This window comes from Antechinus flavipes, chromosome 3, assembly GCF_016432865.1.
Source record: "Antechinus flavipes isolate AdamAnt ecotype Samford, QLD, Australia chromosome 3, AdamAnt_v2, whole genome shotgun sequence".
Taxonomy (NCBI): Eukaryota; Metazoa; Chordata; class Mammalia; order Dasyuromorphia; family Dasyuridae; genus Antechinus; species Antechinus flavipes.
Genome location: NC_067400.1, coordinates 473,650,363 through 473,922,662, shown reverse-complemented (window position 1 = coordinate 473,922,662; position 272,300 = coordinate 473,650,363). Strand labels below are relative to the sequence as shown.

At 37.7% G+C, this 272,300-nt stretch overlaps 3 protein-coding genes and 1 long non-coding RNA gene across 8 annotated transcripts; 2 read left to right on the top strand and 2 right to left on the bottom strand.

Annotated features, from left to right (window-relative positions):
• Positions 1 to 33,803: 33,803 nt before the first annotated feature.
• ST14 (ST14 transmembrane serine protease matriptase) lies at positions 33,804 to 106,240 on the top strand. The gene is made up of 19 exons (XM_051986671.1): positions 33,804 to 34,445; positions 83,128 to 83,287; positions 83,938 to 84,065; positions 84,318 to 84,388; positions 86,230 to 86,387; positions 86,707 to 86,742; positions 93,397 to 93,637; positions 94,366 to 94,505; positions 95,858 to 95,955; positions 96,737 to 96,846; positions 97,149 to 97,279; positions 97,834 to 97,938; positions 98,818 to 98,928; positions 99,317 to 99,430; positions 100,367 to 100,489; positions 101,120 to 101,306; positions 102,817 to 103,091; positions 103,357 to 103,493; positions 104,461 to 106,240. The coding sequence occupies exons 1-19, from the start codon at positions 34,365 to 34,367 to the stop codon at positions 104,620 to 104,622; spliced, it is 2,568 nt and encodes an 855-aa protein (XP_051842631.1). The 5' UTR covers positions 33,804 to 34,364; the 3' UTR covers positions 104,623 to 106,240.
• Positions 106,241 to 124,626: 18,386 nt separating this feature from the next.
• On the bottom strand, positions 124,627 to 180,817 carry ZBTB44 (zinc finger and BTB domain containing 44). 5 transcript variants are annotated; one of them, XM_051986667.1, is made up of 6 exons: positions 180,259 to 180,814; positions 146,555 to 147,628; positions 138,545 to 138,626; positions 137,438 to 137,547; positions 135,770 to 136,070; positions 124,627 to 132,629 (listed from the first exon to the last, which is right to left on the bottom strand). In XM_051986667.1, exons 2-6 carry the CDS (start codon positions 147,570 to 147,572, stop codon positions 132,350 to 132,352), a joined length of 1,791 nt encoding a protein of 596 aa, XP_051842627.1. In that variant the 5' UTR covers positions 147,573 to 147,628; positions 180,259 to 180,814; the 3' UTR covers positions 124,627 to 132,349. The 5 variants fall into 5 exon arrangements, with proteins under 5 accessions (XP_051842627.1, XP_051842625.1, XP_051842626.1 ...); XM_051986665.1 differs by having other exon boundaries at positions 137,438 to 137,601; positions 180,259 to 180,331; XM_051986666.1 differs by having other exon boundaries at positions 137,438 to 137,550; positions 180,259 to 180,331.
• Positions 180,818 to 180,955: 138 nt separating this feature from the next.
• Positions 180,956 to 217,228, top strand: LOC127554802 (uncharacterized). The gene is made up of 2 exons (XR_007952073.1): positions 180,956 to 181,106; positions 216,291 to 217,228. It is a non-coding gene; the product is annotated as an uncharacterized LOC127554802 (long non-coding RNA).
• Positions 217,229 to 237,829: 20,601 nt separating this feature from the next.
• On the bottom strand, positions 237,830 to 267,691 carry ADAMTS8 (ADAM metallopeptidase with thrombospondin type 1 motif 8). Its single transcript, XM_051986664.1, has 9 exons — positions 266,275 to 267,691; positions 256,447 to 256,686; positions 251,816 to 251,948; positions 249,205 to 249,372; positions 247,535 to 247,836; positions 245,350 to 245,533; positions 241,780 to 241,952; positions 241,494 to 241,669; positions 237,830 to 239,000 (listed from the first exon to the last, which is right to left on the bottom strand). Exons 1-9 carry the CDS (start codon positions 267,040 to 267,042, stop codon positions 238,433 to 238,435), a joined length of 2,712 nt encoding a protein of 903 aa, XP_051842624.1. The 5' UTR covers positions 267,043 to 267,691; the 3' UTR covers positions 237,830 to 238,432.
• Positions 267,692 to 272,300: the final 4,609 nt, after the last annotated feature.

Genomic DNA, 272,300 nt, shown 5'->3' with positions numbered 1-272,300 from the left:
CATAAGAGTTTCCAGAGGAAGTTTAGGAAATTGAAATGATAGGTTTTATGGAGAAATGGGTTGAGTCCTATCATTGAAGGATCGTATTACACAAATCATACTTGATTTCAATCAATTGATCATTTTCTTGTTTTAGGGCATAAATAGATATGGGGATAAAAAAAATTGCAAAGCCAGATTTATTTTTACTTTGAAAAATTGGATTGTCATGTATTCAGAGAAGAAAAATTTAGTTAATGTACAACAAAAGTAGGAATAAAAGATTCTTTCTCCTTGCACCTGCAGGTCCCACCCTTCCCACTTGCTTTCAGTCTTTATGTTCTTCACTAGATCTACTTTTGCTTTGAAATCTTTCAAATCCTTTCTAAGCTGCCCTAACCTGTTGTAGATATAATTACAGTACAGCAATAATTCACTTTCGTGTTTCCATTCCTTCTATTCTGTATTGTTAGAGTAGCATTTCTTTTTTTAAAAAGTTCCTTTGGATTCCTCTTTATGAATGTGCTTCAAATTACCAAATGCTTTCCCCCTCAGCTATCAGTGTAGCTGAGAAGACTATAGTAAAAAAGGCTAATCTCATGGGTAGGATGGTACAACCAGGATGGGAGCATAGTTTGAGAGCTAGAAGGGGATGTGGAGATTAGGTAGTCAGACCCCTTTTGTTTTACAGATGAGTAATACAGAATGAGTAAATCCGCAAAGAATGTAAGTAACTGCTTAAGTCTCAGATATAGGGAGCATCAGAAGCAGTCTCTGCCCTTAAGGAACTTGCACTCTACTGGGGCTAGAACAGGTACACAGATATGTAAATATAAGATACTTTGAAGAAAAAATACTAACAAGTAAATCTCAGAGGCTTTGCATGGGAGGCAGCATCTGAGTTGAGCCTTGGAGGAATCTAAAGATCATACATAGGAAAAGATTACATTCCAGGCATATGAGATAGTTGTACATAGTAAGAAACAGAAGATGGAATTTCTCTTTTTTTAAGGTAGTCAGGGTTAAGTGACTTGCTCAGGGTCATATAGCTAGTAAGTGTCTGAACTCAGATCTTCCTCACTGCAGGGCCAGTGCTCCATCCGTTGCACCACCTCGCTGACACAGAAGAGGGAACTGCCAACTTCAGAGAGTAGCATAAGCCAATTTAGCTGTAACGTCAAGTATTGGAAAGAGGTTCAAATGAGATATCCAGAGAGAGCTGCTGACACCAAATTGTGAAGAACTTTACGTGCAAACATCTAAGGAATTGTATCCTAGTGGTGACAATAAGCTACAGAATAATTTTGAACAGGAGAATTACAAACAGGGTCAAATATAAAATATGGGATGAAGTGTAGTGAAAGGATCAGATTTGTGCTTTAAGAAGATTGTCTTGATAGGTGTGTAAAAGATGAAATAGAGACAGGAGAGATTTGGAAGAAAGAACAATTAAAAAGCTGTTAAAAAAATCCAGGTGAGAGTGATGGGGAGGTGGGGGGTAGGTATGTTAGTAGAGAATAGGGGATAGATAGAAGAGAGTTAAAGTAATAAAGTCCTGCATTGAGGTTCAACAAAGCAGCTTGCAAGTACCAGATGGGGAAATATGCCTAGATAAAAGTTCATATGAAAATGATCTGCAAGTCAGAGTGTACTTGCAAACTCAACATCAGTCAGTACTGTGGTGAGAGATGTTGGGAAAGTTCATGCAATCTTTAGCTCTGTTTGTAGATGTATATAAATTGAAGGGTGAATATTTGGTTGGTTTTTATACTAGTTCTAGTCAGACCATACTTGCAGTATTGTGTTCAGTTCTGTGGTCACATTTTAGGAGTGACAAATTGGAATTGGTAATGTTGGAGAATGTGTAAAGGACTGCACTCAGGTGTTAGGAAAACTTTTGTTCCCAGGGTGATCCTGAGTAAGTCACAACTTCTCAGTATTTCAGTCAGCTTTTATAGGTATGTTTGCCAGATTGCATTAATAATAGGTAGCATATATATAACATTTCAAAGTTTGCAGTGTGCTTTATGAATATTTTCTCATCCTCACAATAAAACCGAGAGATACTATTATAATTTACCTCCTTTTATAGATGAGGAAACTAAGCAGACAGATTAAGTCACACAACTCTGAGGCTCTGGGCTTCTTGACTTAAGTTCCAGGTGCTATCCATCTAATTACCTAGTAAATTTCCAAATCTATTCCAAAAAATGGTTAAAAGGCATTCGGAAAAAGTTTGCACGAATGGAGAGGGAATATGATAAAATGAGGATACAAAACTTGACACATTCAAAATTTTTTGTTTTTTTTTTTCATAACAAATACTTAAAAACAGAATTGGGTACCCATCGATTGGAAAAGGGCTAACAAAAATTACATGAAAGTGTAATATTGCTGCACCATTAGAAATAACAATTATGAGGAATTCAGGAGACATGGAAAAACTATGAACTGATGTGAAGCAAAAAAAAAAGAGTAACAGGGTAAGAATAGGTAATATTTATATAACACTATGTGTGCAGTACTCTGCTAAGCCTTGACAATTTTTGATTTCCATTTGATCCTCAAAACAACCCTGGCGTGCAGATGATGTTATTTCCCTTATTTTGCCAAGGCAAATGAGGACTCCCACAGCTGGCAAGTGCCTGAAACCAACTCAGTGTTCTAGGCAGTATAATGCCATCTAGCTGCAATAATAGAATAGAATAACTATAAAACAAATGAGAAGAATAAAAGGTAGTTAGTTGTATATTAACTGAATTGATCAAATCAAGATCTTGGAGGACAAGTGATATAATACCCTTCTCTCCACTCAGTAGAAAGGCAGGGATCTGTGGATATAAAAAGAGACAGCTTTGTTGTTGGTTAGTTTTATTTTGGTTTTTCTTTGTTATAAGAAAAGGTTTTATGCAGTGGGGGTATATTGGGAAATGGAGTATAGCTCTCTTTCCCCCCTCCCTCTCAGGAAAAAAAAAAAAGTTAAAACTTATCATGTTCAAAACAGGATTCCTTTTTTTTGCTCTCTTAAATCAACCTTACTACCCTTCCTTTTTACTGTAAAAGACTGCACTATCCTCCCAATCCCTCAGGTTCAATTTAGGAGGCATCCTGGATTCTTCATTATCTCTCTCATCCATTCTGTTGCCAAGACTTAATATGCTCCCTCTCTACACTGCCACTGCCACCACATCTCCTCACACAAAAACCTAGTGGTGGGCCAGTCTGCCTCAAGTCTCCCTGCTCTACTTCACCTTCCATTCAGCCACCAAAGTGATATTTTTTTATTTTTTTGATTTTCTCTTTTTTATTTTATTTCTTTGTTTTTTATTAAAGCTTTTTATTTTCAAAACCATTCATGGGTAATTTTTCAACATTCACCCTTGCAAATCCTTGTGTTCCAAATTCCCCCCCCCCTTTCCTCCACTGCTTCTCCTCCAGCCCCTTCCTTAGATGGCAAGTAGTTCAATATATGTTAAACATGTTAAAAAGTATATGTTCAATATATGCAAACATTTACACAATTATCTTGCTGCACAAGAAAAATCAGATCAAAAAGGAAAAAATAAGAAAACAATGTAAGCAAACAACAGAAAGAGAATGTCATGTTGTGGTCCATCGGTTCCCATAATCCTCTCTCTAAGTGGAGATGGCTCTCTTCATCACAAGATTATTGGAACTGGTCTGAATTAACTCATTGTTGAAAAAAGCCACTTCCATCAGAATTGATCATCATTTAGTCTTGCTGTTTCAGTGTACAATAATCTGGTTCTTCTCACTTCACTCAGCATCAGTTTATGTAAGTCTGCAGATTTTTTTGAAATCATCCTGCTGATCATTTCTCATAGAACATAATATTCCATAACATTCATATACCACAATTTATCCACCCATTCCCCAACTGATGGGCATCCACTCAATTTTCACTTTCTTGTCACTACAAAAAGGGCTGCCACAAACATTTGCACATGTGGGTCCTTTTCCCTCCTTAATGATCCCTTTGGTATACAGGCCCAGTAGAAACACTGCTGGATCAAAAGGTATTTGAGCACAGTTCAAAATTGTTCTCCACAATGGTTGGATCCATTTGCACTTCCACCAACAATGCACCAGTGTCCCAGTTTTTCCATGTCCCCTCCAATATTCATCATTATCTTTTCCTGTCATCTTAGCCAATCTGAGATGTGTGTAGTGGTATCTCACAGTTCTCTTAATTTACATTTTTGTGATCAATAGTGATTTAAAGCATCTTTTCATATGGATAGAAATGGTTCCAATTTCTTTATCTGAAAAGTGTCTGTTCATATCCTTTGACCATTTATCAATTGGAGAATGGCTTCAATTCTTATAAATTTGAGTCAATTCTCTATATATAATTTTAGAATTGAGGCCTTTATCAGAACCCAGGAATGTAAAAATGTTTTCTCAGTTTATTGCTTCCCTTCTAATCTTGTCTGCATTAGTTTTGTTTTTACAAAACTTTTTAACTTAATATAATCAAAATTATCTATTTGTATTCTTGTATTTCAGTTCTTCTTTGGCCACAAATTCCTTCCTTATTCACAAATCTGTTAGGTAAACTATCCGTTGTTCCTCTAATTTGTTTATAAAGTCACTCTGTGTCTAAATCATGAACTCATTTCGACCTTATCTTGGTATACGGTGCTAGGTGTATGTCTATGTCTAGTTTCTGCCATATTTGTTTCCAATTTTCCCAGCAGTTTTTGTGAAATAGTGAATTCTTATCCCAAAAGCTGGGATCTTTGGGTTTGTCAAACACTAGATTGCTATAGTTAATGACTATTTTCTCCTGTGAACCTAACCTATTCCACTGATTGACTATTCTATTTCTTAGCCAGTACCAAATGGTTTTGATGACCGCTGCTTTATAATATAGTTTTAGGTCTGGCACAGCTGGGCCACCTTCATTGGCATTTTTTTTTCATTAATTCTCTTGAGATTCTTGACCTTTTGTTCTTCCAGATGAACTTTGTTATTATATTTTCTAGATCTGTAAAATAATTTCTTGGCAGTTTGATATATAGCACTAAATAAGTAGATTAATTTATTGTAATTTTTATTATATTCCTTCAGCCTACCCATGCACACTTGATATTTTTCCAATTGATTAGAGCACAGTGATATTCCTTTTTTTTTCCCATTTTTTTTATAAGTTTTTATTGACAGAACCCATGCCAGGGTAATTTTTTACAACATTATCCCTTGCACTCACTTCTGTTCCGATTTTTCCCCTCCCTCCCTCCACCCCCTCCCCCAGATGGCAAGCAGTCCTTTACATGTTGAATAGGTTACAGTATATCCTAGATACAATATATGTGTGCAGAACTGAACAGTTTTCTTGTTGTACAGGGAGAATTGGATTCAGAAGGTATAAATAACCCAGGAAGAAAAACAAAAATGCAAGCAGTTTATATTCATTTCTCGGTGTTCTTTCTTTGGATGTAGCTGCTTCTGTCCATCCTTGATCAATTGAAACTGAATTAGCTCTCTTTATTGAAGAGATCCATTTCCATCAGAATCACAGTGATATTCCTACAGCACAGTTCAACCCTACTCAACAAATTCCAGTGGTTACCTATTGCCTCCAAGAACAAATCACCAAATATAGTCCAAAGACCTTCATGACCTAACTATGTTTCCAGTTGTCTTAACTTATTTCCTTAACCTTACTTCTTATTCTTAATACATACCCTTTAATTTAGTAATATTGATCTCCTAGCTGTTTAAAAGACACGACACTTTATTTCTTAGCTCAGACTGTCCCCAATGCCTGGAATGCTCTCCCTCTTCTACTGACCTCCTTGGCTTCCTTTTGTCCCATTTTAAAGTCCCACATTTCACAGGAAGTCTTTCCTAACTCTTTTTAACTACAGTGCCTTCCCTCTTTAACTTATTTCCCATTTATCATATATATAGCTTGCTTTGTACATATTTGACATTATCTTTGTTTCTTCCATTAATTTGTGAGTTCCTTGTCTTTTGCCTCTTTTTGTATCTCTAGTGTTTAGCAAAGTGCTAGACATATAAGTACTTAATAAATTAGTTTTGATTGATACCTTTATTAAGTACCCTTATCTCCAAGAAGAAAGGTATAGAAATGATTAAGATATAGTCCTTCCTCTTAGAGCAGGGCTTCTTAAACATTTTTCCCACTCTTGATCCTTTTTTGCCCAAGAAATTTTTATATGACTCTGGATAGATAGATAAGTATACAAAATAGATAAACAAATCAAACAATTATTGATGATAAATCATAAATTTATTTTAAAAAATTCTTTGGTATAGGTTTAATTTTATAATTTATTAAAAATGAAAGGAAATGTGCATATTAATGAAATGGATATTCTTGTTTATATTTACATAAAGAATTAAATTTTGGTTAATTTTTGACAACTTTTACTGTTGCTGAGCTTTTCATGACTCCCTACAGGGTTACACAAACCCTATTTGGGGCTGAGATCCACAGTTGAAGAAACTATGTTCTAGAGAAAAGAGCTTACAATAAAATACATAAAGACATTAGTGAAACCAGCAGGAAGGAAGTCAGGAGTGATGAAGCATAAGTACTAGAGGGCAAGGCCAAAAACAACAACAACAGAAACCAGGAAATCCAACTGGACAAGACAGGGAAACGGGTAAGGCAACCAGTATAAGGTACCAATCCCATGGAGACCTTTGAAACTGAGGCAGCTTGTGGTTAAGGAGTGTGTATATGTGTGTGTGGAGTGGGAGGGGTGGAGAATCACTTTTATTCTCCTTGGCCCCAAGGGCAGAAGCAGGAGCAAAGTGTGCATGTTATAAGGAAGTAAACTTAAGTTCCATGTAAAGAATCCCCTAATAATTATAGCTGTTCAATTGGCCCTGACTCCCACCCGTCCCTGAGTAATTTAGGTACTGGAACAAAATGAGACACTCCAATTGTTCAGCAGTTAAGAAAGGGAGATTTACTTAGCTGTGGGAGAAGATGGATACTTAACAAGGATAGATATTGAATACATTTCTGATTGATTTGACTGAGCATATCTCCCTTGTCTATGAATTACTTATTATTTTACAACATTCAAGCATTAGAGAACTCTTGGAGTGTTTTTGTGAATGCTTTAATATTCAAGTGACCAGGAAACTATGTCAATAGCTGAAGGCCAATCAAGTTTCTAGGATGGTCTCAATATATTTTTAAAGAAAAACTAGCCTCATTTGCATGGACAAGAATTTGAATATTTTTAGTGGTATAGTAGTAAATATTTAGTAACAGGTTCTGTTTTTTAAAAAAAAGTGTTAAGGGACTCACATGTGCAAAAATGTTTGTAATAGTTTGTAGGGCAAGGAACTGGAAACTGAGTGAATGCCCATCAATTGAGAAATGGCTAAATAAGTTATGGTATATGATTGTAAGGGAATATTATTATTCTATAAGAAATGATCAGCAGGATAATTTTAGAGAGGCCTGGAGAGATTTACATGAACTGATGTGAAGTGAAATGAGTAGGACCAGGAGATCATTATACATGGCAACAACAAGATTACATGATGATCAATTCTAATGGACAAGAGTCTTTTCAATAGTGAGATAATTCAAGCCAGTTCTGATAGACTTGTGTTGGAGAGAGACATCGACACCCAGAGAAAGGACTGTGGGAACTGAGTGTGGATCACAACATAGTATTTTCAGATATTTTGTTGTTTACTTGCTTTTTTTCTTTCTTTCATTTTTTTCCCTTTTTGATCTGATTTTTCTTGCACAGCATGATAAATGTGAAATATGCATAGAAGAATTATACATGTTTAACATATATTGGCTTATTTGCTATCTAGGGGAGGGGAATGGAGGAAGGGAGAGAGAAAAATTTGAAATACAAGGTTTTACAAGGGTAAATGTTGAAAACTATCTTTGCATGTATTTTAAAGGTAAAAAGCTAATTTTAAAAATATGTTGACGCATTTTAAAGTTATATCTGCATTACTTGCATTTTCTCTATCACTTTCTTAAGTCTAGCTGATGAATAGCACAATAAATCAAGTTCCAAATTAAGGTATTTACCAATTTCTAAGGTGTGAATACTCCCAGTTTAAAATTTAACAAAGGGTTTTTGAAGCTGATATGAACGGATTCTAATATTCCACTGCTGAAATTTCTATCACAAATGGATAGGATTTGGATAGGTGGAAAGAAGGGAAATGTTCCATAGAAATTTGAAGTTGCCATTAAGAACTTTTCCACCTATCTTTGGCAATGAGAAGATCCAACTCAGTTCCAATTGATCAATGATGAGCAGAACCAGCTACACCCAGAGATAGAACACTGGGAAATGAATGTGGACTACTTACATTTTTGTTTTTCTTCCCAGATTATTTTTACCTTCTGAATCCGATTTTTCTTGTTCAACAACTGTACAAATATGTACACATATGTTGTATTTAAGATATACTTTAACATGTTTAACATGTATGAGACTGCCTGCCATCTAGGGGAGGAGAGGGGGGTAGAAGGAAGGAAGGGAAAAGTTAGAACAGAAGTAAGTGCAAGGGACAATGTTGAAAAATTATCCGTGTATATGTTCTGTCAATAAAAAGCTGTAATTTTAAAAAAGAATCTTTCCACTTAATATTCTACAATTCTATGAAATATAATAAACACAAGGCAGAGCCAAAATTGTCTTAACCTGTTGTTCAAGACTCCTCACAGTCTATCCCCAACTTGTATTTTCAGTTTTATCTTGTACTTGTCCTTCATGTAACACCTCCCTTTGACCAAATTGCTTTGATTGCTGGGTCTCCCCTCTAATTTCACTCAAGTCATTCCCTTTCCTATGATATCCTTCTTTCCAACACCTCAAAATTTTGCCCCTCCTTTTAAGACCCACTCCTTGTGATATCTCCCACCTTTGAACTCACAACACTCTTTATCTAGAGTAGTTATTTGGGAATTAATCCCATATAATTTTGTGGCACCCCTTTTATTATTTGTATTCTTAACAATTCTTTCCTTGCTTATGTATTTTATATTAGATGTTAAGATTCTTCAAGTCAGTGAAGTGACCTCCCCTCACAGGGACCCATGTTTCATCTTTTGCTTTACATACTCCCTTGCTACAATTGCCCTCCCATATTTTCTAGCGGGTTGTCCCCATTTTCATCTCTACCCTCTATTCTAATTTAAAAAAAAATTAGTTCTGATATTCTTTCTTCCCCTTCTCACTCCCTTTCTTTGTCCTTTTCTTTCTTTTTTTTCCCTTAACATTTTTTTCCAATTGTATGTAAAGATAGCTTTCAACATTTCATTTTTGTAAGATTGTGAATTCCCAAAGGAATTCTTAACTACCCTTTTCCTCTCAACACAGCAAGAAATCTGATATGTTATATATGTATTATCATTTTGAACACATTTCCATATTAATCATATTATGAATGAAAAATCAGAACAAAAGGGGGAAAACCACAAGAAAGAAAAAGCTAACAACAACAACAAAAAAAAAAGGTAGGGGGGAATAGTATGTTTCTATCAGTTGCTATAGTTTTCCTTCTGGATGTGGATGGTATTTTCCATCCCAAGAATATTGGAATTGGCTTGTATTGCTAAAAAGAACTAAGGCTATCGTAGTTGACTATACAATCTTGCTGTTGCTGTGTACAGTGTTTTCTTGCTTCTGCTCACTTCACTCAGCATCTGCTCATATAAGTCTTTCCAGGCTATTCTGAAATCAACCTATAGAACAATAATTACATTCATGTACTATAACTTACTCAGCCATTTCCCAATTGATGGGCAAACAGAACAAGACCAAAACAGAAAATGCCATTCCCCTATATCTGTTCCTTTCCTAAACTTTCTGTCTCACCATTGTGGGTATCACCATCTATCCAGTCTCCTAGATTCTCAAGATAAAAGTTTTATTCAGCTCTTCACTTTGTTTTACATATAGAGCCAATCAGTGGCCAGGCTACATCACTTTTACTTCTACCCCATTTCCCATTTCCCACTCCAACCAGCCTCCCAATCCCAGCCTCACACCTATCATCCTAGTTCAGGTGCTGAGCACCTCTCACCTGGACTATAACAGGCTTCTAATTACTCTTCCTGCCTCAGGTTTCTCCTCCAATCCATTCTCGATGGGTTTTTGTTTTTTTGTTTTTTTCTAAAGCATAAGGTTGATTATATCACAGACTTTCCCCCCAACTTAATAAACTCCAAAAGCTTAATATTAGCTCCAGCATCAAATATAATTTTATTTGACATTTAAAATTGAGGGGGTTTTTTTAAAGTGGTTCTTTTCTACCTTTCCAGTCTTCTTAAACATTATTCCCCTTCCTCTATTTATAGTTCAGCCATTCCAGCTTAATTGTCATACATCATATATGACCTTCCATTCCTATTTCTATACCTTTGTCCTCCATCTTTGAATTGTTCTCTCTCCTACTTTTTAGACTCCCTGGTTTCCTTCAAATCTCTGTTTAAATGCAACATTCTGAAGGAAGCCGTTCCAGATTCCCCTAGTAGCCAAAGTGTTCTCTATGCTTACATTGTCTATTCTACTTATTCATGTATATAACAACCCATTTGGGGCTATTCCCCCAATTTGTGAACTCTAGTTGAGTCTCTAGGGTCGAATTCATCAAACTATATGCCAATGAAACTGACAATATAAATAATAAATGAATATTTATAAAAATATTAATTTCCCAGGAAATAGAGTCATTAAACAGTTTTACTGTAGAAAAAGAAATTGAACAAATCATAAATAAACTGCCAAAGGGAAAAAACTCAGACCTAGATGTTTTTACAATTGAATTCCATCAAACATTTAAATAAAAATTTATTTCCATGCTTTGTAAACTGTTTGGAGGGTAAATAGGTAAAGAAAGGCTAAATTCCTTCTAAAATTTTTGATATTTAAACCAGAGTGAGTCCAAAGAAAAGGAAGATGTGGACCAATTTCCCTAATATACATCACTGCATGAACAAGGAGACTGTAGCAATGTATCACAAAGATCATACAAGATGACCAGGCTAGATGTGTACCAGACCTATTGAAGACCTTAGCCTAGAAAGGCCAAGGTCTTCCATTGTGTTCAGGGCCATTTACAGCTGTTTGATCTCTATCTGGCCCCTGGACCCTGATGGCTGTGGATGGGAAAGTGAGGCGGGTGACCTTGCAGAGAGCCTCCCTCACTGAAATCCAGTTCTTTTGCACATTAGTTCCCTGATGAAATAGTCCTTTTTGAAAACGAGGACAAACAACAATAAAAAGCAAATGAGCACACTAACCTGGTTTTTGATAACTCTAAAGATCCCAGCTACTGGGACAAAGAACTCACTATTCAACAAACCCTGTCAGAAAACTGGACAAAGTAGTATGGCCAAAACTATGTATAGAACATCTGATACCATATATCAATATAAGCTCAAAATGAGTACATGATTTAAACATAAAGAGTGATATCATAAACAGATTTAGTGGTGGGGAAATTCAGATCTGTGGGGGAAGACTTCATGACCAAATGAGAATGCAGGAGGTAAAAATGGATAATTCTAATTACATAAAATTGAAAAAAAATTATATATATAAAACCAAACGCAGCTAAAAATTAAAGGAAAGCTAGGAAATATCTGCTATAACTTTCTCTGATAAAGGTCTCACTTCTCCTATATATAGGGAATTGAGTCATATTTACAAGAAGAGATTCTCTAGTTGATAAAACAGTCAAAGAATATTAATAGGTAGTTTGCAGAGAAAGAAATCCAAGTTATTAATAGCCATATAAAAATGTTTAAAACCACTAGTGAAAGTGAAAGTGAAAATTAAAACAACTCTGAGAATACCATTTCACATTCATTATATTGTCTAAGATGACAAAAAAGGAAAATAACAAATGATGAAGAGGATGTGGGAAAATAGGTACACTGATGCTTTGTTAATGGAGCTGTGAACTAGTTTAACCAGTCCAAACAATTTGGAACTCTGATCAAAAAAAGTTAAACTGTTCAAATTCTTTGACTCAGCAATAGATGGTAGGTGTTTTATCTCAAAGAGGAAATGGACTCATATGGACAAAAATATTTATAGCAATTCTTTTGGTGTGATAAAGAATTGGAAACAAGGGATGCCCCTCAATTGGAGAATAGCTGTAGAAGTTACGGCATCTGAATGCTATTGAATACTATAGTTTTTTAAATGATATAGGAGATGGTTTCAGAAAAATCTAGGAAGATTAGTATGATTTGATGGCAAAGTAAAGTAATACCAGGATAATAGCAATACTGTCACAATAGTCAGTTTCAAAAGATTAGTAACTTTGATCAATATGATGACCAATCACAGTTCCAAAAAACTAATCTTGAAATATACCATTCACCCTAAAATAGCGAACTGATTGAATTAGAGTGGAGATTGAAGCATATTTTTTCTTTTGGACATGGTTAATGTGGGAATTTGTTTTTGTTGATTTTATATACATGCATACATATATAAATATGTAATTTTTTACCTTCTCAATGAGTGATGAACAGTGAAGGAGAGAATTTGAAACTGCAAATAAAATTGATTTAGTATTTTATTTTTCCCACAGTTAGTAAAAAGAAATTTTAACATTTGTTTTTAAAGCTCTGCATTCCAAATTCTCTCCCTCCCTCCCCACCCCCTTTCATTGAGAAGGTAAGCAATTTAATACAGGTTATATGTGTGTAGTAATTGCAAAACATTTCCATAACAGTAATATTGTGAAAGAAACAGACGTACAAAAAAAAAAGCCTCAAGAAAAAAGAAAAAAAATTTTTTAAAGTATGCTTCAATCTATATTCAGACCATCAGTTCTTTCTTTGGTTGTGGATAGCATTTTTCATCATGAGTCCTTCAGAGTTGTCTTTGATCATCACTATATTGCTGAAAATAGATACCTGAGTCATTCATGGCTGATCATCTTATAATATGCTGTTACTTTGTACATAGTACATTTGACTTCATCAACTTGTGGAAGTTTTCCCAATTTTTTTTTTTAAGCGCATCCTGCTCATTATTTCTTATATAGCACAATATCATAACTACATACCATAGTTTGTTCAACCATTACCCAATTGATGGGCATCCTCTCAATTTCCAGTTCTTTGTCCCCAGAAAAGAGCTGCTGTCAATATTTTTGTACATATAGATTCTTTTTCTTCTTGGTTTTTTGTGTCTTTAGGGATACAGACTTAGTAGTGATGTTGCTAGGTCAAAGAGTATGCCTGGTTTTATAGTCTTTTGGGTATAGTTCCAAATGGTTGAATTAATTCACAACTACACCAACAATGCATGAATGTCTCATTTTTCCTGAATCTCTTCTGCCATTTATCATTTTCTTTTTCTGTCCTATTAGCCAATCTAAGAAGTTTAAGAAAGTACCTCAGGATTGTTTTAATTTGTATATATTTGGTAAAGATTATCAATAGTGTGAGGGATCTAGAAGACCCTTACCCAAAATGACTACTCAGAGATCATTCAATAGAAAGCAGAAAGGTTGTTTATTAAAACCTCCGGGAAATGAACAGTCCCATCACAAGATAAGAAAGAGAAAGCTCATGGTAGGAGGACTAAAGAAACAGTAAAGATACACAGCTTTTTATACAAGAGATTACCTCACAAGTAAAAGAGCCTTGAGAAGGGGAGGAGAGACATCTAATTGATTGTTGCTATCTGGAGAGATTGGAATGGAAGGTTTCCGTTTCCCCGAAATCACCTGATTTCTAGGAAACAGAAAATCAGGTCTTCAGGCGTAAGCAAGCAGATAGTGGTCAAACTAATAGACTAAATATCGATAAATGTCAAATACTGATAATGTCATCAACTCAGGTTAAGTAAATATGTTTATAGATGGCCAAGGCTCAAGTAAATATGAACCTGCACATATTATACAAGTCATAGGGGAAACACAGAAATAATGAAAATAAAATACAGAAAAAGAAGTCATACATTCCTGTAAGTTCTTCACCTTATCTCTCTATTCCACACAATAGTGAGGTAGAGCATTTTTTCATATGGCTATAGCTAGCTTTGTTTCATATTCATATCTTTTGATCATTTATCAGTTGTGAAATGGCTCTTATTTTTATAAATTTCATTCAGTTTTCCATATGTTTGAGAAATTAAGCCTTTATCAGATAAACTTGCTTCAAAATTTGTTCTCAGTTACTATTGCTAACTGCATTTCCCACAATCCTATTCCTCCCACCCTATTTTATTCTCTCTTTCCTTTTAGCCTGCTCTTCCTCAAAAGTATTTTGCTTCTGACTACCCCTTCCCTCAATCTGCCCTCCCTTCTCTCATCTCCTCCTTTTTCTTTTATTTCCTTCCCTTCTTGCTTTCTTATAGGATAAGATAAATTTTTATTCCTAATTGAATGTATGTATGTTATTCCTTCTTTGAGCCAATTCTGATGAGAATAAGTTTCACTCAATTCCCCCTGACTTCCCTTCTCTTCCTCTCCACTGTAAAAGGTTTTTCTTGTCTTTTTTATGTGAGGTAAATTACCCTATTGCATCTCTCCCTTTCCCTTTCCCATAGTCCATTTCCCTCTCACCTCTCAATTTTATTTTTTTAAATATAGCATACTATCATATTCATACCTGTGCCCTCTATCTATACTCCTAACTATCTTAATAATAAGAAAATTCTTATGAGTTGCAAGTATTGCCTTCTGGGATAGGAATGTAAACATTTAATCTTTTTAAGTCTTTTATGTTTTCTCTTTCCTTTCAACCTTTTTATGCTTGTCTTGAGTCTCATATTTGAAAGTCAGTTTTTCTTTCCAGCTCTAGTCTGTTTGTCAAGAATACTTGAAAATGCTCTATTTTATTGAATATCCATTTTTTCCCCTGAATGATTGCGTTCAGTTTTGCCGAATAGGTGATTTTGGTTGTAATTCTTCCTCCTTGAAAGTCATATTCCAAGCCTTCTGATTCTTTAATGTGGAAGCCACTAAATCTTATGTTATACTGGCTGAGGTTCTATGATACTATAATACTTTTATGATAATTGTTTCTTTCTGTTTGCTTGCAATATTTTCTCCTTGACCTGGGAGTTCTTGAATTTGGCTATAGAATTCTTGGGACTTTTCATTTTTGGATTTCTTTCAAGAGATAATGATTGGTGGATTCTTTCCCTTTATTTTTTAAATTGTTTTTATTTTATTTTATTTTTAATAATTATAACTTTTTATTGACAGAACCCATGCCTGGGTAATGTTTTTACATTATCCCTTGCATTCACTTCTGTTCCGACTATTCCCCTCCCTCCCTCCACTCCCTCCCCAAGATGGCAGGCAGTCCTATACATGTTAAATATGTTACAGTATTTCCTAGATACAATATATGTGTGCAGAACTGAGCAGTTCTCTTGTTGCACAGGGAGAATTAGATTCAGAAGGTAAAAATAACTCAGGAAGAAAAACAAAAATGCAAGCAGTTTACGTTCATTTCCCAGTGTTCTTTCTTTGGGTGTAGCTACTTCTGTCCATTGTTGATCAATTGAAACTGAGTTAGATTTTCTCTTTGTCAAAGAAATACACTTCCATCAGAATACATCCTCATACAGTATTGTTGTTGAAGTATATAATGACCTCCTCCCCTTATTTCTATTTTTCCCTCTAGTTCTAGAATATCAGGGCAGTTTTCCTTGATAATTTCTTTTTTCTTTTTTAATATTTTAAAAGGGTTATTCTTTTTTTTCTGATTTATTTATTTAACATTTCCCCTAGTTACATTCACAACAAATTTTAAATAAGTTTTTGTTTTTAAGATTGAGTTCTTGGTTCTCTTCCTTATCCCCACCCACAAATAATAAATCATATGTGAGGTTATACAAAATATTTCCACAAAAATAAAGTTGTGAAAGAAAACATAAATCTCATCCTAATGAAAATAAAAACTCTCAAGAAAAATTAAGTTATGCCATCTGGGGGAGGGGGTGGAGGGAGGGAGGGGAAAAATAGGAATAGATGTAAATGCAAGGGATAATGTTGTAAAAAATTACCCTGGCATGAGTTCTATCAATAAAAAGTTATTAAAAAAAAAAGAAAAATTAAGTTAAAAATAGAGAAATGGAGGGTGCTTCAATCTATATTCAGACACAATCAGTTCCTTTTCTGAGTATGGATAACATTTTTCATCATATGATTGTACTACTGAGAATAACTGTGATTTCAGCTGGTCATCCCAGAACTTTGCTATTACTTTGTATATAGTACATTTCACTTTGTTCATAAAGGACTTTCCAGGTTGTTTTTTTTTTTTTTCCTCAGAGCATCCTGTTCATCATTTCCCAGAGAATAATAATTTTACATCAGGGAAACTTGCTTTGAAAATTTTTTTTTTTATAATTACTATTGCTAAGTGTATTTTTTCCCATTCATTCTCTCTCCTTTCATCTTGTCCTTTTTTAAAAGTGTTTTGCTACCAATCATTCCCTCCCCTAATATGCCCTCTCTTTTATCACCCTCCCCCCTTCCTATATCCCATTCCTCTCCTATTTTCCTGCAGGAAAATTTCTATATCCCTATTGAGTATGTATGCTATTTCCTATTTGAGCCAATTCTGAGACAAAGGTTCACTCACTATTTCTCCAGAGTCCTGTATTGAAAATTAAATTTTCCATTCAGCTCTGATCTTTTCATCATGGATGCTTGAAAATCTTCTGTTTCTTTGAATGACCACCTTTTCCTCTGAAGGATTATACTCAGTTTAGTTGGATAAGTTATTCTTAGTTGCAATCCTAGCTCCATCGCTCTTCAGAATATCACATTCCAAGCCCTTTAGTCCTTTAATGTAGAAGCTGCTAAATCTTGTGTTATCTTGATGGTGGCTCTACTATACTTGAATTGTTTCTTTCTGGATGCTTGCAATATTTTCTTGACCTAGGAGTTCCAGAATTTGGTTATAACATTTCTGGAAGTTTTTATTTTGAGATCTCTTTCAGTAGGTGATCAATTTCTATTTTAACTTCTGGTTCTAGAATTTCTTGAATATCAAGAATTTCTTGAAAGATGATGTCCAGGTTCTTCTTCTTTTTTTTTTTTTTAACATGACTTTGAGGTAGACCAATAATTTTAAAATCATCTCTCTTGGATCTATTTTCCAGCTCAATTGTTTTTCCATTGAGATCTTTCACATTGTTTTCTATTTTTTTATTCTTTTTGTTTTGTTTTAATGTTTCTTGACTTCATTAGTTTTGATTTTCTCAATCTTAATTTTTAAGGAATTATTTTTTTTCTGGGGGCTTTTATACTTCCTTTTCCGTTTGGCCAATTGTACTTTTTAGGGATTTTTTTCTTTCAGTAAATTTTTATTCTTCTCTTTCCATTTGGCTAATTCTGCTTTTTTTCTTCAATGGCTTTTTGTACATCCTTTACCATATGGGCCTAGTCTGATATTTAAGCTATTATTTTTCAGTATTTTTTTTTTGTGTGTGTGTGTCTCCTTTATGAACTGTTGACTTGTTTTTTGTAATTTTATTGAATCACTCTTATTTCTCTTCTCATTTTTTCCTCTGTCACTCTTTCGTGATTTTCAAAATCCTTTTTGAGGTCTTCTGTGGCCTAAGACCCATTCATATTATTCTTGAAGACTTTGAATATATGAGCTTTTGACTTTTTTATCTTCTTTTGAATGTGTGTTTTGATCTTCCTTGTTACCATACTAAATTTCTATGGTCAGAATTTTTTTCTGTTGTTTGCTCATTTTCCCAGCTTATTATTTTTAACTCTTTGTTAAAGTAGGGCTCTGTTTTCAGAGTAGAGGATGCACTGTCCCAAGTCCAGGATTTTGTGCATTTGTTTTCAGGGATGTTTCTAGAGTGTGTTTACCACCGTGAGTGACCAAAAGCTCTCTTTTTCTGCCCTGGAACTGTGAGGAAGGTTCCTGCTCCAATGTGGCTGCAGACTCTGTGGTGTTAATGCTCTTCCTCACCCTGGGAGTGTCACCCATGACTGTGACCTGGATCTAAGCGTGGGCAAAGCAACCTCAGCACTAGTAAAAAGACGCCTTGTAATCCCCTCCTGACTAGCTGTTGAACTGTTTTACTATCTGTGGGGTGAGACCTCTGGAAGGAGGTCTGCTGCTGCTGATGCAGTGGCTCCTAAGGCTTACTCCTCATTTGCTGGACTGGAAAATTGTTTTAATCCATCTTTTTGTGGGTTTTGCGGATCTAGCATTTCTTTAGATTTATTATTTAATATATGTGAATGGAATTTGGGGGAGAGTTCAGGCAAGTCCTTGCCTTTACTCCACCATCTTGACCCAACAAAATTGAATTTTAAAAAATGTGAATAGTGGGGAAGTTTGAAGATGGTGCAAGAGAAGATAAGGAAAAGAGGAAGGGAGATAAGATCCTCTCCCTTGTGAGAGTAAGATCCTATCTTCAGCTCTCCAAATGAAATTTTCCACTGCTGCACTGCCCCACTGTGGAAGTATTTTCAGCTTTTTAGTTTCCAGAAATATGGTTAGCTTATTTGGTTATCTAATCAGCTGTTCCTTTCCCGACCCAATAAAAAAAATTCAAAAGACTTTGACTCCTCTTGTATATATATATATTTAAAACTTCATGTATGTTACTATATTTTGTGAATACATTAACTGATCTGAAGGAAAATCATATCCTCATTCCTTCCATACATGATTTCTTCATTAGAATGTGAGTTCCTCGAGTCAGGGTCTATTTTTGTTTTTGTATCCTCAATTCTTAGAGCAGTGCCTTACAATGTTTCATTTAATGCAATGCTTACTGATTGATCAAATATTCCACATGAGGTTTATAATGGTCTCTAATCTCTGCTAAGTCTGATATTGATCATTTTCCTACTTTTTGAAATTCCTGAAGTGTTTTAAAGTTTTTATTTCTCTATTTGGTCCTCATTTTTTCTAACTGGTCTTTTTTTTTTTTTTTTTTAATTCTCCTATTTCCTCTGTGGATATTTCTCCTGCTGCATTCATTCCTTCAGAAGATTTATCCACTCACTTCTACTTTCCCCCATATACTATTCATTCCTAAATCTACATGTCTAGATTCCTACTTTCCATCCTTAAATCATCTTGCCTAGATGAGCCAAAGAGTCTGAACTGGTTATTGTCTTTAATATTTTCCTTATCCCCACTTCCAAATCTGAATTATATGTTGTTGCCATATTAATCTTCCTAAGAGAATGCTATAGTATTTTATTTCCATTACTATTAAAATATAACATAAAACATGTAACCTCCTCTTGCACATTGGTTTTGTCAAGGAATCATAGGATTAAGAGCTGGAAAGTTCCAAGACTAGTAATGAAAAGTCCTCCAAAAAGTGAAACCACTGTATACATTTTGTTATCTTCCACTATACCATGATTTTTTCCATTAGATAGGTTTCCAGTCTGTGCCCCTGCCAAACATTCAACACACACACACACACACACACACACACACACACACACACACACAGAGTTCATTCCTCTGTGTCTTTGTGCAAGCTATTCTCCATCTAGAGTTCTCTCCCCTCTACCTTTCCTCTCTTCTCTGTCAATCATAGAATTGTAGATTTAATGCTGGTTAGTCTAATCCCCTCATTAATCTGAGGCTCAGTAATACCTTTTTTTTTTTTTTATTAAAGCTTTTTATCTTCAAAATATATGCATGGAGAGTTTTTAACATTGACCTTTACAAAACTATGTGTTCCAATTTCCCCTCCCTTCCTCCCATCCTCTCCCCCAGACTGCAAGTAAAATCCAGTATATGTTAAACATGGTAAAAAATATATATTAAATCCAATATATGCATACTTACTTTATCATCTATCTTGAGTCTTACCTATTTCCCTGAGAAACCCACAAGAAAGAAAACTATATTGTCCCTGCAGAATTCCTGTACTTTAGATGATAAGATTAGATAAGACATTTATTAAGGCTTTAACTATGGCGGGGAGGTGGGGGGGAGGGGGAGATGGGCAGGGAGAGACAGACAGAGATTCAAGAGGAGAGAATACATGTTGTTCTTCCTACATTTTTGAAGAGGAATGTTTGGGTCAAGGTACAGTGTGTTTGGTTGTGGCTGATCAGGCCAATACAGATTCAGAAGGCTCTACCACAAGTAGTAGTCCATCAGAACAATCAGCTCAGCTTGAGAGAGAACCTCAGTGTCCATCCAGTATCGCATTCTGCCAGGTGATCTTCAGAATCTTCCTTAGACACTTCATTTGGAAGTGCTTCAGTTTCCTATCACGGTGCTGGTAGTAAACTGCCCAGGTTTCAGGCACACAAAATTGAAGTCAGCACAAAGGCTCTGAGGGCCTTCCGTTTGATAAGTGACCAATACCCCGCTGCTTTCTCACCCTTTTCTTTTGGAGCCTCTCAAACAGTGAGCTAGGGCTAGCACTGTGAGTCAACTTCATTATTTGTACAACCCTGCCGCCAAGTAAATAACTTATCCATCATTTACTGAGGCCGATGGCTCCGCATCTGGACAGTGGTACTGGCTGGTGGGGATGCTGGCTGGTGGGGATGCCGGCTGGTGGAGATGCTGGTTGGTGGGGATGCTGGCTGGTGGAGAACATCTGAACTCCTGAAGTTGTCAGGCCAAAACCAGCACCACCAACAGAGAATCAGTCCAGGGGGTGGGCAGCATCTCAGCTTCAGAGGCTGCATCGGGTGCACAGTCCTCTGCCAACAATAAATCCAGCTCCTCTCCACTTCAGTCCTGGCCTGCAGCCTGTCACTCACCTCTCACCTAGGACTCCAAGAAAGGATGGCATGGGCTGGGCGCCACTCCTCAGTAACACATCTTGGCAAAAAGGCTCAGTTAGACTGAGGTAACTGTTGGTGAGTTAGGGAGACATCATATAAAAGGGAGATGAAAAGGGAAGGCACCTGCCCACAGGTAAGGTAGAAAAGTCATGTCATGATCCGCTCTCCCTGACCCCATTTGGGATTTTCTTGGCAAAGACACTAGAGCGCTTTGCCATTTCCTTCTTCTGGCTCATCTTCACAAACATGGAAACTGGAAAAAAGAGTTAAGGGTCATATAACTAGTAAGTGAATGAAGCTTTATTTTAGTTAGTGAGGTAGAGTCTTTCCTGATTAAAAGCCCAGGGCTGTCTCCTGCACCACCTTGCTGTCTCTTAGAAAAGTAGTTCAGAGAATAAGCTGCGGGGCTAGCAAGGGGGCTCCCCCAAACTGAAGTTCAGACAAGGACCTCACCCACCAGTGGGAGGAGCTGCAGGAGCTTACCCAAGAAAAGAAGGCAGCAGGTTTGTGCTTCACAATCTGTATTTTTGATTATGACTTTGGGTCATTCTTTGTTTTTTTTTTCCCCACTGTGTCTTTTTGATCCTCTAGGATTATAAAGTCCCAGAGCATGGATTTTATCTTCTACATCTTGTGCTTTCCCAAGACTTTTGAATATATTAGACTCTGAGGGGGTTCTTAATAGACATGCATTTACTTATGGAATTTACAAATTGATAAGATTTTAGAGGATGTGTCAAATTGATTAGTTAATCTATGAAGAAACTTATTGAGCCTCCCTGTGGACATGTCACTGTGCTTCCTTCTTTTAGGCATTTCTTCCAACAACATAGATTATAGATGTCCCCTCTGCCCCTGCTTCCAACTATGCCTTCTTATCTTGTGTGAGTCTTTCCCAAATATACCTAAGTGTCTCACTTCAGTCTAAATTTGCAAAGTTAATAATGGAGTCTAAATTTAACAAAGTTCAAAGCCAAGAAATAGGCTGAAAAAAAAAAAATAAGCAAACAACAAAAAAAACCTGATCGTAAAAAATGTCTGTGGTGATAGGGAATATCAAGACACCTTCTCAGAAGAATTTGTCAGGCTCCCCACCCCTCTCTTTTTACTATTTTACTACTGGGGTATTATTAGGAGATACCTGTTTTTCAGAGCTAAGACTGCAAGAAAGCTTAGCATAACAACAGCCTTTTGCACTCACTATCTGGAGGAGCTCTGCTGCAGCAGTATCACAAAATTGTTTCCTGCCCAGCCCAGGTGGTCCCTGAGCTTGGACAAGGAACTACATTTCAGTTGTGAAGCCCTGCTATGAATCAAAACGGTCTCCTAGTTGCTGTTCAGCAGGGCAGCATTTCAGCGTGTGTTTGTGCAGTCACTAATATGTGTATCAAAGTGGCTTCCCTCAGTGGGAGAGCCCACCTCACAGCATGTGTGTTTGCTCTCCCTCCTCCAATGGAATAAAGAATGCCTTTTGCTCATTTGTTAGCTCTTTGGTTTAGTTTGGTTTCATTTTGCATAGTTAACAGTTAGGGTATTAACTCTGGGGGATCTTTGGTATTTTTCAGAGTTCTGTGGTCATATATTGTCAGGGTTTGACGAAGACAGTGATTCCGAAATAGCTACAAGCAAAGCTTCAAATAAAACAAAAAAACAAAAACAAAAACAAAAAAAAAACTGAATTGGACACAAGTCAAACAAGTCCTGGAAGAGGTAAAAAAAAAAATGATTAAAAAAATCAAATAAGAGTGGAAATAAGAGGAAAGATTGAAAAAAATCAGAGCAATAAAAGAAAATTTGAAAAGGCATAAGGCTATAGCAGAGAACAAAAGAATAACCTGCAAGGGAGCAAAGAAAAATGGATAATCGTGAATATATAATCATTTCTATTACTATATGTGCTTCTTTGAAATAGAAATTTATTGTTACATATTTTGAATCCTCCCTGATGTTCTCCTAAGCACATGGAAATGGTTTGTTTTGGTTTTATTTTCCTTTTCTCTTTTGTTTTATTTTGGACTTAATTTTAAATATTTTTTTAAAAAGAAAGAAAAGTCATGACACCAAATTCACCCATAAATTCTACATAGCATATTTGCCCAAAGTTTTTTTGTTTTTTTGTTTTGGAGAGTGAGAGAAGGAATTGATGAGGTCTTTCTTCAGATATCTTGATTTTATGTGGTTATAAATGGGAATGTTTCAGCTTAGCCATCAATAATCTTTCAAGGCAACCAGATAATACAGTGGATAAAAGCATTGTGTCATGAGTTAGGAAGATCTAGGTCAGAATATTTCTTCAGACCCTCACTAGTTGTGTGACCCCAAGCAAGTCATTTAGCTGTTGGCTACTTCAGTGTCCTCACCTGTTAAATGGATTTAATAATAATACCTACCTCCTAGGGCTTTTGTGAAGATCAAATGAGATATTTGTAAAGCATTTAGCACAGTGCCTGACAGGTTTTAGCTGCTCATTAAATGCTTTTTCCTTCCTTCATTCTTCTTCTTACACTATGTGATCAGCCTACTGTTTTTTTCTTCTGGTCATATCTGATTATACTCTTTACTTCTCCTGTGCAATGACTATTTGGCATTATGCTTCATCCTACAATTATGCCATCAGGCAACTTATTCTTTTAAGAATGTAGCATTCTTCCTCCCCTCCAATTTTTAAAACATTTTTAATTTAAAGTTTTGAATTCCAAATTCTATTCTTTCCTCCCTCCTCCCTGAGATGGTAAGCAAACATATATATGTTATACAAATGCAATTATGTAAAACATTTCCATGTTAGTCATTTTGTACAAGAAAACTAGATTAAAAAAAAATAAAAGAAGTTGAAAAGATAACATGATTCATCCTGTACTCAGTATCAGTTCTTTCTCTGGAGGTAGATAGTATGTGCTTTATCAGGAATCTTTTGAAATTGTCTTGAATCATTTTATTGCATATATATTACAAGGAAGTAAAGATGGACACTCATGAATATAATTTGTTCTAACTACTATATTTGTGTATGTATGTATACACACACACATACACTCTCTCACACACACACATATATACTTTCTTGAACTGGTAATTAGTATATATTTTGAATCCTCTCTGATGTTCTGCCAGGCATATGACAATGTCCTCTTTTGTTTTGTATTCCTTTTCTGTTTTTCTTTTTTTTTTTTTCTTATTTTGTTTTTTAAAATAAAATAAAACTAAATAAATTTGACTCCGTTCTCTATATATTTGAGAAATGAAGTCTTTATCAGAATCATATTACTATGACTTTATAGCTAAGTCATCATTCATAGTTCTTTATTGAACAACAGTGCTATTTCTGTATATAATGTTCTCCTGTTTCTGTTCACTTCACTATCAACTTTAATGTAAATCTTTCCAGGTTTTTCTGAAATCATCCTACTTGTCATTTCTTCTAGCACAATAATATTCTATTAGAACCATATAATACAGCTTCTTTAGCTATTCCCCAATTAATAAGCATCCCTTTGATTTCCAACTCTTAGCCACTACCAAAAAAAATTGCTATTAATATTTTTGTACAAAAAGATCCTTTCCTCCTTTTTTTGGATGCCTTTGGAATATAGACCTAGGATAGTATTGCTGGATCAAAGGGTATGCAGTTTATAGCTAGCTTTTAGGTCACAGTTCCAAATTGCTCTCCAGAAAGGCTGGATCATTTTACCATTCCATCATCAGTGCAATATTAATGTTTGCAGTTTTCCCACATCCCTCCAACATCCAACATTTCCCTTTTTTTTTTTTTTTTTTTGGTATTAGCCACTTTCGATAGGTGTGAGGTAGAACCTCAGAGATGTATTAATTTGCATTTCTCTTATCAATAGTAATTTAGAGCATTTTTTTTTATCTAACTAAAGATAATTTTGATTTCTTTGTCTCAAAACTGCCTGTTCAACATCCAGCCATTCTGGAGAGCAATTTGGAACTATGCTCAAAAAGTTATCAAACTGTGCATACCCTTTGATCCAGCAGTGTTTCTACTGGGCTTATATCCCAAAGAGATACTAAAGAAGGGAAAGGGACCTGTATGTGCCAAAATGTTTGTGGCAGCTCTGTTTGTAGTGGCTAGAAACTGGAAATTGAAAGGATGCCCATCAATTGGAGAATGGCTGGGTAAATTGTGGTATATGAACGTTATGGAATATTATTGTTCTGTAAGGAATGACCAGCGGGATGAATACAGAGAGGACTGGCGAGACTTACATGAACTGATGCTAAGTGAAATGAGCAGAACCAGGAGATCATTATATACCTCAATAATGATACTGTTTGAGGATGTATTCTGATGGAAGTGGATCTCTTCGATAAAGAGAGCTTTAATTGATCAAAGATGGACAGAAGCAGCTACACCCAAAGAAAGAACACTGGGAAATGACTATAAACTGCTTGCATTTTTGTTTTTCTTCCCGGGTTATTTATACTTTCTGAATTCAATTCTCCCTGTGCAACAAGAAAACTGTTCGGTTCTGCACACATATATTGTATCTAGTATATACTGCCTATTCAACATGTAAAGGACTGCTTGCCATCTGGGGGAAGGGGTGGAGGGAGGGAGGGGAAAAATCGGAACAGAAGTGAATGCAAGGGATAATGCTGTAAAAAATTACCCTGGCATGGGTTCTATCAATAAAAAGTTATTAAAAAAAAATCAGAAGAAAAGAAAACAAAACTGCCTGTTCATATCCTTTGACCTTGTATTTTTTTACAACTTTGACTCTGTGGAGGAAGATTCTGGGAAGATTTTATAATAGGTTGGTAAATTTCAAGATCTCCACATTTCCCCCAAAATAGAACAAATTTGTATCTCAAGGTGAACATAAATTACTAAAAAATCAAGAAGACTTGGGGTGCAGAACAGGTCTCTTTCAAGTTCCATTGGGGATCTGAAGAAAGTCCCTAGGCCAGGGATTAACCAGTATGAAATGCATATACCTCCAGGCTATCTCCAAGTGGCACTCCTGGGACTACCTGGGTTTGACCGGAGCCTCAGCAAGAACCACAGAAACTTTCACATACAGACTGGGTTCCGAGTGGGAGATGTAAGTCAGGGAAGCTGGGTGAACCTCGGCTGACTAGCAGCTGTGCTGCAGAGATGTACAAAGGCAGTAGGGCAGGGACTCTGCTGCTGCAGGCACTTGCAGGAGGCGATTTGGGGTTTCAGATCAGAGGAGAGAACTGAAGTGAAGCTAGAGACACCATCTCCCACCTCCCCAGTTAGAGGTGTGTACACTAATACCTCTTATTTAAAAACAATAAACCAAGCAAAGAAGAAAGAACTCCACCACAGAAACTTACTATGGCAACAGGGAAGATTGGGGTTCATCTTCAGAGAAAGACACTGAAGTAAAAAAAAGCTTCTACCTCAAAGAGTAACATGAAATGTCTCCCTGCCCAGAGAGAATTTATGGAAGAACTCAAAAAAGAATTAAAAAATCAAATGAAAGACATTGAGGAAAAACTAAAAAAAAAAAAAAAAAAAAAAAAACAAGACCCCAAGAAAAACAAGATTATGAAAAAAAAGAAAACTAGAAAAGGAGATTTAGAGATTCAAAGATGAAAGTAAGTCTTTGAAAATTAGAATTGGACAAGGGGAAGCCAGTGAAGCTATAAGAGACCATGAAATAACAAAACAGATTCTAAAGAATGAAAAAATAGAATGTGAAACATCTTATAAGAAAAAACAACAGATCAGGAGAACAGATCAAGAAGAGAAAATATAAAAGAAAATTGTTCTGGAGTGATAGAATATGAGGGGAAAGTAGAAATAGAAAAAATCCATCAATCACCACCTCAATAAGAAGCCTTATGGAAAACACACAAGAATATTATTGCCAAATTTTGAAACCTGCAGATCAAAGAGAAAATTTTGCAAGAAACAAGAAAAAAACTATTCAAATATGCTGAAGCTATAATTATAATTGCATAGGAGTTATCAGCAGCCACAATAAAAGACCACAGGTCCTGGAATCATATCAATCAACAATCAAAAGAACTAGGCCTACAGCCAAAAATATAATATCTGGCAAAATTATCCATAATATTGATTGACAAAAAATGGACATTTAATGAACTTATAGATTTTTTTCAGGACTTTCTTTGAAACAAACCTGAACTCAAAAGAAAATTTAACATGTAAGAGCCAATATCAAGGATCAATTTCAAGGAACTTAGCATGGACAAATTGCTTATGTTTTTTTACATGGGAAAAGTATAACCATATATTTATATTTATATATAGATATAGATAGATATATAGATATAGATATAGATAAATATAGATAGATATTGATATATCTATATCTATAATTTTTTGCTGCTAAGTTGACTTAACGAGTTACACAGGTAGGAACTATTAAGTGTCTGAGGCCAGATTTAAACTCAGGTCCTCTGGCTTCAGGGCTGGTGCTCTATCCACTGTACCACCTAGCTGCCCCATATACCATATATTTAAGATTGACATCAGTAATAGGTTAGCTCATAAAAAAGATTGGGGTGAGGTTTTAGATAAAAATATGTTATACAAATGAGGTACAGGGGAAGAGTAGACACAGAGGCAATAGAGGGAAAACCTAACCCACGTTGGGTTTGGGTTAAATAGGCAACACTACATATATAACATAAAGGAATATAACACCCTCAAAAATCTATAAAGCAATGGGGGAGAGGTATGGGTAGATAGGGAAGCAAAGGATTCAAGAAGAAAACAAGGGAAGGATCTGGGTTAGAGGAAGTAAAGTAATAGCAAGGTAAGTTAAGGAGTAGAATTAAAGCAAAGAGTCAGCAGGGATAGGAGATATTTGTGTGTATATGTGTGTGGGGGGTGTCAGTGTGTATGTTTTTATCTACATATGTGTACATAAATATATCCTTTTTTAATTATAGTCTGCTTGGGGAAGGTGGAAGATAGCAGCAGAGAACAAAAGAACAATTTACAAGGAAGTAAAGAATGGACACTCATGAATATAATTTCTTCTACTACTATATATTTTTTGTATATATATCTATATATCTGTATATCTATATTTATACTTTCTTGAACTGGTAATTAGTAGTTATATATTTTGAATCCTCCCTGATATTCTGCTGGGCACATGACAATGTTCTCTTTTGTATTCCTTTTCTATTTTTTTTCTTATTCTGTTTTTTAAAATAAAATAAAAAAACTAAATAAATTTGACTCCGTTCTCTATATATTTGAGAAATGAGGTCTTATCAGAGACACTTGTTGCAAATTCTCTCCCCTTCATTTTCTTCTTTCCTTATAATTTTGGTTGCATTAGGTTTTTTTAAAAATTATTATTATTATTTTATATTTTATTTTATTTTATTTAATAATAACTTTATATTGACAGAACCCATGCTAGGGTAATTTTTTTTACAACATTATCCCTTGCACTCATTTCTGTTCCGATTTTTCCCCTTCCTCCCTCCACCCCCTCCCCTAGATGGCAAGCAGTTTTATATATGTTAGATGTGTTGCAGTATATCCTAGATACAATATATGTTTGCAGAACCGAACAGTTCTCTTGTTGCACAGGGAGAATTGGATTCAGAAGGTAAAAATAACCCGGGAAGAAAAACAAAGATGCAGATAGTTCACATTCGTTTCCCACTGTTCTTTCTTTGGATGTAGCTGCTTCTGTCCATCATTTATCAATTGAAACTCAGGTCTCTTTGTCAAAGAAATCCACTTCCATCAGAATACATCCTCATACAATATCATTGTCGAAGTATATAATGATCTCCTGGTTCTGCTCATTTCACTTAGCATCAGTTCATGTAAGTTTCTCCAGGCCTTTCTGAAATCATCCTGCTGGTCATTCCTTACAGAACAATAATATTCTATAACATTCATATACCACAATTTACTCAACCATTCTCCAATTGATGGGCATCCATTCATTTTCCAGCTTCTAGCCACTACAAATAGGGCTGCCACAAACATTTTGACACATACAGGTCCCTTTCCCTTCTTTAGTATCTCTTTGGGGTATAAGCCCAGTAGTAGCACTGCTGGATCAAAGAGTATTGGTTGCATTAGTTTTATTTGTACAAAACCTTTTTAATTTTATATAAACAAAATGATCTACTTTACATTTTATAGTGTTCTCTATATCATCTTTGATCCTAAATTCTTCCTTCACCTATAAATTTGATAAGTAAACTCTCCATGCTCTTTTAATTGCATTATATCATCCTTTATGTGTAAATCACATACTCATTTTGGCCTTCTCTTGGTATATGATAATGAAATGTTGATCTATGTATGGTTTCTGCCATATTGTTTCCCAGGAATGCAGCATTCTATGACTAACGATAATACATTATACTTGGAAGAATATTGATGCTGAAAAGGTGGAACTTGGTTCCAGGGAGAAATTTAGAGACTGAAAAATATTGCGCAACATCCCAGAGGCAATTCAACTTGCTTTCCTCTTCCTCCTCTCCAGTTCTTACCCAAGAGGACATTGTCCACACCCACTGGACTGGGTCAAGAAGCATAAGCAATGTGTAGTGATCACACCCTAGTAAAACCGTCTCAGCAGATTCTCTAAAGCAGCTTGAAGGTAACCAACAGACCTGAAACCTGAAGACCCCTCCTCCCCAAAGGTGAAGACTTTCCCAGGCAAAATGGGTGGATGAGAACAATCTGTTCCAAGGGCCACAGCTGAAGCAGGTGCTGTGCAATTTGGTGAGTGTGCTGAGATAAAAACACTTAATGTCATCCCTGCAGCCCAGGATGTGGCCAGTCATGCTGACCTTTGTCTTGCTACTGGACTTCAGTGACTCTGGAAGAGACTGATGATATTGTGCAAATCTGCTTTACTTCAATCTAATTTGTGAGCAACAATGTTGTCATTGGTCCTTTCAAGAGTAAGGACAAACAAGATCTCAGATCCATTTGAGTATTGTGAGCATGTATCTTCTTTGAGTAAATCCATGAAAATAGATTTATAGTATAAAGGGACCTGGTCCAGTGCTCTGATTTTAATTCCATTAAAATGTAAGCACCTTTAAGGTAGGGTTTTGTTTGTTTTTTGCTTTTTAAAAAAATTTCAGCTTTTATTACAATGACAATGATAGTTGACTGATTTGGAATACCATTTTCAAACCAGTGACAACTACATTGTGATGATATTATTTGGATGGTATTATCACACTATCTGAATGTCCCTGGACACTCTCAGGAGCTTAGAGTGATTGATGTGGTGAGTGATAGGGGTTAGTTGACTGTGGTCCCAGAAAGATAGTCCTAGTTTTTGAGCTTACAGTTCTTCACAGTTCTTAATTTTTAAAGAAAATAACCTCACACCTAGTCTTCTATTCAAACATAATCTAGCACTTCTATTCAAGAGGCCAGAGGTGTGAAAGGTTTGGGAGTACTAAGGAAACAGAGGAGGGTCAGGAACAGACTAGTTTATGAAACATCATTGCTGAAGGTCAGTGTCACAAATCTTGGGTTCAAATTCTCCTGCCACTGGGTGATTTTGAGCAAAGCATTCTTTACCTCCTATCTCTAAAAAAAGGGATTACATTTTTCCCCCTATGGATCAACATCCATTAAAAGTCTAACATAAAGGGCAGCTAGGTGGTGCAGTGGATAGAGCACCAGCCCTGAAGTGAGGAGAACCTGAATTCAAATCTGGTCTCAGACACTTAACACTTCCTAGCTATGTGACCCTGGGGAAGTCACTTAACCCCAGTTGCCTCAGGGGAAAAAAAGTCTAATATATTCAGAAAGAATAAGTTCAATGGGGAGGCAATGTGACACATAGGGGAAAACACTGATGAATCAGGAGAGTGTTATTCCAATCTTGATCTAGCATTAACATTTGTGATTTTGGTTAAATCACTATATCCATCCTTGATTTCATTTTCCTTATATTGGACTTGGTGGTTCAGTTTTAGATCTTTGATCCTAAAAACTTGAACTTTCATTAAACACTGTCATCTCATCATGTACCTCTTTCTTTAAAAAAAGTTTTTTTTTTTTTAAATTATTTTTTCCAGTTCCATGTAAAAGCAATATTTTTTTGGTTATAGGTGTACATTCTTTTTTCTTTTCTCTTTACATATTTCTTTATGAATCATGATGAGAGAGAAGAATTCAAACAAAAGGGAAAAGCCACAAGAGAGAGACAAAAACAAGAAAAAGGAAAAAATATGGACATAGCATGTCTTGATTTACATTCTGTCTCCATAGTTCTTTCTCTAGATAAGGATTGTCTTTTTCATCCAAAATTTATTGTCTTCGGTCACTGAACCTCTGAGAAGAACCTCTGAGAAGTACTTATTACTTGGATCACTTTAACTCTATAGACCTTATTCTTCTCATTTGTAAAATACAGTTTTGGATGCCAGAATGTTAGGACCCAGCTTTAAATTCTGTAATTTCACCTATATATATTTCAGATTGGTTACTTCCTCCATAATAGACTTAAGTGCAAGGCTGTTCTGGTGAATGTTAATCTACATGTACAACCAAAAATGTCCTGGGTATACTACTGCTGACACAGGGCATAAATAACCTCCAACTAAGTAGGCTGAATTGTTGGAACAAGCCAGGATGCTCTTGCTACGTATAATCCACAGTGCATAAATGAGAATCATTTAATAGGTAATTCACTTCTGAACCAAGAGTTTAAAAAAAAAAGTTCTCTATTTGTAAAGTTCTCATTCTAAGATATAGAAGGAACTGACAAAATTATAAGAATAAAAACCATTCCCTAACTGATAAATGGGTGAATTATATAAAATTATTCTCAAAGGAAAAAATAGAAGCTATTAATTACCATAAGAAAAAATGTTCCAGGTCACTAATAATTAGAGAAATGAAAATTAAAGCAATTCTCAGAGTCTACTTCCCTCACCAGATTGATGAAGTTAAAGGAAAATAAGAAACATGATAAATGTTAGAGGGGCTATGGGAAAACAGGTGCATTGATGAATTGTTAATGGAGGTGCAAATTTTGGTTTAGTTTTCTGGAAAGCTATTGTGTCCCTAAAGTTATTAAACTAGGCCTACCCTTTAACCTAGCTATAACACAATAAACATATCCCAATCAGAGAAAAAGGACCTATTTATACAAAAATATTTAGAACTGCTTATATTTGTGGTGCAATTTAAGGTTGCCCATCAATTGAGGAATGATTAAATACCTTATAGTAGATAGATAAAATAGAGAGTCCTAGACAGGACTATCTTCCAGACAGAGTCAGGAAGATCTTAGTTCAAATCTAACCACAGACTTGATTCACTAGTTGTGTGACCTGGGCAAGTCACACACATTCTGTTTGCCAATCTACTGGAGAAAGAAAAGGTAAACTGCTCCAGGATTTTTGCCAAGAAAATCCCTATAACAGGATCACAAAGAATTGGCTGTGACTGAACAGCAAGAAGAAGCAATGTATGGATTATTTGTTGTCTAGGGGAAGGAAGAGAGAAAAATTTGGAATACAAGGTTGTGCAGGGGTTAATGTTAAAAACTATCTTTGCATATATTTTGAAAATAAAAAAGTTATTTAAAAAGAAGCAATTTAATTCATTTTCTTAACAGCATGTACAACATGTATAGTTGTTTGGCAAACATTTTCAACCTAGTGGAGCAAACACCAGAAGATCCAATTTTTTTCTTTTTCAAAGGAAATAATTTTGCAGAGAGCCTATAAGAAAAACCCTAAATAAAACTATTTAAAAGTTTAAAAGAGTTTCATTCTTATTATGAAGGATGATTTTGAACATCTTTTTTTTTTTTTTTTTAAAGAAGCAATCTTGTAAAAACAATTTTGAAAGATTTAATTCCGGTCAATGCAGTGATCAATCATCATTTCTGAGGATTAGTGATGAATGCTACTACTTCTTGACCGAGATGATAGAGAATGAAACACAGTTCCTTACATGGCCAATGTGGGAAAATGTGTTGCTTAACTACATGTATTTGTTACAAGCTTTTTCTTTTTTCTTTATTATTTTTCCCTTTGGGAGAGGGAAAAGTAGGAGAAAGAAAATAGTCAATTTTTTTTTTTTTTTTAAGTAGGTATGGAGTCTGCTCCAATTGCTAGGATAGCACTGGCAAAATTTTTCTTTGGTTATTACTAAAAGAGGATCTGCTCAGTGTTAAGAGTTATTAATTATATAAAATAATGCAATGTGACATTAAAGGATAAAACTGAATCAAATAATTGATTGGCAGGTTCCTAGTTTAGTCTATAATCTTCCTAGCTTCTTAATCAGGAAATTCTGGGTATATAGCCTATCTCTTGTACTTTTTAGTCCTATTGCCCAGATAAGTCACCTGGCCATTCTGGGAGTCCATTTTCCTCATCTATAAGATGGAAATAATAATAATAATGATAATGTATATTATTATCCACTTAACCAATCATGTTATCGTTTAGGTCTTCTAATTGGCTCTAAAAGCTTCAAGGCTTTCACGTTCCCAAACCATCTTCGACTCAGCTAATAAATCGATTTTCCTAAAGCCTCAGGTCTGACCATGTGAGCCCTCACTCCTGGAATTATCCCTTCATCTCCGTCTGCCTTCAGTCCGTTCCTTCTAGATGCAGGTCAAATCTTATCTCCCCAGGAGGCGTGTCCCAATTCTTTCAGAGTTATGTTTTGTGTAGTCTCCCCCCAAGGAATTTTGCATATTGTTTCCCCTTTCTTGAGGCCAGGGGCTGTGTCTTTGCCTTTGTCTCCTCGGCACTTAAACTCGGTTCCCGGAACGGAGTAAAGGCTTAACAAAAGCTTGTTGACTTGTTAGCTGACCTGTTGCATTTAGAGGGTTGTTGAGAAAATTAAATTAGGCTATGGAATGTAAAGTACTTTCAGAAACTGAAATCTCTATACAAATGTTGCTCCTTATTAGCACTTCTGCCATCTAAGTCACAAATCACCATCGGCTCCCAGTGACAAAATGCTTCGTTTATAACGCTGACATTCATAACTTGAGAGATGGGTGACTGAAATCTCTGAGACTGAGAAAGGACTTGCAGCTCCAAGTCGCCCTCCTGGTTAGTTAGCAGCGGCGTTGCGGTTCGGATCTTTCGCATCCCAAGTCCTGGTTCTTTCCACGGGATCAGTCCCCAGGCTCGAGATCCAGTCCTGGCTTCAGGTCTCGCTCTGGTCCTCGGGGGACAGGCCACGGGAGGCCGGACTGGGGGCGCGGCTCAGCCGGGCAAAGTTTGCCAGTGAGCAGCCCGGAGGAGGCGGAGCCGGCCAAGCCCGGGCCAAAGAGGAGGCCACACCCTGAAACTACCTGAGTCCTGGAGGAAGAGTAAGAGTGAGACCGAGAGCGAGAGTGAGAGAGGACTCCCAGCCGGATTTAGGATTTGGAGCGGGTCCCGCGCAGCACAGTGCCGGCGTCCGGGCAGGAGAGCTGAGCCGAGTGGGACCACGAACCCACCAAGCGGAGAAGGAAGCCTCGGAGCGTCCCTTTCCCTCCTTTTCTCCGTCCCCGGTTCGGTTCGCGTGGTTTCTGCAAAGCCGCAGCTGCGGCTGCGATGGGAACCGGCTACCTGCCAGGAGCGCGCTGCTGAGACCCGGGCCCGGTTCCATTGGTGCGACGACTGTTCCTTATAACTTTCCATCTGGAACTATGAAGAGCAACCGAGCCCAGAAGGGCGGAGGCGGCAAAAAGGACCTCAGCGCCGGGCTTAAGTACAGCCACCAATCTCAGGTGAGAGCGGGCCTAGAATCCGGTCCCCGGGCAGTTCCGAGCCGTCGGGAGCATCTCCGGGATCCCTCGGGACGGTGGGAACTTGAACAAATTGGTGGCGAGGCTGCTGCTTTTTCCGATTTCTGGGAGCTGCAGGTTTTTTTTTTTTTCTTTTTCGATTTCTGGGGGCTGCTTCCTGCTTAAGTTGAAAACCCCCTTTTAGCAGGTCTGGATAACAATAGCTCCCCTCCCCCAGGCCGACACCGCTTTAACCTTGCACCGCCTTCCCTCCCTGGCTCTCCAAACCACAGGGGAACGAGTCTAGCACTGTTTTCCTAGCTTCCCCTTTAAGGATCCGAAAGTGCTCCCCGCCCCTCCGTCCTCTCCATCCCACTCCTGCCCACTGGAGGCTACCGAAACCGAGGCGGGAGGAGTTGTGGAAGTTTCTTGTTACTTTGTCCTTGTCCCTTCCTGGCCTGGGCTGAGACCAACTCATCTTGTCCCCGTCCCGGGCCTCGCCAACTCAGGATGGGGGTCTTCGGAAAGGGATCCCCGCTGCCTCTTCCCCCTTTTGTTAGCGGCGGGCCCTTGCCGGACAGGTGGAATTTCCGGTTTGGCAGGTGCCTGGCCTCTTACCTGAAGGAGGGCTAGGAGGAAGGACTGAGGCTGTGGGATTGTGGATCCACGCCAGATCTCTGAGGAGCAAAACCCAGCTTTCGGAGGTCAGCGGAAAGAAAGCTGGGGCGTTTCGTGCCCTATGTAGGATTGCGAATAAATGAGAAATGGTTAAAAATCTCCGGGCTGCCTGGTGAAAGGACCTTTCGATCTGTACCCACTTTACGGGCTTTGCATCTTCCCCCCATCCTAGCCTCCCAACTATTCAGCCAGGCTGCCTGAAGCTCCATTAGCATCCCTGAGCCACGCTTTAGTATCTGGATAATGGAAGCCCTGATCTTTAAACTAAACCCAGATTGGGTTTGGATGGGAGGGAAAAAGGAAGGTAGAGAGAACACTTTTATTTCGCATCTTACCCTGGGGGCTTTGCTTTTTTGCTGTTGAGAGGAAGTAGAATTGATTAGTGCAGCTTGGAGGCCTAGGATTGGGCCTTTGTAGGATTTCTCTCTTGGTGCAGATGATCCCAGAACGGTCTTATTGGGTTTTCTGGTCAGGTTGTTTTAGTGCAACTTAAGTATCGATTCCCACAGCTAATCTCCATCCCGGAACCTACAAACCCGTGTAAAAATTGATACAGGTCCCAGTACTGAGAGTTTAGGAGACCAGCTACTGTTTGTCAAAGGAAGAATTCCCCTTAAAGCTGAATACCTACTACATCATGAAGGCAAAATAAAGATCGAAGGCAAAAAGTTTAAGCAAAGTTGATTATGAAAAGATAAATGTCTCTTTCACAGGTCTCTAAACAATCATAGAATTTCAGAATTTCAGCAACCCTCTCATTTAACCTATATAATAAAGCCTATCTAGCATATCCAGCTCTGCTGGAAGGCCACTTTATGAGGGGCAAATCAGCTTTTACAAAGCAGCCCATTCCTTGTTTGGGCATGCCTAATAGTTAAGGACATTTTCCTGCCGCCAAACCAAAATTTATTTCTTTACAGCCTCACAGGGACATTTGATAAATATTTGATATGTATACATGTACTTCTCCAGAATATCCAGGCAGATTTGACAAAGATAAACGTATATACTCTCTTTCCCAACTATTAGTTTAATTGTGACCTGCAAGTAGTTAAGAAAAAATAATCACCTTATTAAATCTATTATGTTTTTATTTATTTTATTTATTATTATATCTATATGTGTTATTTTTTATTTTTTATTAAAAGCTTTTAAGGTTGCTTCTGCTTCTTCCCTCTAGGATCAATAGTTCTATATAACTACCTTTTAAATAACTGATATTTGATATTTACATGTCTCTCTCGCTCTCCCCTCCTCCTTCTCCAAGCTAAACATGCTCAGTTCCTTCAGCCAATCCTCATATATATTTTTTGTCTTCCTGGTAGGGGACATGTAGCAGTTTCTATTCTGCTTCTCCCTCTCTCCCCCAAACTTTGCCCTGATTTGTACTTCAGTATATAGTTCTCCTGGCAGGAAAAAATTCTTTAGAAATTCAGGTAGGCATTTATTCTGCAATAAATGCTTTGATGTTTGGGACCCGAAAGAAAAAGCAGCTTCTCTGTGGTCATAAAACCTACATGTGGCTGGACTTGAATGTAAGTCTTCCTGATGTCAGCTTTTTACCCATTATTCCATGATACCTTTCTAATGCAATAGAAAGGGAGGAAAACTGTTTTACATTATCCTGTATTCTCAGTGTAGACACAGCACTTTCTTTTCCACAGTTCTTACTCATCATCTTAGGAAGAAAAAGAAATGTTAGCTTCTGTTACCTGGCTATCACTCGGCACTGGGAATGAAACATTCTTCAATAGTATTTTATTTTTCCAAATACATGCAAAGATAGTTTTTTAACATTAATCTTTGCAGAACTTTATGTTCCAAGCTCTTCTCCTTTCCTTCCTCCTCTCCAAGACAGCAAGTAATCTGATATCAGTTAAACATGTGCATGGATTGCACATGTTTAATCCTTCTAAATATATTTCCTTATATAACATGCTGCACAAGAAAAATAAGATCAAAAAGGGGAAAAAACCACAAGAAAGAAAAAAGCAAAATGGTAAAAATACTATGCTTTGAGTCTTCAGTCTCCATAGTTCTCTCTCTCTGGATATGATTGGCATTTTCCAGCCAAGTCTATTGGAATTGCCTTGAATTATCCCATATTGTTGAGAAGAGCCAAGTTCATCACAGCTGATCATCACATAATCTTACTGTTCCTGTGCACAATATTCTGCTTCTGCTCATTTTGTTCAAAATCAGTCCATGTGAGTCTTTCCAGGATTTTTTTAAATCAGCCTGCTCATCAGTTCTTATAGAACACTTATGTTCTATTACTTTCAAATACCATAATTTATTTAGCCATTCCTCAACTGATAGGCATTTACTCCATTTTTAGTTCTTTGCCGCTACAAAAAGAGCTGCTACAAACATTTTTGTACATATGTGTCTTTTCCCCTTTTTATGATCTCTTTATGATAATAGCTTTTTATTTTTCAAAATACATGCAAAGATAGTTTTCATTATTCGTCCTTGCAAAACCATGTGTTCCAAAAATTTTTCCCTCCTTCCCTCCCCATCTCCTCCCCTAGATCTCAAGTAATTCAGTATAGGTTAAACATGTGCAATTTGGGGCAACTAGCTGATGCAGTGGATAGAGCACCAGCCCTGATGTCAGGAGGACCTCAGTTCAAATCTGGTCTCAGACACTTAACACTTCCTAGCTCTGTGACCCTGGGAAAGTCACTTAACCCCAATTGCCCCAGCAATAATAATAATAAAAATAAACATGTGCAATTCTTCTAAACATATTTTCACATTTATCATATTGCACAAGAAAAATATCAAAAGGGGAAAAAATGAGAAAGAAAAAAAACAAGCAACTGAACAACAAAAAAGATAAAAGTGATATATATTGTGCTTCACATTCAATCCCCATAACCCTCTCTCTGGATGCAGATGGCTCTCTCCATTACAAGTCTATTGGAATTAGCCTGGAATCCATCTTTTATAATCTCTTTGGGATACAGACCCAGTAGAGACACTGCTAGATCAAAGAGTATACATAGTTTGATAGCCTTTTGGGCATAGTTCCAAATTGGGGAAAGAAATATTTTAGGCACTGATAGATTGGGAGCCTTTACTACAGTATAAGGGATGGGAGAGTAACACCGTCAAACAATTTTTCCTTTGCTTTCTTGGAATATGTTTTCTCTCTGTGGTGGAGAATACACGTGCTGTTCTGAGCTGCAGATTTCTGTGGCAGATTTCTGGAACATTTCTGATCTTTTTTCCTTTTTTCCCTTCCTTATATCCTAAGGCATGAGCATATGGATGGGTATGTTACCTTAACTACACAATTTTTAAGGGATAATTGAAATCTTGAGTTCTGTGGTTTTCTTTCCTTTCTCATTCATTGAGAAAGGAAGTGTGATTAAAGCAGATGTCCTGAGAGACTTAGCCTGTCTGTTTTGTCTGATTTTCCACCCTTGCAATGGGACACAAATACTCTTTTATCTTTTCTTTTTCTTTATGGTAATTGTGTTTATGATTTTCTGGTAATTGCTTACTTGGGGCTTAACCCTCCTGCTTCCCAGCAGAGGCCCAGTTATTTATTATTTTAAAGTTGTTTTTCTCCTGTGCCTATAAGTCACCTGTCTTCCCCTCTGGGCATGGTTTCCTGCTGACTGTGGAAACCTTGGTCTCATTTATTCTTTCCTCACCCCCAATCTTTTATTTATTTGTTTGTTTTTTTCATATAACCAAGTACCTTTTGTTGTAGTTAATATTTTTCCCCGGTTACTTTCAAAACAAGATTTTTTTACATTTGTTTTCAAAATTTTTGAGTTCTAGGTTCTCTCCCTCATCCCTACCCACAGTTAAGAAATTATATGTGAAGTTAAAAACATTTCCATAAAAATCAAATTCTCATTTATTCTTTATAATCTCTCAGTTCAATTCTCTTTCTTGTTATTGGGGCTAAGTGACTTGTCCAGAGTCACACTGTCACCTAGCTGGCCCCAGTTCAATTCAAAATACACTTTCCAAGGAACTTTTCTTAGTGCTGAGGGATATGTAACATTCTATAATCAAACAAAGCATACAATAAATAAAATATAAAAACAAAAGAAATTAAATATATAAGAGATACAGCATAAGAGCAAAAAAAATACCATTATGTATTATGGTAGGTGAGGTAGGGGTAGAGAGGTGGAGGGGGGGAAGTTCTCAGAAAGAATTCATGTAGAAGGTAATATTTGAAATGGGACTTGAAAAAGTGGGAATTCCTTGGAGGGTGGGGTTTACAACTGAAAGTTTTAAACTATATTTAAAGAACATTTTTTGTTTTTATTTTTATATGATCTACCTTTGTCAGCATATCTTTGTACATACTTTACACTGTATTATCGTCGGAAACACATAAGATAATAGATGTAAAACACTCCAGAGAGCTGTGATACAAAGAATCAAAAAAAGAAAAAAGATGTTTAACATAACTAATACTTCCAAAAGTATTGTAGCATTTGTACTGTTCCATACCCATAGTCCCCAATTTCTAACCTCATTCAGACATGTCAAAAAAGTATGAGACACCTTTTCACATACCTTCTTTGGGATCAAATTTGGTCATAATTTAAGACCATTTGTTTTCAATTGCTTTGTTCTTTCTATTTACATTGTTGTGTCATTGTGTACATTTACATTGCTTCCTGGTTTTCCTTCTACTTCTCTGTATTGTCATAGTGGGTTTTTTTTTTCCCCATTTGTTTTACAGCATACTGATAACATTCATTACATCCATGTACTACAACTGCTTTAGCTGTTGAGAAGTAGGATTTCAGTAGGTGGAGACAGGTATATTGGGGATGATATTTCAGGTGTAAGAATAACTATGAGCAAAAGTTTATTTAGCCGGAATATGCATGCCATGCATGTAGGAAAGAGTGAAATGAGATTGGAAAAGGATTGTGGCACCAGACTGTATAAAGCCTGGAAAGTCAGGCTACAAGGTTTATCCTTTGTTAGGCAACAAAAAGTGACTAAAAAATGTTGAGAAGAGGAATGGCATGAGAAGTATCTGAACAAGTCATTTCTCCTCTGTTTCTCATGTCTAAAATGGGAATAATGATATGTTCCCCCTTTCCCCCCCCTTCTTTCCCTCAGGGTTGTTGTGAGAATCAAATGATATGACATTTTAAAGCACTTTGCAAGCCTTAAAGTGTTATGTGTTAATTATGTAGCTATTATTGATGCATTTCCCCTTTCTGAGCCTTAGTTTCTTCCTCTGTAAACTGGAGATAATAATACATCTAGTGTCTGATTGTTGTAAGGATCAAATGAAATAATGTATATAAGGCATTTTGTAAACCTTGAAGTGATATATAAAAGCTAATGCTTATTATTGTTATATTCATCATCAGGTTTGTGCATAACAAAGACTAATCTGCCTTTGTATGAAGGCTGGATTGGAATGGGATGAAAACTGGTTTGGAGGATATTCTAATAGTTTAAGTGGGGGAGGTAGTGAAGGTCTGAATTAGGGTGATGGCAGGGAGAATAGAAAGGAAGCAGCCATCATAGAGGAGTAGTGGGGAATATTGCATTTGGAGCTAGAAGACAGCTTGAAATCTAAGCTCTGCTAATTATTGTTGTCTGTGTTTGCTCATTGAGTTTTTTTCTTCGTTTGTGAAAATAAGGCCATTGGACTAGATTCAAAATATATCTACATATATGTGTTTTGTATGTGCATATATGTGTGTGTCATACATACATATATGTACACATACATTTACTCCTAAAGGCTATCTATGAAGGGACGGATTCAAGAGATATTGGGGGTGCAGAATGAATATAACTTGTCAACTGATAATTGTAATAGCTCCTAAAATTTTTATTTTTTTATAATAAATGTATAGGCCTTCAAGTTGTACAAAAGTATTTTTTGCTCGTTATCTTATTTGTTTCTTACAATCCTGGGAAGACTGAGGAAACTGAGATTGCAAGGTCAAGTGACTTATCTATGGTTACATGGCTAGGAAATGTCAAATCAGGAATTCTGAAAAACGAGAAAGTTGAGTATTGGTTCCAAATCTCTGTCCCTGATCACCACCACCACCACCATCTTCATCATATTTGTGGATAACAGAGACTAATCCACCATTTTCATGGAGGTTGAAATCATGTTTCTCTCTGTCACTAACTTTCCCCTTAGTTCCCTTTTCTCAAATAGTATATTAGCATGGAAGCTTGTATTTGTCATCCAAGGTCATCATTAAACTGCATTAGATTACCGAACCTCTTTAATTATGCTTAGCTTTTCTTACCTGCTGGTGCATCTTGTCTCATCTTGTCCATTCCACAGAAGTTGAGTCCATTTATTTAGTTCCTCAGCCAACACTGTTGGTTGAGCACCTACTGGTCCAAAGATATTGTGAGAAATAAAAAGAAAGAAGCTCTGTTTTACATAATAGATTTGAAATTTTGTGTGCAACCACTTTTTCTTTTTCTGTCTTGCTATGTTATGGAAATGCTTGTTTTATTTTTTAAGTTAGAAAATTTTTTTTAAAAAAAGAATTCTTTTCTCTTCCACTTCTTATTATCTAGAAGTGATATAGTTGAAAAGGCACTAATTAGCTGTGGCAAGTGATTTTTGTAACTTGGTTTCCCCATTTGTAAAGTGGGAATAATAATATACTAGCTAATTTATAGGTTTGTTTCTGAATAAAATGTTTCGAAATTGAAGATTTTTTAAATGTGAGAATTAGTGGTAGAGGGAGATGGTTCTAATGCATATGAAAATCTAAAATTGGAATTAGAATATTAGAAACTTATATAGACCTCTATCTCATACCCCATAACAAAATAAGGTCAAAATGATACGTGATTTGGGCATAAAGGGAGATACCATAACTAAATTAGGAGGGCAAGGGATAGTTTATTAGATCTTTGAAGAAGGAAGGAATTTATGATAAAAGAAGAACTAAACATTATGAAATGCAAAATGGGCAACTTTGATTACATTAAATTAAAAAGGTTTTGTACAAACAAGATTAAAAGGGAAGCACAAAGGTGGGAAAAAATTTTATAGCCAATGTTTATGATAAAGATCTTATCCCAAAAATGTGTAAAGAACTGTGTCAAATTTATAAGAATATAAGTCATTCTCCAATTGATAGTCAAAGGATATGAACAATTTTCAGATGAAGAAATTAAAGCCATTTATAGTCATATGAAAAAATGCTCTAAATCACTATTAATTTGAGAAATGCAAATTAAAACAACTCTGAGGTATTACCTCACACATCTCATATTGGCTAAGATGGTAGGAAAAGATAATGATAAATATTGGAGGGGATGTAGGAAAACTGGGACACTAATGCATTGTTGGTAGAGTTATGAAATGATCCAACCATTCTGGAGAACAATATGGAATACCTTTTCACTCAGCATTGTCTCTCCTGGGTCTATATCCCAAAGAAATCATAAAAGAAGGGAAAAGTCCCACATGTGCAAAAATGTCTGTGGTAGCCCTTTTTGGTAGTGGCAAGGAATTAGAAACCAAGTGGATGCCCATCACTTGGGGAATGGCTGAATAAGTCAAGGTATGTGAATGTTATGGAATATTATTGTCCTATAAAAATGATGACAAGCTGATTTTATAAAGACCTGGAAGGATTTATACGAACTGATGCTGAGTGAAACAGGAATACCTTTTACACAGTAACAGCGAGATTGTGCATTGCTCAATTATGAAAGACTTGGTTCTTCTCAGTAGTTCAGTGATCCAAGGCACTCCCAATAAATTTTGAATGGAAAATGCCATCTGCAACCAGAGAGAAAAATATGGAGATTGACTGTAAATTAACACATGCTGTGTTCACTTTTTTTCCTTTTTCTTCTGTTTTTTTTCTCATGCTTTTTCTCTTTTGTTCTGATTTTTCTGTCAACATTATTCTTAAGGAAATGTTTTTTTTAAAAAAAGTGAATGTGCATGTATAACCCAAAAAATTAAAATAAAAAAATTGTAATTAAATAGGTACAAAGTACTGAGGGAGTTTCTTCTATCTTGGGTAAAGAAGAGTCTGCTTTATTGAGAGGAGACACTTGAGTTGGATAGGCTTTGGAGGATGGATAAGTATTAGATGGAGCTGGAGAGAAAGTTATTTCAGGTAAAAGGAATAACATGAACAAAAGTACAAAAGTGGAAACGCTTTGAGCATATATTGGGATGATCCCATTTGACTATAGTTTGAAGTATGTGGAAGAAAGTATTGGGAGTTAAAAAGTAGAATTAGGACCATCAAAGGGCCTAAATATCAGATGAAAGAGTTTAGACTTTTTCCTGTACACAAAGATAAACTGTTGAACATTGTTCAATGACGCAAACTTCTGATTAAAAGTCTTTTGAAATTCTCTTCCTTATCCATCCATTTATCCATTTAAAATCTACTCATAATGTGCCATCTTTGTGAAACTATTCCTGCTTTTCTAATAGCCTTTTCAACTCTACTTCTTAGCTTCCCTGGCTTTCTTCAAGTCCTAGTGACAATCCCATCTTCTTTTGGAAAGTTTTCTTGTTTTCCCTTAATGCTAGTACCTTCCCTCTGTAGGTTTTCTCCACTTTTCCTGTGTAACTTGTTTGTATGTTGTTACTATATTAAATTGCATTAAACTGTGAGCATCTTAGGAGCAGGGACTGCCTTTTGCCTTTCTTTTTATTTCCAGTGCTTAGCACAGTGCCTGACACATAGTAGACACAATAAATAGTAGGCACTGATTGTGATCTCTACCTCTTCTAGACTCTCAAAACATAACCCTTTTATGACGGCACATTCTGACTCCCCCCCCCCCCTTTTTTTTTTAATACTTGTCCTGTCTTCCACTCCTACCTTCTGAGGGAAGATAGGCATAGAACCCAGTTTTACTTCTCTTTCCTCTTTTGCATCTCCCACAGTGCCTTGCGTGTAGTGTGGTACTTGGAAATATTTGTTAAAATGATTTGAATATCATTATCTTAGGCATTGTGAGAAGGGAATAGCAAATAAAGAATTATTATAGATTTGGATAATGTTGAATACTTCAGGTCATCTCAGCTAACATGTTTACAGATGAGGAAATAAATCTAGAGGGGTTAAGGAACTTGCCTAGCTGTTACTAAATAAGAGAGCTGGAATTTGAACCACAGCCTCTGATTCCTAATACATCTTTCTATACTGTATTGACCATTTTGTCTAACCCATAACAAAGTGAATAAATGATAATTCAGAGGATGGTCCCAAATACTTTTCACAGGATCACACATAATTGAAAAACTTAAAGTTTGTAAATTACTTGATAAAGGATTAGATGCTTAAAACAACATAGTCGATAGCAAAATATTTGCATGCAATAATCAGTAGTTATAATTAGTACTGGTGGGGAGAGTGAATCTTTGATTTTATTAGGTATAATGAACACCCATTGTGGAAAATTGGCACACTTCAATTTATCTTAAAAGTTAAATATCTTAATGCGGAATGTTGGAGGGGATATGGGAAAACAGGAACACTGATACATTGTTGGTGGAATTGTGAACATCCAACCATTCTGGAGAGCAATCTGGAATTATGCTCAAAAAGTTATCAAACTGTGCATACCCTTTGACCCAGCAGTGTTTCTATTGGCCTTATATCCCAAAGAGATACTAAAGAAGGGAAAGGGACCTGTATATGCCAAAATGTTTGTGGCAGCCCTGTTTGTAGTGGCTAGAAGCTGGAAAATGAATGGATACCCATCAATTGGAGAATGGCTGAGTAAATTGTGGTATATGAATGTTATGGAATATTACTGTTCTGTAAGAAATGACTGACAGGATGATTTCAGAAAGGCCTAAAGAGACTTACACAAACTGATGCTGAGTGAAATGAGCAGGGCCAGGGCATCATTATATACTTCAACAACAATACTATATGATGATCAGTTCTAATGGATGTGGCCATCTTCAGCAATGAGATGAATCAAATCAGTTCCAATGGAGCAGTAATGAATTGAACCAGCTACGCCCAGTGAAAGAACTCTGGGAGATGGCTAAAAACCATTACATTGAATTCCCAATCCCTGTATTTTTGCCTTCTGGCACTTTGGATTTCCTTCACAGGATAATTGTACAATATTTAAGAGTCCAATTCTTTTTGTACAGCAAAATAATGGTTTGGTCATGTATACTTATTTTGTATTTAATTTATACTTTAATATATTTAACATCTACTAGTCATCCTGCCATCTAGGGGAGGGGAGTGAGGGGAAGGAGGGGAAAATTTGAAACAAAAGGTTTGGCAATTGTCAATGCTGTAAAATTACCCATGCATATAACTTGTAAATAAAAAGCTATTAAAAAAAAAAGTTAAACATCTTGCCTATGCTATGTATGATCCATATAGTATGCTTCTACAATAAGTATAATGGGAGAGCATAAAAGTTCTTATCAAAAAATCTGTCTTCAAATCTGCTTTTTGGAGTGATTTGAAGACATATCCACCCCCACCTTTTTTCTTGAAAATTGATTGAGTCATTAGTCCCACTTTTCTGTTTCTATATTATAACAAACAAAAAGCCCCCACACAAAATTAATGCTTACACATATTATGGACTCTTTAACCTTATGTACTCACCTGTTCTGATGATGACCCAGCTGCTCTTGTGTCATGGGTGTGGTTTTTTGCATTTAGTACTACCTGCAAACATTTACATGATTGTCACTGGATCACATCTACTTGCTACAGAATTCTTTGAATTCTGCTTTGCCCAGAGTTGTTCTAACCTTCTAGGAGCATATGACTTAAAAATCACAGAATTTTAGGGCTACAAGAAACTCAGTAACTATTTAAGCCAACTCAGTATGAAAAAGAACCCTCCCCCCTCCCCCATTTCAGTGTAGTTGATAAATGATTGTCCAAACTTAGGAGGCAGGGACCCTACCACATTCCGAGGCAGCCCATCCCACTTTGGGGCAGTGCTTAGTGTTAGGAGGCTTTTTCTAACATCAAATCCAAATATGACTCTTTTTAACCCAGCTGAATAGCTGAACAATAAATGAAATAGAATACAGTGGCACCCTGGGTACTCATTAATTCCAAAAGGCGTGATGAGTGTCAAAAATAAGGAGTAGGAATTTCCCCCACTAGGAGTACCTCTCCAGTCCACAGTCCTCTTCACCCAGTTCTCCAAAGAGGCAAATGGAGTTTCCAGCTTTGGAGAGAAAAGCCTGCCCAACCTAGCAGAGCTGGACTCCTCCCTTTTTGACCTAACTCACTTTCTGAAAGTAACCGGGACCTTTATTACCTCCCGCCCCAACCCCTATACACATTCCAGGCTTGGAGGGGGTGGGGGCTAGATGTCAAGCTGTCTGTGCCTTCTGCTGCCTAGGGCTCTGGCTGCCCTCTGGAGCTTGGGGCTGGCAGGAGCCCTGGGTCCTCTGCCACTGCTTCTGTGGGCTGCTGCTTCTGCTCCTGCTGAACACCCTGGCTGCTCTGTGCCCCTTAGTGGGCTCCAGCCTCACAGTCCTGGCCATAGCAGAGGACAAAAGCAGCAGCAGTGGGAGGGACTGGGCAGTATATCACGCCAACCTCATGTCCCTACTGCTCAACCCAGACTGATGAGTGAAGAGAAATGTGGAAAGACTCGCATGAACTGATACATAGTGAAGTAAGCAAAGCCAAAGAAACAACATACATCATGACTTCAATGTCATAAATGGAAAGAACCACCCACATAATAATCCAAAATGAGAATTGCAAGATTTCACAGAGCAAACATGTTCTCAAAGTTGATCTATGAGAAAACACCTTCTTTTACTTCCTTGTGGAGATGGGAGAGTCTGTGAATGTTAATTAGATTTCTTTTTCAAAGTTTTAATCAATGTATTGATCATTTTCCCTCCTGTTCCTCTTTTTTTTCCTCTTCAAAAAAAATGATTTGCTACCAATTATATAGGTTTTTACCAAATGCTTTTCAGAAAGGTTGGAACACTTCCCATTTTCAAAGAAAGCAATTTTAAAATTATGCTTAAAATGATTAAAATGGCTTACTAGGAAGAAGGGGAAGATAAAGAGAAAGGGATGCAGGGAGAAATCTGGGTGATGTAATAAAAATAAGAGACTAATAAATGATTTTAAAAAAGATATCTACATCCTATAACTGATCCATAAATGGGATGGATGACTATAATTCTGAAGTTCCCAGAAGAACCAGTGGATGTCCCTATGCAAAAAACAATCTGAAATGTGTCCTAAAGTAAATATAGGGCAATCCTTTTGTCATGTGCATGTATAAATTTCTCTCCCCCATTTAATAGTATTTTATTCCCCCCCCATTACTGTAAAGATAGCTTTCAATATTCATTTTTCTAAGAATTTGAATTCTAAATTTTTCTCCCTCTTTCTCTTTTCTTCTCCCTCCCCAAGACATATATAGGTTATATATGTACAATCACGTTAAATATATTTCCACCTTAATCATGTTGTGAAAGAAGACATAAAGGAAAAACCATGAGAAAGAAAAAGCAAAATGAAAATAGTATGCTTCGATCTGCATTCAGACTTTTCTAGATATGGTTAACATTTTCCATCACATGTATAGATTTCTATTGAAGGTCCAGGAATCAAGCTACCTTAGGCTCCTTGTCTTCTTCCTTTGACCTCATTTGGAATATTGGTCCTTTTTCATTTGTCCTGTGTCTTGAGTTTCCTCAGCCATTTAACTTTTTCAAGATAACTTTAGTACTCTTATTTCCAGTCTTTCTTTTTCCTAGCCCTTAAAAAGCAGTTAAGAAATCCTTATTCAAAAATTTTAGATTTGTAGCCTTTTAGAGTTAGAAACTAAGAGACTACATTGAGTGGCAAGAGGACCAGACTTGGAGGTCAAGAGAGCTAGATTTGAGTCTTTAGGTTGGCCACTTCCTAGCTATGTAGACTCGGGTGATTCACCTCATCCTTTGTGCTTCAGTTTTCTCATTTGTAAAACGGAATGTAGTGATACATTCACTATTTAACTCTTTGAGGTAGGTAGTGAGAAAAGCATTTGGTGTGGATTTTTTGTAATTTGTTTACAAAATTTTTATTGATATTGTTTTTGTTTTTATATTACCTTAATGTCCAAACATATCCTCCATCACCCAGAGAACCTTATAACAAAGAATAAAAAAGAAAACGGGAAAGGGAAAAAGTAACAATGTGAGTATATGTAATGTTCCACATTCATAATCCTTTACCTAATGAAGGGAAGGAGTTGTATTTTTTCCCATCTGTTCTATAGGAACAAATTTGGCCATAATGAGACAGTTTCCTTCCTTTATTCATTCCTTTGTTCCTCTCCCATCTTCTCTTTTCCCTTCCATCCTTTCCTCCCTGCCACTTATACTTTAGTAGTCATTGTCTGTTTCTTTTTTGGTTCTCCTTTGACTTTGCATAAATCTACCCAAGTTTTCTTTGTAGTCTTCATATTCATATTCATTGTTTCTTATGGTAAAGTAATATTTTATTACATTTCTATACCACAGTTTGCATATTATTTCTGCACTATATGGACATATACATTGTTTCCATCTCTTTGATTTAAAAGGAGCTGCTGAGAATATTCTGGTGAATATGGGACTCTTCTATCATTGATTTTCTACAGCACTATATATGGCAGTATATGTCTGGTACTAGGGTCTCTGACTAGAGGTTGAAGATATTTTAGTTACTTATAATTCCAAATTGTTTTGGTTGAAATTAAAATTTTTTCAACTTTTCTGAAAAACACTTGATAAAACCTACATAAATGAGAATTGTTATCTTTTACAGACTCATTTAATCTGTACTTACATCACCTCATTAAGCCTCAGTTTTCTCATCTGTAAAATGAGTACAATAACACTTGCCCCATCTGTTTTTCAGAAAGTTGTGAGCTTCAAATGTCAGAACTTAATAAATACTTCTAAATCTTCAAATACCTTCTCCCTCTCCCCCTCCTTTAAATACCTTTTTGCCTCCTTCCTGAAGTGCTTCCTCATACCTAAGCTATCAAATCCTGGACTTACCCTCTCTTCCCATCTTCACACAGATACTAAAAGACTTGACTACCCTGGGGCTTGACTCATACTGAGTGTTGTATAGTAGATATATACATGTCAATCAATACACTTTTTAAGGAGACATATATGTATATTAAGAAGCCTTATAAAACAACCTGGAATCCTATGAGTCACTTGATTATAGAGACAAGTTTTCTTTCCATTTCCCTTGAATCTTTCCCAAACCAGAGACCTGGATTCTATTTTTCTCCATGAAAATTTGCTGCAAGTCTTAGGCTCAGAGCTTAAATGAAATATTACTAGATATGGAAATAGGCGTCAGTAATCAGAGTTTTAATGTAGGAGTAAGAGGAGAAGCAGTTAACTCCACAAATAAAAACACAAATCTGAGCTCTGAGATAGAGGAGGTCATTTTATTAAGACCTTCTCTGTAGAGAAGTTGAAGACCAAATATATTGACTGCTTTAGAATAAGCTAGAGAGAGTATCCTGATGATCAGGCTGGGGGTGGCCTATACTGGGCTCACATCTTATTAAAATTTTGCTCTTTTTTGGAGCCCACTAGGAAAACATCTCTCCTTAGAAATCTTGCTTGAAGATTTCCTCTTGAAGGGAAACCTACTACGCCTCAAGACAATCCATTCCACTTTTGCATACTTCTGTCAGGAATTTTTCCATATATCAGAACTAACACTACTTTGTACCTTCTGCCCACTATTTTCCCCCCCTCTTCTTGGGAGCATGCAGAACAAATTTAATTCCACTTTTATATGAATAATCCTTGAAGAATTCGAAGGTAACTATATTTCCTCATTTTTCTCTGGCATGAGCTGAAGGTTCTTTAGCTTTCTCGCTTATCACTGAATGATTTTCTTAAAAATGGCACTTAAGACAGAGCCCGGTACTCCAGCTGTGATCTAATAGAGGCAGTCACTCTGACAGCAGAACTGCCAGCTGATTATCCTTGAAAAGAGTGAGGCTTGGGAACTGGTTGTTGTGATGGAGGAGACATGAATATTTATTTTTGTGGCTGGATCCAACAATCAGGACTGTTACTCAACGCACATTGGGTTTAGATTGGTTCTTTGCTTTCTCTGGAAGCCATTTAGACTTTCTCCCCTTCATTTCATAGCAGGAATAACAATAACAATAATAGCTAATGTTTAGATAGCACTTTAAGGTTTATAAAACATTTTATAAATATTATGTCTTTTGATTCTTACAACTGCCCTGAGAGGCACTGTGGGTATCCCCGTTTTACAGATGATAAATCTGAGAGAGACAAAGCGTAAGTGACTTGACCTGGATCTGAGACTGGATTTGAACTCAGATCTTGATTCCAGCTCTAGCACTCTACTATACTTGCTGATGAGGAGTAAGGAGAAAAAGGATTATCATACCTATATCAGGAAAACCTGAGAAGAGAAGGAACAAACTTATTGGATTCCAGGAATTTTGATTTTCAGCTCACTACCCCATAGACTGCAGCTGCTTCTGCCATGGCACCCAAACTCCATGGAAGCTATGTTGTATGATTGTGATAGAATGCCATTGTGTTATAAGAAACGATGAGCTTTTGGCTTCACTCATCAGTGACCACAACTTCTGTTGTGGGCACTGTACTTGTGGCTGTCTGTGAGTCAGGATGTTGTGGTCTCTGTTTGTCTGTCTTAGGTTTGTGGTTCCGCCTAAACAGCAGGCTCGCCTCTTGCCTAAGGAAGCTATCAGAGTAAGACATGTCTGCTTCTTCTTACATGCCATGGAACCTGGGATCTTTGTCTTTCAGTGACTTCCAAGGGTTCTGTACACGTTCACTTGAAGATCTCAAGTATTAGCAAGGGAAAAGCTTACTGAATCATAGATTGAGGTCTAGAAAGGATTGTAGAAGTCAATCCAATACTCTTTTACAGTAAAGGAAAATTAAGCCCACGAAATTGATATGGACTGCCTAAGGTCATGCAGATAGTTCCTGGGGATGCCAGATTCGAACCCTTTGTCCTCTCCATCTTTCCCCATCCCCCAACCATCTCTCACAATTGACTTAAATCATCACCATCAAGGAGAGAGGAATGTATTACCAAGCCTTGAGATTTTGAGGAGATTCCAGAGAACTGTATTTATTTTGTCGACATGTTTCTATGAAGAGATTAACAGAAAACAGTACTGTTTGATAATATGTGAACTCTTGTTCTTCTCAGTATTTCCCAGATAGCACTAATGTGCAAATTACACTCTGGGTCAATTGGGAGTTGTCCCAATAGACCATAGGATAATCTGCTCATTTTATATTTTATTGAAAGTTTTGGGTAGGAGTTTCAAAATACTCTGAAAGACTTTGTGATTGTCTAGTGGAATGGAATTAAAAGGAACTGACTAGGTGGAGGATTTCCCCTTTGCTATTCAACATTGTCTTCTTTGTCTCTTCTTTGACTCTAGATACTTAAGGGACACTTTATTTTATTTTATGTTTTTGTGTTTTTCTTTTTATTAATTTAGTATCTTGTTTTTCCCAACTGAAAAACATGTAAAAACAATTTTCAACTCTTGTTTTTAAAATTGAGTTCCAAATTCTCTCCCTTCTTCCACACTCCCCTCGAGAAGACAAACAATTTGATATAGGTTATACATGTGTAGTCATGCAAAACATGTTTCCATATTGGTTGTGTTGTAAAAGAAAACATAGATCAAAATTAAAACCCAAGAAAAATAAAGTTTAAAAAAGTATGCTTTTTTAAAAAAAGTAACTCATCAGTTCTTTCCCTGGGGATGGGTAGAATTTTTCATTATAAGTCCTTCAGATTTGTCTTAAATTATTATATTGCTGAGAATAGCCAAGTCATTTATAGTTAATCATTATATGATATTGCTATTACTGTGTACAATGTTCTCCTGGTTCTACTCATTTTGTATCAGTTCATGTAAGTCTCTCCAGTTTTTTCTAAGAGCATCTAGCTCATCATTTCTTATAGTACAATAGCATTCCATCACAATCATGTACCACAAATTGTTCAGCCATACCCCCACTGATGGACAGTTCAATTTCCAATTCCTTGCCATCAGAAAATAACTGCTATAATTATTTGGGCACAGTTCCAAATTACTCTACATAATGGTTGAATCAATTTAACAATTCATTAGTATCTTAATTTTCTCACATCTCCAACTTCATTTTCTGTCCTATTAACCAATCGAATAGGTGTGAATTAGTAACTCAAAATTGTTTTAATTTACATCTCTCCAATCAATAGTGATTTAGAGCACCTTTTCATATGAGTATAGATAGCTTTGGTTACTTCATCTGAAAACTGACTTCATATTTTTTGATCATTTCTCAATTGGGAAATGGCTCTTATAAATTTGACTCATTTCTCCACATATTTGATAGATATGCAGCCTTTATTAGAGAAACTTATTTCAAAAATTTTCAATTATGATTGCTAAATGTATTTTCCTCAATCTTATTTTTCTTCTGTTTATTCTACTCTTTATCTCCTTTTACCTTTTCCTTCTTCAAAAGTGTTTTGCTTCCTACTTTCCTGTAGGATAAGAGAATCAAGTGTGTATTTTTTCCTTTTTGAACCAATTCTGATGAGAGTAAGATTTAAGCATTGCTTACAAGTTACCCCATCTTCCCCAACTTCCCCTTTCCTGTAAGAACTCTTTTTTGTCTTTTATATGACATAATTTCTCCATCTACCTCTCCTTTATGGATACTTTACAAAACTGCATGTTGAAGGCTCGGGCAAGGCTTGACTAAAGTACCAGTCAAGTACAAGGCTGAATCAGGCTTAATATTGATCATTGGAAAAGTCTTAGAATAGTTTATTAAGCAGATGAATTATGAAAACTTAAAAAGGGATGTCTAAGAGCTAACAAACCATGCCTAACTTCATTCCTCGTTGATAAGAGTTATTATATTGGTAGAACACCATAGATGTTTATTTTGATTTTAGCAAAAGTTTTATAATACTCTTCATTTGGGCAAGAGGAAAAAAATGGAATTATCCCTTCCAGATTGAGGGAGTTATGGGTCTGGTAGCCCTGCAACTTGGGAAATCCATGTAAAATTTTTTTTGGCTCTTCCTTAGTACCAGAGAAAAAATCTAATTTTTTTTTCTTTTATGGGGTGTTTATAGTACCTTATTGTAAAATCTGGGGTAAATATTTGATCATAGACTATATGTAGGTCAATGTTAAGTAAAAATATTGTGTGAAAAGGAACTTTTTGTGTGTTGTTTGCTGGCCTTCATGTGTTGGCTGTGGCTTCTGCAAAACTCCCTCAAAATTCCCATTTAATCTTTTATACTGACCTGTGATATGTTGGAACTGCAATAAGTTTGCAATGTGGAAGGAAAACTATATAATTTGGTGAATTCTTAGTTGATTCATGGATCTCCCACCTCTGCAAAAAGAAATGGCACATCGGAACACCTCTTCCTAGGGAAAAAGTACAGGAACTACTCCCCTTGTCCCTGTATACACCTGGTATTAGTACCCTGGGACAAAGCCTTGTTGGTCCCATGTTAGTTATAGCCCTGGAGAGAGAACTGAGAGATCTCACTTCAGAAAACCTCAGTCGTCTGAGGGAAGTAGGAGACTAGGTCATTTGCTCTGACTCTTGGAGTAGAGTTACTTGAGAGGAGAGAAGAAAAGGATTGGAATGATAGCGCTGGGGAACCAGATAGGTAGTCGGAAAGGAAAAAGCAGAAGGATTGTCAAGAAGCAGGAAGAACCCAGCTAAAGTTATGTAGCATGAATATGTAGTGGGTGAAGTCAGCTCAGTTCTGTGACTTTCTCTTGGGATATTCTCCAGCCCTGGAAAAAGAGCAAAGGAATGATGATGGGGTTACTTGGGGATAAAGATTTACTGATCAGCAGTGGCAGAAGATTAGGGGAACAGGGATTCTAGACTAGTACCCTGCAATTAAAAGGGTTCCAGACCTAGGGGGAGCAGGTTGAGGTTGATTAAGAAAAGGAGAGTTAGATGGAGAATTGGGAGAGTATTGGGAAAAATACAAATGACTTGAAGAGCCAGGAGTCATAGTTTCTAATCAGGGCAGAACATAGATTGGTGTCTATAACTGTCTAATTATAACAGATTATAGATGGCAAGTATGATTTCAAAATTCTGGATATTGGAAGTGATAGAATTAATGAATTAGAATGATGGTAGTTAGAGGAGGGCTGATTTTAGAATCAGAATTGTGAGACAGACAGACACAGACAGGTGCATGGGCACCTCCCTCCCCCCAACTCACATGTAACTATGGAGAAATCAACCTCTCATTCATTCATTCATTCATTTACTTACTTACTTTCTCAGGGTCACACAGCTACTAAGTGTTAAGTGTCTGAGTTCACATTTGATTCCAGGTCCTCCTGACTCACCCAGCTGCTTCTAAGACAAACTTCCAAATAATTACAGCTCTATCTTGGTAGAAGTTTTCCTTATGCAGAATTCAACATCAGTCTTAGATCCAGATTAAAAAAAAATTCCTGGCCAAAAAAGTGAATCCCCAAATGCGTCTGTACTGGTATGCATCCTTTAGATGGAGGAAGGCACTGGCATTCAGTTTGTGAAATTGTATGGTCAATGAGTTAGAACATGAGTCCTGGCACCTCCAAGCTTTTTGGTAAGGGATCATAATCTGGTGCCATCCTGGTTTTTTTTTAGCCTTTATTCATATCGTTCTCACTTTGTAATCAGCTACAGCTAACTAGAGTGCTCTCTCCCCCCAGAAATAATATTTTTAAAGTACTTAGCACATAGTAGATACTTACTAAATGCTTATTTCCTTCCCTACACTGACTATTGTGTATTATAGCCATCTGTATTAATGTCTCATCTTTCTACTAAACTATGAGCTCCATGGAGAGAGCAACCCTTCCTCATGCAAAGTTTTTTTCTCCTATAATACCTTCATAGTACTCTGCACACAGTAGATCTTAACAAATGCTTTTTTAAAAAATTAATTTTTTACTCAATAATATTTATTTTTCCAATTATATGTAAAGATAGCTTTTAGTTAAAAGCTTTTTATTTTCAAAATATATGCATAGATAATTTTTAACATTCACCCCTGCAAAATATTGTGTTTCAAAGTTTTTCTCCCTCCCTTCCCCCTCCTTCCTCCTGCCCTAGATGGCAAGTAATCCAATTTATGTTTGCAGTTCTTTTATACATATTTCTACAATTCCCATGCTGCACAAGAAAAATCAGATCAAAAAGAAAAAAAATATGAAAAAGAAAACAAAAATCAAACAACAAAAAAAGTGAAACTATTATGTTGTGATCCACATTCAGTCCCCACAGTCTCTTTGGGTACAGATAGGTCTATCACAAGACTATTGGAGCTGAATCACCTCATTGTTGAAAAGAGCCATGTGATCAGAATTGATCATCACATAATCTTGCTGTTGCTGGGTACACTGTTCTCCTGGTTCTATTTACTTCACGTAGCACCAGTTCATGTAAACCTTTCTGAAATCAGCCTGCTAATTTCAACGTTCATTTTTGTAAGATTTTGATTTCCGAATTTTTTTTCTCTCTCTCTCCCTCACCTCCCCCTTCCCCAAGATAGCAAGCAATTTGACATAAGTTTTATTTATTTAAAGTGGAAGCTTATTTAATATTGCTCCACCATCATCCTGAAAGATATAATAATTTGTGTTACATATCTGAACTGGTTGGAGTTAAAAAGTATATCTCCTATTTACATTTAACAATATATACAATATCAAATAAATAACATTTACATAAATGGACATCTGTTGGTGCACACATTATGATACACATCACAAAAATATGCAATTGATTTCTTTACAGATATGAAGTCCACCTACAGCTATAGACATGGTTTTTATGTTTCATTTTGTTTTTTAACCACTGGTTATTATGCAACTCCTAGATTATTATAAGCAGTTTAAATTTTTGTCTTTTTATGATTTTTGCAAATAAGACTATCACAAAATGTTATCTCAGGTAAAGATGCTTAAATAATTAAAATATAATCATGAACATCCATTATATAGTCATTTTAAAGATATTTCCATATTACATTTCTTTTTGAAAGAATAAGTAAACAATGATATTTATAGAATAGTGATGTCATCTTAAAGGAAAGGCCTTAGAGTAGTACCTGGTCTTTCCTGTTTCAACATTTTTTTTTTTTTAACAATTTCAGGAAAATCAGAGATGATATAATATCCTTATTAGATTTGCTAAGGATACAAAACTGGGAGGTATCATTTGTAGATTTGATTTTAGAATTGTAAAAGACATGAGAGATGATCTAGTTAAAATTCCTCTTTTTTATGGGCAAGATTGAGGTTGGGGGAGGTTAAATGACTTGTTCAGATTCATACAAGTAATAATGTTATGCCTCAGTTTCACCAGCATTACAATTTGGAGGTCCTGCCGAGATAATAGAAACTGAGAACTGGATTAGAGATTAGAGACCTCTCGGTCTCCACCTAGGCCTGAGGGGGGCTCAGGACCTGGGTCTGTTCCTTGGCAGGACCTCCAAATTGTAATGCTGGTGAAACTGAGGCATAACAATAAGTTATCAAAGATTTAGGGATTTTAACTCACATCTTTTGACTTTATAACCACTGTTGTTTCCAAAGTACTACATTTAGTTTTTATTTAAGTCAAATAAACAAGTTTTTATTAAAGGCCTACTATGCGTCAAGTACTGCTTTAAGCAATGGAAATACAAAGAAAGGTAAAAGGCAAGGAGCTTACTATGAAATATTTTAGAGATCAGAATCAATATTCTAAAATATCTCTTCCTTAACCTTGCGTTCAAAGCCCCTTCACTGTCTAAATTTACAGACTCACGTAAAACTTATGACCCTTCAAATATTATGTTTTTTTAATTAAGTTTTTTATTTTCAAAACATATGCACGGATAATTTGACAACATTGACCTTTTCTCCTCTTTCCCCCACCTTTCCCCTAGATGGCAAGCAAACTAGTATATGTTAAAAATGTTAAAATAAAATATTATATGTCTTAGTCAACTGAACTACTTGCTGTTTTCAGAATATAATCTTGGACTCTATGGCCTCTGACTCACACAATCCTTTATATATTTATGATACATGTCTCTCTCTCCCTCCAGTCCTGATTCAGCCCAGCTCCATTGTTTCCTCTTTCTTTAAACTTCCCTACCCATGCTAGCTAAGAGTCTCCTCTGAACTCTCATTATACCTTCCTTCTACCTTTCCTGTGCACTTCACTTATCCCATTTTGTTTTGTTTTTTAGTTGTATGTTTTCCTTCTGTACTAGACTTCTAGTTAAGTTCTTCAAAGACATTTGCCTTTTGCTCCCTCAGTGCCTAGGACTATGCTTGTACATAGTTGTCATTCAATAAATAAAAAATTGAATCTTGTAGAATTACAATTTGCTGAGGGTTGATGGGTCAGAATGAAAATGATAAAATTTTATAAGGTGAAATATATATTATATAGAGATTTAAAACAGTCTGCTGTGCAAGTACAATTTATTTCACAATTGTTCATTGGAAAAAGACTGAGACGATGGAGTTGACTGTGAATTTACTCAGCATTAGGTTGACCTAATTTAATCTCATTGCTGGTTAACCTAACCAGCAGTTGGTTAGGATGTGGCTGCCAAAAAAAACTAATGTGGAGGCTGTAAAATATTCAAATGATAACCAGAACAAGGAATCTCAAAGCCCTACTCTACCCTGCCCTTGTGAGAGCTCCCACAGGAACCCGTGTTCAGATCTTAGGCTCTGTCTTTTAGGAGGAACATTGATAAGCTGGAGTCTAGAAGAGGCTGCCCAGAACAGGGAAGGCTCAATATGCTGGCCCATAAAAGCGGTTCTTGAAGAAGCTGGTGATGCTGGACTTAGAAATGACTAAGCATGGATATTTGGAGGGCGGTCACATGGAAGAGAAATTAAAGTAATGCTGTTTAACGCTACAGGACATAAGAAAGGGGGAAGAAAAGGGAAACAAGCTTTCATTAAATGCCTACTATGTCCCAGGGGTGTGTGTGTGTGTGTGTGTGTGTGTGTGTGTGTGTGTGTGTGTGTGTGTAATTTCATTGATCCTCACAGCACCTTGTAAAGCAGGAAATTTTATTAATCTCCCTTTTACAACTGAGGCAGATAGTGGTTAAGTGACTTGTATTAAGTTACATTGCTAGTAAGTGTCTGAGGCTAGATTTGAACTTAAGGTTTCCTGATTCTAGATCCAGGATTCTGTCAACTGTGTCCCATAGCCACTCCAGTGGTTAAAAATTTTAGGGAGACAAATTTCAGTTCCAAATAAGCAGGAACTTTTCAGCAATAAAAGCTATTTTGATCCAGCCATTCTAAAGAATAATTTGGGACTATACTCAAAAAGTTATCAAACTTGCATCAAAGGGTATGCATCCCATACCCTATATATCTCAAAGAGATACTAAAGAAGGGAAAGGGACCCACATGTGCAAAAATGTTTGTGGCAGCCCTGTTTGTAGTGGCTAGAAACTGGAAATTGAATGAATGCCCATCAATTGGAGAATGGCTGGATAAATTGTGGTATATGAATATTATGGAATATTATTGTTCTGTAAGAAATGACCAGCAGGATGAATACAGAGAGGCTTGGAGAGACTTACATGAACTGATGCTGAGTGAAGTGAGCAGATCCAAGAGGTCATTATATACTTCAACAACAATATTATATGATGATCAATTCTGATGGACGTGGCTCTCTTCAACAATGAAATGATTGAGGCCAGTTCCAATGATCTCATGATGAAGAGAGCCATCTATACCAGGGGAGAGAGCTGTGGGAAATGAATGTGGATCACAACATGACATTCTCTCTCTTCTCATTGTTGTTCACTTGCATTTTGTTTTCTTACTCATTTTCTTTCCTTCTTGATCTGTTTTTCTTGTTCAGCAAGAGCATTGTATAAATATATTTATACATATTGGATTTAACATATATATTTAACATGTATGACATATATTGAATTGCTTGCCGTCTGAAACATAAGACTATGCAAGGGTCAATGTTGAAAAATTATCTGTGAGTATGTTTTGAAAATAAAAAGCTTTTAAAAAGAAAAAATGAGGGAAAAAACAATAAAGGGAATGTTTTGTTTGTTCAATGGAATTGTATAGTAGGTAGCTTTTCATCACTAAAAGTATTCAAGAAGAAGCTAAGTAGTCACATCGCTTGAGAAGTCGGGTTAAGTGACCTTGAAGGTACCTCATAAACAGAATTCTCTGGCTTTCTAATATAATTCAGCAGTTCTGGCTCTGGCACTAGTCTGTTTACATTCTGAGGCACAGGACTGAAGGCTTCCCAAACTCTGTGCTGAATGAACTAACAAAGGAATGAGTGAGGAATGAATGTTGAGTTGGTTGGTTGCAGGGAGGGATTTCTGTTTAGGTACAGGTAGCTTCTGAGGGCCTTTCACATCTAAGTACTTGTGACTTCCCCACTAACTTGCCCCACTTTTGCATTTTGTGCCTTTGAGGTAGTTGTAAAATAAACATTGGCCCATAATCATGCTGTCTTTCTGTCTGTCTGACTATTTATCTACTTACCTACCTACCTAACAAGCAGATAGAGGAAAGGAAACTGCTGGAAATCCATCATGGTTTTTCCTCCTCTTTTTCTCTTGTGTTTGGTTTCCATGGGAATCCATTGGAATAAGAACCCTGGGCAGTTTCTACTGGCCAGGCTTCTGTTGTGGGTCTGGCAATGGGCCAGCAGGAACTGAGATGAAGGGTGACTTTAGAAAGAGGGGCAGGGCAGAGTATATTTACTAAGATGTTCCTTTGCCCCTACAAAACCAGGCTGGTGAACCTTACGGTCTCCTAGAGCTGGAAGTCAAATTCTAAGACAGTCATCAGCAAAACAAGGTTGAATTCCATGGGATTCTCAGGAATATGCTTCATAGTCTGGGAAATCAGGTGGAGAGAGAAGCCTGCATAGGGGGGCTGCATGGGAGGAAAAGGATGTAGGAAAATAGTCCTAGAGATTGGAGCCTAAAGGAAACTTCTGCCCTGCCTCTAAGGAACAAAGTGGGTTATTACTGCAGAAGAGATGAATCTCAGATAAACCCCTGGGTAGCCAGATTGGGCTGGGTTATGTCTCTGGGGGCAGTGATGGAGGGGCTGGGCAGCATGGGTATGGTGGGACTTCTTCCAAGAGATAGCTGGCAGGAAGGGAGGAAGAAAGGATATACCTTTAATCTGTGTTACTGAAAACTGCCCAGTGACCTTGCAGTATGTGAATTTGTTTGCTTTAGCACATCTAAAGCTATCAGTTAGCAAATCTATACAGAATGCCTCTCACTGTGCTAGGTAGGCACTGTGAGCAATGCAAAGATGTATTAGATTTTGGTCCTACCTTCTAGATATTTGCATTCTGTTCAACAATAAAATATTAAACTCTGGCATTTACTATCCAGGTGACTGTGGGCAGATGATTTAATCTTTTTGTCTTTTAGTAACCCACATATGGAAATTGGGAGTGAAATAAGTGTACTAGGTATAAAATGAGGTGTTGAGTTTAAGGTTCTGTCTAGCTATAAATTTGTTATCAATAGTATTATTGTTGATCAATAAATAAGTGTCAACTGTGTTCCAAGCACTCTACTAGGCACTGAAGATGTAAAGAAAAAGTTGAAATATTCCCTACCCTCAGGGAGCTTATATTTATTTTTAAAATTTTAATATAAATGCCATATTTATATTTAACTATATCAAAATGTTAAAATGAATTTTTTTAAAGATTATCATTTTTTATTAAAACTTTTTATTTTCAAAATATACATGAATGATTTTTAACATTCACCCTTACAAAACCTTGTGTTCTAAATTTTTTCCCTCCCTTCCCCCTACTCCCTCCCCTAGATGGTAAGTTTTCCAATTTATGTTAAATATATGCAACTCTTCTATCCGTTTCCACAAATATCATGCTGCTGCATAAGAAAAATCAGATGAAAAAGGGGAAAAAAAAAAGAATGAAAACAAAATGGCAAGCAAACAACAACAAAAAGAGTGAAAATACTACGTTGTGATCCATATACACTCAGTTCCTGCCGTCTTCTCTCTGAGTGGAGTTTACATTCTTAGGGGATCTTATTATTATATGAAATACTAAATGAATGATGCAGATAATAGTGCTATAGGTCACAAGAGGAGGGAGAGATTGGAAATATCATTGTAAACTTCACTTTTCCAGACTTTTTTTCCCTGGACTAAGCCCCCAGCTGCTCCCTTCCTCATCTGTCTCTCAGCAGAGGCTGTTGCCTCCTTTTTTTTATTGAAACAAGTTGATTTTCTCCACCTTTTAAAAATCTCTTTTCATCTTCATCCATCTAACTCTCCTTTGCGCTAGGCTCAGAGAATATAGATGGAGTTTCTTCATCTTGCCACCTCTTGTGGGCTAGACCAGGCTGATGGTTCATATTTGGGACTGCAATGATGTAGATACTTTTAGACCATCTAACAACGAACCAAAAAGCTTATTTAGCCATAGTATAGAAAAGATTGTCAGCAAGCATATGGCATTAATTCGACTGGGAACCAGTGTGTGTCTAATCTAAGGTAGGAGCCAGTTATATATATATATATATATATATATATTTGTCCTTGGTTTTGTGTTTAGATGACCATAAAACTTCACCAAAGGTTAAGTCTTCTGGGCCAAAAATGTCTCAAGGACTGTTTCACTGTTTTTAGGGGAGAATTAGCATAACCTACATGATAGGAACCTTCGTATATACACTTACCACTCCATCTAATCTATTATGTTTTGTTCTAATACATTCAATTCACGGCTGGATTTGAACTCAGGTCCTGTTGACTCCAAGGCTGGTGCTCTATCCACTGTGCCATCTAGCTGCTCCTCTCTTACATTTCATAATTACTAATATATTCTCATTTCTAATACTCAATTCAGTGGTCTTTTTTTGCTTATCCTTCTTGACATGACTGATCATTCATTCTTTCAGGATACGCTTTTCTTTCCTGAAGTTCTGTGATATGGTAACTTTCTGATTCTTTTCTTATCTGTTTGCCCAGTATTTCTTGGTTTCTTTCACTGATTCATCATCTTCCTACTCTCCTAAGTGTGGGCGTTTTTCAAGGGCTCTCTTTTCTATTTTCTCTCACTTGATGATTTCATCTACTCCCGTGAGTTTAATTATACTTCTGTGTGGATGACTGCCAGATCTGTATATCAAGTTCTAATCTTTCTCCTCAACTTCAGGAAAGCATTTCCAGAGACTTCCTAGGCATCTCCACCCAGATATTCTGTCATGACCTCAGATATGGCGTCTAAAACTTAACTCTTCATCTCTTCCGGTAAACACCCTCAACTCCGTCTTTCCAACTTCCTTGTTTCAGTTAGACAATCAACAACTACCTATTAAGCACATACAGTGTGCCAAGCATTGTGCTAAGGCACTCAAAACTCATTCATATTTTTGACTCTTTTTCAGCTTCTCCCCCACAACATCTAGTAAATGGCTAAGTTCTACTGATTCTACTCCTGACGTCTATTGCATCTCTCCCTCTCTCAGTTCATATTTATCAGTTATGTCTAACCCTTAGCACTTTTTCCCTGAAATATTATAATAGTTATCTAACTGCTCTATCAACAGTTTTCACCCTTTCTAACCCATCCTTTTAACAACTTTAAAAGAAATCTTCCTAATGCAGGTCTGATCATGTTGCTTTCCTGGTAAAACAAGCAAATAAGCAAACTCAGCAAGCTTTCACAACTTTTCATTGCCTATAGGATTAAAAAAAAAACTCATTAAGGTTCTTTTAAAGTCCTTTACAGTTCAGCCCTAACCTATTTTTCTTTTTAATTATTTTAAATTACTTCTCTTCAAAACATCACATTTAGCTACATTTAGACTGGCAAGTATTTTTTGAACTCAACATGCCGTCTCCCGTTATAGAATTTGTACAGACCATACACCACGTCTCCTCTATCTCCCGTTTTCAGAATCCTTCTTTCTTCAAGACTCAACTTGAGTATTGCCACTTTTTCCCATGAAGTCAAGTTGAAAGCAGTTCTTCCATTCTCAATTCTTCCTAAGTCACTTTGTCTGGATTTCTCCCTTATCCTTATTACACTTCACTTCCTATTATACTTATGTATATCCTTGCTAAAATTCCCCTACCAAATGAAAGCTCCAGATTAGTGCCTGTCACTTTTTAATTTTCATTTCTGTAGCACTTAGTTCTGTGCCTTTCTTATAATAGGTTCTTAGTCAATGTTTGTTGAATGGAATTGATTAGTGAAAGCTTTACAAGGGAGTGAGACTTGATATGAGATTTAGAAGATGAGTTGATAAAGGTAGACATAGTAGAAGGGGTATGAATTCTGTAATCTAGAATAGATCTAATCTACCAGTTATTTTCAAGTTTGGGATTAGTAGGTGGACTGGAAGGAGAGATGTTGAGACAATCTCTCAGGGCAGATTGACTAAGTGGCTGAATTCCAGGTGTTATGTTACATAATAAGGCCTTACATCAAATCTAGGCAAAGGCGTTTGTGATTAGAGGAAAGGTTAGTGAGAGATTTTAGTGCTTAGGACTGAGGAAAGATGCTACACTTATGGGATTCAGAAGGAACTTTCCTACCCTCAGTGGACTTTCTGTGATCACAGATTACAAGGGTTTAGAAGAGTTTACCCCTAGGATTCTGGGTTATTTATTTTTATCTCCAGTTTAATTGTGTATTTAGCACATTAGTTTTTGGGGGTGTCAGGACAGGGTGAGCAGGAACTAAACAGAAGGCTCCCTTTTCTTTCCCATTGGTATATACAGTCCATCTTGAATCTTCGTTCTCCAAGGATAGACACAGTTTCTTCCATATAAATGAATTATGATTTACATGAGTTCTGCTGAGAAGGGTGATGTCTTTTCATACATTATTGGTAGTGTCTTTTTTAAGGGAGGGCTAATTTTCCTATTTATGGCCCAGGAATATGGTTGATACTTATTATTGCCCAGTCTGGGTAGAAAAATCATTCTGCACTTATGAGCCTAATAGACTGGGCTATCTTGGGTTTAAGTGAATTCAATAATTATCTGTTAAGATTCTGTGCTAGGTGTTGGAGATACAAAGACCAAAAGTGAAATTTTGCTTTCAGGGAGCTTACATTCTACTCAGGAACATGTTGCAACATGTCAGAGATAATTGAATATTTCTCTCTGGATAGTGTCACAAAGTTAGCTTTTGCTGTGTTAATTTTTTGGGGGGGGAGGGGAAGATTGTTTTAAAAACAGCATTTTTCACTTCTGGCTGTGTCTGCCATTTCCTCTATCCCCCAAAAGAAGATTGGGTCTTAAAAGCAGCTACACCCAAAGAAAGAACACTGGGAAATGAATGTAAACTGTTTGCATTTATGTTTTTCCTCCCGGGTTATTTATACCTTCTGAATCCAATTCTCCCTGTGCAACAAGAAAACTGTTCGGTTCTGCACACATATATTGTATCTAGGATATATTGTAACCTATTTAACATGTAAAAGACTACTTGCCATCTGGGGGAGGGGGTGAAGGGAGGGAGGGGAAAAATCAGAACAAAAGTGAATGCAAGGGATAATGCTGTAAAAAATTACCCTGGCATGGGTTCTGTCAATAAAAAGTTATTTAAAAAAAAAAAGAAGATGATTTGGGTCTTGTTCTAGGTTAGGGGACACAGGAGATGCCATTATTAGTGACAGTAATAAACAACTCCTTTAGAGAACAATTATATAATAAATCTTTGTAGCATCTCTGCAAGGAAGGACATAGGGAATCATTAAGTTCATTTTACAGATGAGATCACGAAAATCCTAGGGAGCTGATAAACATTGACCCTAGCTAGCTCAGAGGTCCCCTCTCTTCTCCCTTGTTACATGCATTCTCTTCTAATTAAGGGGATGAAGAAAATGGATGTGCAATATCCTATCTTTCACACTGTTCTTTGTCTTTCTTTTAATTTTCCTGCTATTGTTCTTCTCTTTCTTTCCTCCCCAGTAGTGCTTAGTTGTGAGTGGTAGGTCCCTGGTTTATGGCTGGCAATGTGATTATGTAAGTATCCCTGGCAATCTATATGGCTAGGACCATCTCTGGGAAGAGAAGGGAGGGGGAAGGTAACTCAAGTTGTAAAAACCTATTGTTTCCCGAAAACAACAGCAGGACTGGAGTGGATGTGTGAAGTGTCCCTGCTTTCTGTGGGCTGACTTAAACAAAGTACTGTTTTTTGCTGAGCCAGGCCTCCTGGGGACCTTCCCTGCTGAGCCAGATGCGTATGTAAGAATGCCTGTATATATTTGTGGTGGTAGTCGTGGTTATTTGCTTCATTAACTGTGAGCCAAAATCCACTTTTAGTTGGCCTGGATGCCCAGTGCCAATAAGCATTTATGGCTCATTGGAATCCACAAATAATAAAGATTTGAGTCCAGTAGCTGTATCTTCTTCCCAGGGCAGGCTTTTGAATGAAGAGTAAAAAATACTTTTCTTCTGTCTCTGTGTCTCCTAACTCATCCTTTGATGGAGGGGCTGAGGAGCAGCCACATAAACAAAGGCTTGGCTGTCAGTAGGAGGTAGGAAAGGACTGTGTTAGTCCACGAATTGGATAATGGAGTGACAAGTAGGGTTAGTTTTGCATGTGTGTATCTCAGGGGATGTATGTGGTATTTGGGAGAGATAGAAAGAGAGACAGAGAAAAAGAGACAGAGACAGAGAGAGAGAGAGAGAGAGAGAGAAACAGAGACAGAGAGAGACAGAGAGAGCAGAGAAGCAAAGAGAAAGAGAGAGAGAGAGCATTTATTGAGGGTTCTAATGGGGGAAGATCAGAGGTAAATAAAGGGAGCAACAAAGAGGTTGAGAGGGAGGGATATTGTATGGAGATAGCTAAGGAAGTCCTTCAGAGGCCTGATTTTGGGCAAGATAAGATATAAGGTTGTCTAACAGAGCTCAGGGTTGGTTGGAGTAGGAGAGATGATGGTTGGAACATGGTGTAGAGATGGCTGGAAAATTTAAATGTTGAATAGATGAATGAATGAATCAGTGTACATCTCCAGGAAAACAGTGAGCCTGAAGAAACCCTTGAGATTGCTGTCTCAAGACTCCTTTATAGCTTACTGAATTGGTAATTTCTCAAACAACCGAAAGCAAATCTGACATCATTTTCCAGTCTTTTATTGCGCCATTGAATGTGAGTGCCTAAAATAGGATGATGGAATCTCCTACATAACCAGTTCTTTTCACAGATGAGAGGACATGGGTCAGACAGGGCACCATCCCTTTGGCACACACACCCAGTGATACCATTCCAAGGGAACCTTAATTTCTCAAGGAACTTCCTGTTACATCCATATAATCACAGCCATAGTCCAAGTCTGCTGATGATATCTGATCATAGAAATGATATTGCCAAATGACTCCTGAAACACAAGGAAGGTACTGAAGTCAGGGAGTTCCTCCCTGAGAGAAGCTTGATTTTTTTTTTTTTTTAAAGAATTAGCAAAAATCAAGTTGAGACTGAAAGAATTGAAACCAAGTAAATCAACTGGAGAATGACTGGACAAATCATGATACATAGATGTAATGTCATGTCATTGTGCTATAAAAAGTGTAGAAAGTTGCAGAAAAAAATTGGGAAGATTTCTTTGTACTGATACAAGAGTGAAGTGAGCAGAACCAAGAGGAAAACTTATATCATTGGACTACTTAACTTTGAGTTATACAATCATCAATCGTGATTCCAGAGTTCTGATGATGAAGAAAGTTACCTAACTCTTGAAAGAGAAAGATGATGGACTAGTATACACAATGTAACACACATTTTGGGACATACTCAATATGGGATTTGATTCCTGTTATTATTTCTTTTTGGCGGGGGTGAGGAGAAAAGAATAAATTCTTGATAATTAAAAAACAATTTAAAAAAGCAATGTAGATCTTTCTGAATTTTTGGTTTGGGGACCTCAAGTGTAAATTTCTCTAGAGATCTTGTGAATACAAGATCAGTGTTTTAACGTCACTCCCTGTTGTTCTCATGTCTCTGACTGTCTTTTGTGATCTCGTGCTCCATTATGTTTCTGGGAACTCAGGAACAGATCCCAAATTCAGAACCCTTGTCAGAATTTTACTAGCAGAAATAGAGAAATGTTCTACCGTCTCCTGCAGTCAGCTTTATCTCCTCTTCTTTGGAAAAGAATAATGATATGTGTCCTAGAAATGTTAGAGATTTGTGTACAATCCAGCCTAGGTTGGGTCCAGGGAATCTTCTCCCTTCCTCCTATACAAGCTCAGCAGATTTGGGGGCATTATGGTATTTGGTGACTGCTGAAAGTGATGATATTTCATCTTTTTAGAGTCCTCTGTTGCATCCCGTTGCATACATACATAAACTCAGTCATTGAAAGGTGAAGTGTATAGAAGCCTCAGTAGGTGAGAGGTAGTGTTAGCAGTGGAGGCTGAGTTGAGGTACTCTTGTCCAAAGTCCCAGGTCTGAGTAAGATAGCCAATCTCTAGAGCAGATGAGATCATTCTGCTTCTCAACCTCTGTCTAAAGCACCAGTTGCAGTGGGATATCAATTAGCACATGATAGTCTTTAATTATCTTTTCTGGGCCATTTTTACAGATCATTTAAGTTAATACCTAACCCAGCCAGCCCTGCAACTTAATGACCAGACCTAAGTTACACAGAGATTTGAATCCATCATTATCAACATCATATCTTCGTCCTCCTCATTCTCTCTTTCTCTATCTCTGTCTTTCTCTCTCTCTGTCTGTCTCTGTTTCTGTCTCTGTCTCTGTCTCTGTATCTGTCTCTGTCTCTGTCTTTCTCTCTCTCTTTTTCTGTCTCTCTCTGTCTCTCTTCTATCTCTCTTTGCCCCCCTCTGTCTCTCTCTCTCTTTGTCTCTCTCTTCCCCCTGTGGCTTTTTCTGTCTCTGTCTCTATCTCTCTCTGTCTCTGTCTTTGTCTCTTTCTCTCTCTCTCTCTCTCTTTTTCTCTTATATCTCTCTTTTTCCCCTCTGTCTCTCTGTCTCTCTCTGTCTCTCTCTTCACCCTTTGTCTCTCTCTCTCTCTCGCTTTGTCTCTCTCTTCCCCCTGTGGCTTTTTCTGTCTCTGTCTCTATCTCTCTCTGTCTCTTGCCTCTTTCTGTGTGTCTCTGTCTCTACTCACCCCTTTCTTCATTTCTTCCATTTCTTCTTTTTTGAATTTTTGGGGGCATCTATGCACAGTAGGATTGTGGGGGATGAAAGGGTGTGAAAATCAGCATAATGTATTGAGAGAAAGGCATTAGCTTTGAAGTCAAGAAGAGCTGGATTCAAATTCTGACTCAGACACTTCCTAGTGAGTGATCACAGATTATTCACTTAACTTTTTGATAACGAGTTTTCTCATCTTCAAAAAGAGGGATCAGACTCAACGATGTCGAAATCTATAATACTATGAATAGTTTAGTTACTTTTTTTGTCACAATTCCAATTGTTTTTTCAGATTACTTATAGAAAGCCCAAGCTCCAATAACAGTGTATTAGTGAGCCAGTCTTCTCAGATAGCCCTTCCAACATCAACTTTCTGTTTTTTGGCCAATTTGTTTTGCCAATTTGTACCTGTGCCAGAGTAGTTTTAATTTGCACTTCTTTTATTAGTAATAACTTGTTTTTTTTTTTTTTTTGCTTTGTTTTGTTTTTTGCAGGTCATTTGGGATTAAATGACTTGTTTAGGATCAACAGCTAGTAACTGTTAAGGATATGATGCTGAATTTGAACTCAGGTTCTCCTGAGGGCTGGTGCTCTATATGCTCTGACATCTCACTATCCCAATAGTGATTTGTTTGGAGTATCTTTTTCTATGATTTGTATTTATTCATAATTGGGGATTGGTTAGCACAGTTACTAGAATACTGAATCAAGAAGCCCTGAGTATGAAGCCTATCTTTGACACTTAGCTGTGTGACTGTGGGCTTCTTTCTGCCTTAGTTTCTTCATTTGTAAAACAGAGCTAATAGTACCTAACACAGGATTGTTATGAGGAGGATCAAATGATATATCTTATCTAAAGTGCTTACAAATTTTAAAGAGCTGTATAAAAAATAGCTATTATTATTATTACTACTCTAATTTATATAAATTCCCTGTTTATCTTTGAAATATCTATAATGATAATATGCATTGATTTTGTTTATGCAAATTCTTTTAAAATTTTGTGTAATTTAAATGACTTATTTTGTCTTTTATGATCATTTCTAACCCTTTTTTTTTTTTTTTTGATACAGAACACTTGACTTAGTCGTAATTATGAAAGGAACCTCCTTCTGTTCTCTATTTTTAAAAATTAAGTGACTTTAAAGAAAAATTCAGGTTGTTTATCCATTGCTGTGTTTTGGTTGATCCACTGTTTTTAATTGCTTCTCATTCTTACTTATCTAGTCTTTTCTACTAAACTGCTTTCCTTTTTTTTATCCAAAATACAAAACAGTACTGATCAGTTTTTATGAATTACAACTTTAGATATATTTTGAGATCTGGTAATGCTATGCTCTTTTTATTCCTACTTTTCCCCCCATTTATTTCCATTGGGGTTCTTAGACCTATTGTTCTCCCAAATGAAGTTTGTTGTTATTTTGTTTAATTCCATAAAGGATCTCATTAGTAGTTTGGTATAGCACTAAGTCTGTGCATTAATTTAGATAATATCATTTGCATCTTATTGACATAGATCAATCATGAGGATTGAATATTTCTGTATTTATCTTTATTTCTGTAGTGTCATTTAATATAGTTTGTGTAATAGTTATATGTCAACAAGCATTTATTATTAATAATTACTATTTGTCAGACACTGTGCCAAGCACTGAGGATACAGATATAAACAAAAAGATAGCTGCTCTCAAAGATCTTATACTCTAATGGGAAAGACAGCACATAAAAGGAAAGCAGGGAGGGAGAGGAGAGAGGTACAGTAAAGGCAACGTGACAGCCTGGATGATGAAGATAATTGGTCTGGGCTTCTCAGAAGGGAGGTTCCAAGAGGAATTTAATATTGGGAGAAGGACACTGCAGAGTTAGAGGGAGCAGGTAGCTAAAACATGGCTGCAGAGTATGAAGAATGAGTGGCTATAAGTACTGTATGTGTCTTGGTGGATCAATATCCAGATATTTTATGTAATTTTTAGTTATTTTTGGTTTCTCTGTTTCACAGATGCCAAGTTTATTTTTTTAAAGCATAGGTCTAACTGTGACCCTCCTTGTTGCCTCCCGAATTAAATATAAGATACTCTGCTTGGCTTTTAAAACCTTTAACTACCTGGCCACAGTCTATCTGTTGGAATGGGTCTTCTTTCTGGTTTTTACACGTAATACTTTATCTCCTATGTAAAGATAGTTAGATGGTGCAATGGATAGACCACTGGACTTGGAGTTAGACACTTACTACCTGTGTGACCTCTGTTTGCCTCAATTTCCTCATCTGTAAAATGGGGATAATGATAGCATCTATCTCATAGTATTGTTGCGAAGATTGAGATAATATTTATAAAATAGCACAGTACCTGGCCCATAGTAGGCATTATATAAACGCAGGATAATTATTATCATCCTGTTTCTGTGACTCTGAACTGCTTATCTTCCATGTTTAGAATTCACTTCTATCTCACATTAACATCTTAGAACTTTTTCCCCTTTTTTTCCATTTTGATCAACTGTCAACCTTCTACATAAAGCCTTTCCTGATTTTTTTCTAACAGCTAGAACCATTCCCTCCAAAAATGACATTATATTTTGTGTCTTTTTTTGTGAGGTCCTAGAAGAGAAGTGATTTTCTTTTTTGTATGTTATCTCTAATCTAGGTGATAACAAGTTCTTGTTTGATTAATTGATGATCATTCCATCTCAGTTGCTTCTCATACTATCAGCCCATACAGTGGTTATATTTGCCTTTCTTTCTTATCTTAATGAATCCTTTAATGAATCTGTTCAACTTTAAGCTGTCCTTTCCCCTTGAGTCCATTTTGCCCTTATCCTATTGCTAATCATGCCTTACCAAATGCCAGACTTGGATGTGCTCTCCTTCCACTGACTTAATTCTTATTTACATGTTGAACAAAGATAGAGAAATTAATGAAACCATGCAGACTAGGTCTACAGCCAGTTTATATTACATAATCTCAACTGGGTTTCCCCATTGCAGCAAAGCAATTGTTTTAAATTTCCCTAATCAATTCATAAACTTACCACATCAGCTATTTAAAAACTTTTCATGTTTTCTCATGTCTCCTATGATACGTCTTTATTTTACTTCTCAGTTGAGGATCTTGCCTCATGCTTCACTGAAAAAAAATGAAGCCATTCACCAAGAACTTCCTCTTTCCCTTTCATATCACTCAGATGTCTTTTCCCAATCTCCTCCTTTGCTCATGTCTCACACAAAGAAATTGCCTTTCTTGCCAAGGACAATAGCCCTCAACATGCACTACTGATTTCCATTCCATCTCATCTTCTCTAGCAGATTGTTCCTCCTTTCATATTCTCTGTCTCTGTCTCTCTGTCTTTCTCTGTGTCTCTCTCTCTTTCCCCTCCTTCCCTCCCTCTTTCTCTCTGTCTCTGTCTCTCTCTCTTCTCACTCTCTCTCATAATCTTCAGTTTCTGCTTCTTTCTACTAGCTGGTTCTTACACCTACTGGCTACTTCTTATAAACACACTTAAGCCCCCTTTATTCTTAAAAAATTCTCACTTGATCTATTCATCTCCACTAGCTATCATCTTCTATCTTTCTTCCCTTTTGATTCTCTAACCTCCTTGAGAAAACTGTCTAGAATTAGTGTTTTAACTTCCCTTCACTCACTCATTTCTCATCAGCCTGATTTTCAATCTCATCACTTAACTGAAACTGCTTTCTCCAAAATTATGGATGATTTCTTATTTGTCAAATATTATGACCTCTTCTCATTTTTCATCCTTCTGAACTTTTTTGTAGCCTTTGACACATTCACCTTCTTCTTCTGGATACTCTGTCCTTTATTTTCATGAGAATTTTTATATTTGGTTCTTCTATCTTCAGACCGTCTCTATCTCCTTTCTGGATTTTCACCCAGATTGTGCTATTAATGGTGGATATCTCCCATCCTGGGCCCTTTTTTCTTTTTTCTATGTCCTATTTTAGCAGAGGTAAATGGGTGTATAAGAGGGTTTGTTGAGATTTATAACTTTCCTTTGGTTAAGGAGACACAAATGGACAAAGAATTCAATATGTTGTCATCCTCATCCAATTTCCTAGAAGTGGACAAAACAGCAATAAAGTGACCAGAAAGTTACGGATTTATCAAATAAAATCAATACATATTTATTAAATGACAGACACTATTCTAAGGCTGGAGATAAAAAGCACAAAGAATGAAATGATCCCTACTTAAACCATGCCATCATAAAACAATAACTATTTATTAAACACCTACTATGTGTCAGGCACTGTGCTAAGTATTGGAAATGTGAAAAAGAAGCAAAGACAGTGCTTCCTTTAAGGAGATTATATTTTAATGGAGGAAAAAAACAAGTACATACGAAAATATATACAGAATAAGTGTAAAGTGTGTGTGTATGTGTGTGTCTGTATATAAAACAAGTACATAGAAAAATATATACAGAATAAGTATAAAGTTTATATATATCTGTATAAATACAAATACTAAATACAGTACAGTCCCTTTGTTCCTTTAGAATGTAGCTTATCCTTATTCCTCAAGCTTTTCTGATCCTCTTCCATCTGATAGGGGTTTCTCCCTCAACAGTGTATATGTATATGTGTGTGTGTGTGTATATATATATATATATGTGTGTGTGTGTGTGTGTGTGTGTGTGTGTGTGTATAAACATTGTAGACTGTATATAGTTGTATATATATTTGTAATGCCAAATAGCATATTAGCCATTGTGAATTTTGTTTGTTTTTTTAATATTTATATCCCTAGCTCCTTGACAACTAAGTAATAGCTGGTTAATTGATTGATTGATTGTTTTACATTGTTTTGTTGATAAATCTAGCCTGACTATGACCCACTTTAGGGTTTTGTTAGCAAAGATACTTGAGTGATTTGTCACTTCCTTCTCCAGTTCATTCTGTAGATGAGGAAATAGACCCAAAAGAGTTAAGTGACTTGCCCAGAGTCACACAATTAGTATGTGCCTGAGGTTGGATTTGAGCTCAGAAAGATATATTCCTGACTCCAGAATTGGCACTCTGTGCACTATGGTACTACCCAGCTGCCCCTAGTTGTTCCACATTCCCTTTCCTCAACTTTCTGATCATTTCCTTCAACTATAGCTATTCTCATCTAATTTGGAAGTTGGATGGCAATGGTAATGTACTGACTTTTCTGCTCATCTGCTTCTCTTTTACTGGTGGAGAATCTTAGACAGACTTGTAAAGAGTCTTCTTAGAGACTCCCTAGCCCCCAGTATTCTTCTGAGTGTTATTTTTGTTTATTTGTGGCAGGTAAATCCTTTCTGTCTATGTGTATATGGGCATATGAGCATGAGTGCAGTATCTCTCCTCTCAGCTTTTGGTAGTGGGTGGAATTGTTCCAAATGAACTATGGAGCAGAATTAAATGAGAAGTACCCAGTCTGTCCCTTCCTCCAGAGGGGCTGTGTGGAGATGGAATGAGTGATGTGCTAAAAAGAGCCGAGTTTGCTTTCTTATCAATAAAAGGAGGAGGTAGAATCTGTAAAGGCCTCTCTGGCTTGTTTCAAGTTAAATTTTAAAAGGGGCTTATGTTGTAGAGGGAGGCAATTTAGTTATTAATTAAACAGATCTTCACAGTCCAGTGCAGATGTAGAAATCAAGTAAATGTACTTTGAAGTCTTGAGCTCAGGCATCAGAGCAGAGAAGCAGTGTCCTAAATCTGAGGGGTTTACAGAGTTCTGTGATGGGGAAAGAGGGAGGGTGATATCTGAAAAATAGCTTTGCTTCCTAGAATCCCAGCCTTTCTCTTGGAGCCTGTTGGGGGAATATGTTTTTCTCCGCTGTGTGCTGTACTATATATATATTTTTTTTATTTAATTTTTTATTTAATAATTACATTATATTGACACTCGTTTCTGTTCCGATTTTTTTCCCCCTCCCTACCTCCACCCCCTCCCCTAGATGGCAAGCAGTCCTTTATATGTTGGATATGTTGCAGTATATCCTAGGTACAATATATGTTTGCAGAACCGAACAGTTCTCTTGTTGCGTAGGGAGAATTGGATTCAGAAGGTATAAATAATCCGGATGTGTGCTGTACTATAAAGAGCACCAAATGAATATCTTGATTTTAGTACTAGCCACACAACTTTATTTTTAAAAAGTTTTTCAATAGTATTTTATTTTTCCCAAATACATGTAAATGTTATTTTCAACATTCATTTTTGTAAGACTTTGTGTTCTAAATTTTTTCTACCCACCTGCCTTACCTCCCTTCTCCCCAAGCAAGTAATCTGATGTAGGTTAAATATGTACAATTCTTTTAAACAAATTTCCATATTTGTCATGTTATGCAAGAAAAATCAGAACAAAAGGGAAAAAGAAAAACATGAGAAAGAAAACAAAAAAAGGTGAAGATGCTATGCTCTAATTTACATCCATTCGCCATAATTCTCTCTCAAATGGGGATGATATCCCAAGTTTATTGGAATTGCCTTGAATCACAACATTGTTGAGAAAGCTCAAGTCCATCACAGTTGATCATCCCATAATCTTGTTCCTGTGTGCAACGTTTTCTTGGGTCTGATCACTTCGTTCAGCATCAGTTCATGCAGGTCTTTCCAGGCTTTTCTGAAATCAGCCTGCTCATCATTACTTATAAAACAATAATATTCCCAGGATGAATACAGAGAGGACTGGCGAGACTTACATGAACTGATGCTGAGTGAAATGAGCAGAACCAGGAGATCATTATATACCTCAACAATGATACTGTTTGAGGATGTATTCTGATGGAAGTGGACCTCTTCGATAAAGAAAGCCTTAATTGATCAAAGATGGACAGAAGCAGCTACACCCAGAGAAAGAACACTGGAAATGAATATAAACTGCTTGCATTTATATTTTTCCTCCCGGGTTATTTATACCTTCTGAATCCAATTCTCCCTGTGCAACAAGAGAGCTGTTTGGTTCTGCACACATATATTGTATCTAGGATATACTGCAACCCATTCAACATGTAAAGGACTCTTGCCATCTCGGGGAAGGGGTGGAGGGAGAGAGGGGTAAAATCAGAACAGAAATGAATGCAAGGGATAATGCTGTAAAAATTACCCTGGCATGCATTCTATCAATAAAAAATTATTTTAAAAAACCCCCCAATAATATTCCATAACATTCATATACCATAACTTATTCAGCCATTCTCCAACTCAATTTCCAGTTCCTTGGTATTATAAAAAAGGCTGCTAGAAACATTTTCACATATGTGGGTCCATTCCCCCATATCCTTGGGATACAAACCAGTAGTGACACTACTGGATCAAAGGGTATGCATAACAAATTTACTTTCTGAGCAAGACAAATTACTGGGTAAATTATTCCTTGAGCCTCATTTTTTCTGTCTGTAAAAATGATGATAATGATCTTCAAATTGAGAAGCATTTGTTAAGGGCTTGCCTGTGTAAGATACTGATGGCACTTGATGCTGGGGGACCACAAAAATCCAGTTAACCTTTGAGAAGCTTAGATGTGCTGCCAAACACATAGGATATCAAATGAGATGGAATAGATGGAAAAATGCTCTATACATATTAGGTCTTTTTGGTAGTAGTAGTTATAGTAGTCATTGTTATGTAGTAGTAGTAGTAGTAGTAATAGTAATCATAATGGTAGCAGAAGTAGTAGTAGTAGCAATAGAAGTAGTAATAGCAGTAGTAGTAGTAGTAGCAGTAGTAATAGTAGCAGTAGTTACAGTAATCATTGTCATGTAGTAGTAGTAATGGTAGTAGTAATAGTAGTAGTAATAATAGCAGTAGTAGAAGTAGTAATAATAGTAGTAGTTATAGTAATCATTGTCATGTAGTAGTAGTAGGAATAATAGCAGTAGTAGAAGTAGTAATAGTAGTAATAGTAGTAGTAGTAGCTATAGTAATCATTGTCATGTAGTAATAGTAGTAGTAGTAGTAATAGAAGTATTAGAAGTAGTAAATAGTAGCAGTGGTAGAAGTAGTAATAGTAGTAGTAATTATTGTTGTGGTAGCAGTATAATTTCTGATACACCATCACCCCATCTAGGTCATACTGCCCTAGTGAGAAGCTGAATATTTATCTAATATTCAGTGAGATAAGACATTATTTTTGCATTTTCCCATGGATTTGAGGGTGTGCAATATCCAGGACCACTAGAATTTGATCCAGTATCTGGTACTCCTGTCTGGGGGATTTGCCCAGACTGCTTTGTCTAGACTACCTGGCGAGACGTGCCAAGTCTGGCCACAAGGTACCTAGCCCTGGTTGTGCCTAAGACATGTAAAGTCTTCAGAGTCTTCTTAGGGCACGGGAGGCAGGGAAGAGCCTGGTATAAGGTAGAGGAACATGGATTTAGGAACTGGAGACTAGAAGGAATCAAGCTTATTAAATCCTCTCTGATAGAGTCAAAAATGAGTCCCTAAGGAAAGTGACTGCTCATGATAGTAAGTGACAGAACCAGGACACAAAACCTAAGTCTCTGATTTCTTCTGATTCTGGCAAGTCTGTCCACCTCACAGGGTTGTTGTGGGCATCAAATGAGATAATATTGTAATGTGCCTAACAGTGCCTGGCCACATAAAGGCACTTATTAAATGCTCCCTTTTCTCCTCTCCAATACAAAATTCTTTCCATTGATTTTCCTTGTAACACATGTGACAATTTGAACATTTTTCAGGCTTCCTGACCTTGGCTTTTGTCTGCATTTGTTCTTGCATTCCAGTTCTGTTTGATTATGCCTTTGCAAGGGTCTGGAGTAGATGCCCACAGTCAATGTTTTTTACATTTTTATATTTTACTACTTCTTAGCATTCTTTCAGATGGGAGCCTGTGGTTATGGATGGCTTGCAAAGAGCTCTGTACTACGTCCCAAGCTAAATTTTATTGGGACAGTGGGGGTTAAAATCAACGGAGGTTGTTCCTAAAGGGAATAATCAGAACAGCCAATCTGTTGCCATAAAACCTTTTTTCTCTTGGCTTGTTAAATGTTGGCTGGGATTCACTTCTCCCTACATGGTTCACCTACAGTGTAAATAGGAGCTGAGAACTTGAATTTCTGAGGGTGAGAAAATTTGTTTCTGAGGATGATACATTTTGTTCTTTTTCTTCTCAGCAGATGGGGACAAAGATGAGAGAAAATTGTCAACTTCAGGGACAAATCTCTTTCTTACTTCTCTTTGTCTAAATGAGTATTCAGATTCATTTTAACAAATATTTATGCATCAGGCATTGTGCTAAGGTGCAGGGGACCACAAAGACAAAAATAAATCACCTCTAATATCAAAGAATTACATTTTTTTCTGGTGCATGACAGGAGACATAGGACAATCCCTATAAGGATCTGATAAAGAATATATATATATAATATACACACATATGTATATGCAGATAGATATATAGATAAGTACAATATAATTTTAAGTAATTTCAAAAGGGAGAAAATCTTAATGCATAGAGCAATCAGCAAAAGTCCTGAGTGGGTGCATCACCCAAGCTGTGCTTTGATGAAGTTACAGATTCTGAGCTCAAGAAAAGGTGTTAATTGTGTTCCAGACATTGGGAATCTGCAGTTAGGATATGAAATTTCATGTGTGGAACTTAGCAAATAGACTATTTTGGCTGTAAAGGAGGATGTGTAAATGGAAGTAATATGAAATTAAATTGCAGAGGTAAGTGGGAACTAGATTGTGAAGGTTTTGTATTTTGCATTCTATCCTATATGAATAGGAATGCATTGGAAATTTTTGAGTTAGGGACTGACATGGTTTAAACATGTTTAGAAAATACCCTTTGTTTTCTTCTCCCCTTCCCCTCATAGAGAATATGTTATTTTTTGCATGTTAAAACAATTTTAAAACTTTTTATATAAAATTTTGAGTTCCAAATTTTCTCCCTTTTTCTTTCCCCTTTCCTTAAGATGATAAGCAATTTTATATAGGTTATATTTGTGTAATAGTGCAAAATATATATTCATATTAATCATTTTATGAAAAAAGAAACAGAACAAAAGGAAAAAATACAAAAAATGAAGTGAAAATAATATGTTTTGATCTGTATTCAGACTCTATCAGTTTTTTCTCTAGATGTGGATAGCATTTTCCTTTTTTTTTTTTTAATAACTTTTTATTGACAGAACCCATGCCAGGGTAATTTTTTACAGCATTATCCCTTGCACTCTCTTCTGTTCCGATTTTTCCCCTCCCTTCCTCCACCCCCGTCCCAGATGGCAAGCAGTTGTTTACATGTTGAATAGGTTACAGTATATCCTAGATACAATATATGTGTGCAGAACCGAACAGTTCTCTTGTTGCACAGGGAGAATTGGATTCAGAAGGTATAAATAACCCGGGAAGAAAAACAAAAATGCAGGCAGTTTATATTCATTTCCCACTGTTCTTTCTTTGGGTGTAGCTGCTTCTGTCCATGCATGCATTTTCCATCATGAGTCTTTTGAACTTGTCTTAGAAAACTTTACTGCTGAGAACTAAGTCTATCACAGTTGATCATTGCACAATGTTGCTGATATTGTGTATTGTGTTTTCCTGAGAGAACAACAATTTTGAACCTGTATGGAGGATGGATTGGAGAGGGTAGAGACTGGTAGCAAGAAGATGAATCAGGAAGCTGTTGTAGTCTATCAGAAAGCCAACAATCACTTATTAAGCACTTACTATGTGGCCATAACACTGAACTAAATTCATGAATACAAAAAAAGGGTCAAAAAACATGGATGATGACTTCAAGGAATTTCTAATGGGGAAGGCATGATACAAGTAATTATGTATATATAAAATTTGTACAGTATAATTGATTTGGTAATATGTAACATATAATAAATAAAAGAAGATAATTTCAGATGGTGACACTAGAGCAGGTTGTAGAGAATGAGAAAGGAATCTTTCAGAAAATGGAATTTGAGTTCATTCTTAAAAGAAGTCAGGAGGTAGAAGTGGGAGGGAAAATATCTGTAGGCATGGAGGACAACCAGTTAAATTTATTGAATAGAGACGAGTGACATGGTCAGAATAGGAAATTGCTTTGGCAATTGAGTAGAATGGAGAAGAGATTTGAGATAGGGAAGTCAATCAGGTGACTATTCCAATAGTCTAGGTAAGGATGAGGGATGTGTAAGTGGAGAGAAGGGAGTATGAACTAGAGATAATGTGCAGGTAGAAATAACAGAACTTGTCAACAGATGGGATTTGTGAGATGAGTCTGAGTGAGAAGTTGAGGATGACATCAAGGTTGTGAGCTTAGGTGATTAGGAAGATGATGATACCTTTGACACTAATAGGGAAATTTGGAGAGTAAGGATTTAAAAAAAAATTATAACTTTTTATTGATAGAACCCATGCCTGGGTAATTTTTTATAACATTATCCCTTGCATTCACTTCTGTTACGATTTTTCCCCTCCCTCCCTCCATCCCTTCCCCTAGATGGCAAGCAGTCCTATACATGTTAAATAGGTTACAGTATATCCTAGATACAATATATGTGTGCAGAACCGAACAGTTCCCAGTTGCACAAGGAAAATTGGATTCAGAAGGTATAAATAACCCAGGAAGAAAAATAAAAATGCAAGCAGTTTATATACATGTTCCAGTGTTCTTTCTTTGGGTGTAGCTGCTTCTGTCCATCATTGATCAATTGAAACTTAGTTAGATCTTCTCTTGGTCGAAAAAATCCACTTCCATCAGAATACATCCTCACACAGTATCGTTGTTGCCGTGTATAATGATCTCCTGGTTCTGCTCATTTCACTTAGCATCAGTTTATGTAAGTAAGGATTTGAAAGGAAAAATGAGTTCTGTTTTGGACATTTTGAGTTTGAGATATCTACCAGACATTGAATTCTATAAGTCCAAAAGGCAGGTGGTGATGTGAGAGTTCAGGAGAGAATCTCAAATAAAGTAGAGAATACAGAGAAGCTGATAGATGTCAGAGATGGGGTAGAACTAGAATCAATAGCGACTGATGGGATAGTTGGGAAGAAGGAAAAGTCAAGTGGAAACCTGGAGGACTGGAAGGATAGAGGTATCCTGAGCAGAAATTGGGAAGTTTAGAGAGAGTTTGGAGGAAAATATAATGAGTTCTACTTTGGACATGCTGATTTTGATTACAGTACATGCAAGTGGAGATGTCTAACATCTACTTCTCTTGTTGCTGAACATTTTTGCATTCTGGCTTCCTGCTGAAATTGCCCTCTCCAAAGTTACCAGTGATTTCTTAATTGCTACATATGTTTTCTCAGACCTAATCCTTCTTAACCCATTAATTAGTTGCATTTCAGAGTATTAATCACCTTCCTCTGGTATCCTTCCTCTCTCTGTTAACTTTTCTTATTCTCTCACCAGTTGTATTGCACCTACTCAGTCTCTTTTCTTTATCCTCATCACACCCTTCTTTAACTGTGGGTATTCTCCAAAGTTCTGACTTAGGCCCTATTTTTCCTTTACATTTTCTTTCTTGGAAAACTTTCTGCTTCTCGTGGAGCTGCTGCCATCCAGTCATTTGCATATCATCTCTCTGTGAATGACTCCCAGGTCTGTATTTATTTCCCCATTCTTTCCTTTGAGTTTCAGTAAGACATCACTAATGTTTGTACATTTCAAACTGAATGTCCCAAAGACATTTTAAATCAATATGTTTACAATGGAGTTTTCTCCCTAAACCCTTCTGTCTACCAAAACATCCTACTGATGGGTAGGTGTGCAATGGCTAAAGGACTGGGCCTGGACTCAGAAAAATCTAAGTTCAAATCTGTCTTTTTGATGCTTATTAACTGAGCAGATTACTTAACTCTGTCTCGGTTTCCTCATCTGTGCAATGAGCTTGGAGAAGTAAATAGCAAATCTCACCAATATCTTTGCCAAGAAAAACCCCAAAGAGGTCACAAAGAGACGTGGCTGAAAAATAACTAAACAATATTATTATAATTTCTTTCTAAGACACTATAATTTTTCATTCTTTCAGGTTTTCATAATTTTGGCATTATCCTAGATTCCTTGTTTTCCCTCATCCTGCATCTGCGATCAATTACCAAATTTTGATTGTTTTGACCTTCACATATCTCAAATATGACTCCTTTCTATTCAAACAAGTTCCACCTTTGTTCAGGAGCTCATTGAACCTCTAGCCCAGAATATTGATTGCAACAGCCTCCTAATTGGTTTTCCTATTTCAAATCTTGCACCACTCAAGTCCATTCCATATGCTGCTGCCAAAGTAATTTTCTTTAAGTGCGAGCTGATTGTCTGCCCTCTTTACTTATTCAACTCTAATGGTTTTTTGTTGTCTATAGAAGAAAAAATAAACTCCCCTATTTAGTTTCTAAGTTTCTAATAACCTGGTCCCAAACTATCTCTCCATCCTCATTGGGTAAACATGCCTCATTGTAAACAAGGCAAACTATGATTTTCTCATATAATATTCTCTTTCTATGCCTTTGCAAGAACTGTTCCCTATGACTGAAATTTCATTCTTACTCTATTCTTTTCAGAGTACTTCTCTTCTTTTAAGAAGGTAGTGAAACACCATATTCTCACCCTTCCATGCCTAACAGCCTTTAATATCTTCTCTCTGTCTCCTCCTTAACAACTTTGTATACATTTTTTAGCTTTATATTTTTACTATAAGTATTTTTCTATTCACTTGTCTTTTCTATTAGAACAAAAGCTCCTTCTGAGTAGGAATTGTTTCAGTCTTTGTACTTATTACTCCCCAATAACTAGCACTGTGTCTGGCACAGAGGCACTAAATAAATATTTGTTGATTGAAAGTAGGGGTGAGAATTCAGAAGAGAGATCAGCATTAGTTATAGCAGTTTGAGAATCATCTGTTTAAAGATGGCAGCTGTACCCACGGGAATTGAGGAGATCCCTGAAAGAGGAGAGCTATATAGAAAATAGGGATTCAGAGCAGAGTCCAGGAGATGCTCAGGGGATGGGACACAAATCAGAAGGAATGGTTGGGCAGGGGGAGAACCAACAGACTAATGTCCCAAGACCAGTGGAGGTCAAACCAGGGGATTGGTCAGCTATGTCACAGGGATCAGAAGGGTCATGACTGATAAAGACTGAGGGGAAAAATTTTTGATTTAGCAGTTAAGAGGTTAAGAGAGCAGTTTTCATTTAGTGCTGACCATGACTTGTGGCCTTTTCTCAGCCTTCATCCTTCTTGATCTCTTCAGCTTTGTACACTTCTGATCATCCTCTTCTCCTTGAAGCTTTCTGTTTAGGTTTTTGTAAGATTATCTCTCCTGCTTCTTTTCTTACCTGTCTGAATTGGGCTTTAGTTCTATTGCTAGATCCAGTCCCACCCACTAATTATGGATGTAATCTGAGGCTCTGTCCTTGACCTCATTGTAAAGTCCTTGAAAGCAAGGACTCTTATCTGGCACATTGTGTCCTTTCAGTCACACTTAATTCTTCATGACCCCATTTGGGGCTTTCTTGACAAAAATGGTTTGTAATTTCCTTCTCCAGCTCATTGTATGATGGGGAAACTGAGGCATACAGGGTTAAGTGACTTGCCTGGTCACATAGCTAGTAAGTGCTTGAGACTGGATTTGAACTCAGGAAGATGGGTCCTCCTAACTTCAGGATATACACTCTATCCACTGTGCCATCTAACTGGCTAGAGTCAGAGGAGCTGGATTCAAATTTTGATGCTGCCACTTATTTCTTGGATAAACTCCCTTTACCCTTCTGGGTCCCAGTTTTGTTATTTGTTAATTTGATGGCCTTGATTTAAAAGATCTTAAATCTTTCAGATTTAAACAGTTGATTCTAAAGTTTTCTTCCTGTCTCCTAGAATATAAATGGCTTTGAAGAAGGGGTGGAATTCTTGCCAGCTAACAATTCAAGGAAGGTGGAAAAAAGAGGACCAAAGCGCTGGATCGTGCTGCTTGCATTGTTGATCTTCTTAATCCTTCTTTCCCTTATGATTGGAATTCTGGTGTGGCATTTTAACTGTGAGTATGAGAAAAAGTGCCATTTATATACTAATAGGTAGGAGAGGTCTCTGGGTGGGGTGAATTGAAAGCCTGAATGGTGATCTGAAGGAAGGATAATGATTGAGATTGAATGGATTACAATTATTTGCATTCTAAAACAGCAATCTCAAACTCAAATAAAGGAGACGCAACTAATTTAAAAGGATCCTTGTGGGTTGTATGTTGACTTAGAAAACCACACATTAAAATTATCTATGTTTAATTGTATTTCCATTTATTTTATTCAAAATTTCCCAAATACATTTTAATTTGGTTTGAGCTTCATTTGGGAATCATGTTTGACACCCCTGGTTGAGGACTCTGCCCTTCTTCATGGATTTTTCTGGACTCTGTAGTCTTAAGTTGAGAGACCCCAGAGAGCTGTTTTGTAATAGGATACAGGATGTGGGCAGAGAAATAGGTGTATTATTTTGCTGCATCTTCTGGCATTGCTTCAGTGGAGGCAGATGGCCTAGGTTTTAGAGCTAAAACTGGAAAGGACTTTAGAATCCATCTTTATTTTATAATGATGTTGGGATATTGACAGAGAGACAGTCTATGACAGTGTCTGGTGGAAAGTGGGCACAGCCCTCATCTTCTCATTTGTTTTACTTTTTGGTTTCTTATAGATCAGAATGTACGAGTGCAGAAGATCTTCAATGGCTACCTGAGGATTACAAATGAGAACTTTATAGATGCCTATGAGAATTCCAACTCCACAGAATTTGCACAGCTGGCTAGCAAGGTTAAGGAAGCGGTAAGCTTTCTTGTAATAAAGTTCTCCAAGCAAGAAAGCATAGCTGCTTTCTGCTCTATTTCCACTTCAATTAATAACACTGGGGTTGAGGATTGGTCTGTCAAAGAACACTTGAGTGGGAAGGTTTCTCAGACTAGAAAGGTTCTTGGGTTTGGTGGGTATGAAATGCAGGACAAGTGCAAGCCAGTTGATAGGATATATTGTGATCTTCTCTTCTTCAATTTTCTATGCCCATCTTGTGCTCCTTGGCAGCTAAAGGTTTTATACAATGGAATCTCAGCCCTTGGACCCTTCTACAAGGAATCTGGAGTAACGGCCTTCAGGTAAGGTAGTGGGATTAGAGGCTAGATAAGATATGGGGCAAGAGGATTAAATGGAAAAAAGCAAAGAACTTTTTTACTTGGGCGTGACCTAGCGCCTTTTGGAAATGGATTGGGATATTGGGAGTTATCTGGAATTCCAGTTTAGGTGACCTGAGGAATATCAGCAGTATAGGTTTTATGGGAGACACTATGGGTCATTGTGAACCTGAATTAGCCCTAGGCTGGGCTCTGGTATGAGCCAGTATCAGATGGCTAGACATTGAGGAACAGGGAAGTAATCTTCCACATGGAAACAAAAGGTATAGTGGAAAGAGTTCCAGATTTGGATTTAGAAGACCAGAGTTCAGTTTTGATCTCTGACCTTTTTCAGTCATGTCATTATGAGAGTCATCGTGACTCTCTTAGAGAGTGTTTTATGAAGATTATTGAAATGCAAACACTTTTAAAAAATTTAGTAGTATTTTATTTTTCTAAATATATGCAAAGATAGTTTTTAACATTCACCTTTGTAAAAGCTTTTGTTCTAAATTTTTCTCCCTTCCTCTCCCCACCCCAACCCTCAAGATAGCGGGCAAGCTGATATAAGTTAAACATGTGTAATTCTTCTAAACATATTTCCATATTTGTTGTGCTATGCAAAAAAAAAATCAAATCAAAAGAAAAAAAAAAAAACATGAGAAAGAAAAAACAAGCAAGCAAATAAACAAACAACAACAAAAGTGAAAATACTATGTTGTGATCCACATTCAGTCCCCATAGTTCTCTCTCTGGATGCGATGACTCTGTCACAAGTCTATTAGAATTGCCTCAAATCCCCTCATTATTGAAAAAAGCCACATCCATCTCAGTTGATCTTCACATAATCTTGTCACAAAAAAGAAGTGGTTCTGCTCACTTCAATTAGTATCAGTTCATGCAGGTTTTTCCAGGCTTTTCTGAAAGCCTTGCTCATTAAAGAAAATACTTAGTAAGCTTAAAAACTCTACGTGAATGCAAGTGGCTGTTATTATTTAATAAAGACTAACAAGAACCTAGAATATTAATAGTAATAATAATAATAGCTGACATTTACTTAGCACCATAAATTTTTTTTTTTTTTTTTTGCTGAAGCAACTCGGGTTAAGTGACTTCCCCAGGGTCACACAGCCAGGAAGTGTTAAGTGTCTGAGGCCACATTTGAACTCAGGTCCTCCTGACTTCAGGGCTGGTGCTCTATCCACTGCACTACCTAGCTGCCCCTACCCTATAAGATTTGCAAAGTGCTATACAAATGTTATCTCATTTGATCTTCACAACAATCCTATGAGGTGGGTACTCCTGTTACCCCCATTTTACTGGTAAGAAAACTGAGGCTGAGAGAAATTAAGTAAAATGTCCATGGTCTCTTACCTAGTCAGTGTTTGAGGCACAATTCAAACTCAGGTACGGGTCTATGTCTGAAGTTCTATCTACTGCTACTCTTTCTTGGGGGCATAAACACTTTTCCCATCTAGAGAGTTGGGAAGAAAAAATAGGAAGTTCTAACTCGGGCCATGAATCTCTAGTTTGTGTGGGTCCAGAGCTCATGTTTGTAAGGAAGGACCTTACCTCCCCTCCCTGCAGATACAGACCTAAATTCTAGTGACTTCCCTCTGTTAATTACCTCCAATTTGTCCTGTATACATCTTGCTGGTACATAGTGGTTCACATGCCATCTCCCCCACCAGACAGTGAGTTCCTTGAGAACAAAGACCGTCCTTGCTTTTCTTTGTGTCCTCAGTGCTTAGCCCAGTGCCTGGCAGAGAGTAGGTGTTTAATCGATTGATTGACAAACCTGATTCCATATCCTTCTTTCTTTTCAGTGAGGGCAGTGTCATTGCCTACTACTGGTCAGAATTCAGTGTCCCCCAGTATAAGGCAGAGGAGGTTGAGCGAGCCATATCAGAAGAATATGTCGTGTCCCTGCCTCCCAGGTCCCGATCTCTGCAGTCCTTCAATATGGCTTCCATTGTGGCTTTCCGTAAGTTCTGGGCTTAGAGGTGAAGGGATGAGCCGGAATGAGTTGGAGCCAAGAAGAGGGAAAGAAGAGCTAGGAGGAGGGATGGGGGAAAATGAGGGCTGAGTCACAGTCTGGCAGGCTTGGAGCTGTCCTTCAAGGATCCCTCAGTAGGATCTTTTTCTTTTTTAAAAAATAGAATAGACAGATCCATCAGTCTTGCATTGGGGATCAGAGTTCTTGGCTTATTGATAGAGCTCCTCCCTTTGGGGTAATAAGGAAGCAGGAGAGAAGGAAATACACAAACCTCATAAATAGTCTGTACTTTCTCTTCCTTTTTTAGCCACTGATGCCAGAACACTACAAACAACACGAGACAGTAAGTAATATTTCCTGGAATGCTTTCCGTCTTCTTCCCCACCTCCTTATTTCCCAGATGCCTTCAGGTCTCAACTAAAATCTCCCCTTCTACAAGAAGTCTTTCCTCAATCCTCCTTAATGCTAGTGCCTTCCCTCTGTTGATTATTTTCATCTTATCCTGTATTTAGCTTATTTGTACATAGTTGTTTCCCTGTTGTCCCCTATTAGATAGTGTGAGCTCCTTGAGAGCAGACATCCTTTTTGTCTATTTTTGTATCTCCAGATAGCACAGAGTAGATGCTGAATAAATGTTTTTCACTTCTGGATTGTATTTACTATTTGGAAATCTTTGCTTCTATCAGTTTTTTTTAAAATGCAAAACATTTTCACTAAAGCCATGCTGCAAAAGAAAGCAGAGAGCTCTCATCTTAATTTAAATAAAAAAAAAAACTATCCAAAAAAAAAAAAAAAAAAGAGGGGGGAGAGAGAGAGAGAGAGAAAAGAGAAGGGAGAGAGGCTGCTTTAATTTGCATTCAAATACAATCAGCCTCCCCTCTGAGGGCAGACAGGAAACCCCCCATCCATTCCTTCTATCAATTTTATTAAAATCTACCTCTGCATATTATACCTGTTGTTTTTGTTAAATTTTTCTTTCATGCAATACCCATTCACATACTTCATGATAGCTACCATATATATCTCACTTCTCTTTCAGACTGAACATTTCTAACTTCTAGTTATTCTTCCTTTAAAAAAAAATAATAGCTTTTTATTTTTCTAAAAACATGTAAAGATAGTTTTTAACATTCACTTTCACAAAACCTTGTGTTCCATTTTTTTTCTCCCACACTCCCCTAGATAGCAAACAGTCCACTACAGGTTAAATATGTGCACTTCTTCTAAACATATTTCCATATTCATTATGCTGTGTGAGAAAAATCAGATCAAAAGGGGGATGAGAGAAAAAAACACACAATCAAACAACTAGTTATTCTTCTGTGGCATGGTCTTTAGTTCTCACTCCACCCTAGTCACACTTGTCTAGACTTGCTCTTGTTGTGTCCATATACTTCCTAAAATGTGGTGCCAAGAAGCAGACCCACAACTTCAGATGTGGTCTGGCCAAGGTGCACAGAATAGCTATGAGGATCATTTATTTCTAGATGGTATATTTTGATGTTTGCAACCTAAGATTGCGTCAGTTTTATTTGGGTTACTTTGTGATTCATAGTGAGCTTGCAATTCAGAAACTTCATAAAACTTTTCCAGTCATATTTCCTCATCTTGTACAGTTGATTGAACTCAAGTGTAGGTCTTGGTGATTATTAAATTTCATCATATTTTATTTGGCTATTCTAGCCTATCATTTTGGATTTCAGTTCTTTTATTCATCATGTAATGGTCCTTTCTACCTTTGTGTCATCTATCAATTTGATAATTCTCTGTTTTTATACAAGGCTCTGATAAAAATCTTAAGAAAGACAGCATCTAAGAGAGATCCTTGTAGGATTTTGTGGGACATCTTTACTTCCCTCCTCACTCCTAAGTAATATAGATTCATTAATAACTAATCTATAGGCATATTCATTTAACCAGTTCTGAATTTATGTAACTTATACCAACATCTAGCACACATCTTTCCATCTTGTCCGCAAAATCAACAAGAGAGATTTTCTTAAATTATTTTCTAAAACACCAGTGAGTTATATTTAGGACTTCCCACTGACCTACTAGTCTACAAACGCCATCAAAAAAGAAAATTAGTTTGGCACAATCTGTTCTTGATGCAGTTATATTGGTACTTTGTGATCATTGCTTCCATTTTTCAGTACTCATATTCCATCTCTCTCTCTTTTTTAAATTATACTATTTTATTTTTCCAAATCCATGTAAAGATAGTTTTCAATTTTTTTTTTTCTGAGAAGTTGAGGTTAAGTTCTTCAGGGTCACATACTAGGAAGTATTAAGTATTTGAGGTCTGATTTGAACTCAGGTTCTCCTGACTTTAGGACTGGTGCTCTATCCACTCTATCCAACATTCATTTTTGTAAGAATTTGTGTTCCAAATTTTTCCCCTCATCTCCTTTCTCTCCAAGACAGTAAGCTATCTGATATAGGTTTAAGATGTGCAATCCTTTTAAGTACATTTCCATATTTGTTATGTGTTTAAAAAAAATCAAACCAAAAGGGAAAAAAACTACAAGAAAGCAAAAAAAGAGGGGAGAAAATGCTATGCTTTCATCCACCTGATACAGTCTTCACAGTTCTCTCTCTGAATGCGGGTGGCACTCTCCATCACAAATCTACTGAGATTGTCTTGAATCAGAAGAGCCAAAGCCATCACAGTTGATCATCACAATCTTCTTGTTACTGTAAATTGTTCTCTTGTTTCTGCTCAGCATCAGTTCATATGTCTTTCCAAGCTTTTCTGAAATCAGCCCGCTCATCATTTCTTATAGAACAATAATATTCCATAACATTCATGTAACATAACTTATTCAAGCATTCCCCAGCTGATGGGCTCAATTTCCAGTTCCTTGTCACTACAAAAAGAGCTGCTACAAACATTTTTATACATGTAGGTCCTTTCCCCTTTTTTATGATCTTTTTGGGATAGTGATCTAGTAAAGATGCCTGTGAATCAAACGGTCTGCACAGTTTGATAGCCCTTTGTGCATAGTTCCAAATTGTTCTCCTGCATGGTTGGATCAATTCACAATTCTACCAATAATGCATTAGTGTCCCAGTTTTCCCCATGTTCCCTCCAATATTTATCATTATCTTTTTCTGTTACCTTAGCCAATCTGATAAATGTGAAGTGTCATCTCAGAGTTGTCTTAATTTGCATTTCTTTAACTAATAGTGATTTGGAGCATTTTTTTTTTTTAATATGACTAGAACTATGCTTTAGTGTCTTCATCTGAAAATTTCTGTTCATATTTAACCATACCCCATCTCTTTTATAATATTTTAGAATTGTAAAAGTAATTGCACTCAAGGTCATTAGCCTTTAGTTTAAAAACGACTTTATTGTGTTTTTGTTTTGAAATTTGGGTGGGGATGTTGAGGGAAATTTTCTGTCTCCAGAACTGCAATACTTCTTTTCTTTTCAGCTTTTAAAATTTTGTTATTAATAGAGACTCAGCATTTGTATTTCCTGGTTCTCTCAGTTCTCTCAGATGTGGCTCATCTGGTGATGAGCTTTAATGAGCTCATCATTTAGTTGCTCTTTTAGAATCTCCTCACTCATCTTTGATTTCAACCCTTTGTTTGTTTTCCACTCTATCCTTCCTAATCCTATTTCTTGGTAGGGAGAAAAAAAAAACTAGAAGTAAGTAAGCAACAAATAATTCTGTTTATTTGCCCATAATCATTAATCTATCTACCAGTCTTAGTTACTTGTTTGTGATTTTTCTCTCATCCTCTGTTTAGCTTTTTTAAAAAGCAACCCTTCTTTACTGTTCTTAATATTTATTTATTGACAACTTCAACTCATTCTTCATATTAACACTCCTTATTCTATTCTTAGAGCACATGTTCTTCTTATGTATTCATCCATGGCTATTTATGATTGCATCATAGGATTACATCCTTGGAAGTGGAAGGGACCTTCCAAGTCAACTACACTAACTGCTTCATTTTACCGATGAGCACTTGGGAGCCAACGAAATTAATCACTTTGAGCACAGGGAGCCTGAGTTCAAATCCAGTATTCTTTTCACTGTCTCACAGTGCTCTTGCTCACTTGTTTTTGATTTTTCTTATGCTCTCTCTCTCTCTCATATTTAATGTTTAAGTGTTTATTTTAATTATTTTCTTTTATGAATATATCCCTTCCCCTACCCAGGGTCATCTCTTATAATAAAAGAGAAAAAGGAAAGAAAACAGTTTAGCAAAACCAGTCAACATATCGTTTGTGCTCCACAGTTTATACTATGTATTCTATACCCATTATATCCCATCCCTGTAAAGGAGAGCATTTTTCCAATAGGATCAGACTTCTTTATTATAATTTATATAGAAACCAGTGTGTTTTTTGTTTTTTCCCTATATATTGTTGTGTTCATTGTGTGTGTTGTTTTTCTGGTTCTGCTTATTACATTCTGTATCAGTGTATATATCTTTCTATGCTTCTGAATTTTTCACATTCATTATTTGTTAGAGAGGTAATGTTCCTTCACATTCATGTGCCACAGTTTGTTCAGCCATTTCCCAGTCAATGTGCAACTACTTTGTATTTAGTTCTTTGTTTCTATGGTATTCAAAGTACTGCTTTGCATATTTTGATGTATTTGGAATGTTGTTCTCCTTTGTATACTTGATTGTTTGTTTTTAAATTAAATTGCTCACTGAGTTCCCTGCAAATCCACATTGATTTCTTTAAAGACTGATACACTTTCTGTTTCTCAATAGAGTTGCCAAATTTTGTCCTTTCTACAAACACTTTTTACGGCTCTCTTTTCTCTACTCATATAGCCACACACTCTACCTCATCCTTAATATGTTTTCTCCTGAGTTGGTACAATGACCTGCTGAATTTTCTCCCTGGCTCAAGTTTGTCCACACTTTAATCCATTCTCCACAAAGTTATTAAAGGTGATTTTCCCATACTACATGTCTGATTATATCTCTCCCTTTCCCAGCAAATGCTAATGACTTTCTGTTTGATCCTACTTTTAGGATCAAAGATGAACTTTTTTTGGCTTTTAAATTCTTTCTTTACCTGCCACTAGTTTACTTTAATTCTCTTCCCTCATATCTTGTTTTGTCTTAAAATTTTATTTCCAATTCCAAATTTTCTCTCACCCCGCTTGGGAGATAAGAGATGTGATACTATCTATAGGAAGTTGTACAAAACATATTTTCACATTAGCCATGTTGCCTGGGGGGAGAGGGAGAGGAAAGGGGGAAGCGAGAAAATAAAGAGAAAAACATATGCTCCAGTCTGCATCTATCTGGAGATAGATAGCATTTTGTTTCTTGTGACCTTTGGAATTGTCATGGATCATTATATTAGTCAGTGTTACTAAGTCTTTCGCAGTTGATTATTGTTACAATATTTCTGTTACTATGTACTTTGTTCTCCTGGTTGGTCTAATTTCATTTTGCAACAATTCCTACAAATCTTCCCAGGTTTTTTTGAAACCATCCCCTTCATCATTTCTTACAGTACAATAGTATTCCTTCATATTCATACATCATAACTTGTTCAGCCATTCCTCAATTTATGGGCATCTTCTCAGTTTCCAATTCTTTGCCACCACAAAAAGAGCTTTTACAAATAATTTTGTATATAATTTATGACTTTAAAAAATTACTTTTTATTACAAAAATAAAAAAAAAATTCAAACATTTCTTTTTTTGAACTTTAATTTTTATTCAATTAGCAAGTATTTACTTTCTCTTTCCACCCCAAGAAAAGTAAATTAAAACAAAAACTTTGTAACAAATATGCATAGTCAAGTAAAACAGATTCCCACATTGACCCAGTATAAAAATGTATCTTTCATCTGTATCTTGAATCCATCTCCTCTCTGTCAGGAGTGAAGAATGACATGGTTCATCCTTAGTCCTCTGGAATTGTGATTGGTCACTTCGCTGATTAGGGCTCTTTTAAAAAAAAAAAAAAAAAACTAAATTTTTTTTTCAATAAACAAAAATTTACTTTCTCTTCCATTTTCTTCCATATCCCTTTAACAGATATGGAGAATTAAGCAAAGCTAATTCCTTCATTGGCCAAGTCTAAAAACATGTCTCTTTCCATACCAGGAGCTCTTATCATCCCTCTGTCAGGAGTTGGTAGGATGCCTCATCATCAGTCTTTTGGAATTGTGGTTGGTTATTAAATTGCAGCGATCAGAGTTCTTATGTCTTTCAAAATAAACACAGATCTTTCACTGTACAAAGAACAAGAAAGAGAATTGTGTTTGGAAATCAAACTTCTTTTTTTGTAAAATATATAAAATTTAATAAAATTGTTTGGTTTATGTCCCCATTTGCACTTTTTATCTTCAGGCTTTTAAAAATGTTTAATTGAAGCTCTTTCTTTTTTTTCCCATGCATGTCACTACCCACTAACTCACCCTCTTCCTCAGATAGAAGTCCTCCCCTATAACAAATTTACATATTCAAGCAAGAAAGTGAGCACATGGTCCATGTCTGAGACTACAAGTCTCTTTCTGTAACTAATTTATGAGCTTTTGACCAGGAGGTGGGCGGTGCATTTCATCTTTTGAAGGTACAATTATTTGGTTGATCCTTTGATCAGAGTACTGAAGTCTTTTAAAGTTGTTTTTCCTCCCATCATTATTGTACCAATCTACCTTTCCAACAATCCATTCATTACTCCCTTTCCCACAGTCAGCTTTTCCACCAGACTTACCTTCTTGCCATTCCTTATGTGAGACCCTCTCTCTCCCAAGCATCTCTCAATGCCCTTTCTCCTCACTGTTGCCTCTTAGAATCATGTTTCTTTCAAAACTCTGCTCAGAGTCTTTTGCCATTAAACTTTTCCTGATTTGTGCCCTACCTACCAGTTGCTAGTATCTTCCCCTCATTATTCTGTGCTTATTTTGTACATATTATATATATTTTCTTTGTATTTGTTCTGCCTGTCTCTCTATTTGTTGTTCCCTCCCTCAAATTCTCTCGTTTTAAATGCTCTTCTGTGCAGACAGCTGCAGCTTTTCCCTACATGCCCGGGCTGATGAGGTGACCAGTTTCACCACCCCAGGATTCCCAGACAGCCCCTACCCAGCACGTGCCCGCTGTCAGTGGGTACTGCGTGGAGATGTTGGCCGGGTACTGAGCCTTACCTTCCACACTTTTGATGTTGCACCGTGTGATGATGTTGGGAGTGATTTGGTCATGGTGTATGACTCCCTGAGCCCTGTGGAACCTCGTGCTGTGGTACAGTGAGTATGCTGGGGCTCAAGCCCCTTGCTACACTTTGATGGAAAGGTAACAAACAGGCGAGGAGAACAGGGCAGCATAAGGAGAATTGGAAGGGAGAGGGTGGGATGTAATGATCACATTAATGAGCATTTATGTGGAATTTTAAGGGCTCCAAAGAACTTTACACAGGTCCTTTCATTTGCTGTGGTGAGATAATATCTGCCGGCTAAGCTTGAGGCACTGATCTTATAGTGCAGAAGGCTGTGTGTTGCTTTTAGTTAAAAGCCGCTCAATAGGGGCAGTTAAGTGGTGCAGTGGGTAGAGCACCAGCCCTGAGGTCAGAAGGACCTGAGTTCAAAGTGTCTCAGACACTTAACACTTCCTAGCTGTGTGACTCTGGGCAAGTCACTTAACCCCAATTGCATCAGCAACAAAACACACAAACAAACAAGAAAAGTCATGTAATAACTTCTAAATTGGGGCTTTTTTTTTTAAACAGTCAGGTTTAGGTGACTTGCTCAGGGTCACATAGCTACTGCTGAAGCTGATGAACTCAGATCCTTCTGACTGCAGAGCTGCTGCTCTGACCAGTGTGCTTTAGGGGGCTTTGCTTGTGGCCACTTTTCAGATCTGACTCCTGAAATATGGGCAGTTGCAGCAGGGTTAAGATCCGGGTCTAAAGTGGGGAGGAGGCCTCGGGGGGCTCGCCTCCCCTTCTTCCCTCAATCTCTCCCTCCTTCCCTCACAGGCTGTGCGGCACTTACCCTCCGTCCTACAACCTGACCTTCCTCTCCTCTCAGAACGTCATGCTCGTCACGCTCATCACCAACACTGTGCGGCGTCATCCCGGTTTTAAGGCCACATTCTTCCAGTTGTCCAAGATGATGGGTAAGGAAAGGGTTCGAGGTGGGGGTGGGGAATGGGACAGGCATCTGGGTGGTACAGTGGATACAGTACTGGCTCTGATTCCGCCTCGGACATTTAATAGTCGTGTGACTGAGCAAGTCGCTTAACCCTGTTTGCCAGAACACAAATGATTTTGTTCAAACTTCTCTGCTCTCTAATCCACTTTGCACATGGCCACCAAACTTTGATATTTCTAAAAAATCATTCCTGCCCACATCCCTCCCCTGCTCAAGAAGCTGCAGTGACTCCTATTGTAGCTAGGATAAAGCACAAACTGCTTTGTGTAGCACTTAAAGCCTTTTGGCTTCCCAGATAGAGATGCAAAATATATCTTCCCTGATTATGGCATCAGATTCACTTCATATAACTTCCTCTCATACACTCATTGGTCCTGCTTAGAAGAGCCTCCTTATTATTTCTTGTTGCTTTTCCCTATAACTTTCCATGAGTTGTCTTCCATGACTAATTTACTTTCTCCTCACTTCAGCCCTTTGGAATATTGAGCTCTTTTTTCAAGGCAGTTTTCATCTTTTATATAAGGCCTTTCCTAATATTCCCAATTGTTTTTACTTCCCTTCCTCAAAATGACTTTTTACTTTGTAGATTTTCTTTTGATCATATATATGTGTATACATTCTCTTTCTTTCTCTTCCCCGTTTCTCTTCCCCCATTAGAATGTGAGCCCTTCAGAGGGAAGAGAATGTTTTTGTGTTTATAACTTGACTCGCAACAGTGCCCAGATCTTAATAAATACTTACTGAATTCAATCGAAATCCTCAGTAGTAAGGATGCTTGGGAAAGTGGAGGCTGGTGTGCCGGCTAAGGGACAGGTTGGATGATTTGAAACATATAATACTGGAGCCTCTATGGCAGGGATCCTTAATTTGGAGTCTGTGAACTTTTTTTTTAAGAAAATATTTTGAAAACTGCATTTTAACATAATTGTGTTTGTAAGCATATGTCTTTTATGCATTTCAAGAACTTTATTCTGAAATGGGCTTTACCAGACTCTCAGAGGGATCCATAGCACACAAAAGTTAACAACTTCAGCCTTTATCTGCTGACTGTGAAGTTGAACCAGCAGCTTGGGTTTTGAGGATTATCTTAAAGGAAACCCGTGAAGGCCTTGGTGAATCCAACCATCACATAATTTTTAGATCCTCGTTACTCTTCCTCCCACCCTAGAAATAAGGGAGAAGTACAGCAGTATCTTTGGCTTCTCACCTAGAAGCTCCCATTGAAAAGAATCCATCTGATCTGTCTTTTCTTATGTCTTTCATCCAAACTCTGTTTATGGATGTCTCATACTGCTTCTCATGTTTTTTGATTTTCAGAATGTGGAGGTCACCTAACGGGAGTGCAGGGGACATTCAGTACTCCCTACTACCCAGGCCACTACCCCCCCAATATTGACTGCACGTGGGATATTGAGGTAGGAGTTAGGTGTGTCTAATTATGTACCTGGTACAGTAAAGTAGGAGACAAGGAAGAAGGGATGGGAAAAGGCTATGTGTTGTTACAACATGACCTTTAAAAAAGGGCTTCAAGAGATGCTAAGAGGCTCCTAGGGCTGATCTCCTGTCGTTCTAGTTTCTTTCTTCTCTAATGACCCTCCAGTGTTGGAAATGCTAATCTTCCCTAGCAACAGTTTCTGGTGTCTCACTTTTGACATTAGAAAATCCTGTTAACTATCTAACCTATGGCCTTTCTGCTGCAATTTAAACCAAATGATGTTAGACTTGGTCACAATCAAAAGCCCTGGACTTCCAAGTCTCTGCCTTGATCTGTGACCATGGGAAAATCACAGCATCTCTTTGACCCTTGGGTTCATCATATGTAAAACAGGAATAATCATTGTCTCTCAGGGTCATTGGGAAGAAAGTACTTTGTGAACTTGAAAGCACTAGACAGGATGACCCTCAATCTTAGTGTAATTCTGAACTGCTTAAGATATTATAGCCAAAATTGCTCTGAAATCTTTGGCCCATCCTTATAAATTTGAATTATCTGTGTTTTCAGTGTCTTTAGTGTCACTAATATTGGGTGAAATGTCAGGGGAAGGAAATGAGAGACAACCAAGAATTTGAAGAAAGGAATAAAACAATTTAAATTCTTTTTTAGGAACAAGAATGGTGAGAGAAGGACTTTCCTTCCCAAGATCTTGGGATAAGGGCTTAGGGGAAAGAGTGGCTGAGTATCACTTCCCTTTGCAGGTCCCTGCTGACCAAAATGTCAAGATTCGTTTCAAAATCTTCTATTTGATGGAGCCTCACAAAACCTTGGGGACCTGCACCAAGGACTATGTGGAAGTCAATGGGGAAAAGTAAGTGTTCGGAGAAATGGAGAGAATTCTCAAAGATGCTTTCTACTAGAATCACCTGTGGTGGAGGAGATGGGGTGACCTTGCCCTCCTCTGGGTGGCTCGCTCCTAACCTCTTATCCCCATCTTTGTCCCCTCCATAGGGGTCTCCATCCACTCTGGCTGACCAGTGGGGATTTTCCCAGCCTGTTTCATGGACTTGATCCCCCCTACTTCCTGACCCCATAATCCCTTCCCTCCCTCTGGCTGGTGTTCAGTAACGGTCACTAGAATGCACATCATCTTTCCTCTCCTATCCCTGTCAGGTTCTGTGGAGAGAAGCAACAGTTTGTTGTGTCCAGCAATAGTAACAAGATCACTGTCCATTTCCACTCAGATGAGTCCTATACTGACACAGGTTTCTTCGCCGAGTACCTCTCCTATGACTCCAGTGATCGTGAGTAAAGAGGGGGTGGCTTTGGAAAGTCAGCCTGTTTGGAAATTGGTCCAAACACAAGGTTTTGCAAGGATCAGCGGTGAAAACTTATCCTTGCATTTATTTTGAAAATAAAAAGCTTCAATTAAAAAAAAAAAAAGCAAATTGGTTCAAGATAAGCTTCGACTTTTTTCATATTAATAAAGCATATAGCCATCAGTTTATTTGATCCTTACAACAATATAGTAAGGCAAGCACATTAACCCCCATTTTGCAGGTGAGAAAACCTCTAGTCCAGAAAGGTTGTGTGCACATGTAGCAAGTGACATAATTAGGATTAAACTAGAATCTCCTCATGCTTAGTCTTTGGCTCTTCCTAATTTAGCATTGAACTTTCCAAAGAGATTTCACTAGAGTTTTCTGATCCACATCCACTGGTGTTTAGGGCTCTCGCTTCTTACAGTCCTTGCCCTTAGGTATTGAGTAGGAGGTTTTCAGATTAACTAAATTAATAAATGAGAACTACAAGCCTAAGAGGGCCCCCCACTTTTCTCCCTCCACCCTTTCCCCCACAGCCTGTCCTGGCATGTTCACCTGCAAAACGGGACGCTGCATCGATAACACTTTGCGCTGTGATGGCTGGGCAGACTGCACAGACTACAGTGATGAGCTTCAGTGTGGTAAGTCGAGGAGTCTGCCGTGGGATAGACTTGGTCTCCCAGATGGTGGCCCTGGGCCCTGTGAGTCCTGCTCAGCTGCCATTCCCTGCCTTTTGCCCTGCCTGTGTGGGCACACGTACCCCTGTGACTCCTTTATCCCACGGATACTTCTGAGGCCTCCCCATTTCCTACCCCCCCAAGCAGCTGTCCTGTGTCTCTCATACAATGAATCCAGAGCTGGTTGGGAACCTCATATTGAAACTGTTATCCCTTCCACACCGTGGTCCCAATATATCATGGGTCGGCATAAGATATGAAATGGTATTTTGAGGGAACTTTGTGGAAGTTGCCGATGACCAGCGGATGACTTTAGTCATTGAGGACTCTGAATTCAGTATATACCTCATACCTTGTGTGCAAGTAAGAAATAAAAAGGGAACACTTTGTGTGGCTCCAGCCTTCGGGAAAATATGCATTTTATGTGGTATATAGGACACATAAGATCTAAGATCAACTTATGTACCATGATCATTCAGAGTTCTTCTCTGGTATGAAGGGAGAACTAAAAAGTTTTACACAGATTTTCCAGGTCACAGGGTCATTATGTTCTTAACCCGCATGATGTGGAAGGGATGACCTAGTCCAGGGTCTCCTCACTCTTGAAGCCCAATTTTAAATCTTTTTTAATCTTTTGCCTGAATTGGACATGAAGTATTTCTGTAGCATTTGCCTTGTAGCCCCTGAACACTCTAGGTATTCCTTTTTCCTTCTAAGTATGGTTTTTGTCTAAGACAGATGAGTTATCTGAGATTCAGGCCCCCTGACTCTTCTGTTTGCAAGTGCCCTCATTTCTCCATCACTTTGCTGCTCACACCTCTTCTCATTTCATCCCTCCAACAGTGTGTAACTCAACCTTCCAGTTCACTTGCAAGAACAAATTTTGTAAGCCCAACTTCTGGGTCTGCGATGGCCTGAATGACTGTGGGGATAACAGTGATGAGCTTCAGTGCAGTGAGTAATTTCCTCAACATTTAGGGTTCCTGGGAAAGGGCCCTGGGGTTTTTTCCTCTGACGCAAAGCTGTTGCCTATTCCATTTACCCCTTTTCAGCATCCTAGAGGAGAGGTATCAAACTTGCATTTGAACCACAAGTGACTTGTCAAATTCTGTACAGCCCAAACTAGATTAAAATAACTGGGAAATGCTTAATTAGATCAGTAAAATTGCAATAAATTAGATGATGTTAATTTGTGGTTTTCCAAGTCAATATGTGACCCACTGCAATCTGTTTCTGTTTGAGTTTGTCCCCTTAGGACAGTGGTGGCTTGTCTTGAGATAGGGGGATGTCATGGGATGGAGAGAAATAATTAACTGTTTGTTGAGGCTGTGTGCTTTCTCAGGTTGCCCAGATGGGAACTTCAGGTGTGGCGATGGAAAATGCATCCCCGAGAGCCAGAAATGTGATAAGCAAAATAACTGTGAAGATGGGAGTGATGAAGCCGAGTGTGATAGTGGTAAGAGCTGAAGAAATAGGTGTCCTGAGACTGCTCATGATTCTAGGTTCATTGCAGAGATTGAGGAGTTCTTGTGGGACTTTGGGGTTCAAGATATCAGAGATTATCCCTAGAACCGACAAAAATTCCTCTGGGGTTGAGCACTAGGAATAATCCGCTCCATTTTTTCCCCCTCGGTCATTGAAGACTCTGAACTGAGTATACACCTCATACTTTGTGTACAAATGAGAAATAAAAAGGGAACTGTGGCTCCAGCCTTTAGGGAAACGTGTATTTTACATGGAATTTAGGACCCATTCAAAGACATTCAGACACAGACAAAGCGATATTTCTACAAATATTCTTTAATAAATGCAGACAGCACTAAATACTATTTGGTGAAAGCACAGTAGAAGGAATGGGAAGTTAGGAAAGACTTCTCAAAATGAAGCATGGTAGAGATGTGAGTTGGTGGTCCTAGGCAGGCTGCAACTGTGTTAGAAGTTAATGGATTGGGCATGGTGGTTCATACTACAGTCCCTGCTATCAGAAAAGCTGAATCTGATGGATAGCCTGAGTTTAGGAGTTCTCAACTGTAGAAGGACCAAAGCCGAATGAGTGATGCAATAATATGGTAAACCTTAGGGGTAGGGGGCCACCAGCCTGCCCAGGGTGACCAGGCCCAAGTCAGAAAAGCAACATCTTAAAACTTCCATGCTGATTAATGGTGCGATTGGGCCTGTGAAGAGCTGCTGCATGTCCGGCCTTAGTGAGATAGGGGGATCCAGTCTTATAAAAAAGGCACAAAAAGTACAAGATGGAGTAATTTTTGTGTGGGTATGGCAAGGATGCTTCAGCGTGGTGCTGACTTCCTAGCCCTGACAACCTGTACTCCAGGAGGAAACTGAGTGTTATTCTCCAACCCCAGCTTTACCTTTTCTCCCCCTTTGCTTTCAGTGTGGACCGTCCCCTGCACCAAATACACATACAAGTGCCTCAATGGATTGTGTCTGAGCAAAAGGAACCCGGAGTGTGATGGGAAGAAAGACTGCAGCGATGGCTCGGATGAGAAGAACTGTGGTATGGACATCAAGGGCAGGACCAGGCGTGGCCCCTTTATTTTGGATTTCTCTTTGTCCCTGGCTTGTAGGAAACAGCTAAGGGAAGTCCCCCTACTACATTAGTCTCTGTGTTGTCCATCAGGAAGGGAGAAAAACAACTCTTAGAGGCCCATTCTCCCTGTTCCTTCCTATCAGCACGGTGGTTGGGAATCTGGGCTGCTTTTCAGCCCTGGATATTTTATGAATTTATCTTTCTTTCTAGAGCTTCTTAAAATGCTACATGTAAATATATGCAAAGGAGGAAACTAAAAAGCAATTAAAAACCAGAAATCCTCCTAGCTTCATGTGAGTCAGAGGAAAAGAGGGCGAAAAGAGATAACTTTAGCTTCAAAAGGGTCTCCTTGGGTAGACATGGGGATGGGAGTTAAAATTCCTTGGGAGAAGTTAAGCTGACCTGGCAGTTGGGAATGTGCTCCAAAGGACCCGATGGATATAGCTTTATTGTAACCTTTAGTCTTTATCAGAGATGGTCATAAAGAAAAGTCTCCATTTTAGTTCTCTGGGGCCAGCAGAATGGATTCTGGGCAGTGGGGAGCCTCCCTTTCCCAGCTCACACACTCCACCTGAGTTCTCTCCCATCATTCAATAGATTGTGGACTTCGGTCCTTCAGTAAACATGCGAGGATTGTTGGAGGCCAGAACTCAGACGAAGGAGAGTGGCCGTGGCAGGTGAGCCTCCATGCAGAGGGTGAGGGTCACCTCTGTGGGGCGTCACTAATCTCCTCCACCTGGCTTGTCTCTGCAGCCCACTGCTTCGTTGATGTGAAGGGAATCAGGTAGGTGTTGTGTCCTCCGAGAGGCTCTACCTGGGATTGGAGGGAACGGGAGAAGGGAAACTTCCTTGGATTATTTGTGAGTTTCCCTCATCCCCTGCAAGATAGGACAGGTATCTCTGCTTTGTGTTTTATGAACTACTTTCCAAAGCATCTTGGTCTTTTCATCTCTGGAGTGATGCTAACTCGGGGGCAGGGCAGGGCTTTTTAGGAGGGCAGAATGGAGAGTCTGGGCTGGTAGATACTCTAACATTATGGAGACCACAGGGAGACTTGCTGATTTAATGTCCAAGATCACATGCAGGCAATGATGATGTAGGACTGAGTCAGGAAGCGACACGGTCAGGTCAGACCTGTACTGTAGGAAGAGTATTTTGGCAAGCATGGATTGGAAAGAGATGCAAGAAGGATGTTGTTTCAGTAATCTAGGCAAAAAGAAAAAGGGCTTTATCATAGACTTAGGGTTGCAAAGGACTTGAGAAATCATATGGTCCAAAGCCCCTCATTTTACAGAGAGGGAAACTGAAGCCCAGATTATTTGTCTGAGGAAATTAGAATTGGAACTTTAACTAAGATTGGTAGCATTTGAGTGGAGACAAGGAGACAGGTAAAAAAGATACTGTAGAGGGAGAACCAGCTGGCTATGGGGAGATGCAAAGGATTTGTAGGCGCCGGGAAATGTTGTAGTTGTTTGTCCGTCCTTTGTTCTCCAAGAGGACCGATGACATCAGGAGAGTGATGTCTTTACTTGAAGATGAATTGGATTTAGTGAGGCAGGGCTGTGTAATGCCATCAGCCCCACTCTCTCCTCTGGAGTGAAGAGGCAGAGACTGAATCTGCAGGAGAGAGGGAGGTCAGGGAAGATGATGGACAGAATGGGGACAGATACAGTCAAGAGGTGAAACTAGTGAGCACGGGGAGATTTTCCTTTTCTGTGATGAGAGGGAAGGCGGGGAGAAGAAGTAGCGAAGCTGAGAAGGTCTGAGGGACGGCAGTCAGGGGGTTGAAGAATTCTGGCTTGTCTCCTTGTGATGTTCACCATAGGAGCCCTGGAGTCTGGGTGGGTGGGGAGATAACAGAAGCTTTTGCCCAAGCTTAGCAGCTTTTCAGCATTGGAGGCAGTATTTATGCCCAGGTATTTCCCGAGTCCAAGCCCAGATTTTCTCCTATAGCAGCACGCTGCCTTTCCATAGCAAGAATTAATATTTGTTGAAACAACATCACCCAGAGAGTGGGGCTGATGGCATTACACAGCCCTGCCTCACTAAATCCAATTCATCTTCAAGTAAAGACATCACCCTCCTGATGTCATCGGTCCTCTTGGAGAACAAAGGATGGATAAACAACCACAACATTTCCCGGGGCCTACAAGTGTCTCCCAGAGGGAGAGAGTGTTGTGTGCCCCCACTGAGAAAGTCAGTGAGAGAATTAAGTCCGGCACTCGGAGCCCCCTTTCCTCATCCCCAGGACGACCGTGCTGTTGAATGTACGGTTCCCTCTTTGTCTTTCCCAGATACTCTGAGCCCACCCAATGGAAAGCCTTCCTGGGGCTGCACGACCAGAGCAAGCGCAGTGTCAAGGGGGTGCAGGAGAGGGGCTTCAAGCAGATCATCCCCCACGCCGCCTTCAACGACCTCACCTTCGACTACGACATTGCTGTCCTGGAGCTGGACAAGCCCGTCAAGTTCAGCTCTGTAATTCGGCCCATCTGCCTGCCTGACTCGTCCCACGTCTTCCCCGCGGGCAAGGCCATCTGGGTGACGGGCTGGGGGCACACGAAGGAGGGAGGTAAGAGGCTCCTGGAGAGCTTTCCCTCTGGGTCCCCCGTTTGTGAAGGCACCTGAGCCCCCCGTTCCCCCGCTCTCATTCCCCTTTGATCTCTTTGGGGCTCGCTTCCTCGGATGTGGAACTCCTGTTCCAGGGGGAGGGGGGCTGATTGATTTCTTCCTCCTTGGGAAGAGCTGGACGGGTTGGGAGGGGGCTGTGTGGGGGGGGGGGGCAGAGCCCGCCGGGCCCTCCTGAGAGCTTTCTGCTGCTTCTTCCCAACCACTAGGCACAGGAACATTGATCCTCCAGAAGGGGGAGATCCGAGTGATTAATCAGACCACATGTGAGTCCTTGCTGCCCAATCAGGTGACCCCCCGCATGATGTGCGTCGGTTTCCTCAATGGGGGTGTTGACTCTTGCCAGGTAGGCAACTACCAGCTTTGGATGGGGAGAGACCAGAGGGACTGATGGGCTGAGGAAGAGGGGAAGGGGAAGGGGAGGGAAGAGAGACAGGGGGAGAGAGGGAGAGAGAGAGAGACACACACACACAGAGACAGAGAGAGAGACAGACAGGTAGAGAGAGAGACAGAGAGAGAGACACAGAGAGAGGAGAGAGAAGAGCAACAGAGAGAGATACAGAGAGAGAGAGACAGAGACACACAGAGAGACAGAGAGACAGACAGTTAGAGAGAGAGACAGGTAGAGAGAGAGACAGAGAGAGAGAGACACAGAGAGAGGAGAGAGAAGAGCAACAGAGAGAGAGAGACAGAGACAGAGGCAGAGACACAGAGAGAGAGAGAGAGGGAGAGGGAGGGAGAGAGACACAGAGAGAGAGAGAGACAGAGAGAAAGAGAGACAGAGAGAAAGAGAGAGAGACAGGAGAGAGGCGAGGAACAGAGAGAGATAGAGACAGAGGTGGAGAGAGAGAGGAGAGAGGTGAGGAACAGAGAGAGACACAGAGAGAGAGAGAAAGAGAGAGAGACGGAGAGACAGAGGTGAAGACAGAGAGAAGAGAGGCGAGGAACAGAGAGACACAGAGAGAGAGACAGAGATAGAGAGAGACAGAGGTGAAGACAGACAGAGAGAGAGGAGAGAGGAGAGGAACAGAGAGACACAGAGAGAGAGAGAGACAGAGAAAGAAGAGAGAGGCAAGGAACAGAGAGAGACACACAGAGAGAGACACACACAGAGAGAGAGAGAGAGGAGAAGAACAGAGAGAGACACAGAGAGTGGGGGGGGGGGGAAGGGTGAGAGACTATGAACATGGATGTGGTTTTGTAAAATGGTGTGATCAGATGGGAGAGGAAGTTTGGGAAGCGAGTCCAGTAATGGCTGGAATCTAGGAGATGGAGTGTGATCTTCACATGGTTTGGGATTTCTTTTCTTTTAGGGTGACTCAGGGGGCCCTCTGTCCAGTGTGGAAAATGACGGACGGATATTCCTGGCTGGGGTGGTGAGCTGGGGTGAGGGCTGCGCTCGGCGGAACAAGCCAGGAGTCTACACGAGAATCCCTATTCTCCGGGACTGGATTAAAGAGCAGACGGGAGTGTAGGACTTGTTCTAAATGTGGTGGCCTCTTCTCTCACATTCATAGGAGTATGGAGGGTGGACCAACGGACTCATCCCTCCCTTGAGATCCCTCCAGGATATGAACTCTATCCTCTTGTCTCCGAGAGTCACAAATCTACCTGGGGAGCCTCAAACTTGCCTCTGGTCCAGCCCAGCCTCACCCCCCAAACTCCCAGGACTATGTCTCAGCTGATGTCCGATCTCCCTCTGACCCCGTCCCTGAGTCTGGACCTGAGAGACGTCTCTCTGCCTTCTCCTTTCTCCCCAAGGAGATGCTCTCTGGACGTCTCTCCTTTTGCTGAGACGGGAATATCCCATGTGAGCAGTGCCCATGGCCGGGGGGCTTTGGGCTGGGGAGCTAGGGTCTTGCCTAGACCTGAAGAAAATGAGTTCCAGGAAGCTGAACGTTTTTCCCGACTCCCAGTTGTTATGTGTCTGTGTGTCTGTGTATAGTTTTTAATACTTTTAAATTAATAATTTTACACCAGAGTTGATTTTCCTCCTCCACTCCAGTTGAGAAATGTTTTTCTTAGACCTATGTACTCTCGGGGGGTGAGGTTGGGGGTGCACAGCAGGGCTGGATTGTGTGATTCACATTGAGAAGATCCCCAGGCTTCCCTTATTCTCCAAGCCCTGTAATCTCTCTTGCGGTGCCTTAGAAGATCAGAAATTCTGTAGGCTTCAGAGAATGAAAGGGTGCTTGGGGGCACCTGCCTGGAGCTTGGTCACACACTCAGAAGTTTCTCTAGGAAGCACCGGGCCATCTGCTTCCTGAAGCTTTTGCTTGAGAAGGGGAGGTCCCTGCTCTGAGAAGGGGTAAATAATGGTACATTTGGGTGCTGGCTGCTGTCCTACACGGGAATGGGCCATTGGTTCCATTCATAGACTAAGTGATGTTCTTGGACCAAAGAGAAGCAACACCTTCTTGTTGGAATTTTGACACCCTCAGCCTCCTTTGTCCCACACTTTGGATTTTCTCTTTGTTTCCTTATTTGAAAACTTTGTTGGCTTTTGTGCTGGGATGGCCCACTGAAGCTGTGTGTTGGCCGGTGCTCCTCAGAGCCAGAGAAGAGTTCAATTCAATTAAAATCAACAGATGTTTTTAAAGGAATTGATGTGTGGAGAACACAGTGCTTGGGACTAGGGGAGGTATATAGTTTAAATTAAACAATCCGTGATCTCCTGGAGCTTACAAATCTAGCAGAGACTGGGTGGCCCTTGTACCCAAGGGCCTGGAAACGATCTCCTATTGCTTTTCCCAGCTCAGTCTGACCCCTTGTTCTTTTTCTGCTGGGTCTGGGGGAAAGGGAGATGGCCATGGTTCTGTCCACACCAGACCCCACAAAGCACCTGGGTTGATAAATGTGTATAAATGGAGCCCAGGATAAGGGAGGGGACTTGCTCTGCGATGGCAGGGAGAGGGGGTGGATAATAGGAAGAATCAGAACATTATTTCCAAAGAAATGACTTAATGTGTACAGTTTATTGTAATTGTTGCTTTGTTCTTGATAAAGGCCCTATTCAAATGTATTTAAGGTACCAGAACCCCAGGGAAGATAATGGGGACAAAATGTACATTAAAGGGGGAAAGTTTTACATGATTCCAGTTCTTGGTGTGGTTGCTAAGTATTCACTAATGAATTCAGTGGCCAGAGCGAATGCACCCCATTCCTAAGCAAAGGAGAGAAGTCTTTGAGCATGGGAGAATGGCACCAGCAATCCCTGGGCAGCCAGGGACTTATGCCCACAGAGAACAGCTTGGGATTGAAAGCCTGGGTCAAGTTGGCAAGTGGAAAGGTTGTAAGGGACAGAGAAGATCCACGTGTGGAGTATTAAAGGGTGAATCTTTTTTTTTAGGTGGTAAAGAGTGGGTAGGGCAGAAAATGGGCAGGGACACATGTACACATACATTTTTATCTCTCTTTCTGTTTGTCTCTCCCTCTGTCCTTCCCTCCCTCCTTTCTTTCTTCCCTCCTTCCCTTACTCCTCTCTCTTTCTGTCTCTATCTCTCTCTGTGTCTGTCTCTGTTTCTTTGTTTGTGTCTCTGTCTCTTGCTCTCTCCTCTTCTCTCATCTCTTTATATCTCTGTATCTCTGCGTCTTACTCACATATGCATACCCAAACACACCCACATACTCATTTTTCACTTTTGTTTTGGAAAGTTACCCCTTTGATTCGATCATGTGAGTTATTTTTGAGTTATATTGCCTGAAAATTTGGTGTATAAAGGAAAGAAAACATATATTGGTACATATATACTCAAAAAACCAGAAATCTACACAGATGTATACAAGTATATCTGGTCAGTTTTCTTAGATGAGAGCTAAGTTTTGGTCACTTTCAGAAAAGTGAGTGTAATACCTATCAAAACCTAGCACTTTTTGTTTTCAGACTAATCGAAAGTTCCCTGTGACTTGAGATGAACAATAGAAAATATCATGTCATATTATCAATAGTTTTTTAGGTACTAATACTCTTAATGAATCCTGCACGCTGGTTTAAGCAAACATCATTTCTAGTTGGACCCTAGTTGACAAATTTGCTAATTATTCTCCTTTGCTGGAGATATTAGCTCTAGAGTAACTATGACACATGAACTAATTATATTGGGAAGGGGGAGAGATTGTTGAAGAGAGGAGAGTGAGGGAGGCTGCATAGGCTTGGAATCAGTAATACTTGTCTGCTTTTCCTTTGCTCTTTACTCCATATCAGAGAAGGGCTGATTGAAAAAAATTTTTTTCAATTTCATATAAAGTCACAATTTAATGTTTGCCTATTTGGCATAAATTTGCATGTTGAATCCAAAAACTTCACTCAAAGCATGTAAACTAAAACAATTCAATTATTGGAGCCTCCTTCAGCTGAAGCCAAATGCAGTATTTAGGGCATGAAATGAATTATGTATTTTAAATCCAATTAATCTCTGAGGTTTTCCTCCCTACCATGCCCACCCCTCAGGCAGTAGTAGACCAGCCTCTATCCTTCCATCTGGCCACTCTATCATCCCCTACCAGCTTACAATGGGTCAGTCCCCTATTAATTGGGGTTGATGAAATGGACTGTGGATAATAAGCACAAAGGATTAAGCCAAGCACAGAGGTGTTTGGGAAGAAAAAGGGCAGAAAGTTAGGGAGGGGAATGACCTTTCCTGCTATTTATGCTAAAACAGCATATCTGCTGGTAGTAACTGCAGAAACAAATTGTAGACAGGGACCCAGGAAGGAACTTTTAGGGGATTGGTGCTCCTTGTTTGCAGGAGGCTCATCTGCACTGATGGTCAGTTATCAGAATCTACACGAATGAATTCCACAGTTGGATGATGGTATTCATTAGGTGGCCCATACCCCAGAAGAAAAACTGGAAAATTGAATCAAAGATACTTACCTGATACTTGGATTATTTCTGATCCTGGAAGTAATCAAAGGAAGCTTCCAAAGGATCCTCTTTCAGGCCTGCTTTGGATCCCAGGAATGTCTCCCAACAGTGAAACTTTAATTAACGACCTACTTATTAATGTCTTAGGTAGACCACACAGGTGAAATCTGCTTTTTTTGCATTTTGCAACCTAATGGACACTGATCCAGAAAATAAACTTGTGTATACTAACGGCGTCAAGGACCAGTATATCAAGTGTGTGGAGGGCAGAAAGCAACAATAAGACATGGTCTGTTTCCTTAAGGAATTTACAGTTAGTGCAGCACAATGCATTGCAAAATGACGACTTTACATACACATTTACACAGGAAAATGTGCTTGTGAACATGGCATTTATGTGTTTAAGCTGAGGGTTAAGTGATTTCTGGGCTACATGGGATTTTAGGAGCTGGGCCCAGCTGGAAGCTTTCAGATATGACTTGTTTCCTTGGATCTCAGCACTCCCACAGCCTCTTTGGCTCCCAGGCAATTTACCTGCCCCCTCCTCAGGATGACTTCTTCAGTCTAGGTTGACACGGTGAGATTACTCTTGGAGAGGAGAATACCTGTTCTCATTTGAGTTTAGAGCTTAACTATCAGAGTTCCTCTCTCCATCTCATCCCCGACCCTTAACTCCAACTGGGAGGTTTCACTATTTTCACAGCCAAGTTTACCCAAGTAAATATGCACAGTTCGGACACTCTTCTCTTTCTAGGAGAGACCATGAGATTTTCAATGTCATGGGTTTACAAATCTAGAGTTGGAAGTGCCCTCAGAAGCCAAGTCATTGAAACTCCCCCTTCAGTTTCTTTCTTTTTTAATGAGGAAGCTGAAGCCCAAGGAGTTTACATTACTTATCTAAAGTCACATAGACCACCCAGAGGATTAGGAGCTCGAGGTATAAAAGTGCAAATGTAAGGAAGATTCCAATATGAAAAATTTTCCAGCTAAAAATTGACCCCCGGCAGGTGTGGTAGAGCCCTTAAGAAGAGCAGGAATGTTTTCAGCTTTCTGGTCATTTTTATTTCTACATTTCCTTAGGGGGAAAGAATCTCAGGATCTATTATTTCAATCAAAACTGCGTACTTGGCCACCTCCGCATGGCTTATTCCACCTTGATTCATAGATATTATAAGTTAGAGGCGAAAGTAGAAAGTCCCAAACTTTGCGTCAGTGTGCAGTGGGAGGAGATTGGATTGGAAATCAGGAAACTTGGCTTTGAATCTTGGCTTAGACACTTACTAGAGCGCACAGCCTGGGAGGGAAGAAAGAGTGGGTAATTTGGCTTCAGAAAGCCTGGGGTAATATCCTAACTCTGTTACTACCTGTGTGATCTTGGGCAAGTCACTTTACATTCTGAAGGCTGAGTGGGTTGGAACCTACGGTCAATTCAATAGACATTTATTGTCTACCTTGTGTCAGATGGTATTAGATAAGTAAAGGTAGTGTCTACCCTTGGAGAGCTCACATTATTCTGGGAAGCTGGACAACACCAAAATGGTACATGTGTAAGTAAATATATGATAGGTACAAAGCAATCACAGAGTGTGATCCAATTCTAAATCATTCCTAGATTGTATGATTATAAGTATTGTAAGATTATAAGAAACCTAAACTATATGTTTCTTAATAAAATGGACATGATAATATACATATATATGTGTATATGTGTATATATATACATATACTTCACTAAGCTGTTATTCAGAAGATAGTTATAGGTTGTTTTGTTTTTTTAAAGCAATTGGAGTTAAGTGACTTGCCTAGGGTCACACAGATAATAAGTGTCTAATGTCTGAGGCTGGATTTGAATTCATCTGGCTGCTCCTCAGAAAATAGGTTGTAAGCCTTAAAGTGCAACATAAATGTGAGTTTCTGGGGGACAATTATTTTCCAATTTTCTGAAGCTTTGAGATGGAGGGAAAGGGGGGTGCTGAGAATAAAGTCCTAAAAACTAGCTGATCTCCTCCCCAGTGGGAATCCTGGAGACATTTTATTATAGCCACAAGTCTAGAGAACTAAATTTGGATATATTTGTTAAGATTCCCTACAACAAGCCAGTTGTTCACTTGTGTCTTCAAATTTGTTTGATTCAGGAGATGCAAACTGTGTTTTTACCTTCTCTCCAACCTCTTTGGGCCCAGGCAGAGGAAGCAAGGAATGCCACCTGATAGGATTATAGGATAATTAATAGTTAATAGGGACCTCAGAGGTTACTTAGTCTAAACCTTATTTTACAAATGAAGAAACTGAGACCTAGACAAGTGAACTGACTTACTCAAGGTAATAACTTACTAAGTGGTAAAATCTGGGATTTGCACCTAAGGGACCTCTCATTCCAAATTCAACACAATAAAAATTGGCAAACTTTGGGGGTTGAAATGGGGATTGGGAATGGCAGGACAGGCAGGCAACACACATTTATTAAGCATTATTTCTTATGGTGAAATAGTTCGAAATTATTTTTTGTCAGACCTCAGGTCCTTGGAAACCAGGATGAGGACATAGCCTCAAAGATCTTTGAATGTCAAACACTCTTCCCTCAGTCCTGGACTAGGAGCATGGAATTCCATAGGTTTAACTAACCACCATCACAACTCCCCCCTTGTTCCTTAAAATAATTGTCAAGTTCTTTCCAAGGGCCAGTGGAAACAATTCCATTGTCTGTCCATTCCATTGTATCAGAATCTTCCAGCAGGGGTGATCTGTGCAGAGTTTTCCTGGGATAAAACCTAACTTTCCTTTTCCCCTTGGCTGACCACACTTTTCTTCCACTACTGTTCTTTTGCCTCCGGTTATAGGCTTTTTCCTTGCTCACACCCCTGAAATTGAAACTGTTCTCAATGGTGGGTCAGACCCATGGTCTTTACACCATCTGGGCCCTAATTAGATTGTGGTTTCTTGACCCGGTGTTGAGCAATTGATGCTGAATTCTGAGTCAGAAAAATAATGTTGAATCCTGTGTTTTTACCACCTATATGACCATAGGCAAGTCACTTATTTGTGCTTCGGTGTTCTTATTTGTAAGACGAAGGGGTTGTCACAGATGATCCTTTTACAAACATCTCCAAAACTCCTGAAGGGGAAGTAGTGTATTACATTTTTGCTAGTTTTACACACTACAGGTTATAGAGGCAGGTACAATCTTAAGTTTTCGATCAAGGTTGGTTCATTATCAAAAGTCCACTTAAAAATTTCTCATATCAGATACTTTATTAGACACTACTTTGAATTTCATAACCAAAGAAAGGCAGATGGCATGGGAGATCATAGATAAGAGACCAACGCATACCTAGATAGAGCACAATGGCTAGAGGACTGAATCTGTGATTTCCATGGCATGGGGAGTTGATTTACAATTTATAATTACAGAGCCACCTAGAAAACTGAGAGATTAAGTGATTTGCCCTCTGTTAAGTGTTCATTTCAGTGAGTGGCTGAGGGAGAAGGGAGCAGGGAGATTAGGGATAAGGAGTAAAAGACTAGTTGATCCAAACTTGAGGCCGCTTAACCACAATAGCTCAAATTCATGTAACTCTTTATAATTACAAAATGTTTTACACATAGTCTATTTGAAGAAGTAGGATTAAGTCAGGAAGCAAGAACCTGCTTTTTAAAAAGGAGCCCCGCTGGCATTGGGGGGGGGGGTTCCCCCTAGGGGGGCCACCTGACCAGACACACGCGCTGAACTACAGAGAACGTTCCGGGGGCTTGCCGCCCCTTTGGCGCGCCTCTTGAGAAAACTGAAGCCCAGAGTTTTGAAAAATGTGCGCAGAGATTTTTTCCTCTTTAGCGACCTCGGAAGAAAAGCATTTCGGAGAGCCGGACTAGGATGAAGGAGAGGGAGAACGCGCTGGGAGAAACCCGACGGCTCGCCGCTCGGGCCGGGTGGGCCGCCCCCTGGGTCAGAGTCGTGCTTTAGGGCCAGCCGAGCCGTCGGAGAAGAATGATTCCTGACACTTCTTCCCCGTGGCTCGGGCTGACAGGCCCCCGCCCCGCGACGGGGCTGCGACCTCCGGCCTTCCCTGCCAGGGTGGCCAGGACATCTGCTTCCTTTTATTGCTCTGCCTGGGCCCGAGCCGCGCGGAGGGAGACGAGGCCAGCGGGACAACGTGTTCTCTCCCCTGATTCACAGGGGCCGGCGTCTGCCCCTTCCTCCTGCTTCCCAGAAAGCTCACCTCCCCAGATGCGATTTCGCCTTGGAGACGGGAGCCCGAGGAGGCGCGCAGAGAACAGATGCGCAGGGGAACCCTCCGGCGGAGCCATGTGTGGGGGAGGGGGGAGCGCTGAGGGGGAGCCAGGGAATAACTCGGCAGAGGCCCCTGAGCACGAGGGGGGCTTCCAGGCTGCCCTCGCTGCTGGGATCCTGGGCCCCTGCCAGGGACTCGGACACTTCCACTGGGACTCAGGACGCCGACGCAGCCCTTCCTCGCCAATGGGACGCCCGGACGTGTTGCGAGGGTGGCGGGAAACAAACTCGGACGAGAACCTGGGGTGATTTGGGGGTTGGGGCCAAAAGGGATGTCGGCCCCTCGATTAAGCGAGCCATATCAGTTTGGATGTGCTTGCTGTTTAAACTCTTTATAAATCATCAGTGTGGGTACCGGTTCAAACCGGCCCGCTCGAGTGTCCACGCGTCCTTCAGAGTCCTTCGAATCTGTTGAAAATGGTCATTCTTCGGTGTGGGACTTTGCAAATGGGATTCCTTGAGGTTTGGCCCCCAAAAGACTTTGTGAGCACAGCAGGGGGCGCTCAAGCACTGTCTGGAAACACTTCCCGGAGAAAAGGGGGACACGGGGGCAGAAAGCTGAAAGGACACCGTCCGTCTGCCTGCCCTCCCCCTCACGAGTCCGGGGCCGGTGACAAGGGTCGCGCCGCAGCGCACACTGCAGTTCGGCTTTGCTGCAAAAGCTGCCACACAAGTTTTCCAGATGTGGCTCAGATGCCGGCGTGTTCAAGGTAAGGCGAAAGGTCCGTCTGGATGACCTCCATCAAGGAGCGGGGCTCGGAGCCACCGCTCCGCCCGCTGCTCCCCCGCACCCCCCGCAGAATCTGGCAGAGGGACAGCTGTTCTCAGTCCAGACATGAGCCTTGGAGAAACTGGGCGGCATTTTCATTTTCAGAAATATTTACTTTTATTTCTGAACCTGATGGCCAACTCCAGTTCCCGGCCTTGGAACTTCAACTCGGAACCTTTATGGGACCCAGAGGGTGTGTTATGGGACAAGGGTAATTTCCTGAGTCCTTGGCAAAACCTATGGGGAAGGTCTAACGGGAGTCAGGGTTGTGGCTGCAAAGTCAGGGCTCAGAATCCTCCCCCCTTTTAAATGGCATAAGCAATCCCTGGAATTGCTCATTTTCTTCTGTCTTCCCAAAGAAAGCCACTAGGACAACCCTCTTCAAAATACCTTTAAAATTTTTTATGCCTTTTTTTTTTTCTTTAAATAGTGCCTTTTGGAGAAAAACACCTCTAAATGCCCCTCAGCAGGCAAGTCTCCCAGGAGTTGATGCACTTATATTTCAACCTTAAAGCTAGTATCTGAGGAGCAGCTAGGTGGCAGTGGATAGAGCCCCAACCCTGAAGTTAGGAGGGCTAGAGTTCAAATCTGAACTCTTAGCACTTCCTAGCTGTGTGACCTTAGGCCAGTGGGAGAGTCACTTAACCCCACTTGCCTCAGCAAAACAACAACAACAACAACAACCAAAAAACCCCTAATATCTGAGGAATACATATATCAAATTTCCTTTCCTAGACCACATTACAAAATGTCTCCATTAACTTGTTCTTTGCCCACTCCCTCTTTTACTTTCAGCCAATTCATGAGAATACATTTAGTAAGATGATGTTACATGGTATATTTTAAATTTGTTTTGGTTTTGTATTTTACCCATAATCTCACAGGAAAGCAGCATGAGAATAAAATTTATGTTTTCTTCCTCTGATCTTAAGATAGTCTATCAAATTCTTCTAGCACAAATTTCAGTGACTTAAGGGGCATCTAATTTTTTCTTTGTAGGAAAATTTCATTATGGCACACTGGTAGCAATGACATTTTTAGCCTGCAGAGGGTAGAGATAAAAGAACCCAGCCTTTCTTTCTACAGTGAACTTGAAATATATAAATGTACTGACAAAAGGGCAAAAGAGAGGTTGTTGTGGACACACTTTTTCCCTCATCCCATCTCCTCCAAGCTACTTAACAGCTTTTTCTTCCCCTTCACATACTCCAAATTTCAAGAAAATGGGCTTCCTTGCTCTGCTTGCCCTACATCCCACTCCTCACATCACAGTTTTTAATTCATATTGTCACCTCTAAATAGAAGGGAATCTTGATGGATTTAGCTGTTAACCCTTATTCTCTCCTTCACAAATCACACATATACGTAAGCTATATACACTCACATACTTTTTCCACATCTTACAAGATATGGAATTTTATATGTTCTATCATACTAGTATTTGTTGTAATGGGATTTTACTTGTCCTTTTCAAAACAGGGTGCTTTTAATAGGTGATTTGTCACAGGATTAAATAGCTCAAAAACAAGTTTTTGGCTATCTCAATTTGTATCACCTCAATAATAGTACTATACTTGAACTTATGTTCAACGTGAGGTCCATTATGACTCTCCCTAGTTATTTTTAGTTGCCCTTGGGTTTGATGAATCATTCCTAATTTTGTATCTCTGGATTATTTGTGGACAGTATAGGATGACCATTGGGGTGCAAGAACAAAATGTTACTTTCCAATGAGAGCATATTACATAGGTTGACCCATTTTCCACATACCTAGAAGTTGCCCTGGAGACCCCCTCTTCTATGGTTCTGGCCACATTGGTGCTAAACACTGTGCAGTGCTGGCCAGGAAACAAAGGCCCAGATGAAGCATCTGGTTCCCATTGGAGTTGGGGGTTGCTGGCCTGAACCAAGCTAGGAGTCACTTTTTCCTTTGCTCTTGGCTCTGTTGCAGCCCCTCCAACTCTCCCACCCCCAACATACACTTTAGAGTGGGAGAGAACTGGAAAATCCACTGACTCATCCAGGAGCTGGAATAAACCAGTATGTAGTGGAGAAAGGATCCAGGTGGAAAAGGGAAAGAGCTGAGAAAGTGGGAACAGTATTTCCTCAATTCCCAATTCTGGACCTAGATCTCTGTTGGACCTTGACTAGTAGAGGCAGTTTTGTAAATAGCCAGTGAAACACAAAAAACACAATATTTTTCTGGGAAAGAGCTGGAAATTGGGAAAGTTAGGCTCAATGACTAGTGAGAAAAAAGTATATTCCCCCCAGCTGGGTACCTGTTGAGTTTGTATGGGATAAAGGAGGAAGGTGATGACATTTGGTTCTTTGCCTTGGAGGGGCAACAAGGAAAATTGGGGCCCTTGTGGGAGCCTCAGTCTCACAGTGGCCTGCAACAGTTCTGAGACTTGGAGCTCATGAGTGTAATAGCCCATTAGAAAAGTCTGGGACTCACTAAAGTCCACTTAATTCCAAAGATGCGTATATTAAGAAGGCAGACGTTTGGAAGAAAGAGAAGCTCACTTAAAAGGACATTCAGAGGCCTTTTAACCTTTATCCAACTAAGATTTCCCTCTACAGCATTCCCAATATGGAAGTTTCTTCTACTACAGTCACTACTAGACCAGGAATGAAAATTTCCCTCCTCTTTTCAATTTACTTGTTGAAGCATAAAAACATAAAGCTTATTTCTCATTGTTATTCTTCCTTGCTATTAGCTCAAAACAAGGGCCACATCCAAATGATTTAGCATTTTTAACACTGCTCTATTTGAATAAAGTATACCCACATACCAATCAAAAACATATAACTGCTGGGTTTTTTATCTTTAAGCTTCCTCAATAAGTGATCAAACTATGCTGATTCATTTCCCTTGTATAACCAAATAGAAGAAACCTGCCCATGTGCTAAGGGTCTGTACCTGTGCAGATGTCTGTGCAGATATTATTTGGAACACATACTTGTATAATATATGGAGGTGATGTTGTCTACATGTGACTAGTATAACGTCCAAATAATCTATAAGCACCTAGATTAGAAAACCGGTCAGGAGAGTGTGTGTGAAGGTAAACTTGTTCTAATTGTCACTCTGCAAATTATTTTTTCATTTCTGGGTCTCTTATCTATAAAATGAGAGGTTTAGTTTAAGATGATCTCTTAAGATCCCGTTAGCTCTAAAAATCTATGATTTATCTTTATTTTATTGAAATTCTAAAATTCAGCTATGTACATTGTTAAGTTCTTTGAGGATAAGGATTTCATCTTGAACTTGCTACAGTAACCCAGCCTCTGCAAGTGAAGTATTACCGACTTTTCATTCACCTCATACAGCCAATCTATTGCCAAAGCCAGGCAATTTATTATGACATACTGACAATACCTGACAAGACTGCCCCGCCACCATACACTTCATTGAAAATATAAATATAATTGCTGATTGGTTCTCTTCTCAAATCTCGACCACAATCCATCCTCCACTCGACTGTGAAACATGACTCCCCTATTCAATCAACTTCAGTGCCCCTTGGATCACTTAAAAATCAAATAGAAAATGCCATTTGGGATTCAAACCTTTCCAGTTTTTTACCCGGCTTTTTCATGTACTCTGTGATCTAGTAATGCTAGCTTTCTTCCTTCTCTCAGACTCGAGGCATCTCACCAGGTATTCTCATGTTCCAAATTCTCTCCTCACCTCCTTGTGGTTACTCTGACTTCCTTCAGATCTCAAGTTACAATCAAAGACCCCTCTTCATGGGCAAAAGTGTCTTCTCTCTGTTGGGTTCTCTCCAATTTATCTTCCATCCATCTTTCTTGAACATATTTGCATGTCAGCTCCCCACTGTGAGCCCTTGGAAGCAAGGTATATCTTTTGCTTTTTTGTATCTGGAGTGCACAGTATGGTAACTGGTGTATAGATAAATGTGCACTGACACACTGAATAATCCTAACAGTAGATCCTTACTGAATACATTCATATATTTGTGTGGTTATAAATCATATGAAGTCCCTGAATGAGGGTCGGATGTGCAGATAATGTCTGCCTGAACTTGTCATGCTGATTAGAGGTGAAGAGCACAACAAATTTAATACCTTTATCCAAAGTCTATAAAAGGTAAAACTTTGGTTGCAGAGAATGAACAACGTTTGCCAAGTTTTTTTCCCTTTCTTTCTTTCTTTTTTTTTTTAAATAAAAAACCCATAGTTGCTGCCAGTATTTGGCCCAAGACTTTCTAAAGGCTCTCAGTGATGGTTTGTCAGGCTGTTTGGCTGGTGCTGGGGAATTTTGCTTCCTACAAACTTATCCAACAGTGAACTCTTATTAGACCTGGAAACATCTGGGTGTTAGATTTCATTGCTAGGTATTTATTTAAAAACTTGTCATGGTCTCTGTTAGACCTTGGCCTCTACTCCAGAGAGCTCTGGGCTAGATCTCCAAAACCCAACCCCTAACATCTACAGCAAGAAACATTTACCTCACCCTGTTGTAGCAGTACCTTGGTAACTAGCTTCCACCAGGTCATTAGTCTGCGGAAGCATAGGAGGGGAACATACCCAAGCCAAAGGAACTCCAGGCTTACCTGGTCCAGCCCCTGCACACCAGCATCCAGCTTCTGCGTGAAGTCCTCCAGAGAGGAGCCACTCCTCCTCCAAGCCAGCTCCTTCCACTCAGGGAGGCCAGCCTCATTCCTGACTCCAAGCAAAAATTCTGCCTTAACTTTCACATGCTTCTCTGTGGGCCAAACAGGCGAAGTCCACTAAGTCTTCCCCATAACAGGCCTTAGCTGTTCCCATACCCTTATCCACCCACCCACCTGATCTTTTCCAGGTTAGTTATTCCCATTCACTTCACTCTCATGATATTAATGGAGTCCCTTCACCATTGTGGCTGCCCTCTTCTCGACCAATATCTTTACTCCTGTCATCGATCACATCAGAGAAGTTAGATTACATTAGATCTGAAATATGCTGTTGGCTTACTTAGACTGCTACCCAATAACATTTTCTTCAAACTAATATGCACACCATCTTGTGCTTGTGAAAATGATCTTAACTTTATATTTATCTATAAAAATATGGAAAGCCCTGTAAACTTTAACCTATTCTTCAGTTATATTGAATTTAAATTTTTCCTGTTAATCCAATAGATTTTTGGATCCTATTCTTCCCAATTTTGTCATATCATCTATGCCAGCCTAGTAAATATGTTAAATAGCATAGTTCTTTGGAATACTGGATGGAAGATCTCTTCCCAAGCTGATTTCAAATCACTAATGGCTAGTCTTTACTCTAGTCATTCAACCAGCTCAGATTTCATATAATCTAGACCTTAACTTTTCATCTTTTTCACAACAATCATTAACTTTTCAAATGCTTTGTTTAGAGTATTGGGTAAACTATTCAGTATTCCAATGATTACTTTAGTAACCCTGTCAAAAAGGAATAGGGCTAGTCTTACATGAATTTTTCTTGGAGCCCACCATGGTTTCTTAAATTACTGCTTCCCTTTCTAAAAGTTCACCAATCACTTGAATAATGCATTTTAAAATTTTCACAGTGATCAAAATCAAACTCACTGGTTTACCACTCATTTTTTGAAAACTGGGGAAATTGTCTTCAATTCTAGGATAATTGATTACCACCTTTTTCAAATATTGATGGTAGTGCAGTAATATCTAAATCTTACCCAAGCAAGGCAACTCATTCATCAAAGGCAACTCAAAGACAACTAGGTGCTATTTTACAATCTCTTTTCTTAATTTTGGTTCTATTCTTTGTTTCTTGGCAACTCATTCATCAAAGGCAACTCAAAGACAACTAGGTGCTATTTTACAATCTCTTTTCTTAATTTTGGTTCTATTCTTTGTTTCTTGACCATTTTATGCAGTCAAATCTGTTTCCTCTCCAAGTTCTATTCCTATCAAGCCATATTGTTTCCCTCTGGAATTTTACGTATCTCCCAATTGGCTTGCATTAGGATCTAATTTTTTGTAGATTTAGTATTGGACATTTGTGGGGGCAGTCCACAGCAGATTTTGCTGGCTCTTTGAAATGTTTCCTGGTAGTTCAATGTCCTTTCACTAGTTACCTATTGGTTAATCGTTTTTCCCTTGTACTTTTCATTCTAATGCTCTTTTGATTAATTTTCTTTCTTTTTTTTTTTAAATTTTATTTTATTTAATAATAACTTTGTATTGACAGAATCCATGCCAGGGTAATTTTTTACAACATTATCCCTTGCACTCGCTTATGTTTCGTTTTTCCCCTCCCTCCCTCCACCCCCCCCCCCCAAGATGGCAAACAGTCCTATATATGTTAAATATGTTGCAGTATATCCTAGATACAATACATATTTGCAGAACTGAACAGTTCTCTTGTTGCACAGGGAGAATTGGATTCAGAAGGTAAAAATAACTCGGGAAGAAAATCAAAAATGCAGATAGTTCACATTCGTTTCCCAGTGTTCCTTCTTTGGGTGTAGCTGTTTGTCCATCATTTATCCATTGAAACTCAGTTAGGTCTCTGTCATAGAAATCCACTTCCATCAGAATACATCCTCATACAATATCGTTGTCGAAGTGTATAATGATCTCCTGGTTCTGCTCATCTCACTTAGCATCAGTCCATGTAGGTCTCTCCAAGCCTCTCTGTATTCATCCTGCTGGTCATTCCTTACAGAGCAATAATATTCCATAACATTCATATACCACAATTTACCCAGCCATTCTCCAATTGATGGGCATCCATTCATTTTCCAGTTTCTAGCCACTACAAACAGGGCTGCCACAAACATTTTGGCACATACAGGTCCCTTTCCCTTTTTTAGTATCTCTTTGGGATATAAGCCCAATAGAAACACTGCTGGATCAAAGGGTATGCACATTTTGATAACTTTTTGGGCATAATTCCAGATTGCTCTCCAGAATGGTTGGATTCGTTCACAACTCCACCAACAATGTATCAGTGTCCCCGTTTTCCCGCATCCCCTCCAACATTCATCATTATTTTTTCCTGTCATCTTAGCCAATCTGACAGGTGTGTAGTGGTATCTCAGAGTTGTCTTAATTTGCATTTCTCTGATCAATAGTGATTTGGAACACTCATGTGAGTGGTAATAGTTTCAATTTCATCATCTGAAAATTGTCTGTTCATATCCTTTGACCATTTATCTTTTGATTAATTTTCAAGACACTAAGCTAATTCGTTACTATCCTTAGGTGTTTACTTCCCAAAACTTTCTTCATCCTTTGCCATCAATAGTAGAGGGCTGGTGAGCTGGAGGTTCATTGACACATTTGTCAGCCCTAGCAGTAGTTCATTCCCCTGGTGATGTTCCCCTGCTAAGTGGGTGTGCCCAAGCTATTATTTCATTACTTCACATCAGATTGACTAAGATGATAGGAAAAGATAATATTGGAAGGGATGTGGGAAAACTGAAATAATGCATTGCTGGGGAAAATGTGAACTGACAGCCATCTGGAGGGCAACTTGAAATTATGCCCAAATGGCTATCACAGCATGCATACATACCCTTTGATCCTGCTGTCACCACCAGTGGATCTGTATCATACAAGAGGGCAAAGAACTGACTTGCAAAAATGTTTGCAGTTTTTTTTTGTGGTGGCAAGGAACTGGAAATTCCTCATCAGTCGGGGAATGGCTAAATAAGTTATGGATATATGAATGTAACGAATTACTGTTCAATAAGAAAAGCAGGCCGATTTCAGAAAACCTTACATGAACAGATGCTAAGTGAAAGAAGCAGAACCAAGAGAACACTGTACACAGTAACAGTAGGATTATGTGATAATCACTTTAGACTTAGCACTTCTCAGCAATAATGATCCAAGATAATTCCAATAGACTTGGGATGGAAATCTGCATCCAGAGAAAACTATGGAGACTGAATGAATATGGATCAAAGTATAGTTTAACTTGTTTGCTTTTTCTCAAATGATTTTCCCTTTTGTTCTGATTTTTCACATGACTAATGTTTAAAATGACAACATATGTAATTTATATCAAATTGCTTCCAGAATTGGGGAGGAAATAGGTATGGGAGAAAAATTTGGAATTAGTAAAAATAAAATATTAAGTGTGTGTGTGAACGAGGAAAAAGGGTCCTTTTAATTTCCTCTTCTGGCCTTGATTCTCTAATATTGTCTCGGGATACTCCACCCTCCACCCCCATTTCTAATAATGATAATAGGGCATTGGTCCGTTAGGACTTGATTTCGATTTTTCTCGAGTATTTATAGTATAGATTTTAGGTAGGTAGAACTTTTTCTTTAATATGACATTTAACAGGCTTAGGAATCTTATCCTCTTAGTGCCCTCTAATTTTGGAGTGAAGTAATTTGGAATCATCTTTTGCCATTTTTGATAAGCAAGCAAAATTTCCTATTTAAATTTGACATGGACATCTTTGTGTATTTTCCTGTTGCTATCCAATTTACTTTCTTTTCTTAGGATTTGTTTCCAAACTCATCAATTTTATGACAATTTTTTCCTTTATTCCTGCCCCATCATTTTTTGTCTAGTTGGGTAAATGCACTGTTTTTTAAAGGCAGCTTACCAAATTTTTTGTGAACCATGCAGCAATTCATTCTTACGAGCAGAAACTTGTAGCTTGGAGTAAATTTTGTTTCAAAGCTGAAAAAGAATCCCCCTTTACAGTATAACAATTAAGACCTCCAGGGAAAAGAAACCCATTATCCTGATATATCCAGTTCTGCTTTTGTGTAGCTATTAGCAAGTTTTTTCTTTATGTCAGATCTAAATGCCTTTTTGCAACTTCTATCCATTGCTATCATACTTGGCCCCAAAGGAAAGAATCTTATTCTCTTCCATGTGACAGTTCTCCAAATATTCAAAGTCAGTTGTTATACTGTGACCATCCCCTCCATTTCTCTCCTCAAAATAGTTTGAAACATTCCTAGTTCCTTTAGCTAATCTTTATGCTATATTTTGGGTTCGTACATTATCCTGGTTGTAATTATGTGATAGTGTTGATTCATAAACATACTCACCCAAACTCCTATAAACTCTTCCAGTTATGTCTTTCTCTTCTCCATCTTGTACTTGGAAAGCTGGTGTTACATTTATCCTTATCTGAACATATTCATTTTGATCAATGTCTCAATGGTCTAAAATAAACTCCAGTAGTTCCTTCTTGCATTCAGGAATACAAAATGCTGTTTTGCATTCACCTAGCCCCCCTTCTATCTTTCTAATCTTTCTATATCATACCCCTACCATATAGTCTGATCTAGTGATACTGGCCTCAACTATTCCACAATGTTCCACCTCTCAGCTCTGGGAATTGTGCGTGTGTAGCACAGTACTTGGAATATATTAGATGCTTAATGTTTACTCACTTAACAGATCTTGATTCTGTCATTCAAGCATTGACTCTTCTAGCTTTTTCTTACAAGCTCTTTACTCTTTACCTAACAAATTGCCTTTCAGAGCTAACATTCTTTTGTTTTTTTTTTTTTAAATCAAGATTAGCTTCAAAATATTTTTATTTGGTTTGATCTTTGAGTTCTAAGATAACTCACTGTAATTTTCTGGACATTTTTACTCTAAGAAGCATTTTTATTTAGGATCTGAACCTGTGTGGGACCAAATTTTATCTCTCACTTGTTTTTTAGGACCTTTTGCAACTGAAACAAGATTAAATTACTTAGCTGTAGCTAAAAAAAAAAAGCAATTAATGTTAAACTATAAATGCTAACTCAGTAAGAATAAGATTTAAACAGCAGGTGGTGTCAGAGGTTAAGTCAGAAATACATATATTATCACTCAACAGGAACCAAAAACTTAATTATCAGTTCTAGCCTTTCAACAGAATCACTTTGCTCATCCTCTGATCCTCTTACTTGTGTCTAGGCCCATTCCCCTTATTCTGCATGAGGAAAATGAGGCTGAGATTAAATGATTTTCTGAAAATTATAGTTGAATAATGATATAGTTGGAGCTCCCAATCCAGATAGAAATCCATGTTGTAAGGTAAAGAATTCATCTGTAAAATGGGTGTGTATTTAATTATATTTGCATGGATTGAAGATGTAGTTAATCAGAATTAAAGAATTGGATATTCTGCAACTTCTTGCTCATTTTAAGGCAAACAAGATGGGCTGGCTAGAATGAATAAAGAACAGAAGAATGTCAGATGAAATGGAAAAATAAAACAGCAAAAGGGCAGATTTCTAAAGCATGAGATATTTTGGGGTAACTTTTCCCCCCCAAAATGAAATTGCTGCTAGGATGGGACAGACGGACACGGACACACACACACACGTTGCAGGGGATTCTGTGGCACAAATTTGCTTATGTATATGTACACATATATGCATGTGTTTCTCTCAATAGACATTACCCTTTGACCCAGCAGTGTTTCTACTGGGCTTGTACCCCAAAAAGATCCTAAAGGAGGGAAAGGGAGACCTCCCCCAGGTGCAAAAATGTTTGTGGCAGTCCTAGTTGTAGTGGCAAGAAACTGGAAACTGAGTGAATGCCCATCAGTTGGAGAATGGCTGAATAAGTTATGGTATAAGAATGATATGGAATATTATTGTTCTGTAAGAAATGACCAGCAGGATGGTTTCAGAAAGGCTTGGAGAGACCTACAGGAACTGATACTGAATGAAAGGAGCAGAACCAGGAGGTCATTGTACATGGCAACAAGACGGCTATATGACGATCAATTCTGATGGACGTGGCATCTCAACAATGAGATGATGCAAACCAGTTCCAATTGTTCAGTGATGAAGAGAGCCATCTACACCCAGAGAGAGGACCGTGGGAGCTGAGTATGGAACGTAACATAGCATTCTCACACTTTCTATTGTTATTTGCTTGCATTTTGTTTTCTTTCTCAGTTTTTTTTTCTTCCTTCTCAGTTTTTTTTCTTCCTTCTTGATCTGATTTTTCTTGTGCAACAAGATAACCGTATAAATATGTATACATATATTGGATCAAACATGCATTTCAACACAACATGTATTGGACTACCTGCCAGCTAAGGGAGGGAGTTGGGGAGGAGAGGAAAATTTGAAACAAAAGGTTATGCAAGGGTCAATGTTGGAAAAATTACTCATGCATATGCTTTGTAAATAAAAAGCTTTAATAATAAAAAATTTTAAAAACTATAGAGGTGTGTGTGTGTGTGTGTGTGTGTGTGTGTGTAGAAAGGGAGAGAGGGAAAGGGAGGGGAAAGAAAAGATGCTACATTCAAATAGATTACTTTAGGTAAGGGAAATCTGATAGTTTCAGGATCAGTTTCCCTCATAGGACTGCTTTCCATTACTGAGGGTATATAAAACACTAGGAAGAATTGTTCAATTCTCTACATTTTTCCAAGAAACTGAGGCACAGCATCTTGCAAAATGCTTTTACATAGAATATGTTCAATAAATGTTTCTTCAAGCAAAGTCCTTCCTTTTTAGAGAGAAAGGTTAGGAACAATGCTTTTATTTCACTATTCACTACTTAACTGTTTAGCCAAAGAGGTGAGAAATATATGGTTAAATAACAATAAAAAAGTTTACTCCATAAAACATTAATAATATATTTTAATGAAAAAATTTTAACCTCATGTTTCTATCCAAAGACACTCAAAACCAGTGTTTCCCTGCCTTTTTTTGCCCAACTGCACCTCAATTTTGGACCTCAATAAGGACCAGTTTGGAGAAATTTTTTTCTTTTTGCATTTTAAAACTTTTTTTTAAAGATTAAACAATCAGGCTAGCAAAAAAGTACTCAATACATAACTCTTCTTATATCAAACAAGCTAGTATTTCGGTACAATGTTACTATACAGAATATATACAGTACATGTAGGATCACAAAGCAAACACTACAGGCTCAGAACAGATTTGAAAAAACATGATATTCACATTGATTACAATAACTCTAAAAATGATTGTAACGTTTAAACGGCACTTAGTTTACAAAAAGTCACAAAAATATATATATATGTATATATACACATATATAGCCACCAAGAACTATGGTTCCTGAAAAATACTAATAGCCAGATACTAGTATATAAAATGTGAATTTTTAAACATTGTACACATTAAAGAAACAAAAGCAAAACAAAAGCCATTTCTGTTGTTAAAAGTTAAACATGCCAAGTAATTTAACTGTGGCCACTGTCACCAAAAGAAGCTATATTTGAATGAGATGACAATCAGATATAAAGCTGGTGATTGGGGACTGGCACAGTTAAAAGTTTTACTGTTGTTATGAGCAGGAGAAGGGGGTAAAAAAGTGGGAGAAAAAACAACAGCCGCCACCCACATAATTTAATTCACATTTTCCCTCCAGCAATATCCTATCTTAAGAGTTTTACAAACTGTCAGTGCCCAGAAAGTCACAAAATGTTGGGGTTAAGAAAATCACCCCTAAATTTCCTTGTTTCCAGAGATATAGGCAAAATATTAAAGCATGCATCAGTTAAACAAAACAGTTAGTATACTGGAAGACAGTGGAGTATAGTTTTCATCTAGTATTTGTTTTTTGTTGTTTTTTTTTTAGTTGTTTGTTTTGGTGGGGCCAGACTTAGAGCTAACAAGTAAAGTTGTTTACTCAGTGTAAAACACTGAGCTATTTACTATGGCAGCAAATATGAAATTATTTAAAAAAAAAAAAGTAGTTTTATAAAAAAATCTAGTTCTTGCATTAAAATGATGTATCATTTCCTTCATGTGTCTCTTTAAGGGTAATTGCTTTTCATAATGTTTTGTATTAACCACCACCATTTTCTTATATGATAGTCGGGTTATGGCCTTTGACCTCAATTTGACTATCTTTTTATGTTGCTATAGAGAAAGACAATTAGGAAGTCTTGGAAAGTTCATTTTATTCTAAAAAAAGAATTTTAAAAAAAAGGGGTCCATTCTAAAAGTATCTTTCACAAATATATATATTTAAATATTAAAATACTAGGACTTTTATAAAATGGCTTTTGAAAAGATGGTATATGTGCAACTGAGACATATACTATCCTCCAAGTTGGATATAAGGTGCCACAAAGATGCCCTAAAAAGAGGCAGGCAATATCTGATGCACCACGAGGCACCAGAAACAAGAGAAATTAAAAGTCTTGGAAACTTAGATCAAAACCAAGTTTTGGGGGTCCTTAGGGTTTTGTTTTGTTTTAAGTTTAAAACAATGTTTTAAAATATCTTGTAATGTAAGCATTGGAAGCCATTACTTGTTAGGAAAAAAAAAGAACAAAGTTCGTGGTTTTAATCCTTCCAAATACCTGATGTGAACCATTCATATCAGACACCTGAAAGTTGAAAAGCAGTGCAATTTTCAAAATCTTGCTATTCTCTCAGTGTGAGAGACTTTAAGATAGCATTTATCAACACGAGAATTAAATTGACAATCAGAACAAGCCGCTTAAGGAAAAATAGCATTTATAATTTAACAAGAGATTTTTTTGCGATAAGTAGTATCTGCTCCTAGGGAGCCTAGAGACAGACTTCTCCTAAAATGAACAAAGTTTTTACTAATGCTAACACAGGAACTTAACGTACATCAAGAGGGAAATGATTAATGCTCCCTCAAAGCAGGGAAGAACCATCTTTCTCTCCCTCAGCAGATGTACTTTGGTATGTGAGCATTCATCCATGACATATTTAATTTGTCCAGAAACTGATTTTCAATTTATTTGGATACCGAAGCATGAAAGGAAAGAGTTTCCTTAAATTGTACCATCAAATTCAGCTATGGTTAGAAATTGGAGTATGTGTGTGTGTATGTGAGAGAGAGAAAGTGTGTGTTTGTAGAACCCAGAAATTTTAACAACCACAAAACTAAAATTTAAATGAACAAAGTGATGGTATATCCAAAGATCAGTTCAAATCAAGACTAAAGGCTTAATCAATAAATGCAATAAATTTAAAAGAGAGTGAGCAACTGAAGAATTTGTTTTAAATCAGGCACTTCAAAATTAAATAACTAAAATAGTATTTTCCTAAAGTTTGAATAAAAAATTACATTTGTAATCAGTTATCTGAAATTCTAAGCTCAAATCTTTAGCTCTCTGTAAACTATTATGTACACCTAGAACTTCATAGAACAATATTTGCTACAGAATAAAATTTGGTATAAAGTAGATCTATTTGCAACCTATAGAGAGGAGCGCTTAGCTATTTAGAGACATGAAATGAACTTTATAATGACAATTTAGAATTGTGTACCTCAGCAACATTATAAGGATAAATGCTAAGTGTCTATTACTACTTTTACAAACATGAAAATCTTATCTCGGGAGAATTTAGTGTGTAAGGTAGTAAAAGTTTTTCTCTTTTAAGACTCTCACTTTCATAAACAATTCTTTTAGTTTTTTCCCTATCACAAAAACTGCATTCATTATGATGTAATAAATTTGTCTAAGAGTTATCAGTTTATTACAAAATAGAAAAATGCAGTGCTTAGTTCAAGTGTAAAAAGGAACTGATAGGCTGAAGGTACAGTTTTCTTTTGAAAAAGAAAATAAGAACTATTAAAATACTCCCACAAACAGCTGAAGGCTCAAGTAAAATTTAGTTGTATTGAATGTAAAATGATACTCTCAACTGTCAGAAATGGTTCTTCAATGGTTCTGACATTGGTCCAATAAAAAGTTAATTCAGAATAATTTGTTTTATCTTGAATCTTTACTGTCTACTAAATATTAAAGGCTGACTAGGGGACTCCCTAAGAAAATAGAAGTAACAGTCATACTGTCCAACAATTCTGAAACCAAGAGAGGGGCAGGTATGGGCTAATAATGGCTCAATTTAATGTTTTTAAATTTGATAACTTAAGAAACCTACAGGACTATTCATTGCTCTATAAACTCCTCAAATTATATATTCAACAGTACCATTTTTGCAAGTGATTCCCAATTTTATTTTATAGTTTAAGGAAAGAAAACTAGTTCTCTTCTTATTCAAATAGCTATCAAAATCTAAAGTTTATATTTGAGTGCTTAAGTCAATAATAGTCATAGTCATTTTGGTACTTTGTTCTTTTTACATATCTACTTTATATTGCTAATATTCTCTCAAATTCATTATAATTATTTGAAAAAGTATTTAACTACACCCACGAGGTAGTCTCTGAAAATAAGCCAGAGATATCAATAACATTAACAACCCCCTAAATTCCTCTCAGTTAAAACACAAAAATTTTCAGTTAAAAGATAACCTTTATGTGCTGAATTATTACTGTGATTAAATTGTAAATGTAAATACTTTGGGGAAGGGGCTGTATTATAAAGACCAAAGTATTATAAAACAATCTTCAAAATGAAAACCAATAAACAAGATCCTTCTTGGTTACTGCACTAACTCTTAGGCCAATCAGATCTTAATATAGGCAAAGAAATAATTTAACCATAGCAGACTGAAAAAAGCTAAAAGAGTTTCTAAGGAGCTCCTCTAGTCAAGAATGCATATACTAGAAGAATTCAGCTCAGGATGTTTAGCTAAGCATTCTATTAAATTTAATCTATTGAAAAAATAATGTAGCAAGACAGCAGATGTTTGTTTGTTTTAAAGAATTAAAGGACACACGTATAACTATATTTACTGTAAACCAGAATTGAATTTGAAATATTTTTGTATAATACAAGTGTAAGACTGAATAAACTTTGGTTAACCACTCAAACATTTAATCTCAAGTCAACTTGCACTTTAGGGAAAAAAATACTGGATTAACCATATATCTTATATAAAATTCAAATTAAGGGCAATCCAACTCAATTTTTTTTTAAATTATGGGTCATCATAATATTTAATAACATTAAGACTCTCCACCTATGACCTATTATTAAAAAATTAAAACATAAAACACAGTAACAAAGGTACCAATTCTACCCTCCCAATATTTAGATGTCACTCTTTCCTGTATGATTTACAACTAAAATACAAGAACATTGGTGATGTTAAATGGCTATGGATAAGGATTAAAAGGATGACTAATACATAATGTTATGCATAATGGCATAGTAAACTTTTACCATTGCTAATGGAATTAAGAGACAATGTAGCTGTGATAGCTGGCACCACAGGGTTAGTTATGAGCACTTCTGCTCATTTCTAAACTATATTAGACTTATTTAGTAGCTGAAAGATTGAAAATAAAGGCTTTTCTTATATAAAATGCTTAGTTTAAAAAAAGGCAGTTTTTGATACATCCCTAAAACTTTAAGCCCTTTAAAACTTAACACTAAGTTCTTGGGGACATAAAAAGATTACTATATTAGATGACCTACATGAAAACATCTGATACTTAAATACTGTGATGGTAATTTCTGGGGGAAAACAAAATAAGTATAGGTATTTTCATCCATTTGTATTCTTTTTTAGAAATTAGTGATAAAGATTATTTTCAGGCCTTTAAAAAAAATTACAAATAAACATAATCAAATATTACCTGCAATAATTCTATAGTTTAATTTCCTAAAAACAAATCTGTAAGCCAAATATCCTTGTACTAAATGTACTTCAGTGAAATAAACTACTTCTTTCCTCAAAAACAAAGCATTTCATTTAATTGTTGTCATATAAAATATATGCTAAATACTTAGAAGAAGTTAGGGTTTTTTGTGGGGGGGATAGGGAAGCAATGAAGTACTAAGGAATTAGAAAAATTTTAAGAAATGGTTCTTAAAAATTTACACAATTTGGAAACCTGGACATCTGAAATTTCCATTTGTAGAAAGTACTCAATGTTGCTTATCTCACATTTAGAATATAGCTAGCCTGCCTTGAGAGCAACTACTGTGTAGAGCTCTTTATTCTTCAGTTCTCAGGACAGGAAGATAGGAGAAACTTGGATGGAATTACTTAATTCTACTTCTTCTTTCTACCCTCAATACTGCTTTTTTCCCTCTGTAGCTGTGGTTAGACATTAAATAAAAGGGAAGAGATACTAAAATGTCAAAAAGAAATGTAGAAAAGAATGTTTCATATTCTCTACAGATACTTTTATCTTGCTTTTTCCCATCCAAAGAAATAAGAACTCTACTAACTCCTTGATTTAAAAATTCTGTTTCATTTGTTATGAAACAGAAAAAACTAGGACAGCTTATTAAAAAGTTTATTTTCTTTACTATGGGTGCAAGCACTATTTCAAAAAGATCACAAACTGTTGCAAAAAATAACCCAGTCAGTAAATAAATGTGACTGGTGATATATACTATTTACTTATCTTCCTAAAAAGTTCACAGGTAAGCCCTATATTTGCAAAGAAAATTGGAAACAGTTTCATGGAAGCAAGGTATAGTGATGGGAGCAAGATTGGAAAGAGGAGGTAAGAACACTTTGAAGAAGGTTGAGTAAGTACCTTTATTCTAAGAAGAATCTGCATGAGTTAACTTTACCTATCTTTGTGTTTGCAAAAATTAGAAAATATGTGATGTTAAAATCCTTCAGAATAAACTAAGTTCTGACTGTTATAAAGGAATATAATTTATAATCTAACCTATAGCATTCTTACCTTCATAAAGAAAGCTATGAAAGAAAAACAACCCAAAATTTGATTAAATTTAGATAATTAAATTAGTCAATTTTTGAAATGGAAAATAGTCCATTGAAATTAGCATATTTGTTAAAAAAATAATTCTACAATTACTGCCCAGCACTTGACAACAATGCAAATATTTTGGGCTTTAATCAGGTATTGTTTTTGCATTTCCTTTTCATATTCCACCCAAGTGCTTTTATAATTTACTTTGGGTAACCATATAGAGAACTAAAGGATTACTTCAAATTCATAACCCATGGAATCAATATATATTTTCTTTGGAGGCTCAAGATCAATGATGCTTTAATGGCACTAGATCACTACAGAAGAACATAATCACTAGCATCACAGACGCTTCAAACTCTGACTCAGGGAGTCGAACACCATAGCAGCATGAGAAATACCCACTAATCTAAGGCTCTAATGTTACCGTTTATCCCTAATGGTACTTGTCAGATCTGTTGCAGATGACTTCATAAATATAAAGACCACCATAGTTCCAACTGAATCTTTTTTAAAGCTGGAAAGATGGAACCATGAACTTCTAACTTTATTGCTTTAACTATTTGTATAAGTTCTAGTAACTGCTGTCTTAAATAAACTTGGCAATAGTTTAAATTATTTTGGAAAAAGACAATTTATCACTGTCACATAGGCATTTTGTAAACAATCTCCTGTTGGGTTAAGAACTTGCCTCTACAGAGAATTCCTTATTTTATCCCAAACAAGAATAATGAAAATACCCCAACAGTACACATACATATATATAAACATAAAAGACTCCAATAGTTTTTCTTCAGTAAATTTGTTACTAGACGAATATTTGAAAAGTAAAATACAATGAAGATGGGGGCAAGAAGAAAACAGATTTGGACAATAAACCACCTATCTGAACATCAACAGTCATTGCTCAAGGTAAACATTTTCATCCAAAAAAATTATGGCATGAAGATGTATAGACTAGTTTCTGTAAGGACAGAATGTATAGTATTTTTCTTCCTTATATTCTCAATTTCTAAATGCACAGATGGACTAAAAAAAACAAAACAAAAAAACACAACACAACATTGTTTCTTGTATACCTCCACATATGCAAGAAATATATATTTGGAGGAGTGTTTCTATAATGTTGAAACATTGGATGAAGTACCATAAAAAAGGACACAGCTTCAAAAAAGGCAATTTTGTTAATTATCAGAAATATTTACCATAATAATTTGACAACAAAAACTTTACTGTAAACACTTCAAGAAAACAGTAGGCTTTACAAAATATTCTTCAAAGTCCTGAGTAGAGGGATAAATATCTACTTAGGACATTGGTATGTATGGTAATTTATTTCTGGCATCTTTTTTTTTGCATTTCAGTCAGATTAAAAATCTTCTGATTTCTTCTTTACTCAATGGCTTGCAGGTAAGAGACAACCACCATTATGCTAATGGTGGAAGAAGAAATTAGTTAAATGTTTCAGTTTTCCTTAAGTGTATCACAGCTTCTATTATGATTTCACATGATCTTATTGTACACTCAATATTAAGAGTGATCTGTTATGAAAAATGTGACACTTGTTGCAGTTTTCTGTTTAAAGCATAGCTAACAAAAGTAAAAAGGATTCCCTCCCCCCGCCACACACGCACACATACATACTTATACCCTCTGCTTTAAAAAATTAAATTAAAAATGTACAGGACCAAGCACAGGCACTTTCTAAAACAAAAAACAAAAACAAAAAAATGATGCCAAGCCATGAAATTATTCAATAGTAATAGAAGACAGCTCCAATTTTGGGGGGTCATCTCTAATTGTCTCAGTACTGGCACTGGTCTTTGGCTGCTCTGGCATTTCTTCCTCCTTTTCTGTCAGACCAAGAGACCCCAAGGGAAAAGTGCTTTCACAATTCTGAGTTGATGAGACCTGTGAAATGACAGGCATTTGGACAGATGAACTGCTTTCAAAATTGTGTTCTTCAAGCTCGTACTGAACAAGGGTCTCTTCCTGCTCCTGGTTTAAGTAGTCCGGTACTAGGAAATCACTAAATTAGGGGGTAAAGGACAAAACACAAAGTTACTTTTTAAAAGAAATAAAATACACTAAATATTGTAAAGTCCTTGCCCTAACAAATTAATTCTAACATTTCAAGGGAAGAAAATTTGACTTGTATGTAACATAGGTATTTAGGATTGCTTCTGAGTTAAATTAAAACACATCTTGGTTTATCATTTTCTCTAAAGTTTCTTATCACAATCACATCATACTTTTTGTCAGCTAAAAAAATGATCTTTAGGGTATTTCCACACTCAAGTAAAAGTTCATGAATATGTTAAGCTGGGAATATGAATTGCTATGTGAATTAAAAATAAAAAGTAAATGCTAGTAGGCATGCACATTGTGTAGAGATAATGAAAATATTATTGATGTTTTTGAGGGGAAGAGAGAGATGTTATATAAGTGGATATAAACACACCTGTAAATATTTAAAGGGGCTAAAGAATACTTTCAAAACTATGTTCACTTATTGGAAAAATAAAATCTACATAATTGGTATTTGTTATAATTACCACAGCCTTTTATTTTAGATGTAACTGGTAAAACCCAAGAGCACTACACCAACATATTCAATATCAAGATACCTAAATTATTTTCTTAAAAAAAAAAAAAAAATCGGCACAATTACTAAAGGCGAGTAAATCCTAATCACTATCTAACTAAAAGTGCTTAAGAATAGAATAGGCTTGCCATCTTTTAGCTAAATATCTGTATCTGAAAAAATACTATCCAAAATCCATTGAGAGATAGAAAAATATTTGCCTGATGGCAAATTAAGGGAGGAATGCCTAACTACATGAACACAAGATGAAGAATCAACCACTCTCTAAATGTTGATTTTTAAATTATCTGCAGAATATAGGGATTTTGGACATTGTTACTTAACAAAGAAGGCTTATAAAAAAGGTTTCTTCTGGTTATTAGTACTCAAATAGAAAATTAAGGAAACTGTTAAAAAAAAAAAAGTGAACACTACATTTTTAGTTTTTTTTTTTATTATTATTTTTTAAAAAGTGTCAATCATAAAAGACACTTATTCTAGTGAAGGATATGAAAACTTTCTAAATACTAACAGAGAAGTCAGTAAATATACTCTCATACTAAACAAAAGCAATGATGCTTTTATGCATGAATGATAAATTATTTTAAAGGAAGGTGTTATTTTCCAATTTATACAGATACCTAGCCTGGCAATTTAAAAACATTGTATTTATGGGAGTGTTTTAAAAATATTAACAGAGAAAGTCTATAGCTACCTTTTATCAAAATACAAAACTGATCCTATCACTACATCCATTTAAACAAATGTGTTCTTTTGAATGAAATGTCAATATCTATCTCAGTTTCTTACTTTTATGTAAAATACACACAAATCCAACTTCAAAGAGATACTAGACAATAAACTTAGGGGGCTAAATCTTTGTGTACACTTGAATTTAGGGTATTTTACTTACTAGAAAAATAAATAAATTGGACATCTTCAGATACTGAGATGAAAATATGAAAAAGGCAAATTCTCAAAAAAAAAAAAAAAAAAAAAGATTTTTCAATCAGATTCCAAGGCCAATTTTAAGCAATAATAATAGCAATAGTAATAATGGTAGTAACAGCAGCTAGCATTTGTATAGTGCTTTAAGGTTCACAAAGTACTTCACAAATATTATCCAATTTTATCCTCGTAACAATTAACCTTGGGAGGAAGATGCCATTTTACAGACGAAGTTGAGTCAAACAAAAGTTAAAAGACTTGGCTAGTCACAGTTGCTAAGTTACTAAGACAGGATTTGAACTTTGCTCTAATGCTCTATGTGCAGCACCATCTAACTTTTTGTATGCAAATTATCACATAAGGGATATATATATATATATATATATATATATATATAGTTTGCTTCAAAATCTTTAATTGCTTCAAATATATTATCAACTTTAGTTAACTAAGTCTATCATCAGGACCAAGTTAAGAAAAGTTCATTGTTAGTAAGCGTTAACTTTTTTCATGACTAGACATTTTTACATCAGATTATTGAGCAGTAATCAAAGAAAATACAATAGCCCAAACATTTATCCAATGTATAAATGATATCAAAAAGGAGGTTAGGTTTATAAAAAAGAAGCAGCATATTCATTTATTCTTTGAAATATGCCTAAATAGGCCTAATTGGTTCACATAATCAATTAGAATTTTCTAGCTTACAGAAAATTGTATACATAGTTAAAAATTCTGTAGCATAACAAAAATCAAGATATTTTAAAAACTCTTTAGTTTACCAATGAAAGGATAGTTAAAACCAGGCTTCTGTGCATTTTAAAAATAAAGAATGAGAAACATCTTTAAATAGCAAAAAGAGACCAATAATATTTGGGAAACAGGAACTTAAAATATACTAAGCAAATTTTACAGAGTATTTTGCTTTCAGGAAAAAAAGCAGCTTTGATAACATATAGAATACTATCAAGAAACAAAATACTTGTATAAATGTTAATGTGAAAGTTAAGAATGTTACAGTATTTATGAGCTCAGGACACAGGAATTTCAATAAGTACTTTAAAAAAGGGGGGGGCGGGGAGGGAGAGAGGAGAGAAAATTGTTCTTTCTAATAGGAGACCTAAGCAGAAAGATAAAAGAGGGGATTTTCACTGAAGTTGTTCAAATGAGTAAGAAAGGAAAAAAATGCCATTGATTTACTACAGTTTGCTTTAAACTTCCTCTAAAACAGACTCCACTTGATAAAAATATTCTCATAGAGCTTAAAACAAAAAAGAGATGGTATCCAAAGTACTTGAAATTATTCATTGTAGTTAAATATTTTATATGATTATATTTTAGTTCACTATGCAAGTAACATTATTATAAAATTACTGTTTTGTTAGCGTTATTTACTTTAACATTTTAAAGTGTTCTGATTGCTGTAAAAAAAATCTTAATAGTGAACATATAAAATGTATACAATTCAGAACAATTCAGAAGTGATCAGAGTATGGATAGTGGAGTGGGGGTTAAAGGTGAATGTGATTGTCGTTAGTTGGCAACCTGTTAAAAAGCACAGCAGGATGCCCTGAAAGTAGGAAGAGAGAGTTTAAGAAAAGCAGTTTCCCTAGTTAGATTTTTGTTGTGCACCTCACCTGCTCTGGAAGTAGTTTGCTAGCTCTGACGCTTCATGGTTCAGACTCCTCAGGTGAACGATTAAATTTCCAGAGTTGGTGAACATGGCGCCACAAGTTTTGCACTCGTAAATCCGAGGCTTGCGGATAATGTGCCGGGAAACCCGCATGTGGTGTTTATATTCCCCGAAGGAAGTGAAAGTGGCACTACATATCTGGCACCGGAAACAGCGTTTACCTTCATGCTTTAGGCGATGCATCTTTAGCGAGTAAGCCCGGGTGAACTTTTTCCCACAGCGATCACACTGAAATGGTTTAATGCCTGTAGAGAAGAAAGAATATATTGTTTTCCATGAAAGAAGAATCTTGAGAGGCCTAAATCAAAAAGATTTTAGTTTTATTGAAATGGACTTTTAAAACGCAATTTTGTTGCCATATGTAACTTGAAAACTTAATTGTGATTTATTATCAGTTAATATTTGATTTGTAAACCTGTTTTATATTAACAGTACATCCAGAGTCGCAAAAAAATTTCCTGGGTGAAAAGGAGACAGAATACTGATGCATGCCAGTTATTTCTGGTCGTGGTAAATAAAACCAAATGATTATTGCTGTAAGACTTTTAACAAGGTTAGATATGGTATATCATATAGTCATGTTCAAATTTTAAATTAATGACTTAAGGGATAAATGGCAAACTTTTTAAATTTGCAGGTAATACAAAGCTGGTAGGTAACTAATATAAAAGATTTTTAGAAACAAAATCCAAAAGTATTTTTCCAATACAGTATTGAGTCATATCTGTAAGATGACCTAAGATAAATGTAAAGTCCCCAATTTGATTTAAAAATTTCAATTATAGAATCACAGAGGAGGAAACTACCCAATAGTTCATGTAAAACAAAAAACAAGACTTGAGGGTCAATAATATATAACACACTTATGAAAATCCCTAGATTTATACTGTTTTCTTCACACAAACACACAAAAAAACCAATAACACAATGCACCCCCCACCCCCACCCCCCAAAAACCCTGTGTAAATATAGTGTCTATAAAACAAGGGGTATGATAATCCTGTCAAACTTTTGTTCTTGAACTGCATTCAGTTCTAATGCTATATTTTAAAAAGGAATGCACATGGTATGGGCATGCAAGGATGATGATGAGACTTTTAAAATATGCTATGCAAGATCTGAAAATACTTAGATTGGAGCAGAAGAAAAATCTTGAAAAATCCATGGGTTAGATCTACCATGGGTGGTAAAGGTGACTTGTCTTATAAAAGAGGGATTAACATTGATTTTGCTTGACTTTCAAAGAGAAAGCTATAGATAGTTTTGGGGGAGAAGCTTCAGAAAAGCAATTTTTTTTTCTCTAAAAAAGAAAAAACCTCCAAATGACCAGAGTTACTTAATGTTGAGAATTTGCTGTAATTAGGAAATAGTATGTTTGCCATCAATTGGAGATCTTTTTTAAAGAGATACTATCTAAAGTATAATGCTTCAGATATGAACTGTCCTGGATTATCTCTAGATCCCTGCCAGTGGTGGGATGTTGCTCACTAGAAAGTTTTCTATCAAGCCCAGAAAAACTTACCTTCTGTATATTCAAATACACATTGACTAGAATCTTGCATGCAAATTTTAAGAATCATAATTTAAAACATTACAGAGAAGGTAACATTACCTGAGTGGATAAGCATGTGCTGCTTAAGGTTCTGAATGCGAGTGAATCGGACTCCACAAGTTGGACACTGAAAAGGCCTATCTGGACCATTTGGACTTGGTCGTTCTGTGCTGCTGGTAGAAGGAGCAATGTAGAGTTGGTAGGGGTACTGAACATTTTCCAATCTAAAAAACAAACAAACAAACAAACAAAAAAAAAAACCAAGAACCACAAAAGGCATCTCTATATTTTAAGGCTAGGCAAATATGTAACTGAATTATTATAAGTCAAATAAATTCTATATGATTTTTTAAAATTTATTTTCATGACTGATAGGTTAGAAAGTTAATTTTTGAAGCATTATGAAAAACAAAGTCCCCCTCTCCCCAAAAAACCAAACCTGCTCTAAATTAGGAATAAAGACATTTAGAATTACTAGTTAAACTTGTATCTAAAATGAGAGAACATAAAGGATTTGACACTTTCATTCCTTTAATTTTATAGATGTTTCTTAGATAAGCATTAGCATTTATTTAAAGTATTATACCTGATAACATTTAAATGCCACCATACAATTTAGCTAGATTTTTAATTATTTATGTATTTACATCTTGTTTGCTTCATTAGAATCTAAGTTTCTAGAGGGCAGGAAGATATTTTGTTTTTCCCATTGTATTTCTGGTGCTTAAAATAGTGCCAGGCAATGAGTAAGCACTTAATAAATGCTTCCTAAATTAATGAATGGCTATTTTAGCTGTTCAGTTCCTGTGTAATTTCCTGAGACACATAAAACAATACAATTTCAAAAAAGTTAATTCAATGTATAGTTTTGAAAATATCATTTCCAGAAATTAACATTTTTCTTATCAATTTTTTCCATAGAACAGAACATGACTAATTTTCTACATTAACTAATAAGATGTAACAAGAAGTTTTAATATTATATTTCAGGAACCACAGCCATGTTTAATTAAGAACTATCTCTTATGAAAAGAGAGAGCATTCTTTAAATATATTCTTGAGCTAAAATGGAAAAATTACTGTTCAACATGGATGAACAAACATTAGTAGCAGGTCTAACAAATAGAAGCATAAGAGATCATGGCATCCTAATATGTTTGAACTTACCGATCTTCATCATCTGCATGAGTATTGGTGCCAGAGGAGTTTTGGAGTGTTGTAACTTCAGCAACTCCTTCATCTATTGAGCCTGTAAAGAAGAAAAAGCGGATACCCATCAGATACTTAAAGAAAAATTCAGTGGATCACTTGAAAGTAATTTTTCTTGGTCTATAATAGGCTGTTATCTGAGGCCATAATTCAGTGAAATAGATGTTTATTAATGTCTACTAAGTGCAGGGTACTAAGTTAGCAACAACTGGCATTCTTATGGTACTTGAATACAGTGATAGACTCACTAAAATTTTTTGCAGTTAAACAATGAGACTGCTATGTTTATGAGTTATGTGTGTTTTTAAAAGTTGTTTACCTTTTCCCTAACTAAGCTAGTATTTCTTACTGCTGCCAGTATGTCTCCTCTAACAGTTCCCCCTTTGGCTTCTAATTTGCTACAGATTGAGAAAACAGAAAACCAAGATTACCAAAATTGTGTTTAAAACATGTACAAACAGGCTCTGATTGAGGGGCCAAAAGTTCTCCAATACAAGAAGTTCATGAACTTCAACTTAGAAAATGATATCTCAGTTCCTTATTCCTGGATTTGGGCTTTGTTCCAGTTAGTTGGGATCATCTGTTAAGTAATCCCTGAATAAAGTGCTATAATATTCAATTTTGCAAATGGGCAAAATTAACTAATATAAAGTTTTAGCTCACAAATTTCTTGGGCACTATCTTCAATTGTTTCTGTCCCTGGGAAGAAAATCAGGATAGGTTTATACTCAATAGCAGCAGCTACCATTTCATAATTAGCAAATGATTTAATAAATTATCTTATTTAACTCTCAAAATAGCCCACGAGGTATTGTATGCATTTTACAATTAAGGAAACTAAGGCTCAGCAATATGAAGGTATCTGCCCATGATTATATGTAATTATTAAATGTCAGCGATGGGATCTGAACCTGTCTTCTCCAATGGCTTCTACTTAATCTTCAGATTGAATATTTTTACATGTCAAATTTGATGATATAGAATTCAAAAGATGTCAAATTTAATATATATATTTCCTGTTCTAAATCAGAGAAGACAGCTGTTTGGTTTTCAAAGTATATTTACAGGAAGCAAGGGAGAATAAAAAGTACCACGGATTGACACAGCATTATAATGAACTCCATAGATAATCCAAATTGTTGCATTGTAGTGGAATTTCAGATAATGAATACTTTGTTATAAATTACTTTTCCAATACCACAATTCTCATTACTAAACCTCTAATTATCTCTAATCTATGTGTTTTCAGTATTCAGACAACAAGGAACTGGATACAAAGGTGATTCCTAGCAATATTTCTCTAATGAGTTTTAACTGCTAAAATCTAATGGCCTCTGGGTCAGTCCTCCTTTTTTGATCACAAACTCCTTTCTGAATTGTCTTAATAGCTTATTTTCCTGGCTCTCTTCCTCTAGACTTAAACATGGCTTTTTAGTATACTTTGTTTAATCATGTTCATGACCATCCCTGTTTCAAGTTAAGTGCCCTAGTTCAGGACCTTATCACCACCCCAACTGAACCACCCCAAATTTTCCAATTATATTCTTGGTCTCAAGTGTATTCCCTGACTTTTTCAATCCTCTACAGTCATAGGAATTACGATCTCTAAAATATCTGAATATGCCCCTGACCTGTTCAAGAAGTTTTAATGTTTCCCAATTGCTTCTAGTGTAAAATATAAAATCCGCTGTTTGGTACTGATAATCCTTCTAGATTCAATTTATGATTTGTATTATTTTGTATTGAATCTTGTATTACTTTATTATTTCTCAAACATATTTTACAACCCAAACTTTTCTACTCGCTATTTTCTGTATATGGCATTCCTTTCTCCTGCTTTTTTTATCTTTGTTGTCACTAAGATCTGGAATGTTCTCCTTTTATACTTGTAGAATTTATGGCTTTCTTTAAAGAATTAATTCAAATGCCACATCCTAAAGGAGATCCTCCTTTCTGATCCCTAATTATTAGTGTTTACCTATTGTGCCCCTCCAAATCACTTTTAATTTTTTAAATATGTACTTATATATACATATTGTTTTCCTTGTCTTTTATCTCTAAGCATATAACATTATTTAATTAAAATGAATTGTTTTGAACATGAGAACAGAAATAAAAAATAAAGTGTCTCTCTCTTTCACCCCCCCCCCAAAAAAAAAAATCCCATCTTCTTTCTTCTTGGGTAAACACCTGGAAATCTTTGTTATGTTTAGTAGTTAAGTCATGGTTATGGGGGTTTTTGTGTATGTAATGGTGGTGGCAAGTAGTGTGAATGGGTAAGAAGAGAAAATGAATGTGGTATCACTTGTATTTACTCATATCTACCAATTCTGTTAATTTCAACAGAAACTTATGTTCTAAGTTGTAGTGAAATATAATGAAAAAACCCAACATTTCACACTATCATTTATAAAGATATACTCAATACTCAATTTTGTATGCTGACAATTAGAAAGAAATTCAAATTTGTTTGCTGTTAAAGAGTTTTCCTTCCTTCCTTAGCTGTCTCCTCCCCCCAACTAAAATGATCAAACCTAATTCACAGAATTTCCTATATCAGTCTAATGACTCTTTATGGTACAATTGATTGGGTACCCTATGATGGTTATACCATCAAAATGGAGAGACAATTTGTGAATAACAAGCTGTTAAGGATTTGAGAGAATTGTGGGGTTGTATGTCTGTCATATAAGGCAAGCCTATCTAAGTTTAAACATTCATCAACAGGAAGGAAAGTACCAGACTGTGAAAGATTGAACATCAGGCTGAATTTTGAATTTCATTTGATAGGCAAAAGGAAGTCATTAAATGATTTTTGAACAGGAAAAACATGATTAAGTTTTTATATAAGGAAAGTAAGGCAGTAGCGTAGAGGACAAATGGAACAAGTATTGAAATGATGACAGAGGTTAAGAATCCCAAATCACGTCACAATAAAGTAAGCAAGAGTGTGGGGGACAAGAAGTGACAAACATCTATATAATGCCTTCTATACGCCAAGTTCTGCACCAAGCAAACAAAATAAATAAATAATGTAATAAATATAAATAAATAAAATTTACAAATTTTTATCAATATTCCAGCTAGATAGACAGATCTCTCCCCCCCCCCCATTTCATAGATTAAGAAAGTGAGAGAAACAAAAATTAACCTTGCTCAGAGTTATTTATATATAGCTAGCAAGTGTCTGAGCCTAGATTTGAATTCAAGGTTCTTTACTCCAGGCCCACCACTATATCTACTGTGCCACTAGCTGCCTGTAAAAAAGACAGGAAAAGCCATTACTAGGTTTGTGACAAGACAAGTATATGAGTTCACCAATCATGGAGCTGTAGCTTGATTCAGATGTTCTGGAAAATAACTTAAAATTATATAAGATCAGACAGCAAATTGTCTTTAACCCAAAGACTCCACACTACTGGGATAATATCCCAAAGGAGATTATTGATAATTTAAAAAATCTTATGTACAAAAATATTCACAGTAGCATTATTTATAATAAAAAGCTGGAGGCAAAAATGTGTCCAAGAATTAATAGTTGAACAAACTCTGACTTAAAAAAGAAAATTATTGTATTTTAAGATGGGAACTATGAAGAACTGGAAAATATAAGGTAGACTTATTATAATGAAGTAAATTCAACAATGAAAATAAAAAATTATGGTCAAATACAATGGTCAATTTTGGTATCATACCATTAAAAATAGAGGACACATTCTTTGTATTAACAGCTGTATACTAACTAATGAGAATGTAATTTGTAAGGGAGGCTGTCTATTGTATCATAATAAAGGTCATTTAAAAAAAGATTCAACAAACATTAAGTATCAATTATATGCTCAAGGTAATGTGCTAAATCCTCAGTATAATGACAAAATTAAACTGTATACGTTTCAAAGGAACTTACAATTTAAATTTAGGTTGGTGAGAATGAGGACTCACTAGAGTAATAGTAGTGGGAACAGAGAAAAGTGAAAGAAGCATGAGAAATCTGAGACCAAATCAATTTGACTTTTTAAAGGGAAAGAGAAGAGTAAAAATTAACACCAGAATTCTGAATAAAAATATCTGGAAAATGATGTTTTTTTTTTGTTTTTTTTTTGGGGGGGGGCAGGCTGGGGGGAGGTCACAGAGCATCAGAAGCAACACAGGGCAAAATAGTCATAATGAACCTTTTAGTGGTTACCCATCATTTGGGTATGGTTTGAATGGTTGAACAAAATGTGGCCATTATAAATGAACAGAATGGAATACTACCAAGAAATAATCAATATTAACGGATTAAGGGAAGCATAGGAAATACTATATGAAGTGATTTGGAGTGAAGAAAGCAGAACAAGAATATATTCAATGACAAAAATAATGCAAATTGATAATAAGTACCAAAAATCACTTTGTAATTTGCAAAACATTTTTTAAAAATCTCATTTTATCCTAAACACCCTGAAAAGTAAATGCTATTGTTGCTATTCAGTAGTGTCTGATTCATCATTAACTCTTTAGCAAAGATACTGAAGTGGCTTGGCATTTCTTTCTTCAGCTCATTTGACCAATTTGAGTCAAACAGAAGTGATTTGCCCAGGGTCACACAGCTAGTAAATAGATTTGAACTTGGAAAAATGAATCTTCCTAAATCCAGCCCCAGTACTCTACAATTACCCTCAATTTACAAAGAAACTGAGGCTGAGAAAGATTGACTTGCACAGAGTCCCACTGTTAGTATCTGAGGCTAAATTTGAACTCAGGTTTTCCTGACTCCAAGTCTAAATCCTAAATGCAGCTGAACTTTGAATAAAGGCAACAGTCAATAATGATTTCAGATTGTAAAATTAAAGTCAGAGATGTGTGTGTAGAGGAAAGGGATAGGGTGGGAGGGATGACAGAAAGGGGAAATGGTGGTGGCTTTGTGAAATACATTATTTATAATATAAAAATGTCATTAAAAAACACAAACAATGAAAATAGTAGTGCCTCTGACATTTTAGAAAGTTGGGAGATGAGAGGTCCAACAGTTCAAACAAGAATCTTCTTTGCAGAAAAGGACCAATGTACAAAATATTTACACCAGCTCTTTTTTGGGAGAGCAAAGAATTGGAACTTGAGAAATTAAATCAGTTAGAGAATGGCCGAATAAATTGTAGTATGTAATTATGATGGAATAGTATTGTGCTATAAAAAATGATTAATAGGATGCTTTTAGAAACTTGGAAAGACTTCCAAGAGCTGGTGCAACATAAAATGTACTGTGTACAAAGTAATAGCAATATTGTAAGATGATCAACTGTAAATGACAACACAATGATCCAAGACAACTCTGAAGGGCTTAAAAGATGAAAAATGCTATCCATACCCAGATAAAGAACTTTTAAAAACATTTCTGCAACATGCTAGATAAGCAATTACCTACCCTGCTTGAAAGATGAAATACAATTGCCTACAGAAGACCATCCCACTTTGGGATTTAATATGGATTATTTCACTAATACCAAGCTTAAATTTGTCCCTTTATAACATCAACACATAATTTCTTGTTTTGCTCTTTCAGATAAAAAATAAGTTTAATCTCTCTTCCATGGAATATTTGATGACAATTCTCATTTTCTCACCTTTACATTGTGATTCATAACTTGTAGTCCACTAAAATCCCTAGATCTTTTTCAAAATGATAGTTTAGTGATATTTTCTATGCTTATGAAATGGACTTCTGAAAACCAAGTATTAAACATATTAAATTTATCTATAAAAAAAAATTAAATTTATCTAATCAGATTTAGCCTCTTAATTTGGTTTGTTGAGATCTTTGTAAATCCTGAATGTCAACCATCATGCTAGCTATCTCCCTAAGTTCTATATTATCAACAAATCTGACAAATATGACTTTTATATCTTTATCCAAGTCACCAATTAAAAAAAAAAAAAAGCTGATCAGTACAGGACAAAGGGTAGTTCATTGAGTCTCTTAAGAGACTTGGTCTGGACATCAGGTGAAAAATCTAGCCTAGAGATATGGTTATGGAAAGGGAGTGAGCAATTAATGTGTGCTGGATTAAACCGAGTCAACTATACCACAATGGAATATATGGAAGTAATGGAGATTGTCATAGGAGAGAGTGCAGATAGAGCGCCAAGGACATGGCTGGGATTCTTTTTAATGTTAAGTAATCAGGTAGAACTAGGAAGGGCCAAAGTATAATTACAGAAGTAAGAAGCATGTCTTGAAAATCATGGGAAGACAATGATTATCAACATTTAAAAGGTAGAGAGGTCAAATGAGCACTGAAAAAAAGACATCAAAATGGTGGGGAAATAAAGAGGTCACTGATGATGTTTCAATACTGCTTCTGACAAAATCATTACTGTTAATGAAACAAATGGAGATTAAAAGAATAGAAATCCTTGGGTAAATTCATAAAAAGGCTGTGATTTCAGCATATGAAATTCCCAATTTTGGGAACAACCTCTTCAAAGAAACACTAGAGCTAGTTTCAAATTTAAGAGTTGATAAATCTTTTAGAGTTGCCTGGGGCACACAAGAGATTTTGTGACTTGCCAAGCCAGGATTACCCTAGCTTGTTGAGTGTGAAAAGATGATATCTGATCCTAAGTCTTCCTTTCTCCAAGTCTTTTACTCTTTCCATTATGCCATCTTGAGCAGGTATTCTGAATCAAATTCTCAAGCAGCACATTAAAGGATGAGTGATACTGAAAATACCAGAAACCAAAATTAATGATGATTTCTTGGTCCTCATTTTCCATGAAATCTCTTAGTTTTTAAGACTGTTGGCCTCAAAAGTCTCTTTCAGACTTGTCATTCTTGGCATTCATTACATTACATTATTTTATTCTCCTTTCATTTTTCTGGCTCCCTCCTTTTTTTTTGTTCCTTTTGCCAATTTACTTTTCTGTCACTCAAATGTGAATGATAACTTAAGTTCAATTCTTTGTCTTTTCTTCTCTAAACTTTCTCCAGCTAACTATCATTATTATGCATATCCAATCACTAAGTTCTAGGAAATATTTTATAATATGCTATATATTTATTTTGTCCTTTCTAGTTATTATGCTCTTGTTTTAGTTCTTTTACCATCTTACAATTGTCCTAATTAGTTCTAAACAATGACGTCAGATTTCTTTCACATGTCATTCTGCTTCAAAGGGGCGCACACAGAAAAAATGGAGGGTAGGGAAGAGGAAGAGAAACAATTAAACTTCTCTACTGTTCTAGAAAAAAGTCCAAATTTCTAAGGTCCTCATATAGCCCCAACTTCTTTTAAGCATTACCCCACATTATTCCCCACAAAGAACTCTCTCCTTTGGTCAATCTGTTCTATTTATCCATATTTCTTTTTATTTACCACCCCTGTATTTTGAATTTAATGCTTATACTGTTAAATTTAGCCTTTCACAAATCTATGACTAGCAACCTACAAAAGACTGTAAACAATCCTTTGTACTCTCTATAACTTCCAGATCAGTATTTAGCACACAGCAGTCACACAATAATTAATGATATGAAATACCAATGATATAAGGGTAATGTGAACAGAGTGCTGGTATACAGAAGATCTGTTAAAAGTCTCAATATAATTTACTAATTGTGTGACCTTGGGACAATTTATTTAACACTTCCCCATATGAAAAGTTAGATAACTGGTGAAAACAAGCTCAAAAGTATACATCAGAAGTCTAAATCTTGAAGTCCTATTAAAGACTTATTGGATTTTTTTCACCCTACAATTAAATTATGATGTTTGAAACATCACTGTTATTTTCTACTCTCTGCTACTTATCCACACATTTATACTTTCTTTTAAAATAACAAATTAGTAACAAATATTAATTCATAGCAACTTGGTCAACAACAAAGAAAAAAACCCCACAAATTCCCAGTAACACATGACAATCAATAATTGCCATTATCAACAAGTACAATAGTACAACATATAAAAATACAAAAGATAGTAATACCTATAGAAGACGACTGGGGACTAATTAGAAGATCCTCCTGAACTTGTTCACTTCCTGGCACTGTCTGCTGATCACTCAGCGAACTCTGAGATGCACTGACAGGCTGGGATACTTCCTCATGAACTTCCTCATCACTTAACCTTTCCACTTTGACCTGTACATCTTCTTCAGTAGTCAAAGGCAAATTAGCCTTTGTACTCTCACATGTCACATAACTAGTCATTCTTCTACCTGCCTCAGACGGGCCTGGTAGTTCTAAAGTCCTGGGATTTTCTACCTGCTTAACTTTCTCTGACTGAAGCCTTCGATCAATTCCAAATGGAAAAGTCCAGGGAAAAGCTAAAGAAGAGTCAACTGGTTGATTTCTAGGCTCTGAATAGGAAGTTGAAGAATTTAGCACTTGGGGAGAACTTGTCTGTGTGCTACACTTAAGTGGACTTTCAGGAGACATAACTATGTAGCTTTTGCGCTTTCTCCGGGACTCTCGGCAAACAGGAATGGTCCTTTCTACCACACTGCATTCTGAAGACACTGGAGAAAGACTACCATCTCGAGAGGTAAAACTGCAGTTAGTATTGTTTTCTTGCCCAGCGTCTAGTCCCTTTTCTTGTTGGTTGTTGGGTGTATTCCATAAAATGCTTGATTTCATGAACTCTGAGCAGGTGCTGGCAACACTAAACATTTGCATATAGCTGGCTGCAGCCAGGACATCAATAATATTTTCTGTGTTAATTGACAGAGTTGCTGTATAAGCATACTCCAAAAGGGGTATAAATCCAGTGACTGTAACATGATGCAAATCCAATACATTCTTGCTGTCATCCTCTGCTTGGCCAACAAGTTTGGTGCGAAAGAAATCACTGCAAGCTGCCAATACCACTTTGTGTGCCCGAAAGATTTTGTCCTGGACACGAATAGTGATATCACAGAAATGTCCATCATTTCGAAGCATATTTAGTTTTCCAAGCATCTCCTGGCTGTGGGAAGGGGAACTATGAGTAAATGTTTTCACACCCATCTTTTCCTTCCTCTTCTACAGATGCTCTTCAGTGATGCAAATGGATCAGAAATGTCCTAAAAGATATACAAATAAAGCATTAATTGCTAGTTTTAAACTGTGTTATTTGTAAAAATGAAATTCAAAGGGATTTGGATCATTTTAATGTGATATCGATGCTACCAACAAAGGTTGGTTCAATGTATTTTCTGAGTATATAGGACTAGGTGCTTTTTATTTTTGAGCCAATTCAGACAGGAGAGAAGCTTTGGGGAAATTGTCAGGCATGAAAAATGCTCTCATAAATTCAGCTACAGAGAAGGTCAAAAATACTTTTGTAAATATATTAGGTACATTGCTATCCCCAGAAAAAAGGTTTAGTAAAATAAATGACATTTGGCAAGAGTACGTGATATAGATAGGTACTAGGCTAGCTTAATTGACTTTAGATAAGAAATTTCACATGCTAATTAAGTTAAGTGAAAAAGTTTTACTTCTTAAAAGAACTAAAAATAAAGATGATGTCAAATTCTTGCACTTACTTCTATCTAAATTTTCTCAATTTAGCACAAGTATATTTTAAAAAAGATTTATATAACTATTGCATTAACAAATGAACATATAATTGTTGAAATAAAAATTTTATTTTCTAAATAAAAAAAAAAAGATCACCATATCAACAAGTTGTTACTACATAATTATTGGCACTAAGAATTATATTTAAAATACATTTTTTTAAACCAAACTGATGATGTTGAATTTAAATACAGTCTCTAAAGAATCAAAATTATGGTGACTTAAAAGAGTAATGGATGCTGGTCAAAAAAAAGTCTACAATTTATTACCAATGAATACTTTCATTGAAGGGACAGTATATGGCACATTATTCAGAAAAAGGATCAATTACCAAGAACAAAGATACTAAAGGCAATACCAATGAATTCAAAATGATAATTTAAAAACAAATAAAAGATGTTTTTACATCTCTTATATTGCTCTTCATCTTCTTTTCCTGACAACTATTTCTTATAATGAAGAATAAAACATTTTTTAAAAAGGGAAAGGCAAGGGAGTGTATCTTTCTTTAAGAAAAAGCTTGGGGCAGCTAGGTGGTGCAGTAGATAGAGCACCAGCCCGGAATTTAGGAGGACTTGAGTTCAAATTTGATATCAGACACTTAATACTTCCTAGCTGTGTGACCCTGGGCAAGTCACTTAACTCCAATTGCCTCAACAACAACAACAACAAAAGCTTGGCCATTTTAAGTTCTCAATACTGTTTGAATTGTTTTGTTGTTCTTTACACTTACATTGCTATGTAAGTTACTATTTTCTTGATTCTATTTACTTCACTCTGTGTCCATTTTAAGTGTTCCCAATTTCACTGTTTCTTACAATATTATTGTACATATCATACATATATCATATAGTCTTCCCTCATCAGTAGTTATCTATTTTGGTTTCCAGTACACTGTTATACCAAAAAGTACACACAATTAGGAGGTTCCTCTTACTGTTGCTGACTTTCCTATAGTATATAAACTTAAGCATTTTTGAGATTTTCTTCCAAACTTTTTCAGAATGGCTGAACTAATTCAGTTTCACTAACAATGTATTCACATATCTACTTTTCTATTATCCTTCCAATACTATCTCTTCTGTCTCTGCCAGTTTGCTGAGATGAGATGAAACCTTAGAAGCTGTTTTGGTTTGTATTTCTCCTCTTCTTAGAGCTTTGGAGCAATTTTTCATATGGTTGTCAGTAACTTTCAATTTTTCTTTTGAGAATTGTTCATATCCTCTGACTACTTAATGATTAGGAAATGGCTTTTGAATTTGTAAAGTTTAACATTCCTTGAATATTAGACAGCCCCCCCCCACCCCAATATCAGATACAAAGATTTCCCCCAGTTGACCACATCCCTTCTTGCCTAAGTCACTTTGGTTCATGCAAAAAATGTTAAATTCTCTTATTTGGTTAAGAATTCACCCCCCCCCCTAAAAATAATTCATTTCCTATGGCAAAGAATTGGAAATTGAGGGGAATACCCATCAACTAGGGAATGGCTGAACAAGATGTAGTATATGAATGTAATGGAATACTGTGTTTTATGGTGGTTGTTGTTGTTTTTGAGAAGCAATTGGGATCAAATAAATGACTTGCCCAGGGTCATAGTCAATAAATATTAAATGTCTGAGGTCAGATTTGAACTCAGGTGCTCCTGACTTCAGGGCTAATACTCTATCCACTGTGCCATCTAGCTGCCCCAATATTGTTCTATAAGAAATGAGCATCTGGATTTCAGAAAAACTTGGAAAGATGAGGGAACTGATGTTTAACGAAGGGAGAAGAACCAGGTGAATACTGTACACAGCAACAGCAATACTGGGTGGATGATCAACTTTGATACACTTACCTCTTTTTGGCAATACAGTGCTCCAAGACAATTCTAAAAGACTAGTGATGGAAAATGCTATCCACATCCAGAGAAAAAACTATGGCGTCTGAATGCCGATTTTAATTTTTTTTTTTTTTACTATTTTAATATTTTTCAGGTTTTTTCCCCTTCCTTTCTTGTGGTTTTCTCTTTTTGTTCTATTCTTTCACAAGATGACTAATGTGGAAAAATATATTTAACAAGACTGTACATGTATAACATATCAGATTGCTTGCTATCTTCAGGAGTAGGGAAGAAGTGGAAAAATTTGGAACTCAAAAATCTTATAAAAATGAATGCTGAAAACTATCTGTATATATAATCGGGGGAGGGGGAGAATAAAAACACTATTCATTGAAAAAAAAAAATCACTCCCTAGCCATAATAGTGAAAGGATTTGATCTGAATTCTCTTGTTTTTATAGTATGACTCTTAATATTTTGGTCACATATACATTTTGAATTTACTGTGATATATGGTACAAGCAGATGGTCTAGACTTAATTTTTGCTGGATTACTGACACAAAATCAGTGATACAGAGGAAAGCATTCTCCAGAACTAACCTTTATTTGTGTGTTATGAATCATGTTTTGTCAGTGTAGCAATATTTATGCATGCTTTTATCAGAAACATGTTCTTAAATGTATACAATATGTAATATGCCAAAGGAAATATATTGAAAAAGTTATCAACATTTAAATAAATTATTAAAATTATGTGATTCATATTAATTTAATTACTGAATTACTAACACCAATATTATTATTATTATTTTTGCTGAGACTATTGGGGTTAAGTGACTTGCCAAGGGTCACACAGGTAGTGTCTGAGGCTACATTTGAATTCAGGTCCTTCTGACTTCAGAGCTGGTGCTCTATCCACTCACTGTGCCACCTAGCTGTCCTACCAATATTATTTTAAAGTACAATCTACTGTGTGACGTTGGAAGGCTGCAAATCTTAATCCTAAAACCATGCAACTCATGAAGAATACATCCTTGGCTTGAGAAGACAGAACTATAGTTTTTAACTAGATGTAGGGGAAGAATTCCTAATAATTAAACATCTGTAGGAAGGAGTGATGAGCTAAGGAATCTATGTAGATATAGATCTTTTCACAACAGTTTCTAAACATGGCAAGTCAATAAAAAGAATTGCTTAGCAGCAGTGAATGCTTAACTGAGGATTATAACTAATATGAGTGGCGAAAATGAGTTCCATTTCATTACTAATTTTGTTGATGTCACTCACAATACTAATCAGTTACTAGTGGCTGACTATCCGGAAGGAAGTCAGGGATGCAAAAGTTCCTATGTGACACTTTGAATAGAAGCTATTTAATTATTAAAAGTGACAAATCAGAAGGTCAAGCCAAGGAACACAGGAGAGTGAAGCCAGAGTAGGACATATAAAATACAAAGATTATTGGTATAAGGGAACTCCCATGTCAGAAAATTCCTTTTATGAATATAAACTAAGAGGAATAAAAGGATAGGTTATTGGAACATGGCAAAGGAACAAGTGTGTGAGGAAGAAAAGGAAGGAGAAGGGCTTATAAAATTGTAAAGGAAGAGAAGTTTGTGGTCAGAGAATTTCAAAGTTCCAAGATCCTATAAGTAATGTTTGTAGTTTCATAAAATTAAGTAACATTGGAATAATACCCTGCCATATAGCTATACTGTATTTTGTGAAAAATCTATTCCACCTAGACTATGCAAGTTCTATGTAAGACATGTATTGAAATCATCCTTGAGATTTGATTGGCCCAAGAACTATGCCTTTGGTGTAGTTTCCTAGTGGTCTACAAAAGTGAATATATGAGAAGTCAGAAACACTTTTCTTGATACCTTCATACTACAATGACAAATATAGGGGCAGAAAAATTGCACCCAATGAATCAATACTGTCTATTTGTTGAATTCTTTTCCATACTGCAGCTAAGTAAATTTCCTTTTGTTAAGTGTTAAGATGGGCTGAGCAACTTGTTTCAGTCCAATCCTCAATGTGCCGTGAACCACTGAATAAGCCCGAGACAGGCTTGGCTTTGTTGTTGTCCTCTCATGCCTGACTCTTAGAGACCCTATTTGGGATTTTTTTTGGCAAAGATGCTGGAGTGTTTTTTCATTTCCTTCTCCATCTCCTTTTACAGGAGAGGAAAACTGAGGCAAACAGAGTTAAGCGACATGCCCACATTCACACTGCAAATAAGTGCCTGAAGATGTCTTCCTGATTCCAACCCCAGTGCTCTATCCATTGTACCACCTAGTTGTTCTATATATTAAAATATTAAAATTCATTAGCCAATTTAACAATTTTCATAATTTTAAAGAGAAACAGATTTAAACATGTAAAAAATCCAAATACCTTGTACTGTCTTGTGTCAATTATGTCATAAGAATTAATTATAAAGGAACAATTCCACTCAATGAAGAATTTTTTTGAGTATGCATGCATAATTTATTATACAGCAGCATACAGCAACATACTTTAGTTTGCATTTTTGTAATATTTTGTGTTCCAATTTTTTTCTCCCTCCTCTCCTTACCTACCACACTAAGACAATAAGCAATCTGATATACGCTGAATATATAATCCTTTTAAACATATTTGTCTCAAAGAAATTTTGACCGCAGAGAAAGTTAAAGTCTATTTTGCCTTAATCTTTCAAGACATACTTTATGTACTGGGTTATATATTTTTTAATCAATAAAGATGATGTATGTAGATGTAGATGTACAGAGATGAAAAAGCAATCAAAGGACTTGTTAATAAAGGAAAGGTCTTGTTTTGGAGGTATCTTGGCCCAGTGAATAAAGAGTTGGCCTCAGACCTTTGTTCAGGCTCTACCTCTGACACATACTAGCTATTTTGTAGGCACTAAGTTTATAAAATCTACAGAGAGGGTGTTTCTCTTTATTGGTAGAGAAACTCCTCAGTGGGAGATCTGCACATCAATGAAATCACACGTCTAGTCCCTAATTCATGATATGTTCTTCTCATTTGTCTTTTATACCTTTTTGTTGCTAATTGGGTATAGAAGAATAAGGGTGTCAGAATGCAAACTTGAAATCTCTTAAGAGATGAAATGTCAATTGTACCTAGTAAATCTTCTGGCACAGTAAAGTTGGTTGGCCATAAAGTTGGGAAGATCTTGTATTCAAATCTCCCTTCTGACACATACTGGTTCTGTGACCCCAGTCAACTTAATCTTAAAGCCACTTAGATAACTTACTAAGACTTTAAATTGCAGAGAAGGTACCCATCTGTATTAAGTTTTTTTTAAATTTTATTTTAATAGTATATTATTCTTTCCAATTACATGTAAAGATGGTTTTTAACTTTCATTATTTTTAAGATTGAGTTCGTTTTTTTTTTTTTTTCCTTTCTCCTTTCTATTCCTACCCCTCTTTTCCATACTACCAAGAAATCTGATATAGGTTATGTATACATTCATTTTTAACATTTCCAAAATGTGAGTCATGCCGGGAAAAATCTAAACAAAAAGGATCACATGAAAGAAAAAAACAAAAGAAAACAAGGTGAAAATAGTATGCTTTCATCCACACTCAGTCTCCATAGTTTGTTCTTTGGATGCAGATGGCATTTTCCATCCAAAGTTTATTGAAATTGCCTTGGATTAGTGAATTGCCGAGAAGAATTAAGTCTATCATCGTTGATCATTACAGTCTTGCTATTGCTATGTACCAACGTTTTCCCAGTTCTGTTAGCATTCATATATTTTCCAATTCATTGCCATCACAAAAAGAGCTGCTAGAAATTCTTTCACACATGTAGGTCTTTATCCCCTTTTATGATCTAATAATTATTTTTAAGAAGAATATTCTATATATCCAGGAAATCACATGTACAACATTCCCATCTCTCAAACCTAGTCACAATTCGTACTCATATCATCATAATAATCATAATATTAAAATTATAAGATTTAAAGATAAATCTTGCTTACAGGTATAAAATTCTACAAATGAATTAAAACTAAACTGCAATTCAAATGAAAGAAAAAATATTATCTCCCTAAAAATGCATTGGATTATAAATCCCTTTTAAATAAGATGTGGACAGTAAAAATAGGTAAAAATAAAAAAAAATTTAAAAAAGGTTTAGTTTTCTAAAGTCAAAACTAAATCCTATTCAACTAGTATTAGTTAAAGCATTTATTACGGACTAAGATGTTATCACCAGAAAGCATTATAGTCATGAAGTGATTAGAAAATGTAAGAGTCCATGCTCAAAGGCCATAAAGTATAGAAAAATCAAGTAGTTTCAAGAGAGTGATATCCCTTTTGGTCTAACAGAGACTTGTGACAGCAAGCCTTATGAAAGGTTTTCAAAGAGAAAGGAATAAATACAGTCCAGGTAAAGGACACATTAAGAAAGATTAGTGAGAATGAACATTTCAAATTTTGAAAGTGAAGAAATAAGCTTAAATGGAGATGGTTCATGTTGGGGTACTGGGAAATGTAATGTCCAGGCTAGATTTCTGGAAGTCCTTTGGACAGGCCTTGGTCTCAGCAGAATAGACACTATGAGAATGGCCAAGAATAGAGTCTAGATTGTTTATTCTGGCCCAGTCTTGCTCTTAGTGCAGGAGGCATGAGAGCAACCACGAGGCTGATGAAAGATAAAATGTCTATCTTCCAGTCCAGTTCTTCTTAGCCCTTATATACCATATTGTAATTATATCATTACAGCATATTGGTTATATGCTGTGAACTATAGAACTAGAGAACCATTACATCACCATACTAAGTACTAAGTATATATGTGAACTAGAGAATCATTATCTCATTAATTCCACTGAGTTAATACCTTGTTTCAAGTATACTTCTCCAGAATTCCGACCCTCTACGGGAAATAAGGGTCAAATAAGGTAAAACATTCTGTCAGAATGAGGACTTGATGAGCTAAGTATTGGGAAGTTATTACATACTCTTCAAAATCTTGAAACTGTCTTATGTATTAAGACACTATGTTAAGGCACCTTTACCATCAGATCATGACAAATTATAGTATACCACAATTCACACTTTAGTTTTCCAAATATGCTCAACCTTTAAGTATAAAGTATAGTTAGTTCTGGGACTTAAACCCAGATCTGAACTGAGATAGATCTAACATGACTTGAAGCTATTCTGAGAATCAGATCTATTCCAGGTCTCTTACATATTAACTTGTGTAAAGAGTCCTCCTGAGGGATCTCTGGAATGAAATAATTAACAACTGAGCTGAGATTGAACTATCCAGCCCCTGTGACTATTTACTACAGAAATGTAGAATAGTTTAAAAAACAAAAACAAAAACAAAAACTGGGTTTTGGACAAAATTAAAACAAAACAAAACAAAAACAACTGGCTTCAAGTATAAACTCAACCTTTTGTAAACTATGTCACTGAGGTAGTCACTTAAAATTTTTCAAGTTTCAGTTGCTGTATTTGTAAAGTGTGGAAAATCTACCACATGAAGGACCAATACAATATTGCTGATCAGAACTCCTAAACATATAATCAGTAATAAACTATATTAATGCTTAAATTTTAGAGTACTGTTTTCCAAGTGTCAATCTAGTTTTGATTGCCAAATGTGTACAGATACTTATTGTGTAACTGCTTTCCTATTTTATGAAATGCTAATAATCAAGGATACTAAGATATTTGTTCTAGAATGACAACTTTCAACCTGTCAAAATCATTGAAACTTTGTTCTGTAATGCAAGTATCATGTATACAAAGCACAAGAATTTAAATTTAACCCAGAAGACTTGGGTTCAAGTTTTAATTTTATCACTTTAAAATCTATATAAAAGTGAAAGAGAGAATAGAGGAAAAGGAGAGGAGTAGGTGAGCAATGGGTATTAGAGATACAAGATCATAGGTCAGGTTTGCACAATTTATTGCCCTAAGTGGCTTTACTGTAGTATATACTGCATAAGAGTGTGGGACATTTAATTAGAGCATTTAAGGGAGGGGACAGAGGAGTTTGATATTCTGAATATTATGCTGAGAATAAGAGAAAGTAAGGTCTAGGTTAAGCTCCTTTTACTAGAGTCCTCACTTTGGGAAGAGTGGACATCACCTTTCTTTTTTATTTACTCCTGGAGGAGAGATAGTGAAAGTGAAGCATTGTGATGCAAAAGGCAGAACACCAGATGGGACAGGATCCAAATATTGCTTCTGCCTTCATTAAGTACTTCCCCTCTAGCAGTGATCTCAAATGTTTCATCTATGAAATGAAGAGGGATGATTTTTAAAGTCACTGCTAGCTTGAAATCTATGATCCTTTATTCTTAAGAGGTAGGGACTAAAGTCAATGGATATTACATCCCTGAGAATATGCTGATTATACCAACATGGCCCATCCTATGCAACATGGCCCATCCTATGATAGGGTCTATCCCCCAGAGTCTGGAGAATGACTTTTCTTTAGACATAAATCTCCTGAAACTTGAGTTTCCTCCTGTGTAGAATAGGGACAATAGTACCTTTCCTCACTACTTACAGAAATATCAAGTGATTAAAAAAAAATAAAAGAAAAGAAGGGGCTTTTTCAATTTTAAAGCATCATAAAAATATAAAGTACCATGAGTATTCTAGGTGTGAAGCTATTCAAGAGACTTAATGACTTGTCCAAAAAACTGTAAGAGATTCCAATCAGGGTCTGACTTATGTTAATAATTTATGAAGGCCTGCTGCTCTCTGATATTCTATCATTCTATACATTATTAACAGGCATGACAAAGGTATCTTTTACTTGTTAGTTTGTATATTGTTATCAATGGGGGAGTATCTCCTTAGCATTAATTAGAAAAACAGAAGCACAAAGTAAACTATTTACCTGGTAGAGAAGAACTAAATCCAACTATTTTATTTTAAAGACTAATAAGTGATTTACCTAAGTTAGTTATTGTAGATCTTGGATGGGAATCCTATCTAAGTATACTTAATTGTTCTTTTTACTATACTATAATGCCCCCAAGTGATACTGTCAAAATCTGATGAATTTGGGAGTTCAAGGCTATGACTTAATTTTCTGAACCCCCAAATTGGCATTTTCAAAAACTAGATTCAATGATAATGAAGAAAAAATTCAATTTCCAATCCGGCTAATTTTCTTATTTTTTTCCAATTTCAATATTTCAAGCCTTCAAATGCAATCTGTTCAAATTAGTAAACTATAATTGACAATTCCCTCTCATATATAACTAAAAGAAACAGATTGCTATGAAAAAAGTTATGACTTGTTATAGTAAATATCATTCTAAGTTGTCAAAATGATGACAAACCAAGCAAGTCCTGAAACAAAATGGTGCAAATTAGTCAAAATAGCTGTAAAACTTAATTTTTAAAAGCCAAGTCTTAGTAGTAGTATTATCTGCATAAGTGTGATAATAAAAAATAGCAATATATTTTTAAAAACTTGATGATTTTGATAGACATGAGTGGTATCCCCACAATTTTTCAAACTATTTAATAAAAAAAAAAATCTATTAATTTGAATGCTTTTAAAATCTATTGCTTCAGATCCTTCAAATCAAATATAAACTTCATTTCATGGTCAAAGTATATTTCAGATGATGAAATTAAAGCATTTCTAGTCTTATGAAAAAATATTCTAAGTCACTATTAATTAGGGAAATGCAAATTAAGGCAATTGAGGTACCATTTCATAACTCAGATTGGTTAAGTAAGATGACAGGAAAAGATAATAAATGCTGGAGGGAACATGAAAAACTGGGACACTAATACATTGTTGGTGGAACTGTGAATGGATCCAACCATTCTGAAGAGTAATTTTGAACTATGCCCAAAAGGTTATCAAACTTTGCATACTTTGATCCAACAGTGTCTCCACATGGTCTGTATCTCAATGAGATCATAAAAGAGGGAAAAGGACCCACATATGCAAAAATGTCTGTGGCAGCCCTTTTTGTAGTGGCAAGGAACTGGAAATTGAGTGGATGTTCATCAATTGGGGAATGGATGAAACAGTTATGGTATATGAATGTAATTTGGCCACCCTTTGACTCGTCTGTTTTGTTTTTTTTTGACTTTTTTTTTTTTTTTAAAACAATGTCTATCTATTCAGACTTCTACCTCTTGGATATCCTGCTAGCTTTTAGCTCTGATTTGTTTTTTGATACCTAGGAATAATTTGATGCTAGAGGCTTGGACCCTTCCTTCCCTCCCTCTCCCCCCCCCCCCAACAGTAACCAATGCTATTAAACCTCACTGTTACCAAAACCATTACTAGCAAAAGAAGCATGGCAAAATGAGGAAAGCATGTTGGAACTGGCAATCAGGACAGACCAGAATTGGAATGTGCCTCTAGACACAAGCTGTGAAAACCTGAGAATGTCTGTTTACTGCTAAGCCTCAGTTTCCTCATCTGCATGACATAATAAAAATTTGTTAAGATAGTAGTATCTACAAAAGTGCAGTTCTGGCATTTTCCATGATCAAAAAGCTTACAATTCTCATAAAAATTATACTTTCATGGCTTTACTTATATTCCAACATGGAGAGGCTTCCAGTAAGTCAGCTACGGACCACTGCGCCTATATTTATTGAGTATGCTGTGGATCAATCTGCTTGATACAGATATACTCAGCTTAGCATCAATAAAATACTAAAAATAACACAATTTTTGCAACTTTTACAAACATTCCTTTGTATTTGTGTGTGTGCGTTCTTGGTTTAAAAAACAAGAATTACAGGTGAAACTGAATCATATCCATAGAGTTTTGTGCCATTAATCAAACAAGCATACATAAATCAGCTGTAGCTGAATGGAAGGTCAGCTCACAGGACTTGCAAATAAAGGAAGCAGCAGAGTTTCATAATATAACCCAAGCAACAAACAAGTTACAGAGAACAATTGGTCATTTCATTTTATAGTGGTTGTAATGTCTGTAAATAAAGAGATCACTATGAGGATACTTATAATATATATTCCAGTATCAGCTGCAGATTATGAAGTAGAGAAATTCTAAGAATTAAGTTAAAAGTACATTATAATTTGGTGACTTCAATACAAGGGTAAAAATGAAAACAATAAATGAAAACTATTCAAAGATATCATGCCTATATATTTTCTTCAAGAACACAGAAAGACCCCATACGATAAATACCATATATTATAAAAAAAGAAACTTATCTGACAATTCTGACAATAGCAAAATAAGTTCTCTGTGTGTTTTCAAACTAGCTACTAGTGCATGGAATAAATGGGCTGTTTCTGGAATTAGTTCCCCTAGAATGACAATTTGTCACATATATTACAGAAAGAATTCCTATTCATGTAGTAGGTGGATTATGATACCTTAAATCTGAAGCAAAGGTCAAAATTAATTTGGAATAGGAATGCTAAAAAGAAGACACTAAATATGATTTATAACAGTTCAAAACCTATTACAACAAGTTGTTCTCTCCAAAAATGTGAAATGAGCAAAAATAAAGACATTTTTGATTATTTGTTTCTTAGAAGTTTAAGTGACTATTGCCACAACAAAAAAGGATAGTCTAGAGTCTCTTCAATCTACAGATACTTGATACTCTCCTTAAAAAGTAGAAGACAGAGTTAGATAACTGAAGACATCAAATTGCCAGTATAGACATAGCAGCATTTTCTTGTGGTTGCAAACAAGGAGAAACAATAGCTAGCTATTGATGAACTGATGATTAATTAGCTAAAATATCTGTGGCACATGAATATATTTAAAAATTATTGTGTCATAAGTAACAAGGAACAAGAAAAATTCAGACTCACAGAAAGATTATTTTGGGGGATAAGGCAATTGGGGGGTTAAGTGACTTGCCCAGGGTCACACAGCTAGGAAGTGAAGTGTCTGAGGTCAAATTTGAACTCAGGTCCTCCTGACTTCAGGGCTAGTACTCTATCCACTGTACCACCTAGCTGCCCCACACGGTAAACTAATTTATGAACTAATGCAGAGTAGGATTTGCAAAAATAGAAAAATAATATACACAATGACAATGGAAAGAACTGCCATTTCTGCCCCCCCCCAACCACCACTTTGTAATTATAATGCCTACCCATATTTTGTTCTTCCTTCTATTTTCTATGTAAGTGGAGAACCAAGGGAAGATATAGAATATTTTACATACTGCTTTAATATGATTGATATGGCTGAACTGGGTTTTTCTACCTTCTATTTAACATATATAGTTACAAGGTAAAGCTTTCTGGGAAGAGCTTTTGCAGACATCTAGGTGGCCCAATGGATAAAATCATCAGGCTTGAAGTAAGAAGACCTGAATTTCAATTTGACTTTAAACATTTTGTAGCTATGTGGCTCTGGTTAAGTCACAACTATGCGACAATAATACCTAGACCTTGCAGGATTATTGTAAGAATCAAATGAGAATAATTGTAAAGGGTTTAGCAAAGTGCATGGCACATAGAAAGCACGAAATAAATTTTAGTTGCTGCTGTTGCCATTGTCTTTTAAAAGAAAATAAGATATAAAAATAAAATATCAATCAAAATTCAATCAAAAACATCAACATCAAAGAAATGAATGTAGTTATTACAGTCCTAATAATCATAATCAATAACCACACGCACCTTAAACAATCCCCTCAATTTTTTTGAAAGAATACATAAGAAAACAAAACCCAGAAATCCAGTTGTATTTAGAAAATACATCTAAAAATAAAACACACATATAACACAAAAGAAGTTTGTCTATATAACCAAGAAAAGATTCTGCTTTGGGCTATCAGATTTTTAGGAACAATTTGTGGCTCATTTAAAATTGCCTATTTTTCAGCATTTAGCACACGCTAAATATTCTATATACCACAGATAATTACTAAGTGTATATCTTATACTAGGACTAGACTAGTACTAGACTAGGAAGTGTCATGAGTTTCTTATCTAAACTTTTCAATTTGTTCCTGTGGCAGTATACAACAGATGCTTAATAAGTATCTTAAGTATTAAAATACTTTTAAATATCTTAAAAAGGTTTATGAGGGTACATATGATAGCTCATCTAAACTTTCCATCTCCCTCACTATCAAGTACTACCATGCTCCAGTGCTATGCTAGGTAATAAAACCTGTCCCCCTTTTTGTTTGCTGGGACTGGGGAAGAGGAGGGGGAAGAGGGGAGCCAGAACACACCATACTATTACAAAAATAGCAAATCAAACGTTAAAACTAAAAAGGCAACACTAGCAAATTAAGCCCCCTGCCAACTCTCACCTTGGTCCTTTTGACACTTATAGCTTCAACACTTAATTTGGAATCAGGAGCTCTGAATTCAAGCACTCATCTCCCAGTGGGGAGTTAGTAGCTGTTGAGGCCTTAGGCAAATATAGGCTATAATTTATGAAAAAAATAAGGCTTGAACTATCTGTTTCACAAACTCATTTCCTAATCTCTTAAAAAAAAAAAAAAACAACTTTCTGAAGTTACACAAATATCAAAAATACTTTAATGAAGGCATGAAAAAAAAAAGGTAGACTTTAACAATGTTTTCATTAACAGTCATCATCTTTACAGAGACAAATGGACTAAAATGTGCAAAGAATATAAGATCCCAGTGCTTTGTTTAGATCATAAATGCATTTTGAGTTGGTAGAGCCAAACTCTGGGTCAGAGATAATCCAATGCAAAGTTCAAATAGGAGGAATACGTGTGTGTGTGAGAGAAAGAGAGAGAGAGAGAGAGAGAGAGAGAGAGAGAGAGAGAGAGAGAGAGAGAGAGAGATCGCCTTATTTTTGAACAAAAAACTTTCATCTAATTTGTTTAGATTTATTTGATAAACTATGAGCCTCATTTAGAAGGCTCAGTGATGATATTTTTGGGAATTAATGAAAACAACACAATGTCATTCACAAATAAGAACATATGAACAACCCTATGGAATTAGGAATTCCCCTTTCCTCCCATTTGAATTATGCACTAGACCATCTCTGTGACAGAGGCAAATACCTTCGAAAAGCATAGGTGCACAAACACCACATAAGAGAATGAAGATAGAATCTTCATTGTTAAAAGCTCAAACTGAACAGAAGACCAAAGGCAAAATCATTTAATCTCTCAGTGGTAGTAGTGGGAGTTTTTATAGCTAGGGATTTCTTACACTAGTCCCTTCTTTTCTCTCTCCCAAACTTCTCCACATCCTTTTCTGTCACCACATTAATTCAGGTTGCTAAACACCTCAAACCTGGAAAATCACAAAAGTCTCAAGTTTCTTTACATTCTATTCTATCTTCAAATCATTGTATGCAAAATGCTACATGTAATCTTCCAAAAAACACAATTTTAGATTGAGAATCTAGATTCAAAAACTGGACTTCATCTCCAATATCATCTAATCTAATCTCATTTTAGAGATGATAAAATAAGCCCAGAGAGGTTAAATGATTTGCCCAGTATCACATTCCCAGTAAGCAGCAATCAAACCTAAATTTTCTAACTACAAATGTTTTTTCAATTGTACCAAACTAATCTTGTATTACCCACTACTCTAAAAGAGTGGGGAGGAGGGGGAATCAAAACAACTATACCAACATCCTTGCTTTAATCCTTGCTTTATATAAATTTGCATTATACAAATGACTTCCATAAATCATTATGAAAGAAATCTGCATTAAAAAAATTATAAAAAATATTTTCTCAAAGTAGACACTGTGTGATAAACTTTGTAGAAGGCAAGCAGCATAAATAGTAATGGAAGCAGAAAAGCATCTCTTAAGTTTAAGTTCTCTTATGTCTGCAGGCAGTGATACAGTGCTTCTCTCCCTATGTTTAATTAGTGATTCCTCATATTTTCACCATGACAGGTGGCAAATGTGCTTTTGGGGAAAAAGTGAACCATCATTTAAATGTAAATGAAAATTACTAGAAAATATGAAGGACAACAAAAATTGTCATTGACAATAAAACTTTTAAGTCTTGTGGTGTCATCTGTGAACACCACGGAGGCAGTCTAAAATGAAATTGATGTATTTGTTGAAACAAAGAGAAAGTAGAAATGAAGAAACTATTAACTCTGTGGATAGAAGACTAGACTCAGAATGTTTCTTGAAGGTTGAAGACATTTCAAACCCAAGTTAGATACCTCTCTGAAGATTTAAAGATAAAGTGCCTGAAAGAAACACAGGTACTTACAAGTAAGCAGTGGCTGGTTTGTAAAATTTAGAAATTGTGCAAGATTTCAAGATATGCAAATACCAAGTGTCAGAAGGGACTCCTGGGGCATATATTGAAGCAACAAAAAATTTCCCAGTGTTCCCGGAAAAAAAAAAAAAACAGATGAAAGTCTTAATGTCTATTTTATCAAAGAATGCCATTTCAAAAGCATATTTTGGTGGAGGAAAAAACTATTCAGGGGGAAAAAGCTTAAAAAAAAAATCTTCTTCTTGGAAGGAATGCACCCAGGACTTACAAATTAAAATGTTTCTAGTGAATCACTCAGAAAATTCCAGGGCATGAAAAGAAATCAGCAAGACATGGCTACCTGTACATATTTTCACTAACCTTAAGGCAAGGATAAGATAACCCTTATCATCTCTGAACTAAGATTTGAGCTTCATTCCAGAGAAGTTTTGTAATGGTAATAACATTCCTTTCAAGATCCTATCTATTTTGAATAATGCTCCAGGTCATATTCCCCTATCAAGAAAATTTTGCAGAAAATGTAAAAGTGGTCTAATTTAACACTAATCAATTACTATAACTTATAGATCACAGGAGTAATTGGGCAACATATTATTTACCTCGTAGCTTTGCCCAGATAAGGACTTGACATTGAAAGACTTCTAGAAATTCTATAATATTAACTACACAAGTCACATGGGAAGATGCAACAGAAACATGTATAGAAACATGCCTGCATTTCATTCTTTATTTTGATGGCTATGACAAAGATGAAGAAGTAATTTGAAAATGTTAACAAGATTGCAAAATGAGTACAAGCACTGGAACTAGAAGTGGATGACTCATTTCTGCTTTTATTCATAAATCCTGAGGGCCTTCCCTCCTAGATTTATTTATTTATTTATTTAGGAACTAGAAGAGGAGATTCTTTGCCTCAGTTGTAATCTAGCCTTAATTATTGAATGGCTGCAACCTCAGTCAAACTGTGACCTGTCAAAGACCTTACCTTAAAAAGGCCACATTTTCCATCTCACCCAGAACCATCTTTTGATCTATATATTGGAGGGGAAAGTGAGGCAGGTGACTCTTGCACAGCCCTCCCTCACTTAAATCCAACTCACTTGCATGTCATGGCATCACTTCCCTGATATCATGGTTCTTTTCAAGAACAAAGGATAAACAATTAATTTGACCTTTCATAATTCTGTTTATTATCATGCCACAGTATTTAATATATCTGCTTTTTAAAGCTCCATTAAGTCCATGTATGACCTTTCTCCTCTTTCCTTTTCATTTCTTGCATTAATGACTAGATTTCAATTGAGATCAACTATCTCTAAACATCCTTTTTATATCATTATACCTTAAGTGGGATCAAAGTAATCATATAAAAGATAAGAGAAATTAAAATAGGACTACACATTTTTTGTATAGGCATCTAGGTAGCACAGTGCATAGAGTGCTAGGCCTGAAGTCAGAAAGACTTATATTTCTTAATCTTGTCTGCTTTTTATCTGTAAAATGAGCTGGAGAAGGAAATGGAAAACCACTCTAATATCCCTACCAAGAATACCCCAAATGGGGCAACAAAGAGTTGGATTTAACTAAACAACAACAAATAGTTTATGCATATTAGTACATTTTATGCCTTAGATATTATTTCATGTATGTCTTTGTTATATATATGCTAAATGAATTGAGTGGGTAGGGACAAATTCAAATTACATAAAAATCTCTAGAGTTCTGAAGAGATCTGCAGATGGGTCCATTTAATAAAACAAGAACTGTCTGTATGTATTGATTACAGCTATACAAAGGTAACATTAAACAGAGTAAAATGAATAGCTAACACAATCATAATGTTGGTGCTAACTTATTATTTAATCCGGGAGGGGAAGATCTTCAGGGTTTCTGGCCAAAACATAAATGACTGCTATTTACATTTACTAAGTTAATCAAATGAGGACTCAAACAGTGATCAATTGGGCTTGACCTGAGACCTATGTTGGACCAGTCAGTGAGAGTCATAGTGGTTTTGGTTTAAGGCATGGTCCTTAAGAAAGAAATCTGGCCAGTAAACCCCAAGATATCTTGGCAAGGGATCAGTGATCCAAAAGAAAAAAGTTTTAAAGATGATATAAGGGTATCATACCCTATGTGGACCAAAGGAGGGAGGGAAAGGTAAAGAATTATTAAGAAAAAGGCCTTTTCTGCTTAGACTTGATCCAGGGTTCTTTCTACTGATGGGACTAGATCCCACAGAAACACCTTCATTTCTGATTTTGGCTAACTTGCCTTGCCTTTAGTAGCTTTCTGTATAGTAATGTGATTCAGAATGTTGCATATGGAGTTAGAGGCCCTACTTCAAAATGCAGTTCTTCCACTCTTTCTACTTGGATGACCATGGGCTGAAATCATTTAACTATAAAATTAAGTAGTTAGATCAGATTATCTCAAAGGTCTTATCCACTTGTTAAAAAAAAAAAAAACAAACAAACCTAATCTTATTTTCACTCTCTAACTTTGGTCCTATTTATTCCTGCTCTACAACAAAAGCAGTAGAATCTTACAACACAGTTATAAATTAATAAATGCTTGCTGATTAACTGATCTGCTAACTGTACATCTATGGTCATACTTCAATTCCTGGTCAAATCCTGGAATACACGAAAGGGATGATTTGTAAGCATTTAGAAAAAAGAGTGATCATTAAATCATGAACTCATCAGAAACAAGTTACATATCAGACTAACTTCATCAACATTTCTGAGATTTTGGCAAAGTAGTTTCATGGTATATCTATGGATAAAATGAAGTGACAGGGATGTTCCTCTCCTGGTCAACATTTTAATAAATTGCTTGAAGACAAAGATGGAACACTGGTTGAATATGCAGATGCCACAAAGTTTGGATTGGAATAGCTAAAGTTAGGTATTATCAAAATCCTGAGACATTGGCTTGATCATAGTTACATTAAGAATATTATGATGGAATACTACTGTGCTATAAGAAATAATGGAGAAGATTAATTTTAGAAAAATATGGAAAGACTTGCATAAAACAATGAAGAGTGAAATGTGCAGATCCAAGAGAATGATGCATATAAATAACAGCAATGTCTGAAGAATGTGAATGGCTAAGCTATTATTTTGAGTGTTATAATACTGAACTCAACTACAAATAATTTATGAAGACACTATATTCTCCACCTCTAAGGAATTGATGAATAGAAGACTGTAAAGTAGGTTTTCTAATCATACACACTCATACTCACTAACACCCCCAACACACCCACCTGTGGCTTTCCTAGTGTGGAATGGGAAAAGGAGACAGTTCAGAATTTAAAATGTAACAAAATAAAATTAAATTTAAAAAAGAGAATAATATCTCATGTTAAATCTTGCACCAACCCAGTTAATACTCCAAATATTATTGCTGGTCAGTAAATGGGTGAAACAGAATTCAAATCACTATATATACATAATGGCCTCTAAAAATTTTGTCCCCCTAAAGCTCTCAGTAAAGTTTCTGAGCATACACTCCTAATATATGTATATTTATCTATAAAAATAAACTACCATAAAATGCAAACATCTTCTTACCATACCTCCTGTGACTATATCCTAAAAGATTTGTTTTTAAGAGTTAAGATCAGATTTCACTGCAAATATATGCTTTCTTAAGCTTGTATAGATCTTGTATATCTTTATTTATCTTGGATGTCAATTCTTCATAAGCCATTTTTTCAATTATCTTTTCCAGTCCAAAGATTATTCTCCTAACAGGAGAAAAGATTAGTAAAACAAGAACTAAGCTACTCCAAGTCATTAGCCCCTTTTTGACTCTTCTCTTTCCCCCAAAAAAAACAAAAAGTAAAAAAAAAAAACAAACAAAAACCTCCAACACTTTTCTTAGCTTTCCTTACCAGCACCAATTCATTCTAAACTATTGATAAAATGAAGATACTATGTATACATCAGTGTACTTTATGATTTAATCTTCTCAACTCCTGTCTCAAGTATCTCTCTTCAAAAAGCTCATTAAGATATATATATGGTTCTTCCATTTCATTTCTTTTCACTCCTTGCTTTAAAACAATAGATTTCAATTTAGATCAAACATCTCTAAATATACTTAATATAGTAGGATCAAACTATTCACACATAAAAGGCATATATGCAAATGTGTACACACATGCACACACATTCTATAAAGACAGAAGCAAGTCTATTATTAGCAAGTCATTTAACAACTAATGTGATGCTGAGAACATCAGATACCACCTATAAAAACTCAATTACATACTTAAAAAAAATAAACAAGTAGGTTCTGAATTCATGTTACAAGATATAAAAATGCCAAAATAATGCATGTGAACAACTGACTGATATCAATAAAGATGTAAATTTACTTGCTGAATGTCAACAAAATGACATGTTGGAGGGGCTCAAAACAGGTATATATTAACACTGGTAGAGCTGTGAATTGGTTCAGCTATTCTACAAAAGCAACTTGAAATTAATTATGCTCCCCAAATTTAATTAAACTGCTTACATTCTTCCCCCCCTTTTGGTAAATAATTTTTATTTTTTCCATTTACATGTAAAGATAGTTTTCAACATTCATTTTTTATGATTTTGAGTTTCATATTTTTCCCTCCTTCTTCCCCAAGTCAGCAAACAATCTGACATAGATCATGTTAAATATATTTTCATATAAGTCATGCTGTGAAAGAAGAAACAGAAAGGAGAAAAACACACACACACAAAATCTCCCAAACAAAATAGTGAAAATAGTATTCTTTGATCTGCATCCAGACTCCATAGTTCTTTCTCTAGATGTGTTTAGCATTTTCTATCAGGAATCTTTTGGAATTATTTTGGATTGCTGAGAAGAGCTAAGTCTATCATAGCACAATGTTTTCTTGGTTTTTTGTGCTTATCTTTTGAACCAAATACACTATTATTAGACCTAAACTTCAAAGAAATCAGAGAAAAAAAGGATTCATATATATATATATATATATATATTTATAAATGGCTTCTTGTAATAGCCCCAAATTGGAAAATAAGGGAGCAGGGAATGGCTAAACAAATTTTGACATAAATGTTGTGATAAGAAGCAATCACTCCCTATAAGAATTTTAAAAATTAAATGAGGAAAAAAAGCTTAGGTAAGTTGGATACAGATTGCAAAGTGATTTGCTTCTATATGAATGAACTTATGTATAAAAAGATAATCAGATTTGCTGTGTTTGAACAGACTTGTTATCTATCTTCAGTGAAATTGTATCTTCCCATCTTCACACATCAAAACAATGTGTGTATGTTATTTCTTTTTTTTTTCCTTTTTCTTTTCTTTTCTTTTTTTTAAATTAAAATAACTTTTTATTGACAGAACCCATGCCAGGGTAATTTTTTACAACATTATCCCTTGCACTCACTTCTGTTCCGATTTTCCCCCTCCCTCCCTCCACCCCTTCCCCCAGATGACAAGTAGTTCTAGTGTATGTTATCTCTATTCATGCCCACCAGGCTATAATGCAAATGTGCAATGCCTAGTGGGAAATTAATGCTTACAGCACAATATCAACTCAATGATTACCATATTCAGCAACAAGATGTCAGGGGGTGGGGGGAAGGGTAATGACTTTTTTCTTTTCTTTTTAACATTATTGCTGTTATTATACATAATGTTTTGGTTATGCTCATTTCACTTTTCACTATTTCTCCCTTTTAAAATTATTATACTTTTAACTTACAAAACACATGCATGGGTAATTTTTCAACACTGACCCTTGTAAAACTTTCTGTTCCAAACTTTCCCCTCCCCTAGATGGTAGGTAGCCCAATACATGTTAAAATATACGTTAAATCCAATATATACATATATATGTATGCATATATATACATATATATACATATACATACACACACACATATATACACACACATATCCATACATTATCATGCTGCACAAGAAAAATCGGATCTAGAAAGAAAAAAAAAAAAACTTGAGAAGGAAAACAAAACTGCAAGCAAATAACAACAGAAAGAATGAAATTATTATATTGTGGTCCACACTCAGAGAGGCCTGTGGGAACTGAGTGTGGACCACAATATAACATTCATATTCCATAACTTATTCAGTTATTCTCTAGCTGATGGGCATCCACACTCAGTTTCCAGCCACTACAAAGAGGGCTGCCACAAACATTTTGGCACATGTGGGTCCCTTTCCCTCCTTTATAATCTCTTTGGGATACAGACCTTGTAGAGACACTGCAGGATCAAAGGGTATGCAGTGTGACAACTTTTGAGCATAGTTCCACATTGCTCTCCAGAATGGTTGGATCCATTCACAGTTCCACCAACAATGCATAAGTGTCTCAGTTTTCCCACATCCCCTCTAAAATTCGTCATTATCTTTTCCTGTCATCTTAGCAATCTGAGAGGTGTTTAGTAGTAGGTGATGACTTTTTTCAAAACTTTCTTTGGTGAAATAAGGGCTGACAAGCATGCACCCAGAGCAGTCTTTGTGTTTTTTTTAGTTGGAGCTTTTGTAGCCCATAATAGATCAGAATTTATTAATAGCTATTCCACCCTAGGTAGTTGGCACATATGCTGCTAATAGCTTAGCAGTATCACAATAATGTATGTATGTATGTATGTACTCCAGGGGAAACAGAAAAATCAATGGAGTTTTACACTGAGTGGGAAACTGACACATTTAGACTTGTGTTTTAGAATATTCTTAAGAATAGAGAAGGTAAAATTTGAGGTTGGAAGACCAAATAGGAGGCTTTCATATCATTTTAGGTAAGAGATGATGAAGGCTTAGAGGTGAATGAAGGGATTTGTACATGAAATATATTTTTGCAGGTATTAAGTGACAACAGCAGCTGTTCCATATACCTTGGAAGCACTCACCTTATCGCTGCCGAGACTTCCTGACAACTCAATTCCATCTTCTGCAGGTGTACTTTCCCACTCTTGGTCTCTCCAAAGATATATTGTATCTTCTCTTTGAGATTATCTTGCATTTCCACTATATTTTTCTTGTATGAACATGGTTGTTTGTAGTTGGCTCATCCATTAGAATGCGAGCTTTTAGAGTGCAAAGACCATGGACAAGGTTTTGGTTTTCTTTAGACTCAATGCTTAGTACGGTGCCTACCAAATACTAAAAATACATTTATGCAGTAAATTCGTTTTTCCTAGCCAACTGATTGGATAGGTCAAGTGAGAGAGTATTCTGATGAGGACTCTAAGGTTTCAAACCTAGGTGAATGGAAGGACACTGTAATGGGCTGAGGCTTGAGTTGATGCACTGAGGTCCCAAGCACATGAGGCTAAATAGTAATTGGACCATACTCTATTAATATATAAGCTTGGAGAAAGAATGGCCCCCGCCTACTCTTTGTGCAAGTCCTGATGTGTTGTATAGGAAATGATGATTCTGGTGGATGGAGGCAGGGGAGTGAAAAAGGAAGGGGAGGAGAGCTCAGCCCTCACTTGCTCTGCTAGCTGGCTTCCTGTCGCAGCTGCCCATATTGCTATCGCAATCTTTTTTCACCTCTTCACTTGAATAAAGACTGAAGATTTTCCCCTTAACCTGAGTTCCTGACTCCGGCTGATTTTAAATACGCGATCATTACAGGACACTCATATATCCTGAACATTAAAAAAAAAAAAAAAGTTGATCTCAGAATACCACCACACACCTCTCAGATTGATTAAGATGACAGGAAAAACAATGCAAAATGATGGAGGGATGTGGAAAAAATTGGGGTACTACTACACTGTTGGTGCAGTTGTGTACTGATCCAACCATTCTGGAGAGCCATTTGGAACTATGTCCAAAGAGTTATCAAACTGTGCATACCTTTTGCAATATCTCTACTGTGTCTATATCCCAAAGAGATATTAAAAAGGGAAAAGGACCCATGTGCAAAAATGTTCATGGCAGCCCTTTTTGTAATGGTAAGAAACTGGAAATTGAAAACTGAGTGGATGCCCCTCAATTGGAGAATGGCTGAATAAATTATGGTATATGAATGTTATGGAATATTATTATATAAGAAATTATCAGGAGGATGGTTTTAGAGAGGCCTGGAGAGACATGAACTGGTGCTAAATGAAGTGAGTAGAACCAAGAGAATATTGTACACAGTAACAACAAAATTATGTGATGATCAGTTCTGATGGACTTGGCTCTTCAACAATGAGATGATATAGGCAGTTCCAATAGATTTGTGATAAAGCCATCTGCATCCAGAAAGATGGTATGGGGACTGAATGTGGATCACAACATAGTATTTTCACTTTTTTTTTTTTTTCCTTTTTGATCTGATTTTTCTTGTGTAACATGATAAAAGGTTGAACCATATTTATAAGAATCTGATATCCTTCACTCTTCCCACATGGTCACTCATGAAACAAAGTTATATGAATAAAACAATTAGAAGTCAAGTGAATAATAATAAAAAAGAAAAATGATGTTTTATTACAGTTATGAAACTTCAAAAAAGACTCCCTAATATGACAAAAACTATAAAGTATTTTGGTAGAATTAGTTTACATCAATCATATACCATATACAATAAACTCCAAAAAGATATGTTATGAGCTAAATATATATTTTTAAATTACAGTGAAAAAAAAAATCAAAGAAAATTTACATAACTATGTCTCTGTGAACATAAAATAGAAACTTTATTTCCACATTAGTCATGTTGCAAAAGAAGAAGAAAAACAACAAAAAAAGTAAAACTAGTATACTTCAATATGCATTCAGAAGCCCTGGTTCTTTCTCTGGATGTGGATAGCATTTTCCATCATCAGTCTTTTAGAATTGCCCTAGATCACTGTTATTGATGAGAAGAGACAAGTCTATCAAAAAAAGCTGCTTATTGTGTACAATGGCCTCCTGTTCTGCTCACTTCACTGAGTATCAATTGATAGAAGTCTTTCCAGGTTTTTCTTTAATCTGTCCACTCATCATTTCTTATAGACCACATATAATATTCCATTACATTTATACACCACAATTTGTTCAGCCATTTCCCAGCTGATAGATTCCCTTGATTTCCAATTATTTGCCACCACAAAGAAAGCTGCTATAAACATTTTTATGTTTTCCATTTTTTATGATCTCTTTGGGATACAGACTTAGTAATGGTATTGTGAGATTAAAGCATATAGTTTTATAAAACAGACATATAGTGGAAAGAGTACCAGCCCTGAAGTCAGGAGGACCTGAGTTCAAATCTGGCCTCAGACACTTAATATGTCCTAGCTGTGTGACTCTGGGCAAGTCACTTAACCCCAATTGCTTCAGCAAAAAACACCTAAACAAAAAACCTCCCAAAAAACACATAAAATTAAAGTTTGTGCATGAACAAAATTAATGCCGATAGAACTAAGAGAACCAGCTTCATAGGGAAAAATATTTTTGTGGTGATAATAAAGCTGAAGAACAAAGGCAATTCCCATTAGATAAGTTTGGTCAAAGATTATGAACATTCAGTTTTCAAAAATGGAAATGCAGGATTCTCATCAATCATACAAAGGAATGTACCAAATCACTTAAAAAAAAAAACCAACCAACCTCAACAAGTACAAACTAATTTTGTATCCACTGGAAAATATAGTATCCACTGGAAAGAGCAAAAACGATGAAAGACCAATACTTGGGTGTTATCTCAGGAGGTTAGAGAGCGGAAAGATCCCATAAAAAATTTAACAGCATTTTTTAATAATAGCAGAGAACTATGAGGAAGCTTAGTGCTCATGTACTGGAGAACATCTGAATTTGTTATTGTTTAAGAAATGTATTGAAACATTTCTCCATAAGAAAGGATAAATATTAAGAATTCAGCGAAACTCAGAAGATTTACATGAACTTATGAAGGAAAAATACATAGGACTAAAGAGCAATTTACAAAATAAAGGAAAACAGTATTGAAAAATGTCAGAACTTTAATCAATACAATGCTCAATACCAGTTGAGAAGACTTGATCAAGAAGTGTTATGCCTGGTAAAGAAATGCTGGGAAATAGATGTGAAGACATATATTTTTTGGTAAGACCAAATGTGCAAATTTGTTTTGCTTGATTGTTTTTCTTTCTTATAAGGGAGGGTTTTAGCAGGATGAAGAAGAAAGAATAACTGGGAAGTTACAGTGAGATTTAAAAAGTAGTATTAATAAAATAAATCAAAAAAAGAAACCAAGGATGGCTAGAAAATTATACTCTGATTAAGTATTCAGGCTGTATACTTAGTAAAAAAGTTGAGGCACCCAAAGTTCTCCATTTTACGATTAAAACTCATAAGAAGAAAACTCTCATAGTAAAGAGATACTAAGCAGTCCACAGGATAGATATGCTACTTTTCCCCCCTAACTGTCGTATGGACTAGCTTTTTTTCTCCCCGCATTGCCATCACAGTACTTCCCTATTAAAAGAGAAAAGAGTACCTTACTGAAAACTGTATGACTTATGGTTTTTAAATGGCATTTCAGAAAGCTATTCTTGCTTAATATATCTGGTATTAAATAACGTATCAAATTATAAAAAGTATAGTCAAAAATGTATAGAACCGAGATATGAACAGGAAAAAAAAAAAGCACAACTCTTAAGTCAAAATAGATGTTAGAGGGTATCTAATTCAATCGTCGATATTGCAACCAAATGTTTTTGTGTTGTTACTGTATATTTAAAATATTGAGATTCCACAAAACTAAAAAGGGCAATCTCTCTTGTGGATAAAGCCATTGGATAGTAGCACCAACCTATGAATAAAAAAATAGAAGTAATTCTTAAGTTTAGATTATTCAGTTATTTTTCAATTATTCCTGCTTGTGTCTTGGCAGAGATAATGGGCAGTTTGCTATTTCTTTCTCCAGCTCATTTTATAGGTGAGAGGAAATTGTGGATTGGTCAGAGAAGAACAAATGAATTAGAAATCAATTTTTTTCAGATGAGGCTAACTGGAAGTCCTAGAGGGACAGATATTTACCAGGAAGTATATTTGAAGATGTTCTATTATGCCCAATGAGTGAATTCTAAATGGAGAACATGGAATAGGACTTGTTCAATGTAGAGCTGCCTGACTTTTAAAAAATACAATTTTATTTTATTTTCAGTTTTGAATCCACTCTCTCCATTCTTCCTCACCCCAACTTCTCTTCCTTTCTTCTAAAAACTGGCTTCCAAAGTCATCAATTAACTAAAAATGTTTTGTCCAGTTGTCAATAATGTCTTGTCATTTCTAATGGCTTCTTCTCAATTCTAATGGCTTCTTCTCAATTCTTATCCTTGAACTTCCAAGAAGCATATTATTGACTATCTTCTTATCCCTAGAAAATCTCCTTTCTCTTAAGTTTTCAAAGCACTGTACCCTTTTGATACTCTTCCTTCCTGTTTGCTCCTTCTTGGTCTTCAAAATATTATCCATGTCACAAATGCCCAATGTGGAGATATATATATCTATCTATCTATATCTATCTATATATATCTATAGATATATATATATAGATAGATATATATATATATCCCAAAACTCCATTTTCTAACATCGCATACTTGATAACCGATTTGGTTCCATTGACTCAATTATTCTCTCTATGGTAGATGATTTCCAGATTTACAAATTGAGTCCTAATCTTTCTCCTGAGCCCATCCAGTCCCAACAAATCATCAACAAGGGTCATTTTGAACAAGATGTCTAATAAAGACACCTCAAAATTCAACATTCCTTGGCAGAACTCATCTTGTCCCATGCCTCCTTCCTAACTCTTGTAGTCCTATTGTAGATAACACCACCCTTCCGAATCACGAGATTCTTGACCTAAATTTACTTTGTTTATTTCAGTTTTTGAATCTGTTTCCCCACTGCCCAGCACAAAGTGCCTGATGTATAGAAGGCTTTTTTTGTCTGTTGATTGATCATTGGGTTCTTCATTCTTATCCATCCCACATTTTCATTCATTGTCAAATCTTGTTTCTTTCTTTATAGCATTTCTCCAATACTGTCCCCTTCTCTCTAATCATCTACTTATCTTACTTCATCCAATCATCTAACTTCAAGTACTAATCACCTTGAAGCTGAACTATTTATTTAGTTTCTGAACCTTGAATCTCCACAGTTGCCAAAGTGATTTTTCTTAAATATAGGTTTGACCATCTCACCTCTCCTACTCAAATTCCAATGGCTCCATATTACTTCTGGGATTAACTTCTGTCTGGCATTTAAAGCTCTTTACAACCTAGCTCCTTCCTACTTTTTCCAGTTTGTTTAAACATGTTAATTCTCCTATCCAGTCATGCTAGAGAACACTTGCTATTCCTCACATGAGGCACTCCCACTCCCATCTCAGTGCCTTTGCACTCCCCTTTAGGCTCCTAGGTGCCAGAATGGATAGTCTGAGTTCAAACTCTTGCTTCAAACACTTTAATAACTGCCTGACCTGGGCAAATCACAATCTTTGCCATATTAGTTTTCTCATCTGTAAAATGGGGTTGTTAATGACACCTATCCCACAAGATTGCTGTTAAGGACCAAATGAGATAACTAAAGTATGTAAAAGTACTTTATGAACATCAAAGCATTTTGCAAAAAGCTACTATTACTATCATCAGTCTCTCACAGGCCTCCATGCCCAGAATGCTCTCTCTTTCCTCATCTCCACTTTTGGAATGTGGCTTCCCTCAAAACTGACAAGTACCATCTTCCACATGAAATCTTTCCAGATCCCCCACAACTACTAGTTCCTTTCATCCCAAAATTTTCTTGGTAATTTTGTATGTTTAGAGACACATCTCTCTATTAGAATGTAAACCCTAAAAAGGCAAAGATATTTCGTTTTTGTCTTTATGTCTCTTGGTTATTGGATGACTGTATTAGAAAGTCACTGGGATGAGAGAAGGTAATGGAATAGGCACTTAATTGGTTGTATAGGACTTGGTCAGCAAAAATAAACTAGCTAAAGTATAGAGCATATGATAGTCCAATTGTAATCATATTCAAGGAAGTAATCTTCCCTCCCTCGCCCATTTAAAAATACAGAAATGAACGCAGTCTTTTGTTAAGTATAAAATGTTACTAATAATTTTCAACAAGAAAGTTCTATTGGTAGTTCTAATGATTTTTTTTATGTGATAATTTCTTGCTTGCTTTTTAAAAATCTTGTCAATATTTTAATAATAAGCTTCTTTTTCCGTTCCCTTTTCCCTAGTGTATCCATCAATTGTTTGTAATAGATACAGGCAAACTTGTCAAAACATGTATGAGTGAATTGAATTCCCTGGCCCTTGACAAAATCAAAACCAAAAAAAGTAAGGATACATGGGAAATATAACTTGAATATATTGATCAGACAATTCTCTGTAATTCAAAGATTCAAAGTGAAATATGTCTCATGCCTAAGGGCTTTAGAAAGGTAGGGCATAAGGTTACTAATGAATGTAGATTTTTGGGAGCATGATTTGCAATAATTGTTACAAAGAAGGGTTTATTGAGAGAGGGATTAAGTAGGAAGTTATATGAAGTAAAAAGAAAAAGCATCAATAAAACACTTCAAAAGCAAAATAATTATTCCTCATCTGGAAAGAGCATTTCTTTACACACTTAATACAAGAAAGCCTTTTATCAATGTTCTTGACAGGCAACCACTCAATTTAATATTTCTTATTAGTCAACTTGCTTGAGCACAACCAGTTTTATGACTTTCATAAAACTGTACCACTTTCTCACAGCTTTGAAAAACTATGAAAAGACCTTAAGGTTTCCAAATCACAAGCTTCCTCAACTATAATCACAGAATCTGAATGGGAAAGAATCTCAGAACAATAAATCAGACGCCCCCTCCCACTGTCTCCCAAAGATCTTTAACAAGAATTTCTCCTAAAAAGGAATCTGTGACAACTCCTTATCCAGTCTTTATGTGAACATTTCTAAGGAGAGAGACCCCAATATATCCCCAAGAGCAGAACATTTCACTTGTGTAATTCTGTTAGGAAGTTTCTTATGTTGTGTCAAAATCTGACTTCAACTAAGGATTAGGATCACAGATTTAGTAGGAAGTACACTAGAGATCATCTAGTCCAATCCTCTATTTTATACATAAAGAAATGAAATACAGAAAAGGTTGACTGTTATGTCCAAGGTCACACAAATATTATTAAGGAGGCTGACCTAGCATCTGAACCTGGGACTGTCTATTTTATCAAGCATCTACCTAAAGCTCCTATCTCATTAAGCACAGAGAACTTAACAATCCAATATTAACTGATACAAAAGTCAGACTTCTGGGACACCTTGCATTTAGAGTTAGAGGTGAGATCACAATCAAGATCTGTTACTGTGTGACCTTGGGCAACTCAATCAACTTCTCTGGGCTTATATTTCATCTGCAAAATGGGGGTGGAGTGGGGGTGGTTTGAATTTTCTACGAGCCTTTTCAGTTTTAATACACTGAGGGAAAATGTTTTAAATGACTAAATGACAAAAGAAATTTAAAAATATGGTTCAGAATTTTCAAATTTTCCCAGTTTTTTTCTTTCTTTCAAAATACCAAAATATATGTTTTTAAGGGGGAAAGAAAAGTGCTAAATAACAAGAATGTTTACACATTCTAGTCTTGACTCTACTGGCTTGTTTGTTGTTCAGTAATACCTGATTTTTTGTGACTACATTTAAAGTGTTTCTTGACAAGAGATAACGGAGAGGTTTGCTATTCCCTTCTCCAATTCATTTTACAGATAAGGAAATTGAGGCAAACAGGATTCAGTGACTTACCCTGGGGCACACAGCTACTCAGTGTCTGAAGTCAGATTTGAAGTTAGGAAGATGAGTTACAACTTGACTCAAATTGGAACACACTAACCATTGTGCAACCTAGCTGACCTAGCTTGAAAGATAGTGGTATACCTTCAGCTTTTAAGTTAAATAAAGCATTCAATTCCCAAACAACTCAGGTAACAAAATAAAGTCAATGATAAATGCAAGCATACTTTGCAAAATGGACCACCACAAAGTTTGGTGTCAGAATACCCTAAAATGGGCAGATAGTGGTAATGTAGTACTTTTACTTAATAATGAATACAAATGTAGCTCCAAGCTAGTAGATAACAAAAGGTACCACACAACACTAGAGTATTCAGTCTTGTAAAAAAGGACTTGGGTTACAGTTTAGCAGAAGACAACCTTTTCCCTATATAGCTTTTCTATCTTTAATTATATTTCACTGCCTCTCTCTCCCCAACCCCATGGCTACAACCTTCGGGATTTGAAACAACTAAGGTTGTTTCTACATAAAAGAACCTAAAACAGTAGTGGGAGAATATACTCATGTACCACCTTTAGCCTCTTGGCACCTAGCTAACTGAAGGCAGATGAACTGCCTAAGCTGGCTTTGCCTGATTTGATCAACCTCTGTTCCCTTGAACTTAAAGCACCTATTTCACAGGGCAGACAAAGATCAAATGAGGTACTATTTGTAAAGTGCTTCACACAGTGTTAGGCACAAAGTAGGCTCTTAAGAAATACTTGCAAAACTTTTTGTGGTAGCAAAGAATTGGGGAAGGGGGAGTACATGTGCATCAACTGGGGAAATGACTAAACAAATTATGGTATATACATGTATTAGAATATTTGTGATAAAGAAATGCTATATTTACCTCAAACACAAATCCAAAGCAACACTTGGAAGTATATATTAATGAATTCCTTTTCAATTCTTAACAATCAAAACATCTGTACTATGTTTACCAATCATGTAACAACTCCTTTGGACTCTATAATAAACATTTGTCAGTTTTATACTTTATAAGTAGACAAATCCACAAAATCCTTGCCACGACAAATATTTCTTGGAAGACTGATTTTCAAATTAAATTTGCATGTCTAGTTTTCTAAATCTAATGAAGTACAACTTTCGATTTTTAAAAGTCTTACATTCTTCCCCATCTCCCTGGGAGATCATCACTCTGTCATTGGAGATTGCTAAATGCAGCTCTCTATTGCTCTATAAAAGCTACCCTCATCCATGAAAAAAATCTTTTTGCAACTGCGATGTGTGAAAAATATGACAGGAATGAAGACACAGAGAGCTGCAAGAGTAAAAATACTTTACCTTAAAAAAAAAAAAGTACTCCGCTCCGTTTCAACTCTAAGGGGACTTCAGGATGGTTGACCCTTAATTGTGAATAGCTTCCTTATGCAAGGATTACAACCACCTTTTTAATAAACAAGAACTATCCACAGGAAAACATCTTTCTTCCATTCTACACGCTAGGTAAAATGAGTTTAAGTTTTCAAAGAAACTAACAAGACTTATTTCCTGTGTAAACTGTAGCCCTAGGAATCAGGTTCAATGATTCATCAAGTTGGGTGGCTTGAATTTGGTACTAGCCAACATCTTAATGACACACTGAGAAACTATGGAGAGGTGAAACAATTCTTCCTCAATTAACAGTAATGTACGACTAAAGGAGTATAAAACTGGTAATTCGTTTTAATTTGCACACAATCAAGGAAATAAAAAATCACCCAAATTGTTAAAATCTCTAGAATGAGGGACTTCCTACACATTCAATTTCCTTTTACCAGCTCTAACTCTACCTGCCATTCACTTTCTCAGGTGGCTTATTCGAGAGCTGGCCCGGCACTAAATGAAAACGGGTGCCCTGTGAACGTTCAGTACAGGGTTTTTTTTTTTTTTTTTTTTTTTTTTGAACAAGTGCCACCCTGGTTTCTCTGTTTTCTCCACCGAAAGGAAGAGGAAAAAGGGAAGAAGCTCCTCCAGTCCATGCTCTCCCATTCCAGGTAAGACATCGGGACGCCTGGTCTTCCAAAGCTAAAAAGCACTGGTTATATGGGGGAAACCAATGGGATGCTCCCCCCGACTACCAAAAACAACAGGACTGAAAAGACTCGTGATTCCACCTCGACGCGTGATTAGATGTCACGGGTGGGGGTGGGTGGGAATCCTAGCGACAGCCGGGCTAACCCCGCAGACGGAGGTTGGGGTGGGGTGTTCTCTGGTCCCTCGAGGGGTCCTCACTCTGCCTCCCACACCGCTCGGGCCGCGGCACCCTCCTTTTTCTGACGGCCTCCCCGTTACCTGTGGAGAACCGTGACGACGGCGGTGCTGGGGCCCGGCGGCCTGGTCCTCCTCCTCCTCCTCTTCCTCCTCCTCTTCCCCGCCCGACGGAGGAGGCGGCGGCGGCGGCGGCGACAGCCCCAGGGGGAGGGGGCGGAGCGCACGGTTGGCTCGCTCTCCCTCTCTCCTCCCCCGGGCGGCGGCGGCGGGGACCCTATCTCGGGCCGCCGCGGCTAGGCCGGTGGAGAGCCTGCGGCTCGGGCATGGCGGCGGCGGCCGAGCTGTCTCGGAGGTGGGCGGAAAGGCGGCGAGCGAGCCACCCCCTCACGACGGCGGCGGGGGGCGGTGAGAGAGGGGAGCGGCGGCGGCGGCGGCGGCGCGCTCGCGCGGGCGGCCGTTGGGGGGCGGTTGGCTGTTGGGGAAGCGTGGAGGAAGCTCGCGTTCTCCCGGCGGGGTGGGGAGGGGAAAGGGGGGGTAATAAGGGGAAAGGGGTGGGGGAGGTTGGGGGGAGGGGGGAAGCGGTCGCGGCGCGTGCGGGGCCCGGGCGCCGCCGCCGCTGTCGCTGCTCCGCTCCCTCCAGCCTGTTTGGGGGGCACTTTGTTTGTGTCCCACAATGCCTTGCGCAGGCGACTGGGCCGGGGAAGAGTGGTAGAGGTGGAAGGGATGGGAGGAGCCCGCTGGAGGGCGGGACGCAAGGGAGCGCGCAGGCGTACGCCTGGGTCCGCTCGCTCTCCGGGGCGGAAAGCTAGTCAACCGTGGGCTGGAGCTTGGAGCTGCTCTCCGGATCCCTGCCAGTACCAGGTTCGAGAACCCTGCATTGGACTTCCCCGGCTCTGATAATGGCCAACGTTAGCATGACCTTGTGCAAGGTAGTTAAGTTCTCCATACCTCAACGTTCTCACTCGTAAGATAGGGACAAACATGTGAACTTAACCTCGCAGCGTAATTGCGTGGGAAGCACACCTACTACTACATTACGTAGATGAGCGTTTGTGTGTTTTAATATCTTTCCTGATGGACACCCCGGGCATATATTTACACATATACAAACATCCTCTAACCAGACCCCCACAGCCCAAGGGAGACCCAGTTTTTACTTGGATGTCCCAAGGAGGGATTTTCTCGCGGCCAAATGCAAGTTCGACTTTCCATTATAAAAGAAAGTCTTCACTACGGGGAGATTTCTTACCGGTCTTTGTAGCTGCCAAATGAGTGGTCTCCCCTGGACGATTCCGCTGGTCGGAAGACCCTACCCCGAGCTAGGTGTTACGTAGACAGCACCGGTCCTGGAGTCAGGAGGACTTGAGTTCAAATCGGACCTCAGACACTTCAACTACCAGTGTGACCTCGGGCAAGTCACTTAACCCTGATTGACCCGCAAAACAAAACACCTACTCACTTAGTCACGTGTCAAGTGCTCTGCGTCATAGGGGTTTGCTTTGGAGTACTCCAGGAGGGAAAATTTCCCCTAGCCGGTTGCTTGGGTTTTCTAGAGACGTCTTCAGTTCGGTGCTACTTGGGTTCTTCGAAAACATCTTTCGAAATGAACAGAATTTGCTGTTCCCCAAATAACAAAAGAGAAAAGATACCTTTAATTGTTTGCATTCTTCCTGACTCAAAGTCACTGGCATTCTCCTATTATTCCCTGAGCCTTTTTAAATTTACAAAAACAAAACAAAGCAAAACAAAAACTGTACTGTAAGCTCATGGAGGGTAAGGATTCCCATCTTTTTTTCTTGCTTGCCTCCTTCCTTCCCCCCTTCCCCACTTTCTTCCTTCCCCTCTTCCCTGCTTCTCTCCCTCCCTTCCTCCCCTCCTCCCCTTCTTCCTGCCCTCCTTTCCTTCCTCCCCTCTTTCCTCCCCTCCTTCTTTCCTTCTTCCCTTTTTCTCCTTCCCTCGCTTCCATTTTCTTGCTTCCTTCTTATCTTTCTTCTTCCCTCTTTCCCTTTTCCCTTCCTCCCTCCCTCCCTTCTTTCTGTCCTTTCTTTTTTCTTCCTTATTCCTTTCTCCTTCCCTCCCCATTCTTCCCTCCCAGCTTTCTTCTTTCTTCTTCCTTCCTTTCTTCCTTTCCCTCCTTTTCTTCTTTCTCTCCTTTCCTTCTTTTACCGTCCTTTCTCCTTTCTTCCTTTCTATCTTCCTTCTTTCCCTCCTTCCCTCCCTCTTCTAACTTCCTTACCTATGTCCCTCCCTCTCCTTCCTTCCTTCCTCCTTCCTTCCTTTCTTCCTTTTCTCCCTCTCCCTTTCTGTCTTCCTCCCTCTCTCCCTCACTTCATCCCTCCCTTTGCTTCGTGGTTGTCAATGCTTGTTAAATTGAAAAGAATCTTGATACCTTCATAGTTCCCTTGAAATGAAGATAACTAGTTTTCTCCAAGATAAGTCAGATAAAAATAAAAAATTAGTTTAAACATGCTTTAACTTTCCCCTGAATTGATACTGGAGAGGTTTAGTTTCATTGTGTGGTGGGGTTGGTGTTCCATAAACTACAAATTAGGAAGAACCCTAGGTGTTCTTCAGTGCAAGCTAGATCTGCTCTTGAGTTTGGCATCTTAAGGGCTTTGTGTTAGTATGAATTAGTGTATTGATCTTGAAAACTCTCTCAGGTTATCTTAACTACTCTGAGCACTTACCTGGGCAGTCTGGTGGATCCCTGATTTCTTCCCTCTTCAAGCAGGTTTGGGGCCCCTATTACCCTGGTTAATTCCCTATAAATTCTTCAAAAAAGATATATACCCAGCACCTTGCTTCTTTTAGTATCACTATACCCTTTTTCTCAAAAAAAAAGAGGAAGTACACCTCAGCAATGTTACCTACTTTTACCACTCCTTAGTATTTAACACTTCCTTATTCCACAGAAATGTGCAATCATATGGATTCAGAACTGGTTGAATTAGGACTAATAGGATTTCTTCCTCCTTTCCTCCTAAAAGACTAAAAGAGTTAGTAGTAGTTCACAGGTCTCCAGTGGAGTGTCCTAGGGATTTGTATTTAGCTCTGTACTGTTCAGTATTTTATCTGTAACTTAATAGTATGTACTTTAAATCTGTAAATGACATCATTAGATTGTAAGTTCCTTGAGGGCATGGAATGCTTTTTGTCTCTTTTTGTATCCTCAATGCCAGACTCTTCATAAACCAAATGCTTAATAAAAGTTTGATTGATGACCTAAAGCTAAATATTTATAGATTTGATTTGATGACACAAAGCTGGGAGGGATAGCTAACACAATGATGGAGTCAGCATCCAGAAAGATCTTGATCATTGGACTTGAACCTAATAACATTAAATTCTATGAGCACAAATATAAAGCCATACACTTGGGTAAAAAACTTCACAAATATAAGATGGTGAAACAGCACTAATGGGGAAAAAAAGATCTGAGGATTTTAGTGCATATTAGTCAGCATGTGATACAATCCCCCCAAAATAGTTAAAAGTAATCTTAGAGAGACATTAAGGGAAGTGTAGTTTCCAGGAATAGAGATAATAATCTCTCTATATTCTACCCTTGTAAAAACTGATCTGGAATATTATATTCTTGGGAGCCACAAATAAGGACACAAATAACCTAGAGAGTATTCAAAGGTGAACCACCAGGATGTTGAAGGGCCTCTAATCCACAACATAGGAGGAAAAGTTGAGGAACTGGGAATATTTAACTCAGAGAAGATCAAAGATAGACAAGGTAGTTACTCCATGCATTTACTCCAGGCATTAAATATGTTCTGTTTGGCATGGAGGGCTGTACCAGGAACTTTGAAATTGCAAAGCTGATCAATTAAAGCTAGACGCCTAGAGCATCCAAAACCTGGTGGATTTTTTGTTCTTGGGGGTCTTCAAGAAGATGTATCTCCTTTTTGGATGTCATAATAGGGGTTCCTTTCATTTATGTTAGATTAGATGTCCGCCAAAGCCCCTTTCAACTCTAGGATTCTGTCTCTGATACTGAGTGTTTTCCTCTCTCTACTCTTGGAAGTCTCATCAATTCAGTGACCAACACTGTTAGACAGATTGGCAGGTGACTCCTACATCTTTGCCTCGGGTCTTCATGCCAGCATCTTAGACTCAGCTTGTACATAAAAGAGGAGCTGCATGACCAACTTTTCTCTCCCTCCCCATATATTTTTTCAAAGCACATTCTCTTCTTGATCTGAGTAATTCTTATTTTGCAGTGCAGTTGCTCCCTGTTCAAGACTTTATTTTTTAGAATACTATAAGATAACTAAATAGTCCTGATTACATAAAATCTATTATTCTATGTTTGCTTTGTAGATTACCCATATGTATACATATATTATGAAAGTTCCTATTTTCTTTTCAGTAAACTTTATTATTTTAAAGAATTGTCTCCATATAATTAATTTGAATTTAACAAAATATAATAGATCCAATATGGAGCTTTCAAAGTTGTCCTGTTTGTATTTCTTCAGGTTCTGTTCTCATTTTATGTCAGTAGCATTCCATTATATTTATATACAATATTTTCAGTTATTTCCCAGTTGATGGACATTCCTTTAATTTCTAATTATTTACAATCACAAAAAGAGCTGTTACAAATATTTTTTATACACATAATTCTTTTTTCTCTTCAACTTCTTTGGGATATTGGCCTGGTGATATATTGCTAAGTCGAAAGGTATATATATATATTTTAGTAATTTTGGAGATATAGCTTCAAATTGCTTTGTAGAATGGTTGGACCAATTCACAGTTCCAGTAGTGTATTAATGTGCTCTTTTTTCCTGACACTCCTCCAACATTTGTCATTTTCTGGTTTTTGTCAACTTTTAATCTGGGGTGGGGTGGGGTGGTATAAGGTAGATTCTCAAAGTTGCTTTACTTTTTTATTTTCCTACTTAGTGATTTGGAAATTTTTTTTTCATGTGGTTATTGATAACTTGGATTTTTCTGAGAAAACTATTCATTTCTTTTGCTAAATTGTCAATTGAGGTATAACTTTGAATCAGTTCTGTATACATTTTGGAAATGAAATCCTTATCAGAGAAATTAGATACAATCTCTCCCCTCCCCCCAATTACTTGTTTCCCTTCTAATTTGAACCATGTTAGTTTTGTTTGTGTAAAGAACTGAAATTTTGTATAACCAAAATTATCTATTATTATTACCTGATTCTTTCAACCCCTTATTGCCATAAACTTTTCCCATATCTATGATCTGAAAGGTAATTTCTTCCTTACTCTTAATTTTTTTAATGTTTCCTTTACATCTGAATCACATATCTATTTGGAGCTAATCTTGCTACATATGTGTGTGTATATATATGTATATATATAAATATACCCATACTTAATTGTACCCTACTTGAGAGAGGTAGGGGGATGTAAGGGAAAAAAAGAATAAAGTAAAAAGTGAATAGCAGAGAACAAAGGAATAACCTAAAAGGAAGCAAAGAAAAGATTTTATATATATAAATATATGTATATATACACACACACATATTGATAATAGCATATATATATATATAATTCCTACTATTGTTAATATATAATAATTCTTCTTCATTTAGTTTTAAATTAATTAAAAAGAAAGAAAAAAGTTTTTTTTTTTAAAGGTTCACTTAATGCAACAAAATCCTTTTCCTGTCAATTGTTCCTTCCTATGACCCACCTGGCAACCAGGTCTTTTTGCTGGGGTTTTATTAACCCTATCATCTCCATAAATGGATCTTTGCTAACTTTATTGGTATGGTACTAAAAGAGTAGATTAATTTAAGTAATATTTTTATTTTATTACCATGTTGTCTCATTGTAGTTATTTTCTTTGATGAATTTCTTTAGTGCTTCTATGATTTATTCTTTGACTTAGCAATTCTTTAGGATTAAGTTATTTACTCCTTAAGTTTCAATTCATTCTTTTAAGACCCTTTATTAAATATATATTTTTATTGTATTGTGATCAGTATAAGATGTGTTTAATATTTCTGATTTTCTACATCTGTGATGCTTTTATACCTCAGTGTATGGTCAGTTTTTGCAAAGATGTCATACAAGGCTGAAAAATATATAAACTTTCTATTCAGTGATCCCTAGAGATTTAGCATCTTTAATTTTTAAAAAAGTTTTATTTAGGTAATTACCTTCTTTGTTATTAAATATGTCTAAGTCTGACAAGCACACTTAGAAGTCTTCCACTGTTATAGTTTTAATTATTTCCCCTTGAAATCTGATTATTTTTCCTTTACATTTTTAAATGCTATACTTTTTAGTACATACATATAGTGTATTATTTGTTCATTTTTAAATAATATTTTTCCCCAGTTACATGTCAAAAGGTTTTTTAGCATTCTCTATTTAGCATTTTTATAGCATATTTATTAGCATTTATTATTATAGCTTTTTATTTACAAAACATAAGCATGGGTAATTTTTCAACATTGACCTTTGCAAAAACCTTCTGTTCCAACTTTTCCCTTCCTTTCCCCCCACCCCCTCCCATAGATGGCAGGTAATCCAATACATATTAAACACATTAAAGTATATGTTAAATCCAATATATGTATACATATTTATACAGTTACCTTGCTGCACAAGAAAAATTGGATCTAGAAAGAAGGTAAAAAAAAATACCTGAAAAGGTAAACAAAAATACAAGCAAACAATAACAGAAAGAGTGGAAATGCTATGTTGTGGAACTCACTCTATTCCCATGGTTCTTTCTCTGAGTGTAGCTGGTTCTATTCATTACTGAACAATTGGAACTGGTTTGAATCATGTCATTGTTGAAGAGATCTACGTCTATCAGAATTGATCATCGTATAGTATTGTTGTTGAAGTGTATAATGATCTGGTCCTGCTCATTTCACTCAGCATCAGTTCATGTAAGTCTCTCCAGGCCTTTCTGAAATCATCCTGCTGGTCATTTCTTACGGAACAATAATATTCCATAATATTCATATACCAAAACTTATTCAGCCATTCCCCAATTGATGGGCATCCATTCAATTTCCAGTTTCTAGCCACTACAAAGAGGGCTGCCACAAACATTTTTGCACATACAGGTCCCTTTCCCTTCTTTAAGATCTCTTTGGGATATAAGCCCAGTAGTAATACTACTGGATCAAAGGGTCTTTAACATTCATTTTTACAAGACTTTGATTTCAAATTTTTCTCTTTCCCTCCTTTTTTCCTTCACTCTCCCACTTCCTCCATTCTCTCTTCTGAAGATGATAAGTAGTTTAATAATAGTTTAAACATGTGCTATCATGTAAAACATATTTCTATATTAGTCTTTGTGAAAGAAGAAATAGATCAAAAGGAAAAAAAACATGAGAAAATAAAGCAAGTGAAAAAAAATGCTTCGATCTATATTCCAAGTCCATCAGTTTTTTGAATATAATTTTCCTTCATGATCATTGGGTCTCAGTTAAGAAGAACTGAGTAAATCAAAGTTGATTTTTACACAATGTTACTGATACTATGTGCAATGTTTTTCTGCTTTTGCTCATTTCTCTTTGCATCAGTTCATGTAAGTCTTTTCAGGTTACTATACAACTGATATTGATGTATTATCAATGACATAGGTGTCAAAGGCCCTCAGGCTTCATTGGGCCTATAAATAGTCCTAAGCATAGCCCAAATCAGATTAACATGTAATTGGGAAGGAAATATTTAACAAAATAAATAAAATTACATTAAAACAGATAATTACATTTTAAAACTAAATCAACATGTATCTGATAGGGTTCTTCATGTATGTATTAGTGTCTTCAGTTTCTATTTGAATTTGACACCAGTGATCCATGATGATTTGAAACATAATTTTCCTGCTTCTCAGTTTTTCCTATGACTTCTTTTACTTATAGCTATCCTTGATTTTTTTTTTTAGTTCACCTGAATTGAATTGATTCTTGATTAGTTCCTCATTTTTAACTCTATGCAAATCTGTGTATTTCAGATTTGTTTCTTATAAGCATCATATTGTGAGATTTTATTTTCTAATCCTTTATGGTATTCTCTGTTTGTGACTAAGTTCATCTCATTCACATTTTACACTTATGATCTTTAATTATATACTTTCCTCCATTCTGTGAGTCTGGAAAAACTCTACTTCCCCTGAGACATGCTAAACCCAGCAGAAGGTAGAAGGCATAGCACTCTCTCCTTGGCACCTGAGGAGGAGGCTGACTAAGAGGTGACTACAAGAAGTGGAAGACAGCCCTCCCGACCCCTTGAAGCCTTCCCTCAGGGCACAGACACACTGAGCCCAGCTGGAGATGGAAGGCCCTAGCAGGCCCCTGAAGGCAATTGTCATTTGCATCTTGGTAAGAAATCCTGATCAGGGTGTAAATAGCTTTAGCCTATCACTAAGGAAGAATTGAAAGCAGGAAGCTCCCCTTCTGAGGAGCCTGCACTATACTTGCTGGCTATTTTTACTGTATACAGACTATATTCCTCTAGTAGAATTTAAGTTCCTAGAAAGTAAGGACAGATATATATTTTTTTCTTTTTGAATATAGCTTTGGGTTGGCACCCCATTGGATTTAATTGGATCAAGGAGATGTCTAATTAACAATAGGAAGTTGTAGGTTCCTCCAGCTTCTAGAGTAAGGGAACTGATGGGCAGCTTATATACTGTATTCCCACCCAAGAAACATGAGGAAATCCTGACTTCTGGAATCAGGATGAAATCTGCATAGGATGAGTTATAATCTGTACCAATGAAGGGACTATATATGTTGATAAGTACATGAATCCTTAGAAGTAGCACAGTATTTTGGGAATAACTAATGTAGTGCAGTTCGAGAGAACACAGATTTTGGAGTTTGGAAAACCTCAGTTCAAATACTACCCCACATACTTGTTTTGTGTCATGTTTTCCTCAATTTTAGAATGGGGATAATAATAGGAACTGTCTCAGAGTTGTTGTAAGAATTAAATGAGATAACTTTTGCACACCTTTCTCTAAATGTAATAATTATTCCAGTATCTCCCATTAGATTATAAGCTCCTTAACGGCAAGGATCTGCAATCAGTATATTTTTATCTGGTTCAGCCTAGCAAAATGTATATTTACTCAGTAAGTCTTTATTGAAGTGAATTTAATTAAATTGTTCATCAATTGCCACCAGCTGGGTGGTAGTGGATTGAGTGGTGGAATTGGAGTTAGGAAGACCTAAATTCAAATCCTTCCTAAGACACTAACACTTGTGCCATCCTGACAAGTCACTTAACCTCTTTCCACTTGGGTTGTTTCACTTTTAACATGCAGTAAAGCACTCTACAAACGCTAGTTATTATTACTTATTTATATGGCTCAGTACTAATTGAAATGTAGACAAAATTTCTTCCCTCTTCCCCCTGAGATTCAAAGCTGATAACTGGTTCAACCTAGAATAAAAATAAAGGTGAAATGGACAGTTCTTTTCTTCCTCTCCCTGCTTTTCTTTCCAAATTATCCTTTCACTAAATTCTTTCCCTTTTTCCTATTGCAGCATTAAAGTACAAATCTCCTATTTATCTTCTTTACCGTTTAGTCCTGCTTTCCTATTCTCTACTTCTAACTTAGTCAAGTAATAAACCAATATTTGTTGGGCCCTTAATACCTACAAAGCATCCCAGATGCCATGGAGAACGGTGAGCCTTGAGCTTGTTTTGTTTGCACTTGGCATGGGGCAGAGTAAGTTTCTTTTACTTCTCTTGCCTCTCCTCTTCCTCCTCAGGCTTGTTGGGACCTGTCTTTGGGCTTCTGCGATACATATGTCTTTCTTTGCCAGGTACTTAACTACCTCTACCAAAGGCTTTTGTGTAGCCATACTCTAATACAGAGGTAAAATAAGCAGATGTTCCCATAGAGACTCTATGATAGGAACTTTAATTATTAATTCAGTGGGGATGATTCCAAGGGATATGTTCAGAGTAATTCAAGTTTTAAATAGGAAGTCTTCAGAGAATGGACAACATAAAATGGTCTGGGAAATACAATTTAAGTGGAAAAGACACGGAGCTATAGAAAAAATAAACAAACCATGATCAGGAACAACGTTAATAAGTAAAGCTCACATTTCTTTAGTACTTCCCTCAAAGTAGTCTTGTGAAATGTGAGTAGTTGAAATATACCTGCTTTTATGGATAAGGAACCTGATTCTCAGAGAAGAGGGCCTCTCTTCCCTCCACCCCCCAGCCACTGTCAGGGGCCAATTTCAGGTCCTGTAGTATTCTCTCCTAGAGTACCCCGGACATGGAGGCAGAAACTTTGCTGAGAAGCTCTAAGCTCTTCCAGTTTCACTCTTCCACATCTTTTCACTTATTCTCCTTTTTTCTTTTGACTGGGGAGGATGTTTTCTCCTACAGTTTTCCACTTTCACTCTTAATTTAATCTCCTTTTTCCTCTAGAAACTCCATTCATCATTCCTTTATCCTTTTGTATTGTTTATTTACACCACTCATTTACTGATCATACTCTATTTTGTATTATGAAAGGCAGTATTATATTTGTGTCATGTTTATTGTGTATGTCACTACTTCTACTAGATTATAGATTCCTTGTGAGAGTAGGTAACTTTTGATTTACTCATCTTTTGCCTTTACAATGCAATTGCTTCTAGTAGGCACTCGAATTCAGGCTTGAATACATGAATCAATTAATTTAATCAAACAAGCAACAAGCATTTATTAAACATATTATTTTTTAAGCACTGTGCTGGGCGTTGAGGACATAAAGACCAAAAATAGACAGAAAGAAAAAAGAAAAGAAATAGTTTCTGTCCTCAAGGAATTTATGTTCATTTAGATTACTGAAATGAAATGTAATGCTATTGTCATATTGACATCCATTCCAAATAAGATATAAGAGAATCTAGAGTCTTAAATGTGAAATTAGTTGTGAGAGTAAATTACCAACTAAGCACCCAAGTTCTGAAAGGGGATATAATAAGTCCACTAGACTCTTTATTTTCTATTTTCTTCCAATGATCTGACCCACTACCTTAGGGACTCTAGATGGAGCCAAACTTTCCAGAATAATGAATCCATGTCATTAACAGCTGGAGAGAGAAAAGTCTACTTTGTGATGTAAGAAGAAATAGCCCAAGAATAAGGAAAATAAATAAGAAGTAAAATTAGATCAGATTAATGAATTTGCTTGTTCAGCAATATGAAGGAGGCACATTAGGCAATAAAATTTACATTAATTTATTGATTAATCAAATAATTTTCAAGCACCTACTATTTTTATACAATTTGCTAAATCTTACCATTGATTGGGAATTGGACAAAATCTCTTCAGAGAATTTTCACAAAGATTGTACAGGATGAAAAAAAATTATGGAAGAATTATGATTTTGCTGAGGAGAGTATATACACCAGTGATGAGGAGGATTCATCCATATATCAACATCTGTATACAACATGAGAACTACTGAAGTAATGGGTAAATAAGACACAGTCCTGCCTTTGAGGTACCTATTGTCTAGTAGGTAGGATAAAAAATGAATATAAATATGTAACTAACAATACCTGGCAATTATATTACATATTAAAATCTCAAAGCACTTTTATACCCAATATTTTATTTAATCTTTTAAAATAATTTTTTTATTATGAATTTAACAAGCAGCAATTAAGATGAACTTTTTATAAGGATCATGTTCTTTCTAGTATTTAACTCCCTAGTTCCTAGAAATATACTTTGCTGGTTCTAAATTAAACTATGACTCTCTAATATGGAGAATATTTTTTCCTTTTTCTGTTAGTATATATTCAACTCAAGAAAATGGTAGAGATTATATGGCCTTGTATGCCTATTTCCCTTCTGAATTGCTTTCTGTTTTTTTCTTTTTAATTTCAAAAATATTTCATCAACACTTTTCTCCAGTGTAAAAATGTTATCATTGTTTCTTTTCTGCCCAAATAAAAACCATCCCTGTAACAAATGAGTATAATCAAACAAAATCAGTATTTGGTCTTGATAGCATCTATTCAAAGTTTGTACCACAAGTATTGTCATTCCCATTTTGCAATTGAGGAAATAAAGGCATAGAAGGCAAATGATTTTTCTTTTTCTTTTTCTTTTCTTTTTCAAGTTTTTTATTTTTAAAACATATTCATAGTTTTCAACATTCCCTCTTGGAAAACTTTGTGTTTCAAATTTTTTTTCTCCCTCCCTTCCCCCACTTCCTCCAAATGGCAAATAATCCGATATATATTAAACATGTGCAATTCTTCTCTATATATTTCCACAATTATCATGCTGCGCAAGAAAAATCAAATTAAAAAGGGGAAAAATGAGAAAGAAAAGCAAACAATTCAAGCAAACAATAACAAAAAAATGAAAATACTGTGTTGTGATCCACACTCAGTTCCCATAGTCCTCTCTCTGGGTGCAGATGTCTCTCTCCATCATAAGACCCTTGGACCTGGCCTGAATCATCTCGCTGTTGAAAAGAGCCACGTTTGTCAGAATTGATTATCGTATAATCGGCAAGTGACTTTTCCAAAATCGTAAAATAAATAGGGGAACTTTAGTTTATAGCCATGTCTTCTAGCTTCAAGGACGGCTGGATGAAGTAGATACAGCACCAGTCCTGAAGGATCTGAGTTCAAACACTGGCTGTGTGCTCCTGAGCAAGTCACTTAAGCCTATTTGCCTCATTTTTCTCAGCTGTAAAATGAGCTGGAGAAAGGAAGCATGGGGTCACAAAGAGTCGGGCGTGACTGAAAAGATGGAACAACTTCTGATTTCAAGTACAGTACTTGTTTTTCTCTATACCCTAAAACAAAAATTGAATTTATAGTTCATAAAAGAAAAATGTAAAGGGTTAGAAGAGTTTTGAGGGAAAATACTTTCTAAAAGAAGCTGAGAAAAATAGCTTTAGACCTCACAATTCTTTTATCTGATATAAAATGAAATCAATTAGTAAAGCCTTTTCTTTTTATTGTGGCTATGCTTAACTACCAGTCTACCCAGCTAATTGAGCTAGCTTTCTGTGTAGGCAGAAAGGAATGTGATGCTTGAAAAGGAATAATGGACTTGGAATCAAAAGATCTGAATTTGACCTCTATCACTCTTTCTGGGAATTTGGTCAAGTCTCTTAACCTTCCTTCACATGAAAATTCAATTGAGTAAATATTAAGTGCCTACTAGGTGGCAGTAGTTCTGGGGTTTAGTAAATTCTGGAGATACAAATGTCCTTGCCCTTAAGGAGTTTACAATTTAAGAGAGAGATTAGAAACCAACAAACATATGCAAAGCAAGCTATATATTGGATAAATAAGAAATAATTAAAGGGGGCGTTGGGGAAACCACTGGAATGAAAAAAAGTTAAGGAAAGTTTCCTGTAGAAAGTGGTATTTTACTTGACTGAAAAAAAAAAAACAAAAAAAACAGGATCTATATTGCCAAAGGGCTATAAAACTGTGCATATCCTTTGACCCAGCAGTGCCATTGCTGGGTCTGTATCCCAAGGAAATCATAAAGGCAGGAAAATGACCCACATATGCAAAAATGTTTGTGGCAGCCCTTTTTGTAGTGGCAAGGAACTGGAAACTGAGTGGGTGCCCATCAGTTGGAGAACGGCTAAACAAATTGTGGTATATGAATGTAAAGTAACATTATTGTTTTATTAAAAAAGATGAACAAGCTGGATTTTAGAAAGGCTGGAAGGATTTACATGAACTGATGCTGAGCAAAACAAGCAGAACCAGAAATATATTACACACAATAACAATAAGAATGTGATGACCAACTATGAACGATTTGATTCTCCTCATTGGTTCAGTGATCCAGGGTACTCCCAATAAACTTTGGACAGAATATGCCATCTACACGCAGAAAAAAAGATGGAGATTGAATGTAAATTAACACATGCTTTGTTCATTTCTGTTTTTTCTTTCCCATGGTTTTTCCCTCTGATTTTTTCTCCCAACATGATTCATAAAGCAATGTGTATTAGAAATAAATTAATTAAAAAAAGAAGTCAGGGAGATCAGTAGTCTAAGTGGAGCAGGGATAGTGTTCTAGGAATGGAGAAAATGCCAGTTGAGAAATAGAGTGTTTCATTTGTAGAACAATCAAGCAGCCAGTGTCACTGAATGAAGGAGGATGTGTTGGAAAGTAAGGTGTAAAATGACTGGACAGATAGGAAGGGGACTGAGTTATTTATGAAGATCTTTGAATGCCAAAAAGAGAATTTTGTATTAGCTCTTGGAGGTACTAGGGAGCTACTGAAGTTTATTGAGTAAGGGAGTGACACTGGCAGACCAACATTTTAGGAAAATCACTTTGGCAGCTGAATGGAGTATGAATTGGAGGGAGGGGAGAGATTTGAAGCAGGCAGACTAACCATTAGATTTGCAGTAATCAAGCTTTGGGTTAATGAAGGCCTTTATTAGAGTTTTGGCAAAGTCAGAGGAGAGGCTCTTAATAAATGAGATCTCCTCCCAGATCATCCAATTAAGAAGGGTAGTCATGTCATTATTTCCTAATTGGCAGCTCTTCTGTATTTGTCATGGTCTCCAGAAACCCATCATCTTGAAGATTACATCAACTCTGAAACTCACACCTCCTTGGTATCTCCCTCAAGTGCTTTCCCTCTTACTGGTTGGACAGGGTGACAAATGGACATGTTCCCATTAGATGCTGTAATTGGAGATACAAAAAGAAGCAAAGGACAGTCCCTGCCTGTCTTTATATACTCTTTATGTACATAATACAACACATTAATATTATTATATTTTTGATATGACATATTATATTAACATAATATATGCATATATTATATATTATATAACAATGTTATATAATAATATCATAGTATGAAGTATAATATTTTCATCATCCTGTCCCTGCCTGGTACTCTCCCTTTCCTTCCTTATCATCTTTCATCAGATTATAAACTCTTTGAGGGCAGGGGCTGTCTTTTGCCTTTCCTTGTATGCCCAGTGCTTACTTAAAACAGTTCATAGTAGGTGCTTAATGACTCAGTTAATTGACTGACTAAATATGTCAATAAATGACCGTGCACATAAAGCATTTATAACTTTAGCTCGAATTTTTTCATTTTATCTGCCTAAATTATTATTCTTTTCAGCAACTGGGTGATGGTAATTTGGGGAGAGAGAGACTGACAAAGCAATTTCCAATAATCTTGTCACGCAGGAGGGAGGGGAGTCCTCTCACTAGGAATATCAGGGAGTATTAGTATAACCTTCCATTTTCTTGATTTTTATGTTACTTTCTCATAAGAATATTGTTTGAAATTTATTGTGGTAGATGGTATGGGATCCTAGTCTAAATTGCCCCCCTCTCCCCTTTTTTTTTTGAATCTAGCTTATGACAGGCAGGTCGTAAGATAGGGTAAAGAGGTATGGAACCTGATCCCTGGCCTCCAGGGTGGGCTGCTCCTGCTTCCTTCTGCTGGCCTGACTTTCTGACAACTCTGAGGGTCTCTGCAGGCGAGCAGCATCTGCTGGTGTATCACTACTCCGCGTATTCCATGACATAAAGCAGACAACAGAGACTGGCTGCTGCAGTCTGTCATGGGGTGATTATGAATCATGGAGACCAGGGCTGATAAAGGTTGAGTCTGGAGCTAGTGTGGAAGTGTAAACCAGGACAAGAGGGGATCTCGAGGGCCAAGACTGCTGGCTATCATATTTTGAGGTAGACTGGTCAGTTAGTTGAAAAAGGGAGACTGATTTCCATTGTTTTTCTCCTTCTGCTTTTCATTGTTATCATCTGTTATCCAGAAATTGGATCTGGGTATACACACAATTCTCTCATTCCTTTCCTTGAGTTATAGGTACAGAATTTGAGAATTCTATCTTACTATATGAGATCTAGAAGGGCAAGTGGGAGGAGGTTTGTGAGATGTTTTTAGGCAAATGGTTCCATATAGGAGCATTTAACCTATTTTCTTTCTATTTTTATTATGTTCAATATACTATATGATCATGTTAAGTACTAAGTTCAGAAGATGTGATGGTAATTATGACCAGAAAGAGGAAAGTTTGAGTTATCTCTCAACCATAGATTACATATTTTAACAATCTGAATAATATTTCATTTTCTTCCCTAGCTTAATTCTAAACAAGACATGATGGTAGGGTGAGCAGTCTAGGCGTCTTTAGGCTGAGTGTCCTCTGGTGGCCAATGGGGATATTACAATATATGTTTTTTTAATTTAGGAAGATCATCCCACACATGTATGTCACACACTCTGATGTCACTGCTTACTATTGGGTTGTGGCTCAAGTTGAGTATCACCTGGTGAGTAACTTAGATAATGTACTTCCTTGGTGGAAATTAGTACAATGACACATTGTCTTGTTTAAGTTTAGGGGAAGCAGTTGATTTGGACTACTTACAGTGCCATGAGTATCAAATGTGTCGCAAACATTGTAACATAAAGTGCTGTATGCATAACTTATTAGGCAGGTGTGATTTGTGGGCACTAGGAAAGACTGCCCTGCCCTAAATGCTTCTTTCACAGGTCTGAAATTCTAAGGTCACTGTAGGATCAAGGGTTTAGAACTAGAAAAATTCTTTTAAGTCAGTGGCAGGAAAAGCAATGCTCACATGTTTTATGGAGGGCACTTTATTGTTCTTTTCTAGCCCAGGTTAGCTTTGGGCAGCCTCCTATGGGACAAAGGAAAGAGCTGGTGAGAGAGCCCAAAGAATGTGTGGGGAAGGGCTCTGGGCAGTCAGGGAGCCACTCCGAGGCTAGAGAGCAGCAGTTGGGCACAAGCAAGGGGCCAGGGAGGAATGAAAGGCACTGGAGACAAATCTCTCCTAGTTTCCAGTTGGGCTTGGGCTTGGCCCTGAAGGCTTTGTACAACTCAGCCTGCGCACTAAAGAGGTGACATTCATCCACTGATGGAGAATCACAGGAGCAAAACAGCCACACACTATGAAGCCCTTAGAAATTGCTGAGACTGGCCCCAATTTAAATGGGCCCACTCCACTTGGATGGAGAGAATAGCATTTTATTATATCAGGAACAATCCTTAGCTGACATCATGGGCCAGCTCTAGTTCCGTGCTTGTTTTTGCTATCTACTTGGGAATCATTTTTAACAATTGTCAAAATAATACATCAGTCAGAAGCAGCAGCTCACTGGTACCAGAGCTCTCCAAATCGCTAATAATATCCAAAGGGGCCATCCAGAGTCTTTCCCAGGTCACATACCTAATTTCTCATGACAGATCTGAATTTGGATCATTCTGACTTCAGGCCCAGCCCTCTATCCACTGAGTCACTGAGTTGCCCCAATACCTCTCAATACAGACTTTACTTACACTGCTATTGTTGCTGTATGTGTTCTTTTGGTTTTGCTTTCTTCACTCTACTTTACTTCATAAAAGTCTTATATTTTCCAAGTTGTTCATATTTGTCATTCCTTATTATGTCATTTCCTTATTGTTTAGTTATTCACAGAGTTTTGGGTTCACATTTTTCTCTTCTTCTCTTCTTTTTTTAAAATAAACTTTATCTTTTAAAATTATCAAACATTTATTTTCCCCTCCCCCCCTCCCCTCCCCCCTTCTCCCCAGTGCACTATCCCTTGTAACAAAAAAGAAAGAAAAGAAAAGAAATAAGAAAATCTTGGTAACAAATAAGCATCATCAAGCATATAAAATTCCTAAATTGGCTACATTCCAAAATGTGTCTCTTTCTGCATCGAGAGTTCATTACTTCTGTGTTGGAAGGTGTATAGCATGTTTTATCATCAGTTTTCTGGAATCATGGTTGGTCATTGTTGCATTGATCAGAATTCTTATGTTTTTCAAAGTTGTTTGTCTTTATAGTATTGTGTAATTTGTCAACTTGGTTTTGCTCACTTCACTTAGAATCAGTTCATACAAGTCCTCCCATGTTTCTCTAAAACTGTCCCTTTCATGATGTGTTACGGCACAGTAATCTTAAATAATAGGGAACTATATCTCTAAACTTATTAAAATTGTATATATATTTTGAGTTATCAGTTTTGGGTAGAGCCCTAAGAGATCAAAGAAAGAGGAAAAGTTCCTATATCTAAACTCTTCTTGTCATAAAATAGAAGTGGAAACTAAGGGAATATTCATCAATTGAGGAATGACAAAACAGATTATGATATGAATATAATAGAATACTATTGTGCTATAAGAAATTATGTAGGGGATAGTTTATAAAGAAACCTGGAAAGATTTCTACGAACTGATACAAAGTGAAATAATCAGGAATGGGAAAACAATTTATAACTACAACATTGTAAAAATGAACAATTTTTAAAGACTTATGAACTTTGATTAGTGCAGTAATCAACAATGATTCAAGAGGGCTGATGAGAAAGTATACCACTCATCATTTGAGAAAGAGAGATGGTGGGCTAAATATGCAGAATGAGATACATATATTTGTTTGTTTTTTATTTTCAAAATACATGCGAAAATAGTTTTCAACATTTACCCTTGCAAAACCTTGTGTTCCAAGGTTAAAAATATACAATTTTTCTATATATATTTCTATCTACATTTTATCATGCTGCACAAGAAAAATCAGATCAAAACGGAAAAAACGAGAAAGAAAACAAAAAGCAAGAAAGCAAAAACAACAAAAAAGAAAAAACTATGTTGTGATCCACATTCAGATCCGATAGTCTTCTCTCAGGGCTCAGATGGTACTTTCCATCATGAGATATATATATTTGGACATAGCCAATATAGGTATTTGTTTTGCTTGACTCCTTATAGTGGTTACAAACATTTTCTTTTTCTTTCTTTTTCTTTTTTTCAGTGTGTTGGAGGGCTGGGGAGAAAGAAAAAATGCGTATCAGCTGATAAAATTGAAAATAATAAAAACCTATAGTACAATTTATTAAGCATTTTACCAATTGATGAATATCCCCTTACTTTCCAGTTCTTTGCCACTGGGAAAAAACAAACTATCATAAATATTTTTTTTTGTGTATTTACAATCTTTTTGCTTTCCTTTGATCTCTCTGGGCATAAATCTAGATTTGGTATCAATTGGGTCAAAGGCTATGCACAGTTTTGTAATCCCTGCTCCCCCATTTTTGTTATAATAAAAAATATGGCTTTCGATTTAATTTTGTACAAATTGATTTTTTCTTGCTAGATTTAACCTACTTGGGGGAATATCTGATAAAATATCTGGGTTAAAGAGTATGAGCAATTTAGTAATTTTTCTTGCGTAATTCCAAATTGTTTTCCAGAGTTGTTAAATCAACTCATAGCTTTAACAGGAATGAATGATTGTTTTCCCACATCTCATCTAACAATTAGTTTTCTAATTTTCTCCCCATCTTTACTGGCTTTTCTTATCTTTTGTTATGAGATAATATTTGAATGTTGTTTTAATTTTCATTTTTCTGATTATTAGTGATCTTGAACATTTTTTTTTCAGTTATCTGTTGATAGCTTCTATTGCTTTTTTTTTTTTTTTTAACTCTGTTCATATTCATTAAGCATTTTAGGGAATTATCTCTAATCTTATAAGATTTGTTTCAATTTTCTCTATATATTATGAATGCCAGGCTTTTAGCTAAGATTCTTAATGCAGATTTCTCCTCCCCCCAGTTTTTATTTTCCTTCCTCCCATTCTGACTTGATTTTATCTATGTTATTTCTTCTGTTCTTTAATTGTGATTTTTTTCCCTCTGTAATTGCAAAAGTTATAATCTTACATTCTCCTAATCTTTTTATTATTAATGATGTGACTTTTTATATTTAGATCATTGCTTATTTATTTGGAACTTTTTGGTAATATATGATATAAGATGCAGCTCTAATGAATTTTTGGACAATTTACTTTCTAGTTTCCCTAGCAGTTCTTATTAAATTTAGTCTATTCCCTAGGAGTTTGTGTTCTTGGATTTATTAAACACCAGACTATTTATTTATTTCTAGTCTTTGATTACTTATCTAGTCTATTCCACTGATATATTTTTGTGTTTTGTAATCTAATAGTAATAATTTATTAAAAATGTTTTATTAATTTTATTTTAAAAATCCATCATTGTCACTTCCTAGTAATCCACTCCCCCTCCCCCCAGATAGTTAAGTACAACATTGGTCTTCTTTGATAAAGTGTGCCATCATTCTGCATCTATATACTACTACTTCTCTCATTTGAGAGGTCTTGCTATCAGACATTTTTGATAATTATTACTTTGTTTTATTATTTTTAATTCAGGAAGCTCTAAGCTCCCTGACTTCCTACAAGTTCCCTTGCTGAACTTCAGCAAGTTCAGCTGAAACATATTTAAATCTCAAAATCTAAATGTCTTTAACTTTTGGCAAATTTAATAGTGTGCAAGATGAAATGATAATTACATTTCTTCCCCATAACCAAGTAGCATAAATATTATAATTATTAAGATTCACAGTGAAAGGTTAAATGACTTATGCATGATAACAGTAAGTAGCTGATAAAGTATTCAAGCCCAGGTCTCCTGACTTTGCGGCCCTGAACTTTATGCATGAGGTCAGTTTGCTTCTAGATAACTAACTCTGCTTTTCTAGGCATATGAAGGTAGTTTTGCCTGATCTTTTTTAGTCCCCAACTTTTCTTTTAATTCGTAGGGCTGGTACTTAGAACCCCTGAATCTGTCCTTTTCTATCCATAATCTCTGAGTCCCCACAGGTGACCCTCAGAATCCCTCAAACCTCAAGTGAGATTGATTTACCCTTCAGAGTAAAGACAGGCTTTTTCAAAAACAGGTCAATTCAGAATCATTCACTGACTATCCTTCATTGTTGCTTAAGGGTCAATTCAATAATATTTATAAAATGGAATTATTTATCAAAAATGGAGCTGTGCCAGGCCCAGGGGAGTACAAAGTTAAATATTTGAGGACTTTACAAGCTGGGGTAGTAGATAAGGCATTGGCCCTGAAGCACTAAGTAGAAGAGAGGGGCAGAAGTGGGGGGGACATAGTGGTCCAAGCAAAGGAGGCCCCCTGAAGCAGTCTTTCACAGCGTGGGTAGTTTGGGATGGTTGGAATGTAGGAATTATGCCTCAGTAGGGAGAATTAAGCCTTACGTTAGAGCCAGGTGGCAAAGGGCTTCAGATACCAGGTTGAGGATTCTGGATCTTACCCACGGGGCAACTGGGAAGCCATGGAAGCTTTTTGAACAAGAGATTGACAAAATTATCTCTGTGTGCTAGGGGTTCCCAACCTTTTCTCAGGATTGGGAAAGAAATGGGGGTTCAGGTAGGAAACAAAACTGGTGATACTGGTGTTTTTATTGATAAGGAAAGCCATTAAAACAGGGCCTAAGCTGCTTATAGGGAATTTGATTTTTGATGAACTAAGATGGAGAAGGATGGGCAGCACCATGTAGGAGAAAGATGATGTACAGAAAAGCAGAAGTTCCAGTCTAAGCCCGGTTCAAAGTATCCGCAGGACTTTAGAAGCGTTACTCAGATGGGGCCTGCGAGGGTCCATATGTTAAATGAGGGAGCTGGATGAATTATTCCCCCTCTGTGGCTCTTTTCTGCTTCTGTACTGTAACCCTCAGATGGGGGCATGGCTTGGACATGGCAGGCTTTGGGTGGAGCCCCTTTGGAGGATATGTTGCAAGAGGCACCAAGCTGGGAGAGATACTTCCAGCAGAAAGTCTGCCGCCTGGCTCCTCGTCTCCCACTTAAAATTCATGGCTCACGTTGCTGTTCTCTGTGATACAAACCAGCTGCTCCTCCCAGGCGGGATCCTCAGAGTCTGCATTGGAGGCAGAGCCTTGGTTAGGAGCCCATGTTAGAGCCCTTTGCTAAGAAATTTAGGGGAAGATGTAGGTGTGGATTTTTGCTGGCTTAACAAATTTAGGCAGTACCTTTGGCTAAGGAGAAAAGCTTTCCCCCTGGGCAGATCCTATTACTGCCTAACATCCCTAAAACTCACTGGAGATGAATGGTCGTGGAAGCTGAGACCGAAGGTTAAGACATAATTATGGTAGCAACTAGATGGCACAGTGGACATCAGACACTAGATGTGTGACCCTGACCAAGTCACTTAACTCTGTCTCAGTTTCCATTTCTGTAAAATGAGTTGGAGAAGGAAATGACAAAACTCCAATGTGGGCACAAGGTATTGGACCCGACAAAAATGATAAAAATGATTCTGCCTTGGAACTTGCTTTATGGTTTGAAAAAACCTGGAAAGCCCTTCTCCCATCCCAAAGTATCCCACCATGGGCTCACGGAAGTGCCAAAGGCCATCTGTAGTTGAAGAGTCCTGGCCTGAGAGCCAGGGTACCTAGTCTAATCTCACCTTTGCCATTAAATAGCTGTGTCACCGTGAGTAAAGTACTTCCTCTCATGGACTTCAGTTTTCTCCTCTGTAAAACAAAGTGGAACCAGTTGTAAATTCTGTTTACTTCCAACTTTAATGATTGGTAATTAAGCTCTGTGAAATTCTGACCAGTAAGAGTCATTACTCTTCCTCATAGTGAGAACAGGAAAAGGGCAGGTCCTGAGCGTGGGATACTCATTGCCGAAGATGGCTAAGTATCACAGTGCTAGGTGACGGTTTGGAAATCATATCTGGTGATAGTTATTCTTCATTAGAGCCTTTGCATCTTTACTGTAACAAATAGAACTTGGCTTACCATGAAGCCATTTGCCACAGACAGAGAATTTTTCTGGCTTTGAAAATTATGTGCAAATATAAAAGGAATTCTGTGTCCATTGCATCCCCTTCTTATACATGCTGGTCATTGTCTATTGTCCTAGCTCTGAGGGTGAGGACCACTGTAGGATGCCCTCTTTAATGGGATGGGGGTAGGATGCATCATGAGGACACTGTGTACCTGGGGGTTGGCTATCAAAAAAGGAGGAGTCATCTGAAAGGGAAAGTAGTAGGGGTGAGGCCGAGCTATCCAAAGGGAGCCCTAAATGTCACATGTGCTACTTCAGGATAGCAATTCCCTAAACCTCTTCTTTAGACCAGAGGCCTGGGGGTTGTACAGGAACTGGAGTCAAGAGTCATGGGTTTGAATTCTGCCCAGATATTTATTAGCAATGTGACCATGGGGAAGTTATACAACATCTTAATGTCTCAATTTTCTTTTCTGTAAAGGAAGTATAATATTTGCACCACAACTTTTACAGGGTTATTTAAGGAAATCACTTTATGGACTTAGGTAAATGAGAGTAATTATTCTTTTAACAAACTTTTAATTAAAAATAAAAATTTTAAATTAAATTAAATTAATGCCTACTGTGTAGCACTCTGCTAAGTGTTAGAAGAGGCATGAGACACATTTTGCTGTCCCCTCGGCACCCGAAGTCCAGTAAAGGAATAAGATAATGTCATCAGTAACTAAGAGCTGCTAGGTGGTACAGTGCATGAAACACCAGGCCTGAAGTCAGGAAGACTCATCTTTCTGAGTTCAAATCTGTCCTCAAACATTTACTAGTGATATAACTCTGGGCAACTTACCTAACCCTGTTTGCCTCAGTTCCATATCTGTAAAATAAGCTAGAAAAGGAAATAGCAAATGACTCCAGTATTTTTGCCAAGAAAATCCTAAATAGGGTTACAAAGATTCGGACATGACTGAAAATGACTGAACAACATTGGTAATGATCATCCACAACATTATGTGATGGTTCATTTGAAAGGTACAAAACAAAGTATCATGTGAGACCCAAGGGGGAAAGTTGGAACCTAACACCAGTGAGGTGGTGATTAGGAAATGCTTTCTTGCAGAGGTAGCAAGTGGTTTGGGCTCTAGAGGATGGCTAAGTGTTCAATAGGCAAAAAGTGGAGAAATCTAAGTGTCTATCATCCAATTAGTCAACTGGCAATTATCAAGCACTTACTATGTGTCAGGTAAAGGTGTGGACATGGGAAAGAGAGCATTATGTTCTGGGAAAATAGAATAATCTGAGGGGGTGAATGACATGAAATGAGGCTGTAAAAGGGGCAGCAGGGCCTAGAGGGTGTTGAATGCTGAGCAAAAAGCTAGCAATTCACAGTGCCTTCCTTATCTCCTATTTCAGAATCTTTACTATATGTTTTATTAGGAATATAGGATGCTATGCAAAGTCAGAATGCTTTCAGTTTGTAGCTGTTATCCAGATAATGATCAAGGAAGATATCCAAGATGCAGGCAAAGGGACTTCAGAGAGAAAAGGGAAACTTGAGACTTTGGGACAGTTTCCCCAGATAGGTCCTAAAAGTGAGAGCTGTTACTTCATAGAATAATCATCTTGCCTAACTTTCCCGAACCAGAAAAGCTGAGACTAAGAATGAAACTTTGAGCTCATAGAAGAAGCAGCAGCAGAGAAAGATTTTCCATCTTGGAAATCTTGGAGCTGGAGGAAAAGGCTGATGCACAGTAACAGGATAGATCTAATTTAAGCTCTCCACAGTTAGGGAGATCCTAGCAGTCCTGAACCTCAGTCTTGATCTTCCTTCCCAGCTATTAACGAAGAGCCTCCCCGAGGTGAGGAGCTACTGATCATTAAATGGTACCCATGGGCACAATGGAGCACACATCAACATCATTGTCATAGTTGGCAATATTGTGAGCAGCAGCAACAAAACATCCCCAGCATCATCAGAAAGTGCCTAATTATACTTGGCTCAGTGGGTGACAGAGAGAACCAGACATACACAATCAATCCCTGCTCTGCAGATTAATACATGGAAGGCAAAGACATATCTTTAAAATTCCTTTTTATTTGTGAAATTGCTAGTCAGTAGGACCTTTGTAGGCTGTGTTTTTTTCTTGTTGATGACAATAATTTGTGACTTTTCTATAGCACTTTAAGATTTATATGTCTCCTCACTCCAGATCTGACTTTTTCCCTTCTAGAGATAGATTTATATCAATCAAGAAATATTCTTTTAATGCCTACTATGTTGTGCTAAGTGTTAAGGGTACAAAGAGAGAAATGAAACAGTCCCTGCCCTCAGAAAGCTTACTTTCTATTAGAGGAAACCAGAAGGACATAAGTTATTACATACAAAATAAACAAAGTTACTTTTGGGAGGAAAAACACTAGTATCTGGGGGAGATTAGGAGAGGCTTCATGTACATGTTCATGTAACTCTCTGTTACAAGGTAATACTCCATCATCCCAGCTCCAGAGCATAGATTCTTTTGATTCACACAAGTGCCTGGGATTGTTGTGAGGATCAAATGAGATAGTATTTGTAAAACACCTAACATAGTACCTGGCATGTAGTAAATGCGTAAAAATCCCTTTTTTTGCTTCTTACTTTCCTTAAGTTAGAAGGTAACACCTATAACCTTAGGAGATTAAAAAAATACCTCTTTCACAATAAAGCTCTGTTAATTGAATTGGTGACCCACTCTACTTTTTTTTTTTTTAAGCATCTTGCTTTAATTCAACCAAGATAAAAAAAAAAAAGGCAATAAGAAAGACAACCAAAAAGTGAATTTTTACACATAGAGAACATATACACAGCAGTCAGGTTTGGATGTACTTTTCCACCCAGATCTCCAAATTGTACTCCTGACTTCAGACTCTTTGCTTTGCCATAGTAAACTCTTCACCTTGGAAGATTACTCTGTCCTTGAAAGGACCCTCAGTCTCTGGGATCTTTCCCCGTGCTTGGATGATTCCTCCTAGAACTTCCATTTTAAGGAAGAAACCCCATTCAGCTGTGTCTCCTCGATCTTACTCTTTCTCTACTAAGCCCTTATACCATGTACCTTCTTGTCTCTTGAACCTCCTTTTCACTATTGCTCATGTGTTGTCTTCCCTCATCAGATTGTAAGCTTCCTGAAGACAGGGTTCTTTTTTTCTGCTTGTAATTATATTTGTGATATCTGGAATATAGCAGTGCTTAATAAAAAACTTGTTGCCTGAGAGAAGATACTGGTAACATTTACAAGTGGAGGATAAGCTCATTTTCATTGAAGAAAGGATGAGTTTGCCACCGGATGAAGCTTAGATAGAATTGTCTTAGGAGTTCCATCTTCTTTCTGATGTGTCTGAGAGAACATTGTCAATTCTCTGCCTAAGAGAGTATCATGGAGGAGACAGGATTAGAGACTCTTTTTAAAGAATGGAGGGATACTGCCTGAAGCAATTTACAAGGTGACCTTATGGTTCCCTCTCTTAGGTGACTAGGTTATATAAGGAGGGCTTTGTTTTCTGGCACATTTGGATGGACAGATATACTACTGGATTTCACATTTACTTTCAATATGTATGTGAGGCAACTGGCTGAACACAGTGAATAGTGACAGGTCTCTCCTCCCTGTCAAATCCGTCAGTCTGAACCAGAGCCTCCCACTCTCTCAGGTTTGATAGTAATCCAATCCCTTTCCCTTTGATTTTTCAGATCACCCACCCCTGGTCTCCCCTGTTCGTTGCTTGCTGAGCTATTCAGACTTTGGCAGCTGTTTGGGTCCCAAAGTGAGTGAGTTCATCCTCGGAGCATGTGCCTGGGTAGTCATATCCTCAAGGTTTGAGAAGCACGACATAAGACATTTGGTATTCACTCGGCAGTCACATAGGGACATGTCCATTCTGGACTGTCCCTCAGGGCCAGCTATTGCCAGGTTTGCCTAAGATCCCTGAGTGAGACTCTTGGCTTGAGGCATAGGAGGTCACCTCCAAGTTTACTTCCATCATTCCCTACCCCAAGTCTTTGGTTTTTCCTACAGTAATTAATTTCAGCAGAAACCCATTCTCATTTCCTTTTCCATTTTTCTAAATCTGAAATCTCCCACCTGGTCTGGAACTAGGATTTTAAGAGATCAAAGTTAAAGCTTTAATAGTCCACAGAATTTCTTGTTTCTAGGAGGGAGAGTGTTGGAAGTGACTAATGAGTTATATTCCAATATACAATGCCCTCTGATTTTGTATTATACACTACCATGCTGCATTTTGAAAGAAACAATTGTGTAATGCCTGCCCATTAATTGTGAATAAACATTTCAGCTGCACAGTGAGGATGCCAGCCAAGCTTGTCATCCCTACATCCAATAGCTTTCAGTTGTCTCACAGCCCCTTAATGCCAGCTTTTCTGAGAAAACTAGAGTTTGAGAAATGGAGCTCTATCTCAATATAATTTCCTTCCCATCCTGAAAGAAAAGAATCCACTTAGACTGAAAGGATTTGAAATCTACAGTCCCAAGAGAATGAGGTTTCAGCATTTTCCATCAACAATTCAAGAGTTATCGAGCGCTCACTGTTGGCAAAACACCTCACTATGTGTTCTCTCACCTTGAAACTCCGATGCTATTTAGGCTTTTTAAAAAATCCCTTTATTAAGTTCTAACTTGTATTACAGTTACCTGTTTACATGTCACATTCACTCTCACTGGGTGGTAGAGGCTTCAAGAGCAGAGGTGGACCCTGTAGTATAGATGAAAGAAGGCTGGGACCCTAACGTTCCACTTAGAACCTGACCCCACTACACACTGTGTAAACTAAGTGACTTGCTCACAAATCACTTGGCATCTATGAGCCTCAGTTCACTCATTAATAAAATGGGGATAATAATACTAATAAAAAGGTTTTGAATAAAGTGCATTATAAACTTTTAAAAAATATATAAATATATCATCATTATTGTTCCTGAATTCAGTGCTTAATATTGCTCACTGGCCCATTGCAAATTTGCTAAGAACTGCTGTCAGAAAGTACTGGGAGAAAAGAGGGAGAAGGTGTTCCGATGGAAGAGCCAGAGTGCTCAGTCCAGATATCTCTTCTGGAGAAGCAGGGGGAGCAACCATTTGCTCCAAATGCAATAACTGTATAAAAGGTTTCCCCTGTTTTACAGAAAGGGAAACTGAGGCAAGCAAAACCATTTGGCCTCTTCTTGGGAAACTGATTTTTAGATTCACAGGTGAGTCCTCTGTACCCTGCTCAGAACTGTCCAGGGATGCTTCTTACAGCTACATTCAGTCTGAAAAACTGGAGACCTGGGCTCTTTCACCACACACATGTACACACACTCATTTATACACACACATGCTTGTGCTCACTCACACTCTCTCACACACTCAGACCCACACTCTCACACTCGTGCTCACACATACACACATGCACTGATGCTCACACTCACCCTCTCTCTCACACGCTCATGCACACACACTCACACTTATACTCACATTCACACTGAGCCCTTCCTCTGCCTGAGACCCTCTCCCACAGACACAGACAGAGGTGCTAATAGTTCCTGGCCTTTTTCAGAGCCTTTCTCAGGAGCTGCTGCTCTCACTTTCAGACTGGGAGAACCCTTGCCGGTGGTTTGCCCAGCACAGGCCGAGCTCTTGCTGTTAGGTCAGTGTCCACTGTCTGTCCGGGGGAGATTGGAGTTGGCCACAAACCCAGCTTCGGGGACCAGAGGCTGCTTGGGGGTGCTACGGTCCGGCTTCCTTTTCTTCAGCGACCTGAGCCCGTGGATTAGTTTTTCCAAGAAGCATGGCCGTTTCCATGGCAGCAAGGGAGCCAAACCTCTCCTCAGAAAACCTGCATTCATGGCCTCGTTTATCTGCCCTGCTGACAGGCCGGGAGATCAGGGTGTCTGGGGACCTGCGATTCCCCTTTGGGCAGCACACTCCTGTGACCGTTCTGTTTTTTTCCTCATCTAATCTGGCAACCACTCCTGACCCTGGAGAGAGTTACTTCGAAAAGTTCTGTCTTTCAATTAGTTGGCTCTGGGGTGGGAGGGACTGCTGTCCATTTTTGGAGGTTAAAGTGGACCTTCCATTGTGAGGTGCAGATAAGATGGGACTCAGGGATTGGGGTTCCCCTGCAAATTCCCTTGGAAGCAGTCCCCTAGCCCAGATGCTCCAGACTGAGAAGAAACAGGGGAATGCAGTAGAAAGAACATGCTGCCAGGAGACAAGAAACGGACTTGTCCCCATGCTCCTACGAATTGTATGGCAGTGTGCTGACAGCAAGAAGACTGCTGGCTTTAGAATCAGATCACCTGAGTTCACATCTTGGTTGTGTTGCTTCTTAACTCTGCAATGTTGGGCAAATCATTTAACATATCTCTAGGTTTTAGTTCCCTCAAAATAAAATATCGGGGTTGCACAACATGACTCCTAAGACCCCTCCAAACTCTAAACTAATGATTCTGTGAGCCTTAGGCAAGAAAACTGGGCCTCAGTTACTTATTTTTAAAAATGGGAATAATAATGTATTTGCATTAAAGGAAGGGGCAGATCTTGTTTGAACATTTTTAATTCAGTGACCTGCCTCACTCCCTGAAACCATTTAATTGTGGAACTGGAGATGAATAGCATATTTAGACTTCTCTTCTTATGTGTTGGCTGCTCACTTCATTTGGACCTCTATGGCATTTTAATACTTGCCAGTGAATCACATTTTTTTAGGATCTTAAAAGCCTCCATAGAACCTGACTGAGTTTGGCTGGCCAACCTTGATCTTTGTTCTCCTATGGTGAAGAATAAGTCTCTTCTTGGCAGTCAGCCCTTTTTAACCCTATATAATCAACAATATTAATTGAGTATCCAGTGTAGACAGAGAACTATCATTATCAATTGCTAACCGTTTGTTATTACTAATATTGTTTTTACCTCATGTGATTTCATTGCAATAGGAATCCTTTAGTTAGGGAACAGCTTCTGCTAAAGCATATGGGCCCTCTTCTATCATTTATAGTCCTAGCTGGTTGCCTGGAGAATGGAAAAGTTATATCACATGCCCACATCACATAGCCATTATGTATCCGGGGCAGAACTCAAGTCCAAGTTCAAAGGACTAGCGTGGACAGACTTTCTGTGCTCTGAGGGTTCATTTCCCACCGTTGTTTGCTAGGTTCTTCTGTGGTTTACTTCACCAATTCCCTTTCCTTATTGGAGAGAGGTCAGACTTTGCCTCCCATCTTGCTTCTAGGAACGTGTGGTAGGTGTGTTGGCAGGGGGCGGAAGGAGTGCTACAAGGAAGGGTTTTATTTTACCTTTCCTGGATGGAATGTCAGTCATCCCAGCCATGGAGGGTATAAATAGAGGAACACGTAAGCCTGCATTAAGATCCAGAACATAAAACAGCCACCACAAAGTGCTCCGCTGCTCTCTTTGATTAAAGGTCTCTGACAGCACCGCAGACTTTGCTGTGGATCCAGCCAGTCAGTCACCTAATCCCAAAGCCTTATCTCAGAAATAGTTTAGGTAGGTTCAATGCCATGTGCAATCCCTTCTCATCCTGACACCAGCAGCTCCAGATCCTAACTGCTTTTCTTGCTTTTATTACCCATTATAGATTATCCATGGTCAGAACAGCCAGGGGAACATGGAGATGGAGGTGTACAGTTAATCCCCAATCTCTCACTTTAAGCCAAAAAATTTAATTCCTTCCTCCCCTTCCTTATTCCTCCCATTTACAAACCTTTGACCAGAAAGTTTAACAAAAAATGGGCTTAATAAGTGTTTTCTGCTCCTTTGATTTCTCCGGTGAGAGTAGAGTAGAAAAGAGTCCCTTATTCAAATCCCTTGATGACTCCCAATTATCTATAGGATAAAATTCACATTTTTTATTATGATTTAATTTATTTGCCAACTGTGTGCTAAATTTTATCTCCCATTCTTCTATATAAAAATCCTACTTTAATCAGGCAGTTCTATTCTCAAAACACACCCTCTGTCTTTTCTTATAACATTCTGTTCATGCATGAGAGACAGAATGACATAGTGAATAGGGCATTCAACTTGAGTCAGAAAGAATTAGGTTCAGATCTGCCTATGTGACCCTGTATAAATAAATCATCTAACTTCTCTATATTTTAGTTTTTTCATTTATATAGTGAGAGAACTTTAGTAGAAGTTGTTCCCTAACTATTCCTGTTGCAATGAAATCACATCAGGTAAAAATAATATTAGTAATAACAAACAGTTATTTCTAGCTCTAAATTTATGTATGAACCTATGATCTGGAATGTCTGCCTCCTTTTTTCTTACTCTTCCTTTCCCCTTTTCATCATCTTTTCAAAGCATAAACATTCTGCCCATCTTTTTTTTTTTATGATTATCTCTTTTTTTTTTAAATTTTATTTTATTTAATAATAACTTTGTATTGACAGAATCCATGCCAGGGTAATTTTTTTACAACATTATCCCTTGCACTCGCTAATGTTTCGTTTTTTCCCCTCCCTCCCTCCCCCCTCCCCCCCCCAAGATGGCAAGCAGTCCTATATATGTTAAATATGTTGCAGTATATCCTAGATACAATACATATTTGCAGAACCGAACAGTTCTCCTGTTGTACAGGGAGAATTGGATTCAGAAGGTAAAAATAACTCGGGAAGAAAATAAAAAATGCAAATAGTTCACATTCATTTCCCAGTGTTCCTTCTTTGGGTGTAGCTGTTTCTGTCCATCATTTATCCATTGAAACTCAGTTAGGTCTCTTTGTCATAGAAATCCACTTCCATCAGAATACATCCTCATACAATATCGTTGTCGAAGTGTATAATGATCTCCTGGTTCTGCTCATCTCACTTAGCATCAGTCCATGTAGGTCTCTCCAAGCCTCTCTGTATTCATCCTGCTGGTCATTCCTTACAGAGCAATAATATTCCATAACATTCATATACCACAATTTACCCAGCCATTCTCCAATTGATGGGCATCCATTCATTTTCCAGTTTCTAGCCACTACAAACAGGGCTGCTACAAACATTTTGGCACATACAGGTCCCTTTCCCTTTTTTAGTATCTCTTTGGGGTATAAGCCCAATAGAAACACTACTGGATCAAAGGGTATGCACAGTTCGATAACTTTTTGGGCATAATTCCAGATTGCTCTCCAGAATGGCTGGATTCGTTCACAACTCCACCAACAATGCATCAGTGTCCCCGTTTTCCCGCATCCCCTCCAACATTCATCATTATTTTTTCCTGTCATCTTAGCCAATCTGACAGGTGTGTAGTGATATCTCAGAGTTGTCTTAATTTGCATTTCTCTGATCAATAGTGATTTGGAACACTCTTTCATGTGAGTGGTAATAGTTTCAATTTCTTCATCTGAAAATTGTCTGTTCATATCCTTTGATCATTTATCAATTGGAGAATGGCTTGATTTTTTATAAATTTGAGTCAGTTCTCTATATATTTTGGAAATGAGGCCTTTATCAGAACCTTTAATTGTAAAGATGTTTTCCCAGTTTGTTGCTTCCCTACTAATCTTGTTTGCATTCGTTCTGTTTGTACAAAGGCTTTTTAATTTGATATAATCAAAATTTTCTATTTTGTGATCGGTAATGGTCTCTAGTTCATCTTTGGTCACAAATTTCTTTCTCCTCCACAAGTCTGAGAGATAAACTATTCTATGTTCCTCTAATTTATTTATAATCTCATTCTTTATGCCTAGGTCATGGACCCATTTTGATCTTATCTTGGTATATGGTGTTAAGTGTGGGTCCTTGCCTAATTTCTGCCATACTAATTTCCAGTTATCCCAGCAGTTTTTATCAAATAATGAAATCTTATCCCAAAAGTTAGAATCTTTGAATTTGTCAAACACTAGATTGCTATAGTTGACTATTCTATCTTGTGAACCTAACCTTTTCCACTGATCAACTAATCTATTTCTTAGCCAATACCAAATGGTTTTGGTGACTGCTGCTTTATAATATAATTTTAGATCAGGTACAGCTAGACCACCTTCATTTGATTTTTTTTTCATTAATTCCCTTGAGATTCTCGACTTTTTATTGTTCCATATGAATTTTGTTGTTATTTTTTCTAGATCATTAAAATATTTTCTTGGAAGTCTGATTGGTATAGCACTAAATAAATAGATTAGTTTAGTGCCCATCTTTCAAGATCTAGCTCAAGTCCTATCACTTCAAAAAAATCCAACTATATCTAATCGATCTAGTCTTCAGTGATCTCTCTTTATTCAGAGTTCATGGGATATACCTTCTGTACCATTTATTTAGCATCCCAGACTATTCTAAGATATCTTTTGTATTCCTACTTTGTTATTTTGCTCTTACATAATGCTCTTACATTAGTTAACTTTATGTCTGTCTATCTTATCTCACTAAGTTGTAAGTCTCTTAAGGACAACTGTCTTTTTTGTGATTCTTACAAACTTAAAAAAAATATACTTAGTGGCAAAAATTGGAAATTGAGTGCCTATCAATTGGAGAATGGCTGAATTAGTTATTATTTATGAATGTTATGGGATATTATTGTTCTATAAGAAACGACCATCAGGATGATTTCAGGGAGGCCTGGAGAGACTTACATGAACTGATGCTAAGTAAAATGAACAATACTAGGAGATCATTATACACAGCAACAGCAAGATTGGTCAAAATGGTCAATTCTGATGGACGTTGCTCTTCTCAAGAATAAGGTGATTCAGACCAGTTCCAATGATCTTGTGATAAAGAGAGAAGACTGTGGGAACTGAGTGTGAATCACAACATTATATTTTCACTCTTTTTTGTTGTTGTTTGCTTGCATTTAATTTTTTCTCATTTTTTCCTTTTTGATCTGATTTTTCTTGTGCAGCAAGATAAATGTATAAATATGTAAGCATATAATAGATTTAACATATTTTAACTATATTTAACATATATTGGATTACTTGTTTTCTAGGGAAGGGGGAGGGAGGAAGGCGGGGAAAATTGGAACACAAGATTTTGCAAGGGTCAATACTGAAAAATTATCCATGCATTTGTTTTTTTAATTAAAGTTTTTTATTTTCAAAACATATGCATGGATAATTTTTCAACATTGACCCTTGCAAAACCTTGTGTTCCAAATTTCCCCTCTTTTCTTCTACCCTCTCCCTAGATGATAAGTAATCCAATGTATGTTAAACATGTTTAAATACATGTTAAATCCAATATATGTATACATATTTATACAATTATCTTATTCATGCACATATTTTGAAAATACAAAGCTTTAATTTAAGAAAATACACTTAAATACTCAATAGTGAGTTGTCTGACTTTAGGGATAAATAATAATAGCTAGATATTAGTACTAGAAAGTGCATATTGAGGTTTCCAAAGAAATTAAATTCAACATTCCTTTAGCCCCTACTATGTGTAAGATTCAGTGTTAGATCCTGAGCATGCAAAGATGAAAAATTGTGTAACTTCTCTCTTAAGGACCTTATAACTCTGGAAGGAAATGGGGCATGTACACAAATATGGTAAAGTAAATTAGAAAATGAGTAAGTACATAGAAGAGGTAAAAGAGAGGTCTGAGAGATTGGACAAAAAGAGAATGATCACTTTTAGCATTGCCATTAGAAAAGACATCATAGGAGATAGTACCTGATCTGGGCGGTCAGGGATTTTGACAGCTAGAAATTAGTGATTGTGGTTGTTACTGAAGAAGACCATGACATCAGGGAGGTCATGCCATGACATGCAAGTGAATTGGATTCAAATGAAAGAGGGCTATGCAAAATTACCTCACTTTCTCCTCTAAAATCATCTGGGTCCAGGGGCAAGATATGGCTCAGGATGACTAGAGATGGTCCTGGATACAGTGGGAGACCTTGGCCTTTTTAAGTTAAGGTCTTCCACAGGTCTCAGTTTGACTGAGACAATTACCCAATCAATGATTGACTAAATGAGAGATGAGGTATAGAAAGGCCTTTTTTACCTAGTCCAAAAAAAAAAATCATTCTAGGAGGGGAAGATCCTTAGGGCTTCTGGCCAAGGCAGAAACAATTGTAACATGTCAGGCAGGGAGGGAGTGTATGAAGGAATGGTGTTGGTAGAGGGAAGGATGAGATCAGAATGCAATCTAATTAGAGTATGGAATGTCCAAAGAGGGTTTTCATGAAATGAGCCTAGAAAAATAGATTGGGCCAGATTGTGGAGGACTTTGAATGTTAGATGAAAGAGCCTGTGTTTTATTCCTGAAGAATAGATGAGGAGCTATTAGGAGCCTCTAGAAACGTAGGAACAGGGCAGTATGTGTGCATCAGGGTTTATGTATTAGCAATTTGACAGTTGGATTGTTGGAAGGAAGGATATCAAAAATTAGGATACTATTAAAACAGTTCATGTAAGAAGTGATTAAGGCCCGGACCCAGGTGGTAGCAGGGAAGTAGAAAGAAGAGAATGGGTTTAAGGGATATTACAGAGGAAGAATCAATAGGAATTGGTAACTGAATTGATGGTATAAAGAAAATGGAAGAGTCATAAACAATTCTGTTGTCGAGCCTGAGTTTTTGAGTTCATATTCATCAACAAAAATGGATAGGGAATTTAGGAGAGGGGAAAGTTTTGGAGAAAACAAAAATAAATCAGTTTTAGGGTCTCTTTTTTTGCAGATGTAGTCCCTTCTGCTCTAGAAACAGACAGTTCTTATGCCCAATGGGCTATAAAATTGGGCATACTCTGTGTCCTTACTGGGTCTGTATCCCAAGGAAATCATAAAGAAGAGAAAAGGACTCACATGCACAAAAATATTTGTAGCAGCTCTTTTTCTGATAAAGAATTGGAAAATAAGTAGATGCCTATCAATTGGGGAATGGCTAAATAAGTTATGGTATATAAAAGTAATGGAATATTATTTTCTATAAAAATATAGAACATGCTGATTTTAAAAAGTCCTGGAAAGATTTACATGAACTGATGCTCCGTGAAACAAGCAAAACCAGGAATACATTTTACAGAGTAATAGCAAGATTGTGTGATGATCAAAATATAAGACTTGATTCTTCTCAGAAGTTCAGTGATCCAAAGCAATCCCAATAAACTTTGGATGGAAAACAGCATCTGCATCCAGAGAGAGAACTATGGAGACTAAATGTAAAACAACACATGCTATATTCACTGCTCTCCCTTCTATTTTTTTCCCTTTCAGTCTGATTTTTCTCTCTCTACATGATTCACAAGGAAAGGTGTTTTAAAAATGAATGTACATTTATAACCAGAAAATTTTTTTTTAAAAAAGAAAAGAAACAGAAAAATGACCTCATTATGCAAAATGGTACAATAACAATCATAGGTCTAATGGGTAGAGTGAAGGTTACAACATTGAAAAACGTCATCAGTTCCACATCAAAAAAAAAAAAAAGATAAGAACCTAGTAAAAACAGTACAGTTTTATGCATGCTCAATAAATATTAAAACAATAATGGCACTGCTTGTGCTCTTTTCCCCAAAGGGCTTGGGATGGCGAAGTCAAGTTGCTGCTGGTTGAGAGGGTGACTTCATTGGGCCACAATTCTGGAGTTTGGGATCTCAGCCATGATGGAAAATTGGAGGGAGAGAAAGAATGGACCAGCCTTCCTCATCCTACAGCTTCTATGGCATTAGAGAATGGACAAGAAATATGACACTTTGCTATGAAAAAAAGACTTGAAATTTGCTTTTGGAATTGTGTATCAGAAGGGTTTCACTTATTGTGAAATGATACAATTTTCTGTGTTTTCTCTGTTTCTTGTAGATAAAATGTAATAATTTTTGTTCTTTGCTCAGATAGTTCTTTAATATAGTTTTGGAACAAATTCACAGTTTCAAAACAAACATCATATCAGAACTGACTAAATTCAATAGGCAAATGGACATGTATTATCCTATAGAGGCAGTTTTGTGGCACAGCACATAGGATTGTGGGCCTGGAGTTAAGAAGAGCTGAGCTAAAATCTGGCCTCAAAAATCCTTTCTAGCTGTATGATCCTGTGGCAAGTCATTTTTTTTTTGCATCAGTTTCCCAAGAATAAAATGGAGCTAATCATAGCACCTACCTTATAAGGTTGTTGTGAGAGTCAAATGAATTAATAATTATAAAATGCTTAGCAAAGTACCTGGCACATGAGAGGTGCTATATGTTTTTTAAAGGGACACTGATACTTTATTTTTAAAGTTTTAAAATTTTATTTTCCCCAAATTACAGGTAAAAACAACTTTTAATATTTGTTTTAAAATTTTGAGTTCCAAATTCTTTCTCTCCTATTCTCTCTCCCCCTCTTCTTTGAAAAAGCATGCAATTTGATATAGGTTATACATGTACAGTGATGCAAAATCTATTTCCATATTTGTCATGTTGTAAAGAAAACAAAGACAAAATATCCCAAAGAAAAATAAAGTAATGAAAAAGTATGCTTTAATCTCTTTATTCAGACTCCATCAATTCTTTATCTGAAGATGGAGAGCATTTTCAATCTAAGTCTTTCAGGATTGTCTTGCTGAGAACAATTGCAAAGTTATTTACAATAATATATACAATATTGCTGTTATTATATACAATGTTTTCCTGGGTCTGCTCATTTCACTTTGCATTAGTTCATGTAAGCCCAGATGTTTCTGAGAATCCCCTGTTTATCATTTCTTGTAGCACAATAATTTTCCATCACAAACATATATAGTAACTTGTTCAGTCATTCTCCAGTTGAGAAGAATTTTATCTTCTCAATTTCAAATTTTTTTTGTCATCATTAAAAAAGCTGCTATAAATATTTTTGTACATATAGGTCCTTTTACTTTTTTTTTTTTTATATCTCTTTAAGGTACAGATCTAGTAGTGATATTGCTGAGTCAAAAAAATTTGCATGGTTTTATAGCCCTTTGGGCATAGTTCCTAATTGTTCTATAGAATGATTGAATCAGTATACAACTTCACCAACAGTGCATTAGTGTCTCAATTTTCCCATATCCCCTCCAGTATTTGTCACTTTCCTTTTCAGTCATATTAGTCAATCTGATAAGTGTGTGGTAATAGGTATTATATTAATACTTATTTCCTCCCATTCTTATTCCCTATCAGAATTCAGGAGAGGTCAGCTATAGAGACATATATCTAGAAATTATATAAATAGAGGTGTTCAATCAACCATCAAGAATTTGATAGAATGCTTTCTACGTTCTAATTAATAATTGTTACTCTGAGAGATGTTACTGTCAGGGGAAAAATTATAGGGAAAGAAGAAAAGAGGGCTAAGGACAGGATTTTGGTGGTTACACTTAAAGAACAGATGAAAGAAGAAAAGCTAGAAAGAGAGGTTGAGAAGGATAAGTCAGAGTCCAAGAGATTGAACCAGAAAAGACTAGTGTTATAGAAGCCAATGGAAAAGTGAGTATCAAGGGTGGGGGGGCAGCCTTTTAAGTGCTGAAGAAAAGTGAAGAAGGTTGACAACTGAAAAAAAATGATTAGATTTGGTGCTTAACAAGGATCCCTTGGGACAGGGAGAGTTTTAGTAGAGTGGTGAGGACAGAAGCCAAACTACAAGAGATTAAGGAGTACATAGTGTGGAAATGAAAGCAGCAAGTATAAACTATATGTTCTGAGCATTTATCTGTGAAAGAAAGCGAATAGGAGAGAGAAGATTGGTTTGAAGAAATACTAGGGGTCAAGGATTTTTCTCTGGCTTAGCTCTGTAACATGAAAATATTTAGGAACAGTTAAGGATAATCTCTAGGTCTGTCTTGGAGAATATCATTCTGTCAAAGCTCTGGAATGCTACTGGGACCAAGCAGGTCTTAGGATAAGACTACTTGGATCTACAAGTTGTACTGTTAGCAACAAGGTTTTGGAAATATCTCACAGTTATTTTTAGTGATTCTGGGCTTGACGTGAGTCTGATGAATATTGTTACCTTGTCTTTTATTCTTTGGACTGTTTCCCTGTCTCTTGAACTAGTCAATCAGTAAATATTTATTGAACTTCTACTATATGGAATATCTTGTGCTATTCAACATTTTTATATTTGATTTGGATGAAAATATAGATGAAATATTTGTCAAAATTTTTAATGACATGAAACTGGGAGGAATAATTAGTATATTAGATCACAGAATCAGGATTTAAAAAGATTTCATCAGGCTAGGCACAAATTAAAGTAAAATTTAGTGTGACATCTCATATTCAGGTTCAAAAATCAATTGCTTCAGTCTGGCTACACAGAATTTGTGTTAAAGAGACATGGGATTTTTAGTGAATGGAAAGCCTAACATGAGTCAAAAGCAGAGCACTGTGGACCAAAAACCTTTCAGAGTTTGGTTGTGTAGTATTCCAGATGAAAGAGAGATGAAAGATCATTTGATCAGAACATATATGGATTACTGTGTTTCATTCTGGACACCACACTTTAGGAATGAAATTGAAAAACTACAACTTGTCCAGAGGAAAGAGACCAGAGTATATAGATGATTTGAAATTATGCCTTAGGAAGATTGGTTGAAGGAATTAGTCATAGTTAGACTGGAGAAGAAAAGATTTTTGGAGAATAAAATAGCTGTCTTAAAGCATTTAGTAGATTATTATCAAGTAGAAGAAAGGAAAGAAACAAGTATTTATTAAGTGCCTAAGTATGTTCCAGTCACTATGCTAAGTACTTTAGAAATATTAATTCACTTAATCCTCAAAACAATTCTGGAAGATAGATATTATTATCTGCATTTTACAACTGAAGGACTGAACTAGGCAGAAATTAAGTGACTCACTTAGTGATCTACAAATCTTAAGTATCTGAATACAGAAGAATTTGAACTCAGTTCTTTCTGCTTCTAGATCCAGCACTCTCTCTCTACTGTACTATCAAGGTAGAAGAGAGATTAAGTTTGTTCTGCTTGGCTCCAGAGGGCAGAACTAGGAACTATGGAAGGAAGTTTCAAAAAGGGAAGATTTCAGTTTGATATAAGGAGTAAATTATCCTAAGAATTAGGTCTTTGAAAAAAATTGCTTAAAGAAAAAGAGCTCTTCATTTGAGATCTTTGAGCAAAGAACACTTATTGTAGATGTAATAGCTGGGGTTCCTTCCTATTCGGGTGTGAGTTGGATTAGATCAATGATGAAGTCCCTTCCAGCTCTGGGATTCTAGAATCTCACCTCTCTGGCACTATTAAAGACTCTGTGTGTGAATGGATGAATAAATAATAACATTATCAAGATGTGATCATAAAGTGAATGTTTTTAAACCTGTATCCCATAACTTACACATCCAAATGAATGTTTCCCCTTTCAAAGCAGTTGCCTTCAGAGACTAAGTACCCTCTTCCAAAGATGTTACTATTTTACTCAATGTATTTTTGGAGTTCCTCTTTTGGAATTATTCATTCTTTTACATACCTCTGTCAGAGCAAAACTTTCAAGTAGATTTGATATTTCGATATAGCCAAAAAATAACCTGGAGTCATTTCAAATGAATAAATGGAATTACCAAGCTGGATAAATTGAGTTGTCCAAAAAGTGCAATACACTTCTTGGGGATATAATAATTCCTGGAAATGTTTGAATGGGATTATATGATCAATGACTTTGGGGGTGTGCATTGTAGAAGGAATATAACTATGGGATTGGGTGTTGGGCTATATGGGCTAAGGGCCCTTTAATATGTTTCTGATGAATAATGATGGCTCTATCATCCTTCTTGTCACTGTGATTTACTATCACCTTTGAATCATTCTCTACATCCTCATTGCTCACCTCCCACATATAATCAGTTGCCAAGTCTTGTTGATTCTGCCTTTCTAGCATCTCACACATCAGCCCCCTTCTCTCAATTCACATTAGCCTCATCATTTTGTGACTGAACTGGTGAGACAACCTCCCAGCTTCCAGGCTTTTCCTTTCCCAACCATCTTCCATCTGCCAAAATCATCTTTCTAAGGCATGGGTCTTGCCATGTTATAAGTCTTTTAAAAATCTTTGGTTTCTCCAGTATCTCTGTATTGCTCGTGGGATAAAATGCAAACTCCTTAGCTTGGCATCTGAAACAATCTGGGGACAGTCTGCCTCTCCAGACTTCACTTCATGTTATTTTCCTACATTTACTCTATGTTCCAGACAAACTGGCCCGCTTGTTGTTTCCTGAACTCAGTATTCCATTTTCTACCTCTGCCTTTGCACAGTCTGTCCCCTAGGCCTGAAATGCATTCCCCTCTCCCCTTCATCTTTTAGAATCCTTTGTTTCCTTCAAACCTCTTCTTAGGTGCAGCTGGGGAGGAGGCCCCTTAGAACAAGTCTAATCCCCTTAGTTCAAAAGTACTAAACGCTTTCTGACCACTTTGGTAGTGAAATCTATGGTCCCTTTCTCAGAATATCTTTAAATGCATAGGACAAAATACAGGGGATTACAAAAGAAACCAAAACTTAGTGAAAATAGGGAATTTTTTCCCCATTAAATTTCATGGACTCCCTAAAATCAATCCACATAACTCTTATTAAGAACCACTGCTTCAGTTGATACTCCTCTCCCTCCTCAAATTACTTTATATTTGCTTATTATGTACAAGTATCTATAGATATAAATAGATGAGGCTCCCAAAAGCAAGGACAAGTTTTGTTTTCTCTTTTTAACTCCAACATCTAGCATCAGTGCCTTGCATATAAGAGCTGCTTAATTACTGTTTGATGAATTGGATTAAAGAGAAGGTATGACTGTAAATTAATGACTGATCTTCTGGTATGGCTCCCAAATTAGCTTTCAAGGCTAAAAAAGAAACCCAAATCCTCTTGTTTCATTCTGTCAGGAATTCTGGTTGGACTTTTTTCTAAGCTGTGTTTTACTTTGAAGCTTTTTAGAATCATTTTGTTTGTGTCTTGAGCATTTCTATCCTCATAATTGCTCTTTATAGTGGAATTAATTTTTTTCTTTGTTCATTCTTCTATCCTACTTTCTAACTTCAAAATTTAGGTTTGGGTGTTTGTGATTTAACTTAATTTTAAGTTAGAGAGCTTGGAATTTAAGTTAGTTTGGGAGAGATGTCTGAACTGAGTGTTTGTTCTTGTGGGTCCTTCTATTGCTTTCTTGGGATATTGAGTGTTGTATCATTTTAGGATCTCAAGGCTTACGTTGGGGACCTGCAAGTTTTCAGTGCTTCCCCTCATGGTCTGATCCATTGTGAAGACTGATTGCTACCCTCTTGTTCTAACTCTGCAAGTTTCTCTCTTAGATTTGAGTCTGAGCAGTATTCCTGTTGGTTTGTCCCTGGTTAGAAGTTCCAGTAGACTAAACTCAGCCTCTATCAGCCAACTGGAAAACTGCTGGTTTAAAATGACAGAACTGAAGGATTTCTGCCTTGACTATTCCACTAAAGACTTTAGACTAGGCTATAAGCTAGAATTAACTCCCTGCTCTACTCCTGAAGTCTGCCACACAGATATTGTTTGCTCCTGAATTTGTTCCTAAAAGGATTATTTAGTGACTGCTTCTCACTCTGAATCACTATTGCTTGGCTCAGCTGCCTTTCTGAGTTACCCAGAACTGGTTAATGAGTGGCAGAGCTTACAATTGATACATATGCCTGTATCCTTGGGATCCCCTGGGACCTCAGTTTTCTTTCAGTCCCTGTATGCCTCTCATTTTGTACCTCTGGCTAAATTTAATATCCACAAAAGCCTCCGGCTCTGTATGTTGGATTGGGCTAGGGAAATGACTCATTGTGACTTTTTCTTGGATTTCCCCATCAGGACTTGGTTTGATGCATTTTCTGGATCTTTGTGGAGTGGTTTTATTGGGGAATTCTACCATCTAGGTTCTATCTTTCCAATTCTATTATTTACTAGGAGTATGACTTTGGGCAACTCATTTATTGGGGCATAATTTTTCTTTTTGAAATATGAAGAGTTGTATTAGTTGACTTCTAAGTTCTTATTTATTTTCCTATGTACCTACATGACCTTGTTCATTCTTGCTTTAGAATGAGATGCCTTTCCTTCTGATCTTCCTTTTCAAAAGGTAAACATAATGGGACTTGGTTTTTTGTCTGCAGAAAGCATGGGAATCTGTAGGTCTGTCAGTCCTACTATATGAAGAGTAAAGTTTCATTTGTGTCTTCCTGTGAAACCTTCTCAAAGTGAGATTTTCCCTTGCCAGAGATTCTTTTCCCCCACCATATGCACAAAGTTTGTACTTTAAATAGTACCCTGTAATCACATGAACATTTTTCCTATATATTTTCTTCTTCTCCATCTCTTACTCCTATTGCCATGATAATATAATCTGTTCTTTGTAATGACCTCTAGGACCATAATAACTTCTAGGCTGATATAATGCATGTCACGTATATCACTACAGAATGAGACATTTCTAAGAGCAGGACAGTCAGAGAAATGGCTGTCATCATTGTGCAGTGAGTTGGAAGCTGGGAAGGAATTGGGGAGGGAGGGAGAGAAAAGGATAGAGAGAGAAGGAGAGAGACAGAGAAGGAGGGAGAGAGAAAGAAAGAGAGAGAGACAGACAGACAGAGGGAGAGAGGGAGGGAAAGGGGAGAGAAAGAGAGAGTGAGAAAGAGAAAGAAAAAAGAGAAGAAGAGAGAGGGAGGGAGGGAGGAAAGGAGAGAAAAAGGCAGAGAGACAGAAAGAGGGAGGGAAAGACAAAGACACAGAGAAAGAGAGAGGCGCACAAAGAGAGAGGGAGATAGAGAAGAGGAGGGAGAGAGGAAGAGAGGAAAGGAGAGACTGACAGACAGACAGAGACACACTCAGACACACGCAGAGGAAGAACACAGCATGAGCCAATACACATGACAGTGCAGCGGGATTGAAAGAGTGCTTAAAATAGAGGGTGCTCCTCCTGGGATTCACACCACGGGCCTTGGCAGCCATCCCGCCCTTATCAGCAGTACTTTTTGGAGTTCAGAATCGGGCCCCACACCCTGGTGTTAAGCTGCTAACCTCCAGCATCAGGGCACCAGCTGCTAGGAAGAATTCCTTTTTCAAGCTGTGGCAGCATAGGAGTTCTTTATCTAGATACACACATGGGAGGTGGATCTGATGGTCCCTAAATGTTCCTTCCAGTCCTGGACTTGTGTGCGTGTGCGTGTGCGTGTGTGTGTGTGTGTGTGTGTGTGTGTGTGTGTATAATTGTGTTTATGCATATACACATCTCTACATAAACACACACATATATTTACACATCTATATATGGTCACCCAGCAGATATGTATGTGTGTATTCATGCACAGAATTCAGCGGACTAAAATACTGCAACTGCAGGATCTGTGAGCGCATACAGGCCTGCGTAGCCATTGCTTGGGAATGCCTGAGCCATTCTGCATGGGGAGGATCTTTTCAGGAGCCCTTTTGTTACAGTGGTTGAAGGAGGAGATGAAGAACTCATATGGGCGCTGGGTCCATGAACACTTAATGAACCTCTAAGAATATCTGGGAACTAGAAAGGCCGAGCTAGAACTGGAGCTTAATTCTGGGAATCCAGAATTTCTAAATCTTGATCTAGCCTACCTTGCCCGGAGCTGTGAACTTTCATCTGAGTCATCAGCAGAGGGCTCCCTCCCACCTTGTTGCCTGGCCAGCAGGCTTAATGACCGTCTCTTCCTCCAGAGGAGAAACGCAAACCCGGCCCGTTTAAAAGCCCCAGCATCCCTACTTTTCTTCTGGGGCGAAGAGCCTCGCCTGTCCTGAACACTAGTGACTTAAGCCAGAAAGTATTTGTCAGCGTTTACATTTAGCGACACTGTTTAAATTCCCAGATCAAGGTCAGCATAATGTTTATGCACAGCTAAGTTTTTGCCAGAGAACAGAGAGGGAGCTTGCTTTCACCCGGCTTAGGCCGGCGCACTGGGTGGACAAGGTACCTCCAGACCTCCTGGCTCTCAGGCACTTAGCAAGGACTTTGGGCCCATCCGGGACAAAGCATTATGGAGAAAGTGCAGGGAACAAAACATAGTCCAAAGCTGGAGGATATGTCCAAGGTCGTGACAAAGGAATTCCCTGTAGTTATCCCTAGCAAATGCATAGAGAGGTAAGAAAGGGAGTAATAACTGGCACACGTATAGGTTATTTATTGTTATTATTACCAGCTTTGCGACTCTGGGCACATTATTTAACCTCTGCCTCATTTCCTAAATTCTAACTGGGGATAATAATAGCATCTACTTCCCAAAATGGGGGAGACAACATATCTAGGAGGTTTCAGCTGCAAGTCAGATGAGAAGGCCCCATTTAGATGACAGAAAATAGTAATGTATTTTTAAAAATGCCAATTCCATTGATAAAACATGCCTGTCTCTTGCTGAATCATTTGATAGTGCTAAAGACTTTGGGGGGGGGGGTTGAGAACTTTCTTTCCAGGTCACAAATCTCAATAACGGCTTCAAGCGCTAGAGTGGGAGCAGTCTCGGGGACACTGTGGCTCTGGGGCTCATAGGATGAGGCTGTCCTTCTGAGTCTGAGTCCTTTGGGTGGCTGAGGTGGCAGTGACAGTTTGACCCTCCTGAATCTGGGTGCCTTCCTGCTTTAGCCATGCTCACCTGCCTGCCCTGTTGGTGGTTGTCATATGGAGGAAGGCTTAGACTTACTCTCCTTCTCCCAAAGAACAGAACCTGAGAAACAGGCAGTTTTAAGTAGAGAGGCTTCATCTCAATAAAAGGAAGGAAGAATTTCCTGATAATTAAAGCTGCTCAAAAACAATCTAGTTCTCCTTGGGAGGCAGCAGGTTTCTTGCTACTGGAGATTTGCAAGTAGGGGTTACAATGATGATTTGTTAGGGATATTATAAAGGGGATTCATACTTTCAGGTTGGAGCTTAGTTCCCTTTCAGTGCTAAGACTCTATAATTCCATGTTTCTCAGCCAAGCAGAGTTAATCAGGAAAGGTTTCTCTTAGGAGCCCAGTGGCCTTCTCTGGGATACAAGAGCAGATACAAAGGCAAAAACTGCTATCATAGGAACTTCAAAAAACCCACTTGAGGTAATTTCAGTGGGAAATTAGCTCAGCTCTTCTGTTTGTACTGGCTTCTTTTGTTCAGATGTTTTTCATCAGCTACATTCAGATTAATTCCATTTGCAAAATTCTCCTGGCAGTTGAGTAGATGAGGCTTGGTGGCAAAATCTTTGGCATTTGTGATCTTGCCCAGACTCTGTTCTCTCCTTGTGCAGTTGGCATTTCAGCTCCTGAGCAGGAACTGGAAGATCAGGGGTGGCTGTTCCATAAGACTAAATGCAAAACAGAGCATTGGAACATCCTATGAAATCAAATCATTCCAAATGGGAGGTTGGAAGGAAAGAAGAGGAGGGGAGGTATGGCAGTTGCCTCAAACAGAACTGAATGATGTTTGTACTAAAGGTCTGATTTTATCTTCACTTATCACCCCCTAATAAAGATTTAGTACTTTTAATTTTTCTGTCCCATGTGGTTTCCTATTCAGTGGCATCTATTTAAACACTGGGCCTCCATTCAAAAATGTTAGAAAAGACCTCCATGGTACTTTCTCATCTTTCTACACTGTCATTAATACTACCACTACCTGGCACAATCTCACCTCCACCTCTGTCCTGCCATAATCTTTCTGTCACTAACTCCTTTTCCTATCTCCACTTATCTTGACAATCTTTCTACCATCGTGATTGTACCAATTTCTTTGGTACAACCTCTTTGTCCATATTAGCAGTTGATCTAAGTCCCTAGATATTCATTGAGTATTTTCTTAACTATTTCTAGTTTTAACCTTTGCTTATCATACTCCCTCACCTTGCATGCTTTAATTAATCCCTTCCTTTTATCCCAAGAAACAAAACAAAAACAAAATACTAAAAAATGGCTGCACATGTACACACATAAAAATTCAGTGGGATCTCTTAGACTAGAATGAAGTAAAGAAGTCTCAGAGATTTACTTGTATGTCAAGTATAGATCCAATAAGTATGATATGATGGAAAGAGCTCTGGGTTTGAATTCTGACTCTATTATCTACTGTCAATATAACCTTAAGAAATACACCTTATGTCATTGGACCTTAGATTCTTTATCTGTAATATGAAGGGAATTGCACTGGATGACCTATAAGTGCTTTTCTAGGTCTAAATCTATGATTCTGTGTGATATCATGAACACTTTCTATCCACTTAAAACCTTGTTAGTTGTTATACTTCTAACACTGTATCTAACACTGGGGGTTTGCATAGATATAAGAGTATTTCTAAAGCACATTGTTGTTCATTTTAGTCATATCTGATTCTTTATGATTTCATCTGGGGTTTTCTTGGCAAAGGCACTGGAGGGGATTGCCATTTCCTTCTCCAACTCATTTTACAGATGAGGAAACTGAGGCAAAAAGTATAAAGTGATTTGCCTAATTTACACTGCTAGTAAGTGTCTGAGGGCTTGTTTTTAACTTATCAGGGTCAAGTTTTGAACTAATTAAATATAGGAGCATAATTAGAACAGATACCTCACAACCTTGAAACATACTTTCCAATCTGAAAAACACTTGATCTACCTGGAGGTATGGCTCATATTCATAGTGACCTGTTTCTAGGCTTCTTATAGTTAATTCTATTCTCCCTCTGACTTAGCAATACTTGAGAGCCAGGTGCAGAAATTGTAATGAATATTACTTAACTCACTAAAATGCTTGTATTGATGGTGGTAGTATTGGGAGGATAGGACTGCTCTTTCAGGAAATGGGATTTTAGGATATGACTCAGGGCATTGGTGACTTCTCATGGTAATTATCAGGGAAGAGTCTTTATTTGAGAAAAATTCTGGTTCTTATAAAGGCCATTGGGCATTATCTTACCAACTCCTGTTCTAGGGTGGTCCCATCCTGGGAAATAGTGCTCCTCCTTTTCTTCTGGTTTCTCATTAGATCTGGCATAGTCACTGGCATACATTAACCTTTTTAGAGTCTAAATGATGTAGGGTGGCCTTTCTCAGTGTGGTCAGATATGTTCTGAGGGTGGAAAGGTCAGTTCCCTTTCCATGGAATAGGAATTTGACATCAGTCCCAGCCTCCCCAACCACACAGGCAGACTTACAAAAATATAACCAGAGGCATAATGGAAAGATAGGACTATTAGGATGAGTGTGTTAAGCTGCTCCTCAAGCATGTTGCAGCATCCATGCTGGAAAAATCAACAGCTGCAGGGGGAAAGCCAGTACCCAAATGGGGCTGTCAGAGTGGAAACAGATAACAGCATATAGATATTGAGGATTATAGCTCTGAAAGTTGGAGTTTCAGTTCTGGATTAATAATATATATATATTTTTTAATTATATTATATTATTATATATTATATATTTTAAATCATATGTACATATGTGTTGGGGTCCTCAGCTAGTGCAGATCTGCTGACACCAGCTGGAGTCTGAGCACTTACCCACAATTATCGTCACCTCTACAACCTTCAGACGTCTCTGGATACGACAGAATAGTCTGATACCATTTATGCAGTTAAAGAAGCTTTATTGCTTGGTTACATCATCTTGTCCCTTCTTACTTTCTCTTCCTCTGCTGTTCTGTACTTATATCCCTCTCATCTCCCCTGTCAATGTGCTCCAACAACAAGTATGTAGTATGGCTTGTGTATCTAGGAGTCCAACTCCTGAGACGGTGGGGGCGATCTCGATCTGATGCGTGTTTGATGCCTGTCCTGACGTGTCTACAGGGCGTGTACCTCGGACCTGTAATCAGTCAGGCAGAACTTATACCCAAGGCCTCAACATCCATTCCCAAGAGTGAGCTGACCGAGATTCATAGACTATAAAGATCATGTTTGTACAAGACTTATCTTTGCACAGACTTGTTGCTGGGACATTGTGTGCAAGGTACATGATTAAGGGTCGCAAGATTAATGCAGACTCTTGATATTCTGTTCCCTAGCACTCTTATTGCTAAGTTCCTTAGCATCTCCCCTTTTTTGTTTTCTATGAAGGGGGTGTCACTCGGCTATCAGTCCTTCAAGGGACTGTCTTAAGAGAGAGAGAAAGCATTGGAAAATATAAGGTAAAAGCAATAGCAATACAATAAAAAAAGCGATTAACAGTAAAATATGAGACAACTATGAGGGTATTGGCATTATATGTTGGTATATCCAATCAATAAGGTCATGAGAAACATTGTTAGGGAGGCTAAAATTTTTTGCTAATACAGTAATATCAGCAACAAGCTTTACTAATTCTTAAATTTGATTAGAGCAAGTCTACAATACAGCCATTTCAGTCTTTTCTTCCACTCTCTTTTCTGTCAACTGGCATGTCCTGGTCCTCCTTTTTCACCTCCTTTTGCTTTTCTTCTTGTTCTTGAGGTCCCAGGAGTTGCAAGGAGTGGGTTAGCACCCACTGTCTGGCTTCATTGGGACTGAGTTAAATGTCCCATCCCTCCACCTCCACTCCTCCTTTTTGCTTTTGCATTATGGTCTTCAATGTGCAGTTGGCACATTCAACCATTGCCTGGCCTGGAGGGTTATACAGAAGGCTTGTGAGGTGGCAAACTCCAAATTCCTGTAAAAAGAGAACAAAGCCTTTAGAGGAATATGTGGGGCCATCGTCAGTTTTAAGGCATGATGGAGGAGCTGCAAGAGAGAAACAGTGACACAAATGTGATATGGAATCTGGAACCCACAGGAACCTGGAAAAGGTATCTACTGTAACGTGAATAAGCTGCTTGTCCCAATGGGTAATGTTCATTAGCCAGAGGGCATTAGGATGGTCACCACGGGGATTCTGCAGAGGGGGAACTGAAGGAGGGGGATGGAAGGGAGCACATATAACACACTAGCGAATTAATGTGGCTGTCTCCTCTCTGCTAAGACCATACAGTATTCTCAATGATCTAACAGATAAATGGTACTTCTCATGAGCAGCCTGAGCTGAAGAAGGAGAAATATTTTCTACTGAAGATAAGTATAACAGAGCACTGATCGGTTGCCTAAAAAAATGGGATCAAGACCATCAGTATGAGATCGAACATGCATGATAAACACAGGAGAGGTTTGGGCAAGAAGTGTTGATTGAGCTGTTTGAAGAAAGAAAAATATATTAGTATTTCTATCTTCAATGAAGGCAGAAGGCAGACAAAGAAGAGCTTTTACAGCATAGGCACTGTCCGAAGCAACATTACATGCCTGAGGGAAGAATTCTAAAGCTTTAATTAAAGCAAACAGTTCATTCTGTTGAGTAGACTCATAGGAGATGTGGAGAACCCATTATTGATTGGTATTAGGGCATACCCTAATCACAGCTTTCCCTGATTTGGTGGCGTCAGTGAACACTGTTGGGCCCACAATTGGTTCTGTAGATATTATCTTTGTGGGGATCGATAGGAGGGGCTGATCATCTGATACAGACTATCACAAATAGGATTAAAGCTTACAATGGACACTATGGAGGCCCACAAGAAATTGTCCTGTGCAATAGCTAAAATGTGTTGTTCTGGTATGGGAGCATGCACAATTGGGTAGGTCCCATTAAACCATAGTGTCCTTTGTATGCAGGACCAAAGAAATTCAGCCAGCAAGTCTGTCCAAGATACTATGACCTCCATGGCTCTTTGAGGGTACAACCACCCCCTAGGGTCCTCTCCTTGATGGAGCATGGCATACATGGGGGCATCTTTTTGTATTGTTGGTTCAATTGGAAGGGTAGGATCTATGCATGTGAGCCATTTAGACCATAATTGTTGAATGGAGTTAAGAGTGTCTCTGGCTGTTGGAGTCCACTGATGGGGGGACAATAGTGAAGGATCACTGGGTAAAATGTCATATAAGGGCTTCATTAGCGAAGGTGGAATAGGAACTACTGACCTCATCCATTGTATCAACCTGATCACCTTTTGAAAATCATTCAGAGTCTTCACTTTGATCATATCCAATTGAGGAGGACATGGAGAAACATACACTCTGTCCACCACATAACCCAGGTAAGAAAAGGGGGATTGAGTTTGAGTTTTATCAGATGCAGGGTATAAGCCATTGAGCTTCAGTGAAGTGAGTATTGCTTGATGCACATGTTGTAAGTGAGTTTCATCGCTAGATGCCAGCAGTAGATCATCCATATAGTGGACAATCAAAGCATTGGGAAATTCCTGCCTAACCGGTTGTATTACTCTGTTAATATACCACTGACACAAAGTTGGACTGTTTTGCATGCCCTGGAGACTGACAGGATGAATTATTGTGCTCATTGAAACTGTACAACCCATGGGGGGAGTTTTAACTGACACTTGCTGTAGGAAAGCCACAAGAAGGTTTTCTAGCCTGTCTATCCAATCTGTTTCTCTTGCTCCCTTATGTTGGGGCTCTTTTTGTTCTGTTATGAACTTTGAAGTGCTGGGAGTAAGATACTCATACCTTGGCAGCAATGGATACAATCGTGCCGGCGGGGGAGGAAAAGGTAGAGGCGGAGGCAAGGTTTCTAACTCCGGCTCTGCTGCCGCTTCTTCCCTGCTCAGGGATCCCCCAGAGTGAGGAGACAGCGGGCGGGGCCTTTAAGAGCTGCTCTGACTATCCCAAAGAGCATAAAATCTGTGTCTTCTAAGATACCAGGACCAGGAGTCCTCATAAGAAGTCATTTGGTACCCTACAGTGTCAGTTTTGTCAGGGTCAAGTCCCATGTATTCCAACCAGAGGGACACTGTCAGGAGGATTTTTACAAACTTTCTGCATCGTTTAAGATGTACCGTGACGTGTTTCTGTTTAGCCAATTCATTTTCCTGTTTACTGTACCCATCAACAGTCGAGGGTGTCACTAAAGGGAAACTGAATTCAGATCCCATCCCGGAAGGCTTATAGGCCTCCCCTGGCCTTAACCGCCCCACTTAGCTTAGGCTAAGCGGCTGCTCTGTCTCTGGGTGCTCAAAACCTGGATTCCCCTAACTTAGCTCCCTGTTTGGGTGCCATTGTTGGGGTCCCCAGCTAGTGCAGACCTGCTGACACCAGCTGGAGTGTGAGCACGTACCCACAATTATCGTCGCGTCTACGACCTTCGGACGTCTCCGGATAGGACAGAGTAGTCAGACACCCTTTATGCAGTTAGAGAAGCTTTATTGCTTGGTTACACCATCTTGTCCCTTCTTCCTTACTTTCTCTCCCTCTGCTGTCCTGTACTTATACCCCTCTCACCTGCCCTTGCCAACGTGCCCCAGCAACAAGTATGTGTATAGCTTGTGTATCCAGGAGCCCGACTCCTGAGATGGTGGAGGCAATCTCGAGCCTGTCCTGGCGTGGCTGCAGGGCGTGCACCTGTAATCAGTCAGGCAGAACTCACACCCAAGGCCTCAACATCCATTCCCAAAAGTGTACTGACCACAGAACACAAAGGTCAGGTAGCACAAGACTTATCTTTGCACAGACTTGTTGCTTACCCAAGTGGGGCCTTGTGTGCAAGGTACACGATGAAGGACCGCAAGATTAATGCAGACTCTTGTTATTCTGTTCCCTAGCATTCTTGTTGCTAAGTTCCCTAGCACATATGCATATTTCTAATTGCTGTTTCCACTAGACACTCTTGTTTCTTCCCTTATTTCTGATATCTCCAGATCTTCCCTTGTTTCTATAATCCTTTCATATCAGCCTCCAAAGTCGAGGTTATTTAAGGCTTTAAGACTCTTTATGTTTCCCTGCCATGACCTTTGCTGAGTATTTGATTGAGAGATGAGCTGTGGTTTCAGCTCAGCTCCATCTTAGATGATCCCCAAGAATCTGCCATCTGGAACTGTTCCCTTTCTTCTTCTACCCTCCACTGCTGTACACATGTACAAAAGAACTCAGAAGCAAGAACACCTAATGGTCATCTATACTACTGGTGGTGGCTTGTGTATACATGTTTGGGGGGTTACTCAGGACATGGTACTGGCTCTTGAACCCTCTATCACCCCTGACTCATTTCCAATTTAAGTTTCCACATTCCTTCTCTCCTCCCTCATCCCCTCATCTCAGTTCTCCTTTTTCTGCGTTCTGGTCCTCCATGTGGAACACACAGCATCTTTCCTTACTTCCGGAGAAATTCATTCCACATGTGTCTGATTCATTTGTGTTTACGCTAACTTGAAATCTCTGGTGTCCAAAAAGCCTTTTAACTATTTTTTCTTCTCTTTCTTAGAAGCAGGAAGTTGTGTTTGGCTAAGTGTAAACTCTTCCCAATCCTCCAGAGCCTTATGAGATGTTTGGAACGCGGAACCCTTGAGGTCTAAGAAGATTTTACTGCAGTGCTCTCCACTCCCTGCTCAGTCCAGCACACTCTGTTTCCGGGACCATTGTGCGCTTGCCAGGGATAGACTTGGCAGCCTAGGAGTGCTGGAAGGAAAGCTAGAACTTTCCTGCCTCGGTTTAGTGATCCCAGGGCCTTCCAGAGTGACAGCCTGAGATGAGGGGAGTTGAGCGTTTTGTGGGTTTCCTTCACCCTTCCTGCATGGGTACCAGATTCTATATTCTTGGGCATGGCTTCTATGGTTTCTCTTTTCTTTTTCACTTTCTCCCCAAAGAGAAACATAGTTAACAATACCAAGTAGTAGCTCTGGTGTGGTTTATATATTTATTTATTTTAGACAGGGAGAGGGTTAGAAAGGTTTAATAGCTGGGAGCTCAGCAGGGCCCTTATTTAGAAAGGTCATGTTATCAGAACCTGGAGGAACATGAATTAGTGAGATGTAATGTAGTCCTTAAGAACAAATCTAGTCTGGTAAATCTGATCAAGTTGTTTGGAAGGGGTTACCTAGGGAAAAAAGATACATATGGAAGTAATCCTTTCCTAGTATATTTCTAAGGAAAGAAAATAACTAGGTAGGCAAAAACATATAAAGGAAAAGATCTAGAAGGCATGATGGACTAATCCATTCACTAAGTATTTGCATTTTAACTTCCTCATCACTTTATTGATTTTTACTTGCTTTGTAGATTTTCTAAATGTGATGGAGCTCTGATAGAGACATCTGTGACCTATTGATAGCTGGGGTAGATTTGGCTAACTACATGAATGTCTTTCTAGAAGTCATGGGTTCATTATTTGAAGGGGATTGACTTCTCTATTCACCATTCTTTAATAAAGGATATATGAGTAATTATATATTCCCTGCTATGTGTTTTCTCTCAGGTCTTTTCTCTTCTTTGTAGGACATCACAGCACCTGTAAAAAAATTGATGATCAATACACAGTAGCTATTGACATCTATTAGTCACTGAAGTTGGAATGGGCAAAGATGGAGGCAGATCTTTTTTTTTTTTTCATTAAGATGATCATCAACTACTATAGCCCAGTTGAACAGAGTCGGGGTTGGGAATCAGTAGCAGTGATTTAAGATTTACGCATTCACTGTTTCCGGATTGCCCAACAGTCTTGAGCTGTTTTTTCTGGTGACGTGATCATGGAGGTGACTTCAGTTCACCACTGTAGAGAGTGAGATGATGAGGAAATATAGGACCTTGGGCATCATCTTCACCAGTTCTCCCTAATCCTTTATATTCTTGTTCTGAATTGGTTTGCTTGGCACTCAAGGGCATTATTGGGGAGATGAAACTAAGCTTCTCACCCCAATTCCTTTTCGGTTTTGATAAATAGAATCCCTACTATGGTGGGAGCAGTCTCCTAATCCCTGCCTCCATTTAACTTGAATCAGTTTTTCCTTAAATATGTATTTTCTCAAGATCTCCAAGCATGCTCTAAGACTTGGTGGATGGACCACATCGGGCAACCCAGGCTAGAGAGATTGGTTCAGCTGAGTCAACCTGAGGTACCTCATGTGCGTGGCCTGGTTGCATAGGAGACTAAGATGATGGGAATTAAAAGGAATTTCAGATCATAAACTTAGAGAAGTGTATGAACTGAGAAGGTCTGAGTGTCATCCGGAGAAAGAACAGTGTACAAGGCAGACTTCAGAACGTCCAAGTTCATGTCTAGCTAGTAGGCTGGGTGTAGCTGGCTGGGGTTTGAGCTTTTTTTTTTTTTTACAGAGCTAAAAATAAGTCTTGAGACTATTAGTTAAAAAGTTAATAGCCTCTTCCCCCTTTTGAGAAGAAGCCAATTTGCTGTTGACAACCGGTAGATGGAAGCAGAGAGTAACAGAGTGACTTCCAGAGGACATTGGCAACTGCATCACTGGAGGCCTGAGTTACCCTAGTCACACATGTTCTCCGACCATATTTGTTCCCGGCCCCACACGTGTCCCTTCATGTGTGTTTTCTGGTTACCCACGTGTCCTTTCATGTGTGTCCTCTGGCGGCAATTGCATGTATTGGGGAAATCTTCATCACTTATTTTATTTACTCTGTTAGTTGACTAAAAGTCTCTTCCTATGAATTATCTTCTCTGGTTGACTTGTAGCACCAGTTGCTCAGAATAGTTAAGGTTTTTCTCAAGCCTAGAGGTGGGAGGGCAGTGATGTGACTAAGAGGTGAGGATTTGAATTGGAAGCTGAGGAATGAATACCTCTTTGGGGAATGAATCCTCAGTTTCTACTTGTGTAATCAACCTCTAGCTTCCCAAACTGTGGAAGGAAAACCTCTGATTTGATCGATTCTGTAGTATGAGTCCAAATATCCTGACCCATTGCTGTTGATATGGACAAAAGTGCCTGGAGAAAGTGTTCTGAAGGTTTCCTAAATCTAACCCTTGCTGATCAGAAGAAATTCAGCATTTGGGAACGTTAAACTTGTGTGAGGACCTCCTGCTCCAGAATCTCTGAAATTCCTCTCCCTATCAGTATGCAAATATTTAATAAAGTTTTAGCAGTTTAATAGTAATATAGCCTTTCTCCATCCTTGTCTTAGACCACAAGCTTAAAATAAGTCAGGGCACAACTGTGATGTTTAAAAAAGTAGAGCCAACATAATACTAGGAATCCTCCCACTATTCTTGGCATTAGTCATGCTTGTTTAGGAGAATGTGGAAAAACTGGAGAGAGGCCCAGAGGAGAGCAAGGAAAGTGACTAAATAGTTGGAAAATAGGGTTCAGGAATAGACTTCATAGGGAGGGCACCCAGCTGAGTTAAAAAAAATTACAAAGGACACTGCCTGACAGGTGTCTACAGAGATTAGGATGTGGCTTTAACAAGGGATGGACCATCACCACTAGGAAACTGTTTCTTCAATAAGGGGGAGCTGATGTGGGTGGGGAAAGAAAAATGTTGTAAGTCTTTGTAAATTTAAAAACAAAACACTACACTACCATTAAAGGCCAAGAGAGGCCTCCAGGCAGAGTTAGGGGAGTGAAGGACAGGAATTATTTTCAGGCATAAGACCCACTTGTAATAAGAAGGGAAAGAAGAAAAGAATATTTGTGCCAGCAATTTTCTTTGAAATATTCAAGCAGAAGCTGGAAACCAATGGTCAGAGATGTTACAGAGAGGATTCATTCATGCATTGAGAACAATTCTGAAATTCTATGATTCTAAATGAATCTGATATGTTCAAAGGCATCAGTCTAATGACTAGCTTCCCAAACAAGGCCCCTAAGGATTTCCTGTTATGAAACACTCATACCAACATCCATTTGGACTTCAAGTTAGGGAATGGAGAGTTTCAGTATACTGAGAGTGAGTGCATAAAAGGTACCCTGCTGGAGAACATACCCATCATCCCTTTCCCTACTCTGCAAGGGGCGGGTGGTAGTTTGTTCAGGGCAACAATGGCCCGATCTCCCTTTTTAGATCTGTTCTTTGTGAGCCTCTGAGCCACAGCTGTTGGGTTTCCAGACACAAATAAGCATTTATCCTGTTAGCCCTGCTGAGCCCACACAGTGAGGGGAGAGCCAAGTTGGATTCCATTCTGCTTTGCACATCATCAGCCCCACTGCCAGCTGAATTCCAGGGGCAGAATCTGTGATTGGTAATGATGTAGGGAGCAGAGATGCCTCAGCTGGACCAGTGTGAACAAGTCAAAAAACATCCCATCGTCACTGTTTTGAGGGGTGGGGTGATGAAGGTAGCTTGTGAGTTTGGGTGAATGAAAGGGATTGACCAAGAAAGCAATCTGGGTGCACTGCTACTATAGTCACTCAAGTGGAACTGTCATATCCAGAACCTTTGGCATTTTCGTTTTCAATGTTTTGCATATGTTGGTCTATGTAAACCTGATTTTCTACTGTACATCTTCAAAAAGGTGGAACAGAGGGAACTGAATGCTCTTTCTAGAAAGTGAGTAGAGAGAGAAGTAATCCATCCTCTTGTCTGTGGTTTTGGGAAAAGAAGGAAAAGGGGGTCAAAGAAGATAAAGAGGCTGCAAGATTGAAACAGACTTATGGTTTTCTTTCCTCTTCTAAATGTTATCTCTTTTGCTTATCTTTGTTGCTTCTCACTCACTCATAATCATTAATTTAGAGCCACTTCTGTTAGGAGTAGATGGAAAAGAGCCAGAAGACGGATGGAACCAAAACAAGGAAAAGAAAGGATACAGTGAAAACACTGGCTGGCCTTTAGTTGGTCCCTCAGCAGCTAGATAGGGAATGCCATTCTGTGCATATTCATCTAGGGTGGGTCTATAGCTCCCTTTTCAAACAAATTTTTAATTCAACTCTTTCCCTATTCAGCCTCCTAACTCTGAGGATCTTATAGACTAGAAAGGGGCTGCTAAATGGGAGAATGAGATACAGGAGTGGAAGTTGAATGTGTGTCTAAGATAAGATATAACCAATGAAAATTATTAGCCCTTAAGTGTTATGTAGGTGACACAAAACTAATCGTTTGAATTCAAACCAGGTGAACTCAAACTAGGTGAATGTTACTACTATAATTTTGGCTCATCTGTCATATTTGCAGTCTGAATCAGGAAACTTTTTGCCACTTTCTTTGGCCATCTATCTGGAGAGACCTGGGAAAGCTCAACTGGAATTTGGAAGGGTTCTTAGAAAGCATCTCTTCCAAACTCCTTCTTTTATAGACTAAGGCTTATGGAGGGAAGGTGATTTGTCCAAAGATGCTGGCTTCTCTCTGTACATGCTCAAATGAAGCCAGCCTCTTTCCTGGATTGGCACCCCATCCATGGTCTCTGCTTCCCTTACCCTTCCAAAGAAATAACAAACCAGATTAAGCTCATTACATTAGTACAAGATCACACTTTAGTCCGACACACATTTGCATAAATACTTGAAAAGGATCTTTCTTCTTCAGGCGGATGCTTTGAGAACATCTGGCCACCCACTTTCCCTTATTACTTATAGTCTTTCAGCAATGGAGTTTAATACTGAGGATATCATTGTCATCTTTTAAGGCAGCTCAAGGGACATACTTAACATCCCTTTTTTTGAAAGAGCTTTTCTTTCCCTTTCCTTTCCACTATTTTCCCCCCTTTGAGGTAGATTATCTATTGGGGAAACCAAACAGATAGCACTTTGTTCTTCCTCCTTGGACATTTTTAGTCTGATTTAGTCCTTTGAAAACAGGTTGACACCAAGTCTAGACTTAGGTCAGTAAGTGCATTTTTGCCTTCAAACCTATACCCTCTATTGGAACCCAAGCAAGGTCCACTCAGCAGCCTTATGGTCTGTCCCCTTTCCCTCCTCCCCTTTTTCATTGTTGTTGTCCCAGGGGCTGTGGCAGTAGGAGGCCAGGGTGGGATGCATGCCCTGATTCATGTTGTCGTCATAGGTAGCTGTCCTTGTCCATTCCCCAGTACCACGACCATGAGCATGAGGACCATCACAGGGGACAGGGTTGGTTCCCACAGGGCTTGGTGTCCTCTGGCTTCAAGGCCTTGTTGCAGGTAGACGAAGCTTGGCCAGAAGGGTCCCTGCATTCCACTGTCCTCCTCTGCCAGCCAGACCCACAGGTGCTAGAGCATTCGGTCCAGTCCCCCAGGACCCACTGCACATTTAGCAGGGGCTGGATGATGTTGGTGCTGGTCTTCTCCTTTCCTTTTGGTTTAAAGTCAACATTCTTGGGAATAAAGAAAGTATATTTGACTTTTGGGGGAAAGAGCTCACTGGAAACAGTCAGAAGCTGGACGGTTAGGGGCTCTGGCAGGGGTCTAAAGCTTTGGAGGCGTTCGAGGGTAGCGATAGAACCACTGTACTTGAGGATGGTCCCCTTCAGAAAGATGTCCTGTTCCATGGCTGAAATGGCCAGGTCCCCATTGAGCAGGTAGTGCCCACTGGCAGTCTTCAAGGCCAGGTAGTTGCCGTCATTCCGAATTCCTCTGTAGCTTCGTTGTTTCACATCAATGTTGGTGGCCCCAGCGGGAATGGTGACTATGTTATTGTATCCATACCTACAGGGGGAGAGGGACACTTTAGGGCAATGGTCAGAGAATCCAGGCTATGACTGCAGCCGGATTTAGAATGTTTGTGACTCTGGGGAAAACTTTTTCTCTCATACAAGGTTGGAGATGAGTGAAGAAAGCGAGGCATTTAGAAATAGCTCAAAAAGTCCTCAAAAAATTAACTCCAGAGGCAGACAGGAATGTTTGCCATTCAGTTTTTAAAGTTTTTTGTTTAATTTGGCAATTATGTTCCAAATGATTGGGTTGAAATTTTAGATATGTCTATCTTTAGATTAGCCCAGAGAGCCGCAGAGTAAGCCCAAAAAGCTCCGAGAAGCATATTGGTGTTGCCAAACCTGTCACCTCTCAGTTTAAATGAGCTCTCAAATAAATTCAGTTCAGTGCACTGGTATTAAACTTTATTTGGCCACCTCAGCACATAGAGCTCAAAACCCACATGGAAAAATCAGTTCCAGAGAATCATTCCAGAACCCTGCAAAGATGGAAATCTCATTCCACCTCTGGATCAATCTGCTACTAGAGTTGGAAAGTGTCCACTTGGTTAATATTGTTCCAGGATAGGAACTAGTGAGATAAAACTTTCTTATGAGGAGGTTTGGTTAGCATGTCAGAAGGTAAGTGTTTCTTGGGTGACATGATAACCCTTTGAAAAAATGTGGAAAAAAATGTTGAGGTATAGAACTTGAGGTTGGGTGGATTAGGGTTGAACCTCTAATACATTTCTCCTCTTTTATTCTTATGAGAAATAGAGGGAAAATGGAGAAAGGAGGATGAGAACTACTCCAATTCTCTGTCTTTCAGGCCTGGGGGGAGAGTGAGATGATACAGCAGAATTTAAAATCATCTCTTCTAATTTATAGGATCATAGAATTTAAAATCAACTCCAGGGAAAGCAAAAAAAAAAATCCTTTGCTTCAGCTTTCTGTTCCCTTTGGACTTAGAAATACAAGTAAGCTCTTGAGCATATTTGTCTTAGGGAGATTGTGTTCTTTCAGTGTAGTAGAATGGGAGAACAGGATGGGATAGAGTGGGAACAAGTATAAATTTGCTAAGCAGGGCATCTTCAAATGATTCTCAGATTCATTTACTGAGGACAGCAAAAGAAATGTTTGTGTGTCCTGATTTGTCCAATTCTGATTATATTTTTTAAAAAATGATATTTTATTTCTTTCCCAATTACACGTAAAGACAATTTTAAGCCTTTTAAATTTTTTTTTTGAGTTCCAAATTTTCTAGTGATTATTTTAACGATCCCTGAATGAGTGTGTCATGTGGAGGATGACATAAATCCCAATTACTGAGGACCAACATTCTTGGCATCAGGCTTCCTGTCACATTGATAGTTCTTAACTCCTCAAAAAGCAAAATGGAAAGAAAAATGGACCTAAGAACTACCAAGAGAATTGTGTTTTGAGTCCTGACTCTGTCCTTAAACTAGGAACTTGATCTTGAATGAGTCACTTATAGTCTCTTTGTTTTATTTTTCTCAACTGAAAAATAGCCATCATACCTACCTCCCAGAATTCGTTTGAGAATCAAATGAGACTATAGAAATGAACATACAAACATTGTTTCAACTATTATACAAATGTATCCATGTGTGCAAAAATGTTTGTAGCAGCTTTCTGTGATAGCAAAGAATTGGAAAATGAGTAGATGCCCATCAGTTGGGGAATGGTTGAACAAGTTGTAGTAATAATGGAATATTATTGTTCTATAAAAATGATAAACAAGCTGATTTTAGAAAGGCCTGGAAAGATTTACATGAACTGATGCTGAGCAAAAGAAGCAGAACCAGGAATACATTGTATACAATAATAGCAGGAATATGTAACGATCAACTATGAAAGACTTGGTTCTTCTCAGCAGTTCAGTGATCTAAAGCAATCCCAAAAGACTTTGGACAGAAAATGCCATTTGCATCCAGAAAAAGAACTAAGGAGACAATGTAAATCCACATGCTATGTTTACTTCTTTTTTCTGTTTTTTTCTTTTTTATGTCTCCCATGGTTTTTCCCTTTTTCTCTGATTTTTCTCTCCCAACATGATTCATAAAGCAATATGTATTAAAAATAAAAATAATTTACTAGAAAAAACTATCATACAAATGTAAAGTATTATTATATGAGAGTAAAGTGCTTAGAATTCTTAGAAGAGGATCAAAAAGAAGTGTCTTTCATGTTTTGATGAAAGTAAGGGATTCAAGCAGAAAAAATAGAACTCTTCATGCCAAGGATGGGAACACCTTCTGAAAGAACACTTGGAAAAGCCCTCAAATTTTAAGGTCACTAAGTCATTAAGGACAATGTTCAGGGGCTCAGGCTGTTGCTGCTCTCTCCTACTTAGAAGTACAGAAAGAAAAGAAAAAGAAAATCTGGATCATTCCAAGGGAAATGTATTTTGCAGGAAGTGCAGTCCTGCTGTGAACTAATTTCCCCATCTGTCCACTGATCCTAGGTATAAGGGTTTGGGGAGACTCACTTGGAGTGGTTGAGAGAGCCCGAGATCTTCCTGCAGGAGGACCCATTGCCTCCACACACACCACACTTGTCCAGTTTCCTAGGGGAGTTCACCACGTGATCGCAGCCAGCCTTGACACACTGACCCTGGACACAGATGGATAGAGTCTCTGGTCCACACAGGGTTCCATCAATCACCTGTAGTGGGGAGAAGTGAGGAAAAACAGAATTCACATTAAGTCCAAGGAAGGTCAATGTAGGGAGGTGAGATCACTTTCCTTCTGGATTCTGAGTCTGCGGATTCTTACTTTGGTTTCGAATACTTTGAACTCACTCCTTCCTCGAGCTCTGCAGAACAGCTTGCAGCGGTCCCTGGGAGACACACCTGTATACTTGGGGACCCACTGAAGAAGATTCCCATTATTGTCAGTGAAGTTGTAGGCGTTATACTTCTCACATTGCTGCTCTCTGAAACTCTTTCCTAAAAAAGGCAAGAGGAAGGGGTTTGGATGGGGAAGACAATGTGGAATTCTAGGAACTTTTAGGGAGGACACAACACTTTGAGGCTATCTGGACATTTGGGATCCAACAACTGAGATGTATACTTTGTGTAGGGGACAGAATCTTTTCCATCTCTATAATTCTATATTTCTATAAATTAGAAGAGAATACCTCCCCACCCTCATCATACCCAGGACTCATTTGCAAGAGTACTCAATCTTATTTAGTGATAGCTTTGGGAAGAGCTTTCTTCTTAATTTACAGATGAATAAGTTGACATAAGGTTCAAATTCCACCTCTCATGACTTTTTATGACCTGTGTGATCTTGGACAAATCAGCCTCAATTTCTACATCTATAAAATAGGGGAAGCAACATTGAACTAGTTGGATTCTAAAGTTCATTTTAATTCTAAATCTATGATGTTAAAATCTTAAGGAATAGGAAACCATTTGATACAACTATAGAGCTTCTCCCAGAACAAAAGATAGCTCTAATTTCTGTTTTCTGTTCTCTACAGTCCCCTCTTGGTTTCCTATTCTATTATCATGGTTCTAATTAGCACCTTTATGCCAACAATTCTTCAAACTCTATCAAACTCTTCTACAATTCCAGTCAGCTATACATAAGACACCTCCATTTGGAATGTGTCCTGGACTTTGGATTTATTTCTATTTCTGGGGTTCTGAATAAATGATTTTTTGGGAATTCTTTTGTTGCTTCTATTAAATAAGGATTGTACTGGATGACTTCTAAGATTCTTTCTAGTTCTAACATTCTATGATGCTGGTACAATGGAAAGAAGACTGGCACCTTGATCAAAAGTTCAAATTCCACCTTCAACCCTAACTTTGTGATCTTGGGCAAATGATTTATCTTCCCTGGACCTCGGTTCCTCGACTAAAATTAAGGAGTTGGATCAAGTGGACCTCTTAAGTTCCTTCCACCTATAAATCAATGATCTTAGGATCTCTAATTCAAAAACTTCAAAAGTAACATGCTTCCCTTTCCAAAGTCCCCAGTTCTATTCACAGAATTACTATTTCTTCCGTCTCCAAGGCTGAAAATCTTGAGCTATCTTTGTCTTTTTTCTCTCATTTATCCCTCTCATTCCATCTGTTGAGAAGCAGTAAGGCATAATGAATAGAGGATTGGCTTTTGAAGCAGGAAAAATCAAGTGTAAATTGTGTCTCTGATACATGGACAAATGTCACTGTAGGCTAGTCATTATCAATCCCTCTGACAATCCTTTAAGACTATAAGTTACCGATGACTTGATGGAAGAATTTTCAGCACAAGGAATTCTTTATGCAGATGAAATCATAGAGGTGGACTTCCTCCCTCCCCATCAAAAATAAAAAATGTCATCTAGCCTTATCACAAATATTGAATTTGCCTCTTTTCCACTGCCCTCATCCTAAATACTGGCCCTCATCCCCATATCCCAGGGTAATTATAATAGTTTCCTAGCTGATCCTTCCTGTCTGTCCTTCTTTCAATCCATCTTGTATATGATTGTATTTGATTGCCTGACTAATCTTCCTAAAATACAGTCTTCATTATGTTATTCCTAGGTAGATAAGGACAATTCCTTATTGCCTGCCACCTCATTTCCAAAGTCCTTGTAATAAAAACCCTCTCTAATATAGCTGTGAGACCCTAGACAACACTCTCCTCTGCCTGAGCTGATGTATTTTTAAAACATATTCCATGTTCATTCTCACTGCCATGTCAACTCTCAGGCCAATCTCTCTCAATTAAATACTTTCCCTCACCTCCACCTGTCAAAATGGTTCCTATTTGGCTTGGATCATCTCAAGTCCAATGTGCAAAACACAATGGTGGGAGATAAGAGAGACAAAAAGATTAAACATTATATGGGGCTTGTCCTTTTGAAACTTACAGTAAGTGCTTGATAAATGTTTGCTGAGTGATGGACTCAAAGTCTTATATATCAGAGGAACTAAGAAAAATTCCTCAGTCATGGAATGAAAAAACGAAAGACAGATATGGGCACATACTGCAAAATGATATGGGATAATTGTTTAATAGGGGTTCAAAACAAGTTCTATGTTGGGGGGGGGATTTTTATAGACTGGAGCCATCATGGTAAAGATGGATTCCCTTTACAAAGAATCCCTTGTCTATTGGTGCCCACCTGGTAGTCTTCTTTCACTGAATACTAACTACTCTTAGAATCTATACCACATAGTTTGATAATTCCTAATTCAACTATGCATATTATGTCATTTCTCTTTCTGGAGAAAGTCAGGAAACATATTCTTTATTTCTTCTCTATCCTCTAAAATACCTAGCATTGTGCCAGGCACATAATATATGCTCAATAAATACCTCGTGATTGAGATGGCAACAGATATATTCATTTGACCTCATCAGGCTACTTTCCACTCTATTTTTTTTCTCTAATGAATTGGGCATATTCCACATATTAGGTCAGGCAAACCTGCACAATGCCAGGCTACTGGCCAGGGTTTCTAAGAGTAAAGATCACTGACAAACTTCCCTCCCACTTAAACAAAAATGCAAAGCAATGCAGCAGGCAGATGACTGACTGCCTCTGGGGACAGTCCCATTTGTGCTCAGGTAAATCACTCCTAAAGTTCTGTCTTTTCATGCCTGGAAATATTTTTAGGAAAACAAGAGGGAGATGCATAGGACTGTGGGGAAAAGAACTGATTTTTTTCTTTCTCTCCACTCTTCTCCCCTCTCCCCTATGCTGCTGTCCTTTAGTACTATAGTACAACTACAGTAGTAGTTGTCAAGTAAAACTTGTGTGATTTTTTTTTTAGCAGGTTGCCAAGGAGAAGAATGTGGCCAGGAGAGGTAGAATTGACATCTCTTTACTGGAAGACTCGGGGTTATGAACCCCAGGGAAGATGGTCAACTATTCTCAGAAAGAATTTGAGTGAGAGTCAGAAATCCTCCCTCTGCCCTGGATTGAATGTTGGCTGGTTAGACATTGAGGCTTTGGCTCTACACCCTCTTTGGAAAGTCCTTCCAAACGTACAGAGGGGGATTTGACAGCCACAAGACAGGTTACTATCCTAGCCACTCCGTAAGAACAGCTGGGGCTTGGAGTGACCTTGTTTGGACAGCTTTACAGTGCCCTGGGTATTCTTGCCCTTTCCCCTTTGTTAGACTTTTTCAGGGCAATGTCTGGTCCCTAAAAATTGATTTTCCTTGGTTCCCTGCATCCTGTCTCCACGCTTGGTGCCTTGTCATGTCCACTGGTTATCAGGACAGAGAATTCTCTCATCTCAGGTTCAGAACTCCAATCCTGGAGACCTGCCCCCATGGAACTTCTGGTGCATCAGCAATGGCCCCTGCTATGAACATTCCCCATAAGCAGCCAATTACCATCAGGCGGACATTCCTCAGTGTGGCAGGACTGATATTTGGCTCTCTGGCCCACGCAATATTGGCCTCCATTCCTTGGCTCAGGGTCATTGCAGTCTCGGTAGGAGAACTGCACTCCTCCTCCACATGTTCGGGAACACTCTCCCCACGGTCCCCACGGGGCCCAGCCTCCATCCACGACGGGCTGCAACACAGGAGACCCAGTGAGTAGGGTACAGTGGCTTGAATTCTCTGCACTAGGTCACTTAGCTAGTATGGGCATGAAGTCTCCAAGCTACCAAACCCTAGTGCAAGTGCTAGTGGGTAATCATCGGAGGAATGGTACACTTACCAATGTTTGTGGTCGAGCCACTAATCTCTGAGACCAAACACTTGTGTGTATCTAAAAGGACTAGTTTTAATAGTGTGGCCTCTATTTTATACATGGAAAGCCAAACAAATCTTTATTTGGCCAAGCCACTGGTCACAATTCCTAGGGATTCTTTTAAGGTAGAGAGTTCAACCCTTACAAAATTGGGGAAGAGAATGTCTCTGGAATTGGTGGGAACAAAAGAAATAGATAAGTATCCAAAGTGGAGAGAAAAATTGTCTTAGGAAATTATTTGAAATGGCTTGATTGAATAGGCCTGTGAAGTGTGGAGCAAAAGACACTCTTTAGAGCTGTATCTTTCTTGATTTTCCTGGACTATTCCTATTAGATTAGTGTCTAAGAAGCATGATGTAAAACTAATGCAGTGCTGAATGATGAAAGGATGATGAAAGGAACCAGCCCAGTGAACTCCAAAAAGGGCTCTGAATGAAAAGGAATACAGATATCTGTACAGTGCTTTGAGGTTTATAGACTTTTCTGGGAAATGAATATAAAGTGCTTGCATTTTTGTTTTTCTTCCTGGGTCATTTATACCTTCTGAATCCAGTTCTCCCTGTGCAACAAGAAAACTGTTCAGTTCTGCACACATATATTGTATCTAGGATATACTGTAACCTATTCAACGTGTAAAGGACTGCTTGCCATCTGGGGGAGGGGTGGAGGGAGGGAGGGGAAAAATCGGAACAGAAGTGAGTGCAAGGGATAATGCTGTAAAAAATTACCCTGGCATGGGTTCTGTCGATAAAAAGTTATTGAAAAAAAAAAAAGGAAAAAAAAAGGAAAAAAAAAAAAGAGGTTTATAGACTTTTATATGGGATGGCCAAAAACCTTTCTTCAGTCTGAAGCTAGATCTTTAGACTAGATAGTTTAGATGCACCAGTTTAGTCTAGTCAGTTTAGAGTAATATCTCACTGAATCCTTTATAACAAGAGCTAAAATAGGTGTAAGAGGCATTTGTATTCTCATTTTACAGATGAGTTTTTCTGGCTTGCTCAAGGTCACATAGCTAGAAAGTGTCACATCACAGTTTCAAAGTCAAGTAAACTGGGTTTGATTCCAATGTTGTTGTTTTTTTAATTCATAGCTGCCTCCCAAATATAATAAATCTCACCATCCTAAGGTGGAAGAAACTGTGCTAGGAACAAAGAAATTAAAAGCCAAGCACCAGTCCTGAAGTCAGGAGGACTTGAGTTCAAATATGACCTCAGACATTCAACACTTCCTAGCTGTGTGACCCTGAGCAAGTCACTCAACCCCAATTGCATCAGAAAAAAAAAAGAAAAAAAATTAAAAGTCTCATTAGCAAGGGGAAAATGTAATCTTTAAGTATGTGTAGTACTGGGGGCCTGCTTTCTCAAATCCCTCAGAAAAGCTAGAAAGTTTTTTTGCTTCTTTATGCAGTCCTATTCTCTTTCCTTTTTACTTCAATTATGTAACTTCCTTGATGATACAAATAATGGCAGCTTAAGTGCAATCTGGTCTCAGTTACTTACTAGCTATGTGACCTTGGGCAATTCATTTAACCCAGTCTGCCTCAGTTTCCTTATCTGTAAAATAAAGTAGCAAAGGAAATAGCAAACCATTCCACTATCTTTGCCAAGAAAACCCCAAAGAAGGTCATGAAATAATTGAACAAAAACAATCACACCGTATTCTTGGAATCTTGGTTTTTCTTTTCTGAAAAGGGGGAATAAGAATTTTTGTACTCCTATCTCACCCTTTGTAAATCCTGAGATGTTCCATGGATGAATTATGATTTACTAGAAACACCTGTAAGTCGGCCTTCTTTTACCAATGAGCAGCCTCATTACTCACCTTAGGCCTCGTTACTTCTTCTTCAGGCAGACAGCTACCATCCCAACATAGGTGGCCATGTCTACAAGGTGTTCCATCAGCCCAGGGCAAGCTACCATTCTTGGTGTGGCAGAGGGGTTCGGCAGTATCTGTGCGGCACCAGAGCTGGGCACAGATGTCCTGGGCTGAGGTATTAGGGCAGTGGCGGAAGCCTGGTCCAAAGATCTGCTGGCATTGCTGGTCTAACTTATAGAGGGCTTCCTGGCCCGGGAGGTTGGAAGGTAGGGGGATAGCTGCAGTTGGGGCATCTAATAGGCAGTGACCTGGTTAGAAGAGAAAGGAACAAGCCTTCAGTGATTCTATATCACCTTTATGTCAAATGCAAATTCCTAACTACAAACTTCTTGGCTTCTGTGACAAATAATATACTCCATCTTTGTCCTCTACAATTGAATTAACACCAATTCTTGATCATCTGTGTGTATATCATCTGCTTTTTTGAATCATCAGTAGTCATATATTTTGAGTTAAGTTTCTTCTTCCACTTGTACTACAATTCTTAGTCACGTCCCTGCCTTCCCTATGTCCTCCCAACTAGTCATTGTATAACTAGGAAATGAAAGGCAAGTTTCTGGTCATCTGGGTTAAACTTCAGCTTCTTTGAACCTGACCTGAGCTGTGCTCATATGACAGACATTTGCCTTTCTGGCTTGGGAAAATCTTTCTAGAGCTTCTCCTCCATGGGATGTAACGTTGGAGAACTTAGCATCACTTTTTTTGGTCACAATTGGGATTGAAGTAGGACTTGTGTAGAGAAATATTAATCTTAGTAAATATACACATACACATCATCCTTTTTGACCTTAGGGTACTCCTTCTCATCACCTTCAAAGGGAGCTGAGCTCAATGGCAACTTTTTATTTGTCAGTTTTCCCAAAGTTCTTACTATTTTAGACTGTCTTGAGGACAGGGATTGTTTTGGGGACTTCATAGTGTCTTGAACATAGGAGGGTTTCATTAATGCTACTTGATTAGTTAACTGACTTTTTAATATCCCATATGTGTGTGTGTGTGTGTGTGTGTGTGTGTGTGTGTGTGTGTGTATAAACCTGTTGGGGAAAAATAAGTCAAATACCACAAAGTCAAAGAAATATGATATTTGGATTATTAGGAAGTAGTGTCATTGCTTCCTTCTACTAAGGGAAAGAATCAAGGATTATTTATGTCCTCATCCCTTTTTACCTGTTGGAACTCTTCACTCAGTCACATAAACCTTTTCCTGTCTCCATGACTTTCCTTATTTTATATTGCAATTGTTTCATTCATTATATGGGCTATTGCCACAATTTGAACTTCTCTTAGCACTGGTCATTTGTTCCTATTCCTCCAAACTCAGCTAAACACTCACCTCCTCCAGGAAGGTTTTCTGGACTAATTTCTCCTAGCTCTGTAACTCCTACATTAGCCATGGAGTTTGGATTTCTAGGAGATAAGGGTAACTTAGTAGTAGTAGTATCCCCAAGGAGGAAGGGGGTAGGAAGCAAAATTTGATTCAGATCTCTAAGATCCCTTCCAATTCCAAAATTATATGATTTTTCTGACTCTAGGAAGGTAGAAGACTTTCCCCTATAGGGCTGATTGTAAGTGTTGCTAGCTTAGAAGAAAAGAGACAAAGTCCAAGGGAGGCTTACCGTGTCCTCCATCCAGGAAGTCTGTGATGTATTTGGCACTACAGGGAGACCAGGGCAACGTCTTGTTCAGATAGACAAATAGAGGAGCCATCATGTGGTGTTTGCCCATGGGCCCAAACAGTCGCTCACAGGTCTTGGAGTCATCATGAGGCATGCTAAGGACATGTCCTAGGGAAGAACACACACATCGCATTATTAACATGTCAGAACCTCAAACCCCACCCTTTGCCTGACCCTCATCTGCACCCTCATCCCACCTGACCTTAGGGTGCTCCCTTATCACCTGAGTGCAAACCCTCCAAGGAACCTTAGGGTGCCTCTCATCAACTGAGTGCAAACCCTCCAAGGGACCTTAGGGTGCTCCCTCCCATCACCTGAGTGCAAACCTTTCAGCTCAATGGGAACTTTTTATTGTTGGTTGTCCCAAAGTTCTCACTATTTTAGTCTGTGAGGTTTTTGAGGACAGGGATTGTTTTGAGGGCTTCTTGGTGCCTTGAACATAGGAGTTGTTTCATTAATGCTTCTTGATTAACTGACTTTTTAATATCCCAGATGTATGTATTAAAATATGACTATCTCATGATCAAGTTCATCCCTTTCTTTTCCTATCTCTTATGACATTTTCTGGTACTACCGTAGCCCTAGAATGTTTTTCCCTAGCCAGGTTGACAGCAGATCTGAGATACTACTTACTTCAGGCTGCCTTCTGGGATTAATTAGAAGAAGCAGCATTGATTTCTCACTAGTCACTTCACTCTGTCTTTAAAATACATTTCTTTATTTGTCACCCTGAAAAAAGCCCTTGTAGCTTTATGTGTATGTAATATTTAAAATTTAACTTATTTGGTTATGTCTTGAATATAACTACTTATATACATGTTGTCTTTCTCCTTACAAGTTCTAAGCTTACCTTGAGGGCAGGGATTGTTCTTTGCTTTTTATTTATAACCCTATATCATGATGATTGATAATGACTGATGATGATTGATTGCCAAGAATCTATGATTTTCAGGGAATAGTTCCTTTTTAAGAACTTTTTTTAAAGTTAGAAGGGACCTTAGAAATTATCTAGGTGCTGGGTGGTGGTGCAGCCCTATAATAACCTGCTACTTGAGATTGTTTGAGCTACTGTGTAATTGGCTATCTGCAATAAATCTGCTACCAATTTGGTGCATTTCTGGAGGGGAGAGCCACTAAGACTGCCTAGAAAAAGGTAAACTGGCGCAGGTCAGAAGCAAAGTAAGTCAAAACTTTCATGCTGATGAGCAGTGGATTTGGATTCACTGAAGTCCAGCCTGGATGAGGTTCAAAATCTCCATACAAAAAACAGTTTACAAATTTCCTCCTTTTACAGATGAGGAAGCCAAGACCTGGAAAGGTGAGTAATGTGCTTAAGATCACACAGTTGGTTAATGATAGAGCTGGGAATGAAATCCACATCTTGTCCTTTCCACTGCTGTTTTCCACTAGAGTGTACTGTTTTTCTAGCTATGGACATGTTCATTTATATTTGTCCCTGTTAGTGTTTTGGTTTTAAATGAACTTTTTAATACATACATACATATTCACATGTACATATACACATATCTTCACACACATATTTTTTTTAAAACAGTGTTTAAATATAATTGGTTGCCTTTATGTTGTTCTCTCTTTTCCATTTTGTCCAATTCTTTTGACCCCATTTGGGGTTTCCTTGGCAAAGATATTGGGGTGGTTGCCATTTCTTCCCCACTTATTTTACAGATAAGGAAACAGAGGCAAGCAGGATAAAGAGACTAGTCCAGTATCACACAGCTAGTAAGGGTCTGAGACCAGATTTGAGGTCAATGCTCTTTCCATTGCGCCACCCAGCTGTCCCTCAGTTTCCTTTGTAATCTTACCTATGTATTTTATTTTATGCATTTAAGAACATTCTTAAATGTCCAGAAGGAATCCAGAAGGGGTTCATAAAGCTTTACTAAGCTGCCAAAATGATCCATGACAATAAAAACATTTAAGAATCTCTGTCTTAACAAGTTGATTTTAGAAAGATCTAGAAAGATTTACATGAACTGATGCTGAGAGAATTCAAGCAGAACCAGGAATACATTGTATACAATAACAGCAAGAATGCGTGATGATCAATTATGAAAGACTTAGTTCTTGTCAGTGGTTCAGTGATCCAAAGCAATCCCAATAGACTTTGGACAGAAAATACCATCTGCTTCCAGAAAAAACAAAACAAAAAACTATGGAGATTGAATGTAAATCAGCATATGCTATGTTTACTTCTTCTTTTTTTTCTTTTTTTCCCCCTCTCCTATGATTTTTCTCTCCCAACATGTTTCAAAAAGCAATGTATATTAAAATAAATAAATAAATATTTTAAAAAAAGAATCTCTATTTTAGACTGAGGCCCTCAAGTGATATGTGTGCCTTCCCCACATACTCTTGATTCATACAAAAACCACCATAAAACCACATACAAATATGTACTCTGAGTTCTCTGCTAATCATAGTCTGGTTGTGGCTCATCAGAAGGCCTATGATTGCTCAAGTATCTGGGATAGCAGACATAGACTAGGAAACCTCTTGTCGTAATTGTCACTTCCCTAGGAGAAAAACTCACCTAATTCATGAGCCAGAGTGTAAGCAGCCTGGAGTCCTTCATCCTCGATTACAGAACAGCTTTTGTCAGGGTTACATATAGTTCCCATATCAGCCACGCCTAGGGTGTCACAGCTCTGTTGCCCACAGAAATCCTGCTTGGTGGAAAGACCACTTTGTAAGGAAGACAGTCTCATAGAGGGGCAACCACAAGTCTGTTAGGCCCTTTCCCTCTCCTACTTAGGGCTTAACTAACCCAGAGACTACTTGTACAGTGGCCTATAAAGCAATTTATATTTTCTAAACCATCCATCCTCATGGAAGTTGAAGAATATCAGTAACCTGTTATTCCTAGTTTTCTGCCTCCTTGAATCCTATGATAGAACCTTATATTTAGATCTAGAAAGGACCTTAGAAATCATTTAGTTCAAGTCTCTCATTTTGTAAAATAAGAGATTAGGAAACTGAGGCTTAGAGTAATTAAGCAATTTTTTCAGTTACAATAGGATTAGAACCTATTTTGTGATATTTTCCCAATTATATTTAGACTCCTGTTGTTTCCCTCTTAGAGATCCCTAAGTCGTAAAGATGTGGAAGGATGATGGATTTCTGGATGATGTAAGAGATGACCCAGATATTTTTATTTCTCCTCAAAGAAGCCCTGAGAGCCAATATAAAGGTAATTCTTAATTTTTTTTTCTTAAAAGTGAAATCCTTGGTTTTCTTGATCACTGTAATTGCAATGACTACAAATGGAGATCAGTTCCTGTTTCATAGTGTCTCTGAATTGAAAAAGATGTCAGTGATAATTTGTTTGATCTTGAACAAAATTCCTCTTTCCAATATACCCCATAAGTATTCAGTCAGTCTCTATTTGAAGACATTCAGTGAAGAAAAAAATGCTACCATCCATAATAACCTATTTTGCTTTTCATCACAATTCATTGTTAGGAAATCTTCCTTTATATCAAATCTAAATCTGCCTCTTTGCAAGCTCCTTTCATCAGACTTGTGGGGTCTAATCATTCTTTTACATGGCAGCTCTTCAAAAAATTGAAAACAATCATTACTTTACTTATCCTGCATGCTGTTACTCTCTGAATAGTGCCTAAAACTGACATAGAAAGCTTTTGGATTGCCATATCACATGTTGCCTCATTAAGGTTATAGGTCACTGAAACCTCTAAAAATCTTTTTTTCCCCCATCGGAATGGCTGTTTTTGTTACATCTTTTCTAATTTTCCTCTGTGAAAATGACTTTTCAGCTCAAAATTTTAAATTTATTTCAGGGCAGCTAGGTAGTACAATGGATAGAGCACAAGTCCTGGAGACAGGAGGACCCAAGTTCCCTAAGCAAGTCACTTAACCCCAATTGTTTCCAAAAATATTTCTACTGAATTTCAACCTACATTTATGACTCAATGCTCTAGCTGGTTAAAAATTTTTATTTTGGATACTGAATTTGTCTCACCTGAAAATGCCATCCATGTATTTTTCTAAGTGATTGACAAAAACATTATATATTTGAAGTAATTGCTGTCTAGAGGAGGGGGAAGGTGGAAAGGGAGGGAGAAAAATATGGAACACAAAGTTTTGCAAGGGTGAATGTTGAAAACTATCTTTGCATGTATTTTGAAAAATAAAAAGCTATTATTTATTTAAAAAATGAAAAAACTCTCATATTATGTAACATAGGATCAAATATAGATGCCTAAAAATACTCAATTTGGAAAACTTTCAAGCTGGCATCAAACTATTAATGACTGCTTTTTTATCCATTCAGTTCAGGATCAGCCCAACTATGTATGCTATTAGAAGGATACAATGCAAAGGACACTGGCTTTAGAGATAGAGAATCTGGGATCAAATTCTGGTTCCATCACTTATTTTTGTGACTTTGGCAAGCTATTTAATATCTTTGGGGCCTCAGTTTTCTCATCATCAAAAACAGCCCCAAATCTTCAAATGTATTCTTATAGCCCACACTTCTCTATCTTTATTACAAGAATAGCAAGAGTCTTGGTCAAATATTTTGTTAATATCTAAGTGATGTCATCCATAGTATTCCTTTGATCTATCAGTCCAATACAATGATAATTCTATTGAGTCTTGATCTTATCCCCATGGGTACACCTTCTAGCAGTAGACATTACAACCTATCTTTTTATCCTATGCAACTCTAGTCCATGGTTTTCTGTATATCCTCTGTAGGAGAGGCCATATAACATGCTAAAGGCCCTAGGAGGCCTTATAAATTTCTTGACATTACATGGGAACCACTGATACTCACAGGCTGTCCATAAATCATCCTTTGCTCTTGCTCCATGACCAGCCCTTCTTTTCTTATGGAAAATTTTTTTGATGATAATTTTGGATTTGCACTTTTCATTGGTAATATATTGAAGTTCATTTATGCTCCCTATCTCTCTATATTGCCTTTTGAGACCCACTAACTTAATTCTTCAGAGACTAAGGCATTCTATGATTAACAGTCTTAGAGTATCACATGAATAATATTGGTTGGTAAAAAGATAAGCTGTTGTTTCAGGGAGAAGCGTTGCATTATAAAAAAAAAAAAGGCACTGTAGAATGTTTTAAATGCAACCCAACTCATTTCCTCCCTTCTCTTTAAATCTGCAGTGTTTGACAAGGATGTCCTTGTGGACCAGCACTATAGGTCTCCCTTTCAATCACATATCAGTTAGAAGAAGAGGCATTTTTCATTGATGTGCTTTTTCCTTTGTGGACAGTTAAGCTGAGCTTTTTGGAATGATTGTCTCATTTAGGAAGAATTGTAGTGTGCCAGCACCTGATAGAAGCAGCACAATGCCAGCCATCAATAAGAATATCTGAAGGGCCTCATGGTCTCCAGGAAATTTCTCTTTGATTTGGAGTCTTTACAGACCTCCTCTATGACAGTGACCAACCATCCTGTCCTTGGGTGAGCATATATCTCCCCTGATCTGTTTGATATCATTAATCAGAGAACTGCTGAACCAAGTTATTTCAGTTGTTGTATTCCCATTGTTCCACAAATTACGTGTGATTTAATATGTTCTGCTTGACATGACTAATCTAGTAAATCTATCCCCAAAAAAGGGAAATTAAGTCTCTTATGACATATTCTTCCTTCCTTTTTTGGGGGAAGGGGGCAGGGGGTATATGCCCAGGGTCATACAGCTAATAAATATCTGAAGCTGGATTTGAATTTGGGTCGTTCTGACTCCAGGGCCAGGACTCTATCCATTCCACCATGTAACTCACCCCTCATGATCTGTTCTTGATGTAGCCATGATGGCTCTTTGTGATCACCATTACCTTTTCTAAATATTCACTAACCATGCCTTTAATAATACTTCCTAAAATTTTCTCAGGAATTAAAGGCACGCTCATTGTCCTACATTCTATAGATTCTATTCTTTCTTTTCTTTTTCCTAAAGAAATTAAGAAATTTGCTTTTATGCAATTTTGTAGTACCCATTCCATTTTCCACAGTCTTTCAAAGATATCTGATAGCGAGTGCCAGTAATTATATATGTCCGTTCTTTCAGTGACAAAGGATGTAGTTTGTTCAGGCTTGGCAATATAAACTTATCTTGGAAAGATATTTGATCTTTTATTATCTCATTCCTTATCTTGAGTGTCATCTCCTTATTAGCCATTTTTGCTTTGTCCTTTCTTGGGCTGATTTCTCCTATAGATTTAAAAATTATTGGATTCTACCTATCCTTTCTCTGAAACCTCTGAGATCTGTTCTTTCCAAAGCATGAGTGACAATTTTCTTCTCTTCTATCACAAATGCCAAAAAGGAATGATTATTTCCTCTTACAATTCTCCCAATTTCCACTTTAGCAGCTAGATACTCTTTATGGTATGAATCATGTTCAGTTCTTTTTTGGTTTCTCTACCTTCTGAAAGGTGAAATTATCACTGAGGTAAGTCAAGAAATTTTAAGCTATTTCTACTTTTTTTTGGCAGGATTGGTATGGTATAGGGAAGTAGAGATAGAAAGAGATAGTGAAACAATGAAACAGAGAGAATGAGAAAGAATGAAACAGAGAGAGAATGAGACCAAGACAGTGAGAAGACAAGACAGAGATGATGAGAGAACAAGATAGCTTCAACATAACTGAAATATTGTCACTTGAGATCTATTTTTCTTCTTTTTTTTAAAGTTTGAAATGTTGTGGTTTTTCATCTGAATTCAGAGCACCTGTGGGCTAGAACATACCTCTATTTTAAAAGTCACTTAATAACCTAATTTGCCTTCAGATGGAAATGCATTAAATCACACTGGACACAAAACTTCTCCTAAATTTATAAGATCATAGAAGATCCTTTGCCAATCTGTTCCTGTGTTTAACAACCAATTCTAATAAAAATTCTTTTTAAACTCCACAAACTGCTGTTTACTCTTCTTTACATTAAGGACTTGAGCCCCTGAGCTCTGAATAAGAACTATTCTTTCTTTCCCAAATACCCTACTCTAAGATATCTTCCTTGACTCTTCCCACTCATTAGATGCCTGCCCTTCAGACTGCACCAGAAGGGAGAGATTCTCTCACATGGGCAGATCTGCTGAGGGTCCCTTATATTTGCTTTCCTCCTGTTCCCCTTTAAACCCCCGGGCTTCTTGAAGCCAGGACCACAGACCTGTCTGGTGAGCAGAATGGCAGTATCATAGTGTTCGGGGTGACGGTCACTGGTGGGATTAAAATGCTGTTGCCAGCTGCAGAAATTGCGCAGTGTGAGCCCCCCGTTGTCTGATACTTCTGGCCCCCACTTCTCATCTTCCACCACCAACACCTTGACCACGACGAGGTTGATGGAGTTCTTTAGGCTGGGGTGCTTGTAAATCTGAGCCGCCACTGATATCAGGGTCAGAATATGATTCTGCCAGGAGGAAAGGACACCAGGAGAAATAAAAGGTTAAATGCCATAAGGAATAATCAAGAATGCTAAGTCTGCAAAAGGCTTTACTATATTATCTCAGTTGATTGTCAGACACTACTGTGACATAATGGGGAAACCGAGGCAGACAAATGTGATCTGAATCTATCAAGGTCACACAATTAGTTAGTGTCTGAGGCAGATTTTGGATTTAGGTCTTCCCAATTCCCAAGTCCATTGCTCTATCCACTGGGCAATATTGCCTTTTAACTAATTTTATTAGTTAAAAATAGTATGGTTAAAAATAAAAGTTAAAAATAAATTTTGATTGTTCTTTTACTAGCGCATTCCTTCTTTCACTCTCCCCTAATCAGAGAGTTGTCCCTTATGACAAAGAGCAGGAAAAAAGGCAAATCAACAAAACTAACCTACACATCCAAGTCTGACCTTATTTGTAGTATTTTTGCTATGTTAGCTCACAAGAGGAATCTTATCTGATTTCTTTCTTTTTTGGAGCTAAGCTTGTCAGTTCTTGTAACTCTTCCATAATATGAGTATTTTCTTAGAAAAAAGCAACTGATCTAATCTAGATAAGTAGAAGCTTCTCTATCCCCCATAAGAAATTTTCCTGACGGTTAGTGGAGTAGCCTGTCCTTTTCAAGGAGGAGGGAGCAGCACTGAGCTGCTGACAGTGACCACTGCCTGCCTCATAGCCTGCCATTGTCCGCTTCTGTGTGTGCAGCTTTGAAGATCTGCTTAGGAATTAGAAATGAGTCTGGTGAAAATGAGGCAGCTCCAGATCACACCTGCTTTCAGTTCCTCCCAGGGAAGGCTGAAGGCACAGAGATCATGGTTTGGCCACTGTCCTGTTCTCAAATTGCCAATTGCTTCCATGCTAGATTCCAGGGGTTTGAAAACAAGCCAGCCTTCCTAGTATCTTTTCCATTCTCAGGGTCTTTTTCAAGCCTGCCCTCTTGGAGCAGATGGAGAGAGGAAGGGCAAAGTGATAGTCTAGAGCTGATTGGGGAACCAGGACATGGCTCTCTGTCCTCCAGCCTGGTCAACATCCTGCACCCTCGGGCTCACAAAATTCTATCTCCCTTCTCCTCTGTGGTCAGGAAGGTGGGAGGGTGGCTAGGACAGCAGAGGAAAATCCGGAAAGGGACATTCCACCGGCTAAAGCCATGTGTGGGAGTTCCAGATGAATCCCATTATTTGTGAATGGGATTTGTCCGAGCACCTCTTGGGCCGCAGCCAGGTATTTGGATAGCCCCACAGACATGGGGTTGGGAGGTTACTTAGCATGTCAAGCACTCCAGCAATGTTTAGGCTGATGTAAACATCTTATCAGCAAATGCTAGAACTTGGCACTGGCTCTTGGAATCAGATTCATGAGAAAAAAGGCATTTATTATGCAACCCTAGGCCAAAGGCCCAAGGCAGTAGCCAGCAGGGATTCATTCCTTACTGGGTTGCTTTTTAGAGGGTGTTCTGGAGAAGGGAGGCAGAGGGTCTGACACAGAAAGAACAATCCTTTGGGCTTTCTTTACACTTTTATGAAGCTGATTATTTTCAAATGACTGCCCTTTGTTGGATCTCAGTTTCCAAAGTCCTGAGTTCAGATATGGCCTTCAACACTTACTGTGTGACTGCACAAATTACCTATTCTCTTTTTATCTCAGTTTCCCCATCTGAAAAATGGGAATAATAATAGAACCCCAGGATCTTGAAAATGATCAAATGATATCATAATTGTGACATGCTTAGTATAATGTCTGGTATATAGTAAGCACTATAAAGACTTAGCTATTATTAATATCTCTGTAAAGTAGCTAGGATGACTTTTTTCTCCCTAGGAGTTGTAAGGATGAAGGAAATAGCAGATGTGAATTGTTTAGTGCCAGTCACAGTGGTTGAGCACATGGTATTAAAGGCTTTAAGACATAAGAATAGTCTCTGCTTTCTCCCGAACACACACAACTGAAAGTTAAGCACCAGAAAATATTTGTTGACCAGTTGTTTGTCATGTCTGACTCTTCATGACTCCATTTGGGATCTTCTTGGCAAAGATAATTAAAGTGGTTTTATAGATGAGGGAACTGAGACAAACAGAGTGACTTTTCTAGAGCCACACAGCTAGTAAGTGTCTCAGGTCAGATTTAAATGCAGGAAAATCAGACTTCCTGACTCTAGACTTGGCACTCTATCCACTGTGCTCCCTAGATGTCCTGAAGAAAATTTAGATGATTTTCATCAGAGGACAGAACAGGAGGGAATAGTATTTAATTCCAATAGGAAGGACTGAAGTCAGACTCTGGGAAGAACTTTCTATCAATAAAAGCCTTAAGATATTTGAACCCAAAGGAAACCTTTAGGGTTGTAAGTTTACCTTGAGGGGGAAGACTGGATTACAAAATAAAAACTGACATTTATATAGCAAGTTACAAAGTATTTCCTCATACTAAAACTATGAGGTAAGCAGTATAAAGGTTTTTTCTTTTTTTCTCTAAGACCTGTGATTTCATCAGTATGGGAGCTACTGGTGAGGAAACTCCCTCTACTGGGGTATATCTACAAGTGTTTCTCAATTCATTCTTACGACATCACTATATTGAACCCAAGACTGACTCCAAGAGCAACCTTCTATATACTATCAGTGTAAACGTGATCATTCTCATTTTCCTGCAAGAAAATTGAAGCTCAGAAAGCTTCACTTGCTCATAGTCATAAAACGAACTAATATCAGAGCTGGGACTTGAAGGCAAGTCTTCAGGCTCTGAATAAGAGATGCTTTCCACTATAAATATCCACATAATATCCAATAATATATATATCCACAGCTTTTCCACGCTGCCTCAAGATCTCTGCTACTTCTCACAATTTCTAGAGATTATTTGTCCACACCTATTCAAATGGAAAGTCTGAGGTTTAATTCTCTTTGCTGAACCTCCCTCCCCTTCCTCTTATTTGTCACCTTAGCATCCAGGGCCACCTCCAGTCGTCCTGATCTGTATCAGCTCTCTGGACCCAGATGGGTCTGGAGGGGGAAGTGAGACAGGTGACCTTGCACCGCCCTCCCTCACTGAAATCCAAGTCCTCCCTAATGTCATGATTCTCTTTGAGAATAAAGAACAAACAACTACAGTCTTAGCTCTTGAGTCTTTCTTAGCTTTGAGGGTGCTTAAGCCATCCTCAGGGAGACAGGCCTTTGAGGGGAAGAATTAAGAAAGCACAAAACTGGGATAGCTTAGATGGCAGCAACGGAGGCACCCAAGGGCAAGGCAACCTCTAAGTTCCTGTTAATTCTTTGGGTCTGAGGCTGTGCTCAGCTTAGAAAGCCAACCTCGGAAGGTAGGCTCAGCAACTGGCCAAGGAAAAGGTCAGGCTCGTTGGCTCTACCATCTGGTGTCTATTTATACTCACCCCGCTTACAGAATAAGTATGTGCTGCTAAGGAACAGACAAGATTCTGCTTCCTGAGGTTCCACAGGAGGAGGAAAGGAAGAAATGAAGGGGAGTGGGGGTGGGATGCAGCACCAATGGCTATGCCAACTCTAGAAATCCACCTCTGTGTTTAGTCCCTCTCTTGGGCTTCCTTGATAGTAGATTCTCAGATTGGGAAAAGATTTCAGAGGCCGTGATCAAAACTCCCTTCTAGACAGCAATCTTGACAAGTGGTCCTTCTGTGTCCCTTCACCTTCAGTGAGGGAAACCTCAATACCTTTCAAGACAAGCAGCTCAGCCTACTTTGGGACCCTCTTAATTTTTTCTTACATTTCTTTAGAATAAAGAAAGATCAAATCTCCTGCTACCCCACCATTTGGCAGTGTTCAGTTGTCACAGGTACCTCTGATGGCCTGAATCAGAAGATTTTAGTCTCCTGAAATGCTTTCAGATGGTTCGGCATCTTATTAGATCTGCTCTATTTGGTGTCCCCAGCCTCTGGGACTGACCTTAACTTTCTATCGGACCATCTTGGACATAACCTATCCTTTCATTCCTTTAATCACCAAAAAGAAAATCTAACGGTGGCCAAGTAACAACCAAAAACAAATGGTAGCATTGCTGCTTTCAGGGACCTAAGGCAGGTCACAAAGAAAAAAATGCTATATATATATTTTTTTTGCTTCAGCCCAGATGTTTTCTTTTCCTGAAGCTAATCTCCTTGCACCTGAAATAATCCTGAAGGGAGGGGTGGCAAGAGGGCTGGAAAAAAGAACAGAGTGATGAAAAGAGAAAAAGCAGAAAGAGCTGCTCTTATCCTTCCTTCCTCATGAATCCAAAGGTTTTTAAACCTTTGTGATGTCCTTAGAACAAAGGAAAACTTCCTCCCTAAAGCAAGTTATTTTAATAACAATAATAGCTAGCATTCATATAGTGCTTTAAGATTTGCAAAGCACTATATATGTCATTTCATCCTGAGATAGGTGCTTTTATTATCTCCATTTGATAACTGGGGAAACAGACAGAAATTAGTTTTAAAAAACAAAACAAAAAACTTGCCCAGAGTCACACAGTGTCTGAGGCAAGAAGTAGATTGAACACTAGAGGATAACTATCAAGCGTATTGCCTTCTCCCTTTTATATCACTCATCTGTGGTAGGAAAAAATATGAGTTATTGCATAAACCATGGCACATATCCACTCCTTTTTGGTGAAAATCCTACCTGAACTATCTGAGATGGCAAAATTTTAAAAAATAATAGCTAATTATCATTGGGCTTGTGTTTTTAAAATAGACTTATTTCAATGATGAACTGTCCTATCAACACCTCTGCTGAGCAATAAGACCTGTCAGAAATCAAAAGCTGTTTCAACAATGAAGAGAAAAGAATATTAAGTTTAGAGTCCAGAAGCAGATCTGATACCCATGACTCCATAGTTAGTTAATCATTTAAGTTCTCAGCCTCAGTTTTCTTATCTGTAAAATGAGGACCACAATGCTTATACTGTCTCAGATTGCCTTGAGGAAAAGCACTCTATAAATGTAGTCATATCCCTACATTTAAGATGGTGCTGCTCTTCAAAGGCAACTATTTCTAGACAAGAGATCATTTGATCTCCTTCTTGTTATGGGTTTCTATTGTTCAGAAGTTTTTCCTATTGTAATTTAAGACCATTTTCTATGGAATTCATTTGTTTACTTCAACTGAAAGAAACTTTTGCTTGATTCTCACTTTTTTTTAAAGCTATGTGAATTTAGGAAAGTTATTTTACCAGTAGAAGCCTCATTTTTTTTTTTTTATCTGCAAAATAGGTATGGTATTTGTACTACCTACCTTATAGGCCTGCTGTAAGGAAGGAGTCTTATAAGCTCTATAAAGTATTATGAAAATGGAAGCTATTATTATAATTGGGAGAGCAATGGTGGGCTTGTTTGGGGTTGGGTATGGGATAGAGGTGAAGAGAGCAGACTAGGCATTAAGATACTTGACTGTTGTTTGAATAACTTTATCTGACAGTACAGGACAGGGTATTGAACTCCTGTTTTAAACTGCTATTCTACCTTTTCCTAGGTTAATTTAGATTGAAATAAGAGAGTTGGGGATATTTGCCTCAGGTCTTGTGGGGTAGCCCTTTGGCACTTTTCCCCCCTAGAAGATAAGAAGGATGAGGAAGGGAGGCATTAGTGACCTGCCCCTAGAAATAGCCTTTTGGTGGTTAGACATCAAGAGATTAGCTCAGTCTGTTTTGGAGAATTTTTCCAACTCCATGCCGGAGGGCTTCCAAAGGATAGGAAAATTCAGAAAACCAGCTTTACTGAAGATACAGTGACAAACTGGCCTCTCATCTAGGGGTTCCCATGCTGAAAGACTTGGGGGGCACCAACCAACCTACCACCCAGTTCTTTTTTGCTTCAGTTTCATCTGGGGTTACAATTAGTAGGAGCCGGATGTAGCCAGAGTTAATTGAATCTTCTGAGGTGGTCCCCTCCCTTTCAGAAAGCCCCTTTGTTAGAGCCCCTTAACTCTGAAATCAGATAAGGAGGTGGAAGGCAGGGGGCCCCTTTTGTCAAAGGATTAAGTGAACTCAATTGCATGGGTTCTGGAAAACTTCATAGGCGCCTGACAGTGAGACCTGCTCAGGGGCAAGTTTAATTCCTCCCTCCCTCATCCTTGAGAGTAGCTGCTTTTCAGGATAGCAGCGGCTTATATGAGCTTCCCATGAGGGTAAAAGTCCAGACATAGACTTTTTTGGATGGTTAGCTTTAATTGTTTGTTCCCATAAGAGAGGAGACCACGTTTAGATAAGTAGAGAGCCAATACAACCTGTACTCCTCCTCTCACTCCACCTTTTTTTACATATGGAGATGCCCACTTCCCTTAGGTCAGGGACATGGGCTTCTGAAGGCAGGATTGCTTGAAGAAGTAAAATGAGAAATTGGAATAAATGATGGAAGGTTAAACTTAAGATTTCGAAGCCCTATGTTTTCTATGCTCTACCACTCAACCTTTTATTAATGGAAGAAGTCTTTGGAAAAGTGCTTGAAGAGGTATATTATGCTGTTCTATTTTTTAAAGTGTTGATAAGGGATAGGGAGTGGTTCTGGCCTGAAAAGTGACCCTGTGACCAAAGTTACATGGCACTCTGAATCTGGCCTCTTATTTGTCCTTCTCTCCTAACTGTATTTTCATTTATTCTTCCAGGAGTGCCCTGGGAGGAGTGGAGAGGAGGGAAAAGGCACTGAGCAGAACACAGCTTGTCTGTTGTGTTCTGCACATTATCAGCTTGGTTCTGTAGCATCTCCACAGCCAGGGAGGACGTCAGACAAAAGAGGCCAGTGGGCGGTCATGGGAACAGCTGTGCCTCAGTCCTTGCTCTCTCCTCCCACCTCTAGCTTTATCAAAGTGGTGACAGTAGAGGAGGAGATAGTCTGTGATAAAATGAGATCAAGGTGGAGACAGAAGAGCTAGTGGAGCTGAGAAGTTTCTTCCTTTTAGGATTAACTTCAGAAGCAGTCCCAGATATGGGCAGACTAACCCAAAGAGAGGAGAAAAGCTTTCCCATGTGGCAATAATGCTTTTTCTGTTAAGTTTCCCTATGCCACTGGGTATAAGTGCCCAGACGAGCATATCCAGAAGAGCTCATGCATAATGTGGGGGAAAGAGAGAGAGGGACAGTGAAAAATAGTGATATTTGTATTTGAAATACACTAGAGATAGTGTATATATACATGTGCTCAGTGAGACTCTAATGCCTTAGGTCATCCAAGTCACAATCACTAAAAGCTGAAATGCTATTGGCAAGATAGTCAGTAAGAAACAGCTAACATGCCAGACACTACAGCCTTACTTTGACTTTTTGTAGAGGACTTGAAGATAAGGTATCCAAGAACATTAATACGAGCGTTGGGAGAGGAAGCTATGGGAAAGAAACTAAGTTTCACCTCTTCTTTATCCAAACTTCCCATCCATTTTAGTGCTAAAATGAATTTTCTTCAGCTTAGAAAATAGAAGGACTAACTCAGCTCAATCTTCTTGTTTGAAAATATTTGGAACTTATAGGCTAGAAACCAAAGTTTGTCTCTCTGGCTAGCTGTAATACCCAGTGATGACAAGTATTTGTTAAAAACAGGACCTTATACCTTCAATTTGGCTATAGAGATCCCTAGATTAGATCTGATCTGCTTTTCCTGGTTTTTCCCACTCCATTTTTCACAGGGATTCATCAACTCCCCTACTCCCTCCCCCCTTTCTCTTTATCATTACCGTTTTGATATATATGCCAGAAACCAGCCTTGGGGATGGGTGGAGAAAAATGTGCTTAAAGTAAATCTATTATGCTCTTTTACTGGTAGGGCTCTCTGGGCAGAAGTACCTAAAATGAAGGAGGGAAAGCAGCAATCCCCTTAAGCATATTTCTGGTATCTAGTCTCTGGAGCCTTCTTTCCGTGGGAATTAGAGGAAGGAGGTAGGTTGACTGAGCAAGCCGGCACCTGCCTCTGATTCCATGACCAATGTGGAAAATGTAAGCAACATAGACCCAAACCCAACCCATATGGATAGATTGTCTGGGTGAGGTAGAGCTGCCTACCTGTGCTTTAGGAGAAACCAGTACCAAGGGAGAGAGCAGGTTTGAGTGGCTGAAGCTTAGCCAGGATTTTTGTGGTAATCAGAAGTATCAGGTAGAACTCTTATCCCCTAATACTCCATATGACAATCAGGTTTGAATGAATCTCTTAATGACAAGAGGGAGTGGGAAGGTGGGGTGAGGAAGTGGAAGGTAAGTCTGTTTCTTTTCCCATGGCCGCTTTCCCTTAGGCTGTCATTAGTACTCTGTCTCTTCTTAGCCCACTCTGAAGGGCACAGAATAAGGTTCCTGGGAGTCTGCATTAATTGGCAGCCAGTGGATGCTCTTCCTTTGGAACTGATTTCTCCAAGCTTAATGTTCCAAGGGAACTAGATCCAAAAGGCAGATCAGTTTCTCGCTTTCTGGCACAGATCCTGGTTCTATTTTTCCCTGGGAGCAGGGAGAGGATAGCTCCCTCCTGTTTCTGGCATCCTTTCTGCCAGCTGGGGTTCTCCAAACCTTGGGGAGGTGGTGAATCTTGGGGAAAACAGATATATCCTCCTTTGTCCATTCTGACTACAAGTGGTTTGGGTACAATTTACTCCTAGGACTACTCTCTGTATCCCACTTGAAAGTGGTTGTGTCTATGATCTGAGATCAGCAACAACACAAAGTACAAGCTTTAGAAAGGTGGGCTCATACCACATACATACATTCAACAAAGCCCCCCCCCCTTCTCTCCCTGGCTCTCACCGTCCAAAGGGTTAACACTCTACTACTCTTTTTCCCTCACTTTTCCACTAAAGCTCTAGTTTCCAGAGTGGAGTTTCCTCTGCCAGGCACACAGTCCCCAGGCAGAAGTCCCATTCTCCTCCCATCTCATGTTGGTTGTGGGCACAACCCAGTTTTGCTGGGGCTATGATCCAGATTGGCAAATATGTTCCCTAACACCCCTCCACCCCCATCAAATTCAGCTGAGCAGATAAAGGATCTGGGTCACCTACTCTTCTTTCCCCCCTTTCCCCTCCTCTGTGCATTTTCCTTAATACATTTTGAGTCCTAAAGTTGAGAAGCTATAGCTGTTTAACTCTCCCCCCAAAAAAATCTTCATTCCCTTGGGTTCCTTTGGTTTATTTGGGACAATTTAGGAAGTCGGGATGCCCTTCCAAGATGTTCCCGGATAACCTGTACAGGGAGGAGATATTAAAAGAAGCCTAGGAGGGGGAATTCACTCACACATGCAACTTTGCCAGGTGCTTCCAGGATTTCAAAATGAGTGCTATGAGGAACTAGAAAAGCTATTTTTCCAGGAACTTTGTAAGTAAAAGCGATGATGAAGTCAATGAAGAAGTATAGTCCGGGTGGGAGAGTGAAGACAGAAAGGGTTAACACTTTTTCAAGTAAAGGAGAGATGGAGAGAAGTGTCTAAAAGATTAAACACAAATGAAGGGAGAGCGAGAGACAAGTAGCAAGTTCTTCCTGAGGGAAGACTGGAAGGAGGTGAAGTTGTTTGGGGATGCAGGCTGAAGCAGTGAGGGAAGGCGTTTCGAGCTTCTCATTAAGCACGGAAAGTGCGCTCCTACCTTCAGGTCCGACCCATAGAAACGGGCCATGGAGGCGTCCGCCACCAGCAGCGTCTCCACGTATCGAGCCTCCGACACAAAGCGTTTGGTCCTGCTGGTGGCCCCCAGGGGCGGCGGGGACTCGCTGGCTCCTTCCGCTTCTTCTTCTTCCTCCTCTTCCTCTTCCTCCTGGGGGTCTCCCTCCTGTGTCACTCTGTCGGGCTCCAGCTGTAAAGAGCCTCCAGCGGGGAAATACGGCCCCAGGAGGCTGGCACGCTCCTCCCGCCCCCTGCGCAGCAGTCTGTGTGGCTGGATCAGGGGGTCCCCCGCGCCCCTCGGACCAGCGGGCTGCACCGTGAACTCTTCGCCGTCCAACAGGAAGGAGCCACTCAGCCCTCCGCACAGACTAACGGCCACCAACGACTCGGGCTGCCCATTGACTGTGCCCGAGTAAAAGCAGCTCCGCAGCCCTTCCTCATCTCGGACCGTGCCTCCCGCCCCGCCCAGGTGCTCGATCTTGAACTCGGGGGCCAAGAAGCTGGCGTCGGGAGCCAAGCGCAGAAGGAAAGCCTTCCCGAAGGCAAACAGGTGGAGAGCAATCTCCCCCTTGCTGCCCAGCAACCTCGTGGGCACCACCAGCTCGTGGGCCTCCTCCCCCGGACTGGGCAGGGCCAGGGCGCTCGAGAACAGCAGCGGCAGCAGCAGCAGCAGCGGCGGCGGCGGCGGCGGGGACCAAGGCCAGGGGGAGGCGGCAGGGCCCCGGGGCAGGGCTGGGAAGGGTGAGGGCATGGGTGACTTCGGAGTGCGACTGGCACAGGAAGAGAGAAGCCCGGCTAGGGCAGTGGGGCAGGTGCTGGAAGCCGCTACAGGGCGGACCTGAAAGATCTGTCACCTCGGAAGAATCCCACTCAACCCGGCGAAGTCAGATTAAGGGGCAGCTGTGGGGGACCGCGAGGGGAGGCAGGCAGCCCAGGGCCGGGACTCTGAGAACAATGCGAGAGGCAAAGCCGAAGGGCAAAGGGAGGGAGAAAGACTCTGGGCTCCGGGCTCCCTCCGGCGGCTCAGTGCTCAGCCCGTTTCCCTCTTTGAGGAGATCCTGCCTCTCCGAGCAGCAGCGAGCTGGGGAGCCGGCTGAGCGGGAGCTGCTGCCTCTGTGGGCCAGGCGTGGGATCCGTCCTCCTCCCCTTCCCCGGACTCAGCCTTGCTTGCTGAGCCTCCGCCTCCCTACCCTGGGAAGCACCCGAGTGGGCTGCCGAGCCCTCCGTATTTATACTTCCTTCCCGGCTTTGACATAAGAGGTTTATTTTTGATCTCTCACTATTCCAGTTTCCCCTCCCCTGGGATCCTAGAGAGAAGCTGAAAAGAGGGAGAGGGGAAAAAAAAAGTTTTGGACGAAATTTAAAGCCAATCAGGAGTTAGCGAGACCCGCCTCCCCGTCCTCCCGCCCCCACCCCCCTTTAAGTGTCAACTCCAACTTTTTTTTCCTTTCCCCCTTTTCCGCTTTCCCATATTAACCCTTACAATGCTGGGCTGGCATTCAAGGGAGCATGTTTACGGACACCCTTGCCCCTCCCTCCTTGAGGACAGCAGCCTCAGGTAAGTATCTCTTCTCTGGCCACAACAACACCGTCCAGATCCCTGCACGGTGTGAGGTGTTGCCCTAAAGATGGCTACAGCTATTATTCCTGGGGCCCAGGGAAGGGGGATTCCAGGATTTCAATTGTCAAACCCAAAGTGGGAGGCACAGAAAGGATCTACACAGTCAATTCACCATGATAGCAACCTTATCCCCAGCCTAAATCAGAGATCCTGGAAAATCCCGCCCCAGCTCTCTGTACTAATCACAATGGACATTGCAGCCTGGGTGGGGAAGCAGGCAGAGGGCCACATTTCCACCAGGCAAGTGTTTCCCTCCCTATGGAGAGAGGAAAGATGGGAGCAAAGTGGGACCACCCCAGAAGATTAAAAAAAAAAGTCAGCCAGTAGTTTTTGGACTTCTCCTTTGGAAAGGAAGGTGCTCTTCAGGAGCAACATTGGCTGGAGGCCCCGAAAATTCTTCCTTCAAGTCTGGCATAGTGTTAAATTGCCTGACCTGTTTTTTGAAAATTGGATTCTCCCATCCTACCCACGCATCCTTGCCTCTTTTTTCCTCTCCTTTTTGTCCCCATGGTGTTTCTTACACCGCAATTACAAAAACGGGAGGGTCTTTTCAACTCCAGCCACCTCTGGATTCCTCCAGTCCTAGTTAGGTGAAAGGATTGAGACTGAACCATAGCCCTTGAAGAGATCTTTGATTCAGCACTCTCTTCCTCAAGTCTGCGAAGTCTGGAGGAATCTACAGAGTAGATTTTGAAGGTGCTTATCTTGGTTAGGGACATTCTTCTACTCCTTTTTCTCAGTTCCCCGTAGGTTAGGACCCATGAGTGGTCAACACTTAGGAAAAATTTGTAGAAGCCAGAAGCCCCCTTCTCTTTTTGCATTTCCCTCCTCTCCCCCTGAGAGTTCAGGGAAAGCTGAGGCTTGAGGTCATTTCTGCTTCTCATTAGCAGTTGATTCCACGCAGTAGCCAGTATTGTTTGTAGCTCATATGAGGCTCTCAGAGCTTGTTAAATTCAAAGATGAGACTATCACAACAACAACAAAAATACTTTTACAGCAACTGAATCCAGTGTCAGATCCTCCCTTGGACTTTGAGGGAAATTTTAAAACAATCACCTCTTTCAAAGGTCAGACCTTTCTTTGAGATTTTAGGGAAATTATATAGCAATCATCTACTTTTAGGGATTATTTCCTTAAAAAAAAAAAACAAAAAACAAATCCCAAACCCTAAACCCAAAAAACAACAGACAATATTGGAGTTAGAAGGGACCTGAGAAGACTGTCAAGTCCAACCTACTTACTTGACATGAAAAAACCGAATGGACAAATGTTAGTTAGAAAGTAGTAGAAGCAAGACTAGAATTCATCTTTTGGTTCCCAGTCCAAATCTCAGGCTGAGTCCAAGTTAGATAGATAGAAGAACTTTCCTACAATGGGCATTGTGAACTCTTGATCCTGGGAGATCTTTCCCAGCTTTTTGAGGGTAGAAGTAACACATGCCTGCCTAGGATACTGTAGGGGAAATTTGCTGGGAGGCAAAAAGATGAATGGAGGTGGCTTTTCCAATTTCCTTTCAGCCTGAGTTTGTGAGGAACAAAATGAGCAAGACACCTCATTTCTATACAAAAGCACTTTAAATGATCTGGGGACAAGCTGACCTAGGAAAAAGGACAGTGAGTAACCATTCTTTGTTCTGGGTTGTTGCTTAATTTCTCACATCAACCTTTGCTCCTTGAAGCCCCTCATACAGCATTTCCCAGTCTCATTTTCTTTAAGAGTTTTAAAATTCTTGTGTTTTAAAAGTCACTTGGACTTTATAACTTTCCTCTGTAGGTTCTCCTTGTCCTTTAAAATTACTATTGAATCTCCTACCAATTCAGAGGGGCTAAAGTAGCAGATTTTATTACTACTCCTTTTCTCTCTCCATCCTATTTCTCTGACTCTCCACTTTAAAAAAAAAACAGTGAGGAAAGAAGGTGTAATTATTGATGACTTCTAAGACAGTGAGAGTTTCAAGTCTCCATGGTGCTGTCAGTTCTTTTGAGAGAAGCTATTTTCCCTTCTTTTCTAATTGAAATCTCTTTAGATTTCCCTTCAGATCTTAGATATCAGGAAATTTTAGATTTGTTGTTCTCTTTCCTCATTTAAAAACGATAAGATTGCTGAGTTCGTGGCTCTGGTGAGCTAACATCTCCATTATGATGTCAATGCCTACCCTATCATTGAGCTTCAGAAACAAGTTTGTCCCTAGAGGAAAAAAAAAGAAAACAAACCCAAAAAACTTAGTGTCAATTGCTACTTCTAAATCTACCACAAGATGTCAGCCTTGCCACAGTTAATGGCTTCACACACCTCTGGGAATGAACCCAAATCTTTCTGATGAAAGAAAGATAGATAGTACTAATACAATTAAATTGAACAATTGTTTATTATTATTTTAGGCTGTGAGCTCCTTGAGATCCTTGAGAACAGGTTTTTTCTTAACTTACTTTTAAAAAATAATAGCTTTTTATTTTCAAAATACATGCAAAGATAGTTTTCAACATAAAACATTGTGCTCCAAATTTTTCTCCATTCTTCCTCTGCTCCTTACTCCACTAGATAGCTCAAGCATACAATATGGGTTCAAACATATATAATTCTTTTATACATATTTCTATACATATTATCATAGTGCGCAAGAAAAATCAGATCAAAAAGGAAAAGAAAAAGAAAAAAGTAAGCAAACAACAAAAAAGATGAAAATATTATATTGTGATCCACACTGAGATCTCTTTGGATGCAGATGTCTCTTTCCATCACAAGACTATTGGAATTGCCTTGAATCACTTCATTGTTGAAAAAGCCCATGACCACCAGAGTTGATCATCATATGATCTTGTTGCTCTGTACAGTTTTCTCTATACTCCCTTCATTTAGCATCAGTTCATGTAAGTCTCTCCAGCCTTTCTGAAATCATCCCATTGATCATTTCTTTTAGAACAATAATATTCCATAACATTCATTAAACTATAACTTTTTCAGCCATTCTCCAATTGATGGGCATCCACTCAGTTTCAGTTACCTTGCCACTACAAAAAGAGTTACTATCAACATTTTTGCACATGTAGGTTCAGGGTTTTTTTTTTTTTTTTTTTTTTTTTTTTTGCCTTTCTATGTATCTCCCTAGTGATGAATGCATCTGCTGGAAGCTAGTAAGTGCTTCATTATGTTGGATGAAAAAAGCCCAAATGCACCTGTCCTAAAGAAACTTACATTCTAATATAAGAATAAAGACATGTAGAAATTAGAGGTAAAGAAACAAATTAAAGCATCTAAAAATATTCTAGTCTAGGTTTTTTTAAAATCAGTTATGGATTTTCTTATTCTTGTCACAATCATAATTTCTATCTCCATCATTAGTACATGTAGCATCATATGTTATGATAAGATTGTTAAATTGAAGTCAATAAATTTGAAATTTGTGATCACAGTATCATAGTGGAACTTAAAAAAATCTTTAAATAATTTTCTTCTTAGTGAATTTTTAGCATCTGGTTCAAAAGCAAAGTAATCTTATCCAAAATAGGTAACATAAAATCTTTCCCCAATAATTAATTCTTTAAAAGGCTTTTATATTTATGATGCTTTACAATCCAATATGGACTTATTAGTAACAATGTAAGTTTTCCACTAACATCTCTAATTCAACTTAACAGTTTCTATTAATCTCTAGTTTAGTATATATTCTGTGTATTATAGGCTCACAGATTATTGTTGATGAAAGTGATATTAGATATTAGATAGATCTGTTCTAGTGGTTCTCAGCTTTTTAGGGCTCGGAATACCTTTATGTTCTTGACATTATTGAGGACCCCCCCCAAATAATTTTTGCTTACAGTGACAGATACCGCTTACCAATACCATAATATAAATTAAATGTCTTGTATTATTATGAAAATATTTTTGACCTCATAGACTCCTTAAAAAGGTCTTAGGAATCCCAGAAGGTTCCCAGAGCACAGTTTGAGAACTGCTGATTTAGTCTTACAATTCCATCATATAAATGAATAAATGAGTGAAAGGGCATTTTTTGAGCACTTATTTGAGCATGGGGAAGTACTTAGCTGAACATTAAGGATACAAATAGAAAAGCAAGACGATCTGTTTTTTAGGAGCTCCAATTCTCATCTTGGGGATACAGATGCATATAAGAAATTTCAAGGCTAAATCAGAAACTATGGAACTCAAGACCTTAATCATAATTTATTTGCTTAATGGAAGACTTCTGTTGGATTTGGGGAAGGAGGATGAGTTAATAGAAGTAATAGAAAAAAAAAAAGAAAATTGCATTCACATAACATTTTAAAACACACCAAGGAAAACAAAAAGAAATTCCTAAGGGAGCTGCAAAACAGGGCACTTTTGTTACTACCTTGTTAACTTTATTATATGATATTGTATGTACA

Bases quoted from the DNA above. Each gene is read 5' to 3' on its own strand.
- ST14 (XM_051986671.1), top strand. From the start codon at position 34,365: ATGAAGAGCAACCGAGCCCAGAAGGGCGGAGGCGGCAAAAAGGACCTC. The intron at 86,743-93,396 runs GTAAGTAATATT...TCTTCTGTGCAG, and splicing joins ACTACAAACAACACGAGACA to ACAGCTGCAGCTTTTCCCTA. The intron at 101,307-102,816 runs GTAGGTGTTGTG...TGTCTTTCCCAG, and splicing joins GTTGATGTGAAGGGAATCAG to ATACTCTGAGCCCACCCAAT.
- ZBTB44 (XM_051986665.1), bottom strand. From the start codon at position 147,572: ATGGGTGTGAAAACATTTACTCATAGTTCCCCTTCCCACAGCCAGGAG. The intron at 138,627-146,554 runs GTATTACTATCT...TCTTCTTTACAG, and splicing joins TCCCCAGTCGTCTTCTATAG to GCTCAATAGATGAAGGAGTT. The intron at 136,071-137,437 runs GTAATGTTACCT...TCTTCTCTACAG, and splicing joins GCACATGCTTATCCACTCAG to GCATTAAACCATTTCAGTGT.
- ADAMTS8 (XM_051986664.1), bottom strand. From the start codon at position 267,042: ATGCCCTCACCCTTCCCAGCCCTGCCCCGGGGCCCTGCCGCCTCCCCC. The intron at 249,373-251,815 runs GTGAGTTTTTCT...GTTCTTCCCTAG, and splicing joins CACTCTGGCTCATGAATTAG to GACATGTCCTTAGCATGCCT. The intron at 241,953-245,349 runs GTAATTGGCTGC...TGCCTTTTTTAG, and splicing joins TGAGGAATGTCCGCCTGATG to GAAAGAGTTTCAGAGAGCAG.